The sequence below is a fragment of the Marmota monax genome, unplaced genomic scaffold (assembly GCF_021218885.2).
Source record: "Marmota monax isolate L192 unplaced genomic scaffold, Marmota_monax_Labrador192_F-V1.1 WCK01_AAM20220418_F8-fsc00125, whole genome shotgun sequence".
Lineage (NCBI taxonomy): Eukaryota > Metazoa > Chordata > Mammalia > Rodentia > Sciuridae > Marmota > Marmota monax.
In genome coordinates, this window is record NW_026695235.1 from 13,731,545 (window position 1) to 13,958,848 (window position 227,304).

Sequence of the window (227,304 nt, forward strand, 5' to 3'; positions counted from 1 at the left end):
CTGGGCGTGACACAGAGAACCCCCCCCTCTGTTCCCAGAGGACGGTGGGACAGGGCTGGGCGTGAGACAGAGACCCCCCCCCTCTGTTCCCAGAGGATGGTGGGACAGGGCTGGGCATGAGACAGAGACCCCTCTCTGTTCCCAGAGGACAGTGGGACAGGGCTGGGCGTGACACAGAGACCCCACCTCGGACCCCAAGGACACCCACAGGTCTCCTGGACCCCAGGGCTGGCCCCATTTGCCACAGTGGAGGGGCTCCCTTCCCTGTTGCTGTGGCTTGCTCACTTCCTGCCCTGGGTAAATGACCTCCTGGGCTGCGTCGTGCTCAGTGGCACAGGCCAGTGCAGTTCATAGGGCCTGTGGGCTCCTTGGCCATCCCAACTGCATCCAAACCCCGCCTTCAGCCCTGTTTGGGGACTCGCTGGTCCTTCCAAGGGAGGGTCTGAGGCCTCCAAGGCTGCCTGCCCTCTGGCGAGGAAGCGGCACAGCCCTGGCACAGTCCTGGCCTAGAGCCCAGGCACCCTCCCTGTGGGCTCTTTCCACAGACACAGTTGGCACCTCCTGCAGGCGAGCAGAGACCAAGGCGCTCTCCACGCCCTCAAAGAGCCAGAGGTAAGGCAGAAAGGTAAACATGCTTTTAATAAGGCGACAGGTGCCCTTGACTGCGGGCGGCGGAGGGCTGCTGGGCCCCCAGGAAGAGCGGCTGGCCACGGGAGGCCTTTGCCCGCTGCAGCACCAGCAGACCGCTTCCCCTGCGGGAGGGACACGCAGGAGCACGGCGGCCCCCGGGTTTGGAACAAACATCTTTATTGCAGGAGGGGCAGGCGGTGCGGCTCACCAGGCGAAGAGCGGCTTGCTGTCCTCCTTGGAGAGCTCGCACAGGCAGTTCAGCAGCAGGAGCGAGTCGCCCAGGAACTTGGGCGGCACGATGTCGATGACCAGCTTTCGCAGCGCGGCTGGACTGCTGTGCAGCGGGTTGGCGCGCAGGTCCGGCCGCTGCTTCAGGATGCCGTAGGTGTTAATGAGGAACTCGCTGAAGACCGGGTGCACCTCGCGGCTGTAGCCCAGCTTCTCCAGCCGGGCGGTCAGCGTCAGGTAGCGATGCGTCAGCTCCCTCAGCTTCTTCTCATCCACCGAGCCGTCCAGGGACTTGATGGAGGTCTGCAGACACAGGATGGTGGGGGCCACACCCCTGGTCAGGGCCACCTCCTGGCCCAGCAGTGTGGGACGGGGTAGGGCCGCCCGGGAAGCTTAATGTAGGAACCCAGGTCCCCACCCCTCCAGCACCTCCAAAAGACGAGCCACCAGGGCCCTGCTTGGACCAAGCACAGCCTGGTGCCCACAGCATCGGCCAGCCCCAGGATGTGCCAGGGTGCTGAGCACCCGCTGGGTCAACCCCAGGATGCGCCTGTGTGACCCCACCCCCAGGTTAGCCCCAGGAAGCAACCAGGTGCTCCACCCGGGTCAGCCCCAGGACGCCCGGGTGCCCAGCCCCTGAGGCAGTCAGGACATACCTGCTTTATCTTCTCGGGGATGTTGGACACAGTGAAGCCATAGAGCCGCGTCACACCAGGGAACACATAGGCCAGGATGCGCCGGTCCAGCTGGAAGGCAATCTCTCCCACGATGCGGCCATCCTTCTCTGCACCCGCAAAGCTCTGGATCTCTGCATGAGGAGGGGGCGGGTGTGGCCAGGTCATAGCTGTCCCAAGGGATGTCCCTCACCCTGCCTGCAGGGCAAGGGCAAACAGAGACCTAGGGCAGAGGGAGCCTTCCCTCCCACCTGCCCTCCGAAGTCCCTTGGTGGCCAGGCGCTGTGGCCCACTCCTCTGCCAGAGGCATGTGAATCGCCTCAGAAGCTGAGTGAGCCCAGCCTGCTACTGTGAGGGCAGTTCCCGGGGTCTGCATGCCCGGCACAGTGCTGTCCCTGGTGGACCTGGATGCCGCCCTGCATCCAGTAGGCACTTGGGTGATTGCTGGGCGTGTGCCCTGGCCTGAGGACAGTGGGGAGCAAGTGGCCCCACAGCTGAGGGAAGGGTGAGACTCTGGAGTACGGGCCAGTCCACGTCTGCTCGATAACAAGCCGGCTCTTTCCAACCACGGTGCAGGAGACTACTGGGCAGGCAGGAGACCCTGTCCATCATTCCCTGACACCACTTGGAAAACTTCCCCACAAAAAAGCTGCTCTCAAATGCTCCTCTGGCAGCCACCGACGCCCCTGGCGGCACTGGCTATCTGTCCAATGCAGGCCAAGACCCTTCAGGACAGAGGGCTTTTTGAGAATGAGTGGCACCTGAGCTTGACGTCACCGTGAGAGCCCTGCCTGAGAGTGTCTGAGACACTCCCTCCATTTGGAGACCCCCTCTCTGCACCGTCCCTGAGGTGCAAGGAGCGAGCTTGCGCAGAGCCGCTCCCTTGCTGTGCCACTGGGACTCCCCCTGGCGCCACGCGCTGGCACACCCACATGCACAGCCTCCTGAAGCCCCTGAACCCTCCAGACAGTTTGTGGTAGGAACCCTCCACAGAGCTGCCGGCTGGGCGGGGCCTGCTGATCTGGGCAGAGAGCAGGTACAGGTCCTGTGCCCACCTGACACAGCTCAGCACACAGTGCCCCAGGCCTGACCTGCCCTGTCTGGCCTCGGGGTGTTGGGGGCACTCCAAACCAGCCATGGAGATCCAGGACCTCCTCGCCACCACGGGAGTGTGAGGGGCCAAGACCAGGACCATCTCTTGCAGGACCTGGGCCTGCTGCTCACCCCTGGACAGACGTAGGCCCACCAGGGGCCAAGGCCTGTGCCAGGGCCAGATTCACAATGACGGACAGCTGTGTCAGGCAGGTGAGCCTGGATAGCTGGGCCGCGAACTTGGCTGCTGTCAAGGGGCATGGGACCACACAGGAGGAAGCTTCCACAGGGGGAGGTGGGACCCCCACCCTGGGCCCGTAGCAGAGGTGACCAGGCACACAAGAGGCCAGGCCAGTGCTGTCCAGGGACACTGTGTCAACTTCTTTGACCCTTGCAGGACCAGTCCCTCCCAAGGCAAGCATCTACACCATGTGGCCCAAAGTGTGCTCTGTGGAACACTGGGCCTGCCCGGGAGGTGCAGAAAGGTTGTGTGCGGCCAGGGTCAGCATGACCTGCCCTGCTCCCCTGCATAAGCTGCTAGAATGTGACACAGACTTTGCCTCCCCAGCCAGACACAGCAGGGCCCACCCCTGGGCCTCCTCTATGACCGGGGCTCCTCTGGCCGAGGAGGAAGAGGCCTCTGGGTGGGCAGCTGTGACAGGGCAGGAGCCAGGCTGGGGCCGGAAGATACAGGCTGCATCTGCGCCCTCCCTTGGCAGCACTTTCCGGCCTTTATAATGTGATTTGCCCACATGAAGGTCCTTTAGGGCGATCCTGAGACAGCTGCAGGAACTGAGTCCAGGGCACCTGCTACAACATTTTCATCTCCTAAGAACAAATCCTGTGCCTGATAACAACTACTCCCGCAGCCCTGGCGACCAATGCTTGGCTTTGCCTCCCTGTGGGTCCCCCTGTTCTGCACGTTCCACATGACTTGTGGCCTTTCGACCTGGCTTCACACGCTCAGCATGGTATTCCGAGGTCCATCCTCTGTTGTAGTGCATGCCAGTGCTTCACTCCTGTTTATGGCTGAGTAGTATTCCATCATGGAGCTAGACCATACAGTTTATCTGCACCCTGGCCAGCGCGTGGGCGTCTGGGCTCTTCCCACTCTGGCTAATCTGAGCATGGCTGCATGAGCATTCAAGTAAAGGCTCTCAGGTGGATGTCCGCCTTCCACTCCTGTGGGTGCACACCAAGGAACGGGGTCGTGCCATGTGGGAACACTGGGTTCAGCCTTGTGAGGACTGCGAGCTGTTTTCTCAGGGGCTTCCCCCTGGCATTCCCACCAGAGTGTATGTCCCAATTCCATTTCCCCGCCCAGGCCACTGCAGTGAAAGGCAGCTCACACAGGTCTCCCTGTATTGCGCTGATGGCCACAGACCCTGTGCACCTCTTCACCTGCCTGCTGGTCATCTGCACATCTTCTTTGGAGGGTTGTCCACCCACGCCCTTGGCTATTTTGACTAGATTACTTGTAAGAGCCCTTCCAAGAATGTGATTTTTTTTAAATTTTTTTAGTAGTAGATGGACACAATACCTTTATTTTACTTATTTATTTTCAAGTGGTGCTGAGGATGGAACTCAGGGCCTCACACATGCTAGGCGAGTGCTCTACCACTGAGCTACGACCCCAGCCCCCAAGAATGTGATTTGCAGATACTTTCTCCCACTCTCTAGGGTGATGCTTCATTGTTTTGAAACTCTTCTTTGGAGCACAAAAGTGTTTACTCTGGGCGAAGTTGATGGAGTCCATCAGTCTCTCTGGTTGCCAATGCTGTTGGTGTCATGCCTAAGCAGGCCCTGCCAGGCCCACACTACACAGACCTTGCTCTGGGCTTCCTTTGAGGGCCACGGCTCAGGATCCTGGAGCTCTCTTGGGCATCTGATGCGTTCTGAGTTGGGTTTTGTGCGAGGTGGGGTCCCACAGCTTCCTCTGCTGGCACACGTCACCCAGCACCACTTGTTGAAGATGGTTCTTTCTCCATTGGGTTGCCTGGCACCCTTGTGGGACACCAACCACGAATGTCTGAGCTTATTTCGGGGGCTCTAGATCCTTTTCCCCTGGTCTCTGTCTGTCCTTATGATGGGACCACACAACTTGATTGCTGTAGCCTGACAGGGGGTCTTAGAATCAAAAAGGTGAGTCTCCCAATTTTGTTCTCCTTTTTAAAATTGCTTTGCCCATTCTGGGTCCCTTGTATTTCCATGGGTTCAGCTTATCAAAGGTTCAGCTTATCAAGATTTTGTAAAGAAGCCAGCTGGGACTTTGATAAGGATGGCATTAAATCTATAAATCCATGCAAGTTACTATGAAACAATATTAAGCCTTCTAATTCATGACCCAAGACTCACTGTCTACTTAGGTGTTTGATCACTTTTAACACTGCCTGTGGTTTTGGTGGACTTCTTTACGGAAACTGCGGACAGAGACTGCGCAGCGGCACACAGAGCAGGCGGGCGCAAGAGGGAGGTGACTCCCCATCCCAAGGAGCTGCGCTAGGGGGCCTCTGCTCCCCCCACCCCTCTGAAGCTTTAATCGGCAGATGAGACAGCTACATCTGAGACGCTCTAGAACTCCTCTCTATCCAAACTCGGCTCCCACCTGTTCTTCAAAGAAGAAGGTCAATCCAACCAATGCACCTCTAGTCCCACACCAAAGCCACCACGTCAGGAGTGAGAGATCACAGCAGCCCAAGCACATCTGCAGGGAGACGAGAAATGTTAGCAAGAACTTCAGGCCAAAAGCCCTGACAGCCTAGAGAAAATGGACCAGGTTCTTAGAAGACAAACTACAGGCTGGGCATGATGGCCACACTGTGACCCCCAGAAGTCTGGGAGGCTAGGCAGGAGGGTCACAAGTTCAAGGCCAGCCTGAGCAACTTAGCAGGGACCTATCTCAAAATGAAAAGGGCTGGGGACGGGGTTCAGTGGCAGAGCCCCTTGGCTCAATCCTCTGGCTCGAAAAGACAAACCACTGAAGCTTACTCAAGAAGAACTAGACAATTGGAATAGCCATAGATCAGTAAAATGGGACTTCTCAGGGGGAAAATTCTTAGAGAAAATTCAAGGCTCAAGTGGTTTGATTGGTGAATTCTACGAGATATTTAAGGAGTAAGTACTACAAATTTGACACAAACTCTACCAAGACAATTAAAGAGGAGGAACGTTTCCATCTGGGTTGAGGCCAGCCATCTGATACCAACTCAGAAAATGGCATTAACAGAAGACTGCAGCCCAACATTCCTCACGAGCACAGATTCTTAACAGAATCTGGGCAAACTGGATCTCATAATACAAAAAGATGGAACACACTGTGAGCAAATAGGATCTACCTCAAGAATGCATGGTCAGTTCACATCTGAACACAGGACCTGTGTGGCGCGCATGGTGTACGACCAGGAGAAGGGGAGGTTAGACTCCAAGAGTGAGGATATGTCGAAGTATACTCTGCCATCATGGATGACCACAAAGAACAGATAAAAAATCAAGAAGAAGAAAGGAATAATGGTTGGCTTAGCACTCAGCAAGCAGTGTGGTTTACCATATGCTGAGGTGTGGGTGGTAGGCTGGTCTCGGGGCGGTGGGAGGTGCTGTGAGAGTAAGAGTGAGCCTAGTGGTCATCCCTCAGCTCTCTGGGACCTGCCCTCCAGTGCAGATGGGACTGTCTCTGGCCAGCTGCTTCCTGGCTCCTGGGGCCACTTGCTCTGAGAAGGGCTCCTGCCATGGCATGCTGCCTCACCACAGGCTCACACCAGTGGTACCCCTGACCCTGGACTTAAACCTCCAGAACCATGAGCCAAAATAAACTCTCTTTACTTCATAAATACCCTGTGTGCCAGGTGTTTCATTATAGTGATGTGAAACTGACTGATACACCATGATCACCAACCGCAAAGGACAACCAAGTGCTCATCTCAATAGAGGCAGGAAAGCAACTGACAAAGTCCAACATACATTCCTGACAAATAAGCAAACTAGAACTCAGAGGGAACTTCTTCAGTACAATGAAGGGCAGCTACAGACACTCAGCTAGCACCAGGCTCACTGGTGAGAGGCTGAAAGCCCCACATCAGGGAAGGATGTCACCACTGTGTTGGCCACTGTCCAGCCCTGGTCTAGAGGAAGAGATGACAGGCACTGGGCTGGGGGCGTGCCTCAGGGGTCCAGGGCCTGCTGGGCCTGGGCAAAGCCTGGGTTCCGTCCCCAGCACCGAAAGGAAAAGGAAAAAAGAAAAAGGCACATACATTAGGAATTTTTAAAAAGTTTGAAAATCTGTCTTCATTCACAACCCAATCATCTGCGTAGCTTTAAAATGCCACGGAGGAGGCTCCCGGGGAAGATGGCAGAATGGATGTGCCCTCTGCATAGCTCTGCAAGGGGCAGAAACACGCTCAGGAGAAAAAGAGGAGCTCCAGGGGGTGGGAGAGCGCAGACACCAGGGACCCACCCAAAACCACTAGAACAAACTAATGTTGTGCAGGATGTAAAGATTAAGCCAGAAAGATCACAGACACGTCACTCAGAACCACAAGTTTCCCCAGAGAAACAGACCAACAGGGCGTGCCCATGAAGAGGGATCTAGCTCACGGGACTGGCTCTCACATCCGAGGAGACGGTGAGCCCCAGATCAGCAAGCTGGAAACCCAGGAGACCTGAGGTGTGCGTGTGGCTCCTGCCCAAAGGCCAGCAGGCTGGACACCCAGGAAGAGTGACGTGCAGGGTCAGGACAGAGGCAGCCAGGTAGGAGTTCTCCCTGACTCTGGGGAAGGTCTGATCAGGGCTTCAACTCATGGGGTGAGGCCCACCCATGAAATCTCAACCTCCTACAAAGACACTCCCCACAGACACACCCAGAGTAAGGTCTGGCCAAATATCTGGGTTCCCATGGCCCAGTTAAGTTGGCTCATAACTATTGCAGAGTCGATACACAAAAATCCACTGTGCTACTATATTCTAGAAACAGACACCAGAGGTTGATATGAGAAAGCAATTCTACCTATAATGGCATCAAAAATATGAAATACTCAGGGGTAAAATTGATGAATGTGTGCAAGACTTGTGGGGAGGAGGGAAGAAAAGGGAAGGTAGTAGCGAATGAAGCTGATCAAATTGTGTCATGTGCATGTACGAACATGGCACAAAGAACCCCACTACTGTGTTTAATCATAAAGTGACAAATAAAAGAAACAAATAAAAAATTTAAAAAACAATTTTTTAAAAATGTTCAAGACCTGTATGTAGAGAACCACAAAACACTGTGAGAACTGTTACAGACAGTGGAGTGATACACAGAGTCCACAGAAGATCCGTGCTGCAGAGGTGCCGTTTCTCTGAATCTTGAGCTGATTGACTTGTAGACTAGGATCCCAGTCAGAGTCACAGCAGGCTTTTTGGTAGAAATGGACAAGCCGATTCTAAAATATGTCTGGAAACTCACAGGACTCGGGAGAGCCACAACACGTGAGGAAGAGGACAAAGTCGGAGAGCCTGCATGTCCTGCAGGATTCGCAGTCTTTAAAACGACAGGACTCCGATCCAGGAGGACACAGACAGGTGGACGGAGACGCATGGAGGGTGCGGGAACAGCCTCACAGGTGCACAGACACAGATTTTCGGCAAGGAACCAGGCGGTTCAGCCACAGGGCACTGCCCCTGAGCACTGGGGCTGGAGGAGTAGACGTTTATATGTAAACCCACACCCATGCAGAAATGACTCGGACTGATCAGGGGCCCGAGTGTAAAACCTACAGCTGGAAGATGGAGGAAAGAACCTGTTACCCTGGGTTTGGCAAAGACTTTCCAAAATTATAAACTACAAAATGTACAAACTATGGGGCTAGGATTGTGGCTCGGCGGTTCAACGCTTCCTCACACGTGTGAGGCCCTGATCCTCAGCACCACATAAAAACAATGAATAATGTAGTTCTGCCACCTGTACACCAGGACAGAGGCAGCCAGGTAGGAGTTCTCCCTGACTCTGGGGAAGGTCTGATCAGGCCTTCAACTCACTGGGTGAGGGACGGAAGGTCAAGCAGGAACTCGACACCCTCAAAGTGTACAGCACCCTGGGGAGCCCTGGGGAGCACTGGCACCGCAGCCCCTGCTCTGGCCTCTGCTGGCACTCCCCTGGTGACAGGTGGCACCTGCCTCAGCAGGTGAATGAGAAATTATATCCCATCTGATTCAAATGTATGATATGTCAAGATCATTGTACTGTCATGTGTAACTAATTAAAACAAAGAAAAAAATAGAAAAATAAAGCAAATATAGTAGAAATAAAAATAACAACAGTTTTTCTTCCCCCAAACCTCATGGAAATAGAGGAGCCACTGACTGGGAGGCTGTGTCTAAAAACCATACCCAAATGGACCTGTATTTAGAATATTCAGTGAACTCCCACAACCAGAAAGGCAAGCAACTCAGCTTTCCTGACAGGTGGGGAGACAGCCCTGCTCTCTGGCCCGGCCAGCAACCCTCCGGCTCTGCGTGGCTGGAGAAGCTGTGAGCGGGTTGTCGCCTGGGCCACCTGCACGCGCCTCACCGTTGAGGTAGTAGCTCCGCCTGGTCCTGTCCCCGGTGGGCAGGCTGCTCTCCGAGAAGCACACCTTCTTGGGTCGCACCATCTCCCTGGGCTCGAGCAGCGTCTTGTCCACCAGTGGGTCCTGCAGGGGGCTCAGGAGCGGAGACAGCTTCCTGTCGGGGCCCCGGGCGTGCAGCTCTGGCGCACCAATGAAGGCCTTGAAGGTCACCTGGGAGGAGGTTGCACAGCCTGGGGAGGCTTCGTCCTCGCTGGAGAGGGGGGCGTGCGAGCACAGCAGGTCCTCCAGGGAGGACGTCTGCATCTGGGAGGGTGTGTCGGGGACACTGCTGAACCTCCCGAAGTCTGAACCTGGGTGGAAGGAAAGGGACGGAAGGTCAAGCAGGAACTCGACACCCTCAATGTGTAGAGCACCCTGGGGAGCCCTGGGGAGCACTGGCACCGCAGCCCCTGCTCTGGCCCCTGCTGGCACTCCCCTGGTGACAGGTGGCACCTGCCTCAGCAGGCCTCACACTCAGGGCCACATCCTGCAATGACTTCCACACACCTTTCTAATTTGTCACAAATGGTGTCATTCTGTGTGTTAATGTCTGAGAGCAGTCCATGATCAGCCACCTGCACACAGTGACTTCTGACCATGATTGTGAAGTCCCAGCTGTAGGAAGCCTCCCTGGACACACCTCCTCGCCCACAGTGCAGGCCCTCCCTGGTCAGCTCCTGGGCTCAGGTGAGAGGCATTTGACTTTCAAGCCCCATCTCCCAGGGGTCAAATTCAGCTTAACTCTTATTGCTTCTGAGGACCTTTGCTGCCTGCATTCTCCTAGCAATAAAGGAAAAGTGCACTTGACAAACTGTATTTTAAGAGTTATATCAAAAAAGTGTGTCTTAAAATGAGCATATTCAGGTACTGGCTATTTTACTCTCAAAAAATATTTTCCAAGGTAAAAAAAAAAATGTTCAAAGGATGAAAATTCATCAAGATCCTGCTCCATCTTCCCAGAGGAGGCTGGTCAGAGCCCCTCCACAGACCCTCTTCACACTAAGAAAGGGTACCGTGTACATGCACCACCTGGAAATGTCAATACAAGGAGAGTTCCTCTGGGAGATGATTTTTACATGATTTAATAAGACGTAGAAAATAGGGGCTGGGGATGTGGCTCAAGTGGTAGAGTGCTCGCCTAGCATGCGTGAGGTACTGGGTTCGATTCTCAGTACCACATAAAAAAATAAAATAAAGATATTTTTAAAAAGATTAAAAAAAAGAAGTAGAAAACATAAATGGGCCAATAAACAAAGAAGAAATATCTAAATCTTATAAGTAAATAATTATAAATAATTATTCCCTGAAGGAATGCAGGCCCAGGCAGTCTGTGGTAGATTCTTTCAGGTTCCCCGGCAGTGTATAATCCCTATAGAAGCTGAGTTGGAACACTAAAAAAATAAAAAATGAAAGATGTGCAACTAAGGTTGAAAAAAAAATGTGGCACAATTCTGACATCAAGAAAATTTGTCAAAAATATGAATCAGATTCCCACAAAGATAATCCCCAGAAAGGAAAGTGGTCTAGGTTCACGTAGAGAGTACAGAAAACAGACTCGCAAAACATGTCCAAGGACATCCAGGCCAGTGGAAGCTCAGGGTCCTCTAGGGGAGAAGCCGAGGGCACCGTATCACCCAGAAACAGGCTCCCAGGACCACAGGAGCAGCTGCCTCTCAGCGGCTTGCGTTCTTCACAAATAAGGGCTGGGAGGCCTCTTCCCCTGCGCCCAACTGTGCCCACGCCCAAGCAGCTGGGGCCATTGGTCACTGCCCACAGGTGGCCAGGACAGTGCAGCAGCAGCCCCTCTGCCCCCAGGGAAGAAGCCCCATGAAAGTCACAGCCAGCCAGCATTCTGAGCAGTGAGGACCGACACCGAAACAAGGAATCACTTAGAACAGCCATCTGCGCATCCTGGGGCTGTGGAAGGGGAGACCTGAGACGACAGACTGGAACCCAGAGGAGAGCACTCAGTGGAGAGCTGCAGATGGCAGACCATGTGGGTCCTGCAGCCTCCCAGGCCCCAGGTTTCCTGCCGCGCTCCACGGGGCTCTGCTCACCAACAGGAGCCGCCATGCTGCAGAGGGCCTCTGGTGCTGTGCTTAAGGCTGCCACACATACCTCCTGTGAATCTAGTGGCAACAGCGGAGATGCAGTGTGAGAAAGACCAGAGACCAAGAACCAAACGGCTCTGTGTACCAACAGCATGTGAAGCCCTCCTGGGGTACTGAGAAGACACAGGTAGGAACACCATAAAAATGTACCCCAAGATTTACTTCTGCCTTCCAAACCATGATCCTGCTTGTAGAAACAGAAATCCTAAGAAAATAACCCTGCTTTTTTAAGAAACACCTGTCTGCAGTGTTACCTTGGGGAAAAAAAAGAATTTTCATTTCAAAAAGAAGAGAGTTCATTCAGCTACGGCTCATCTGACTCTGCGGCCTGCACAGCCAGTTTAAAACACATTTGCAGCCCAGGAATGATCCTGTCTGAAGCTAAAGGGGTGCTAGAACTCACAGCCACTGAGCTCAGCAACACTTGACCAGCCACGGTGCCGATAGCGTGCAGTGAGGAGCCGGGCATTGCTCAGCTCTGGACAAGTCCCGGGAGGCACAAGTGGAGTGGGGAACCAGAATGACCCAGAGAGAAAGAGGGGGCAGCCTGCGGGGAGGGAGGTCGCAGGAATGTGTCTCGTTGGCTCTTGCGCCGAGGAGAAGATCTACTGGGGAGGCCCTGATCACTTGTCCTCCAAGCAGACACTGGCATCTGTGATGCTGAATGAGGAGACAAGGTCGCTCCTGGGAGCCCTTGGCAGTGATGTTTCAAGACGCACTTAGGGACATCCCTGGCACCAGGTCAGAGAGGGCAGGTGTGGTTGCTCACAGCTCCACCATCTGTGGTCCCAGAGGACTGGAATGGTGCTGCCCATCACAGCGCCCAACATCAAACTGCACTGCAGACACAGAGGAGGACCAGTGGACAGCAGGGTGGGGTGGGTGTTAAGGGGTCGAATCACGAACATGATCTTGCTTAGGTAAACCAAAAGGACAGACAGATTCACCCCTGCATGTCCATCAGGAGTGCCAGAGGAAGATCATCAGCATGGGTTAGCTGCCCATGGGGTGAGACCAGGAAGCAGACACATGTCTAACTTCTATGTTGTGGCACTTTAGAAAAACAGGTTTGGGGGCTGGCATTGTGGCTCAGCGGTAGAGCACTTGCCTAGCATGTGCAAGGCCCTAGGTTCGATCCTTAGCACCACATAAAAATAAGGACATTGTGTTCAACTACAACTAAAAAAATAAATATTATTAAAAAAAAAAGAAAAGAAAAACAGGTTTTGAATATACATCCTGGTTTGAAAGCAGATATCAGGGGACTTCTGGACGTGCAGCCACAGCTGCGCCTTTGTGATGCTGCGTTCCTTCTCATCTGTAAACTTCCTGCGTTCAAGCACTCGATTTGGCTTTCCAAACTCTAGTCCCCAGTCATGGTTGTGCCATTGCTGGACGACCCTGCCATGGGTCTGCAAGGGCTGGGGGCGGGGGTGGCTAGGCCTGAGCGAGCCCCAGACCCCAGGCTCATACCTAGACACCTGCCCAGATGTTGTGGAGGTGAGAGACCAGCTCTGTCCAGGCCCTGCCTTTGCATGTTGAGCTGCCTGACTGAAGCCCACAGCCAGCCTGAGCCGTATGAACCTTGGCACACTCCCTGTGGCCGGGCTCCCACGCTCTGTGGGAAATTTGGTGGCCTCAGACTGTGGCCCCCTGAGCCTGGAGTCCAACAAGATCCAGGCTTGCTGAAGTTGCTGAAGGACAAGGGTGCTGGCCCCAGCCGGGAGATGTGGCAGGAGGCTTGTGGGCCTCTGTCAGCAGTCAGCACTCAGGCCTTCGCAGCCTCCGCAGCCTCCGCAGCCTCCCACAGTCTGGGGTCCGAGTGTCCACAAACTTGACACTGGCACTCCAGTGTGCCACAGTGGCCCAGGAAACATCCTGGCCTCTCAGCCCCTCCCCAGTGGTGCTATCTCCATCCTACACCCCTACCCCCTGCCCGAAGCCCCTGCCCACCCAAGCTCCCTATTGAAGGTCCCCTGGGACTGAAGGAGCCAGAACCTGCTCTGCACCAGGGCCAGAGGCCTTGCCCACAGCTGGACCATGCAGGACACCATTTCCAGTGCTGAGCATGAGCAGAGGAGGGTGGCAGATACCCAGGTAGACTCCAGGAAGTGACCACAGCAAATGTAGGCCCAGGGAGGCCCTAGTGAGTACACACTGGCCTCCAGGGCATCCCACGGAAGCTGGCCATAGACTGGCCAGATGGTTGCACTCGCAGACAGCAGGGTCCACAGGGCCGGCCTGCCTGGTTGGGCCACAATGCTCAGGCAGCCTGGGGGTTCTTCCCACTGTCCACCATCCCAACCCAAGGCCAAGGCCACATGCCCCAGCTGCACCCAAAAGGGAACTTCTCTCTCAAAACATTGGAAACAGAACCAGAGAGCAATCAGCAGAAAGCAATAAAAAACCTCATTTGATTTTTCTGTAAAATGCCATAGGAGGCTGGAGCCAAACTGTGTGGCAAGACCACAGAGCCACAGCCTCCCACGCACTCACCCCACGAGGCCCCACAGGCTCTGAGGGGCAGACGCCGTCCCTGGGCACCAGGTCCCGAGAACCCTGTGGGCTGACGGTGTGAGGCGGGCGTGACACAGCAGAGGTGTGAAGCTTGTGAGGGGAGGCCCTGCACCTGTGAGAAGCTCTCTGGGGCCAGTCCCTCGGGGACTGGGGGGAGCAAGTGGGGGACGTGGCGGGGAGTACTGCCAGGCAGAGTTGCCCTCGTGGCTCAGAGCCACAGGCGCCACCTGCCCGCTCCAACCACAGTGCTGCTCTGACATGGCCATCGAAGGCAGCCCTGGACCCACTCGGGTGGCCAGCCACTGACCGTGCTCCAGGCGTGGACCCTGGGAGGGTGGGGAGGTGCCCACCCAAATTGGAGGCCCCCGGCCCCGGCCCCCACGGCCTGGGGGCTGCGCCTCACCTGCACACCCGGGGGAGCAGGCCTCAGGGTAGGCGGGGCCCCGGGGGAAGAGGGGCTCGCGGCCCCCGAGGCTGCAGCTCTCCTGGCAGCTCTGGCTGAGCAGCCGCTTCAGCATCTGGTTCTCCTTCATCAGCCGCACCTGCTTCTTCAGGTCCGCGTTCTCGCTCATGAGCCTGTTCATCAGCTCGCTGCCCTCAGCCATGGCGCGCCCTCCGTGCTCACGTGTAGGCCTGCGGCCCCATGGAGATGGAAGTCCAGAGCTCCCAGACCTACAGAAGCCAGCCAAGACCCTGGAGTTCCAGGGCAGCCGCCTTCCGCAGCCTTGTGATGTCGCTCCCTTAAAGAGACAGTGCCACCACCATCGGGGCCCCAGACGGGGTGGTGCCTGGCAGGCAGACGTCCACTGGGGCTGGCCCTTGGGATCCACACTTGAGGAAGGGCAGGCAGCGGGGGCCAACAGGGGACAACAACGTGATTCACTGAAGTGTCACTAACTGAAGACTCCGAGGCAGGGGACAAGGCCCTCTGGACCAACCAGGGGAGAGCTGGGGTACACTGACTGGGTCCCCCAGGAGAGGCTCTGACCTCAGTCAGTGACCACCTGGAAACCTGCCCTGCACTGCCTCTCCAGTGGCCAGGGAAGGCACTGGACAGGGCTGTTTCTGCCTTGGAAGGCACCAAGGGCATCTTGCCTTGTTGGGTGAATTCCACACCCACACCTTCCCTCTCCACAGCTGGAGCCTCCGCACCCAGCCCACGAGCAGCAGGTTGGTAGCTGGGTCACAGGCCTGACCAGCCGCCAGCATGCTGGCCAGGACCCACTACCCTTTCCAGATGCCACTGGACTCAGCTTATTACTGTTTGTGCTTAAAAGGGAATTGATAGGGTCTTTTTCTCCTCCCGTCCTGGCCTGGTTTATAACATCGCCTTATAGAATGAGGACACTCTATTTGGGATATGTTAGATGACTCCTTTCTTAAATGTTTGACAGAATTTACCAGAGAAGGCATCTAGGCCTAGATTTCTCCTGGAAGTTTTAGGGTTCTAATTCCATTTCTTTGATATGAGGTTACTTAGCTGCCTTTTCTTCTTGGGTCCATTTTGATGACTTTCTCAAAGAACTTGCCCTTGCTGTCCATCTGAGTAACCCTCAAGGACAGGCAGATAAGCCAGGTAGGGAGACAGAGAGGACCGTGGGGAAGCAGCTCTGGGGCCTCTTCACGAAGACCCACAGCCGTGCAAAGGGAGCTGTGAACTCAGAAGGCAAGCAGGGTGCACAGATGGCCAGGGCACAGCCAAAAGGTCAAGGCCCAGCCTCTGTGCGCAAGGTGGCCTTTCCACCATTCCTGGCAGCAGGCCATTTCCTGTCCTGCACAATCAGACTTGGAATGGGCTTGAGAATCTGCTCAGGTGCCAGCTTCTGGCTCCATGGACCTGTCACCAGACCTGCTGCCTCCTGCATGGGACCTCTGCTCTTCCTTTGCTCCCGCTGGCCTAGGCTTCCTGGTTGGGAGTGTGGGTCCTGGCTTAATCTTTCTTACTGTTCGTTTTGGCTACGTCACACAGTTTTGGTGTCATGTTTTTATTTTCATTCAGCTTAAGTATTTTCTGTTTTCCCTTGTGCTCACTTTATTTTATTTATTTTTGGTACTGGGGATTGAACCCAGGGGTGCTTAGCCACTGAGCCACATCCCCAGCCCATTTTTTTTTATAGAGACAGGGTCTCACTGAGTTGCACAGGGCCTTGCTGAGTTGCCCTGGGTGGACTTGAACTTGTGATCCTCCTGCCTCAGCCTCCCGAGCTGTTGGGATTATAGGAATGCACCACCATCCCAGCTCTTCATTTCAATGAGCTCCAGCCAATCCATTATTTTCTTCGTGGATGATGCGTTTGGAGTGGTACCTAGAATGTCATTGACAAACCCAGGGTCACCTAGGTTCTGTCATCTTCTAGGAGTTTTATAGTCTTCACATTTAGGTCTGAGATACACTTGATTTTTGTGAAGGGTTCATGGTTTACGTCTAGATTCACTTTCTGCTGAAGACTCCTTTCTCCATTGGATGGGCCCACCCCTGGGCTCCCTGTCCTTCCACTGCTGCCACAGTTGTGAGTCTCCAAATGGGAGTGCAGTCCTCCAATGTGGCTCACACCTCGCCTTTCGCCATAGATCATTCAAGTGTGTTATTTGATGTCCAAATATTTGAGATTTTCTGAATCTTCTGCCATTGAGTCCTTGCTTAATTCCATTATGCTCAGCACACTCTGTATAGTTCCAGCCCTTTTTAGTTCTGTGAGACTCAAGACCTGACTGATGTCCTGCCTAGGTGAATGGTCCAGGAGCACTGGAGTGTGTCTCCAAAGGCAGGCCCAGTAGGCCACAGCACTGGTAAGCACACACTGGTGATGATGTTCCGGTCTGTCCTCTGAACCTGAGTCCATCAGTTGCTGAGACAGGTGCTGAGGTCTCCCAGGACCCCTGTCAGTCTAGTTCCCTGTCTGGTCTGAGCACTTGCTTCGTGTATGTTGAAGAGGTCAGGAGCAGGTACGTCTAGGGGTGTTATGCTCTTCCTATATTGACCCTCTCTACTTCTGGTATTATTTCTTGTCCTAACCTCTCCTGTGGTGTTAACATAGTGCTTCTGTTTATAACTACTGTCTTCTTCATTTGTTCTTTTTAGATATACATGACAGTAGGACAACGTATTTTGACATAGTATACATACGGAGTATTCGTCTAATTTAGATCCCATTCTTGTGGTAGTAAGGAAAGACACTAGAGTGATCACTGTTTTTATGTTATCTAGTTTTCTAAACATTCACTCTTTTTTGAGACAGGCCCTCACTATATTGCTGAGGCTGGCCTCAATCTTTTAATCCTCCTGCCTCAGCTTCCCAAGCAGCTGGGATTTCAGGTGTGCACCCACAGCACCGGCTTAAACTTTTACTTTTAACCTGTCTCTAAAAATTTATTTTGGACAACTGTCGTGTTCCACGACTAAACACTCAAGTTCATTCCAGGTGAACTGGGCTGAATGAAATAATCACAGAGACAGAGAAATACCTTTTTCTCTGGTCCTGTGACAGCTCCTCTGACCTTAGGAGTCCATGGAAAGAGAGAGAGGAGCACATGCTGAACCCTTTTATTGGGGAGAAACCATTCAAATGAGGCAAGGGGTACGATTACAAAGGAACAGGTAAGCGTCGCTTAACTCCTCTGGGTGCCGCCTACTCCCAGGGCCACACCTTGTTATCCAAGGGAGGGAAAAGCCTGAGTCACTAATCGTGGCACTACACACCAGACTACAGTGATCCTTCAGATCCCGGTGGTGCTTCAGAATTGAAAGGTGCGTGGACTTGGAGTGGCTTCCCACGGACTACTCAGAGACAGGCCGTGCTCTCCATCCAAGGGCCAATGTCTGTTCTTCAGTAGGAGCACGTAGATCTTACGACTAATAAAACACTTAAAAGGGGGCTGGGGATGTAGCTCAGTCGGTAGGGGGCTGGCCTCACATGCACAAGGCCCGGGGTTCAATCCCCAGCACCACACACACAAAAACAAAGCTCTTGAAAGGATCAGTCTGTCTCCAGCTCATTAGGAGCTGAGTTCCCCTCTGGCCTTTGTTCTTTTCCTGCCTCCTTTTGAATTATTTTGTTCCTTCCTGAGCGAACTTTGAAGGGGTCTGTGACAGGGTTCACCTTGGTCACCTCTGACTTGCTGCAGCCTACTTCTCAGTAATAAACTATTTGTAACCTACCTCTTCTCATTCGAGTGGGGACCCAGCCCTGTGTGCTCCCTCCCTCCCTGGGCAGCCCGTCTGTTCCTGTTTTCATAGCTCCTTGTTAAAAACCCCACTATTTTTACTTTTAAATGTCAGTGGTGTTTTATTTTAAAGAGATTCTGTTTTAAGCAAAGAGGGAAAGCCCTCTGTCCTTGCCACCTCCATCTGGGTGCTCTTCCTTCCTGGGCTAAGAGCTGCTTCCACCTGGTACTACCTCCCTTCCACCTCAACACCTTGACATTTCCATGGGTCACCTGGTGGGAAATCTTTTCGGTGTGGGTCAGCTGGGAGAATGATTCACTCGTCTTCTGGTCAATTTGGCCAGTGTCCCCAGCACTCTACGCTGGCCCACACTGTTATCCTCGTCGTGCTCTTGAACGTGATCTGCTGCTCTGTGGCTTTCAGGACTCATATTTGGTGATGTGCCGGGGCACTGGCTGTCTGGATCCGTGGGCTTACAGGTTTCCCCGAGCAGAAGACCTGCCAGCCAGAATTACTTCAAGTGGTTCTGTGCTTCCGTCCCCAGCTACATGTCGGGCCTCTCACCAAGATCCAACAGGTCCCTGAGATCACGTGTGCTGTTCCAGTCTTCTGCCCATCTGGGAGCTTCAGCGTGCTTCTTTCCCCGGGAGACCTGAAGGCAGGCCTGTCCCAGGGAGCGGAGACCTTGGGATCACTCCTGTAGAGGCCTGTGCCTGGGGCTGCCTGAAGCCATGCTGCTCTCCTGAGTCCCAGGAGACCCCTGGACTCAAGACACCCTCTGGACCTTGCTGCCCCGAGTGCAGAGTTCCATCACACAGAAAACCAGGATGACTGTGCCATGGAACCAGTCGATTCTGGTCACGCACATCACCCCATCCTCCTGTATGAGGAATGGAAAGCTTCAAGTTAGTACTGCCGTCTCAGGGAAGATGGCAGGCACCCAGTGCCCGTGCTAAGTTCACCCAGCTCTGCAGAGCCACACCCTGGCTTCCACTGGGCGACCTTCCAGGTCTGCTCTCAGGGCTCTGGCTTGACCACCATGCCCTCGTGGAGAGATGCTGTGAGGAGCAGCCCAGGGAGACCTGGGGTCCCCTCTACCCCCTCTGGATGCCCCCAACTAGTGGGCTGCACACCTCCTGGGCCACAGGGGTGTCCCTGCCAGTGCTCCCTGGAGGCCAAGCACATCTACAGTCTGGCAGAGAGTCAGTGCTGACCTCATTCATGACCCATCAGAATGTCTCCTTTTTCTAACCTTCATTCCATTCTGAAACAAACTGAATCGTAAGTGACTTACGTTGCAGATGAGGAAATGAAAATGAATCAATTTCACTGATCAATCACACATGGCTATGTTGTCCTATTTGCTGAAATCAGAGAAGAATGGAGCAACAGCAGCAAACAGCTTTTGGGAAAATAGGCCAAAATATGCATCTACACAGCCACATCCCATGAGGGAAAAGACCTTCTTAGAGACGAGCTTCATCCTGTTAAGCCTTTCCCACTAGAGACTCCCTCCAAGAAGCCATCTGATTCCCACATTAGCAGACACCCAGCAAACCCAGGGCAGCTCCAGGCCTGCAGCACATTCAGAATCTGCTCCTGACAACCAAACCCAAGACCCCTCAGGGACTCACTCAGTTCAGAGCCTGCTTTCACTCATGCCAAGGTAAGCATGCCCCTTCAGTAAGGGGGACATTGGTCCCTAAGCAGCTCTCTGGCACTGAACTGAGGCCACGAGTCCCACTCTCCCCACACAGGGACAAGGAGGCAGTCTCAGAAAACCCCAGAGCACAAGTTCCCCAGACCAAGCAAAACAAGCACGATGTTCTTCTCCCCATGGTTTAAGTGTCTCTTTATTACGGAAGCTGGTCATGTAGGTGACTTTCCGCATAAAAGTCAGTTTGCAGCTTCCTTCTGGAAAACCTGTGTCTTCTACAGTGATCTGGTCTTGGCTGGAAGTTTCTGGGCAGACCAGCTGCCGCTAGGCCAGGTCTAGCAGAGAGGGGCTGGTCAGCACGGGCAGCAGCGCAGGCTGTCACCGAGGCAGGAGAGCATGGAACCATGCTGTGCAGGCTCAACAGGGCTGGGCAGGAGGCAGAGCTGTGCACCTGCACTTGAGGAGGCAGCCCTGGCGGGTCCTGGGCAGGGGCAGGTGATCAGAGAGGCATGGGACACACTTCTCCAGCCTCTGAGGGAGGACAGTGGGCCAGTCCAGGAGGGGCAGGGGTGAAAGCAGCAGCCCGAGGAGGGACTGTGGGGCCCACTCATCACATGGCTGGGGGGGAAAGCTGCCACTGGACACCCTGAGCGCCTGAGTGCTCTTCCACGTGGCAGAAGGCAGAGCCAGGGCCCAGTCTTCTTCCCTGAGCCCAGGCTGGGGTGGGAGGAATTCAGAGCTCACTCAGGCACTACTCTGGCAAAATGGCCCTCCATCCCCACTCATAGCAAGCACCTGACATGGAAGTTGGCAGTGGCCAAGGGATACCCTGAACGTTCTTCTGGGTGGGTGGCAGCTAGGGATGCTCGACTGTCCCTAGCACACAGAAATGCCCCTCCGAGGAACCACCAAAACTGCACCCACCCTCCCTGGCCTGCAAAGCCTGGAGGTCAGGACGCGAGCAGCCATGGATGGATGCAGTGCAGACAGGCGAGCTCACGAGCCAGGGGCAGGCCAGTGCCACGCTGGGCTCCCCACCACGCAGCCTCAGGGTGTGCACTGAATCCTGGTACATCACGGTGAACAAGAGCCCAGCCCACTCCCCGCCGGCAGGTCTCTTATACCATCGTTGAGGGGCTGTGTCCCTCCCTTACCCAGCATGCACAGGAATGTGGGAGCAGCTAGCCCAGGTCCCATCCCCAATCAGCAGCAGGTGGGGAGTGCACGGGGCCCAGCAGCTGCTCTCCTGAGAATGCAGTCTCTCCAGCCTTCCTCCCTCAGGCAAGAAGTGCGCCAGGGACAGCATGAGGTGCTGCGGCTTGTCTGACGTCACAGTCAGACTCGCTCCCTTCCTCCCCGAGCCCTCTCAGAACCAGACCTACATTGACAATCACTCTGGCAATTGTAGTCTGAAGCCACGGACCCAGTCCCTGTCCCTGCCTCAGGACTGATCCCAACACATGTGCCGAGGTGGAGCAGAGGGCTACAGCACAAGGCAGGGAACGGGCACCTGCCACCTGGCCAAGACAGCTCAGTCTTGTGGGCACAGGTGTGAAGATGACGCTCGCCACCTGCAGCAGCCAGCACAGGTTGGCATACTCTCAAGGGCAGATGCACTCAAGGGCGGCCAGTGAGGGCGCTCTCGGGGTACAGGTTGGCGAAGCGGCCCAGGACCCAGATGGGGAAGATATTCCTGTAGCTGGTGTAGCTGATGGCACAGGACTTGTTGAAGACCCCAGAGATGTTCTCCTAGAAGGACAGAGAAAAGGGCACCAGGGCCCAAGGGCCTGGTCATGGACCGCAGCCCTGGATGCCACAGGGTTGGTGCACACCTAAGCAAGCAGGGGCAAGGGAAACTGAGGCTGGCAGTCCTCCTGCCCAGCCTCCGCCCAGCTGGGGGCTGTCACCTTTAGCAAACCCTCCCTGGGCCTCCAGCCCTCACGGCCACACCAGCTTCTGCAGGACTCCTGCAGGGAAGGGGCTCATGACTCCCACCCTCTGGGGACAGGTAGAGCCTGCACCTGTGCCTCCTGAGAGTGAGGGGCCACGTGAGCTCCCACGCAACAGGGCAGTCAAGGGTTGTGCTGCGAGGGCATCTCCCACCCAGCCCCCTGCCAGAACTTGATTGACTGACAGCAAGACCTGCTCAGAACTGGCAACCTGCCCCAGAACTCCATCTCACAGGCCTCTGGTTGGCAGAGTATCTGCACCCCAAGCCCCAAAACACCCAGTGAGGGACACAGGGGAGGATGTGAGAACCCACGAGCAAGCCAATGGCCGGCACTGGGTTTCACGCACCTGGGGCCAGTCACCATTGGGAAGCTGCTTGTCCAGCAGACACTGGACCCCTCTCTCCTGGGCTGTGATGTCAGGGTGCCTGGGGAGAGGAGATACTTGCTCAGTGGTGTGCACAAACACAGATGGGCGTGAGTGTGTACTCACCGTAGTGCACCAAGCTCACAGAAAACCCACGACACTATAATGGTAGAACAGCTCAGCCTCCATGGTAGAGGGGAGCAGGGCAGGTGGGACACGCCGCCTGCACACCTGTGCCTAGAACCCAGCTGAACGTGGAGCTTCCCAGGCGGGAAGGCTGAGCCACACGCCCACTCAGCATGCTGGAAGCCAGGCAAGTAGGTGCACTGAAGTGCTCGATGCCAAGGATAGACACCAGAGGGGACTGTGGGCATGGGGGTGCTGAAGTCAGCCTTGGGGGAGACCAGGAACAGACCCCTGACAGTCCTGCCCCGGGTGCCCCTGACTGTTGTACCTGCTCACACCAACTGAGAGGATTCCGGCTCCACACCAAAGAGAGCAGCCGACTGGAGCACGGCATGCACGCCAGCATGTGTGTCCACTCATGCACAAGTCTGCACGTGCACCTGTGTGCATCTGTACATGTGTGGCTCAGCATCAGCTGTGACCACAGGAGGACTGGCTGCAGGGACGGAGGCAACCACTGCTGCTGCCACACGGGAAGCAGCCCCCGGCACAGCCTACGTCACCCCAGTCTCAGGTCTCTGCTTCCCTTGCTCTGCCAACCACTGCCGGCCACCAACGCTGTCACCAGGAGACCTCTCTCAGGACCCCACTCAGCTGGATGGGCTGCCACCTAACCAGGAAACATGGCTCCTGGAGGAGCTTCTGTCCCCCGAGTGACAGCTGAGCAGCAGCATAGTCCTGTGGCCCCCTCGACTCTCTCCACATCTGCACTTGACCCAGGCTACCTGCTGACCATTGAGGGTCCCTCCATCCCGTCACTCTTACCTGACAGCCATCAGCCCCATCAGGGCCCAGCATGTGTTGTGGATCTGGGACTGGGCACTCTGCACGTAACGCTGCTGCTCACAGGACTCAAAGTCCTCCCCCCAGCCTCCATCCACCATCTGCCGGGACAGCAGGAAGTCACAGGCCCGGGAGACCTCCTCACAGGCAGCCCTGCAGAGACCAGGAGACTTGAGACACCCTCACTGAAAGTCAGGGCCCCCAGATCCCACCCTGGCCAGCAGCCTCAGGGCCACGGAGAGGGCCTACAGCTGTGAAGTAGGGACACACACCTGCCTCCTGAGCTGCTCAGCACAGAAAAATGCTCTGCAGCTTCAGGCAGCCTCACGGCCGCAGGCTGAGTTCCTGACACAAATCGGGAATAGCTGGGTTGTATCCGGTCAAGCACAGGGCATAGCACACTCCACCCCTGCAGCTCACTGGATCCAGAAGGGCTGGGTGGGGCAGTCAGAGGCAGGGCTTGGACCCAAGGCTTCACCCCTCTCTCAGCAGGGCCCAGGGAATGTCCTGGACCCTAGCCCTCCTACTGGTTGGGGAGCAGGTATGTACAGGGAAGGTGTGGGATCATCTCTGGAAAACTCTGAGGTGGCCCCTAGCCAAAGGCTCCCAAGCCAGGGAAACATCTTTGTTCAACCTGGGATTCACATTTTCTGGGATGCTGTTCTTATCTCACTGTTTAAACATACTAAGAGATCCCAAAATCAAACATCAAAGGGGAAAACACCACACAGAGGGCCAATGGCCCCAGAGCTGCACTCACCCATCACGGTAGGTATGCCCCATGCAGGCGAAAGCTTCCAGGCCAAACCAGGTGCCATAGGTGAAACAAACCCCCCAGGAACTGGAGAGAGAGGGGAGAGGGCCTCAGGCTCAGGTTCTCACCCTGGAGGAGGGGGTGTCCTTGAACAGAAAGGGCGGGGCTGGGCCAGGAAAAGTATCCGTATGTCCCTAAATGAGCTGCACCACCTGCAGGGCCCTGGCATGAGGTTGCAGCCCACTGTGTCCAGCATCCAGGTACAGGAGCTTGTGAAGATTTATAGTCCCATACCTGGGACACAGGGACAGTGTGGGCATAAGAGGCGGTGCCCACCTGGCTCAGCTGCTGCCCCCCTAGGTGGACTGGGGAGACCCCAGTGACATGGCCAGGGAGGAGAAGCCATCACACTCAGACCACAGAGCACTTCCACACACAGCCAACTGCCCTGCAACAGGCAACATGGGGACGCACACAAGAGAAGCCTGGCCACAAGCAGGAAGCCAGTGGGCAAGCCCAGCCCCACCCTCCACCACGCCCAAGAGGCCAGGTGCTGACTCACCCCTCCCAGGAGCCGTCAGCCCTCTGCTTCTGCTGACAGAACGCCAGGCCCCGCTCCAGTGTCTCCCTGGAATATAGGCGGAGCCCAATAAGCACTCCAGCAAAACCACAGTGCCCACCCCAAGCCACGCTCTCTGAGAGGGAGCATGCTTTCCTTTAGAAAACAGTCAAAACGACCTTCTGACAGTAGGAAAAGCAGCAGCCACAGGACACAGGAAGGGGGAAGCAGATGGTCAGAGCTTCAGAAAGAGAGGCAAGAGGAAGGCCTGGGGGATGAGGCCTGTGCTGGGTGCAGCCAATAACAGGATCGGCCTCGGTCCACGCTGTCAGCCACAGGCCTGGGCCTGTCCCACAGGGTGAATGGGAGATCGGCCACAGACAACGTCATCGCCACACCACAAGCCTCAGCAAAGCATAAGAAAAAAGAAAAGAAAATTTGGTTATAGAGGAAATGATGGACTTAGAAGCTGAGAAGGTCAACTCTACACCTGGTGTCCTGCTGAAGAACAATAGGCCCTCCAAAAGGCTGCCCCTCTTCTAGGACTCACACCAGGCGATCCTGCAGAGCCTGCCTCGTTTTTAAAGGGCAGCTGCAGCAGATCGGACAACGTTCCTGTGATGACCTGTCCCTGAGAAGGACCAGCAGGCTCTCTCTATAGGCTCTCTCCCTTGCTAGCTTTCACAAGCCACCAGAGGCCCCCGCATCAGGGGACAGATGGCAGCTTCCAGCCTTGGACAACCCACAAGGGGTGGGATCCTGCCCACGAGCACATGCTGAGAGGCGGATCCCGCACTGGTGCTTGTACAAGGCCCAGCTCTGGTTGGCCCCAGGCTGACATCTCTGAAACCAGGGACTTCCTAGGCTGCACCTGGCTAGACCCACAGAGAAGGAACCATACAGTGTGCTGTCCATGTACTGTCCATGCCACAGCAAAGCCTGTGGCCACCCTGCTGCTTGGTACCAGGGAGTGAATGTGCACAGAGTCCATAAGCAGTTTCAGAAGTGGAGAGTGAGGTGATTCCAGGGGAAAACAATAGGGACGCAACACCAAGACTGTCTCAAGAAAGAGTGCCTGGAGTCCCAGAACTACCAAAACAGGAGTCAAAAGTGCAAACTTTTCCCAGAAAGAAAACTCCTAGCAGCTTTTTTAGTAAACTCTACTCAGTCATTAAGAATGTCCATCCTACTGTCATGTGGACTCTCCCCAGAACAGAAGGGGAGATGGGCCTCTAACTATTCAGAGGGGACCAGCTCGGTCAGGCCTGCCAAGGTCTGCACTGCAGCCCTCTGCAGCACCAATGAGTAAGGGGCAGAGAGGACCCTCTAGTCGAGGCTGAAGCTCAACACCTGCTCGAATCGGAGAGAAGCACACTTCACAGGTCCACAGGAAAAGCAATTCCTCAACTGAACAAGGCCAATGCCAAAAGCTTCCACCAGTACCACTCCTGCAGAGACACAGCAGCTCTCCCCTGGGAGCAGGAAACCTGGCAAAGCTTCCACCATTTCCACTTCTGAGCACCCAGAGGCCTCAGCCAGGGCAGCCGGTCGAGGAAGGCAGCAGTGCTGGGGACCGACAGGGAGGAAACGTCTCTAAGCTCTTCACACTACATTCATTCATATGGCTTTTGTGGACTATAGATCCAGTTTTAAAACCAAAAAATAAAGGAGGGATGAAGTCACTTGCCAGTGACATGATCATCCACAGGGAAAGCTCAGGAAGTCATCAGGGTAGGGATTTGCCCCGATGGTTTCACCAGCGAACTCCACCACTCAGGGAAGAAACTCCACCAAGTCTCCAGAGGACCATCGCTAACACGGTCCCTGGGGCCAGCACCCAGGGATCTACCTCAGGTGCAGCAAGGCTGGCTCCCCCTCTGAAGACCAGTCAAGGCAACCCATTACACAAACAGACAAGAGGAAAGGCCACGATGGGCGGATGCAGCTCACGGCAGGGCACTTGCTTGGGTTCCACCCCTAGCACCACAAAAAAAAAAAAAAAAACACTAGAAAGAAAAACAAATCACGATCAACCAATGCAGAAAAAGCATTTGACAAAATCCAACATGCACTCATGATGAAACTCTAAGCAAACGAGGAAGAGATGAACCTCCTCAGCTGAATCAAGAACATCTACAGAAGCCCACAGCAAGCGTGGCACTAAATGGTGAGACGCCAGAAACTCCTGGCTGAGCCTGGGACAGGTCAGGAGCCCACACAACCCCAGGGGACACTGTGCCGTGTGTCCTAGCCACTGCGACAGACAAGGGAGACACAAAACAGTCTGTGCACAGGAGACGAGGCTGTCAGTGCAGAAAATCCCCAAGAGTCCATGGCAACAAGTGCAGGCTGCAGGACGCCACCCGGCCTCCTGCTGGCAGTGGGCAGTTAGAGTCCACATTCCCAGCACAGAGCCACACGCGTGACACCAGAACACAAAACGATCCAGTATAAGCCTGGCAAAAACACGCACAGGATCCACATGACAGCACCACAAAGTCTGAGGGAAGAAGTCAAAGATATTCCTGCCGTGGCCAAAATTCCAGCAGGTTATTTTGGATCCCAAAATTTATCTGGAAAGGCAAAAACTCAGAACAGCCAACACTGCTGAAGGGAGATCAAGTGAGAGGACTGAATCTGCCCCATAGACTCACCATGGAACTACAATAACCAGGAGTCTTACAGGTCCTGAGACCTTGCTAAATGAAGGCCACAAGCATTTCCAGCTTCGTCAGGGTTGAGAGGAATAAATATTTTAGAGCAGAGTCTGGTGTAGGGGGTTTGTGTGGATGTTAGACATGGTGAGGGAAAACAGAATTTAGGCCCTGCCTCTGTTTTCTTTTTTTTTGAAAGTAAAAAGGTTCATTTTGGCTCAGGGAGTTGAAGGTTTTTTTTTTTTTTTTTTTAACTTATTTTTTTTATTGGTTGTTCAAAACATTACAAAGCTCTTGACATATCATATTTCATACATTTGATTCAAGTGGGTTATGAACTCCCATTTTTACCCCATATACAGATCCTGCCTCTGTTTTCAAGTAGGCACATACACTCAGGCACAGAGAGATTAAATATTTGTCTATAAGATTCAAGTAGAAACAAAGCCCCAGTTCTATTCAGGAAAACCTAGGTAACTGGGGCTTGGCAAATGCTTTTTATTTCCCCATAATTTTGTTTTGTTTTTGGTATTGGGATTGAACCCAGGAGAACGCTACCTCTGAGCTACATCCCAAGCCCTTTGTTATTTTGAGATAAATTCTCACTAATTTGCTTAAAGTCTCAATAAGTTTAACTAAGGCTGGCCTTGAACTTGGAATCCTCCTACCTCAGCTTCCAAGGAGCTAGGATTACAGGTATGTGCCACCACACCCTGTTTGGCAATTACTTTTTAAATACGACACCAGCAGGGCAGGCACATGCCCACCCCACCCCCATAATCCCAGCGACTCACAAGGCTGAGGCAGGAGGATCGCAAATTCAAGGTCAGCCTTAGCAACTCAGCAAGGCCCTCAGCAACTCAGTGAGACCCTGACTTTAATAAAATATAAAAAAGGGCTAAGGGGCGGCTCAGCGGTTAAGCATAAGCACTCCTGCATTCAATCCCCAGTACTAAAAAAAAAAGAAAAAGAAAAAAAGTAAAAACACCACCAAAAAGTAGGATCCATGAGTGAAAACACTGATAAGCTGGATGTCACCAAAACACAAAACTTCAGCTCTGCAAAAGATCAACAGCTGGGCATGATGGTGCACGCCTGTAATCCCAGCAACTCCAGAGCTGAGGCAGGAGGATGGCAAGTTCAAGGCTGGCCTCAATTTATTGAAGCCCTAAGCAACTTAGAAAGACCCTGTTCAAAATAAAAAAATAAAAACAGCTAGGGATGTAGCTCAATGGTTAAGTGCCCGGGTTCAATCCCTGGTACAAAAAAAAAAAAAAAAAAAAATATTCTCAATAAAACGAAGACAAGCTAGAGTGGAAGGAAATATTTGCAGAAAGCACATCTGATAGGGGCTGGGGATGTGGCTCAAGCGGTAGCGCACTCGCCTGGCATGCGTGCAGCCCAGGTTAGATCCTCAGCACCACATACAAACAAAGATGTTGTGTCCGCCGAAAACTAAAAAATAAATATTAAAATTCTCTCTCTCTCTCTCTCTCTTAAAAAAAAAAAAAGAAAGCACATCTGATAAAAAAAACTGGCACCTAGGGCTGGGGTGATGGCTCAGTGGTAGAGCGCTTGCCTCGCACACGTGAGGTACTAGGTTCGATCCTCAGCACCACATAAAAATGAAATAAAGATATTCTGTCCACCTACAACTAAAAAATAAATATTAAAAAAAAAAAAAAAACTGGCACCCAATACATGCAAAACCTTGAACTCAACAATCAGGAAACAGACAATTCAACTATAAAACAGGCCAAAGACTTAACAGATACCTCATCAAAAAACAGATATACAAGTGGACATGGTGGGGCATGCCTGTAATCCCAGCAGCTCAGGAGGCTGAGGTAGGAGGATCGCAAGCTCAAAGCCAGCCTGGGTAACTTAGTGAGGCCTGTCTCAAAATAAAAATAAAAAGGACAGGGGATGTGGCTCAGTGGTAAAGCACTTGCCTAGCATGTGTAAGATCCTCAGTTAAACTCCAGTATCAGAAAAAACAAAACAGATAACCACCTTTTCCCTTCAGTGCCGCTGCTGAAGTGGCCCAGACTAAGAGGGAGCTCAGGCCTCAGGGCCCTGCCATGTGCACAGGAGGATCTTGCAGTCAGTCCACTTCCCAAAGAACTGAAATGGACGTAGCGGTTGGCCTGTGCCCTTCTGAGGGGATGAGGAAGTTGCTCGAGAACTCAACAAGGGCCAGCAAACTGGCAGAGCTGTCAGGCTGGCAGGAAGAAAGGCGCCATCACACTGGGAAGGAGCAACAGAAGAGGCTGATGGCACAGATGGTCCTCACCAGGCTGAAACCGGACAAAGGCAAGGGCAAATGCACCGAGAAGCTGCAGGAACACAGTCACCTCAGTCACCTCACGTACAGCTCCACAGAAAACTGCCCAGACGAGAGGAAAACACACCTGACCCTGCACCATGGGGACTGAGGGAAAACCCACACCACTCCACCACCGGACCCCCTGACAACGCCAAGGCTGGCGAGGGTGTGCAGCAGGACTCTCTCTCATAGCTGGTGGAAATGCAGGAGGACTCCACAGACGGCCTGTGGTTTTTCACAAGACAACACAGTCCAGCCTTGTGACCACACTCCTGGCATTAACCACTCATGGCAGCTTTACTTGTAATTGCCAAACTAGGAACAAACAGCACGCTTGTAGATGACAGGATAGAAAAACAATGCATACCAACAAGGGAGCCCGGTCCAGCACTGAAAAGCAGCGCACAGGTGGAGGGCATGCTCAGCAAGCGTGAGGCCCTGGACATGGCTCCCAGCATGGCAGAAAAGAAAATGGGGAAAGAAATGAAACACGCTACCACACTGTGAAAGACAGGCAGGCCCCAACTGCACACTGTGAGTGACAGGCCGGGCTGGACAGTGCATGCTGCTGGCAAAACTGGAGCTGCCAGAGGCAGGGCAGGGTGCCCAGGAGAACACAGGGGCTTTCCGAGCAGCTCTAGACGTGATGTGGACATGTGTCACTCACTGTACTTTGTCAAAACCCAGAGGGTGCTGGCATGAAGGGGGAGCCCAATGTCAACCACCATCAGCTGCAACAACATGCCACTTCAGTGCTCAACGTGGACACTAGAAACCTGCGGGGAGGCTGGCAGTGGGGGAACTCCTTCTTCCCTCAATTCTTCTATAAATCTAAATACACTAAACACAGTGTATCAATTTTTTAAGTCTAACAAACCATCTAGTCACATGATCACATCAAAATCAAAGGCCACGAGATAATAAGCAATCAAAAGGAGAGAGACGCTGTTAGAGCAACGTCCGTCAACGTGGAGGGACAGTGATGGCACCAAGGCCACACACGTTAGGGAGGAGGAAAAGCACCGCAGGCCCACACTGAGGGGAGCCCTGGAGAGGCAGCCTGCACAGGATCCAAGGCGCCCTCCAGGGAAGGCTGGGGGCTGTGACGCAGCAGCGAGTGCCTCTCAGCTGTGATGCAATGTAACTTCCACAGCCTGGCCGAGTCCAACCACAGCAGCACATGCTGAATTCACCCTGCAACACGCCTTCCCTTCAAGCCCAAGACCAAAGACCTGCCCAGACGGAGAGGGCAGGCCAGACAGCCCAGTCAGAGCTGGGAGAAGACGGTGCTGTAAGGACATGGCACACAGCGGCCCCACAAGGGCTGAGGTTAATGGCATTCAGCTGACTCCCACGAAGGCACTTGCCTGCTGGCTGGTGCAAGCACAGCACACCATAGCCCTCTCAGCCACACTCAGGAAACAAGAGGAGCAAACAAAAGATGTGAACAATTAAGGGACCAGAGGAGAAGCAGGTCTACCTCCTGCTGCTTTGTAACTTTCCTGTAACTGTGAAATCAAGGGAGAAGTTTGACAAAGTGTAGTAGTAATGGAAAATTCCACATAGTGTTAGAATAACTGCCAACCTCAAACTGTATCTCAGATGTTCTTGAAATAAATAAAAAATTACAATAAACAAATTAGACATATATGTTTGACCATTTAAAAAACAGAGAGTATGGCAAGGCATGGTGGCACACACCTGCAATCCCAGTGACTCGGGAGGCTGAACAGGATTCACAAGTTCAAACCAGCCTCAGCAACTTAGCAGGACTCTTGTCTCAAAATAAAAATTAAAAAGGGTGGGGATGTGGCTCAGTGGTAGGTCACTCTAGATCCCATCGCTAGTACCAAAAAAACAAAAACAAAAAATCAAAGGCTAACGTTCATATCCCTGAAACGACAAAAAGAACAAAGAAACTGGAGAAAAATATCTATAACATAAGACACAGAAGTCTTTACTAAACTTAAAATACGTCATCAAGAAGAAAATCCATCCTAGCAAAACTTCAGGCCAGGATTTGAGTGGACGTGGCACAGAGGACAGATGTGTTCTGTGCACATGAGGACAGAGGGCTCCAACCAGTGCTCCCTGCATGCACTACCCGCCTCATAGCCACATGGGGCCCAGGCAGTGGGAGAGCTGGGGGGTAAGGATGTCACAGACAATGCCTAATGGGAGAATCTAGTGACGGGGAAAAAGGATAGCTGGAAGGCAGAGGTCGAGACCAGGAGCACAGAGGCTACTGAGTAGGTCACCCGTGGGACAGCTGTGCCCACTGCCATGCATGCTGAGGACACATCTGGTCACCAGGCCCATGGGAAGTACTACAGAGCCACACCCTCCCAGGACCAGAGGAGTGGCTGGCTCTTTTCCCAGCAACTGGGGATCGCTTCCTTTCTTCTTTACACTTTTTGTTTGTTCCAAGTCTTCTTTAAAGAACATGCTTCAGTTTAATCACAGTAATTCTTAAAAGATGATGAGTTAATAAGAAGGGTCCATCCAGAGAGCACAGCTAAGACAACCAGAGCTCAGAAGTAAGGGCCACATCACACAGCGGAGCATTATGTGGCCAAGGGCCGTACCGGCCTGGGTGACCAGAACAGGGCCACGCGCTCCACACAGCTGCACCTGCCTGTCAGGACAGAAGCTGCCTTGGTGCTCAGGGCCTGCACCAATATCCTCAGATCATACTCCTGAATGACTCAGGGGCCAGAGAAGAACTCAGAATAGAAACGGAAACACTTAACCAAGTGATAGCTCAAAACTTATTCCCAGCACCAGCTGCGTGTTCAAACAGAAGAAACCTGAAAGTCACTTATCTAAGTATCCAAGTTAGAAAAACAAAGTAGAAAGACAATAATCAAGAGCAGAAACAGATGAGAGATAAACAGACACCCTGGGCAGAACTGAAGACTAACGATGGCTTCTTCCAAAGGCTCAGCAAGTGTCAGGAAGGACATGAACTGCTCAAGTGGGACGGTGGGACAACTGGGCCACGGCCCACACCAGCTGAGATGGAAATTCCCCACACTGATGCGAAGAGCACAAAGTCCTCCATCAGAGAAGGCAGATCTACAATTAAAAATCTCTGAGACAAGAGGGCTGGGGATGTGGCTCAAGTGGTAGAGCACTTGCCTAGCAGGCATGAGGCACTGGGTTCGATTCTCAGCACCTCATAAAAATAAAATAAAGATTAAAAAAAAAAAATCTCTGAGACAACTCTGGGCCCACATGGATTCTCAGTGCATTGTTATAAACATGTAAGGGAGAAATAGCATAAACATGGCTTTATTACTTATCCTTCCAAAGAGTATTTAAAAAAGCATTCTCACTGGCTTTATGAGTCCAACATTATCTTAACAGAAGTTGATAAGAACATTAAAAGAAACAAAAATTATAGTTTCTCCCATAACCACAGATGTAAATATGCTAAACAAAACATTCTTTAAATTAAATTCTGCAATATAAAAGAACAATACACCTTGGCAAAGTTGACCTATATCAGATTTAACATTCAAAAACAAATAACTGGCCAGGCACGGTGGCACACGCTTGTAATCCCAGCAGCTGTGCAAGCTGAGGCAAGAGGATCAAGAGTTCAAAGCCAGCCTCAGCAACTTAGCAAGGTGCTAAGCAACTGAGTGAGACCCTGTCTCTAAATAAAATACAAAATAGGGCTGGGATGTGGCTCAGTGGGCGAGTGCCCCTGAGTTCAATCGCCAGTAAGAAAAAAAGAAAAAAGAAAGAAAGACAGAACAATGAAAATAAGCAAAGAACCTGCAGAATCTGCGTGCCCTGTAATGACCTAGAACACAGCAACGCCACACCTATGCCACACCCACAAGAATGGGTACCCATGTGCCTCTAAAAGCAAGTACAGAATATTCACAGAAGGATGTTGCATAAAAGCAGACATTGAAGCTGGGCACAGTGGTGCCTGCCTCTAGTCCAGCTACGGAGGCCAAGGCAACCTGGGCAACACAGTGAGGCCTCAGCTCAAGAAACAGGACCAGGGGCAAGTGTTCAGAGTGCACGGGGGCCGGGGGCGGTGGGGGGAATGGGATGGTGCGCCTGCAGGATGCCACAGGCAGCAGCTTGAAGCAAACAACGGGAAGCTGGAGGGGGAGGGAAGGAGGAGAATCACAGCCCTTCTGAATTACAGCTGAGGGGACCTCAGCCCCACACACGCACTGCTGAATGCAGGGACCACAGAAATCCCCATGCTCAGACAGTCCGTTCTCCACAGCAGCCCGGCGTAGGTAGCTAGGCCTATGTCAGAGAATGCCGTCTCCAGCCTAGGCCCTCCTCACCTGATTTCCACTGCTCTGTAGTCTGGACAGTGCTTGTGGAAAAGCCTCAGTGCCTGCATCACTGCCGAGGTGCACTCCACGTACGTGTAGTCGATCATGACATCCCCTGGCAGGGGTAGGGGGGACGAGGCCTGTGACTTGCCGCACTGCCCAGGACCCACAGTCCAGTCCAAGTGACCATCAGCAAGGGCAGCACAGCCTGCAGACCCTATGCCTAGGCAGGACCCTCTTGTGGCTCAGGCTGCATGGTTCAGGGCCCAAGCAAGGCTTGCTCAGCTATGAGGTATGCAAGGTAGGGCAAAGAGGGGTGCTGCCTAGGACAAGGGACACACAGAAAACAGTTGCATCCCTCCCCCAAAGTTTGATAGGTCGAGGAGTGAGATGACAGAGGCCACCAAGGAGGTGTCTAGCAGGTGCCCCAAGGTCACTCAAGAGCACAGCAGCATGCAGACCTGGTCCAGCAGCCCACGGCATACACCACAGGCTGCCACACAGTGCCACAAGTGCCGTGAGCACCATGAAGCCTCTGAAGATGCATAGCAGTTCCACACAAGCAAATCTGCACAATCGAGAGCCAGCCAGGCTGAGCCCGGGAGTCCAGGGAGAATCACACCAGTGGCCCCAAGACAGAGCCACAGCCCTTTCATCCAAAACCCAAGCACCCTGCCACCCCAACCAGGGAGAGGTCCTCAGGCTCTGCCAGCACCTGGGGCCCAGATCTGTGCACTGTACTTCTGGTCAAACACTCACCAAAGACCTCAGATGGGTTCAGCAGCTCCAGCAAGTGCCCCCCACGCTTGGTCTCATAGGTGGCGAATCCTCCGTCAGGATTCCTCATGTTCAACAGCTGAAACCAAGAGCATGCTCAGAGTCCACAGGCCAAGATGGAGCTTTCTAGAAGCACCCCAGGGCTGAAAACCAGGAATGAGAAAGGGGACAGGGAGATGGTGTGCATGCTGGGCAAGCCCTTGGGTGCCCGGTACAGTCGCTACAGGCACACATAGCCGCCCAGAGACAGGTGCTCATCAACTCAGGAGTCACATCAGTGTTGGAATGGTGCAGAGCTCCAAGAGGTACAGAAGAACCAGGCTGCTCAGAGGACGGCACAAAACCAGCAGAAGCTCTCATCTTTCTTCCTTGCACCAGAAAGGACCACCATCCCTCCCAAAGGAGGCTCACATGGATGCACAGTAGGTCCTGACACTCAGACAAGGGTCAGGAGCCACATGGCTTCCCTTGGACCCGTGGCCAGGCAGGCACCAGCTCCTGCAGCACAGGGCTCTGTGCACACAGCCAACCAGGCCTCATGGGCCAGCCAGGGTTCCAAGGTCACCTGAGCATCCGCTTCCACAGCTGGCATCAGCTGAGCCCTGGGGGTGGAGAGAGACCAGAGTGTCCTGGCGGGATGCGGCAGAGCCTCACCACAGCCACAGCATCGCAGAGCCTCTGTCGGGGGATGTGCTGGGTGATGGAGGGACACTTCTCCTGCAGGAGCAGCACAGACTTCAAGGCCTCGGCTGTGCAGTCAGCGACAATCCAGCCGCAGTCCAGAGTGCTGAAGCAGAAGCCGCCCTGCAGAGTGGGAACATGAGCTCCCCTGCCTTGGCCTCTCTCAGAGTCACCAGTCAGGTCACTGTCCATCTGGACAGACCTACAGCTCTAGCACAGGGAGCCCCAAGGCTGAAGCCCCATGCTGGGCACTCTCAGATCTCCACACAGGATTTCAATGCCATGAAAAGGCAGCGGCTGTCCAGACACTATAAGAAGGCAAGCCTCAGGTCCACAGCCCGCACCCACGAGTTGGGAGCCTAGCACCAGCTCTGCATCCCTCCTTCCCTCTGTCTCCCCTCAACACTCTGGCTCACATTCAGCCCTTTACTCAACATCTGTGTGTACTATGCCACCAACTGCCCCGAGGCATGTGTGCACGGACTGCCCCACAGCCTTGGTGACTCAAGCACTGGCCCCCACACCAGGCATCTGCAGAACAGGAAGGCCGAGGACCCAGAGAGCTCTCCTCAAAGGGAAGGACCAGCTGAGCTGGGGTGTGGGTGGGCTATCCAAACATACCTTGTTCATTTGGCGGTAGTACTTCTTGTAGTCAGGAGGGTTGTCGGGGACCTGGGCAGAATGGACAGCACATGTAGAAAGTGGACAGGCACATGGCCACAGGGCCACACTACTGTCTGGGCACCAGAGTTCCAGCCAGCCTCTGCCACCACCAGTGCAGCAAGGCACATGAGGCAAAGCTGTGTAGCCCACAGCCATGGCTGCCACTGCTGGGCAAGAGGCTCAACCAAAAAGCTGGACATCCACTCTGAAGTCCCAGCCACACAGACTCTCTACTCCTGAGGCAACAGCTCAGCTTGGTGGGAACACAAACGGGTCTGTGTGTGCACGCTACATTCTGTTGAGTGCACTTGTGGGCAGCAGCCAGCAGCAGGCCCTGCTGTAGGAAAGGTGCAGTGCAAACATCTCCACCAGCCCTCGACAGACACAGCTCGTGGCCACATGAAGGCCCTGAAGCAGCACCCTAGTGAGATCTGAGGAGAAGAGGCAGGGCACTCCAGGTAGGCGCTCCAGGTAGGGGTTGCCACTGGAACCAAGGCTGGAAGAAGCTACTGTGGGCGCTACCCTAGGGCAGGGTATGGGGGCTAGCACAGGAGAGCAGGACATGATGGGGCCTGCAGAATGGGGTGGCAGGCAAGAGTGAGAGACACTGAAAACATCCAAGTGGAGACTTAGGGTAGCATGACTGATCTAGCAGGACAGATGGTAGCATGGTCTCGGGAGGAATGCCACTGGTTAGAGTCCTCCACTGGCATGGGATGCCTCAAATGTGCTGGGGGCATGAACAGGATGAAGGGCTCAGGGAGGCAGCTCCTGATGACGCATGGCTAGCCCGCCTCTGCACACGGCCACACCAGCATGAAGGCAGAAGCTATCAGTTGGTGGTGATGGGCCACTGCAGGCTATGGCAAGGGCTGCCCTAAGGTGACTAGGGTGGACAGAGGAGACCTAGGGGCTAGAAAGGGCAGGGTGGGGGTGACTGAGAAACCAGCCTGGGGAGGCCGGGCAGAGGGACGAAGAGCCATGGGCCTCACCTGTGACAGCCGCAGGAACTCATGTGCCTTCTGCAGGCAGGACATAAACTCTGGCCTGTGGTGAGCACCTGCCTGGGAGACAGCAGGACAGCATGGCTGAGCCAGTTCCCAGCTAACCTGGTGACAGCCCGCCCCACGGACAGTCACCTTGACAGTCTCCAGAGAGTGCTAGGCCTTCCCGCTGCACTAACCTCTAAAAGACCAGTGAGTCGTGACAAAGGAAGAATTGGTCAGAAGGGAGGATCCCACAGATGCCAGGGCCAACATCTGTGCGGGACTCCACCAACGGCCTTCACTTCCCCTCGGTGCCTTCAGCACACAGGCACCCTCTTTCTTCCCCAGCACATGCCTGAAAACTTGTACAAGCTTGTACTTGTACTTATTCTAGAGGCCCCAAACCAACTGGCTCAGGGGTCACCTGCCTATGGCTCCCTATGGCAGGGCCAGCACCTCTGGAGCATGTCACACTCTGGAGCCAGGCTAAGGGGACTCTCAAGGACAATGTGGGTGGTCAGCTGTGCTATGCCCTTTAGGTGGACACATGGCCTGTGCACACAGGAAATTAGGTGAAGGGTGCAAAGGAGATAGTCACATACCTCAAGCAGAGCCTGGATGGCAAATGCGGTGTCCCAGATCTGTGAGCCATTGGTACCCTAAACACAAAGGAAGAGTGGTGGCAGAAGCCACCAGCAGCACCCACTCCACCTTCCACATCCCAGGATCTGAGGGGGTCAGAGGCTCCTGCCCTGCTGACACCCACACCAGCTTCTGAGACCTGGGCACCCTCATAGCCAATGAGAGCACAGAGAGCACAAGGTCCTGCAGGTAGGAATGGGTAATGAAGACCCACCTGCTTCCACAGGCCCCAGCCAGGTCAGCCACTCACTGCACTTCTAAAACCCACAATCCCTCAAGGGCTCCTCCATTCCCATAAAAGCAGGGTACCCCCATCATGGAACAATCAGAAACACTCCCCATTTCCTACTACACCTGGAGTAGGGGAACCCAACAGAGACACCAACTTAAGCTGGAAGGCCCACTTCAAATCCCACCTTGAGAACTGGTTTCCAGACAATACCCCAGCCTCAGTACAGGAGGCAGGTGGCCAAATCCCAGTGAGTTTGTTCAGGGATCTCTAAAATGTCTGACAGAAGCCTAGGCTTCCACCCCACGGGGCAGTCATAGGCCCCCCGCTCTCCCTGGACTCATCAGGGGCCAAGGACCAAAATCAGCCCCCTCTGCCCAGAAAGGAACACATCTGTTATCCATCTATTAACCAGAGTCCCAGGAAGGATCTGGAAAGACACTGTCCACATGCCACGTGCTATGTCCAAAGAATACCTTCTCCTTTCCCTGGGTGGGTAGCCACACGTGTCCCCCCCCCCCCCCCGACACTCTTGGGTTCCTGCAGAGAGGAAGTCCTGTGGTACTCCCACGTCTGGCCACACCCCACCGACCCACAGGCTTCTCCCCTACCCAGGACTGCAGAGAAAGACTCCCCAGAATGATGCAGGAGCTGAGGACACAGAGCTCCCAGAGACTGCCAGGGGAACAACCACAGGGAGAGTCGCACACCAACCAGAGCCACCCTCTCGTCACAGTAATGGACGAGAACGTCTGCAGGGTCTGACCCACGTTGTTGGAGGGGCTAAGCCACCCTGAGCAACAGGGCCAAGAGCAAACACTGATGCTATAGACGTATGTGCAAGAATGTGTGGTGACCAGAGACCAAAGTGCCCCGGAAGCTCCCAAGGCCCTGCACAGACACAGGACTGCAGGGCAGCTTCTCCTCCCACTGCCAGACTGATCCTGGGGAGGACTACTTCTGAGTCTTAGTGAGCCCAAAAGGATGAAAAATAAAGGGCAAGACTGTTGCAGAGAAACCAGCAGCCGCGACCCCCAGCCCTTACCTGCATTTTCATGCCATCCAGACCCAGCCTGTGAAGACGAGAAGCCCGTGTGAGACAAGCAGGGAGCGGGAGGGCACCAGTTAGTGACGGCCACACTGGGAGGGAGCCTGGGCCCAGAGCACCCATGCCCGTCCCTGAGACCTGCCAGTGGCCTTAGCGCTGCCCAGCTGGGCTCATGGGCACAGGGCACACACGGCAGGAAAGAAGTCAACAGTTTCCCCAGCAGGGGGCATGGGAGGCCCTGAGACCAGGTCACCCCTTTGGTCCTCACACAGCACAGCATGAGGGAGGATGGCCTCAGGAGCACAGGGCTTCCTACCAAGGTCCCCTGACTGTCCCACCTCAGAGGACAGTCCAGGTAGACAGGCCCATAGGTCCACAAGCTTCTTCACACCAATCCAAACTTGCTCCCATCCCTCCACAGCTTCCTGGCTCGGCCTTCCAGACCAGCCCAAACTGCTGCTAGGTGGCAGATCTTCCCCAAGACAACCTCACCAGAGCTCCTGGGTCCAGGCACCCAGCGTCCCTCACTGGACACTGAGGGGTGACCCTACATCACCCTGTGTGTCTGTAGTCAGCACCCAACATTGCCACCTCCCAGCTGCACTCACCAGAGATAATCTGGGATCCTAGAGACATGCTCCTGGAAAGCAGAGGAGGCCGGCCCTTCCACAGACCAGCGCACAAGCATGTTGATGGTCTTTGAGATCTATGGGAGATATAGCCATCAGGGCCTGCCCAAACACACTCCAGGGCCCAGCAGGAGCTGGGTCAGCTGAGGTCACCATCAGGGGCTTATCTAGACCCTATGGGGCTGGCCCACCTCAGAAGAGTGGCGGCCATCACAGCCCACCTCACTACCCCTACTGTCTGCTAGCTGTGAGCCTGCCTTCATCTGGCTCCCCACCAGTCCCATCTTCTCTGGTCAGTATGCCCTGACCATGGGGCATATATAGCTGCCTTATGCTCCTAAAGGCCCCTAAGTATGCATATAACCAGTATCCACCAGCCCCCAGCCCCCAGCCCCAGGAAGCAGAGCAGGCTGTGAAGGCAAGGCATGTGGTACAGTCAGTGGAGAGAGCAGAGGAAAAAGCAAGGGCCCTGCTACTGCCATCCTAGGGCGCCTCAAACCCTGCAACCACAGGGCGGGTGTGGATCATCTGGGGTGGGGACCAGGAAGGAGACAGGAGAGGAAAAGCTGGCTCAAAAGCACAGGTAGCCTCAAGGAGCAGGCGTCTACATGCAGGTAGGAAGGCAGACTGTGCCTAGGTGTGCAGCTTCACCAAGCCCAGGGCACAGGGGTGAGGGCAGGAGTCCTCCACACATTTGAGACCAGGTCTTGTCCCAAGTAGAGGTGTGCTGCGTTCGAGGGAGAACCCCTACTCCCAGTTCCACAGAGACAGGGAGGGGCAGGGTACTGACCGGGCCAATGCTGATGCACTTGGTGAAGCGGTCGTCTGCAGCGATGTGCTCGTATAGCAGTTGGACTGCCCGCCGCCGCAGGCTGGGGCTGTGGTAGCGCTCATACAGGTTGAGGAGGGCTGTGGGCAGCAGAGAGCAAGGCCGGCCTAGCCCACAGCTCTGCACAGCATACCCGCTGCCTCCCGCAGGAAAGCATAACCTCTCCTGTCCACGGGGAGCTACTTCACATCTCCTGCTGCCCTGCTCCACTGCGGTGACATTTAGGGGCACCCCACCCCATAGTGCAGGGCAGGGCTGCAAGAAGGTGCTCAGTGGAAGAGGATGATGAATGGCCCCTTGGAAGGCACCCACCATATGTGACGCGCAGCAGCCAGCTGTGTGGTGTGTACTGCTCTTCATGGGCCACTTTGTTCCTCTGTGCTGGCCAGTTGATGCTGGCATAGTCCTCCACATAGAGCTCCTGGGGACAGGGTCATCTGAGCCACTGGAGGTGAGAGGGTATAGGACTGCCTCCCAGAAACAGAGGCCACCTAACTCCAATCAGGGTGGCCTCCAACCGCCAACCTTCAGGGCCCTGGGTTCACCTGCACCTTGAGGTGGGCATACCCAACAAAAGACAGGGTGTGAAGGCCAGGCCACTGTCAGCCTCAGCCTCGCCCGAGCCACTGAGGAGCCATCCTGCCTCTGAGAGCTACTTCCCCACCCTCTCCTCCTTCTAAAGGGCAAAGTCCAATATACATTCTGCAGTCCAACCCCATCTCAGGGCTACTTCCAAGGACAAAACTGCAAGTATGGGTGAGGGTTCATGTGCTTAAATCCCAGGGGGACCCCAGCCCTGGAGGCTGGCAAGGTCCCTCAGGATCAGAGGACTCACCTGGCGGAGGCTCTGGACCAGTGGGTCCTCTGAGGCACTTAGCCGGATGGCGTAGCAGTAGCTCATGGGGAGGTAGACCTGCCGACAGTGGCACCAGAGTGTGGACGGGTGCGCGGGCATCCAGTCAGGAAACAGCCTAGGGGACAGCATGTGTCAGTGGCAGACCCCAGCACACAAGCCCAACCCCCTGCCAGCCTCAAGGCCAGGGCCCTTCTGAGCATGCGCAGCAAGTAGATGGCTGTAAGGTCATGCTGGTGCACGCTGGCATTCATAGCTATGCCCCCAGGGTGCAGCAGGCCTGTGTGTCCACCCTCCACGGAGCTCATGTCCCCTGCCTCTAAGTCCCACAGTATCACAAGACAAGGGAAATGAAGTGGGGGTCTACGGAACCCTGGGATATGTGCAACTTTTCTAAAAATAGAAAACTACCTGCAAATTAAAGTTACTTTAAAAAGTATCTTTTCAAAACTTTAGGCCTGTGGGCTTTCCCAGCTTGGGTCTTTGTCTCTCTCTGACGGCACAGCCATTCCAGTTGCTCAGGCAGCAGGCACCTGGCTGTCCCACACTCTCCTCTGGACCCCTATCCTTATGCATTGGAGAGTCACAGGAAGCTGCACAAGCTGAGTGCCCCTGCCAGCTCCCCACCTAGAGCACCAGGCCTCTGCCACCTCTACCCTTCCTGGGCCTGTCCACTCACTCCAGAGCACATCTCATAAACTGGATAGCACTTCCAGTTTTTCTGCAATGGGAGTGGCTCAGGGTCTCTGATCCATCCCACCCCACCCTTCACCCTCTAACCCACTCCCAAACCAACTCCAGCAAAGATCTGCAGCAATGTTGTGACTACAGATCCTGGAACTGACCAATAGAGCCCCCTAGTGCGGGAACACAGGCTAGCCACCCGCTTCTGCCCCAGGGCCTTCCTCTGCCTGTTCCTCGCACAGGAGAGTGTCCAACCTGGTACAGGTGACCATAGTAGATCACTGAATGCCAGCCTGACCCAGAACACCTCAGGTGTCCCCAGCAGAAGCAGTTCTGTCCAACCCCGTCACTCAGTGTCTACCCTCCCTCCCACTTGTCACCACTCAACCTGGGGTGGTGTTAAGCCCTCAGGCCTTGCTTTAGGACCCTGAGGCTTACTCTTGAGCCACCCCCTTCCCCTCCTGCCTCCTCCCACCAAAGTCATCTTCCATAGGACCCTCGACCTGTTCCCATAGCTCTCCCAGGAAGACAGCAGGGGCTCTTCCTGGGCTCTGTGCAGTTCTGGGGGCCTCATCTCCTAATATGTATGACACCAGGAGCAATTTACATGCCAAGAATGTTTTCCTGGGAGAGGGTGATATCTTTCAAGATCTCACAAAACATTAACTCCGCTGGGCAAATGGTAGGTGGTTCTGTTAAAACAAACTTAAGGGCTGGGTATGCAGCTCAATGGCAGAGTGCTTGCCTAGCACACACAAAGTCCTAGGGATTGAACCCAGGACCTTGTACGTCTAGTACTTTCTGAACCGCCAAGTGGGAATACATGGCTGGGGCAGCTTAGGCTTGGTCCAGAGAGGGTAAAAAGGGAGCCCGACTTCTCACACCCTCACCACCTGCTCCAGGTGCACATAGACATGGGCTGCCATGTGCATCTGGGCCCATCCCTCACCCAACAGTTTCTGAACTTTCTAAGCATTCACTATAAACCAGACAAGGGGAAAGAGAGGAACAGTGATTGCCTGACCACGGAGCCTGGATGAAGGACACCTCTTTCCTCTACTCTTGTATCGTGCTCAAGATTTCCCATAATCACCAGATATGACCTCTTGTCTACACCATAAAACCCATGCTTCCTACTGAGTCATGTGATTCTGTAGTCAGCCCAGCAGCACCCCCACACCTGCCATACATGTGGCCTATAGCCTGAGTTGGTACCCTCTTCCTGTCCAGCAGGGAACCCCTTCCATCCATCTGTGGGGCTCAGCATAGGAAAGGCCTCTGCTAGGAACATGATCCCCCACCCCCACCCCATCACTCCACCAGAGAAGGAAGTGTCACTAGCAGAAAGCAGGCCTACCACATCTCAGGGAACAGGGTGTTGAGGCCTTCCCAGCTGTAGACGTTCAGGACCGCCAGCCAGAACTTCCCCCAGGAAGGGATAGCCACAGCACCACCTGGGAAGAAAACAGGCCCACATACCTGTCCTGTCAGCAGAGCCCACCCTACTTGTGAAGACTGGCTCACAACACTTACATGTCCCCCTTCTTATGTGAATTGAGGGAAGCCTGCCACAGATCCTGCAACTCCCATAGGAGAAGCAGGGTTCAGAGCCACCCAGGACATCATAGCTGATGGGTGGAATCAATGGCTTTCCCAGGAGCAGGCATGTCTAACAACAGGAGAGCTATTTGCAGCCCTTACCCTTAGGAAGGAGCATATGAAGGCAGCTACCTAGGAAGAAGGGGGATGTGTCATTGCTCAGGCAAGAGATGGGCCCAGATACCCATGATGGCCCACATCTATACGCGCCTGGAGAAGATGGTGAGGGTGTGAGAAGCTGGACTCCCTTTTCTCCCTCTCTGGAGCAAACCTAAGCTGCCCCAGCCATGTATGACTATATATTCCATGTATACTTAACACACAGTCCGGCACAGGTGAAAACGGGCCAGACCCCAGAGCAGATGCAACACTTATGGCCCCACATCACAGCACACAGAAACATTGACTTGGACAAGTTTTATGAGGAGGCCACCCCAAACCCAGGTGTGCAAAATTCAAAAAAGACTCAAGAAGCTACCAGGCAAAGGATGGCCCAAATTCATTCCTCCACCAGGAAGGGAAGTGCACCTTGGGGCCCCAGACAGTAACCCTGTGACTTGTAGTCAATGCCACCAAAGGCTGACAAATATCTGAAGGGAGAATTCAGGGTCTCATGAGAATGAGTACAGGACACTTTAATTGGCCTGGGAGAGCAAGAAGAAATGAAAAAAAGACACTGAGATGCTAGGTAAAGAATAAGTAAGGCAACAGGGTGGGGAGGAGCTGGAATGAAAGGATGTGGAGTGTGAGAGCCCTGAGGAGGGAAGGGGCTGAGGTACTGACCAGAGGCCCTTACACGTGGAGCAGAAAGCATGACAGAGAGGACGGGGTGCAGGAAGTCTGTGAGGGGCAGGGCCACACCAGGATCTGCATTGCAACAATGTAAGCTACACTTTGTTCTCAGAGCAGCTGGAGCCATGGAGCCTGCCCAAGGCTGCAATGGCCTTCAAAACCAAAAGGAAAGGGCAGAGGCAGCCAATGCCCCCAGGAGAATCAGAGTCCAGAGCTGCCTATGGCTGGGCTGCCTCCAGAAGTATGTCCTGCAAGTACCATATCAACATGTCGCTTTTAACCCCTTGCCAATTCATGACACAAACAGAATTATTAAGTCTTTTTAATTTGAAGAGCTGACCATTTCCACATGTTTTTGCTTTGACACATTCTTGTCCACATACTCCATCCAATGTTTCAGCTAGAGCTACGTCTTTGATTCTCACCTGCAAGAACCTGTCAACCCAATGCCACATAAACCCATTATGCGCACATGCTGTGCAGCCTGTACCTTTCTGGTGAAGAAGGTTCCGGGCTCGCACCAGGTCAGGATCATCAGGCCCAATGCCCAGGATTCTGAGAGCCACATAGTTGAGTGCAGTCCCAAACACTGTGGACTTGTCTTCAATGTGCCTATAGGATCAAAGGTAGAAAATGACCTCTAGTCATCACTTCCAAGAAAAATAGTAATGCTGGTAGTGAAGTTTGCCTAGAAAAGGAAGAATGTGAAAATACTTTCCTCTGACATGACATCACAACTCAGTTATCCCCAGGAGCTTGCTCAACTCCCATGATGATGGATCTGTACCCAAGCAGGACCCATCTGCCCTTCTGCTCACTTCCCATCCAAGTGGATGTGTCTGTCCAAGTCCACTGTGGCAGGGGAACCACACCCAGGAGGACTAAGCGGTCTTCCCAGAATGTGGACCAACCAGGAAAGCAAACTGGGATGAGGCCTGCTGTGCCCACCTGCATCTGCCACCACCCCAGAATCAAAGGCAACTTTCTTCTATGATGAAACACAGATGGCTTTCATAGGGCACGTAGGTCTCAGAAGTCCCCACCAGCCATTAACCCCAGCCATAGCACAGATGTGAAATGAAGCCCAGCACCAGCCTACTCCTCTCCACCCAGGTCCACAGCTGCAGTCCCCTCACCTTTCAACAGCAGCCTGGAAACCCAAGCAACACCTACCCAAGGTTACATGCATGCACACACACATACATGTGTGCAGCCAGGTATACTCACAGGCCCCAGCCACCATCGGGGAGCTGTACTGATCGCAGGTACCGTATCATCTCCTCTCTGTATCCAGCTGGCAAAGGGATGTGTGCTATGTGGCACGTGATCAGGAGGCCTGCATGGCAGGAAGGATGTTCCTCACTGGGAGCAGGTGCTCAGCGCTGCTAAAACTGGACCCCTTTTCCTCCTGAGGACCCACCCTGACAGGAAGCTGCCCCCATGGATCTCCTTCCCATGGAAACAAGCCCAGGAAGGTCATTCTTCTTGGGGCCTCTTTGGGACTTTGGGACAGGATTCAAGGGAGCAGCAGCAGAGGTGGTGCTCCCACCCAGGACCTGCAGAAGCTGCCAGGCTACCCGAGTCACAGAAACACCAAACAAAGTCTTAAAGAGGCCACCCACAGTGCCCTGAAGGCCTGACAGGGGCCATGGTTCAAGATCAGTGGTGGACAAGGGGAGGCCAGTCTTGCTTTAACACCTGTGTTCTTCTGTTTTGAAAACTTTTTATAGTGGGGGAAACAACACTATCAACAAGGCCCTTTGTTCCCAGCTCCAGTATGCTGCTCCTAGGACACTCTCTACCCCCATGTCCTAGCACAAGAACAGTCTCAGAGCAGAGTTTCTAATCACACCTGTATTTGTGCAAGAATTCAGGCCACTAAAACAGAAAGATTGCATGTCACTAGGGAAGAGGGTCCTAGTTGTAGATCTCCTACATTACAACACTGAGTGCTTCTTCAGAGAAACACTTCCAGGATACAAAATAGTCTTGTATAACCAGACCAGACAGTGCCCAGGGGTCATACCCCTTGCCAGCCCAGACCTGAGTTCCCACTGCCACAACTCCCTCACATGCCCTTTCAGTGTGAGTTCACAGCAAACATCACAGCACTCACATGGACACCAACTCCCCACACACGACTCTGCCCACCTACAACACCTTGGCATAGTTTGGGCCCTCCATAGAGTTCCCCTCTCCCCCAGCACTGGGACTCAAAAGCCTCCTCCCCAGTTCCCCTGGCCCATATCAGAGTGCCTCCACTTCCGTCCCAGCACCAGAAGCAGGGTGACTGGGACTCTGGGAAACCCTCCCAATCCCTTCACGTGCACTCATCTGTTTCACCAAGAACATAGACATGAAAAAAAAAATAGAACCCCAGGATGATCCAGGGTAGTCTTGCCTTCTGGCTGGGGCAGCAAGTTCCTACCTGGAAGGAGGAAGAGAGGGCCACCGTAATCACCTGCCCAGTGCCCATCCTCAGCCTGCAGTCCCACATAAAATGTTACTCCATTCAGAGCCCCTTCACGAGCTGTGTGAGCTTTGGGCAAGTCCTTAAAATAACTGCTCTGCAAAGGGACATAAGAAATGAGAGTTGAAGGGGACTGCTGTCCAGAGGAGCCCTTCTAACCCACAGCCCAAGTCAAAAAAAATGAGTGTAGATTACTTTAAAAGTTCCAGCTATTTTAATCAAGTATGAAGACAGTTTAATACCTGAGTACAGTGTGGTTCCACATTCTCACAATTTTACTATTCAGTCTCCTGCAAACTTCTTCACAACTTCTCTGTGTTTTTTTTTTTTTTCTTTCCTATTGATACCAGGGATTGAACCCAGGGGCACTTAACCACTGAGCTATATCTCTAGTCCTTTTTATTTTAAATTTTGAAACAGGATCTCTCCAAGTTGCTGAGAGCCTCACTACAGTGCTGAGGCTGGCTTTGAACTTGTGATCCTCCCACCTCAGCCTTCTGAGACACTGGGATTATAGGCATGTGCCACTACCCTAGGCTCTAAATAAACACAGTACCTGGAGTGTGAACAGGGCACTGACACCCACTTGGGCCTGGAACTCCTGCCTTTCTCAGAAAGGGCCCAAAGGACTGCAGGCACAGCAGCTCCCCAGAAAGAGGTCTGGTGTTTGCTAGAGAAGCCAGCCCCTGTGTACCCTACCACTGAGATTAGCTGAACTTCTGTATATGGATGAACATAACCAGAACATGAGATCAAAGAACTTCTTTTTGTGAATAAATAGAAAAGTCACAACCACCTTTTGCAATTCTTCTTTTTATATCCAAAATCATTTCAAAATAAAGTGTTCAAAATTCTGGCAATTCCTTGCAGGGGTGGGGAATGAAGGGGTTGAAGCAAAGAGGACGCTTCTGAAACAGACTGAAATTAAGGACCCCTCTAAAACAGCGATTTCCTCGTGCTGAGAATAAAGTGCTGACAGGGCTGCAACCCCCCGGCCTGACGGCCCGGCGCTGTGACTTGGGAGCGGGTGCCACCGGGGAGCGGCCACTCACAGTGTCCAGCCCCAGGGAGTGGGCCTCCAGGCCGGTCTGCTGGCGGCCAGCGTCGTCGTCCTGGCCGCAGTACGTCCACGTCTGCCGCCCCAGCTCATTGCGGAGCCGCCAGCGGCTGAGGTCGGTGGCGGGCTCGGTTTTGTAGGGTCCCCCTCGGCGCCGCAGACACCTGGAGGACCAGCGCAGTGAGCGCCCGCCCCGCCGCCCCGCCCGGCCCAGGGGCGCCCACCCGGCTCCGGCCCGCGAACCCGCCGCCAGGGCCGGGGGACTCACGTGCCCTCCGTCATGACAGCTCCGCGCTCCGCGGAATCACCGCGAGCCGCCACCTAGATCTGAGGGCACATCCCCGCCCCGCGCACTGCGCAGACGCGCGCCTCGGCTGACTGCACTGCCCAGTGGCCCGATGCCGCGCAGCCAATCAGAGCGCCACCAACCGGGCTCCGCGCGCCGGCTGCCGCGCTGGTGGGGCGCACGACAAAACACGCGGCCGGGGCGGAGCCTCCAGGGAGTGGCGAGGCGCTAGGGGCGGGACTTGCGGGAGGGTCCTGCGAGGCGGGCAGCCCGGAGAGGCGGGGCTGGGACCTGAAGGGCGTGGCTAAGGGGTCCAGTGGGCGGGGACAGCTCTTCCGGTACCTTCGGTCGCGGCGTCGGCCCGGGGCGTGAAAGGGGGGCGCCCCCGGGGCGACCAGGAGGCTTGTGAGGAGGGTCCACGGGGTCTGGGAGACGGGAGTTTGGGGACGACCTCAGATTCCGAGAGCCTCGGGGGTGGTGGCGGGCAGAGTAATCACAGTGTAATCACTGTGTCCTGAGGTGAGTGCGGGGACGCGGGGCCGGAACCCTGGGTCAAGGGGCATGGAGCTCGGAGGTGGGGGGGCGGGAGATGAGGGAGGCCGGGAGATGAGGGGGGCCGGGAGATGAGGGGGGCGGGAGATGAGGGGGGGCGGGAGATGAGGGGGGGAGATGAGGGGGGGGAGATGAGGGAGGCCGGGAGATGAGGGGGGCCGGGAGATGAGGGGGGCCGGGAGATGAGGGCGGGAGATGAGGGCGGGCGGGAGATGAGGGCGGGAGATGAGGGAGGGCGGGAGATGAGGGGGGGAGATGAGGGGGGGCGGGAGATGAGGGAGGCCGGGAGATGAGGGGGGGAGATGAGGGGGGCGGGAGATGAGGGAGGGCGGGAGATGAGGGAGGGCGGGAGATGAGGGAGGGGGGGAGATGAGGGGGGCGGGAGATGAGGGGGGGCGGGAGCCCGGGGTCGAGAGGGCGGGTGATGAGGAGGGGGCGGGAATCCGGGGGTCGCGGGGGCCGGAAACCGGAAATGGGGGACGGGAGCCAGGGGTCGGGTGGACGGGCTTCGGGGGACCTCTGGGGTGGGCCGGAAGTTGGGCACCCCGGCCTCCAGGTGGACCAGCTGCCCCGCCCAGCTGCCCCGCCCGCCCCCATCCCGGGAGGGGGCCCGAGGTGCAGAGAGCAGGAACCTGGTCTCCCACCTGGAGCCCTGCACCAGGTGAGCGCAGGTCTCCATTAGAGAAGAGTCGTGTTGTTTTAGTGGACTGAACCTAGGAGGAAAAAACATTATTCTTTTTAATATATATGTAAAAAAAAAAAAGAAAAATGTAAAACAGTCTTTGAGAATTCACAGGGCTACTTTGCTAGGGAGCTGTAAGAAGTCAGTGTTGGTGCCCACACCTTACAGGCTCACGGCTTTGGCCTGGACCACTGGGTGTGTAACACAGGGAAGGTTTGGTTGGAAGTCTCAACGTAAATTGGGGACATGTCATGATATGTTTATTAGACATTAAAGAGGAAATGTCCAGTAGGCTGCATTCAAGTAGAGAGGAATTTGGTAGTCATCTGTTTTCATCATTTGAAATCGCAAGATTAGACTAACCAGGAAATCAGAGCTTCAGTAATCCCTGCGGCACCAACCTTGTCATGTCCAGGGGGTGAGAGTCAGGGAAGCCCAGGGAAGACCAGATCTGTGCTGAGGATTTGGAGGAATGTTAAACGAGGACTGGGAATTCATGATTGGATGTGGCAAAACAATTTACTGGTGATTGACAAACTATCTCAGGAGACATGGGGAGAAATGACTAATGGCAGAATTTTTCTAAATTCTGATTAATTATGGAGTCTGAAAAGAGGCATTGACTTCCATTTCTTGCCCAAACACACATTTACAAGACAAAGACAAAACCCACAAAGAATGAAGATACCAGTTAGCAAGAGAGGCTGGGAGTGGATGGAAGAATGATAACTGACCTAGCAAACCAACAAAGTTAAAATCTATATATGTGGCTTAAATGAATAAAAAGACCACTCTTGCCAATAAATCCCAGGAGAAGGTACAAAAAACTGGAAACCTGCCAGTTGAGTCCTCTTCAAAGTTAAAACTGTTTGGGTAGTTTAATAGCAATAAAAACTGGAATGATAATAATTTTTTTTTTAAAAAAAGTCCAGCACAATAAATTGGGTAGGGAACAAGAGGAAGCAAAAAGATCACATATGTTTGGAAATTTGAGAACACCTGCCATAGAAGTGATTTTGAAATTTTCAATAAACAGCCAGTTGCAGTGGGACATACCTGTAATACCAGCAGCTTAGGAGGCAGAGGCAGGAAGATCACAAAGCCAGCCTCAGCACCTTAGCAAGACCCTCTCTCTAAATAAAAAAGAGAGGCTGGGGATGTGGTTCAGTGGTTAAGCACACCTAGGTTCAATCCTGATAACCAAAAATAATAATAAAAAGCAAACAAAAGGGAATGATTTCCAGTCTATAATGCTATTCCCATTCAAATGATGAGTCAAAAATTTAAGGATAGAAATAAAGACATTTTAGATATGTGAGCTCAAGCTATTAAAACTAAGCTCCATCAAAATGAGAAAGCAGACCAAGGAAGAGGAAGATATGACTTAGAATCCAGGAAATGTCCAAGCTGTGGCAGGAAGACAGGAGGCCTTGGAGGGTGGTCTTCCACAGAAAGTGGAGCTAGCATTTTATCTGATGCATATGATTGTGTCACAAGAAGCTTTATTTACTCTTAGGGTAGAGAATTTTGGGTGAATAGGAACAGAGAAAAACAAGCAAATTAAAAAAATAAGGCAATTATTAACTTTAGGAAAAAATCAAAAGTTGTACCTCAAAAAAAAAAAAAAAAAAAAAGTTCAGCAGCCAGTAGTAAATATGAACTCAGAATGGAGATTTCAGCCAACATGTTACACTGTTACATATTACAGGAAAGGAAATATAGGTATGTGTGAATGGTATACATTGCAGGGAAGACAGGATGGAGAGCTAACTCCTCTCCCATTATAGGAAATTAACAATGTCTGAAATCAAGATTAAGAAATGACATTAAATATCTGTTGATAAACATGAAGTGAATCACTGAAGAAATTCTAAGAGTAGTGTTGGAATATAGGGATTGCCTGGCAGATTTGGTGAGGTTAGATGGTACTTGTTTCCTCATTGAAATATGTAGGGTCATTATCTAACGATATTGGAGGTTTGAAGAGAACCAGAAGACATGAAATAGTCTTCCAGGATTATAATTGGGAAATATGAGTATCAATTTAAGATTGGTAGTCATAATGTCACCAAGTCTGTTAATACTTTTCTCAAATTCATTCTCTTGTTCCATAGCAGCTACTAGAACTCAGGCTTACAAACCTGCCTCTCCAACCTGGACAGCTGGAACATTCAGTTCTCAAGATTCCTGACTCATCTTCCCTCTTCCACATGGAACCATCTAAGAGCACAGAAAAATTGTCACTTCCCTGGCTAATATCCTCTAACAACTGATTCCCAAGCACTCAGAATATGGTCTGACCCTGCCTACCTGTTCCTTTCACATGGCCACACAACCAAACTGGTGCCTCTAGGCTTTCTTCATGTCCTCTCAAGTAAACTCTCCCATCTGTCCCAGCTTCCAGTCCAGGAATACCTATCAATGTACATTGTCAAGAGTCCTGTGTTATATACACATACCTCTGTTAGCTCTCATGTGAGTTGGGTGCTCCTGACAGGCAGGGCTCCTATGCCTTACCCATCCCTACATAGCTGATGGCTGGCACATCAGGGTCTGTGACTTTGCGGTGAGAATTATCTTGTTACACATGGAAATCTAAGCTGCAGACAACTTCAACATATGCAGGTGGGTGGGTGACCGTCTGAGATCAGGAAACATAAGAATATTTCATTCTGCAAACTGTGTAGGATCTGAGATTCAATTCAGATGGTTTATTTGCATGATTAATCACATTTTCAACAGTACATCAACCATCTAAGAATAACATAATTTTGAGTAAAAGCAGAAACTCTTCTGGATATAACTGCTCTCCACTTAGGCTGCTCAAATGTCCACCATGTCCAGTAGTGCAGAGAGATGGAGCTCAGAGGCAACTTCTTCTTCCCTTGAACTTCGGATCAGCCTTTCCAGGTGCTTCAACCGTTCTGTCAGAGATGTACCTGTTGCCTCTGACTGCTGCAATTGCTCCTCTGTCCTTGCATTCTGTTGGTATAAAAAAGCAGCTCAGGTTAACGTCATCTGGAGACCACCACCACCACCACCTTGGCTAACATGCTTCTAGCCTCTTCCAGTACATTCATGGAGCCAGTATCATCTGGAAATACACTGTTTCCCTTTGTATTCTACATGAACAATTTCCAGTGCCATTCATTTTTAATAAGATCTCCTCGAGGGTTGTGACAATACATTCGCCATATGAAGGTATTGTAACTTGCTTAACCAAACTCTCGTCCTTGGACAGTTTGTTTCTACTTTTATGCAGCATAGTCAGCACTACAGCAAACTTTTTTTATACAGTAATTTTTATGAATATTTGGCAGGTTTTTTTTTTAAGGGCAGAATTAGTAAATCAAAAGGTATGAATATTTTTTAAAGTATTTCCCAATCTGATAACTAGAAACAGTATGTCATTTTGTTTTTAGCCCTTGTTAAGGGGCTTTCAAAAGCCTTCAGGAATACACTTTTCACCATCTAACAGCACAGATCTGTGGCTAAACTCTTGTTTCTTTAACCACTGAGGAAAGGATGGTGAAACAGAACCACCCTTGGCTTTAAAGCCACTAGGATCTGGCTTTGAAAAGCAACTCTGCCCCTAACCAGCTGAACACACTGGGATGGCTTCTCTGAGCATGCCTTTTTCATTCACTAATTTCCCCAAGGAGAATTAATCCCAGAAGCAAGTCTAAGTGATGCCAAGGTTTAGACAGCATATGATCCCAAAATAGAATCTTCTGTTGTCACCTTTTTCATCAGTGCCCTTACTGCACAAGGGTTATAGGTTTTCTTCAGTTCTTAGGTATGTTTCAGTCCCATTCATTCATTTCACAAGCAGATACTCAATTGGTTGGGTCTCTATAACTAATATCAGTTTTTCAAAAGTCTAAGATAGTAATTTATTGGCTTTCATGATATCACATGATGAATCAAGATACTACTTTGTTTTCCAGCACCACTCTTGTCTCTAATTCTAGTGTGAATGCCAAATGCACTCTCTTCTCACCTGTGAACTGGTTGTTGTAGGTATTTTTGCCACAGGTTCAATAGTCTGAGGAAGAGACATTAGTGTCTGAGGAAGGTAGAGGGGAAGAGAAGTTGTATCTGTCACTGTTCTCAAGTCTTGAGACAACCACTGCTGAAGCTGATCTTCAAACCTGAAACAATATGTGTTCAGAAACACCTAAGCACTAAGAAGCACAAAGTTAACTATCATTTTCCTTCTATGTATACCTCACATTTTTTTTTAAATATTTATTTTTTAGTTTTCGATGGACACAACATCTTTGTTGGTATGTGGTGCTGAGGATTGAACCCGGGCCACATGCATGCCAGGCGAGCGCGCTACCGCTTGAGCCATATCCCCAGCCCTACCTCACACTTTTTAAAACCTATCACTGAGCTACATCCCTGGCCTTTTTATTTTGGGGTCTCTCTGAGTTGCCCAAACTTGCAGTCTTCCTGCTTCAGTCTTCCAAGTTGATGGGATTCGTGGCATGTGTGACCATGTCCAGCTCTCATGTCTTGATAGATTTCAAAATGTACAAATTGCTGCTTATAATTTAAAACTAACTCAAAATAATATCCCAATAGCATCTAACACACTCACACTCCACTGCTGTCTATCTCCATACACTGGTCTTTTTAAGAAGAACAATCTGAAGCTGGGCACGGTGGCAGCATTTGTCCCAGCTACTTAGGAGGCTGAGGCAGGAGGGACCACTTGGGCTCAGAATCTGAGGCCACACTAGGCAACATAGTGAGACTCTGTCTCATATAAAATACATACACATGGTCTGGAGCTGCAGCTCAGTGGTAGAGCACACTTAGATATATAATTATATAGATATATTAGTTACAATTATATAGATTTATAATTATATAGATATATAATTATATATATCTAGGTAAACTCACTTTTAGCGATAATGGTGAACTCCTTCACTCTTTCCAACACATTTATCAAGCACCCACCAAATGCAAAGCACCTTTCTAACTACCAGGGATGCAGCACTGAAACAAAACAGACAAGGCCCCAACCCTAACCTGTCTTTAGTGACAGACAAGGAACAAAGCAAACGTCTGATAAAGAAAAATAAAGCAGAGCCATGGAAACAAGGAGGGCAGCGATAAGCAAGGGAAGCCCAACATAAAAGCAGATGCTTGAGCAGAGACCTGGAATGTGCGTGGCTGGGAGTGGCTGGGGACTGAGGCGAGGAAAAGCAAACCCAGAAGTCAAGAAAGAAGATGGGGCGCACGTCACACAGGGCCTGGGTCACCCTTGTAAGGAATCTGCCTTTACTTCCAGGTGAAAGAGGAAGCCACTGAGAGGTTGTGAGCAAAGGAGTGACATGACCCCCACACCTGAAAGGTGCCCACTGTGCAGTTGCTGCTAGGTTATGGCCTACTGTAATAATCCACAAGGAAAGTGACCTCATTTTAGGCCAGGTGATAGCCATGGAAGTCACACCAAATGGTCTAATTCTGAGTATACTTTCATTAGAGCCAACAGGATTTGAAGATGATCAGGACATAGGGGCGTGATTCTGAGCATCTAGAAGGATTGTACTGCCATCACACAAAAGACCACCGAAGGAGGGGTGGTTGGGGGAAAATTGGATATGGAATATGTTAACTTTGCAATGCCTGACATCCAATAGATGTCTAAAGATGATTTCAGAAATAATAGGAAGCCAGGAACATGCCTTATGCCTGTAAGCCCAACAACTTGGGAGGCTGAGACAGGAGGATCACAAGTTTGAGGCCAGCTTGGGAAACATAGCAGGACGTTCCCCTACACACACCCCGTCTCAAAATCCATGAGTGCATAAAATCACAGAGGAGTGGGTACAGATGATCCAGATGTTAGGTCTGGAGTTGGGCCTGAGAATCAGTTGAGAGGTGAGGATTAGCCAGCACTTAAATCCTGGGGAGGGGACTAGGGGCATCCTAGCAGCAAGGAACAAAAGGTGTGGACAGCTGACAGGGCTGGTGGTTCATGGCCACATTCAACCTCTGCAGGCTGACTGGAAAGAAGAATGCAGAGGTGAGAATCAAAGAATTTCCGAGTTTTAGAGACATTTTATTGTTAAGGGAATATAAACATGAGGTGGTAATTAAGGGAATGGGGACAAGGAGGAGCAATGCCAACATGTATTCATGTTTGCACACTGATTGGTACATTCTAGCAGACAATGACACAGGAGAGGGACACCTACTGGTTGAGTGCCCTTAAGTGTGTGGAAGATGAAATCCAAGGGGAAGGCTGACTTTGGCTACCAGCTGAATGATTCCTCCCCATCTAGGGAACATGGAATGGGCTGGTCAGAGAGAGGCTCCTAGACATGGTTGCTCAAGACAGTGGAGGCAGGAGCATGACCTATATAAAGTCCCTTCTAACTAGTTTTATTTCTTAGTAAAACTATAAATAAGGCCACCAAGTGAAAACTCAAGAGGGAGTGGGGGGCAGTGAGGGACACAAAGGTTCAGCACCAGCTCCTACTCATTCAGAGTGGAATAAGCCAGAGAAGTCTCAGACCACCAAGGGCAGACAGCCACTGTTTAGCACTCGCCATCTTTTGGGTAGATTCAGCCACATGTATTTCCTACAAAAAATCTGAAGCTAACTTTCAATAACAATTAGTGAAATCAATTTCAAATAACATAACCGTTAAAAACATAATCAGTGGGCTGGGATTGTGGCTCAGAGATAGAGCTCTTGCCTAGCATTCATGAGGCACTGGGTTTGATCCTCAGCACCACATAAAAAACAAAGGTATTGTGTCCACCTACAACTAGAAAATAAATTAAAAAACAAAACAAAACATAAATCACCTAGGGCACTGCCGGTCTTCCAAGAGGTTATACTTTACAAATGTTGGACTCACTTTCTTTTTCAAACAAAATCACATCACTAAACCTTCTGGTCTTTTTGCCCTAGCTGTCTATTCAAATGAGCAACTACTCTCTCTCTTCTTGCATGAAGTGAACTGAACAGCACACATGAATCAGAAGGGAACAGGCCTCACCTCTTATTCTCCTCCTTCTCCATTAATAGACTACTGGACAGACACTGCGCCAGGAGTTCCTGGGCAGAAGCTCCTCGCATCAGATCCTCTGCACTGAGACTCCGCTCCTCTGGGTCACACTCTTCATTCCTCTTCCCTTTATGGTGCACGTGAAGTAACGGAGTAGGAAAATTGCTTGCAGAATAATGAAAAGACTTTATCCCCAAACTGTAAGTACATGTTTTGAAATGCTTATGGTCAGGAAAGTGGGAGAAAGGATTCCTACAGCACTGCAGAGCATATGGGCAAGTCACACACATGCACCCACCCTAAGCAGTCACAAGCCTCAGACCTCCTGTGACGGATCAAGCCTGGGTCAGTCCTGTACCTGCCTCTAGAATTCCCTCAATTCAGGGAATGGGGCTCAGAGAGAAGGTAGCCCCCTGACTGCTGAGTGATCTTCACGCACAGCAGGATCAAGAGACATTGTTGCTCCTGGAATCTTCTGCTCTCATGGGGCAGCTGGGCTCTTAGAGCTTCTCCACTTTGGGTCTTGCTTCCCATCCCAGGGTTCTATACAGATTCTCTATTTTGCCCTGCTTTGGCCTATATTGCCCCTGTTCTTACACTTTACATCTAGCTCTTGGATCCGTCTGGAAGAATGTCTGCGAATGGTTGGAGAGGGGTTCTAATGGTTCTTTCTAAAGAGATGGCAATGTCTGCCCTTTCACAACTAATCTGACTTGGCACTGCAGTCCTGTCACATACAGTTCTATTCCTGGACTTTCCATTCTGGTCTGTAATACACCAGCATTACCATCTGGTTTTAAGTGTTGTAGCTTTACCATATATTTTGATATTAGACTAAGCAGACCTTCTTTCTTAGTCTTAGTCAAAATCTTCTCAGCGATTGCTACCTATTTTATTATCCTGAAGAATTTTAGAATTAATTTGTCAATATCAGTGGGAAATATTATTGGCCTTTGATTAGCAATGCCCTGACTTTATGACTGGCACTGGCACCTTTATAACATTGCATATTTTTAATGTCAAAAGCTAGTCTATGTCTCATTTATTCAGGGTTCCTTTGCACATTCAAGCCTCTGAACACTCCCTTGCTGGGGTTAAGGCGTTGCCTGTCAATTCATGATGACATGGGTTTGTGCTGTTGTGAGAATTTTTTATAGGTTGTCAGTCATCTATCTGAACTCTGGACAGTCCTAAGGGATCAGCTGTGGGTTATCACAGACTGACGGGTACACTGTCTGGAAATTATAGTTCTCCTTTGATAATTTTTGCCCATCTATCCCATGTCACTACAGTAGTCAGGATCCAGGACAATAGGCAGCAGCAGTGACAACATGAACAACAAATGCTGCTTGTTTTGCTGTTTTCTGTTTTTTCTTTTTTTCCTTTCCTTTTTGGTAGTTTAATGGATTTTTTTTTTTTTTTTTTTTTTTACTGAAACTTCATAATAACATCAAGAATGAGTGTAAGTTTTAATAAATACATTTCAACAACTAATAAAATGATCTCTTATTTTCATATTGTGGCAAAAGACTACATTAATAGATTTCTACTGTTGATATTGTTTATCTTGTGAGAAAGACCACTTGGGAATTTTTTTAGATGTTACAAGACTGCATATACCACACACTTTACTTGGTATTTTTAAGCCAGGTTTGTGGGACAAGGTACCAATCTTCTCATTTGCACTCTCCCAACTGGATATGACTTCAGGGTCAGGCTCATCTGATAAATTAAGTGACATGCCTCTGAGTTTGTTTTAGAACAGTTCTGTGACAACAGAATGATCTATGCTTTAAGGATCATCAAAACTGACCCACGATGGGCGAGATTCTGTGTGCCAAATGCCAATTTCCACAGTGTACTTTTGGATAAGAACAATATGATTTAGGACAGCAACAGAAACACACTGAACATGGAACTCACCGTCCTTGACTCAGCTGTAGCTCCTTCTGTGTCTGCACTCTGGCTTGTTCCCATGACAAAGGAACATCGTAGTTTTTCAAATGGTTTTTAAAAAAATATACACATATCTGACCATCTTCACTCAATGCCTCTGAGAAAACAATACAAAAATAGATTAAAAACATTATCAAAAGAGCAACAGGTCGCCACTTGGCATTTGCTCAGACTTACTGATTTAAGGACAGCCTTCTGACTAATACTACTTCCATGCTTTGGTCATTTCAACACTCCGAGTGTTCACGAGCCACTCAAGGTCCAGACAGCTCATGTCCAGACTGTGGTAGCACCAATAACAACTCTCAGAGCTACAGATCTCCTCTAATTAGAATCAACTTAGGAGGCCTGTTTCAGGCAGGGGAATCCAGGTCTCCTGGAACCTTCTTAGTTCTTCCCAATGTTTACACGTCACCTGGAAGTCACTGGACTTAGAGGGATGTCCTAAGGAAATGGAGACTGGGGAAAAGAAGCAACGTCAAATAAATACAATCCTTTGCTAAAACGGAACCAGGAAAGTCTCATGAGGACCTATAGCGCCAAGCTCCAACTACCTGAGATGACAGGAAGCCTGGGGGGCATCCAATCCCTCAGCTTGTGGTTGATGCACAAGGCAATAATGTCATCCCAAGGAATCTCCTCGACAGAGGGTCCTGCCCCCTGGTCCATTGAGGGGCTCTTGTTCTTCCACCTGCGGTATGTTCTGCGGAGTAGGTTTTCCACCTGTGATTGGAGGACGGGCTGCGTCTGGCGTGAGCTGGGGATCTGGGAGGTATACTGGACAACCATGGAGCATACAGGAAGCCAGGGTGCTGAAGAGAAAGTGCCTCATGAATTATAGGTTTGACCAAAGTATAGGTGAAAATGTACATGAAAATGTTAATACTATCTCTGTTAGGTAACAGCAACTGTATAGTTGGTAGTCTGCTTTCAAATATACACACAGCAGAACCACAGCTGTTGAGGGAAAGAAGAGCTTGCTCCCAAGGCCCACCCTAGATACTCTTGACAACATGGATCTATGGCTACCCGGGAATCATATTTATAACAAGCAGCCAGGAAAATCTCGGGTAGGTGGTCTTGGTTTCCCCTGGGGAACACCACCTAGCTGAGGACACAGAGGGCTTCCATTGAGTGGTTCACTTCCCTTCAGGTTTCTTGAATGATGAGAATTTGGAAGGGTACCTGAGGCCCAAAGTGAGTATGCATGCTGAGGCCCCACACTCTGCCAGATAAGTAGCCATCAGGCTCATTACCTAACACCAGCATTCATGTGTGAAGAAGCAACCCCTGCCATGCTAGGCTTGAGCCAACTGAGGTGACCTACGGATGCTCCATCACAATGGCCCAAAGGCCTGGCCCAGGAACAGTAGGCACAGGCAGGATTCAAAGGAACATGGACATGAATCAGAACTGATGTCACGGTCCCAGCAGAGCCAACAGCTCAAGGACAACTTCTGTTCCAATAACTGGGACCTATGAGGAAGGGCAGCCGGGGGCTAGTGCTGGGAAAAGATCAAGAGTCCCCACTCCATAAAAATCCCTGGCTCCTTAAACCAATGAACGCAAAGGCAGGTGCAGGTGGATGCACAGTTGAGGTGGACTGCAGACCTCACACTGAACCCAGTACATGCGGGATGGTCACATCAAGAAGAAAACATGAGGCTCTGCTACAGCCAGCCCTCCACTTCTCTCTCAGTATAAACACACACCTGCTGCAGGTGGAAGGTCCATCTGTGGGAGCTGGAACCCAAGCACAGCCTGCTTCAGCCAAGCCAGGTGCTCTGGGGAGTTCCAGTGAAGGTGAGGAAGCAGCTGGCTACCTCCTGCCTCAGCAAACTCAGTGACAGGCCATGACAAGTCACATAGCTGCTCAGAGGACACCACAGAGGCCAGGAACTGCAGCACACTGTTAAAGAGCTCAATGATGGCACTGGGCTCCTGTGAGGCCAGGCCACCCAGACGTCTCTCTCTTCTGTCATGGAAAAACCGACCACTAAATTCATGGCCAATCCCATCCTCAATGTACTGAATAAGAGTCTGGCAACAAAGGTCAAGAACGTGGGGGCAGCGAGAGACCAGCCACTGCACTGCCTGAGAAACCTAAAAAGCAAAGACAGTTGGGAAAGATATGGTTAAATAATTCACAATGGTTTTCAAAAACAGTTTTCTGAAATGATTTGGTACTTTACTCATAACTGATTGAGGTAGATGCCACCATAGTACCAGGCTTTAACCACAGGTAGTAGGAAGGGCCTATAAGGTTCTTCTGTGATTGAGTGGCTGTCTAGGGCCCTGGAGACACACCCAGCAACAGCACAAGAGTGTGTCCCCACCTGGACCATCCAGCTAAGGAGTGGGGCCTGCAGGAACTCCCTGTAACGGCCCAGGGCCCCAGAAAACCATCCCTGCACATCCTCTTTACCACACACAAAAATGGAAGGCATATCTCTTGGCCAAAGAACTAACAGCTTCATTACATGCCAGGATGCCTTCACACCTACAGTTATCTTCCTTTCTGAAGTTATTTTTATTTTTATTCTTAGTACTTCTTTCTCCAGGTACAATTAGTCAGCTGTCATCTCACATGTCTTTACATATTTCATGGACGACCACTCTAGAAAAATAACACTGGTATCTGATGTTGCCATATAAGGCATAAATGGTCATATTTTAAATTCATAAAAACAATACTAAGCTACTTAGAAGACGAAGGCAGCAGGATCACAAGTTTGAGGCCAGCCTCAGCAACTTAGCAAGACCTGGATTCAAAATAAAAAATAAAAAGAACTGTGATAAAGTGTCCATAAGATCTATCCTAACATGGAGAGGGTGGGGGTAAAATTTATATGAACAATTTGATTTGCTGTAGATAGCAGAATATGGGCAAATTTTATCTTTTATTTTGAATCCTGCTTATATCTTTAGAAAATTATGTAGATAAAACAAAATTAAAATATATATTAATATATATATAAAACTTCAGATAGATCAGAAGGGAAACAAAAAAAAATTATCTTGATGGACCTTTAAAGATGATGAAACCTAGATGGGAGCAGTGGCAAATGCGTGTACATCTCAGTAACTCGGGAAGCTGAGGCTGGAAGATCGCAAATTCAAGACCAGACTCAGCAACTTAGGATGTTTAAAAACTTAGTGAGACCCTGTCTCAGAATAAAAAATAAAAGGAATGGGGATACAGCTCAGTGGTAGAGCACCCCTGGATTCCATCTCTAGTACCGCAAAAAAAAAAAAAAAAAAACCCTTACCTTCATGGTGCCTTGTAAATCATTAATAGAATTAGGAATCTCAGTAACAGTGTAATCTGAAATCAGCTTAGCTGAAACCAAGTCCTGTAGCATCAGACCTTTAAGATAAACAGATGACAGTCATATGTCTGCACTTGCTTGCACACCTGACACCTCACAGTGCTGACCCCACCCTACCCAGCAGTGGAGAGATGCAGTGGGTCTCCAGTCTCAGTAGTTCCTAACACCACTGCTTACACCCATGGCTCCACTCATTTATTAAGCAACGCTAGATCATAAAAGAGACTTCCTTCACAAACCATCCTCCACTTCCTTCCTGACATCATCCCTTCCGGAGCTGGGCACAAGGACCACCAGTGGAAGTGCAGGCTGAAAGGGTTTGGCCTGCAGGAGCTGCTTGAGCTGCAACAAGGCCGATAGCCAGTACACATCCTCCTCTGCCACGTCGTCACTCTTCACTTTGGGGGCAAGCAGCAGCATGAGCCCACTGGCTCCCAGGAGGTCCTTCTGGGTCTCCACAGCATCAAGGGCACCGTCACTGAGGGTACCACAGGCCACCTGCAACAGCACCCAGACCATCATGATGGATGCTCCAGGGAACAAGTTAGTGGAATATGGTCTGCCCCAGAGCAACTGCAGCCTAAGATCCCCAAGCACCAAACATTCACTATGCTCTGGACAGGCTAGGCCAGCCTTCCTTTATGAGACCATAAATTAAGTGTGAAAAACATCCAGGTCAATAGATAATTTAACCTCTAGTAAGAGCTATTTGACTATATTTCTATAATCTTTTTTGGTACTGGGGATTGAACTCAGGCACTTAACTTGATCACTGAGTTACATCCCCAGCCCTGTTTTATTTAGAGACAGGGTCTTACTGAGTTGCTTAGCACCTCGCTTTTACTAAGGCTGGCTCTGAACTTGCAATTCTCCTGCCTCAGCCTCCCAAGCCACCACTGTGCACAGCTCACATTTCTATAATCTTAATGAACCTTAAACAGGTATAAAACAGTTAAGTTCATGATGCAAAAAATGGGAAAGGCAAGCCAGCAGCAAACAAGGGATTCTGATGCTTTTCTAGAGAGCAATAACGAGATGGGTCAGAGAAGCAGAGGGAGCTAGCTTCATAAAAGGCTGCTGGGGGCACTGGCCACCCCTAACCCCACCCTGAGATCACCAGAAACTACCCAGGAAGAGTGGGATAAGTCCTTTCTAAAGAAACTAAATAGCCCACAGAACAGGTATTCAGCTCCAGACAGTTGGGGGGTCCCCCTAAAAAAGGTTGGCTTGCTAAACTTCTTGCCAACCTTTATGGTCTCACTCAGGTATAGCTGGACAGTCTCAGCTAAGGTATTAGAGGAGTTTCCAGCACAAAAGAGACCCAGGGGAAACAGATGGTACACAGAACATATGCAAATGTAGATCTAAAAATCCCCGTCTTCCTCAAAGATGTAATCAATGCATCCCCAAATAGAAATGAGATGCTATAAGGAAATCTTCCAGAACACATCATACCAAAAATAAGAAAAAGGATAAGAGGAACATATGATCAATTGATGAGGTCCAGCATCTATCAAATAGGGGCTTCAGAGTGAAATGAAAATAGAGAAGGAAAGTAGGTGACATAGGGACACAAAAACTGTCACAAAAATGAAATGAGTCTCCAGCCCTGGGTGTGCTGGTACATGCCTGTAATCCAGGCAACTTGGGAGGCTAAGGCAGGGGAATCACTAGTTTGAGACTAGCCTTGGCAACTTAGTGACACTCTTGTCTCAAAATAATGATTTTTAAAAAGAAAGGCTCTGGGGCTGGGATTGTGGCTCAGTGGTAGAGTGCTTGCCTACCATGCAATAGGCACTGGGTTCGATCCTCAGCACCACATAAATGTAAAAATAAAGATATTGTGTTCACCTAAAACTAAAAAATAAATACTTAAAAAAAAAAAAAGAAAAGAAATGATCTGGGTATGTAGCTCAGTGACAAAGCACCCCTGGATTCAATCCCTAGTACAAGAGAAGAGGAAAGAGTAAAGGAAAAGAGAGTTCTCTGACATCTCAATAGCAATCATAAATGCTAGGTGACAATAGAGCAAAATTGATAGAAAAATAATTTTCTATAATTTTAAAAACCTTGATAAACTAAGAAACAAATGTAAGGATAAAACAAATATATGTTTTCAGAAAGGAAAGGACCTGGAAAATCCCCCTTCTATGCATCCTTCCTTTGAAGCAGCTGGAAAACATACCATCAAACGACGACTAAACCAAGAGAAACCACTGCTGCTGCTGCTAATGATGAAATAAGCAAGGTCCTGGTATCAGCCAGGAAATGTTTTAAGAACTCTGCACGTACAAACTCATTTCACCTCAAGGGCCTGATGAGCATCATGCCACATATTAGGTGCACTGCGTTACATGGCTTATTTTAACTTCTATGACTAAAACAGATAATATCAGAGAATGAAACAGATGTATCAATCAGAGTATCCCTACAAAAGTGGCACAGAGATGCTAAGGAGCTTTCTCAAGGTCACAAAACTAGCAGGTGGAAGAACAGAGACAGATGCTCACAAGGATGGCTCAAAGATGCATGCTATTTGTATAGAGGTCCCAGTAACAGCCATACCCTGGTAGAAGCTATCAGCCCAGGGTAGAACAAGAGGATGGCACTTTCTCAGAGGGAGGGCTCCAAGGAAAGAAGAGACGTGGATATATCAGGTCAAGTGACAGAACATGTGGAAAACTCTACCGAGATATATATAGTCTACACAATAACAATTAAAAAGATACAGAGAATCTATGTAAGTGAGGAAAGAAGGCATCTATTAAAGAAAAAAAAAGATGTCATAGAAGAACACTTCTGGTTCAGAGACATCAAAATGGGACCCCACTTGCTGAAGTAATAATAAAAGGGATGGTATAGCTATTCTGGGAAGATGATGGGACCCTGATATAAAAGGTCTCTCCTCACCTAGGTTGGTGTGTAACACCAAGTTGGCCCCCACATCCCACCTCCTAGTACCTATACCTTGCAGAGTCCTCTGCCCTGAATATAGGGTGGGCCCAATGACTCCCTTCCAACAGAGAGAATCTAACACAATGGGTATCACGTCTATAACTAGGTCATGAAGAGACTTGGACTTCCATTTTGGCCACCCTGTTTTCCTCACTCACTGCCATGTTGTGAGTTCCCTCATGGAGAAGCCATGGCATGCAGTGGAGAAAGTCTCTGTCCACAGCCTCCAAGGAAATGCAGCTTTTAGACAAGCTTTCTGATGAGACCATAAAACAAGCCAACATCTTGATTTCCATCTTGTGAGAGATCCTGAGTCATAGGACCCAGCTAAACTGTATTTGGATACTTAACCCATAGAAACCATAAGATAATAATATTTGTTATTCTGAGCCAGTCCTGAAGGAGAGAGAGAAAACAGACTGGACTCATTGTGAGCATTCCTCCAGACACTCAGACCAGCTAGTCCTCAGGAGACTCTGGTACTGCGACTAAGACTGTCACATTATAGAACAAGTGAGGTCAAGTGCCATGCCTAGACTCAGAGCTGGCCAGAGTAGTGGCCACTGACACCAAGTCTGTTCAACATTGAAGTCTATACTTTCAAAGGACACATCTGGTTTCATTTTCAAATATGAATGCTGAAACCTAAAACTAATTTATATAGGTTTAAATCTAATGAAGTTCTCATTAAACCAAACTTTCCAGAGAACCAATCAGTTCAGTACATAAAATGCCTACAAAGAACAAAAATGAAACTTTGTAATAGAAAACCTAGGCCAACTTCAGTATTCTCAAAGAGGTCTGTGACACTAAGCTCACTGCTTGCTGTAATTTTAATCTGCAGTGTCCCCCAAGGCCCACGTGTTAAAGGCTTGAACCCCAGCTTGGTGCTATAGGGAGGTAGTGAACCTGTAAGAGGTGATGGCCTAGTGGAAGGTCTTCAGGTCACTGAATGCATTCCTTTGAAGGGGACAGAACCCAGCCCCTTCCTCTCTCCCTATCTTTTGCTTCCCAGCCAATTGTTCCCACAATGATGGGAACTGTCTCACCACAGGCCCAAAGCAGTAGGGCCAACTGATCATGAACTCAAATCTCTAAACTGTAAACCAAAATAAATAAACCTTTTCTTTTAATAAGCTGATTATCTCAGGTATTTGATATAGTAACAGAAAGCTACTTAATGTATTCATATACTAGATTCCAGCCTGGAGGCTCTCACCAAATATGGTTACGGGTTATCATCAAGACATGAGGAAGGCCAAGCATGGTGGTGCATGCCTGCAACCTCAGCTACTCAGGAGGCAGAGGCAGGGAGATGACAAGTTTGAGGCTAGCCTGGATAATTTAGTGAGACCCTGTCTCAAAATAAAAAGAGCTAGGGATGTAGATCAGTGTAGAGTGCCCCTAGTCCATCCCTAGTACCACCAAAAACAAAATAAAAGACACAAGAAAAGACAGAACCAACACTTGCTTCTCAGCCTCACAGTCTTTCAAAAACACTTTAAAGAATAAATAGCGGGCTAGGGTTGTGGCTCAGTGGTAGAGTGCTTGCCTAGCATGCATGATGCACTGGGTTCAATCCCCAGAACCACATAAAAAAAACTAAGAGGCTAGGGTTGTGGCTTAGCAGTAGAGTGCTCGCTTCACACATGTGAGACCCTGGGTTCGATCCTCAGCACAACATAAAAAAAAAAAAAAAAAAATAGATAAAATAAAGGTACTGGGTCCAATTACAACTAAAAAAAATATTTAAAAAACTAAATAAACAAAGGTATTGTGTCCAACTATAAAATATTTTTAAAAAAGAATAAGTAGCACTTATATAACTAAAAATACTTTAAAAAAATACTACTAAAAATATTTAAAAAAAAGAATAAGCAGCACTTATATAATTCTAGTGATGCCTGAGAGTGAGTGAAAATTAAAAAACCATGGAGATAGATTCACAAAGTGAATATTGCTCACCTTTATACACACATTGACAGAAACTGTCTGATCCCCTTTGCTGCTGAGTGCATTAAATATTGTGAGTGTCTGGATATCACCAGCATTATTAGAACACATGTCACCAACTGAACCATCATCTCCCATGAACTTGGCTTTTAGCCAATTTGCTAGAATTCTGTAGATAAAAAAAAAAAAAAAAAAAAAAAACAACACTTAAAGAAGAATCTGATTCTAACTTTGAACTATAAATATTTTCAAGAAAAGAAGACATACCACACAGACCCTAGGGCCACAGACACCAACTCTTATTGTGAGGTTGACATGGACCAAACAGGGTGTCATTTAAAACAGAGCTGGGGAGGCTGGCGTTATATATAGCTCAGCGGTAGAGCGCTTGCCTCATACTTGTGAGATACTGGGTTCAATCCTCAGCACCACATAAAAAATAAATAAAGATATTGGGTCCATCTTTAAAAAATATATATCTTTGGAAAAAATAAAATAAATAAAACAGAGCTGGGTCCTACAGGGTTGTATTTGGGCAAGAAAAGAAGAAACTCATGGAACTATCTCATTCTGATGTGACTGAAGATTCAGTACTAAGGAAAGATTGTGAACAGAAAACATCCCTGGAGTTTGAAATACACATTTTACAGAAACACATTTCTCATGCCTGAAACCTTAAAGATTTCCTAAGTGGTGTACATTTCCTAATGAACTTAGTAAATTAGAAATAGGTGTTTTAAGAAATGAATAAGTATTTTTAAAATGCCACAACTCTTCATTGTTTAGTTGTCCTATGAGACGAACATCATGATTTCCTCCTTCCTTATCCCAATGATAAACTGCTTAAAAATGATATGTTCAGAGGACTCAGAGCCTCCCATATTGTGGTGGGAGTGTGAAATAGGGCAGCTACCATGGGATACATTATGGCAGTCCCTCAAAGACTTAAACAGAGTCATCATTACCATAGTGATTCCTCTCCTAGGTATAACATGTCCACACAATAAATAGGTGGATGTCCAAAGTAGCCTTATTCATAATAGCCAAAGAATGGACAATCCAAATATCAACTAACAAAATATGGTAAATTTATACACGCCTCAACACGGATGAGCCTAGAAAACAGGCTTAGGGAAACATGTCAGTCACAAAAAACTACATATCATATGATTCTATTTATATAAGATGTCCAGATTAGGCAAATCCATAGGAAAAGAAGAAAAAACAGTAGTTGCCAGGAGTTGGGGGTAGGAGAGAATGGAGACTGAAAATGAAAATATGACTTTTACTTAGGTAAAAAAATGTTCCAGAACAAAATGATGTAGATAGTTGTAAATATAACTAAAAACTCACTGAACTCTTAAAACACACCAACACTTAAAATGGGCAAAGTTTATGCTACATGAATTAATTACATTTCAGTAAGCTATTAACAACAACAACAACAACAAAAAAGTAACATGTTCTGTACTAAGTATAAAAGTGGGATTTCTGGAAGCCATTTGGTTATAGGAAATAATGTCATTTTTTAGATCTCTTTTTTGAAATGCCAAAAGTCTTTTTTTTCCTAAGGGGAAAAAAATGGAACTATAGCAGACAAACCATAAACTTTCTTCCAAGAGTCTAAAATGAGTGGGCTCTAGTCAATACACCCAAGCATAGCTTTAATTGACAATCAACTCTTAAATGCTTTGGGACCAAGACTACTACAAAGTGGAATAAAAATTAAGATAATCAATCTAAAGTATCAACTTCGAATCATGAACAAAACATACTGCAAGTTTAAGCATTAAAATATAAGTCTGGATTGGGGCTGTGGCTCAGTGGTAGAGCACTCGCCTGGCACGTGTGAGGCCCTGGGTTCGATCCTCAACACCACATAAAAATAAATAAAATAAAGGTATTTAAAAATATGTAAGCATAATATATTTTTAAAATATATATATATCTGTTCCAGGGTTCAGACCATATGAGGCCCACAGCCCTGCCTGGCCAGTGCTCTCAAGAAATCACACTATCAGTGTTCACAACACTGTCAGACCTGCCAGGACTCCCCGGGGACTGCTCTTCTCCATCAGGTAGCACTAGTACCAACTTCCAGAACACGCGCTCCCGCCTCTCAGGGAAGTGCTCAGCCACAAGGGATGGAAGGTCCAGAGGTGCCCATGCAGCATTGCTGGAAGGGAAAGACCACAGTGGTTAATCCCATGTACCTGCCTCAGAGGAGAAGCACATACAATAGGGCCAACAGACCTCAGCAGCTGCTGGTGGAAGTGCTGAACCTTCATCTGGTGAGCTGTCATGTTTCTGAGCCGCCTCAACCTACAAAGGAAGAGAGAATAACAGCATGCTCATGCCACAGAAGGGACTTTAGAATATTTACTGGTGTTTCTGAATGAAAAGCAATTGGCTAGTGCCTTCTTGTGTCAAGTATTAAGAAGACCGGGAAAATGTTTTCTGATAAAGAACTAGGTTAGTCAGATGACCCTTCATTCCACAGATATCCATTCAGTATCTGCTGTGAGCTGGCTATGGGAGACTTAGCAATAAGACAAAAGTCCTCTTTTAGAACACACACTCATGGGCGAGAACAACCTCTGTACTGGCTGGCACAGCTTGCAGGACATGTCAGTGTCATGGGCAATTGTAGCAGAGCAGGCAGGAGCCATGTTACATGCTGTCATCTCACTCTGATGGACAGAAGGAAATATGAGCAAAGACCTGAAGGAAAGAGAGTAGCCAGCAAGACTGTTTCTGACAGATTGAAGAAGAGGGAATGGCCTCTCCATGCCACCACAGAGCCTGAAGTGTTTGGGGGGGAGCGGTGTCTAGGAGAAGGGGTTCAGTCTATTGTACAGCACAGGATCATGAATAAGAGGTGAGGCAACCTGAATGAGATGACAAGGGACACTATCTCGGTGGGTGGAGGACTCTGGCTATAGCCATAATCCAGAGAGAAGCACTGGCAGAGATAGACCTGGTTAGGCCCTAAGTATGCTCTAAGGGTGGAGCTCAAGGAGGGTAGGTCTGAGAGAAGAATGCAAGCCCATGTCTGTGACCACAGGATGGCCACTTGGGAGCAGGACAGAGGCAAGTTGAGGAAAATTAAGATTTGGAAGTCATGCTGGGAGCTAGACAAGAGTCTAGAATGCAGAGAAGAGGTACTGCCTGGAGCTGCACCAAGGGAGATGTCAGTATGAAGGATGGGGACAGGTCAACAGAGAGAGGGGAAGAATAGAGGGCAAGGGCTGAGTTGAGGGAAGCTGGTGAAGGGTGTCAGAAAAGGAGGCCAAGGCTGAGAAGGGCAGCTGGTGAGGAGGAGGGGGACTTAAGAGAAAACTTAAGAAGCTGTGACTCCAAGGTAGCTATGGGCAGAGAAAGTGCCCCAACCTCACAGCATGCCTTACAATAACCAGACCATCCAAGCCCCTCTCGCCACCTATTTACAGATTCAGAGATGACTACAGAATCTGGTTTAAGATAAGACATGGACCTCAATGCAGTATTGCCTGCTATGGCCCCTCTATCATACCTACCCAGGGCCTGCCCACAGAGAAGCAGGGTGGCCCAGACAGGCAGTCTCAAGAGGTGACACTGACACTGGGCCTGATAACAAAGACCAAACCCCACCAGGCCAAGATTGGACAGTTTAGACCCCAGGAACTAGATATGCTCAGGGCAACTAGGAGTGGGGAGTGCTAAGGCACTGTTGCAGGAAACAGAGGGTGGAGTGTTAATCAGATACAGCAGTGAGCCTCTGGCTCCACCAATAAGAATGATATGTATGTACTTTAAAAGTGGGAAGAAAGAAAAACAGGTGATTTTGAGTCAATCACCAAACTTAATCTTTCAAGTAAAAAGTAGTATGAAATCAGAGCCCTGCTTCCCAGTAGTAAAGGAAGTCACATGTCCCTAGCTATAGAAATGACACATTCAGAATGCAGTCTCCCGCCTGTCCTCACTTCCTGATACCACTTTTCTTAACTAGCAAATGCATAGTTTAGACCAGTTCCTGGCGAAGCATTGCAGGACAGGAGCTAAGGCATGGCTGGGCACTGACCTGGTGCAGGAGATGCCCACTTTCCCTGCATGGCCCAGGTCCAAAAGGCCCTTAGCCAGGTTCTCCTCAGCAATAGGGCACTCTGCACTGGGTGCCAGTGCCTGCAACCGGTTATTCATATCCACACAGCAGGGTGCTGCAGGAAAGGCCCGCATCTGACGCCTTAGTTTCTTCCGGGCTGTAACAGCTTCCCTCCACCTGAAGGACACACAAACATATCATCATTCGAGACTAACACCATGGGACAAATGCAGATGTCATAGTTCAGCACTATGACGTGAAGAAACATGGTTTAGGGTCTTTTCCAGCAATAGTCCTTAAACTGAGAAATGAATGAGAATTAAAATATAGGCATGAGAGCAAAAAATAGCATCAAACTACTAAATATAAGAGTTAACACTGAATGGTCTCTGAAGGTTGATTCAGCAATATGGACAAAATCTAAACCCAGCAAACTCCACTGATAGGAATGTATCTTCCCACAGCATGCACATATATAGATACATGAACTGTTGGTACAAGGTGGTCTCTGCAACACTTTGTCACAGCTACAAAGAGAGGCATGTGGGAGTCTATCAACAGGGAACCAAGGTAGTATATAACTCACTTGTAGTGACATGCTACACAGTAACAGGGCAAGCTCAATGTGCTGCACTGCCAGGCCCCAAAGCACACCAAGCAGAGTAAAGATTTAGAACACAGTCGAGGGCATGATCTGCTGATAGAAGATTGCACTAGCAACTGCTGTGTCTGAGAAATGGACAAAGGTCTATCTAAAGGCACTGATGGCTCATACATGTTGAATTTAGTAAGAGTCCCTGAGTGTGGATCTGTAGAATACAGGACTCACCGCCGTAGATACTTGCAGAAGCACTGAAGTTCCTGTAGCGTCTCTTTGGCAGTCTGGAAAATTTCCTCAGCAAGAAACAAGTCCACCAATTGGGCACAGATATCCTCACAACAACGGGCCACACGAACCTTCTGGTCTGTCTCCACTGCATTCCTAGGAAACAGGGTAGTCAGTGTGGAGACACTGCACCACAGCCCAGACAAGGAGAACTGACTTTAAAAGTGACGAGTCTGTGTCCTTCATGAGGAAATGTAATTATGTCTTCATGTAAAAGTACAGATACCTCAGCAGCTTATGAGGCTGAAACAGGAGGATTTCGAATACAATGCCAGCCTCAGCCATGGCGTGGCGCTTTGTCTCTAAATAAAATACAAATAGGACTGGGGATGTGGCTCAGTGGTCAAGTGCTCCTGAGTTCAATCCCTAGTACCTCCCCCGGCCCAAGAAAAAGAAAAAGTACAGACACCTAGAAATAGAAACAAAAGTGGTATAAGATGATACAGTATATGTCCAAAAGGACCCCTGTAACAGTCAAGAAATGAACCTTTAAGTTCAAAGCCAGCTTCAGCAACAATGAGGTGCTAAGCAACTCAGTGAGACCCTGTCTCTGAGTAAAATATAAAATAGGGCTGGGGATGTGGCTCAGTGGTTGAGTGTCCGAGTTCAATCCCCTGTACCCCCACCAAAAGAAAAGAACCTTTAAGTTGGGCATGGTAGTCCACATCTATGTACTATTATAGTGGCTCAGGAGACCCGAGGCAAGAGGATTGCAAATTTAAGGCTAGCTTGAGCAACTGTCTCAAAAATTTTAAAAAAAGGTAGGGGGCTAGGGATATAGCTTAGTGTTGAAGAAATCCTGAGTTCACTCAAGTACACTATTAAAGAAAAAGAAAAAGAAGTAAACCTTTAGCCCAGCTGGACATGATGGCACACACCTATAATCCCAGCACTTGAAAGGCCGAGGCAGGAGAATCTTTTGAGCCTGGGAGCTCAAGAACAGCCTGGGCAACATATTGAGACCCCTTCTCCATAAAAAGAGAAGAAAAACAAAGGAAATATTTATCCTAATAAAATAGTTGAAAATTTTAACTTTTAAATAGCCATAAGACAACTGAAAAATCTCAACACAGAGAATTACAATTAGAAGTGTCCCAAATATATGATAAATCACTGGTGACTACTAAGGATGGTCGCCTGTGGCCATGCAGTGGTGGCCTAGGATAAAACAGTATATTATATTTTTATAACAAAATTCTATCAAACAAGAGCACAGAGGATTGTATCAAACATATAGTCACAAAATCAAAGTAGCTTCAACAGCCAATAGCTCATCCTTGGAGACAACCTGGGGCTGAGTTGACACCAAGCCTCCTCAAACTGCAGGACACTGTCTCTGCATCACAGCAAGCTAGGGCTTTTACCTCTGTCCTAACACTGTTCTGGGGTTCACAGTACACATATCACCATCATTTGTGGGGTGTCTTCCTTTATAGAAACCAGAAAAAGGCCCCAAACTATGACAGATGGAAGGAAACACTAATTAAAGATGCACAGCCTGCTGCCAGGTGTGGTGGCACATGCCTATAATGGCAGCACCTTAGGAAGCTGAGGCAGTAGGATCACAAATTTAAGGTCAGCCTCAGCAACTGAAGAGACCCTTCTCAGGCTGGGCTGTGGCTCAGTGTAGAGCACTTGCCTTCATGTGACGCACTGGGTTCGATCCTCAGTACCACATAAAAAAATAAATAAAGTTATTAAAAAAAGACCCTGCTGGGGCCGGGGCTGTGGCTCAGTGGTAGAGTGCTTGCCTAACATGTGTGAGGCCCTGGGTTCAATCCTCAGCACTGCATATAAATAAATAAAATAAAGGTATTGTGTCCAACTACAACTTAAAAAAAAAAAAAAATGACTCTATCTCGGGCTGGGGATATAGTTCAGTTGGTAGAGTGTCTGCCTTGTATACATAAGGCCTTGGGTTCAATCCCCAGCACCACAAAAAAAAAAAAAGAGAGAGAGAGAACCTGTCTCAACCATGTCCTACTTTCCTCTTCATCTCAAAAAAGGGATGTAGTTCATTACTAGAACACTCCTGGGTTCAACCCCCAGTATCAAAATAAATAAATGAAATGAAATGAAAATACAGACTGCCTGCTGGGTGAGTTCCCCATCTGCACTAGAAGTGTTAAAGCAATGTGGTCCATGGCCTTCAGGCTATATCATGGAAGCTTAAGCATAAAGACAGATACTCTTTCACAGCTGGAATGCCTTTTTTTTTTTTTTAACCGGAAACTTGGCCACAAAATTACTAACGTTCTTAAGTGAATAGCCCAAGGATGCCTTCTAACATATAAAACAAGGGAGAGTCTCCTACTTGAAAAACACTGATCGTAAACAACCTGGTGTGGAGAAGACTACACCAGTGAATCTGCCAAGACACATGACCCCACGCCCGGTGCAGGGTCCACAAGAGGAATCTGAAAGTGAGGCCCTCCCTGCTCTGCTCCCTGAAGTACAGAATTGGCAAGTCACCACTTCACTATCCAACAGATAGGCTCCTTTTCAACTGTAGGTGCAAACCTGCTATCCTGAACTGCGCCAGCCTCACAGAGTGCCTTCTAACCCTCCTCCCGCCCTCCATACCCCACACTGTAGTCCACCTGAGCCTCACTCACTTCAACTCCTGGGAGCAAGTTTCCCACACACACTCTGTCACCATGAGTTCTGTCAGCTCTGCAGTCAAGGTCTGGCTCAAATGAGTTAATACCAGCTCCCTTTCTTGTTGTAGCCTATGGATAAAAGGAAAAAAGCACAGAGTAATACTTAAGAACGAAAGTAAGTGCTAGGCACAGTGGCACAGACCTACAGTCCCAGCTAGTTGGAAGCCTGAGGCACGAGGATCCCAAGTCCAAGGCAAGCCTGGGAACCTGAGTGAAACCTGTTTCAAAATTAAGAAAACAAACTAGGAATGTAGCTCAGAGGTACAGCACCCCTAGGTTCAGTTGCCAGTACCACAAAAAATTAAAAAGTAAAAATTATTTTACTCCTTAATCATGCAGATGGAAGTGAGTGGTCCTGCCTGAGTCAGCAGCCACCTCCAGTGCAGCTTCTTTCCCTTTTTGTCCTGCTGAGGGGAAGGGCACTGTTCACAGGCTGGTACAGTCAGGGGATCCCCACCTAATCCCTGGGACAAAGTATATATGAGGGTGCTGAGTGGACCTGAAGAGGTCTAATGGCAGCACACTGGACAACAGTATCAGAATCAGGGGCCAGGGCAGTTCACCTCTGTGTCTACTCTTCAACCATGTCCTACTGCAGGGCAAGGCATACTCACCTTTCCTCTTCAGCCCGCCTCTTTTCTTCCTCCCTTCGCTCCCTTTCCTCAGTCACTTCTTCAACTGCAACATGCCTCAAAAGGCCTGTGGTTGTAGCCATTAACAGATCCTCCATGGCAGCATTAGAAACACTAAAAAGAGCAAAGTGGATAGAATTCAAACTCATGAAAAAGAAAGTCATTATAGACTATTATCAAATAGGATTGTTCCTGGAATGCAAGGATGGTTTAACCTATGAATACTAATCAATGTAATATGACCACATTAACAGAACAGAGTTAAAACACATGCACACACAATCACCTCAATTAATGCAGAAAGAATATCTAGTAAAATTCACACTAGGAACAGAAGCAAAACCCTTAAGCCATTTATGAAACACCCATAACTCACATCATACACAGTGGTGAACGCCTGAAAGCGCTTCCTCTGAGATATGGAGACAATGATGCCCACGTTTTCCACTTCAACACATTATTGAAGTTATAGCCAGAGCAATTAGACAAGAAAAAATAAGCAGCATCCAAATTGGAAAAGTAATAAAACTATATCCATTCACACATGACATGATCTTACATATAAAAAGCCCTAGGAACCCTAATAAAGAAGCTCAATAAGGTTGAAGGATAAAAATCAATATACAGTGGACAGGGAACATAGTTCAGTAGAGTGCTTGCCTAGCCTGCACAAGGTCCTGGGTTTGATACCAGCACTGAAAAAAAAGCAAAAATCAGTAGTATTTCTACATATAAACAATGAATAATTTGAAATGGAATTTTTTAAATATTCCATTTATAAGAAGCCTAGAAAATAAAAATAATGATCAGGAATAAATTTCACCAAGGAGGCAAAAGTATTGTACACTGAAAACTATTAAAACACTGCTGAAAGAAATTAAGGCTAACCTAAATGTTAAGATGACAATACCACTCAGAATAATCTATAGGTTCAGTGCAATCCTTATCAAAATCCCAATAGCATTTTTTGCAGAAATAGAAAAATGCTTTCTAAAATTAGAATGGTATATCAAGGAATCCCAAATAGCAAAACGGCCTTGAGAAAACAAGAACAACAACAACGTTAAAAGATTTATACTTTTTTTTTTAATATTTATTTTTAGTTGAAGTTGGACACAATACCTTTATTTTTATGTGGTGCTGAGGATCGAACCCAGGGCCTCACATGTGCTAGGTAAGTGCTCTACCACTGAGCCACAACCCCAGCCCGGATGTATACTTTTTAATATCAAAACTTATTGCAGAACTACTTTAACCAAAACAAGGTAGTACTGGTGTAAGGACAGACATAAAGACCAATGAAGCAGAACATAGAGCCCAGAAAGAAACCCTCACATCATGTTTAAATGACTTTCAACAAGGCTGCCAATACCAGTTAATAGGGAAAGAAGTCTTTTTAACAAATGGTGCTAGGAAAACTAGATATCCACTGTCAAAGCATGAGATTGGACCCTTATGTTACACCATACACAAAAATGAAATAAAATAGATAAAAACCTAAACTTATGAAATAATATTATAAAACTCTGCTGAGTATGGTAGCACATGCCTATGATAGCACATGCCTATAATCCCAGCAACTTGGGAGGCTGAGACAGGAGGAGGATTATAAGTTTAAGATCAACCTCAGCAATTTAGCAAGATCCTATCTAAAATTGAAAAACAGAAAAACGGGGCTGGGGTTGTGGCTCAGCAGTAGAGCACTTGTCTAGCAAGTGCGAGACCCTCGGTTCGATCCTCAGCACCACATAAAAATAAATAAAATAAAGATATTGCGTCCAACTACAAATAAAAAATATATATATTAAAAAAATAGAAAAGGGATAGGGATGTAGCATATTGGTAAAACACCCCCTGGGTTTAATCCCCAGTACCACAAATATATAAGCCCATGGAAATAGTTTTTTAGTTTCATTAAATGGGGCATGCTTCACCCATAATCATAGCTACTCAGGATGCTGAGGCAGAAAGATCAAAAGTTCACAGTCAACCTGGGCTACTTAGAAGACCCTATCTCCAAAAAGTTTTTTAAAAGGGCTGGAGATGTAGCTCGGTGATAGAATACCCCTGAGTTCCATCTTAAAGTAACAACAAAACAAATTAGGAAGTATATATTTTAACTCCAGGATAAAAAAAACTTAACCAGCCAGGCATGACATCATGTATCCACAGTCATAGTTACTTGGGAGGCTGAGGTAAGAGGATCCTTAAGCCTAGGAGTTCAAGATTCTACCTCAGAAAAAAACCATTAAGAAACATACAGTGTCAATCCTTTTGTGTAATTCTTCTTCTTCTTCTTTTTTTTTTTTAGTGGTCCTGGGGATTGAACCCACGGCCTTGTGCATGAGAAGCAAGCACTCTACCAACTGAGCTATATCCCCAGCTCCCCAGCCCTTTTTATTTTGGTTAAGACAGGACCTAAGTTTCCCCGGACAGCCTTGAATTTGCACTCCTTCTACCTCAGCCTCCCAAATCAGTAGGATTACAGGTGTGTTCCACACCCGGCCCAAGTAGCTATATTTCATACAGACAAAACAATATCTTTCCTTATTGTTATGCCACTGGGATTGTTAAAAGATGTTGAGTTCACTTTAAAATTAAGAGCTTAGAAAAACTTTATTACATTTATTGAAACTAAATTGAGAAAAATAAATGTTTCTAATTTTTAACAAGGAATGAACTAATTTTGACTGGACATTTGAGATATGTTTAAAGAAAAATAGGTTTATAACTTATAAACTTTAATATAAACTGTTGCTCAAAAACATGTGGAGGAGTTATGGCTCAGTGGTAGAACACTCACCTAACATGTTTGAGGCCCTGGGTTAGATCCTCAGCACCACATAAAGATAAATAAGTACAGGTATCGTGTCCATCTACAACTAAGAAATATTTTTTTAAAAAAGCACATGTAGCTGGGTGCAGTTGCGCAAGCCTATAATCCCAGCAACTTGGGAGGCTGAGGCAAGAGGATTTTGAGTTTAAAACCAGCCTCAGCAACTTAGCCAGGTGCTAAGCAACTCAGTGAGACCCTGTCTCTAAATAAAATACAAAAAAGTAGGGTTGGGAATGTGGCTCAGTGGTTGAGTGCACCAAATTCAATCCCCAGTACCCCAAAAGAGCATGAGTAATGAAATAGCAGGGCAGGAACATAAAAAATAGCACCCGTCTATAGAGTAGAAGATGCAGAAGTCCCTGAAACTATCACCACGAGCATCGAGCCTGCCCACCCAGATCTTGTGGAAGAATGAAAACACTTTTTGAGAAGGAGTGGCAGACAGCTGCTGAAGGGGAGGGCGGTGCGCTGGGTGTCACTCACCCCAGAGCTACAGCTGCATAAGCTGCGCCAGCCGAGCTCACTTCCTCACAGTCCCTCTGAAGAGTCTCCTGGATAAGCTCATCCACCACCTGCACAAGGTCCTATGGAGACACCAGCACAGGGGTCAAATACAGCGTCCCACCCAGGACAGAAATCTGGAGTGAAACCTTGTCACTAGACACTGTCTGAAGGTACCCACTGACAAAGCACTTGACCCCTATCGTGGAATCAGCCACACTGCTTCAGGAGAGGTCTCTGAGGAATGGCTAGGTGCCTTCCAGAGGGAAAAGCCAGGGAAGCCTGCTGGATAACCACCCTTCAGACGGCCCCACTGTGCCCTGTTCATCTTCACTTGTCCACATTGAACATCATCAACTTCTGTGGTGGTTCTTTGTGCTCCCCTCAGGACTCCCTGACTCCCCGCATGTGGTTATTGCCCAGTGCCTGCCTCTGAGTGGCCAGGATGACACATTCGAGTCCCACACCTGTGCAGTAAACAGGCTCTACTCAGTTCCTTGGAAACCCCTTGTGCCCGGGCACATAATACTACCATGATCCCACAGGTGCTGGCCAACCTATCCACTGGCCATCTCGAATGAAGAGGTGCTAATTTCAATCAGACCACACAGGCTGACGCTCTGGTAGTAAGCACTGAAGTACTGCTCTGACTACTGAGAAGAAAAGAGGGCTCTGACGTTAGCCTGGGGGTGTTAGGCTCAGTTCTGCCACATGAGGTCATGAACATGGGCAGATACTACCCTCCACTCTACTTGGCTCCTCTCCTTTGAGACCAGGCAACACAGCACCCCAACACAGGGCAGTGGGGGCCAAAGACATTTGTGCACAATGGACTTCTCAGAGCCCTGACCTAGAAGATTCCCTACCGCATCAGAGTACACAGGTGCAGGCTTTGGAGGCAGCACCTCAGGCTGCATGGAGAGCTGGCATAGACTGGGTGCCACAGATGGGGGTGGTGGAGGGACATGAGGCAGAGATACAGGTGAGGGTACGGGGACTGGAAGAGGCTGCGGAAGGAGACCCTGTGATGGCACATCCTGCTCTGCCTCACATTCTTCTCCTCTCCCATCACCTGGAAGAAAGGACACAGGAAAACATGTTACTGCAGATGCACACAAACAGCACCAGATGCAGTCATCTCCATGCAGGGACAGTCACACGGACCTAAAGGACTGCCCTCCCTGAAAACACCCATGGGACCCCTGAGGGTATATTGCTTCATGTGCAAAACAGCACTGTGGTGTCAGGGTGCCCAGAGAAGGACTTCAGAACTGTATGGAGAGGTACACCTGGGTACCAAGCCGAGGGCCCTCCAGGCCCCAGACTAAGACAGATGCTCCTGGGCATGGAGAGGCTTTGAGGAAAATGCAGGGCAGCTTCACTCACCCGATGTATCCAAGCTAGGTCTCTGAGCGTTGACGGGTAGCTCTGTGGCCAGGCTCTCCCCGACGTACTTGTTCTGGGAGTTGAAGCTGCACACGGGTGTGTGACGAGGAACTGGGGGCAATGGCCCTCCATTTACAACTTCACCAACCGACACTGTCAGCTTCCTGGTAATAAACACTGACTTCCTGGCCTTGGATAATCCCTCTGGTTCCAGGAATGCAGACCTGTTCAGCTCCACACAGCTACCCAGACCACAAAGAGCCCACAGAAAGGTGTCACTCAGGGAAGATGGCAGCTTCATCTTCCCAAATCTAGCTGTAATGCCACAAACCCAAACCTTGTCCTGTGTCCCCTAGGCCACATGCAGATGAGAGGAAGGCACAGACCACAGTAACCCCTACTGTCAGCCTCCATAACCACGTGGCCTAGCATGTAAACAACCACACGTGGGACAATATATGGTCCTGTCTCAAGAAAAGAAGCTGCTCATCTCCTGAAGGACAGCTCTGGAGAAAAGAGCTATAGGAGGAAGGGGCTGGAGAAACCCCACTGAGTATAATGATGCCAATTGCTGGGAGAGGGTTTGGAAATTTCATCATGGTCTCAAAATACTGACTGGAAGGTAGAGGAAAACACATCAGCCTGGCCTATTGCTACCTCTATCTCAACCATCTCAACTATCAGAAGTGGGCAGTGGTCACTCACAGGTCAGCAAAGGCTATCTTAAAGGAACAGAATAGGAAGATTCTTAAATTTAATCTTTGGATTCTTTGGTAACTCATGAAAAGCATTGATTTTTAGAGTCACAAAGAACTCGGTCTGAAACCAGTCTGCCCACAAACAGCATGTGACTTTGGGAGTACTTCCCAGCTCCATATCAGGAAAGCAGCAAGTGGAACATGCCTTCTCTAGGACTTGGCAAGCAACTGACACTTTTACAGCCCTTTATTGGAATGTAAAAAGAAAAAGGGAATGGGAGCAAAGCCCACAGTTCCAGTTTCAGCCCTTACCCATCAGAAACAGTGAGGCCATGATAGTTGAGGAAGTCTGTGGCCTCTTCGCAGTCTCTGAAAAGCAGCATGCGCACCACACCATCCAGGGGAAAGACAGTAGATCGCTGTGTGCTCACAGTATATGCAATGTTGAGAGCCCGGAGAGCATCCTTGCGGATCTGAAAGGGAAGGCAGTCTCAAATAAAGAAGCCAGTTAGACAAAGGCAACAGTCAACCCCACTTGACCAGCCTCACCCCCAAATTTTGGATTAATAATGCTGAGAATTTCAAAATTAGAGATTTTGTGCAAGTAATATGGGATCTCTGCTTTTTCGTTTCTGTCTGCATGAATGTTCACAAGGCTGAACCTGGCTGCCATGCTCAAGATTCCTCTTATCTGAGCCACAGTGAGCATCTGCACTGCACACTTCTCCTGGCAGTGATCAGCAGTGCCAATCCCAAGTCAAGGGACCATCACAAATCCCTCACAGGCTGCAGCAGTTTCCAGGAGAGGGAGCTATAACCCGCTTGGAAGAGCTCCACAGCAGAGAGATGCTTCAGCACCCCAAGTAACAATCTCTTCCTTCTTGTGCGACAAGCAGTCATTTTACTCACCTGATAGAAATAACAGTGTAAAAGACACGCATTCAGATAGGAAGCTGACTGGACCAGTTTGAAAAATCTCACAAAATTATTACTGTTCAGTGCAGCAAAAGCCTGGACAGCGAAGTCCACCTCGGGGGAGTTTCTGACATCTGGGTGAAATTGCTGCACTTCTCTGTTAGGGAGACAAAATGTTCAGAGTATTGTTTTTAATTAAACAACATTTCTAGAAAGATAGATCTGATAAATAACTAGATTTCAACAATACTGAGAAAGAGTGTCCTGTGGTGAAGTGTGCCTCTGAATTCACTTTTCTGATTTCAGAGTTACCACTCTGGACCTAGATCAATAAGGGTTTTCTTTAAAAGGATAAAATACACTGATTCAAGCAATAATTTAGTAATCATCAAAAAGTTATCTTAAAGTAATGCCGACTGGCCAGGTGCATTGGCACCTGCCTATAATCCCAGCAGCTCGGGAGACTGAGGCAGGAAAATCATGAGTTCAAAGCCAGCCTCAGCAATGGAGAGGTGCTAAGCAACTCAGTGAGAATCTGTCTACAAAGTACAAAATAGGCCTGGGGATGTGGTTCAGTGGGCAAGAGTGCCCCTGAGTTCAATCCCTGGTACCAAAAAAATAATGCTGACTGAATGCCAGCAGTATAACGACAAAGTTTGTTATTTTAAAAAAAAAATCAATTTGACTGAACTATTTAAGATAGAAACAAATGATTGTCATATATGAAAAGACAGCACAGCCATTTTCCATAGCCAGCTTATCTGCCAGGCTTAATTTTAAAACATAACCAATCACACATCTAGATGTTCTACAACAAAGTTCTTGGAGAAAATACTAAGCTAAAAAAAAAAAAAAAAAAATCACCATAAATAAGCTAAAAAAATTTTTCACCATAAATAAAAGAACCTTGGAACTAAAGGACAATAGCCAGCACTGAATTCAGTTTACCAACTCACAAACTTGGCCCAGAGACTCAGGCATATTTATCAGATAAAGGTCTACTTACATATCAAACCAGGGTTTAAAATTCCTTCTTTTTGGAGGGTGGCGTGGGGTACTGGGGATAGAACTCAGGGGCACTCACCATTGAGCCACATCATTAGCCCTATTTTTGTACTTCATAGAGACAGGGTTTCACTGAGTTGCTTAGCACCTCCCTGTTGCTCAGGCTGGCTTTAAACTTGCAATCCTCCTGTTTCAGCCTCCCCAGCTAGAGCTGCTGAGATTACAGGTATGTGCCAACATACTTGGCTTAAAATTCTTCCATTTTTAACATTGATACTTACCATTTTGTTTCACAGTGTTTTCCTTTCTCTTTCTTAGACCTTTGACAAAACTACCTAGAAAAAGCAAATTGCTAACAACTCTGATAGAATGTGGGCTTCCCTGTCCTGACTCACTACCTGTATGATCAGGAAGCTTTGGCCCTCATTTTCTCTCATTGAGGAGAAACATGCTCTGGAGTGAACATGAGGGTGTGAGTGAGATGTGCGGGTACAGTGCACACCCGTTGCTCTGCTCGCAGCTCAGCTGCTGACAGCTCAGACGAGGGCGTCCTGCTATCACCTAGTGTTCCCTAGCAGAGAGAGCTCAGCACTGTCAGCTATTGCAATCTTAAAGGCTCTTTTCCAAGCTAAATCTTGCCTTTTCACATATCATAGGCCATCTTGTGAATCAGGAAACTCACCTCAGGATGTCCCCCTTGTTGAGATTGAGCAGAACGTTGTACCCCTGGAACTCGGCTTCACTAGCACAGAAGATGCCTTTGTTCCTCAGATCTTGGTACATCTCTTTTAGACTCTGTAGGCACTTGGTCATGTTCTCATTGTTGATCTTGGCATCAAAGGAGGACATGGGCTCCTCACACATGAAGTGAGCACAGTGGATGTGAAATCGGGTGCACTTCTCTATCAGGGACACCGTCAGGGGATCACAGAGATGCTGCTGTGTAATGTCCTGGCCACAGGGGTGGGGAAGGATTACACACACACATGCATTATACTTGCACATGCTCCACACACACTGCCCTGGCAAAGAATCAACTATGAGAAAATCCATGCTTATCACCACTGAATTGCTTACTTTTCAACTTGAAACCAAGCCCATCAAGCACATTTTAAGAGGATTTTATAACAGTTTAAATAAAAGTATATTTTTGTTTTAGATTAAGATATTTGAGTAATTCAGGCACTATGGCAGATGCCTGTAATCCAGTGACTTGGGAGGCTGAGGTAGGAGAATCACAAGTTCAAAGCCAGCCTCAGAAACTTAGTGAGGCCCTATGCAACTTAGTGAGACCCTGTCTCAAGATACAAAATAAAAAGAGCTGGAGTAGGCTGGGGATATAGCTCAGTTAGTAGAGTGTTTGCCTTACATGCACAGGACCCTGGGTTCAACCCCAGAACCACACACACACAAAAGGGGGAGGGGGCTGGAGATGTAGCTCAGTGGTTAAGTGTCCTGGGTTCAATCCCTAGTAGTAAAATGAAAAGTGCTCCCAGTACGCCTTTGGAATATACATGCATTTCCTAGTCTCCTGACCAGAGGCAGCTGATACCTTCCGTATGCCCCGTGTGCGGTTCCACACGAAGTCGTACCAGTCCCGCAGGCTGCCTTCCTTCTGGTCCATGATCTGAGTCACCAAGTAGTCCATGGTCCTGCTGAGCACTGCAGATGGTCGTAGCTCATGTGGCAGAGGCTCCTCCTGATCAGCTGAAGACCGGCTATATTCCTTCACGGCCGCAGCATGGTCCACCTAGGAACACAGAACAGGGACAGGTTATTTGTGTGGCAGGTGCTGGGGTCACCTACTGGCACAGTTTTTCCTTTAATCAAGGGGGAAATCATGCATGCACTCACACGAGATCCATGCCTAAGAATACACTTTTAAAATGAACCCCTGGATTCAACCCCTTATCCAAAAAATAAAGATGAACTGAGGTTCAAAATGGTTGACAAAGCCACACAACTCGAGAGTTTCAGGGCCAAGATTTTTTTGTGTGTGTGGGACTAGAGAATGAATCCAGATGTACCTGTAAGCTATATCCCCCACCCTCTTAAAAATTATTTTTTAATTAAAATTTTAAAAACCTGAAGAGCAAAAGAATCTAGACTGGTGCAGATTTCTGAGGAATATGTGCTAACACAGTTCAGGAAGGGTGAGACTCTCTGATGCAGTAATTTAATGCATAGGATGTAGCTGAAGAAAATAATCAAAATATCATAGAAGCATTGCACACAAGATGCCAAACAATATTATAATTTGAACTGAAAAATTAAAAACAGTCTATCTACTGACTGCAAAAAATGGACAGTTTTGACAGAGCTACATAAAGACACATATGCTTCATTTAGAAAACACTTATGAATGTGTAACTAATTAGAATAAAATGTTTTAAAAAAGAAATGCTTATGAAGAAATCCTCATAAGACACGGAAGTGTTCATGAAAAGATACAAATTGAATCTAGATCATCCATCATCTCCATGTGCAGAACATAAATACAGAAAAGGGAAGGAATAAGACTGTAAAAAGGCATGGTGGCTCAGGAGACTGAGGCAGGAGGATCACAAGTTCAAAGCCAGCCACAGCAAAGGCAGGGTGCTAAGCAACCCAGTGAGACCCTGTCTCTAAATACAAAAAAGGGCTGGAGATGCAGCTCAGTGGTTGAATGCTCCAGAGTTCAATCCCCGGTGACTCCCCCCTCCCCCCGAAAAAAAACTGTAAAAAGAGGAAAAAATAAAATTTTAATCTAGATTTTAAAAACCCACATCAAGGTAGATCTCCTTTCCAAGACGAACCACTCTCTCCCTTGAGAGTGTCTCCCCTCCTTTCTTTAATAAATTTTCTTACCTTTCTTTAAAAAAAAAAAATCCTACATCTGTACTTTATTGCATTAAATATGATGTGGTTTAGTTGCATTACACAAAAACTACTTAGCCAACATGTCAGTATGAAATAGCTTAATATAACTATTAATAGCACAAATGCCCATCACCATCCAAAAAAAGCAAACATTCAAATCAAGTATCCACATGTACGGAAACCACAAAGAACAAGCCTTCCCCACCCCTGCCCAACACACCCCCACCTCCAACCCCTGATAAGAGGGGAGACCAGAGTCCCACCTGGTCAGTGCCTGGGACCACTTCGAAAACGCTAAGCTGACTCCGGGTCTCCCGCATGTACCGCTCCTTCTCAGGACACATGTCAGGGCATGTCCCAACAAAAGTCCTGGCTTTGTCCAGATCAGTCCTCTTCACCCGAGCTAAGTGATGTCAAGTAAGAGGTAAGGACATACCACAGGTTGGTTACTGGGAACCCACAGAAGTGTATTTTCATAGTAACAAAAGACAAAAATTGAAAAAAGAAAGAAACACAAATTACAAAGGAAAGAAATATTTTTAAAACCCATCAGACGAAGGGACTTTATGGCCTACCCTTTCAGACAGTAGACATCAAGGATCAAAAAGACCACCAGGGCCAGGCCTCTCCAACACTCAACAGAACTTCACTGCAGACTACAGATGGGCATCCTCTCACTCAAAGCTAGATGTACCACCAGTGTTCTAGAATTCTTTTTTTTTTTCTATTTTTGTTGTTGTTGTTGTTGTAGATGGACACCTTTATTTTTTTAATTTATTTTATTTTTTAAATAACTGTATTTTATTTATTTATTTTTATGTGGTGCCGAGGATCAAACCCAGTGCCTCACATGTGCTAGGCAAAGCACTCTACCACTAAGTCACAATCCCAGTCCAGTGTTCTGTTAATTCTTATGGTGACTTCAGTGATAAACAATCATGGTGTAGGATGTTTACTAAAGTGATAAATTTGTTAAATGCAACTATTCAAAATATACAAGTATTCTAGAATTCTCTCTCGTTATTTGTAATGGAAGTTAATGGGGTCTTGACCTGAGTAAGTACACGATTATTATCCACAGAATTCAAGGTTACATATTTATCTTTTCTGTTTATTTATCAGTACTGGGGATTGAACCCAGGGGTGCTTTATTACTGAGCTACACCCCATCCCATTTTTTATTTTATTTTATTTTTTGAGACAGTGTCTCACTAAGTTACTTAGGGCCTAAATTGCTGAGGCTGGTCTTGAACTTGCCATCCTCCTGCCTCAGCTCCTGAGTCGCTGGGGTTACAGGTGTGCAACATCGAGTCCAGCCTAAATGTATTTTTTAAATAAAATGGAATGCAATAACTTCACAACTCAAAATGTAATCTTATTTTTATTTTGAAAATAATTCAATACCTAGTAATAATTTTATTTAACATATAAAAATCACCATGTCAATGACATAATTTTTGGCAGTAGCTTTTATTACTGTGTTAAGGAAGCACTGTGATTATTCCAATTATTCAAAGCTTTTAAAAAACAAAACTCCAGGGATGGGGATGTGGCTCAGTGGTTAAATGCCCCTGGGTTCAATCCTCCAGTCCCAAAAAAAGAAATAAAATTAAAGAAAAAAAAAAAAAAAAAAGGAAACTCCTAAAACTGAAATTTAAGAAGAAAAATTGCAAAGAGTATGTATATTTACATGTTTGGTCACTGTATCTCTTTCACATTAATCAATACTTTGAAGGCGACACATTTACACAGCTCAACATTCCACGGGTGGGACTACGTCCAAAACCAAGCACTCTTCACCTCAACCCTTGGGACACCACCTTCTCATCATTATTTCATGCATATGTCTGCAAACACATTCATCTACATAGGTACACACACAGCACTCAACCCCAGGAAGACTGGTAAACAATAACAGGCAGAGGTGGCACATCAGAGACCCAGAGACTCAATGGCAGTTGAGCCCATGGAAAGGGACACTTCCCTACTGGGAAGCCACCTCACCATAACCTTTCCATGGACTCTGGAACCTGTGCCACAATACACATACCTTGCCGCATGATCCGGTCTCTTTGGTCAAGCAGGCGGTACTTCTCCTCAGATGTCTCAGCAACAGTACCTATCAGAGTACTAAGGGATGACACGGACGGCCCAAGGCCCTCAGAGCCCTCAGACCCAGAGTCAAATGGGTCTCCCTCAACCTGGTGAGCCTTCAGAAGACTTGGCTTCTTCACTGGAGAGCTATAGAAAAAAAATACATTAAGGTCCTTGTAACATTTCCATATCTGAACCTGTCAAGATTTTTGGGTCCTTTAAAACTGAGAAAGCATTAAAATGAGATAAGCCTTGATAAAACTGGTGATGAGAAAAGTCTTCTTTTCTTAATGAAAAAGAAGCAAGGCCAGGCACAGTGGCACATGCCTGTAATCCCAGCAAGTCAGGAGACAGAGGCAGGAGGATACAAAGTTCAAGACCAGCCTCAGCAACTTCACAAGACCCTGTCTCAAAATAAAAAATTAAAAAAAATTAAAAATAAAAATAAATAAATAAAAAATAAAAAGGGCTGGCAATGTAGCTCTGCGATAGCGTCCCCTGGGTTCAATCCCCAGTACCACATAAAAAGAAGGAGCAAGTAAGGCAGGCATGGTGGCACACACCAGTAGTCCTACCTACTTGGAAGGCAGGCAGGAGAATCACTTGAGCCCAGGAGTTTGAGACAAGTCTGAGCAATGTAGCAAGAGCTCATCTCAATGGGGGAAAAAAGTTGGTTACAGGCACAAAAGTAATATAATTATTTACTAGTTTTTAAATAATTTCTGAAATATTTCATGTTTTTAAAAGATGAAATGAACTAATTTAAACAGTTAAGATAAATATTTCTGGACTTCTATCTCAAAGCAATTAAATTCATTCTGGAAAAAAACACACCTTTAATGCCATAAGGAAATACTCTGCCTACATGCTGTAATACCCAACTTTATTTCTGTTGAAGGACACACTAAGCAGAACGGGTCTCAGCTTCCCCATTTTCTAGCTGTTTTTCAACATTTTCTAAACTTGAATGCCAAAGACAGTGTAAGACTGGTTGAGTGAGAAAAGAAAAATCAAAATCAAGCCAGCAATTAAACTGCAATCATGAAATGGAAAGTGAATCTGCAGGGCTGGGGATGTGGCTCAAGCGGTAGCACACTCGCCTGGCATGAGTGCAGCCCGGGTTCAATCCCAGCACCACATACAAAAAAAAGATGCTGTGTCCACCGATAACTAAAAAATAAATATCAAAAAAAAAGAAAGTGAATCTGCAAAGCGGGTGGACACACCTATAATCCCAGCTAGAGGATCACAAGTTCAAGGACAGCCTAGACAATATAGTGAGACCCTTTCTCAAAAAAAAAAAAAAAAGAATAGAAAAAAGGTTGGAGACTTAGCTCAGTGGTAGAGCACTTGCTTAGCATGAGTGAGGCCCCAAGTTCAATTCCTAGTACCACAAAATGAATAAATAAATACATAAATAAAATGAGGAAAACAATGCACTAGCCAAAAGAAAAGAAAGGTTAAGGCAGAGACTTGTCAAAGCAGGCCCAGTTGTAAATAGGACAGGAGCCAGCCAGCTCTCTCAGAACACAAACTCAGAGGAGGGGCCCCTGGGAAAGAGTTCCCCATACAGACAGGGCAGCATGTGATGAAAAAGCAACCACGCTCACACCAATTCACAGCTGCCCAGGGAGTGAGCATCCACTTTACTGCAATAAATGAAACCTATAAGAAGTTGTACAGAGGCTGAACAAATCCTTATTAAGAATGCAATTATTGGGGCTGGGGTTGTGGCTCAGTGGTAGGGAGCTCACCTAGCATGTCCATGGCACTGGATTTGATCCTCAGCACCACATAAAAATAAATAAATAAATAAAATAAAGGTATTGTGTCCAACTACAACTAAAACCAAAATATTAAAAAAAAAAAAAAAAAGAATTCAATTATTACAGTCAGATGTCTTAATGGGCAAAATTACTGAGATGCATTAGCATTTCAGGGGGGACTACAGGTAACCTTATGGGACATGACAAGCATAGAGATGGTGACCAGCTCAGGGCACTGTACTCCATGAGCCTCATGGGGTAGGCACCCTTTTGTGCAGACAGAAGCTCTGCCACCCTAAGTGAGTAGCCCCCCGAGTAGGAAATAACCCACAGGGTCTCTATAGCTGGGGCTAAGAGGACCAGACCAGGCTAGATTACAGCAGCTTTGTGATGAGATTCTCCCAGAGAAAATGCCTAGATGGAAAATAAGGCCCGCCCCAAAAGAGGGTCTTCTCAGCTCCTTGTCTATGAGAACAGGATGAGACAGAATCAGCCCTGCAGATGACAAGTTCCAGATGTAGAAAACTCATTCTCCAGTCTCAGCTGGGACCCAACCCTGCAAAGATGTGCTATCCCAGAGCCTCCTCACTGCTCATGCTGGTTGGTAGGGGTGGCGGGGCGGGGGACGGTCTTCAGAAGGACCCCTGTTTTCCAGTCCCAGAAGCTGCTGGCAATTAGCTCTTTTTTAAAAATATATTTTTTAGTTGTTGATGGGCCTTTATTTTGTTCTTTTATTTACATGCAGTGCTGAGAACTGAGCGCAGTACCTCACACATGCCAGGCGAGCACTCACACTGAGCTACAACCCCAGCCTGGCAACTAGCTCATTTTTTCCCATCCCCCTGGTCCCTCAGCCACTACTCAGATGTCATTAGATGACACTAAGCCCATCTGTCCTTCAATGTGATCAGCAGAAAAGACCAACCCACCTTTTATTCAGGCCTCCAGCTGCAGGCCTCACCATGGGCTTGCCAAGAGGGGAGTGCTGAAAGGGTGCATCCTCTGTTCCCTGGCTGGCTTCACTGTCACCAGGTTTCTTCTCCTTCAGGGAAAAGTGTTTCTTATTGGGACCTGAGGACACAGAAGTCAGAACAGAGTTTATGCCATCACAGGTCTCCTGACACTGGACTTAGATTCTTTTTTGAGAAAGCAATATTTTTATAATTGTCACAAGAGGTTAGGAAATATCCCAAAAAAACAACTATGAGACATGAGGATCCACTCAGAGCCAGCCTCCCCACCAGTGGTGGGGAAAGGACTGACATTCACAGGTCAAACAACTTGCACAGAGCATCTGACCATGAAAAGAATAACTGAAAACTCACTTATTTTCTTCTTGTGCCAAAAGATAGCCACATCCTTATGTAAACTTTTCCCCTTCTTCCTTGCCAGGGCTGCAGATGCCTGAAAAATCGTCCAGTAATAGAATTATGAGGACAGCAGGAGACCAGAGAACATTAGGCTTAAGACTTCAGTACAGAATGATGAGATCACTCAGAGATGAAAAGGAGCCAACAGTGCCTCCTCCTACCACATGTTCTGCCTGCATTTCTGTCTCCAGCTGTGGCTGCCATAGCCCTCATGTCCCTTACCTATCACACAGGCATGTATGTGAACTTCTCCTATTTGAAATAACACATGAACTTGGCCTCAGCATTTGGTATGATGAATCTCACCAGCTGGTTTCATACACAGAAACAAAAAGATTGCCAAGTCACACTCAAGCACAAAAGGAATATCAACTACAAGATGATGAACTCAGCGAGGCGCTGAGTTCGATCCTCAGCACCACATAACAATAAATAAAATAAAGATACTGTGTCCAACTACAACTAAAAAAATATTTGAAATGTGATACCATTTATCACAAAATACACACACACCTGTAATCCCAGTGATTTGGGAGGCTGAGGCAGGATCGAGAGTTCAAAGCCAGTCAGCAATTTAGCAAGGCCCTAAGCAACTTTGCAAGACCCTGTCTCTAAATAAAATATAAAAAGGGCTAGGGATGTAGCTCAGCAGTAAAGTGCTCCTGGGTTCAATCCCTGATACCAAAAAAAAAAAAAAAACCAAAACACACACACAAAACTAACTACACATTGTATACGTATACAATGTCTAGAAAAATATGCACCACATTAGGTAAGAGGTCAGTCTTGAGTAACAGCAGACATGGGAGGCATGCGGGGGTGCATGGGGAATCAGCTTCATCCATATCAATAAAATTATTAAAATGGCAATGTATTTTTATTTCCATTATGTAATAAAAACATCATGTAATAAAAACCTTAATGTTTATTACACAGGCAAAACATAATTTGTTTTAAAATATTTTTTAGGTTTAGATGGACACAATTCTTACCAGTACCTCCTCACACATGCCAGGCAAGCACTTTACCATTGAGCCACAACCCCAGCCCAGAACTTTTTAAAATAAGGATTACCAAGTGATCCAGCAAGTCTACTCCCAAGGTGTACACCCCAAAAAAATGGAATCAAGGACTCAAACCTATACTTACATAACAATACTCAGAGCAGTATTATCCACAATAGCCAAAAGGTGGAAGCAAGCCAAAACGTTCATCAACAGAGTATTTTATTAACAAAGGTGGTCCATCCTATTCACCCATAAAAGGAGTCAAATTCTGATACATGCTACAATGAATGCTAACTGACATAAATCACACAAAAAGACAAATACTGTATGACTCCACATACATGAAATATCTAGTAGGTGAATTCTTAGTGATAGAAATTAGCCTAGAGGTTACCAGGTTACCAGGAACAGTATGGGGACTTACTGCTTAATGGTTACAGTTTCTGTTTACAATAATGAAAAAATTCTGGAAATAGTTGTCTGGTTGCACATCACTGTGAACATAATTAATAATACTGAATTATTTTAATAATAAAATAAATAGCAAAACCCCTAAAACTGAATATTTTCGCATGAAAATTACACAGGGGCTAGGGCTGTAGCTCAGTGGCAGAGCACTGGCCTAGCACATGTGAAGCACTGGATTCAATCCTCAGCACCACATAAAAAAATAAGTAAATAAAATAAAGGCATGCTGACTATCTACAACTACAAAAAAATTTTTTTTTTTTTAAATTACACTCTTAGGAATTTAAACAAAGGACAAAAACTAAGGAAGCAAATAAACAGGATAAAATGCCATGCACCATAGAATCCCACTTTATATATATACAAACAAGTAAATAAAATTAAAAGTTATGAAAACATGCTTTTAAATTCTTATAAAGTCAGGCATGGGGCATACACTTTTAATCCCAGCAACCTGGGAGGCTAAAGCAGGAGGATCACAAGTTTGAGGCCAGTTTCAGCAAATTCTCAAGATTCTCAGCAACTTAGCAAGACCCTGTCTCAAAATGAACATTAAAGGGGCTGGGATTGTGGCTCAGCGGTAGAGCACTGGCCTAGCACGAGCGAGGCGCTGAGTTCGATCCTCAGCACCACATAACAATAAATAAAATAAAGATATTGTGTCCAACTACAACTAAAAAAAATATTTTAAAAAAGAAAATTTTAAAAAAGGGCTAAGGGGCTGGGGATGTGGCTCAAGCGGTAGCGCGTTCGCCTGGCATGCATGCGGCCCGGGTTCGATCCTCAGCACCACATACAAACAAAGATGTTGTGTCTGCCGAAAACTAAAAAATAAATATTAAAATTCTCTCTCTCTCTCTCTTAAAAAAAAAAAAAATTAAAATTAAAAAAAAAATTAAAAAAGGGCTAAGGATGTAGCTGAGTGGTTAAGCATCTCTGGGTTTGGTCCCCAGTACTCCCCCGACCAAAACAAAAGAGAGGAGGGAGAAATAGACACTGGTTATTGATTTGGGGAAATACTAAAGATTAGAAGGGCCCAATGTTGCATACCTGTAGTCCCAACTATTTGGGAAACTGAGGTAAAAGTATCTCTCTCTTGAACTCAGGAGTTCAAGGCCGGTGTGGCCACAGCAAAACCCTACCTCTTAAAATAAACAAATATAGAGCTAGGCACATACACTTGTAATCCAGGCAGCTCAGGAGGCTGTGGTAGGAGAATCACAAGTTTAAAGCCAGCCTCAGCAACTTAGTGAGACCCTAAACAATTTAGCAAAACCCTGTCTCAAAAAATAAAAAGGATTGGGGAATGGCTCAGTGGTTAAGCATCCCTGGGTTCAATCCCAGGTACCAAAACAATTAACTAATTAAAAATAAATATATAGGGGCTGGGGTTATAGCTCAATGGTGCCTACCATGTGTGACGCACTGAATCTGGTCCTCCGCACCACATAAAAGTAAATAAACAAAATAAAGGTGTTGTGTCCATCTACAACTAAAAAAATTGTTAAAATACATATATAAACATATATATAAAGTAAATAAAATTAAAAGCTATGAAAACATGCTTTCTTCTTTATAAATTCTTATAAAGTCAGGCATGGGGCATACACTTTTAATCCCAGCAACCTGGGAGGCTAAAGCAGGAGGATCACAAGTTTGAGGCCAGTCTCAGCAACTTCTCAAGATCCTCAGCAACTTAGCAAGACCCTGTCTCAAAATGAAAATAAAAAAAGGGCTAAGGATGTAGCTCAGTGGTAAAGTGCCCCCGGGTTTGATCCCCAGTACTCCCTCCCCACCAAAAAAAAAAACAAAACTTAAGAACATTATTTTTTCCATAAGAATATTTAGAAAAAATAATAAACATATAAAGCTGCATAACATGAGCAATGCATCTGCGCATGTAACCTACAACCCATGGATTACAAAAATGTTGAGAGTTGGTGCAAACCCACCAGTTGTTTCTGGAGGACAGGATTACAAGAGATTTCACATTTTCTTTGTATTATTAGAATATTTATGGTGTTCATGTACTATGATCAATTAAAGAAAAACAAAACCAGAAAACTCAAGTTTGAAAAAGTGCTGTGTGGTTACAGAGCCACTCCCAAGCCTTTCAGAGGGCTAGACTGTTGAAACACTCAGAGCTTTCCTAGAGCACTGGCACCTCAAGCCTTTCAAGATTCCAGGTTATGAAATAAACAATCCAAGGCTCTCCAGGACAAGAGAGAGATAAAATTTGAGTGCTTTCTCTATGTTCTAGAAAGCAAAAAACTGAAGAATGTGTCACTTTTAAGCAGTTCAAAAGCAACAAAAGTCAAATCTGCAGTAGTGAATGGCAAGTCAGAAGTACTCACATGATCAAAAAAATGCACTACTGCAAGCTTCTTGCTGCGCCTGGTAAAGATGCGCTGTACTTTAGCAATTTTGCTAAAGTGGTTCTCCAGAATAGTTCTGTCATTGAGATAGTCAGGGATGTTCTTGCACTGGATTGCTGTGACTTCAGTGGGAGACAAGCCCCCAAGACTGTCTGTGCTCTCGCTTCTTTTACTCTGACGCATAGTTCCCCTTAGAGAATCTAGGGGTTAGGACAATGGAAACATAAACCATCAAATGCAACATCTTCAAACAAGAAAAAGTTCATGGATGTAAGGCCTGCTCCAAGGATCCCTTAAGTTCTACTTACAGAGAACTAACAGAAAAAACAAGCTAATACCCAGGAAACTCACGGAGAGCCTGCCAGCAAGATTTACTCTGCATTATACATTTTAAGAACTCACCTTCTTTTTTATCTCTACCTTCAGTTTCTTCCTCTTTATTCACACCTGGAAGCCGGGAGGGTGCCAGGACAGACTGACTCCCTCCTGGGATAGCCATGTGGTCACTTTCCCCGGACTCCACAAAGCCAACTTCCTTTCTAGATTCTTTGTTGCCCAGACGACATACTTCTTTATTGCTTTTGAAGACATCCTGTATTGTCCGACCAAACAAAGTGCCTCCTCGAGGTCGATTCAGGCGCACAGGCCGTTTATCTGGAGGATGGTCACCCCTTGACAAAGGGTCTGAGTCTTCTGCCTCGTGGCCATGCCTCCTAGGGGAACGATCCTGGTCCTCTTTCCTTTTCAGTCCTTTCATGAGGCTGGGAAGTGGCTCCACCTGGGAAACAGCTTCTTCACACCCTGGTCGGATACCCGTTTTGTTTACAGGGAATGGTTCCCCCAAAGACCCAGAAGATGATATGGGGAAGCTACTGAAGCTACTATTAGAACTTCCAAAAATTGATTTAGGTTCTCTCTTCTCCTCCTCTACATTTTGGTTTGACAAAGCAGGGGTAAAAGCAGATGATGAATTACTACTACTAACTGGTTTTGAAAAGGTAAAATTTGAATTGGTAGCTGAACTACTTGTCACCTGAGGAAAGGAAAAAGAAGCCAAGCCTCCAGGTCCACTACTAATTGGGTGGGAAAATGTGAAAAACCCAGAAGTAATTTGGCTCTGGGTTCTCTCTGGTTCGGACTCAGTCCCCAGTATTGGTCTGAACACTGCATTTTCCAGAGGTTTAAAGCTGAATTCGGTTTTCCCAAAACCACAGCTTGCTATTTCTCCAGATTCTGATCCAAAAGTAGAAGTACTTGGGAAAACCCCAAGGCTAGTGGGTGATTTGAAACTAAATCCTGCATTTCCAGACACAGATGAACTTGAAGGCCCAGAGACAGCTACAAAGGGAGTGTGTTCAAGTCCAGAAAAGAGTCCAGAACTTGAGGTTTGGGTGAGTCCAAACGTTTGCACTGAAGAGGAAGGTGCCACAAAGCCAGGTACCTGTGAGAATCCTGTGTTCTTCCCAGATAGTGTATTGCTTTGCCCAAAAAGAGAAGGCTGACCAAACCGAAATGGGGGTTTGGCCTGAAATGTTCCCACTGAACTACTAGAAGATGCTGCAAAAGTACTAGGCTGCTGCCCACCAAAAGGGTTGGTTGGGTTCATCTTTGATTCAATTATTAGAAGACAATAAATACTAAGTGTACAAAATTATTCCGCTTCCTCAAACAGTCTGTTGCACCAAGATAAGCTGAAAGACATAAATTCAGATCATCACAGCACCTCCTGCAAGAAGACTGGGTCTTGAGTCACCCGTCACACTCTAAGGATAATTAATGAAAAGGCAGGCAATGCAGAGGACTAAACAATCTTATTTTCTACTGAGAGCCCATAGATTCTTTTTGTTGGTGAGCAGGGGCACAGGGTGGTACAAATAAAGTACTATGTTACCTAAGTTTAAATCCTGATCCTTTAAGATTAAAATAAAAATCTATCTTACTGAGCTGATAAATTGGTGAAAAGTCATTTGGCAAAAAGAATGAAGGTCGTTACTTACACCTTTCTACTTTAAAGGGGAACTCGCCAGAGTCTTCCAACCTCCGAGGCCAGAGAGTCACAAAGTAACACTGTGAAAACGTTACTGTTTCAGCGTTTCCTCCCATTCAATTTTCCTCAGAGTAACTGGAGCACGGAAAACTTTTCCCAGGCCTAGAAGTACGTTTCCTTCTGCGCTGGCAGCCGCCCGGGCGCCGAGCGGCCTGCGACGGAGGCGCCGGCGGGGACCCCAGCAGGCCGCCCTGCAGGCTCGGCTGGCCGCGCGCCGTAGAGACGCCGGGCGCCCAAGGGAGCTGGCAGGGCCGGCGCTCACAGCCCGCCGCTGGACGCCCAGGCCAGCGCCGCCGCCCCGCTCTGCGCCCCGCTCGGCTCTCGGTCCTCCTCCGCTCGCCGCTCTGGGTCCCGGCGTACCCCAGCGCACGCACCGGCCTCGGCCGTGAGAGCGGCGCTCAGCTGGGGGCAGAGGGCAGAAAACGAAAACGGACCAACTTCCGGTCCGCTTAGCGCGGGTCCGTCCAGGCCGCCGCATTCAGGTTCCGCTCTGCGGGCTTCCGGCGGGTTTCCGGCGAGCGGCCCGCCCACTGCGCGAGCCCGCTGGTCCCTGCTCCTGTGCGCAGCCCCGGGCTGCCGCTCCCGGCTCCGGTCAGGACGCCGGACCCCACTTCCGGCGCGGAGCAGTGCGTTGCCGGGCGTCGGTCCGCCGCGCCGGGCGCCCCGGGAGCACCGGCGCTCACCGCCCCTTCCCCGCCCGCCGGGTCCACGCCCGCTTCTCCCCGCGCCGCCCTGTCCCTCGGTTTCGTACTTCCCAGGGCGAATGTAAATTCCCTCCAGATTGTTAAGCCGTTCCGCCAGGGAGGATGGTCTGAGGTGCGAGCTGTCGGTTCCCGGACTGAGGGTCGTCTTTGAACCCGCGACCACAGGTTCCACCGGAACGGCTTTAGCGGTCAGGCTTTTCCTGCCATGACCTTGGTGATCAGAAATCTGCAGCGAGTGATCCCCTTTAGGAGGGTGCCGCTTCGCAGGAAGATGGAGGTTGTGAGGAATATTTTGGGAGTACAGAAATTTGACCTGGGAATCATCTGTGTTGACAACAAGAACATTCAGCACATTAATAGGATCTACAGAAAGAAAGACGTCCCAACCGATGTGCTTTCTTTTCCATTTCATGAGGTAAGAAAATATGTTCCTCCTCTTGTCTAACCTTACAGAATCCATTGCCTGTGTTAGTTGCATCACAGACAAGGTTTTTTAAAAATATCTTCATTTTTATTTATTTATTCGTTTTTTTTGTTGTTGTTGTTGTTGTTTTTTTAATGTGGTGCTGGGATGGAACCCAGGGCCTCATGTAGGCAAGACAAGCACTCTACCACTGAGCTACAGCCCCAGCCCCAGACAAGGTTCTTAATTTTTTTTTTTTTTTTTTTTTTTTGGTACTGGGGATTGAACTCAGGGGCACTCGACCCCTGAGCCACATCCCAGCTGAGGCTGGTCCTGTCTCAGCCTCCCGGGCAGCTGGGATTACAGGCCTGCACCACTGCACCCAGCAAGGTTATTAATTTTAATTTTGAAAAATTTCAAAAATACACAAAAGTGAAGACAACAGTCTTACTGGCCCCCATTGAGCCCAGGTGACTAGACTCCACCATCTCACCTGTAGTGCAATCAGCAAATTAAAGAAGTAAAGTGCTTCTGCAGTTTTTTTAGTGTAACTAAATATGTTTGGATCCAAAAAATGGAAAATTACACTGAACCACTCACAGTGATACACACCTGTGATCCTCCAACACAGGAGGCTAAGGCAGGAGGTTCACAAATTCCAGGCCAACCTCCACAACACAAGGAGACCCTGTCTCAAAAGAAAACAATTAGAAAAGGTTGGGGATATAATTCAGTGATAGAGTGACCCTGGTTTCAGTCCCTAGTGCCATACATAAAGAGTGAAAATAAAAGAAACTAGGACTTATATTTTCAACAGATACAATGTAGTAGCTACAGGTAACTATATTATGTGAATACAAGGCTTCAATCATTGTTACTAACAGTATAAATTGGAGTAACGCTTTTGAAAAACAATTTGTCAACATATAGTGCTTCCAGAGCCTTTGAAACATACATATAGGGGACTGGGGTTGTGGCTAAGAGGTAGAGCATTTGCCTAGCATGTGTGAAGCACTCGGTTCAATCCTCAGCACCACATAAAAATAAATAAACAAATATATATATATATATATATATATATATATGTGTGTGTGTGTGTATATATATGTATATATATATATATGTGGTGTCCACCTACAACTAAAAAATGTTTTTAAAAAAACATACCGGGGCTGGGGCTGCAGCTCAGGGTAGCACACTTGCCTGGCGTGTGTGAGGGGCTGGGTTTGGTTCGATTCTCAGCACCACATATAAATACATAAATAAAATAAAGGTCTATCAACAACTAAAAAAAATATTTTAAAAAATACCTATATACTCTAATCCACTAATGTCACACCTGAGGAAACGAATTCAAAGAAGGAAGAAAATACAGTATTAACTGTATAATATTAAATACTGTTTTCCTTAGTAGGGAAAAAAAATGGAAGCATCCTAAATATCCAGGCATAGATGACTGGGTTAGTGGGAACAGTCCTCAGCTGGTCTTCAGTCTTTCTGTGGGAGAATGTGAAAGACTGTTTAGGAAAAAATGGGAAGTAGAAAGAATAGAAATATAAAATTGTGTCAGTGGGCTGCTGATTTAGCTCTCAAAATTCTGTGTCTGTGTGACTCCCTGTTAGAAGAAATGAAAGAAATGGGAAGTAACTCAGTTGTCAAGGTGGAAGCACTTAAGGTCACTTGTTTAGTGGCTGTGCGGTCTTCCCCCTTGGGCCCTTGCTGGTGCTGGGCCTCAGGCATACAACTTGAGCTTCATGTGGTAGTGGAGTCCAGTATCCTACACCTCAGACTCTGAGCTGGGCTCTCCTGGTCAGATTTCTGTCCCCAAGGCAGTAACCTTACCTCTGTTCCCTCATTTTTTAGAATCTGAAAGCAGGTGAACTTCCCCAACCTGGTTGTCTGGATGACTGTAATTTGGGAGACATTTTCCTAGGAGTGGAGTATATCTTTCAGCAGTGCAAAGAAAACGAGGATTACTACGACACGCTGACTGTAAGTGGGGATGCTGACCTCATGGAGCATGGGGAGGGGTTGAGGAGACTCGTGTTCCCACTATTGTCTGTGGGCACAAATGGTTGCTGTGGGAGAGCCTACACATGGAGAGAGACGAGCAGCCAGGAGCCTTCTCAGCTTTCATCTCCAGAGACAACAGGCTGCCTTTTACTAACCCAGCCTGCAGCATCAGCTTTCTATTAAGATTCCCAAAACAGGGAGGTTGCAAGCCCCAGGACCCTCCAGATTTGTCTCCCCTCAGTTTGACACAAAACAAAGAAGAGGATTCTGAAAAGTGAGTGTGCCTGGAGTCATATTTAATGTGCTTACAGATTGAGCTGAGATGCTTCCCTTTGGCAGAACAGATACAACCTGAGCTATTTTGGGGGCATACTAGGGCCTCTGAGTGACTGAAAGCAGAACTTCCCAGGAAGCCCACTGTGAAGGGTGTAGCCTGGACCCTGAATACTCTGTCTGGATGCAGTGTGCCAGGGAGGAGGTTGCACACTGTCTTCCTGAAAGTGACATCAAGTGGCCCAATGCAGGCTTCGGTACTTTGTGGCCAGCAGCTATGCCCCTCCAAGGCAGTGGCCCTGGACCTCTCCTTCCAGTCTCCCACCCCACACCTCCAGAGCCTTCCCTGAGGGGTACCCTATTTCCCCCCAGTGAGTGCCAGTCTACTACTCCTAGGACCCCAGTTCTCATAGGCATAGGCTAGGCCAGCTCTGCTAGGGACTGAGTCCCAACAGCACCCTCCTTCAGCCCTCCCCTCCTACCTCCATGTCACCAGCCTCAAGACATCTCACTCTGACTAAACCCTCTCCCTCCATCCCCACCCCAGAGGGAGTCATGATCTTCACACCAGCTAGCCTCTGGCCTCCCCAGATCCCTAAGCCCATCCTGTGGGACCTCAGACAAGTTGCAGCCAGGTTCACATGCTGCCACCTGCTCAGAAGAGGGTTCCTAACCTGCCACAATCTTCCCTCTTCCCCTTCCCTGCTCCGGGCTTTGTCTCATGTCAGAAGCCTATCTCCTCACTCTGCCCCAGATGCCCTCTCCAGACCTACCCACATCTGACCCCCAACCCCTGCCCTGCTATCACACCAAAACTCTGCACACAGAAATCAGTAAAATTTGGGTCTTCTCCAGGCCCCTGACCTATGTTTTACTCTTGTGTGCCCCAGTCAGAGGGCTTCTCATCCGGGTTTGAGCCAGGGATGCAAGCTGTGCCCTCAGTTCAGGGTGGTCAGCCAGGCCACGCCCACCCACTCGTCTTTCTCATAACTCTCCTTCTGTCCCGTAACTCTTTATTCACTTATTCACTTACTTCCCCTTCTGTCAGTACTAGAGATTAAACCCATGGGTACTCTATTTTTTCTGAGCCAAACCACCAGCCCTTTTTATTTTTTCTCTTGAGACAGGGTTTCACTAAGTTACCCAGACTGGCCTTGAACTTGGGATTCTCCTGCTTCAGCCTCCCTAATTACTGGGATTATAAGCATGGGCCATCATGCCCAGTTTACTTATTTTTTAAAACTGAGGTCTGGCTCACTATGTTGCCCAGGCTGGTATCAAACTCATGGTTTCAAATGACATTCTGTCTCAGCCTCCCAAGCTGCAGATGATACCACAGAGCCAGGCTGCTAAACTCTAATCCTGTCCCATCATCAATGCTGCTGCTCCCAAAAGTGAATAGTTGAGTCCTGATTGCCCCTCCCCAGCCCTGTGCCTAGCTCCCAGTAGCACTCATATTTCTAGTATGAATTTGGTGGGTTGTTCCCATTCAAAATAGGAGAGAGCTGGGCATGGTGGCACATACTTGTAATCTCAGCTACTCTAGAGGCTAAGGCAGGAGGATGGCCAGTTGGAGGCAAGCAACCTAGCAAGACCTGTCTCAAAATAAATAATAAGAATGTAATTCCAACAGGTCACAGCCACCCATGGACTCTGTCACCTTCTAGGCTTCACACACAGCTCGGAGGAGGAGTGGCAGGAGGTAGGAGATGGCCGAGGCCCAGGCCTTGCTACTCCCATGCACCCATGTACCCAATGGTCTCAGGCAGCCCACTCTGCTTTTTTTTTTTTTTTTTTGGTTCTGGGGATTGAACTCAGGGGCACTTGACCACTGAGTCACATCCTCAGCCCTATTTTGTATTTTTTTACTGAGTTGCCTAGGGCCTGTCATTGCTGAGGCTGGCTTTTCAGGAGCCTCCTGTTTGAGCCTCCCGACAGAGCCACTGGGATTACAGGCACATGCCACCACACCCAGCTCTTGACTGCGCTTTATTAAAAAAATAAAAAAATCGGGCAGATGCTTCTAGCAGTATTAGAATTAAAAAAAAAAAAAAGTTTTGAAAATTAAATGCACCTCAGCACCAGTAACTGCTGCGCCTGGAAAGCTTATCATTTAGAGATCATTTAGTAGGGATTGAGGCCCTTCTGTAAAGTGAATTGACAGCTTTTTTCCTCTGAGGGCATGGTTTGGGCTCCGCATTTATGAAGCTCCGTGGTGCTCGGAGCACCAGTTGACTCAGGTTAAGTTTGTAAGCAAAGAGTCTCCTTTCAAAGACTTGAGGCAAGCACTCTACCAACTGAGCTATATCCCCAGACCATCAAAGACTTGAAAAACATTTTCCAGTTAAGATAAAAGCTGGGCTGAGGTTGTGGTTTAGTGGTAGAGAGGTTGCCTAGCACCTGTGAGGCCCTGGGTCTGATCCTCAGCACCACATAAAATAAATAATTAAAAGGCATTGTGTCCATCTACAACTAAAAAATATATGAAAAAAAAAAATAAGATAAAAAGTCCCCCTGGGCAGGGGTATAGCTCAGTGGTTGAGCCCTTGCCTAGCATCTGCTGGCTAGGTCCACCCTGGCTCCTCCCCCAGCCTCCCACACATTCCCTGCTGCCACCCCATGGCCACCACCAGACCTTGCCCTGGCCCTCTACTGCCTCTTACCACCCCTCCTGCGCCCACTTCTTCCCTCCCTTGTCCCACCCCTTTCACATTCCCTGCTCTAGGGCTGCTCTTTAGCTTTGCTGGCAAGTTCTGCAGTAAGGAGCACAGAACTCGGTGCTGCCCTTGGGCCTGTGAGGGAGCTGTGAGGCCTGGCCTGCTAGGTCTTTGCCCACCAAGGGCTGCAGGGAGGGGCTTCCCCAGAAGGTGACCCCTGGGCAGAGTCAGGGAGGTGGTGTGAGGGTCCTGGAGGCTGGCCAGCTAGCCAGGGTTTCTGTCTTCCAGATGTACCGCCAGGAGGAGCAAGTGCTGGAGGAGTTGAGGCGTCGAACAGGAGCAAGGCTCCAGCCCCTGAGCAGGGGCCTCTTCTGATGCAGCGGAGGCTCCAGGTTCCAGGACTTGTTGGAGGGGTGTACCTAGAACCAAGGAGCTCCAGACTGCCGCTGTACTGGTCGTGCTGTGCTGGGGGCCACAGAGGCGCCAGCCCATGCTGAGGCTAAATTCTAGGAGTGGAACTTGGTTTCTTGAACTACCAGAGAAGTATCTGTCCCTTTGTTTAGGACACAGCAGATTGTTTTCTTACTAAGCAGAATAGTTGTAAGCCTTTACAGTGGAGGGAGGGAATGGTAAACCCCATATGCTTCTTTAGGGTCTGCCAGTCTTCCACCCTGAAGAACTGAAGAGCTTTGGTGGAAAAGCTTTGTCTACCCCTGCAGCCTGCCTGGGAGTGGACACCACCGCCCAGAGCACCCATGCTTCCTCCTTCCTAGGGACAGCTCCTGCAGATGCACATGCTGGAGAGTGCTGGAGTCTCACCCTCAGGTTCTCTGTGCCTGAGCCTTGCTACCCCTGAGAAGAGTGACTAGGACAAGGGTGGCCTGCCAGCAATAGGTGCACCATACTTGACCTGAATGGATGCCACCGACACAGAGGCTCCTCCCTCTCATCTCCCCCAAGACCTCAGCTGCCGAGGACCACATGGCATGCAAGGGTGGAGGTGAGGAAGCTGGTGGGCTATGGCTCCCCACCACCACACCTGCCCTATGCCTGCTCTGTTCCCTCCAGGAGATGAAGCACCAACGTCCTTCTGCAGGAAATCTCCCTTGGTTGGTATTTCCTGTTTATCCTCTGAAAATTGAAATAAGCCTGGAGTTGCAGAGCTTGCAAAGGCAGGGTTTTTGAACCTGGCCCCTCCCAGGTTCCTACTCTGCCAAATGGCTCAATAGGCTAGGTAGGACTATGGATCTCATGGCGGTAACATGTAGCCTCTTGAAGGCTTTGAACCATGAAACCTGGTGATACTATGATCCTAATCCTTGTGTCTCCCATTAAATGATCCAGAAGCACGGAGTGCCTTTCTGTGAGAAAGTTCAGTGGTCCATTTTCAGAATATAGTATTTAGCCTTAATGGGGATGTAAGATCCAATTGTGGCCATTTCAACTAAAGCCCTTCACTTTTCCCACTCAATTTTAAAGCTACCTAATCATGAAGATTGTAACCCCGAGCTGCTCCTATCAGAGCCAAGGCAGTGCTGCATTAGAGATAAAAGCAGGCCGACTGCCCACCCAGGGGTGCTTGCTGTCAGATTCTCTTTGGTAGCACACCTTTCTGCAGAAGTAAACTTTGCCTTGCCAAGTGACTTCTGAGCATGCATTTGATTCCTGTGGCATCCAGTGTTTCTAACGTTTTTCCCCTCAACTCTACCTTTCTTAGCCTGGATTGTCCCCTGGCTCTCTGGATGTGGAATTGGCCTGCGCTGGTTCTGCAGTCACTGCTGACTGTGCCTGACCTACTTATAGTTAAGATTGCTCTCAGTTTAATGTATAATGACACAAATCAATAGAAGCAGCCACACAACTTGGGTCCACAGTCCTTTTGAAGAAATTGGGGGACCCTGAGAGGGTTGGGGCCCTGATGGGTGTGGTAGAAGCTATTATGTATCTATTTTAGTGCTGGAGATCAAACCCAAGGCCTTAAGTATCCACACATGCCAGGCAAGTGCTCTACCACTGAGCCACATCTTAGCCCTTTATACATCCCTAAAACCCACCCTGTGTCTAACAGAGAGCACAATCAAGGGTCCTCCTAATGTAGATGCAGAAGTGTCCACTGTGGTGTGTCAACAGCTGTGGCCCAACCTGGCCACCCAGGAAGGACAGTCCTCTTGTCTACTCCAGGAAGCACTTGGTCTCCTTGGCCCTTCATCTGCCTTGTGTCCCAAGTTGAGCCCAGCTAGTGTCGGGGCGTCTGGGATTCGGATGACAGCTGCATGAAGTCTGTGCTGAGCTGGTGCCTAGAGGCTCCTGCAGTTTGTGTGGTGGTCTTTCATGCCCTTTGGGTCCTCTTCAGTGCCTCTCAGGAATGTCATCTGTCTTACCGGCCACAGGTGTGCACAGTGAGCCCCTCCCTCACAGACCACAGGCCGGCCCAGCCGTAAGCAGCCCTGCGCCACCTGCCACACTGCAGGTCCTCAGGCCGCCCCTGCAGCTCCAGCCCACCTCGGGATCTTCTGGGCTCTCCAGCCTTTCCCTGCTGAGGTGCAGAGTTCCTGTCCCTAGTGTGCTCCCGCAGGCGGGTCAGCAGCAGAGCTCACAGAGCCAGGAAGCTCATTCGGCCCTGTTAACTCAGTAAGGCCAGTCCATCCAGAGACCACCAATGTGGCCAGATTTCTTCCTTTTATCAAGTTAACAACTATGTTGAGAGAGAAAAACAAAGGACATTAGAAAAAGCGTGGGGCTGGGGTTGTGGCTCAGTGGTAGAGCGCTTGCCTAGCATGTGTGAGGCCTTGGGTTCGATTCTTAGCACCATATGTAAATAAGTAAATGAAACAAAAGGTCCATCGACAACTAATAAAATATCTTAAGAAAAAAGAAAAGGTCAGCATGATGCCAGGCATGGTGGCCATGTGTGCAATCCCAGTGATTTGAGAGGCTGAGGCAGGAGGATGGCAACTGCAAGGCCAGCCTGAACCACCTGGGGAGACCCTGTCTCAAAGTAAAAAGGGTTGGAGATGGGGCTCAGTTTTGGAGCATTTGCCTTGCCTGGGGTCAGCCCTGGGTGGGGGAGAAAGGAAAGGAAAAGTTGGCCTGAAAACAGATCAGGTCGGGCCTTTCTGTCCGTGCTTTTAACAAGAGTAGTCTTTGGGGTCACATTCAAAAGAGCGCCGAGGTGCCTCTGAGAGAAAGGGCTGCACCCACAGAAGCTGGCTGGGGGGAATGTGTCAACATGTGTGTTCCCGTGGGCGTCAGATCTTTCATCTGCCAGGAAGCTGTGCCTGGTAGAATAGATGACAGTCCTGAGAAGCAGTGAGAGCCAGGGCAGCCAGGAGAGAAGCCCGGGTGTGGCTGTCAGCCCTGCTCATCTTGCTCCAACCAGGGGCCCTGAGGGTGCAGATGTCGGCACTCTGCTGGTGAAGAGCTTAGTGAGTAGGAAATTACCCTAAAAGAAAGTGAATGAACACTGATGCAGAATACTTAAAATCAAGACTTTAAAAAACAACATCGAAACATGAATGGAACAAAATTCCACCAAAAAGAGTAATAAACAGCTTTCTGTAAAGCGAGCGGGTATCATGCACACATAAGAACCAGTGACAGGACCCAGAGGAACAGACTAGAGGAGCTATCCCCCTACCTCGCCCCCACCTGCTCTGCAGAAGGAGCTTCAGGCACTTGCTTTTGATTTGCAGAGATGGGCAAGCCGTTGAGCAGATCCGTGGTGCCTGCAGCCTATGCACGTGTATAGGGCTTAACTTGAAGGGAACGGGAGGAGACTGCTTCACATGAATGACAAACAGGCCTTCCCACACCATGTTAGTGTGAGAGGTGGTGCTGGGGCTCAAGCGCAGTCCTCAAGCATGCTGGGCAGGCCCTCTACCACTGAGCTGCGTCCCCCACTCCAATTTGACTTTCTTATGTCTCCCCCATAGAAATGTTTAAATTTTTATGTAGCTAAAGCTATTAATCTTTATCTATTGAGAACCCTGAACTGTGTTTTTCTTGAATTCTTTCCGGACGAAATTTGTGTTTCACCTGGGTGAGGCATTCACCTGGTTTTTCCAGTGGCCCTGGAGGGTGAAGACCTTGCTGCTTACCAAGCTGGAGCAAGGGGCTCACATTCCTGGAGCCTGTGAGGGTAGCTCACCGTCCATTGCCACCCTAGAGGAAAGACAAGGGTGACCTTGGGTGGTCACTGCCCTGCCTAGCTCACAGGAACTTGCTGTGGGTTGGGGGAGTCACATGTGAGAAATGTGCCAGAACCCACCCAGCGGGAGTAATCCCAGTCCTGCTAGGCTGGACAAAGACCCCAGCCACAGTTACCTCCCCAAAGGGGGTCCATATGGCCTGGCGACTTAGGACTGAGGCCTACTATTTTCTGGCATATGGCAGGGTGTTTCCAGCTTCCTTTCAAACCACTGCCACAGTCTGCAGGCCTGAGCATGGGTGTCCATTAGGTGCTAAGGAGTGCAGAGAGGCAACCCAAACCCTATGGGTCCTTCTACTCTTACCCTCCAGACTTACGTGGGGCCAGCCACATGGCGCATGGTAGGCAGGAAGCTGTTGGCCGCTGGGAGGGCTGTGGCCGTGACCACTGGAGGACACGTGGAATAACCAACAGGGGTGCCAGGCATGGGGCTAGCCTGCAGCGGGACTGGGGCCGCATAGTGGTGGTGATGGTGCACTGGGGCTGGCCTCTGCCTCTGGGCTCTCAGGATGACCTGGCGTGCCCACTGCAGGTCCTGGCACAGGGGACATGGCCCGTATCAGGGTCACACCCAGCCGCCCTGGACACCTTCTTCCTGCACCTGCTCCCAGCTGGTGCATTGAGTGCAAGGGCAGGAAGGGGAGCGGGCTCTGAGCAGAGCTAGGGGTGCTTTCTGGGCCCAGTTGCAGGACCCATTCCTCCCTGGGGTGGGAATAGGGAGGCTGTGGAACTTCACAACCAACCCACAGACCCAGACCCAGAGGTCCTTCCAGAACTACAGGCACACACTCTCCTGGGGTCTACTCAGGTGGCCCCTGGGCACCTGTCCCACTAAGCCTACCTGCTGCGGGGTGTGTGGTCCCCCAGGCCCTACTGCAGGTGGGAGGGCTTTGAGTAGCATGTTTTGCATGATGATCTGGTGCATCTGCGCATTCTGCATCAACATCATCTCCACCATGTCTGAAACAACAGACCAGAGTCGGGTGCTCTGCCACTCAGAGATGGGGCATGCTGATAGGCTCTGCCTCAGAAACAATAGCTGTAGGGCCTCATACTTGTTACAACAGCCTCCTGAGCACCAGAGAGCATTCCAGCATGTGTGCCTGTGCCCCAGGCAGGTCCCTGGGTGCGTTCTGATCTGGGTCTTCTGGTCAGAGGACGTGCATGGATAAGGTTTTGTGGACGGCACCTAGCTTGCCTCATGAGGGGCTGTGTATTTTGTCTCAGTGCCACCAGTGGTTGTGTGGTCACCCCAACTGTGTGTGTGTGTGTATATCTCCCTGTCCTACTCCCCAAGACCTCTGAAGGTGATCCTTCTTGGAAAAATGGTGTTAGTGGATTTACTTGAAGATTTTGAATCAAGGAGATCATCCTGGATTACTCAGGTGGTCCCTAAATCCAGTGAAAGTGTCTTTATAATGAGAGGGGAGCTGGATGTGTTGATGTACACCTGAAATCCTGAGGCAGGAGGAAAGCAGGAAAGCAAGTTCAAGGCCAGCCTTAGAAATTTAGGGAGAGCCTGTCTCCAAAAAAAAAAGGGGAACAGAGCTCAGTGGTAAAGAACCCCTGGGTTCATTACTAAAAAAAAATGGAACAGTACCAAACAAATACAAAATAAATATAAATATAAGGGGCTGGGGCATGTAGCCCCCAGGGTGCAATCACCAGTACACCAAAATAACAATAACAGAAGAGGATGGTTAGAGCAGACAGAGGAGGAGACCCAGACATAGGGTGGAGGCCACCTGGGAACACAGACACTGGAGGGACCCCCAGAGCAACGCCTACAGCCACCAGGAGTGGCAAGGGGCAGGAAGGCCCCTCCCTGAACCCCGCGGAGGGAGCACAGCCTACCTGCACCTGGGTTTTTGAGGTCTAGCCTCCAGACAGTGAGGGGAAGATTGTTCTCTGTTACATTACCAACTCGTGGTAGTTTGTTACCACAGCACAGGAAACTGACGTGCTCACCAGCAGGGGACCAGGCAGCAAGTTCACGTTTGACAATGTGCTGGGCAAACACTGTTTCTTCCCACAGCAAGGGTCCATGCCTTGTGCTAGAGCTTCTCGTCAGCTTTGCTGAAAGGACACACCTCCTAGGGTCTCCCAGCCAAACATCTCCAAGCTTAGAGTGGCTGGGGTGGGGCTTGGACAGGAGGAGTACTCAGGAGCTGGGGCTGTCCAGGCCACGGGCCAGAAAGGCCTGGAAGCAAGGTGGAAAAGCGCCAGACCCCTGTGGCAACACAGCTATGGGAGGGACCCCTGATCTCTACAAGACACAGCTAAGAAGAGGAGAGTAACAGCCCCATGGAGCAAAGGCTCCAAGAAGTCCTCTGAGGCCCGGGGAGGGTCCAGCCCCCACCCAACAGCAGCAGAAGCAAGTGCCCAAGGAGAGTGGCTTCCCTGGTACCCCCTAGGGTTCCCTCAATGGAATCCAGTATATAAAGATCAGACAACTATACCAAGGGCCTGAAGAGGGTCCAGTGAGAGGCCCAGGCTGGTGTCACCTGCCTCTAACAAAGGGGACACACAAAAGTGTCCGTACATAGCCCAGGGTCCAGTTGTTGTCCTTGGCAAAATAATAAGGTGGGTCCCTAAATCACAGCACACATAAAAAGCTATTCCAGATAGGCCATAAATCTAACGTCAGCAACAGGCCAAGTGACACAAGAAAACCAAAACATTTTTCATGACCTCCATTGGGTGGAGACAAGAAAGACACTGACTACAAAGGACGAGACTGGAGAGTGCAGCTCCATTACAGCAAGCGTACCTGGTGGAAGATGGCACGGAGAGGGTGGGCCTGCAACCACAGGGTCTCCTGACACTTCCCTCTTGTTACTAGACCTGCACCACCCAGAAATGGGCATGTCCAGTGTGAATGTCCACCACCAATGGTGTGAAACAGCGCACATCCACTGGAAAGGACAGTGTCACTGGCTTCACAACACAGAGAAAAGAAAATGATGTAAAAGTGTGGGTGACAGGCCCACATCCTCATCCCCAAAGCTTGCAAATGTGTTTTATTACACAGCAAAACAAACAAACAAACAAAAAACAACAATAACAAGCTTTGCAGATGGGCTTGTTAAGAATCTGAGACAACTTGGAAGCAACCCAAATGTTCATCCATGAGGATGAATGGGTAAAGAAAACGTGGTCGTCACACAGTGAAATCCAGCCTGTCACTGGCTACAACATGGATGAGACTTGAGGACATTATCCTTAGCCAAAGAAGCTAGTTTCGAAGGGACGAGCACTGTGTGGCTCCACTGAGAGGATCCCTCTAGAGCAGTGTAACTCACAGACACAGTAGGCAGGGCTGGGCTCAAGGCAGGGACACTGCAGTGCAGGAGTGGAGTTGCACGCTACTGATCCGCATTAATCTTACATGTTTTTACCATAGTTTTAAAAACAATTTTTAGCCAAGTGCAATAGCACACACCTGTACTCCCAGTAGCTCAGGAGGCTAAAGCAGGAAGATCGAAAGTTCAAAGGCAGTTTCAGCAACTTAGCAAGACCCCGTCTCAAAACAAAAAATAATGGGGCTGGGGATATAGCTCAGTTGGTAGAGTGCTTGCCTCATATGCACAAGGCCATGGGTTCAATCCCCAGCACCACACACACACACACACACACACAAAAAGTCAAAATAAAAAAGGGCTGGGGGTGTGGCTCAGTGGTTAAGTACCCCTGGGTTCAATTCTTGGTAGAGAAAAAAAGAAGTGATGGAATAAAGCCACTGGAAGGAAAGCGAGCAACCAGGGCAGTGAACTTGTCTCCTGGCAGTGGGAGACACAACACCCGTGATGGTGCAGAAGGGTCCAACAGCACAGGGGAGCCAGACGGGTGCTTTCTGGGTGAAGCCAATCACACTAGCATCTGTTTTTGTGAGTTTATTTTTTTTAAATATAACTTAAATAGTACAAGTACTTTCAAGATTTTGTTTATTTAGTATTTTTTTGTAGTGCTGCAGATCGAACCCAGTGCCTCATGCATGCTAGACAAGTGCTCTACCACTGAGCCACAACCCCAGCCTGAGATTTTGCATTTTTATATTCAAATATTTCATTGAGTTGGAATTGGTTTTGGCATAAGGAGTGGGGTAAAGTAACTAACTTTACATTCTCTAAATAGCTACTTATTAAATTTTTTTTATCACTGACTGTGAATGGCACACTTTATCTTGTGGCACAGAAGTATTCGCACCTCCAAGCACATACACACACTGTTTTCTTGGTTTTTGAAACCTGACATACTATCATTAAAGTTCATCTGGAGAAAAAAAAGTCATCATGGGAAACAGGGCTGCTCTGTGGACACCCAGCTGTGCCCTACCACACCCGGCATTGTCACGTGGGTCTCAGCATGAAGGGCACCCTGGAGGTGGGCTATGGGGCAACTTAGGATCAAGCCTGGCAATGCTGCAGTGTAGGACAGAGCTAGAGTAACTGGCCAGGTTGGTATCCATGCCAGGATAGGCAGGGCGCCAGGACAGGAGGTGAACACCTATTGGACGAGCAGCCACTCAACACCCAGGTCTGCCCAAGAATCCCAACACCTCAGTCATGAGGGGGTCAATGCAAAGGAAAGCCACAGTGAACTACCACTGTGCCCCATTAAAATAGCTAAAGTTGAAAAGACTGACCACACCAGCTGTTGGGGTGTGTGCCTATAGTTTCAGGTACTCAAGAAGCTGAGGCAAAAGGATCACCTGAGTTTAAGAGTTCAAGGTCAGCCTGGGCCCACAGCAAAACCCCATCTCAAAAAAAAAAAAAAAAAAAAAGATCACACCAAGGGTTGGGGAGGCTGAGGAGGAACTACAACTTTCAAACATTGCTAATGGGAATGTGGAGTTGTTCAGGCACTATGGAAACAGTTTGGCAGTTTCTTAAGAAGTTAAACATAACCCTATTGCATGAGTCAGATGTCTCACACCTAGGTATTTACCCTAGAGAAATGAAGACCCACAATTACAGAGAGGCCGGCCCGTGAATGCCCACAATAGCTGGAACCAGGAAACAACCCACGTGCCCATCGCCATGTGAACACGTAACTAACTGGCCTGTCAGGACCAGGGAACACTGCCTGTCAGTTTCAAGGAGGGGCTGGTGGTGAGCTCCGCAGCAGAGCATGTGCCTGAGACCCTGGTTCCATCTCTGCACCAATAAAAAGAAAAAAAAACAATTTAAATTTTAAAAAAGGTGCAACTTATTCTTTGTCACCCCAATAAGGTTGTTTTGAATATCAAGTATTTAGGTTACTTTACAAGAAGCAGCTTGAGGGCTGGGGATGTGGCTCAAGCGGTAGCGCGCTTGCCTGGCATGCGTGCGGCCCGGGTTCGATCCTCAGCACCACATACAAACAAAGATGTTGTGTCCGCCAAATACTAAAAAATAAATATTAAAAAATTCTCTCTCTCTCTCTCTACCTCTATCTCTCTCACTCTCTCTTTAAAAAAAAAAAAAAAAAAAAAAAAAAAAAAAGAAGCAGCTTGACCAGGCCTTATATGCAGCTAACAAGGGAGAGTTGGGGTTGGCACTCTGTTCCAATTCCTAGTCCACTGCCCTGTCTTATGCTTTTAGTTTTCTTCCTCGGAGCTCAGAGATATCCTTTACAGAAGGATCTCTTTGTTTTTTTCCTTCTTTTTTTTTTATAGTGCTGGGGATTGAACCCAGGGCTTTGTATATGCTAAGCACATATTCTATAATGGATTTCTTAAAGTTAAAATTATTTTCATGTTCAGTAGCCAGAAGCTGACTCTAAATGACTGTCCTGGTTGCACAAATGTTTTCTCTTTCAGTAGACAATTCCATAAACCCATAGCAATATTAACACACATCACTCACCTTCTTTAATGCTTCCTGACCTTTGAGTGGGAAAGGCCTGAGGAGCAGGGATCTGTGTGATGAGTGGCTGCTGAGGGAGCTGCTGAATGATGGTGGCAGGAGGCTGGGGAACCTAAGAAGGTGATTCGCCACCTGAATTCCTCCTTGGAGGCAGTGTCCTACAGTATCCACCCATTCCTTCACCCGTCCCCTCATCTCCATCTACTCATCCATCCTTCCACTCCTCCACCCATCCATTCATCCATTCTTCCACCCACGAATCCATCTATCTACCCATCCACTCTTCCATCCACCCATTTATCCATCCATTGTATTTGAGTGAATGAGTCTGGGTATACTTAGGATGTAAGTTTTTGATATTTTCTTCTTTTGTGGTACTGGAAATAGAACCCAGGGGTACTTTACCACTGAGCTACACCTCCAGCGCCCCTTTTTTTCATATATATAATGGCCTCACTAAGTTGCTGAGGCCCTCTCTAAGTTACCCAGGCTGGTGTTAAATTTGCAATCCCCTGCCTCAGCCTTGCACATTGCTGGGATTAATAGGTGCTTGTCCACCACACCTGGCAGAATGTATGCTTTGGATGATTCCCACATTACTTGTCATGAGCAGGGTGAGCTAATGCCTGGTTTCATTAATTCTGCTTTAATAGATGCATCTGACACTTGGCATGGTCAGTCTTTTCAACTTCAGCTATTTTAATGGGGCACAGAGGTAGTTCACTGTGGTTTTACTTTGCATTCACCTCATGACTGAGGTGTTGGGATTCTTGGGCAGACCTGGGTGTTGAGTGGCTGCTCGTCCAATAGGTGTTCACCTCCTGTCCTGGCGCCCTGCCTATCGTGGCATGGATACCAACTTGGCCAGTTACTCTAGCTCTATCATATACTGTAGACATGTGTGGAACTTGTGCAGATAACCTCTGGTTTCTCTTCTGAGTGAAAATAAATGTACGGCATTTTTTAGTGAACACCAGAAACACCTGTTTCAACCTTTTCCAGAAAACCCAGCATGACCTCGTCCCTCTTCCTCCACTTTCAGGAAGTGTGGTTCAGCCCAAGGACTGGCAAGCTTTTCCCACAGTGGGCCAGGCAGTACCTTGTTGGGCTCGTGGACCACATGGGTTCAGTTGCTAGTGCTCACTCTGCCATGGGACCTTGAGAGCAACCACAGACAGAGCTGACCAGAGCCGGCCCCTACAACTCACGAACACTGAAATGTGCATTTCTTATCATTTTGATGTGTTACAAAGCATTACTCTTTTATTTTTTCATAAACATTAAGAAAATAAATAAAACTGGAGCTAGGAGTGTAGTTCAGTGGTGGGAAACTTGCCTAGCATGTGAAAAAGGCCTTGGTTTGATCCCCAGTCTGGGAAAAACAAAACAAAACAAAACAAAAACCGAAAAAAACAAGGCACACGGTGGCACACAGTTGTGATCCCAGCTACTTGTAAGGCCGAGGCGGGGGATCACCAATTCAAGGCCAGCCTGGGAAACTTAGCCAGACCTTGTCTAAAAGTAAAATAAAACAACAACAAAAAAGGGCTAGGGATGTAGCTCAGTGGCAGGGTGTCCCTGGTGCCACATTTACAAGGTGAACCTGCTGTGCAGCCACCGTCGGCTAGCCCTGGCTCTGTGGATGAGGCAACCCTGGGGTGGCTGCTCCTGTCCCAGCTGCCAGATGTCCCCCACCCCTGCTTCCCCCACCAGAGTTGCCTTTTCCCCTCACCCCCTTACCGGGTGCTGGATGATCCTCAGAGGCTCAGGGGCCTGCAGGGGTGGAGACGCGGCCTGGTAGATGCCCACGGGAGGCACTTCTGGGTACAGGGCTGACCTGTGGGCTCCTCCGGGTGGCCCCCTCCAGCAGCGGGGCTGGGGGTGCTCATCTAGAAGCTGCTGTTCCTGAAAGACCAGCAGAGCCTACTGTGCCCAGAATGGGCCACAGGAGGAGCTTTGGACCAATGTGGACACGGGGTGCATGGGACTGTCACCACCACGGCCTTCCCTGTCCCCCACCTTCCCTGGGCACGTGGAGCCTGCAGCTGCTTAGGCCCTCAGCTCAGGTTGGAGGCCCCAGAACTGGAGCTGGCAGAAAAGTGAAGCCAAAGGCTGGTGTGGGTGTGGCACATCCCCGTGGAGTCTGCTTCCTCTGAAGTCTGTCACATTTGCAGTAAGCTTCCGTCTGTCCTTTCCCAGCCGGCAGGGCTGGGTGCTCTTCAGGCAGCGCCAGTGTCTGCCTCACAGGCTGGCAGCCCCACCTCCTGCCCAGGGCGTGCAGGGTCACACTGCCGCAGGCACACCCCTGGCATGGCCAGTGCTTGCTGCCAGCCAGTGTAGCATGGATGGGGCCCCTGGGCATCTCACATTCCCCTTCCTGTGGGGGTTGGGCCCTGACTCAAGACTGTCTCCTTCCATGTGTGCAGCCCAGCCGTCGAGAACAACAGGGGCCTGCAGCTCACACCTTCTCAGGGAAGTCACCTCAGGGCTCATAGTTCAGTTTCCCACCTACAGTTTAAAACCACCGGGAAACCAGCCTGAGTCCGGAAGGGCCTCTCCGACATGCTGGGTCTGTGTGTGGAAGCCAGCTCCTCTGCCGTGGACCATGGGGAAGGTGCACAGGCTTACCCAGAGTCTCTGTAGAAGGTCCTTCCTCCTCCTCAGAGCACGGGGCAGGGCCTCATCTGGCCTGGCCTCCTTTCCTGGAGGGAGACACACCCTTGCTTATTGAGGAAAGCTTCATGGCTGGTGGCCCAGGCTGTCAGGCACATCACTGCAGACCCTGTCAGAATGCCATAACCTCCCCACATCCTGGGTCCCCGGCCCCTGGCCTCCATGAGCATTCATCCTATGGAGGGAGGGACCATGACCAGTGGTGGGGAGGGGTGGGGAACTCAGTCTTCAAGCTAGGGTCTGGAAAGGAGCAGGCGTGACGCAGGGCAGGCCCCTCTGGGTCCCTGCAGGCCTGTGGGCTGAGGAAGGCAGGCCTTCTACGGGGCTGGGTAAAAACCTCAAAAGCCTATTTTCCACCACCTGTGCCACCAAACCCAAGCTGTCTGGAGAGGACTGGGCTGTTCACCCAAGTATGGAGGAGAAGCCTGCTCCCCAGAAATGGCTATGGAGGAGTCCAGTCACCCCAGTGTCTTGCTGGTGCCAGGCTGCTGAGGATACCCCCACACACTCTGGCATACTAGCAGAGGCTCTGTTGTGCAGGACCTGGTCACATGGCAGGGTCTGCAACGTTCCATCTGGCCTTGGCCTCAGGTTCGGCCAGCCGCCCTCTGGGTCCCGGAGCCCACAGCATGGCTGTTTATTCCATGTTCCAAAGAACAAGACCCACTCCTCCTCAGCCCCTCCCTCAGGTGTCCTTCAACCTGGATTCTGTCCAGTGAGGACACCCCCATCTTGGACAATTTCAGGAGTCTGGGATCAGAGCAATGAGGGTCTGGCCTGTGGGACACCTCAGAGCTGAGCCATCTGGGCAGGCTTCCCAACCCATCGACAGGATGGGAACATGCACGTACCGCCTGGGACCTGCAGGCCAAAGGTGGAGGATGCTGTGTTATAGGGGAAAGCAGAGTCCTTTCAACTCTGGTGTGAAGTGAGAGTACTAAAGAAAAGGGTGGCTTCTGGGTGCTGCCCCTATTGCCCTCCCCCGTCTGCTCCTGTGCTAGTCTGGGTAGCTGGGAGCAGCCCAGGGCTCTTACCTGGCACCAAGAAAGAGCCTTCTGAGTCCCCTTCCATGTTCTCTCGCTCTTGCTCCAGCTTCTGTGAGGAACAGAGGCTGGTGGTGATGTTGGCCCCAGGTTGGTTAGCGGGCTTGCCTGGGAGCCACCCGTGAGTTCTGGGGGTGCCCATCACCCAGACGGAGGTGTTGGGGGCCGGAAGAGGGTGAAGTGGGTGGACAGGGGCCATGCTGGTCATGCATTCAAGTCAATGCAACTACTCCTCATTAAAACCAGGGGGATGCTGGGTGTCGTGGTGCACACCTATAATCCCAGAGGCTCCAGAGGCTGAGACAGGAGGATCAAGAGTTCAAAGCCAGCCTCAGCAAAAGCGAGGCAATAAACAACTCTGAGAGACCCTGTCTCTAAATAAAATACAAAATAGGGCTGGGGATGTGGCTCAGTGGTCGAGTGCCCCTGAGTTCAATACCCGGTAACCACCCCCCAGAAAATCAGCAATCCCAGGGGAACCCTCTGATGGGTTCTTCAGGCACACTTCTGAGGAGTGGGCCTTGTAGAGACTGTCCTGGTGAGACCCCTGTGGCCTGGCCAGTGACTACCCTGATTGCCACCTCCAGGACCCTGCACTGAGGATGCAGAATTGGTGAGAGGGAGGCACAGGTGAGGAGCAAAGCAGGCAGAAGGCACGGAGGGGCCACCCTGGGCACAAAGGTCCCTGTGGGCCAGTGCTCAGTGACCTGGAGAGGGATTAGAAGGGAAGAAGATGGGGCTCGACAGGCTCAGTGCTGAGGTCTTATGTCTGGGGGCACCAGCCAGCCATGGTCTCAAAACGGGCCCTTCCCTGGGGGCGCTCTGTTGGTAGGTGCTGGTCTCCTTACTGGAGAACTACATGGTTCTGCCTCTGTGCTAAGAAGTCAAGAAATAGATTCATGAGGCTCAAAACCCATGGGAAGGGTTTGCTTTGAAAGCAGGAATGTGCCCAGATAGAAGGCAGAGGCAGAGACTCTGGGAGCAGCGTCTTGTCTTCTGTTGTTTAGCCCAATGCTGGACTGCCTCCTCTGGGGTCAGTGCAGCAGTGGCCTGGCTCAGTCCTACCTGCTCCAAGAGACTCAGTGTCAGGCGGGTGATCTGGTCTGCCACTGATGAGTCCAGCATCATGGGGACGAGTGAGGTGACTGTGGAGGGCAGGAGGCCGCGGCCCACACTCTGTAGCTGGTCCTCAGATATCTGCAGCAGGGCCACCTGGCATGGTGGCAGGGCTTCCCTGAAGTGGGCTTGTCCACCTCCTGGAGGCTGGCTTCAGGATGAGAGGAGAACATGCAGAACGACCCCACGCCCCTGGACTGCTGTGTCCGGAGCCAGCCCTGGGGTGGTGTGGCAGTTGCCAGGCTTGCAGGACAGAGAGGCCCTTGTTGCCAGGTTTCCTTCCCGGGTTTTGTATTCCCAAACAGAGTCACCTGTGAACACAGATGGGCAGGGGTGGCAGGCAGGGCTTACTGGGAAGACAAAGGGGCAGCCCTGGGACCAGAGAGACGGAATTCTAAACCCCCTTCTAGCATCCCCTCCCCCAGACAGCCTGGAGGAGCAGAGGAGGGAGGTCACCCCTTCCTTTCTATGGCCCCCTGGGGCATACAGTGCACCCCTCCACAGACCCTCAGAGTAAGAAGTCAGCCCAGCTGGACTCCTGCAGGACAGTGGCTGGGGGCCCACCTGAGGACTTCAGGAATCTCTGGGCTGTAGAAGGGGCAGGACAGGAGGGGCTTGTGCTGGGAAGCACCCCCCACACACAAGCAAGTGGTCATCACGTGGCACAGCCGGGGGCCATCCCTGTGGGTGGGGAAAGCTCTGTAGTGACCTAGCCCAGGAAGGGGCCAAGCATGGGTGGAGGGTGGTTTGCATGTGGCAGGTAAGGAGGCCATGAACCAGGAGCTCCAACCTCCAGACTGACAGATGAGCTGGCTTGAAGTGAGAGTAAAACACAGGTGTGAAATCAGGCAATGGGAGCAGCTGGGTCAGCCCCGTGGACTTGAGGAGTGCCCTGGGCAGGGCCAGTATCCCTGCAACATTACCCACCTCAGAAACTGCATCAGATCCCTGACATTGCCTCAGAGCCTCTTAATTTGCATTCATGGGTTTATAGGTAGCATGACCTGTTCTGATTGGCATCCCTTTGAGAACCTCTGCTGGACATGGGAGGACTTAGGGCAGAGGTGGCCATCTCATCAAATCAAGCCCCCAAAGCAGCTCCTGTGATGGTATCTGCTGGTGCAGCTGTAACCTGCTGGCCCTGGAGCTACAGGCTTGACACCTGTGTCTACCCCGATACATCTTTGCTGTAGAGGGGTAGGACCTCACCCTCCTGGGGGTACCACCTGCCTTGCACCCCATAGGGTGATGTCTTGGGGTTCTCTCTGACACCCCTGGTACCAGCAGACCTGGGCCCACGGTTGAGATGCCAGTGCATGTCCACAGCATTCCTGATGCTGGGAGCGTTAGGAGACATTCAAATGGATGGTCTGAGTGTACACAAGACTAGGTAATACAGTCAAGTAGCTCAGAGTAGCTAGGAGTTAATCCCTGTGACATCCACAGCATCTTCCTGTAGGTATGGGTTGTTATGCAGGTTTCGAAAGTTTACTTGTTTATTTACTTTATACAGTTGGTCTTGCTATCTCGTTGTAAGGCAGGCCTAAGATGGCTACATCTAGGATCCCTTGCAGAGACTCCCTGTTAGCTACATTTTAGCATGTAGTCAAGGCCATGAATACCCTGATTCAGACACTCAAAGTCATAAATATCTGCTTGTTAGCATGTGCCCATTTCTATACCTGTTGATACTGGGCCTTCTTTGTTTAGCCTGAACATAAAAAAGGCCTAAGGAAAGGCCCAAAGGGTTGCTGCCTTCTAATAAAGCATGTCTGCTATCCCAACTGCCCTCACATCTTCCTTCACCTGCCAGGATGCTGAATGTTTCCCAGGTCTGAGCCACTGCAGAACGCTGGTCCAGGCTCAAGCAATCTTCCTTCCTCAGCCTCCAGAATGCTGGTACTACAGGTGTGTCCCCAGTGCTTTAGATACTGAAACACATGGACAGATTCAGGACAAATATGGGTTCCTGTATGTTCTTACAAAGTCTGATCCTGCAGTCTTTCTAGCCCCCTTCCTAACAAACCCACTTCACCCAGTGTTTGTGCAAACAGTCCAATTCCACATCTGGGAACCTGGAGACTCCGCTTGCTACTGGAGAGCTGTGATCTGACTGGGGGAATGCTTCTCGTTGCTGGGTTTCCAGGGATTCCCGAAGGTTTGTTTACACTGTGGTCCCTTGGAGCTGCAGGACCTGCTGAGACTGAAGGCCAAGCTTGTCAGCAAGGTGGCGTCTCCCAGTGCATAAAGGGTAGGAGACAGTTTCATTGTTAGTTTGTCATCTGAGAGGGAGCAAACAGCACCTGGCCCTCCTCACCAAACGTATCCAAGTGAGGTCATGGGAATAGAGGAACTGAATAAAGAAACACACTGTCCTGTCACCAAGGACAGATGGTGCTGTGTTGAATGCAATTAGACAATGGGGTTTATATGAAGGAATATTTCAGAAGGGTGGGGCCTGCACCAGGTCTTATGGTTGCAGTCATTTGGAGAGCTGGTCCATCCCAACAGACTCACCTGGCCCAGGCACAGGTGTCTCACGTGGAGGATATCAACAGGCAAAGTGTGCAGTGCATCCCTGACCCCATTCCATCCTTTCAGAGGGCATGTCTTTCTGGACAGGCTCTGAGGGGACTTGCCTCCTTTTAATACTAAATGGCATAAGCATCACTGAGTCTGGTGCCCATAGCTGTAGGTGGGTCCAGCCTGGCCATCTCCAGTGGCAACTGACATGTGCACAGAGAACAGCTGGGAGAAAGCAGTACAGCTTCCCCTGAGCTGACCACACCAGAGCATCTCCCTGCTTGTCAGAACTGTGGCTGTGGGGAAAAGCCTGACGTCACCACCTGTGGACACATGGGTCCCAGTGAGGCCTGAAGCTAAGAGCAATGATTTCATAAAATTTCAGACTCCCACACAGATGATGAATTTATTTATTTATTTATTTATTTATTTATTTATTTTTTTTTTTAAAGGAGAGAGGGAGAGAGAGAGAGAGAGAGAGAGAGAGAGAGAGAGAATTTTTAATATTTATTTTTTAGTTCTCGGCGGACACAACATCTTTGTTTGTATGTGGTGCTGAGGATCGAACCCGGGCCGCACGCATGCCAGGCGAGCGCGCTACCGCTTGAGCCACATCCCCAGCCCCAGATGATGAATTTATAACCAAGCCACATTACTTCAAAAAAATCAATAGTTCATTTTTTAGAGCAATTTTAGATTCACAGAAAGATTGAGGTGAAAGTATATCACAGTCTTTTATTTTTTTGGGTACCCAGGATTGAACTCAGGGATGCTCGACCGTGTCGTTTTTAAAAAAAAAAACCACTTTGGGGCTGGGGTTATAGCTCAGTGGTGGAGTACTTGCCCCTCACATACCAGGCACTGTTTGATCCTCAGCACCACACAAAAATGAATAAGTAAATAAAGATATTACATCCATCTAAAACTAAAAATATTTTAAGAAAAACCATTTACAATGTGTGTGGAAATATTACTAAGTAAGATCCACCCAAGATCTGAAGCAACCAGGACTGTGAACAAAAGCTCTGAAGAATTCCAAACAGGCTGCACATGGTAGCAGGCATGAGTTTATTAGAAGCAAAGGCGAAAGGGGACATTTTCAAGGTAGAGTGGGTCCTCTCAGAGAGGAGAGGGACTGATGCTCTCTCCTGTCCCCGTTTTTTTTGGGGGGAGTTTCTAAGTTCCACCCAGGTTAACCTCTTCAATTTGACTGACAGTAGGATGACACCAGACTCCCACATCCCTACTGTACATGGTCTAACCAGGGAGAAGAGATTTTACTACTATAACATACTAAAATCGAAGGCATCTCTGGTTCACCTGGGCCCTCACTGGCCAGTTCTAATTGGAACCATTTGTTATAGATTTATGTTTGGGAAGTTTGTTTTTAATTATCCTGTTCCCCTGGATTCTGGAATCTGTGGTTAATATAAAGGCCACATAAGTCCCCCAAGAACTTGTGTTCTTCTCAGCATGGAGGAGCCTTTCGGGATGGTTTCTCTTGCGGATAACAGGCTGTTCGTTGAGCAATGTAGCATATCCTATCGATTAAGCCAGGTAGGGCCACAGTGGTCTCAGGCAAATTGTTTTTTAAAGGAAAGCAGGTGGGGGTCAGCAAGAGAGGCCCAGTCTACAGAATTATCCCCTTAGCCTTCTGTTCCCACCGCACATGTCTGCCTGCCACCTATCAGTAAGATTTCAATCTTTGTGTTCCTCTCAGGAGAGGCTGTTGGACCCCTAAACTCCACCTTCCCTCTGGCCACTTAGCACTGGGCGCTATTACTCTATCACTTAACAGCACCTTCACGGCAGGTCGGCGGCTCACATATTCTAGTATGTGGAGCCATCCAGGAGCTGCTGGCTGGTCACACGTGCCTGGGGAGAAAAGGGGCACGGTTCGGAGGCCCTCAGTGGCTTCCTGTCCCTGCAACTCTTTTTGAGTAGGGTCGCTGTCCTGGTTTTAGGCCTCACTGAACTGGTAATTCTGGCTGCTTCTGGCCTTGGGCTCTTGGCCTTTGGTTCAGCGCGCAAGAAGACATCTTGGCAGGTGCAGAAAAGGTCACATGAGAGTCTGGGGTATAGGATGGAATCCAAGGGCCCGGCAGGTGGCCTGCAACTTGTGGGGTGCGCAGACTCAGAACTTGCCTAGAAGAGCAAGAGGGTCGGGGCCCTGTTCCCCGGGTCGAAGACTAGTGCGGTCGAGGGAGCCCGGAGGCTAGCGCAGTGGCTGCAGCCATCCTCCTGCCCCCGTCCCCAGGCACTGACTCTGCAAGCCGGGAGGTTCCGCGGACAGACACCCGCGACCCGCACCGACTGGCGGACGGAGAAGATGCAAAGTGGGGCGACCCACGACCGCGCGGAAGCCTGGGCAGCAACGGGCGGAACTCTCGGGGCCGACGCGGCCGCGCGGGAACAGAGGCGCGAACCCTCGCTGACAGCGGACCAACCACTGCGAATACCAGGAGCCCCGCGCTCCGCTCATTGGTCCTGCCGGAGGAGGCGAGCGCACTAGCGCGCTAATCGAATGCCGGAGGGGCGGATCTCTACGAAGCCGCTCTGCCAGAGCACGCATGCGCGATATGGCACGCGGCCCGTGATTGGCGGCGCTGATCAGCGGGGCGGGGCCACGGCACTGACAGTTGTCGGGGGGAGAGGGCGAGTCGAGCCAGGGGGAGGGAGTGTAAATAGAGCGAGGGCGGCGTGGCGGCGGCCCCGCCACCTCTGGGCGACCCGCGAGGAGCCCGAGAGAGATGGACGAAGATGAGCAAGAGCAGCGGCGCAAGAAGGTGGAAGCCGGGAGAGCGAAGGTAAACGGCGGCGCCCTCATCTTCCCCGAGCTGCCACGAGAATTGCCCAGGTGGCTCTGGTGCCAGCCACCGCCACTTGCCAGGTGCAGACGCGGTCGGGTGGTGGCCATGCTGATGCCCTTCCCTTCTCGTCGACTTTGTTCCAACCCCGTTCTGGCCGCCGCCATCTTGAATCGGCCGCCCTGGCCCAGACCCGCCCACTCTGCGGCCGCAGCCTATCAGCGGCCAGGACGCGCAATGCCTCGTGGGCGGGTCACGCCGGGGTGGCGCGGGTCACGCCGGGGTGGCGCGGGTCACGCCGGGGTGGCGCGGGTCACGCCGGGGTGGCGCGGGTCACGCCGGGGTGGCGCGGGTCACGCCGGGGTGGCGCGGGTCACGCCGGGGTGGCGCGGGTCACGCCGGGGTGGCGCGGGTCACGCCGGGGTGGCGCGGGTCACGCCGGGGTGGCGCGGGTCACGCCGGGGTGGCGCGGGTCACGCCGGGGTGGCGCGGGTCACGCCGGGGCGGCGCGGCGCCTGCACCTTGGCTCGGTGCGCACGCCGGCCACGCCCCTGCGTCCCCCGAGTGGCGAGGTCCCTGGTACTGGTGTGTCTAGCGCTCTGAGGCGCTGCACCCCGTTAGCTGCCCTAAGGCTTCTCTGCGCGCCCGTCGTTTTAAACAGCATTCACAGTGTCCCTGTCCTGTAAACGTGCTGTCCTTGAGTCTACGAAAGTCCCCGGTGGTCCCCGGTGCTGAGGGGCCTCAGGTTCTCAGAGTCGAGTGCTTGTCACCTCCTCCTGCCCCAGTTCTTCTGTCAAACGGAAAAGTGCTCCGTTTGGACCTGTATGGGGCCTCTGGGGGAGTAGGACAGGCGAAGGATGACTCAGGCCCCGCAGGCAGACGCGGCAGCCTCCCCGGCTGTGGGACCCGGAGGTTTCCCGCGCTGCATGGCAGCCCGGGGCTGGGTGGAGCACCACGACCTTGCTGTGCCATCTCCGCCCCCGTTTTCCATGGAGTCCCTGTGCTACAGAAACATCCAGAATACACTGGCAGGCAGGTGTGGCCAAGACAGGACAGCAGTCTCCGTTGGCTGGGTGACAGGCAGGGGACACAGCGGCCTCATTCAGCCACCTGTGACAGGCTTCTGGCTGGTCAGAGCAGGGGCTGGTGACTTTTCCCTCCCTCTACACGTGCGTGCACGTACCCAGGTCCCGCGCTGAGCGAGTCCAGAGCGCAGCACTGGAACTGACTAGGGCCCAGCTTGTGTGGTTGGTAAACTGCAGTGGAAGTGCTTGAGGGAGAGGGAGCCTCGGAAGGACCAGGCCAGAGGTTCAGTGCTGCCTATGCGAGCTCTGTCCCAGATAGTGGAGGGCGATGAAATAGATGAGAATACAAGGATATGAAGGCAGCTTTCTTTCCCCCTTTAAATGATCTTATGCCAACAAAATTGTGTACTTTGGTTATCATTTATATAAATGTTAAGCGTGTTTGCTTGTACAGCCCAGATGTCATTTGAGGGAGCAGAGGACCCCTCTTGGACCCATTCCTTTTGAATGAGGTGTGTGTGCGAGCTGGTGCATGAATATGGTTGAAACTCTCAGGTCTAAACCTGAACAGGGCTGGGCTGTCTACTGTTGGGAGCACTCTGTGGCGGTCCCTGGTGCTTTGGAGAGCTGTGTCAGGAAAATTAGAACATCAGGTTCTGTAAAGGGAGACGTTAGATTGACCTCACTTAATTAATTTTTTGCTATTTCTGTATCATGTCTTAGAATCTATGGCTAGGAAATTTTGGCTGGGTGGTATATTTCATTGATTGAGAGAGAATGGGGGCAAGAATGGAATGGTTTAGCTTTTAAATAATTTTGAGCCTTAAATATATCTTGATTAAGCTCTCAGCATTTTAAATTGATGTATTTAAAATTTTTTTTTCTCAAAACTGCCAAGGGTTAGAAAAGCTATTGTGCCTGTCAATCATATCTTTTTTTTTTTTTTGTCTGTAACTAGGCCTAACTAACAGTCCTCATCTGTAGGCTGTATGTCACTCAGAACTCAATGGTGGCCTCATAGTTGTTAATGAAGGGTTAGGATAGTGGTCCGGTGGCCAGGCGTGGCCGAGTGGGCCCACTCTGTCGGAGCTGCATGCTCCCTGCCGGTCTGCTGACCTTGTGGGTCTGTTACTTCTTTCTCACTTACCTCTGCCTTTACTACTTCTCCACCTTTCTGCGCAGCTTGCTCACTTCCGACAGAGGAAAACAAAAAGTGACTGTACGCATTCGAAGAAAAAGACGTCGAAGAGGAAGGGCTCGGCTGTCGATGCGCCTGTCCCGGAGGAGGGTCCGGTAGCTGCCCAGGACGGCAGGCCCCTGGGAGCAAGGGATCTCAGCAGAAGCACGCCATGCAGCCGCACCACAAATGGGGCCAGAGGGGCACTCGCAACTCAGGTAAACTGTCCAGTGTTGTGTTTTCACATTCTGCCTGCCTTCTAGTTACTGCTAATCTAAAAGTGGTCCAGTTTCGCCTTTCAAAAGTGAAGAGAGATGGTTTTAGTTTATTAAAGGTGAGTAACTGTCAGTGGTCTGATTCTTCTAAATGTTTGATCTTTAATCTACATGGTATTGAGAAGTTTTGGATCCTTTGCTTAAAGGAGAGTGTCATCTTGGTGCTTTGGTAGTGGAAGTTGTGCAAATGTGAGTCCTGATGCCTCTGGGATGTGTGTGCAGCTTGGTTGTCCAGGTTTAGGTGTTTGTTAGGATGAGCTGGTAAACTCCTTTTCTAGAATTTGGCCCCCAAGTCATGATGCGTCTGGCTTGCCTCATTCTTACCAGCATGTAAAATATGTGATGTCTGTCTGCAAGTCTAGGGTTCTGCTCCAAGACCTTGTCTTGGTGCTCCCAGGAGCCCTGGTGCAGCTGGGCTGTCTGAGCCTTGGGACCCCAGTCCCGAGATCTCCTAACTGCTCTGCAATCCTGTTCTCTGTGGCCTGTATTGGTCGTTATTCCTGTTCCTCACCAGCATCTTCCTCTCCTTGTTCCTCTCAGGGCAAGCCACAGGCCAGCTTCACCCTGCAGCTCCATGTGTGTTTATTGCCGAGTCTCTTGGAGAAGAATAGCTCATAGTGTATGATTAACACGTCACAAATTTTTAAAATTTCCAAGTCAGAAATTTTATGTTTACATTAGTTTGTTTTCCTGTTTTTATTCTGTTTTTGTTCCTCTCCTATCTAGGTTGATTTTATTTAAATTAAACATTTTATAATTTTTAGCTTTCATTTTTGAAGGAATGTTAGATTGAACAAAATTTTCATGAGAACTAGCACAGAGTTCCTAGGTGCCCGTATCAGCTTTGTGAAATGCTGATGTCGTATGTGGTCTCAGAACAGTTGCCAGAGTCGGGTCCAGCTGACTTGGAAGCAGTGCTGTGACCTCACAGTGGGCTTATCCAGGGTCTGCCCGTGTCCCACTAATGCCCTTTAGTTTTAGGTTTCCTGTTGTGTTCCAGCGTTCTGCCTTCCTGGCTTCCTTTTCTGGGAACACCTGGGCATGTGAAAGAAAAACATGTATGCACGCACACACACATACACATCTGTCTGTACTGATTAAAACTGTGAGTTCCTCCAGTACCTTCAGTCCTGAGCCAATGTCACAGCATTTGTGATAGTGAGAAACCTGGCTGTCTTTATCTATTATATATTTACTTAACTGATCAATTCTGAAATACAAATTAGTTTCAAAGTTGTTAATCTACACTTCTCTGAAGAACAGATTTACTCTGGGCTGGGTGACCATGCCCGTGATCCCAGTAACTGGGCAGCTGAGGCAGGAGATCTCAAGTTCGAGGCTAGCCTGGGCAACTTGGCTAGGCTGTCTCAAAAAATAAAAATGGCTGGGGGTACAGGTCAGTGGTAAAGCGCCCTGGGTTCAATTCCCAGTACTGCATAAAGTAAAATAGAAAAAAAAATAGCAAGTTTACTACTTGAAGTAAAATATTTGTGTACAGTTCTTTTTGTCTTTAGTGTAAGTATATATACAAAACATTGTGTTCCAGAGTTCTTAGATTCGATTTTTCAAATTCTTACCTCTTTTTAAAATATACATTTTTAATTTTTTAGTTGTACATGGACACAATACCTTTATTTATTTATTGATATGTGGTGCTGAGGATCGAACCCAGTGCCTCACGCATGCTAGGTGAGCGCTCTACCACTGAGCTGCAACCACAGCCCAAATTCCTTACCTCTTTATTGTGGTCATTTTATTTATTTATATTATTTTGTTTTACTGTTTTTATTATGTTTTTGCTCCTCTCCTATCTAGGTTGATTTTATATTTGTTGAGTAAGTCAAATACTACTGTGGTTCTAAAACCCAGAGTCAGCCAGGTGTGGTGGTCAGTCTGAAATCCCAGAAGCTAGGGAGGCTGAGGAATTTAATGAGACCTTTCTCAAAAAATAAAAAGGACTGGGGATGTAGCTCAGTGGCAGAGCTCTCATGGGTTCCATCCCCAGTGTAAGACAACAAAAACAACTAAAGCCGAGAGCCACACTCAGTACTGCTCCTCCTCATCCTGCCACCCCTTGTGTCCCCCCCTTTCCTACCCGGAGACGAGCAGTTTCTTGAGTTCTCGTTTGCTCTTTCTGTATCTCCAGGGCAGAGAGGACACTCATGCACAAGTTCTCACACCCCGTTTCTTACATGCAGTGTATGTTGTAGTATTCTTTTTTTTGGGGGGGGTACTAGGGATTGAACCCACGGGTGCCTAACCACTGAGTCACATGTCCAGCCCTTTATTTATTTTTAATTTTTTATTTAGAGACAGGGTCTCGCTGAGTTCCCTAGGTCTCGCCTCCTAAGTTGCTGGGATTGCTGGTGGGCTCTGCTGGGCCTGGCTACAGATACTATTTTGCTCTTGGCTTTCTTCCTGTAGCATCCTACCTTGAAATCATTGTATTTCTGTTTCAGAGGTCATCTTCCTTCATCTGTCAGAGCAGCTATTCCTGTGAGTGGGTGTTTTAGGTTGTTTCTGTAATTTGCTTTACAAGCAGTGTTGAGGTAAATGACCTTGCATATATACTTTTACGTCATTGGAAGTATATTTTTGGGGTCAATACCTGCAAGTTGTTAAAAGGTAAGTGCACATTGTTTTCTTTGATGTGGCTGTTGGGATTTCTGTCAACAAGGTGTGAAGTTAGGTTGCCCCACAGTCCTGCTGACACAGTGGCTTCACACATTCTTAACCTTTTAGCAGATAGAGAGATGAACATTTGTTTCTCTTGGATCTGTGCTTAGGACTGGTGTGGCAGGATTCTATGGTAGTGTGTGTTTAAAAGTATCTGCCAGAAACTGTCTTCTCAAGGGGATGCCCCACTTTGCACCTCGCGTGTTGGAGGGCTCCTGTGCCTTCTGTTGATGTCAGCACTGGCTGTAGGAAGGCAGACGATGTTTTGACTAGTTTAACTTGCATTTCCCTAGTGGTCAACAATGTTGATCATCTTTAACTATGCAATACTTGTATCTTCTTCAATGAAAGATCTGTTCAAGTGTTTTTCCTTTAAAAGAGATGGAATAAAAGATAGATTAAAATGGTTTAAAAATTGCCATCATTGAGTTTTGAGACTTGTTTATATGTTCTGGATGGAAGTTCTTTTTTTGCTTTATCTATTTATGCATTTTGATACACTACAACTTCTCATTCCTCTGGCTATACATGGTTCAGAGTCACTCTAGTGTTCTCATACATGTATATAGGGTAATAATATCTGTGTCTTTCTACTGTTCTTCCCATCCCCACAGGCCTCCCCCTCCCCTCACTCCCCTCTACACAAACCAAAGTTCCGTCATTCTTCACTATGCCCCCGCCCCACTATGGATCAGCATTCATTTATCAGAGAAAACATTTGGCTTTTGGTTTTTTGGAATTGGCTTATTTCACTTAGCATGGTATTCTCTAGTTCCATCCATTTACCTGAAAATACCATAACTTCATTCTTCTTTAATGCTGAGTGATATTCCATTTTGTATATGTACCACATTTTCTTTGTTCATCTGTGGAAGAGCATCTAGGTTGGTTTCATAGTTTAGCTATTATGAATTGAGCTGCTATAAACACTGATGTGGCTGCGTCACTGTAGTATGATGTTTTTAAGTCCTTTGGGTATAAACTGAGGAGTGGGATAGCTGGGTCAAATGGTGGTTCCATTCCAAGTTTTCTGAGTTATCGCCATACTGCTTTCCATAAGTGATTGCACTAATTTGCGGTCTCACCAGCAACATATGAGTGTATGTTTTCCCCACATCCTTGCTAACACTTATCATTTCTTGTATTTTTGATAATTGCCATTCTGACTGGAGTGAGATAAAATCTTAGAGTAGCCGCGCCCCCCCCCCCCCCCCCCCCCCCCCGTGGTGCCCCCTGGCACCATGGGGATTGAATGAACCCAGGGCCTTGTGCATGTGAGGCAAACTCTACCAACTGAGCTATATCCCCAGCCCCTTAGAGTAGTTTTGATTTGCATTTCTTTAATTGCTAGAGAAGTTGAACTTTTTTTTGTATGTTTGCTGACCATTTGTATTTCTTCTTCTGTGAAGTGTCTGTTCAGTTCCTTAACCCATTTATCAATTGTGTTATTTGGTTTTTTGGTTTCTTTTTATATTCTGGAGATTTGTGCTCTCTCTGAGGTGTGTGTGGGAAAGACTTTTCCCCATCCTGTAGGCTCTCTCATCACATTATTGTTTTTCCTTTGCTGAGAAGAAGCTTTTTATTTGAATCCATCCCATTTATTGATTGTTGATTCTACTACTTGGCGCTTTAGGAGTCTTGTTAAGGAAGTTAGGTCCTAAGCCAACATGATGAAGATTTGCGCCTACTTTTTCTTAGGCGCAGGGTCTTTGTTCTTGTGTCTAAGTCTTTGATTCACTTTGAGTTGATTTTTGTGCAGGGTGAGAGAGGTCACCCTCTTAACTTCATTTAGCTATGTATGGATTTTCAGTTTTCCCAGCACCATTTGTAATAGGCTATCTTTTCTCCACTGTGTGTTTTTGGCTGCTTTGTCTTGTATGAGGTAACTGTATTTATGTAGGTTTGTATCTGGGTCTTCTATTTTATACCGCTGGTCTGTATGTCTGTTTTGTTTTTGCTGTTTTTGTTACTGTTGCTCTGTAGTAAAGTTTAAGGTCTGGTATTGGGATGCCTCCTGCTTCAGTCTTCTTGCTGAAGATTGCTTTGACTATTCTGGGTCTCTTATTTTTCCAAATGAATTTCGTGACTGCTTTTGCTAGTTCTATGAAGAATGTCATTGGGATTTTAATAGGAATTGCATTAAATGTATATAACAGGTTTGGTAGTATGGCCATTTTGACTATAATAATTCTGCCTATCCAAAAGCATGGGAGATTGTCCCATCTCCTAAGATCTTGTTTAATTTCTTTCTTTAGTGTTCTGTAGTTTTTATTGTAGAGTTCTTTTACCTCTTTTGTTAGATTGATTCCCAAGGTTTTTTTTTTCTTTTTTTTTCCAGCTATTGTGAATGGGATGTTTTCCTCATTTCTCTTGCAGTGGATTCATTGCTTATGTATATAAATGCATTTGACTTATGGGTATTGATTTTATATCCTTCTACTTTGCTGAATTCATTTAGTAGTTCTAGAAGTTTTTTGGTGGAATTTTTTGGATCTTCGAAATGTAGAATCATGTCATTGGCAAATAATGAGTTTGAGTTTTATTTTCCTATGTGTATCCTATTTCTTTCATCTGATTGCTCTGGCTAGAGTTTCAAGGACTATGTTGAGTAGAAGTGGTTAACTTTCTAAAAACTTTCCTCCAGTTTTTAGAGGGAATGCTTTTAATTTTTCTCCATTTAGAACGATGTTGGCCTTGGGATCAGCACAGATGGCTTTCACAGTGTTGAGGTATGTTCCTACTATCCCTATTTTTTCTAGTGTTTTGAACATGAAGGGGCGCTGTATGTTGCCAATGCTTTGTCGGCATCTATTGAGATGATCATTTGATCTTGTCTTTAAGTCTGTTGATGTGAGGTATTACATTTATTGATTTCTGTATGTTGAATCAGCCTTTGGATACAGGTTCTTTATCATATGCATCTTTGCATGTATTTTCTCCCTTTTCATGGTTTGTCTTTTTTCTTCTAATACTACCTTTTGAAGAGCAAAATATTTTAATGAGCTTGGATTTATCAGTTTGTTCTTCTATGGGTTGTACTTTTTTAAAAAATTAAGATAAATTTTAATTAAAAATTATTTTTTTTCTTTTCTCTCTCTTTAATTTTTTTTGGTGGGTTGTGTGTCAGAGCTAAGAACTTTGCCTACCAGTGTTTTTCAACATTTATTTTACTTCTGCCCTCTTCAAAAGACCTTTTAGACTTTTCTCTTATTTTTCTACTCATGAAATTTTAATACCATAGATGTATTGTTAATCTTTTTAGTTCTTTGTATTTATATGTTAAGAATGATAAATACAAATCTTAATTTTTAAGTAAACGTGAAAAAGCTTTTAATGAGAACCTAGACAAGAGACCTTGCACAAACATGAATCCAAAATGGGTCATAGACTTAAATAAAAAATGTAAAACTAAAACTTCCAGGAGAAAACCTACTTGACCTTGTGTTTGGAGATAAGTTTTTAGGTACATCACCAAAAGCGTCTGTGAAAGAATGAAATGCTAAGCAGCACTGAATGAAATTCAGAAAATTCTCTGTAAAATATGGTGTTCACAGAATGAGAAGACGACCACAGATGGGAGAAAATTGGAGAACACATGTCCAATCCGAACTGTTTCGAATATATTAAAGAACTCAGCTGGCTGGGCACGGGGGCACATGCCTATAATCTCAGTGACTTGGGAAGCTGAGGCAGGAGGATCACAAGTTCAAAGTCAGCAACTTAGTGAGGCTGTAAGCAACTCAGTGAGACCCCGTCTTTAAATAAAAATATAAAAAGGGCTGGAAATGTGGCTCAATGGTTAAGCACCCCTGGGTTCAATCCCTGGTACCAAAAAAAAAAAAAACAAAAAAACAAAACTCAGCTGGACTTGGTGGTGTATACCTGTAATTCCAGCACCTATGGAGGCTGAGGCAAGAGGATGGCAAGTTCAAGGCCAGCCTTAGCAACTTATCAAGGCACCAAAAACTTAGTGAGACCTTGTCTTGGGAAAAACCGAACAAAAATGGACTGGGAATGTGGTTCAGTGGTTAAGTGCCCCTTGTATCAACAAAAAAAAAGAACTCTTAAACTCATCAACGAGAAAAGTACCCAATTAAAAATGTGTGAAATAGGGGCTGGGGCTGTGGCTCAGATGTAGAGCGCTCACCTAGCACATGCAAGGCCCAGGGTTTGATCCTCGGCACCACATAAAAATAAATAAACAAAATAAAGGTATTGTGTCCAACTACAACTGAAAAATAAATATAAAATAAGTACAAAAAAATGTATGAAATATATGAACAGAGACCTTACCAGTGGTGATGCTTGGCACCAACTAAGTGCATCAAAAGATGCTTCAACCAATTTTCATTAGGAAGAAAATGAGCAGTGAGCACTGCACCCCTGTGCATGTGTCTGTGCCCTGGCTCCAGGTGTGGCATTGGGTGGGAGCAGCAAGGACGCTAGCAAGCAGACTAAGCAGAGGTTGCCTGGGGGCTTGCCAAACTGTGTTACCGCTGTTGACTGGTGACAGTCCTTGCTTCCCCAATGTTGAAGAATCACACCAAAGAAGCACGCCGAGGCAAGGTCAGAGTAGAAATTAGAAGTTTATTAAAGGACAGCAGAAAAGACTTCTCTTGGAGGAAGAAGGGGACCCAAGAGGTGGAATCCATGGAAGTGCGGTTGTCTCCCCTTTTTATAGTTTTGGGGACGGAATGTAGGTTGGAAGGGTTGGGACACAGGTGATCTGGGCAGGAAGGACTTCATTAACACTTCTTTGCGATGGGCTACCTTCTAATCTGGACTTCATTAACACTTCTTTGCGATGGGCTACCTTCTAATCTGCTGGGGCTGTTCCCAGGGTTCCATTAACATTTCTTTGGGGTGGATTTTGGCCTAGGGCCTTTTCGGGACTTCATTAACATTCCATGAGTTGTCCTGCCTTTCCCGTTTCCCCGGAATCATTGTCAGCATGGCCTCCATTTTAGATTTCACTCGATATGATATTAGACCCGATTTACCTAACTACACTGACTACCTAACTTTAAATCTGGCTTCAACTGGAGCAGCCAAGATGTCCTTTGGGAGGCTAATGGTAGATAGAAAAACTACATCCAGAGCATATTGTCACTCAGCATTAGAAAGAAATGAGCTATCAAACCATGAAGTGTTGGGGGGACCTTAAGTGCCCGTTACTAAGTGAAAGAAATCAGTCTGAACAACACTGGTGTGGTTCTACACTGTTCGAATCCAGGCAGAGGACGCTGTGGAAGAGGCCAGCTGTGAGAAGGGGAACAGATTAGGGTTGGCCAGAGTTGGTGTTGGGGTGCAGGAAGGGTGCAGGTGAGTAGCTGAGGCCCAGGGCAGTCAGGACTCTCCATGGGAGGCTGGAATGGTGGATGTGTGGGAGCGCGTGCTGTTGAGGCACGCTGGACTTTACAGCACAGAGTGAGCCTTGGTGAGTGCAAATTAAGGAAAATCACATGAGGTGTTGGGGGATCCCAGGATGGAAGGCAGGCTGTGACTACGGGCTGACACAACGCAGAGGGTGGAGCTGAGCTCTGACTCTGGGAGGAGCCTGTGTGAGAGCACCTGCTCTGCTTGGTGAGAGTGCCTCTGGGGGGGTGCAGGCCCCAGTCCTGACACTGCCACATGTGCCTTGGCCCATAGGAGAGAAGGGAGTGGAGGTGGTGCAGGGAGCCAGGCACCTTGCTGCCTCAAAGCTCCTGCAGCTCTACACTGGTGGCACTTGTTGAAGCAAAGCTGTGTGTGAGGTGAGGGGCCACAGAGATGGCATAGGAGCAGGTCACCTGGAGGGAGGGGCGCGGGAAGATGAGGAGTCTGGAAGCAGTGTGTTGTCTGCTCAGCTGCACAGAGCACAGATGGGGGACTCAAGGGAAATTTCTTTCTTTTTTTCTTTTTTAATTTTTTTTAGTTGCCAATGGACCTTTATTTTATTTATTGATATGTGGTGCTGAGGATCGAACCCGATGCCTCACACATGCTAGGCAAGCGCTCTGCCACTGAGCTACCACCCCAGCCCTGGGAAATTTCATTTTTCCACCAGCCTTTTGGAGGTTGTAAGTCCAAGGTCAAGGGTCAGGGTGCCAACTGGGTTGGTCTCTGGTGAGGTTTGCAGGCAGCTGTCTTGTCCCTGTGCCCTCACATGGCAGAGAGAGCGCTGGTGTCTCTGCTTAGGAGGACACATCCTGTTGGATTAGGAGCCTTCATGACTCCATCTGACCTTCTGGCCTTATCTCCAGATATTCTCATTGGAGGTTTGGGCTTCAGTCTGTGGGATTTGGGAAAAATTGAGTCCGTAGCAGACATATAAAAGAGAAGGTGTGCTCTGAAACCTGTATTTGGAGAAAGGCTGTTGAATTTTAATTTGAGAGGTGGCTGGGATGGAGTTAATGGGCTGGGCTGCTGAGATCTGAGGGTGTGAAATAATTGCCTTTGTCTTTTTAAAGGTTGGCAGGTAGGCATGGGTTCCTGTGAGTCAGAGACAGCTTGGGACAGAGGAGGCTCGGGGCTGGGCGCCCAGGCTGGCAGGGGGGCTTCAGAGCAGGCAGAAGACCTGCATGGAGGTAGAGGAACTGTGTCCATGCTCTGCTTGCTCCCCTCTGGGCCAGCAGGTCTGTTATGAATTTGCCACACCTGGTCCAGTTCACAGGCTGCTGTGCTTCAAAGTGGAACGCAGGCTGGGACTTGCTATCTGAGCTTCTCCCAGGCACTGGTAGGATGGGGGTACCACTGATGTGGGTGTGATCAGAAAAAGAAAGATCTGGAGCCCGTGGAGCTAGACCAGACCCTGCAGGGACACTTGCTAGGCTTCCCTGGGCCAGGAGGGCTGGAGGGAGTGCAGGTATTTTGTCTCCTAGGCAGATAGCCCAGGGCCGCCTTCCACCTTCCTGGGTGACAGTGATGCCTAGCAGAGGGCCCCGTCCTCTACCTGTGGCTGTCATTGCAATCCTAGTGATAAGAATGATCGCTGTGAGCTTTATGTTTTCCCAGCACAGGGAAGTTTGGTTAGTTCCAAATTGTCCCAGCTGTTGAGGGCCGAGGGAGCTGTGGCATAGGTCTTTTTGGGTCAGGTATCAGTTGCCCCTGTGTCGGGATGCTGCTGGACTGCAGAGCATCTGTGCTGATGGTGTGCTTCAGAAGGCAGCATCTTCAGAAGGACTCTCAAGGGTCCTTTCCTCATCTTGTACTAAGATTCACCTTGGTTTTGTTCTGTGCATGTGCTTTTGCTTGGTAGGATGCCTGGTGTGCATGATGAGGTATTTTGACAGTGAGCAGGACTGGAAGAGTGAACTTTATTTAGAATAGTGGTGACAAGATGTTCGTCCTTTTCACTTGTATCAGACATGGTTGTGTGTTTTCTCTGTATCTCCTTTAATATTGGGTGGCATGCTTCTGAGATTGGGACTTTTGTCTCTGCGTGCAGGAGGGCTGAAGCCTAGCCCAGAGCCCCGCAGCTGCACCTGCCACCTGGCAAGGACTCTGCTGTTCTACTGGCTCTGGGGGAATTTGGTTTGTGACTATCCCTTGCTCTGCTTATGTGATTGTGTGTCATCTTTGAAAGACGGTCGTGATTTCCTTAGTAGGTGCTGGAGTTGGTAATACCTGATAATTCAGCTGGGAAGAAGGACCAGGGTATAGCCCAGTGGTGCTGGGGCCACCTGCGGATGCCGGCCACGCAGCAGCAGCTGTGGAATGTGTGTCCTGATCTTGCGGCTGCACACCTGCACCTTTTCGGCTATTATTTCTTCACATATTTTTTCTGTTCCCTCTTGTCCCTCCCCTTCTGGTGACCTTGGGTGCCCTGTATTGGCGTCTGCACCAGGCCCTGCAGTGTCGACATCTGCCAGCATTGGAATGCTCCCACATTCTGAAGGTGGAAACATGCCCTTGCTGAGCACAGTCTCAGACTAAAACGCCCTGTGCAAGCTCGGCTGAGCACAGCTGCTGGCCACAGGAAGGGCCAAGCTGTTGCCTCACGCTCGCCACCTCTTCTCCACCCCCAATTTCCCTGCATCTGTCTTTATTTTAGGTTTCTGTTGCCTTGCCTTTAAACTCATTGATATTTTCTCTGCAGTGCCAGATCTGTTAATACAGTCGTGTTTGTTTTTTCAGTGTGTTTGTGTTCCTTCATTTGGCATCATGCTGGGTGTGTCCAGGTCTTCAGCTGGGTGCAGGCCGTGCTCCTCTGTTAGCCCCCACATAGTTAGTGTCTTTGGTGGTTTGGAGACGTCTCCTTGTTCTTTGTACTTGTCATTTGTTAGATACATCTGCTGTGATTGGTTTCTCCACCCTCACTGGCCTCTTTTTTTTTGGGGGGGGGTTGTTTTTAGTTCTGTTCTTTGATAAGCAGAAATTCTTAATTTTTATGATTTGAGTTTATCAGTTTTTCTTTTGATCAATGCTTTTTGTGTCCTGCCAAAAAGTCACTCCTAGCCCTGAGGGGGTCACAGAAACACTCTGTTATCTTCTCTTTTTTTTGGTGGTGGTGAGGGCTACCAGGTATTGAACTCAGGAGCACTCGACCACCGAGCCACATCCCCAGCCCTATTTTTTTTTTTTTTAATTTTTTAGTTGTTGAGGGACCTTTATTTTATCTGGTTATTTATTTGTGATGCTAGGAATTGACCCCAGTGCCTCACACTTATGAGGCAAGTGCTCTATGCTGAGCTCAACTCCAGCCCCCAGCACTATTTTGTATTTTATTTAGAGACAGGTTCTTACTCAGTTGCTTAGTGCCTCGCCATTGCTGAGGCTGGCTTTGAACTCACGGTCCTCCTGTGGCTTCTGAAACATTCTGTTATCTTCTTAGAGCTTTATGGTGTGTGTGTGTGTGTGTGTGTGTGTGTGTGTATGTATGGAAATCCTATGTGATACTTACAGCTAGTTTAGTTTTGCTAGTTTTTGAATGTTTTTCCCCCCCAGGGCTTAGGACCAAACTCAGGGTCTGGTGTGTGTTAGGCAAGTGCTCTGCCACAGAGCTAAATCCTCAACGCCACTAGTTTTTGAATTTTTATAAATTCTAGCATGTAATGTTTGGGTCTGTGCCTGTATATCCAGTGTCTTGATAATGAGATTCACCTATGGTGATATCTGCATTGTATCTATTATGGTTTCAATGTGAGGTGTCCCCCAAAAGGTCACATGTGAGACGATGAAAGAGGGTTCAGAGGGGAAATGATTAGGTTGTGAGTGCCTTAACGCAGTCAGTGTATTAGTTAGTTACCTGATGGGATTGAGTGGTAATGGAGGGAGGTGGGCCTTGGGGGTGTGGCTTTGGGGTGTATATTTTGTATATGGCTAGTGGAACCTTTCCCTCTCTGCTTTCTGATCTTCATGGGAGCTGCTTCCACGGCCACTCTCTTCCACCATGATGTCCTGCCTTGCCTTGAGCCTCGAAGAATGGAATCTGTTGTCTATGGACCAAGACCTCTGAAACCATGGGCCCCCAAATACACTTTTCCTCCTCTACACTTGTTCTGGTTGAATCCTTTCGTCACAATGGCAGAAAGGCTAAAATACTTCCTGTTGAGCCCTTTCCTGCGGGTCCCACCATGTTGAGCAGTTTCCAGGCAGTCCTGCGCATGGTGCACCGCAGTGTCCTTGTCTGAGGGCTTGTCTGTGGGCATTCTCACACAGTCCTCCTGGTCTCTGTGTGTGCATGTCTGTGGGGTTTAATTAGCCCTGAGGGGCTGTCACCATTTGTCTCTGTTGTTTGCACATGTGGCCCTGGGTTCTGAAGTAGTAGTGGCATGGGAGTGTATCAGTGGCTCTGCATTGTCTGCAATTGGTGTGGACGATCTTTTTTCCTCCCCTATTTTTACACTTTTGTCGGATGTGGGACTGACTTCTCTGGTAAATTCTTGCCAGGCTTAGCTTTTTTTTTTTTTATTGTTGGTTGTTCAAAACATTACATAGTTCTTGATATATCATCTTTCACACTTTGCTTCAAGTGGGTTATGAACTCCCATTTTTAGCCCATATACAGATTGAAGAATCACATCAATTACACATCCATTGATTTACATATTGCTATACTAGTGTCTGTTGTATTCTGCTACCTTTCCTATCCTCTACTATCCCCCCTCCCCTCCCCTCCCCACCCCTCTTCTCTCTCTACCCCCTCTACTGACCTTCATTTCTCCCCCTTGTATTATTTTTCCCTTTCCCCTCATTTCCTCTTGTATGTTCTTTTGTATCACACTTGCCTCATCAGTGAGATAGGTGGCACTCTGCTCTCTGCAGGGAGACTTTCAGGTGCAGAGACCTATTCTCCCAATGAGCCTCTCTTGGACTGTGTCCTTGTAGTGGGCTCCGAGGTCCTGTGTGGTGTGCACAGTCCCTTTCAGCAGTGTCCAGGCCCTTTCTGTGGGTCCTACCAGTGGTTCAGATATTTGAGGATCACACCTTCAGGTTTGGAATGGGTGCTCCCCTGACCTTCCCAGGAGGCTCACTTTGAAGCAGGATTCTTATGTGTCCGACCCAGGCTCTGCTGTGAGCAGTGAGGCTGTTCCCAGGCAGTCGATCACCTCGTGGGCAGGTGAGCCCAGCATGCAGATGCTCTCCAGTGACGTGGAGGCTGCCCCTGGCATTGTGTAGGCACTGGTTCCTTAGAGGTGTGGTGTGTGGAGGTGGTCATGGACATGGGGTTAAGAGTAGCTGTGCCCTCTGCTGGGCTTGGTGTGGCCCCAGAGGAACCAGATAAAGAGGAGAGGCCGGTGTGGTGGGCACTGACGCCCAGTGTGCTGGGGTCACCCATGGGAAGTTGCTCTTGAGTGTGGCAAAGTCAGGAGAGGCCGAGTGGCTGCAGGACACTGGACAACTGTGGGAGTGGAGAGACGCCAGGGCTGGTCATGATGTGGCGGGAATGGAGTGTGGTTTTTGCCTTGCCGTTCGTTCATTGAGGTAGAGAACGCTGGAGGAGCCCCCAGTGTTGGAGGGAATCTTGTCATACTCCCTGTTATGGTTGTAAGATGTTCCCTAAAGGCTCCTTTGTTTATGGGGGAGGTAAAAGGTTAAACTAAGGGTACCGTGACGTAACCAGTGGATTGGTTCATAATTGGAATGCATCACTGGGTTGCAGCTGTAGGCACGTTGTCGGGTGTGACTGAGGGAGCTGGTCCCGGGCTCTGCCTGCTCTCTCTGCTTCCTGGTGCCGTGAGATATGAGCAGCTTTTCTCTGCGGTGTCTCTCTGCCGTGATGCTCTCTGCCTCACCTCAGGCCCAGAGCAGTGGAGACATCCAGCCGTGGACCGGACGTCTGTGAGCAGAATAAGCTTTTCTTCCTCTGGGTTGTTCACTGTCAGGCAGAACCGACTAACACACTGTGCTGAACTCCTAGTGTTGCCCACCCATGCTGTCAGCCCCTGCACTTTGGTTCTTCTGGGGGTCTTTTAAGCCTCCATGACCACATCAAATTGTCCACCCCAACAAGTCCCCTGGCTTGGGCAGGAAGATGGAGTTCATTTAGCCATTCTGAGTTTGAAGTGCCCAGGTGACACTTCTCACAGAGAGGCTGACCTGAAGATCACTGGAGGGGAGGGGGTTTCCTGGTGGAGGGGTGCTGTGCAGGCAGACAGACTGCGGGGGAGCGGCGTTGCTCCCTGTTGAGGGGCGGCCACAGCATCTCTCTTCCCTGGGGCTGTTGCTGCTGAAGCAGGGGGCAGAGCTGGAGTGTTAAGACAGAAGTCTTTGATGGCTCTGACAGACATTGTCCAGTACCTTTTAAGAAGAAAGCAAACTCACGTACTCTGTCATGGACTATGTGGGTACATCTGTTTTCCACGCCCTCTGTGACTTTGAGAATCAGTCGTATCTTGTCAGTATTTGTGACTCGGTGACCATAAGCGACCTTTGATGTTGGCGTCTTGCATTGGTTCCCCACGTCCTGTACCTTTCCTCTTCTGTGGTGTCGCTCTTGTCTTCCTGCAGATGGCCAGGTTGGCACTGTCCAGCAAGGCGCGTGCCCTTCCCTGATGGCTGTCTTTCAGTGAGATATGATTCCCGTGATGTGATCCACTGCTTTTTTTTTTTTTCTTTTTTGGTTCTAGGGACTGAACCCAGGGCCTTGTGCATGTGAGTGCAAGCACTCTAGCAGCTGAGCTATGTCCCCAGTCCCTAATCTACTGTTTTAAAGCACATGCTTCAGAGTCTTTTAGCACAGGCCCAGAGGTGCACCCCTTCTCCTCTGTTAAGCTCTGGACATTTTTATCATCGTGTGCTTGTTGACAGTTGTACCTGCCCACGCCGCCCCAGGCGGCTCTCTGTGGATCTGGGCTCCTGATAGGTTATGTAAATGGTCTTCTGTGACATGTAGCCCTTGTTGCAGCACCTGTTAATGCTTTCCTTCCTGGGTGAGTGCAGTCAGCTCTCCACACCCATAGAGTCTACTGAGTACAGACTGAAGGAACTTTGGGGAAAGTCGGTATCTGGTCTGAATGCAGACAGACCTCTTGCTCTTACCATTATTCCCTAAAGGGTAGGCTGTAGCCACTGTTTATGCAGTTTCATTGTTAGGTGTCACAGGTCACCTAACATGACTGAAAGTCTCCTGGAGGATGTGTGCAGTTCACATGCAAGTCCTACGCTTTTTTTTAATTTATATTTTTCTTTAGATGTAGATGGACACAATGACTTTATTTTATTTATTGATTGTTATGTGGTGCTGAGGATCAAACCCAGGGCCCCACATGTGCTAGGTGAGCACTCTACTGCCGAGCCCCAGCCCCAGCCCTCGCCCTCCTACGCCCTCTTGTAGGAAGGACTGCAGTGTCCATGAGAAGCCCCGGTCTCCTGGTTTGCTGGTCTGGGGCATCTGTGTGAGTCTGGTTGGGCCTTTTCCGCCTTCCAGGTGTCTGGAACATCCTTGGCACTGCTTTCGTGAGGCACTAGTGTATTTTATTTTATTATTTCTTAGTGGCTGCTGGTTCTGTGAATTTTCTGGCCATGGTCTTTGCTTTCTTTCCCTAGGAAGAAGAACAAGATTGTGAACTGGCAAGCAGATCCGAGGATGAGGCTGCCCAGCAGCAGCAGCCTCAGGTGACCTGCACGGCCTAGCCAGGGCTCTCGGCCATCACACACTGGGCATATGCTCAGCCATCCACACAAGGGCACTTGGGGTCTCGAGCTGGGAGGGGACTGCAGGTGGGGGAGACGCATCCCAGAGTGCATGGGCAGATGCCACAGCTTGCTGTGTTTCCATGTTTTCTGTGGGGGGGGCAGTTCCTTGGGGCAGGTGGAAGGGCAGCTAGGGGCCTGGGGAGGGCAGTCTGGCCTGTGCCAGGTCATATATGCGGAGCCCTGACTGCTTCTGCTGTGAATCGCTCTTACTTGTGAGGGAAGCCATGGGAGTGGCTGCTGGTGGGAGGCACACTGTGGGGACAGCTGCAGCCACAAGCGTGGAGAGCAGGTGGTTGTCCTCCTTGTGCTGCATGCTCCGTTTCCCTTGTCCTGGGTCCATCACGTGTTTCTTGGTGTCACCTTGCTGCCTGGTTCCAAGCCTAGACTCATGGGATGTGCCTCTGTCCCCAGACGGCACCCAGCCTGGAGCTGGAGGCGCTGCGCCTGAGCCTGAGCAACATGCACACGGTGCAGCTGGAGCTAACGCAGGCCAACCTGCAGAAGGAGAAGGAGTGCGCACTGGCTGAGCTGCGGGAGATGCTCAACGGGCGGCGTGCGCAGGAGCTGGCCCTGCTGCAGAGCAGGCTGCAGTGCGAGCTGGAGCTGGTCCGGGAGCAGCATGCGCGCGAGAAGGAGGCCATGGCACTCCGCTGTGGGCAGGAGACGGGTACGGCATGCTGGCGTGGGCAAGAGGGGGGTTCTGCACGTGGGGCCATTCCAGTATGCCTCCCGGCTGCTCTGGACTGCATGGTGTCCTCGTTAAGAAACGGCCTGCTTATTTTCTGGGTCGCTTCCCCTGTCCAGAGTGCAGGCTCCTGTCCCCATTCCCTGAAAGGCAGGGCCCCGGAGTGCGCACCCCCCACCCCCACCCCCAAGCCTGGCTCCTGACAGTTCCCACTGCTGTGGCTGAGCGGCGCCTGGGTCAGACGTCTCTTCACCTGGCCTTGGCAGCCCTGGTTCTGCTGCTCTCTCCCTCAGGGCAGTCTCCAGGGGGTGAGTGTTAATTTCGATGGTGGGATCTGCTGCCTCCAGGCTTTGTCAGCCCCACCCAGATGCCCCTGGTCTCAGACCCTGTCCTCCTATGCTGAGCTGACCATGATTCTCCTGGTTGGCGGTGCCACCCACTGGCTAACCTGGGTACTTCTTAAATTTGCTAATTCTTGGTCAAATTGAGCTCTTTTTTTGGCCTAATAAATGCTTTCATGTTTTATTTTTGATAATTTTTATGGTACTTTTTTTAAGAGGACCCTGCTTTCATGCATCTTTTTTTTTTAAACTTCATTTTTTTTAAACTTTAAAAAAATTTTGTTGTTGATAGACCTTTATTTTATTCATTTGTTTATATGTGGTGCTGAAAATAGAACCCAGTGCCTTACACATGCTAGGCAAGCACTCTGCCACCGAGCCGCAACACCAGCCCCCTTAACTTTTTTTTTTTTAATTATCTTCATTTTTATTTATTTATTCATTTTTATGCGGTGCTGGGGATTGAACCCAGGGCCTCACATGTGCGAGGCAGGCGCTCTACCACTGAGCTACAGCCCCAGCCCCCATGCACATCTTTTTTAAAGAGCTTTTTTGAGACATAATTGACACAGTGCACAATCCACTCGCTGGTGGCTTGGGGTGCATTTGCCAAGCTGTGCAGATGTTCCCACAGCTGCGGTTCACGTGTTCTCACTCCAGAAGGGAGCCGCAGGCCAGTGCTTGCGCTCCTGCTTGCCTGCTTGCCTTCCACTGGTGCAGGAACAGCATGTTCAGCTGTGGCTGTGTGGAGAGCCCCTGCCCCAGCCCGCCTCTCCCTCACTCTGAGGGGCAAGTTTTCTTAAGCTCTTGTGATGCTCTTTTGTTTCTTCATGTACTTTCAAGCAAACAAAGGTATATTTAAAATTTTCTCCTTATTTATTTATTTTGGTACCAGGGATTGAACTCAGGGGCACTCAACCACTGAGTCACATCCCAGCCCTATTCTGTATTTTATTTAGAGACAGGGTCTCACTGAGTTGCTTAGCACCTTGCCATTGCTGAGGCTGGCTTTGAACTCGCGATCTCCTGCCTCAGACTCCCATATTTTTCTCCCTTTTTTGGGAAACATAGCTTGTCTCTCAACCCTCTCTGGGCTGCTCTCTTTTCACCATTCCGGTCTGTATGGGCCCTGTCTATTCTCTGTCCAGGCCTGGGTTTCGGTGGCCCTCCTGGACACAGGGTGTTGTGAGTGTCCACTGTGTGGCCCATGGTGCTGGAGCCTTGTCTCCTGGGTGATGGATCTGGAGGTGAGACTCAGGGGTCTGAATGGCTTGTTGTCTGTCTCACAGCGGAGCTGAAAGAGAAGCTGCGGTCAGAAATGGAGAGAAGTGTGCAGATGGTTGAGGTGGGTGAGACTGCACAGCATGGGTCTGTGACCTTTGATGCTGAGGGACCCAGGGGAACTGGGCAGAGCGAGTAGTTGCCCTGTGTGAGGACAGCTGTGCTGTCGAGGGATGTGTGCTGTTTCACACTGATGTCTGTTGTTTCACACTGATGTCTGTGGTGCAAAGGTGCTTGTCACCCCTCCACCCTTGTCCTGGGCCACTATCCCTGTCCTCTTGGACTTGTGTCTGGCGGAGGAAGGGGAACATGGCCCGAGGTGTGGTATATCTGAATGTCAGGAGGCTGTGGAGTTGTGGGGGCAAGCCCCAGCCCCAGTGAGTTGAGGGGTTCCTCCTGAGTCCTGGCTTGCTCAGGCATTGGCCAGGGCTGTCCATTCAGGGTTGGGGTTCATGCCCTAGACTTCCACTCCTCTGACCTGGCAGTGGGGAGTTGTTTCTTAGGACGCTTGGACCAGAACCCAGCCCTTGGAAAGTTTGGCAAGTCACCATCAGATCCTGCATCTTGTAGGGACATAGCTTCACGAGCTTTCAAGAATGGCCACGCAATGCACTTTGAATTCAGGACCCATTTTGCTGGGGGCCAGGTGGCCCTGTTCTCTGGTCTCCAGCTGTCTGCCTTGTGCATGCTCCTGCTGTGTCCTTGCAGCAGCTGGTGGGTCACTGGCTGGCCATCAAGACCCATTTCCTGCAGTGACAGTTCAGTATGGGGTCAAGGGCTGCTCACTCTAGGGTTTTTTTTTTGGGTGGGGGGAGGGGTACCGGGGATTGAACTCAGGGGCCACCAACCACTGAGCCACATCCCTAGACCTATTTTGTGTTTTATTTAGAGACAGGGTCTCACTGAGTTGCTTAGCACCTCACAGTTGCCGAGGCTGCCTGTGAACTTGCAATCCTCCTGCCTCAGCGTCCTGAGCCGCTGGGATTACAGGCGTGCGCCACTGTGCCTGGCTCCACTCTAGTTTTTTGACAGTGTGATTGAACTTTCTTTACCACATATAATCAATTATTTACCATAATCTTCTTTTTCTTTTAAATTAGACCCTAAAACAAGACTGGGAATCTGAAAGAGAGTTATGCTTAGAAAATCTACGCAAAGAATTATCCGCAAAGCACCAGTCAGAAATGGAGGATTTGCAAAACCAGTTTCAGAAAGAATTGGCAGGACAGAGAGCTGAGTTGGAAAAGGTTTTTCAAGCTAAAAATCAGGCTGAAGGTGAGCATAGAAGTACTGTGAGCAGGTCTGGAGGGGCTGAGTTTCTGTGTGATATTAGACTCAGGATCTTGCAGCTCACCACATGGACCAAACACACTCTGCCACCTTTGGTTTCCAATGCCAGGTACTCCTGATGGCAGGTTGGGAGGCCTCCTTGCTGGCCACTGACCTCTGTCTCAAAGACATGTTTTGTGTGTTTATTTACTAAATTGATAGCAAAACAGTAGTATCTGGTAGTTGTGTGTTCTGCAGTGGTCCTTGTGGGCCGGGTAATGCTGCCTGTAGACCACCAAGTCTGTCTCTTCCTCCTTCCCGGGGAGAGCAGAGTGGCTGCTGAGACAGGGTGTGGACTGGGCCTGCAGGCTGTGGCGCAGCTTTGCCTTCCTGGCCACACCCCTGGCGTGGCACACTGTGCAGGAGAGCATGGGCCCAGGATGGAGCTCAGTGGCGTGCAGCGAGCCGAGCGGTTATCATCTCAGTGGTAACCTGCTGCCAGTGCCGCTGAGGAGGGAGAGTGGCATCTCCTTGAAAATGAGGTGGAATTCGTGCTGCCTTCTAGTCTCCCTGAAGGACCTGGAGGCTCAACACCAGGCAGCCATCAAGCAGTTATGCGAGGACCTGCAGGTGGAGCGCTGCCAGTGCCTGGAAGACCTGGAGTCGAGGTTCAGAGAGAGGGAGAGAGAAAAGCAGCTGGAGGTAGGCACGAGCTCACTCATTCGTAATTATTTCGTGTTCGGGAATTTAATTTTTTTTTTTAGTTGTCTGTAGACCTTTATTTATTTATGTGCGGCGCCGGCACCCGGTGCCTCACACATGCCAGGTGAGTGCGCTACCATGGAGCCACAGCCCCAGCCTTTAGAGAAGTTTTAAAAGGTTTTGTAACTGGGCCATTGTTCTGTTATTTGCTGAAACTTGAGTACTGACTTTGAGAAGACTTGCTGGGTGGAGGAGCAAGGGCAGAGTCTGAGGTTCATGTCGTCATTAACATTCTTGCCTTGTCCTTGGAAAGCGCACATTCTCTAGAAGTATACCTGAAATGTTAATAAAGGTCCCAAATGGTAATTCAGACATGTTGGCGTACATCTGTAATTCTCATGGCTTGGGAGGTTGAGGCAGGAGGATTGAAAGTTCAAGACCAGCCTTGGCAATTTAGCAAGACCTTCGGCAACTTATGAAGGCCCTGTTTCAAAATGAAAAATAAAAAGGGCTGGGATGTGGCTCAGTAGTAAAGCACCCCTGGGTTCAATTATAAGTATAAAAAAATAATAATAAAATAAATAAAAAGATACCAAACTCCAGGAGTAAGGCCATGTTCCCCAACTGTGATTCTATAAGCCAGAATTTCCTCCAATAGCTCCCCAAAGCATTCCTGCTTACTTGCTCCAGACCTGCTTCTGGTGCAGTCCTGCATGTCTTGTTTAAGGTACGGCCAGGGTACTCCAGCCTGAGTGCTTTCCTACCAAACCCAAGAGGTGAGGGTCAGTCCAAGACATTGAAAAGAGAGTAGAACAGAAGTTGGAATTGGTGGTGTGCAGAGGTGTGCAATCTGAGCAGGGGCAGCACGGGGCCCCGTGGTCTTCAGGAGCCTGCCTGGGCCCATCTCTGGACCTGAAGACCTGGTGTCTATATCCTTTGTTTCTGGGGTCCTGGTCTTGTCTTGGCTGCTAGGCTATCTCACAGTGATGGGGAGAAAGCCCATGAGCACCCCCTGGTCCTAATGCCATGAAGAGGATGGATCAACCTCAGGGCCAGTGCCTCTCTCACTACAGGCCATAGCTCAGGGGCCACATTCCTCTGTGGTTGCCCAGCTCCCTGTGGGGCTGCAGCCCACGAGACAGATGGTGAGGCTCATCCTTCCACCAGGCCGTCCTGGACTGGAGCCTGCCTTCCCTTTTGCCGTTCTTGCTCAGGGAGAAGACCCATCTGCTGGGAACAGGCCCAGGCCTGGGGTAACTGTAGAGGAAAGACGGCACTGCAGGGAGAGGGGCGGGAAGTCCGGAAGTCAGGCAGCCTGGCAGCAGTGTGCATGCTTGTCCTCCTTGGCGAGTGGACAGGCCCTTGTGTTGCTCGGAAGGCCTCTTGGGTCTCTGCTGGGACAGCCTGCCTGCTCTGTCTTGTAGCCGGACCACACAGAATGGTGCTGACATCCCACCAGGGTGCACTCGCTTTGGGCCTGGCAGTGTCACAGTGTGTCAGGATGCTCTTCGCCATCCCTGAGACCAGAGGGTCAGTCCATGGCAGGGCCTAGCCCTTCATGCTGTGCTTTATGGGCACTTGATAAGGTGAGGAGCAGCGTTTAGTGTCCGAGTGTGAGGTGACCTGCTTCTGTAATGTGAACTTGAGGAACACACACTCCTCATTTGAAGTGATGGTCCTGTGGGTAATGCTGCTTCCCCGGCCCTGCCTCACAACAGCGGCATCGCAAGCCCTTCCTGCAGGTCCCACCAGTGTCACGGGTGAGCCCCGTCCTGTGCCCAGAGGCTGCAGACAGCTTCACAGATGATGACTGTGTCTGGCCGTTATGGCTCTAGGCCAGCAGGCAGGTGACCACACTGTCCCCAGGGCATGGACATGCTGAAGTTATGCTGTGAACACTCACACCCAGAATTGAATGCTATCTTTCTTATTGCAAGTTGGGGTCTTGTTGTGCTGCCCCGGCTGGCCCTGGGCTCCTGGGCTTACGTGACCCTTCTCTCTGACTCTCCTGAGGAGCTGGGATTGCAGATGGCACCATCATGCCTGGCTGTTACTTTTAAGTGACTCTGACTCTGGCCTGGGCCTCGTTTGGATGAGGCTGCTCTGGCTGCTCCGTTCTGGCTGCTAGGTTTGGGGTGTAGGTCTCCATTCCACATGTGTCTGGCTCCTGCCCACCAGGTGCATGTAGCACAGACCACACATGGTGCACCTTGGTCTCCCGCGTTCCTCACAGGGATGCTTTCCTTTTCCAGCTGGAGAATCTTCAAGCGTCCTATGAAGCCCTGAAGGCCCAGTCACAAGAAGAAGTCAGGCGCCTGTGGTCCCAGCTTGAGTCTGTGAGAACCAACAGAGAGGAGCTGAATGGTGAGCAGGTTTTTTTTTTTTTTTAAATATTTACTTTTTAGTTGTAGTTGGACACAATATCTATGTTTTATTTATTTATTTTTATGTGGTGCTGGGGATCGAACCCAGGGCCTCACATGTGCTAAGCGAGTGCTCTACCGCTGAGCCGCAACCCCAGCCCTGGTGAGCAGTTTTGTGTAGGAAATTCAGACCCTCCAAAGTCAAAGCTGTGTGTGCTTTTCATTTTTTGCAGCGCTGGGAAAGGAAACCAGGGCCTTATGCTAGGTAAGCGCTCAACCACTGAGCCACACGGTGAGCCCTGAAGGCATGTTTTTCATTCTGAGAGTTTCATTTTTCATGAACTAGAATTTAGTAGTTGTAGCTAGCACAAAAAGTAATTTTTAAAATGTGCCCGTCCTATACAGTGTTCAGGGTTTGTGGAAGTCAGGCACAGGGATCGGCTTTGGTTGGGAATGAAGTGCACGAGCCTCTTGCTGGGTCGGACTGTCCCAGGTGGAGACCGAGAGTTGGGAGAGCCATGATTTTGTCCTTAGGCAAGTCAGCTGGCAGCAGCTGTGTGATTGTATGGCCCTAACGGTGCAGACTGGCATCATTATGGGCTGTCTCTCCAGTGTGAGGCGAAGTGCCTGTGGTGCTCAGCCTTCTCCTGGACGCTGCTGTAAACAGTGCCTTGCTGCTTACCTCACCGTGGTCCTGTGTGCCGCCTCTAGTGGCTCAAGCTCCAGAATTGAAGGGTTCAGGGCCCACCGGCGGTGGCGAGTTTGTCTGGGACAGCTTGGTCCTAGTCTTCCCTGATAGCCAAGTCCCTCCATTCACATCAGGTTGGTTTCTGCTCAGCTGTCTGAACGTCGCTGCCCCAGAGCAGGCAGAGCCACTTGTGCCCATAGGCAGGGACAGTCAGGCCCAGCTCAGGCCACCAGCATCCCAGGCCACAAGAGATATCTTCTTCTTGGAGTTCATCTGCCAACTGCCCCTAGGGCAGGTGGATCATGAGGAAGGACCAGGGCTGTGCTGTTGAGCAGCCGCCCTTTGCCATGCACTGGGAAGGGAGGCCTGGGCTTCGTCTCCCAGCCCCAAGTTCTGTCTGTGGCCACATGTGGTGGGCAGTGTGTCAGTTGTCCTTCCTTGGGTCTGTTTGTCACTGGAGGCTGGAGGAGAGAGAAGCTGATGGGACCAGAGGCCCCGCGGCTTCTGCACATGCTCTGCTCCTTCTTGCTCAGCTGCAGATCTTCCTTCATACCGAGGCCCCCAGGAGGGAGCCCTGGGTGGTGACTGAGTCCGCACTGGGGCAGCCTGCAGTGCCCAGGACTGTAGTTCTCGTGTGGGCATATGTTGAGAGCCACAGCCGAGTTGGTATGGCCCTGGCATATTACCAGAAGGAGTGGTTGAGAGGTGACGCCAGCGAGCCATGAAGATGATGATAATGAAGTTAAGCTGTGCATAATTGCTGTGACTGGATGATGCTGGTTGGAACAGGCTGTCTATTCAGTTGTAAATGGACCCCTGCTGTCCTGCAATAGGGCGGCTCCTGCTGCCTCGGGTCCCGCCCCGTTGAGTTCCGGTTGAGCTCTCCCGGGGGATTCATGGAGAGTTCCATTGGTTGGTGAGGGTCCGGTGGAGGGAGTTGCGGTTGGTGGGTGGTGTTCCCGGGAGTTCGGGCAATAAAGGAATTCCTGTTTGAACCTACAAGTGCCTCGTGGCGGCTCAGTTATTTTGTGCCCAGCCAGACTGCGGCAGTCATAGTGTGCCCTGATCAGTCAGGAGTTCTGCGAGGTCTGAAGGGCACGTCTGGCTCTCTGGCCAGGGGCGCCCACAGGTGAAACCCAGCTCTCTTTGGCTACACACCTCCCCAAACCCACTTCTAGGCTTCTTGGGGTTGTGCAGGATCCAGGTTCTCGTGGACGTAGGACTGACACTCGTTCCTTTCCTTGGTAGCTGTTGGTGGGCCCATGCTCCCTGCCACAGTGGGTCTCTTTGGCTCCTGGACCAGCAGCTGGAGAAAGGGCTGCCTTTCAGGGGCTCTCGAGGGGCTGAGCAGCCCTGCGAGGGCCCCCTTCCACTCCCAGGTCCGGGCTGGGCCCCTCTCAGAGTCTGCTCTGCTGCCCCTGACTGTGTGCCTCTTCCTGTGGAAGGGCCCCTGGAGCCACTGCTGACGCGAGCCTCCTGCCTGGAGGAGCTGGAGCACCTGCGGCAAGGCTTTGCTCAGCAGCAGCAGCGAGACCGCAGCCAGCATGAGTCTGAGCTGCAGCAGCTACGGGTCTACTTTGAGAAGAAGTTGAGGGATGCTGAGAAGACTTACCAGGAGGACCTGACCCTGTTCCAGCAGCAGCTGCAGGAGGCCAAGGAGGAGCCCCCTTTGGGGTCTGGTGAAGTCAGGTACAGAGGAAGCAGGCGTTATTGGGAATGGTTCTGCCGTGGGACCTTGGGCTGGTTCCCATCCCTTGTTTGCCATCTATGCCAGTAGAGACTGGTGGACTTGTTTTAGAAGTGGGCTCTGTGGTCTGGACTGGAAGTGAGATGCCCCCCGTGGGTCCCTGGCTGCTGGCTCCTGCTGTGGTCCCAGGATGCTGACTGAGCCAAAGGCAGACCTGGTCATCCCATCCTTAACCAAGGCCTCTGCTTTTGCACCTGGCCCAGGGAGAGTGGGTGGGTGCAGCTGAATGGTCACGTGTGAAGCTTTTAAACATATTTTTTTTCTTAGTTCATCCTGTACATTTTTAGAAGAGATGTCTTACGGAAAAAGAAAAGAACACTCTGATCAACTTGACCTTCGTCTTGAGCGGCAGAAGGTGATGGGCTTTGTTTTGATTGCTGAGCAAGGGTTGTGGTCACTAATCTGTAATTTAGAAGTAACTGTGCTGGGTGTGGTGGTGCACACCTGTAATCCCATGGCTCCGGAGGCTGAGGCAAGAGGATCATGAGTTGGAGACCAGCCTCAGCAAAAGCAAGGTGCTAAGCAACTCAGTGAGACCCTGTCTCTAGGTAAAATACAAAATAGGGGTGGGGATGTGGCTCAGTGGTCAAGTACCTCTGAATTGCTGTCTGCCATGGTGCAGTGATCCAACCAGGGAGGGCTGCTCTCCTGAGGAGCACCTCTGTTGGCCACGGGTCCAGGCTGAGGGTCCCCCCTTCGCACTCTGGCAGCTCCATCCTGGCTGAGAGGCTGCCCCTGGCCCCCTCCCCTCAGTCACTGGCTGACGTGCATTGATAGTCCAGGGGCTGTGCAGTTGTGTTTGGCTTTGAGTTTTGTCCAGAACATCTTTCTGTCAACCTGTACGTTTCCTCTTCCTCCAGTTACCTCCATGCCGTAGTTTCCTGTCATTCTTTTGCTATTTCTTGCTTGTGACACTTTTTAACACTTGTGGCTAGTCTAGTAGAAGGGCCAGGAAGGGACCAGTTGAGAGACACCTCGACATGTTGATGGCTGTTGATGGCTGCACCAGGTTTTCCTGGGTGTGCAGTCTCCTGCAGCCCTGGGACCCACTGTGCTAGGCAGTGCAGCCCTCAGCACTAGTGCTCTGCCTCTGAGTCCTGGGTTGTTGGGTCAACAGTGGCTTGGGGCTGCCATGACAGAGCACACCACCTGCCGCAGGAACAATAGAGACTCATTCTGTTACAGCCACAGGTCTCATGGCCTGGCCCTTTGAGGCCCTTCTCCCTGGCTTATAGGTGGTGTCTTCTCCCTGAGTCCTCACATGGTGGTCCCTCTCGTGGTCTGTGTCCTGGTCTCCTCTCATGAGCACGCCTGTCTGTTGGATTAGGGAATGCCCTAGTGACCTCACTTAATCTTGACATTTGCCTGTGAAGGTCCTGGGATCAGGACCTCAGCGAACGAATCTGGTAGGGGACCCGCGCAGTCGTCTCCAGCCCTCAGGCTGTCACCCACATGGCTGTGAACGACGGCCTTTCCCGAGTGTCCCCCTCTTCCCATCAGTGTGCAGGTGGGCAAGCAGGGCAGGCCACACCAGCTGCAGGGAAGCTCCACGCAGCCCCCCTGGTTTTCTGGTGCCCTAGCATAGCTGCACCTCAGCTCAGCACGCTCTGTCTCCCGGGCGCTATTCTCTGCGGCTCCTGGGGGCCCTTCCCTCCAACTTGTCCTACACCCCTGGCTGCCTGGGAACCATGCTTTTGCCTGCGCCTCCTGCCTCAGGTTGCTGTTGTGTTCCCTTCATGGGTGTGTGAGGGTGGCTGTGCCACACTCTGCTCGGTCACATTTAAGCTGGTGTCACTATCACAGTCTGACTGTGACCTCTTTCTTGGCCGCCCATGGCTCTCAGGCTGGCACCTATGATCTGTAGCCTTTGTCTCCATCTGTCTGCACCTGCTTTGCACACTGGGGACCTGGGAGTGGGGGGCGGCTTTTGAAGCTCAGGATCTTGCTCTGCCTGCTGTGTGTGCGAGGGCTGCTGAATACCTAAGTCCCCGGTTCTGTCGCTGCCATAGCCCCTGCAAGGCTCATGCTCCTCCAGAACGGGTCCTGTGTGCTCAGGCTGCTCTGGGTGGGAGGTTCTGTCTGTCGTCGACCCTGGTCATTCAGGAACGTTTCCTATCTCCATCATGGTTTTCAGTCTCTGGCTTTGCTGTCTGTGTTTCTCTGTCCTCTTGTTCCAGCATTGTGGATAGGAGGCTTCTGCTCACCTCTTGAAGACCACCCTGGGTGTCCAGGGCGTTCTGTGTTCTGTGCCATCTGTTACGTTTCTGCCCAGGTCTCTGTGCTGTCAGAGGTGGGTGTTCTGTGCAGGTTGGTGACCTATAGCCGGCTCCCTTCCTGCTCTGTGTGTGACTTGAAACTTCCTCCTTGTGGAGGACACAGAACATGTCCTTGTCCAGTGTCTGAGGAAGTCTGGCATGGGGCTCTGGAGAGCTCTGCAGACACCATGGAGGTGGGTCAGGTGTCCCATGTGGCTCGTGGTGTGGGCGACACAACAAAGGGAAACAGAGCCTTCACCAGAGTAGGGTTCTTTGAGGAGGAGTGGGGATCGGCAGCAGGGAGGTGCCCGAGTCCCGAGAGGTGGATGCCCAAGAAGTTGTCGAGGGAGTGGTGGGAGAAGGTGAGCCGAGCCTCTGGAGGGAGGTGCCAGGGAAGGGACACAGTGGCATTTGGCCTGCAGCTGGCTCTCAGACCTTGGTCAGGCTCCCGCGTTGGCTCTCTGGGCCCCTGGGTGGGTGCTGAGTGCCAGGCGTGGTGTGCTGAGGTCTCACTGCTGTTGCAGCAGGGCATAGTAGTCAGGACCTAGGAGAGTCCCCGGTGCGAGATCTGAGGTTCAGGAGAGCTGGGAGCCTGTGCAGGCCCCTCCCTCCTGGGCACTCCTTGGGCACTCCTTGGGCACTATGGAAGGAGAACCACAACCGTGCTCTTCGTGACCTCAATTCTTTTGGGTGGAGGGGACGTTTTAGGAGTGCCCTGCCTGAGTCCACTCCTGGCTCTTGGGTGACAGTGGATCATGTCAGGTCCTAGGCCTCTACTGCACTTATTTTCCCCGGAGCGTCTAAGCAAGGGCTCTCGGGGAGAGGAGGTGTTTGCAGTGACATTAACTCTTGGTCTCCTGGCCTGGTTGTTGGGTCCTGATTAGAACTTGTTTTACAGAATCCTGGTCACCCGTGGGCTTTGGTCTCCTGCTTTTCCAGGGACTCAGGGTCGTGTGACAGCTGTGAGTGTTATGGCCATGCTGTGTCTGCCAGGCTACCTCTGGTCAACATTGTTTGTGCAGGGTCTTGTTCCAGATGTTCTGACAGGCATTTGCCCTCCCTTGTCTCGTCTGACCTCGTGGAGCCGATGGCAGGACTGCTGTGGACTGGTCCACTGCACTAAGCCTTCTTCAAGCCCCAACCCCCTGGTGTCCGCCTGCTGCCTGATGCTCAGGGGAGGGAGTCTTCTGATTCCACAGCACACACCTGGTGGCGCATGTTGTCCTCAGGCTGCAGCTTCTCCAGGCTGTGCTGGACAGTGATGGAGGGGGAGGGGCAGCTGGACACACCTGTGTCTTGGTGAGGTGCACGGGGTTGCCTGTGTGGTCACTCATTCTGGCAGGGCATTCACCATTTCTTTGAACACAGAAGCCAGTGCCTTCAGTGGTACCAACAGCAAGTGAGGTGCCCAGGCTCAGCATGTCTGTCCTGCGTGGTTTACAGATGGGGCCAGCGTGGGATTCCTCCCTGCACGTCCAGCATGAGGACCAGTTGGACAGATGCCTCCTGGGACCTGAGGTGTTGGAGCTAGAGCCACTCCAAGCTGTGCCTTCAGACCAGCACAGCCAAGGTGCGCCTGTCTCCTTGTCCTTGCCCTGCTGCAAGCTGGACCTGCACGGGTGTCCTGTCCATGTACACCATTCAGGATGGATTTCATGGCCACGTCTGCTGAAGCTGGACCATGAGCCTTGCACCTGGAAGTGCACCCCAAGCCAGTCCTGAGGCGCAGGTTAAATCTGGCAGGCTGGCCTGGGTGGGAGCCTGTGCTCCTGGCCCAGCCCGTTCTAGGTGGCTCTCTCTCCAGGCAGGAGCAGGTCTGCCTGTGGCAGTACCCTGGGGTCACAGGTTGCTGGGTCGTAGGAGGGGAACTTTCCTGGGATCCTGCTGTGCTCCTGTCAGACTGGTAGACCAAGCCCGCAGTGTGTCCAGGCAGAGCAAGGGGTGGGTTGTGGGGTTATTGGGAGGTGGCAGGACAGGGAACCCTGCTCATCTCAGAGGCGTGGTGATGGACCTGGACAGTGGCCACTGACAGGGATCCCAGGAAGGTGGGCAGCCGAGGGCAGCTAGTGAGAGACATGATAGTGGTGCCACTCTAGCCCCACCCTGCCCTGGGCACTGCAGTCTTCCTAGTAGAGGGGAAGAGGCCAGGGCCGAGGGGCCCCGTGAAGGAGTGGGAGGGTCAGGTTCCACGCTGGGTGCTGTGGCAAGAGCCCATCTTTTTTTTTTTTTTTTTAGTTTGTTTTAATTAGTTATACATGATAGTACAATGACTTTGATATATCATATATTTGAATCAGATGGGATATAATTTCTCACTTTTCTGAGTGTACAGGTTGCAGAATCAAGAGCCCATCTTTTGGCTAAGAGCATACTTGGGGCTGGAGGGGGAAAGTCTTGAGGAGCAAAGCCCCAAACACAGCCTCAGACACACCCTCCGCCCTCCTCTTGTCCTTCCTGCATCGGGGTGCCTCCGCAGCTGCCAGGGTGTCTTCTCACAGGCTTTGGTGGTGTTCCGTGTTTGCCCTGTGACATGTCTTGTTCTCACTCTGACTGTACCTGTGTTTCCCTCTTCTGTAGAGGGTGACCTGGGTCTGGCAGTGAGGAGGCAGTGTGCCCAGCACTCACAGTCCCAGCCCTCTGGCCTCATGCCCTCAATCCCTGTCCTGTGTTGAGCCGTGGCAGGTTTTACACCCCTCCTGATCTGCAGGAGTATCTTGGGCAGGCAGGGTATGCCTGCAATAGGGTACAGCTGTGCCCCCAGGGTGGGCATGGAGAAAACCACGCCCCATCCTGAGTTAGCACCAGGACCTTTGCCTGGTCTGTGCACAGCCGGTGTCAGTGAAGTGCACTTTTGCTGGCACTGCCTGTGGGTGGGCCATGGTGCGTGACTGCTTACTTCCCTCCTTGTTCCACAGAGACCGAACAGGTACATCACCAGTGTGTGCAGGATGTGACCTTGAAGGAGGACATGCAGGTTGCCGCCAGAGTTCTGGCTTTGGAAGCTGAGCACAAGGTCAGACTGTCTCTTCTACAGACTGAACTCAAGGAACAAATCGAACTCTTAAAAATAGAAAACAGAAACTTACAGGAGAAGTTGCAGCACGAGACCCGTCTGAAAGAGGATCTGGAGAGTGTGAGTAGTGGCCAACACAGGCGCATGGCCCATATGGGCACAGGAGGTCCTGGGGCTCAGAGTGTGGTGTCTGTGCATTGACCACAAAACCTTGAGATTGGCCCTTGCAGTGAAGTGCCAGCAGTGGTTTCTAAGATGGGGCTCATTATGGTAAGAGAGCACCCCAGCCTGTGTCGGCACAGGTCTTGACTCCTTCAGAGACTGGTCGGTGTCCTCGGGCTACTGGAAGAGGGACCTGCCACTTCTGTCATCTAGCTCGTGTCTTAAGTCTCTAGGCTCTTCCTGGTGATGGTTGCAACGGTGCAGAGCCTGCATTCCCAGCCCCTTCCTAGCCACAGTTGAGTGTGGACAGCAACTGAGGGGCATTGTTACCCAACCAGTGTAGGCCCAGGCCTTGCAGCCGTGCTTAAATGCAGATGAAAGTGCATGTGCAGAAACTCCTCTGTCTTTGCATGTGTGTATTGGCTAAACTCTTCTCAGTTCATGCTCGTGACCGGATGTGACCACTTGTCTGCTGTGCCCTCTGCTTCACCCCTTTGTTCGCCCCTACAAGCATCTCTGTGGGTTTTCATCTTCATCAGAAGAGCTTGGAGGAAGCTGTTTCTGTTGTGAGTTTTCCTGGGCTGCTGTTGACATCGAGGCCCTGTAAGGATGTGGACCAGGGTAGGGCTAAGGGCGACCTGTGGGGAGCCCCGTGGGCGTAGAAGCTGTTGCCCCGGGACAGGCCTTCCTGAGCGCTTTTCCCAGGCCACTGCTGTCTGTGATCACCAGTCACCAGAAAAGGGAGGTGGGACTATCTGTCTCTCTTCCTCGTCTGTTAGCTCTCACTCTAAGTACCTGGAAGCTGTGTTGCGTGTGCTTGTGCTGTGGAGTCTTCCTGGGCAGCAGCCCTTTGGTCGCCGCGGCACTTGTCTTGGAGCCGTGTCTGCAGATGCAGACTTGCTGACCTTGTGCGTTTTGAGTCCATCATTTTGCCTTCTCTCCCAAGGCCCCTGGGCCTCCTGCAGACCTGTGCCGGCAGTGAGGTCTGTGAGGCTGGAGCGGTGGTTGGCGTGGTGGGCTAGCCCCTTCGTTGCCTTCTACGTGTGTTCTTCTTGTTTTTCATTCCTCTCCTCCTTTTTTCTCACTTTTGGAATTATTTGAGTTTTTGCTGGATAGATCTTAACGTATCTGTTGGCTTTTGCGTTACAGTTCTCTGCCCTGTTTTCCACGTTTGCTCAAGAGATGAGTTCACAGTAGAATCCATAGGATACCATTTCACAGAAGCTGTAAGATTTCGTCATTGTGTAGATGTATCTTTCACCTCCTCTTTGTAGTACATTTTAACAGTTCTGCATCCCCCTATGTTGTAAAATCCACCATACTACATGTAGGATTTACTTTGAAAAGTCATATATTTGAGAGAAATACATCTCCATCTTGGACTTTTATACCATTTCTGGAGTCCTTCATTTCCTCCCAAGGATCTGAGTTTATCTTCAGTTGTAGAGTTTCCTTTAGCATTTCTTGCTATGCTTGCTGCAAAAGATTTCTTTTATTTAAAAAAGTCTTTATTTCACATTCATTCCTTAAGTTGTAGATGGACACAATGCCTTTACTTTATTTACTTCTAATGTGGTGCTGAGGATTGAACCCAGTGCCTCACACGTGCCAGGCAAGTGCTTTACTACTAGCCACAACCCTAGCCCTCACCTTCATTCTTGAAGAATATTTTTTGCTACATAAAAATGTCTGGGATGACAGATTTTTTTTGGTCCGATGTTGTTAGACTCTTTTCTGCTGGTTTCATTGTCTGTGTCCTCTTGGGCTGGTCTCCATTGGTTGTGTTTTCTTTGCACCCTGGGTCATATGTTCCTGTGTGTTTGTGTATCAGCTAATTTGAGCTGTATCCTGGACGTTGTGCATGTTGTGTGAAGACTCTGGGTTCCGCTAGGATCTGTTGAAGTCTTGTTTGCTTCAGCAGGCAAGCGTGGCCAAATTGGACTCACTGTGTCCGTCTCCTCTGTGTTGGACCAAGCATGGTGTGCTCAGTTCTTTTGGCTTTAGCTGGCCTGTTTTGGAGTCAGCCTGTGCCCATGTCCATCAGGGCTCAGCCTGAGATTTGGGCAGCGGCTGGCTCTTCCTAAGAGCTTCCCCTCACTCTCCTGTTTTGGCACACACAGGTAAGGCGATGGGAGTTCCTGGGTAGGGTATCTTGGCTCCTGCTGCCAGCCTGAAGCCTTGGAAGGAAGACAGCCTGGTGCCCTTCCTTCTGCGTGTGGGCCCACTGCTTCCTCAGCTCTCTACAGGCCTTGTGTGGTCACCAGCACTTGCTCAGTTTACAGTTGCTGTCCCTGGGAGGTTGATCTGACCGGAGCTGCTCAGCCATGGCCAGGACCAGGCCTAGACTTTATTTTTTATCATTTTTAAGTGAGAAGTTGAGGTCAGCCTTTTATACCTTATTTTGGTTTGGGTTTGTTTCTTGTTGATGACATTTAGTGCTTTATTGACCTGCTTTCTTCCTTTTCAAATCTGGAATGTGTGCCTGTGCTCAGCTTTCTCGTTTATCTGCCTGCGTACAAAATCACTTCAGGGTTACCCGTTTAACTCGGTGAAGATCAGGAATGTGGACCTCATGACTGTCTGCTCGTCTCTCTGGGACCTCCCATCTTCCTGCTGTGGGAGTCTCTCTTGGGTCATGGTGGAGGAGCCTCCAGCCCTGGCTCTGCTACAGCCATGTGTCCCTGGGTTGGCTTTTATTGAAGCCAGGGGACAGTGTTGAGTGAGCCCGTCTTGGGCCCCTGCCACTGGCATTGCTGTGCTCAGCATATCACCTGTGCTGGAAAAGTTCCCTCTTCAGAGATGGGTTTCAGTCATTGCTTCTGAAAAGTCTTTCCCTTTAATTTTTTTCCTCTTAAATAAGATTATGCTTCTCTAGGTAAAACGTAGTTTGTTAGAAGACCACCAGGAAGAACTAAATAAAGCTGAGCAGAAGGTTCAGCTACTGAAACAAGAGTTCAGACACAAAGAAGTGGAGTGGGAGCTTTTACGCGAGGACCTGAGGAGAGAAGCTGAGGAGAACTTAGCCTCAATGTGCCGTGAGCTAAAAGAAAAGGCCGAGTCTGAGAAGCAGTCTGCTGTGAGCAGGTTTGAGCGTCGGGAAGCTGGGATGAGGCACCTGCAGGACCAGCAGGCCGCACAGATCCTGGCCCTGGAGAAGTCCCTGGCGGAGCAGCAGGGCCGCCTGCGGCAGCTGGAACAGGCCCTTGCTGGGGACCAGGCTCTGCCCTGCCATGGGTGCAGCCAGGACCCCCCTGTAGCTTCGGACGGGCAGCGTGGCACACTCCTCGAGGGGAAGGAAGAGTGTGCCCTTCAACTGATGCAGGCTCGGAACAGGTGGGTGACTCGGGCTGTCGGGTGGTATGCAGCTGTCTCCAAGGTGCCAGGCAGGCTGAGGGAGGCCCTGGGAGGATGGAAGCCCAGTGGGTGCTCAGCCAGGTGGGAGGATGGGAGCCGGAGGGGGTGTGATGCCCAAGTCTCACTCTAAAGCAGCAGGGCACCTTTGGGCCCCATAACAGATGTGTGGTGACGGGTTGGGGTCCTCCCATGGAGGCTGCACTCCTTGTGTGACATTAGTGCACATATACCTTTCGTGCCTCTGTGTGTTTTGACATTTCAGCAGCAGCCAGGTGTGGTGGTGCATGCCTGTAATGGAAGGCGTGGCAGGAGGATGTCAAGTACGAGGGCAAGACCCTGTCTTAAAACAATATGTCAAGGGCTGGGGTGCAGCTTAGTGGTGGAGTGCCCCTGGGTGCCACACCCAATCCTGGAAAAAAGACACAAAACAGCACTAAACCTGCCCCACCCACAAGGCAGGCAGGTTACCCACATGACTGACTGGGTTTTACGCGTACAGTTTTTTTTTTTTTTTTTTTAATATTTATTTTTTTAGTTGGACACGATATCTTTATTTATTTATTTTTATGTGGTGCTGAGGATTGAGCCCAGGGCCTTGCATGTGCTAGGCGAGCATTTACTGCCGAGCCCCGGCCCTAGCCCTAGGTTGTTTACTTTTTTTTTTTATTTTTTAGTTATACATGAACACAATATATTTATTTTGTATATTTATTTTTATGTGGTGCTGAGGATCGAACCCAGTGCCTCACATGCAAGAAGCAAGCTCTCTGCCACTGAGCCACAACCCCAGTCCTTACGTGTACGGTTTTAAATACTTTTTCTAAAACCTTCACTTGCCTAAAGTTTTAGAGAGGTTCAGAGCCCGCCTAGGTCCTTTCCTTTTGTGCACCTCAGTCCTTGCTCTGGTGGCCCCAGTGTCCTTGGTAAGGGGCCGTTGGGCCTGGTGCTGGCTCTGCCCAGCATGTCCCTCCTTCCTTGTCAGCTCTCTCGTGCCACAGGTGTGCGAGAGTTACGCTTTAGGCCCCCAACTTGAGTTCAGCCCAGACCCGCCACATTGGGCTAACGTCCAGCCCCACAGGACCTCTGTGTCTATGTTATGGAGGGCAGTCTGTGGAAGCCCCTGGACATTCATAGCGCCCAGGGGGGCAGTGCCTGTCTTCCACTGAACATGGTGGAATGCACCGTGAGTGGAGCCGTGCCCACAGCGCAGCTCGGTGCTTGTGGTTCCAGGTTCCTCCTGGCTCCTGATGAGATTCTGCTCCTCCTTAGAAGCTGGTTTCACTGCCCATCTGGCTTCTTACTGCTCTTTCTCAGGCGCTTGTGCTACTTTGCGACCCTGTGAACTTGCTTCCCTTTCGAGGGTCAGGTGGCCCAGGCTGGGAGTTAGGGGCCTTGAAGAGCGACTGGGGTGTCTACCCTGCTTGGTCCTCAGAGACGTGTGTACAGTCTCCCTGTGGGTGCTGTGTCCTTCCTGCTGCCTGAGCCCTGGCGACTCCCCTGGCTCTCCCCTGAGGACAGTTAGAGGTCAGGGCCGAGGTTCTGAACAACCGAGGTCAAGGGGAAAACGTGGCTCAGGGCTTGCAGGGGCCAGTGCAGCATGGTCATGGGCCCTGCCGCCCCCGCTCACCTGGGATGATGTTGCCTCAGGTTTTTGGAGGAGCGTAAAGAGATCATGGAGAAGTTTGCTGCGGACCAAGATGCTGTCCTGCGGGACGCTCAGGAGAAGCACGCCCACGAGCTGCAGCTTCTGCAGCAGGGACACCAGCAGCAGCTTCTGGCCTTGAGGACAGAACTTGAGAGCAGGCACCAGGTGGAGCTGGCCGAGCTGGCGGCCACCCTGCAGAGGGAGCAGCAGGTGCTCCTCGAGGCTCGCGTGGCCGAGCTGCAGACGAAACACGCTGCGGAAGTCAGTGCTCTGGAAAGGAGGCATTCGTCAAGCCTGGATGCTCTGGAATCCTGCTGCACGTCTGGGGTTCAGGCCATTCAGGACCAGCACAGGCAGGCTCTGCAGCTTCTGCGAGCAGAGCTTGAGGAACAGCTGCAGACACAGGGCTCTTCTCACCAAGCAGTGTTGGCTCAGGAGTCGGAGACACTTAAGCTAAAACACGAGAAGGAGCTCCAGTCCGCCAAGGACAGCCTGAGAGCGGAAATGCGCGCCGAACACACAGAGCAGCTGAAAGCCCTGGCCATGCAGCTCCAGGGTGCGCACCAGGTGAGGCCTGGCCCTCGGCCCCGCACTCGTGTTAAAGGCTCTCGCCCCATTTCAAGAGCCATGCTGGTCCTTTAGTCAGGCAGTTGGGTTCTGGTACAAAGGAGTTTGTAGGGAAGTCCCTTTGCCCTAGACGTGCAGCCCTGGCCCTGCGGTCAAGGGCGAGGACCTGTAACCTTCCTACTGCAGAGCTTTGCACTTCCTCTGCTCTCCTCAGCCTGGGGACTTCGCCTCCCTGAATGGGCACGGCTGCTGTTTGTGCTACGAGTGGCTCCTGGGATGCCAGGCCTTGGGCAGATGGCATGCCAGGGCAGTCTCCCTACTTGGGAGGGTGGGTGCACTTGGTCTCAGCATCCACACTGGTCCAGGAGGATGGAGCTGGGCCTTCTCTGGGTTGAATTCAGAGAGCAGTCTGATGCCACGGGATGTGCCTCGGCAGGTGCCTGCCCTTGTGAGCACTCTTCCACTCTGTCAAAGGCAGGTAGATGCTGGGCGGGTTCAGTGGTTCCTGGGCATGGATTTAAACCTGTAGGTCTTGGTCCGTTGACTTATGGATGTAGTGTTCTAGCAGACTATTCAGAAAGCAGAACCGTACCACTTGATTGGTGGCAGAGTTTGGTGGTAGAAAGCATGTGGAAAGTTAATTGCTCTGTGCACCTGGCAAGGCTGTGGGGGGTGTGCAGGGCCCTGGGTGGGTGTGCTGGGGCACACCACCTGCGGATGGAGGAGGAGACCTTCTGGAGGAGGAGAGGGTAGTGGCGTGGGGCAAGCTGGGTGCTGAGGCTGTGCTCCTGGAGCACCACACCAGACGGCCCTGCAGCAGCTGGGGGACACACATGCAGCCCTGGCTGAGGTGCAGCCTCAGTGAGCAGAGCAGGCTGGGCTAGGGGAGCAGACTGAGCAGGTGAGTGCCGCATGCAGCTCCCAGGGCCTCTGAGTCTCCACCAGAGCTCCACAGCCCCTGCTCGTGGGTGCTAGGGTGTCTGCTCCAGGGTCAGCTCTATTGGGAGCAGAGCCCACTGAGACGCACTGGAGCTGATGCCTCTGTGGGGTGGGCTGCTAGCCGTATCCTTGCAGTCTCTGCAGGGCAGAGCCCTGGTGTGGGCCTGGAGGGCAGCAGGTGGCTCCTGGGTGTTGATATTCTGGCAGCTGGACACAAAAGGGGTTGATGGGACTGCTGACCTAGGCAAGTGTTGACCCAAGCCCGGGGAGACATGGCCCTGGGGTGAATGGCCAGGGTGTTGGTGTCTGCTGGACTGGCTGACGGTGGTAGTGGTGCATGGAACCTGGGGGTGATGGGGAGGTCACGGTCTCTGTGTTGGTGCCATTTCTGTGAGGATGTCGAGGGTGAGGTGAGTGAGCTGCACAGAGTTGTGACTTTTGCCCACACAGCAGGATGGGGTTTTTGAAGTGTGCACCCAGCGTGGCGCCTTCAGGCTACATGTCCACATGAGTGTTTTGTCAGGTGCTGTGGTGGAAGTCTGACCATGCAGTTGGAGCCTCTCTTGGACTTCGGAGGCAGCTATGGAAGGCCTGGCTGGGTCCCTGGGACCTGGGTGGCCCTGAGCCTCAGCTCCCTCTCACTTCAGATTTGCACTGTGCTCTTGAAGAGAAACCTGTGAGCAGGGACCAGATGTAGTGGGAATATAGCAGCTTGTCAGGAAGGAGAGCCCTCAGGAGGAGGGGAGAAGAAAGCCCTGTGGGAGGCGGCTCTTTGCTTCACCAGTTTTGTGAGGGAGGCCTGGAGGAGATTATTTGAGGGTCCTGCCCAAAAACACCATCTCTTGGCTCCAGACAGACAGCCTCCATTAGAGGTGCTGAACCTCTGCTGTGCCTGCTTTCACCCACAAGTCACTGTGACACCCAGGACCGGCAGGGGAAGCACAGTTACATTGACATCGAGGAGCTTCACCAACAATCAGGGCAACACCTGTCACCCTAGCCTGGCTGACAGGTCCCAGTTGCAACTTGTTTCACAGAATTGTGTGGTTGGTGTGCTTTGATGTGAACCACACAGCGTTCCTGGGGACTTGGGGTCTTATGACAGTGTGGGTGTTGTGGTCGTGGGATGCCTTAGGCCTCAGTCTGGTCAGCATAGGACACTCCAGCAGTTATGCCTTTTTGAACTAGTGTACTCTCGCTGCTTGGTCTTGCTGAGTCCTCTGTCCCTCTCCCATTGCATGGGGAAGAGTTGTTAGAGTGGAGGCCAGGAAGGGGTCCTGAAGTGGCTGTCCTGTCAGACCCTGCAGTGCCACTGAGGCAGGGCTTTTGGTCAACTGGTTTGTTTTGAAGTATTTTCTTTTTCCTTTTTTTTTGAGAAAAAGGAAAAAAAAAAAGTCTTACTGTATTGCTAGCAGAGGAGAAACACAGACAGGGGGCTTCTGTCCCGGAGGCTGTGATTCTTCCCATCAGGGGGAATAGGGGGCTTTTGAGAGGTGAATCTGTTGCAGGAAGCAGACCTATCAAGGATCCAGTCTTTGGGCCCAGAGGAGATCAAACTCCAGATCAGGAAACATGTTTGCAAAAGCAGAGAATAATGAGGGAGAGACATACTCTTCTCACAGGCCTCAATAAATCTCTAGCCTGTATCTGAAGCCTCCACAGAGGTACTTACACTTCAAAGGGAGTTGTCAAGACTCACGGGGTGGGAAACTAACCCTTTCCCCAGGCACCAGTTTTTCTCAATGATGTTCTTATGACTTTATTTTACAACTAGATCTGGTTCTGCCATCACAGATCAAAGGCTACATTCCACTTGTTGTTCTTTCAGGGTTGTAATTCACTTGTTAATTTGGGATAGAGTTATCTGAGATTTTCTGATACCCTCCCTAAAGTCTAGATAACTTTGTTCGTATGGGGGGGGCGCATACTCAGGGATAGATAACTTTGCCTGGGATGGGAGAAAAGGTGATTCCATTTCCCTGGAGATTAGGGAGGAGAGGGCGAGAGGAAGAGAAAGAAACAGGTCCATTTAAAAAATAAGCTGCAGTGGCAGAGCAGTAAGGGCTCATTCAAAGCCCAAAGTGGACACTTGCATTTCCCCACTGTCAGTTTCTACATTCCTTTTCTATGGGGAAAATGGGCCATGCCATCTCCAAGCTGCTTCCTGCTGAGAGAGGGCGAAGTTAGGGGAAGTGACCAAAAGTCCTTGTTCTCTTTCAGGTGGGGTGTGGACAGTTAAGAGTATGCAGCATCAGAGCAGTCCAGAAATCCATGTTGGCAGTTGGTGGGTGACTGGACAAGGGCAGGGATCATGCAGATGGCCAAGGGTGTCACCGCGACTTTACCGAGTTTGTTTTCCTTTTTCTCAAAATGGACCATGATGCAGCAACCTGAACCATTCGTGGAGAGAAGGTGGATTTCTCAGAGCTTCGGCAGGTGCTAGGAGATTCCTCAGTCCCTCTCTTTATGCACAGGAACAGCTCCTCTGCTTTGACCCAGGCAGACTCGCCCGTCTCCTAACTCTCCTGCAGTTGGCTGTCAGTCTCCTTGCCTCCTCAGCCTGGATCTGGGGTTGCTTGAAGAGCCAAATCTGCCCAAGAAAGCTGGAGCGGAGGCTGTTCTTGGGTCCCATCTGGGATGGCAAATTTGCTACCAAAAGTTTGGTCCTTTTCCCTGATATGCCAATCCAATAATGACATGGTTTTGAGAAAAAGGGAAAAGGTTTTTTTGCTTTGCTAGCAAAGGAGAAGCACAGGGACTTCTGAGGCTTTGATTCTCTGAAGTATTTTCTGCTGCTGGTGTCAGACTGCTTGCTACCTGACACCTCTGCATCTCTGCAGGAAAGTGCCCACCTGTAGGTCTCCCCTGTGTGGACGCTGGGCACCCCAGCCTCAGGTCCCCACATGCCTGCTGAGCTGCTGATGGTACCCAGTCCGCGCACATTCTACCCTACAGGCTGCAGAAGTCCCTGAAGTCAACCGAGGACCTGGCTCGCCTGCCTGTGGGTCCTCATTCCTGGGTCCTCCTGCGTCTGAAAGGCTCCTGTATTCTGGCCTTCCTGGGGTGGGAGGAGAAGAGTCCGAGCAGTGCCTCCTAAATGATTGTTTACTTCAGGTGAAGCATGTGCCAGAGACAAGGACTTTGCCGAAACAGCATTCCACAGGGCTTTGGAAAAATAAGACTCTCTCATGTCTCATTTCTAACCATAAAATAAGGCCCTCGACTTTGCACAGGTTTGCTGGATTAATAGTTGATAGTTGCTGTTCTTACTTGGGGGTGACATCTGGACTGATTTCTAAAATTAGTGTTTAAGCTGTTTGTTCACATGGATGTTCCCTAAATGGGCACTAGAGATCACAAAGATAAACGGAAGTGTGACAGTGAGATTTATTTTCTGTGTTTAAAAGTCCTGGAGTCTGGTCTGTGTATTCCCCTTGAGATGCAGCCCTGAGGAATGGTCTCAGAGGGGCCAGGTGGTCACCAGGAAGACAAAGACACCTGACCCAGGGAGGTGCTGGGGATTTGAGACCCAGGTGGCACTGGTACACCTGAGGAGGCTGGGTGCGTGTCCTGGAGGCTGGCGGTTGCCCGTACCTTGGTTTATGAGTTGGGATTGTTAGGCGCTGCCCCTCTCTCCTGAGGGGCCACCTTGAGCTGCAGACTGTGGAGGGTGTGCGCAGCACGTCCTTCTGCAGGAGTCAGGTCCTGTTGTCTGCGGAGCCCTCTAGTCATGGACATGCAGCTTCTTCCCGGCTTACCTGTGAAGCATCCAGGTATTGCCAACTGTCCTAGCTTGTGACCTAATGCTGGGTTCACAAAAACTGACTACTCCAATAACTCAAGAAAACTACAAAGAAAGCACGCAACCACACAGAAATACCTTTTTCAATAATTCAGAGACGACTCTGTGAACTCTGTGACTGTGAACTCTGTGACTCTGTGGAAAGAGAGGGAGCGAGCCACTGGAATTCTTTATTCTTATATAGGGAACCCACAAGAGGAGGTTTCATGGAACATTCTATACCAAAAAGGGTAAAGGGGTAGGGTTACAAGGGAACAGGTGAGTGTAGCTCAACCCCTCTGGGTGCCGCCTACTCCTAGGGCCACACCTTGTTGTCCAGGGTGGGGGGTGGGGGGGGTGAAAAGCCCGAGTCACGAGTGACGTGCCAGACTACATTGATCTTTCAGACCGCCAGGTGCATCAGGACTTACGGGTGTGTGCATTTGGAGTGGCTCCCCACGCCCAGGAGTTGTAGGCCTTTCCACACTGTGTGTGGCCTTTGTTCCCGGCTCAGCACCTCTGCTCCCTGCCGAGGTGCGCAGTGCTCAGGACCATCACCGAGCGCTCTCCCCATCTTGGGGCCATTTTCTTATCCCGGGGGATGTGCGTGACGGACGCCTCTTATGTGATCGAAGGTGTCTGGATCTCACAGGCAGAAGCAGCTGGGCTATGGGGAAGTGAGTATGCTGAAATCAGATAATTTGATGACCCCTTGTCCTGCCACCCAGCAGGTGCACACCAGTTCTGGTGCCTCAGTGCCCAGTGGGGACTTTGGCCTGGTCTGTCTGAGACGCCAACAGGGCCTTTGTGGCCTGAGTCCTGATGAGCCCCTGCCTCTTCCTGCTGTACTCATGGGATTGGGGTCCACATGGCCTTGTGCGTGCTGCCTCTTGAAGTTCTTGCCTATGGCAGTGATTGGGGGCTCTCTGTTCTCTACCCTGTGGGTGAGTCTGCAGGTGAGGTCAGACCTGCCAGGTGCGTGGGATACTTCCTCTGGTGTCCCTCCAGTTCTGACCTCAGCCATTATAGGAACCATGCAGGGTGTCCCCTGGCATGCCAAGGCCATTGTCCCAAAATAGCAGGGACATGCTGTTCTTGCCATGTGGCCATGCTCTGCCCAGGCCACAAATAATCTTGCACCTGTCTGAGGAGCAGAGTTGTTTATCAGCAGTCTCGCCTGGCCTGTGTGTGTGAGGCGGTCGATGACTTCAAGTGACTGCCACTCAGAGTGTGTTCGAGAACAGCGTTCTTTAAAAACGTAAGCTCTTTTTTTTTTTTTTTGCTGGAAATTGTGTCCTGTGGAAAAGCCTCTGATGGTGACAGCAAGAGGTCTGAGTGCAGAAGGGAGTTGTGAGTGCCAGTGGCCACTGTGGGCAGCTGCTGCTCTTGGGCAACAGCCAGGTCTGCTCATAAGTCAGTCTTGCAAGTGTGGAGAGAAGCCGTGGCCAGCCGTGGTGTGGACCCAAGGTCTTCCTGCACTCTTGGCCAGCTCCCCACCCTAGCTCCCCTCCAGGTGCATCCGCCTGGCTCTTGAATGACTCAGGTATATGTATCTTCTGTGATTATGTGGAGTTTCAGAAAAACCTGAGAATGACTTTTTAAAAACACACCTTCTCATTATTGGCTGACCCTTTAGGACAGGTGAGTTGAAGTAATGATCCAGGCTGGAGATGGAAATGCAGTCTGTGGAGGGTCTGCTAGGGCGGGGCCTCTCCTGAAGGGCACTGCCACACTGGGCTGCATGTCTGTCCTGCTATGGGGCTGGCCCAGGCAGGGGTCTTGCTGGGCGGAATAGCCTGATGTCTGAGGGAGGCCAGTTTGCCTGCCACTGTGGGAGCTCTGTGCCTTGCCACCGGTCTATCTGTGTGTCTAACTGCTCAAGCCTCCCGGGGACAGGGCAGGCAGTAAGTGCCCCAATCTGACCTCCAGTAGAAGGCCTGGGTTCAGCATTGCCTTCTGTGCTGCAGGCCCTGAGGCTGGCCTTTCCTGCCAGGCTCCTCTAGAGTCACCTCTGCGCCCTGCCCACGGTCAGTGACACTGAAGCCCAGACTGTCTGTGGGATGGAGTTTGAGGCTCTTGGGGCCTTGTGGGGGCTGGTACTCGTGGACCATACTTCAGCCTCCCAAGGCAACCTTGCTCAGGTCTGCTTTTACACTTTCGGCATGGACACAAGATTTTCCCGTGAAAAAAGTGTTTTATGCCTCAGAAGCACTTTCAGAGAAGCACCGAGTTCAGCCCCAGCTGGTGGAGGACGCTGAGGACACGCTTAAAGCCTGGCCCTGCTCAGCTCCTGACGGCAAACTCCACGTGCACCCCAGGGTGGCCTTTTCCTGCCAGGGTCCTCCAAAAGGAATGGGGATGTTTTGGGTGGGTTCTTATCAGGGTGGGCCTGGCACGCCTGTGGGCCTCAGGTGGGTTGCGCCTGAGTCCACCCACCGCTGGGGGACACACATGCACAGCTGTCAGCCTTGCCTCTCAGGCAGCTGCAGCTCCCTCCTGGTTGGCGAGAACAGGCTGGCTGGGAAGGCTTGCACCTGCCACAGCCAAAACTGCTTGCAGAGATGTGATCAGAACCATCTGAAGAAGGAATGATTATGAAGTGATGCCTGTTAGTCAGAAGTGACGTCTAGAACTTGCCATGGGAGCCTGCATTCTGATGATTGCAACTAGGTAGGGAGTCTGGGCTCCCTTGGCACCTGCAGTCCCCGGCAGGACCCCTAGGCTCTTCACAGCCTGCCCTGGGCTTCCCCGCCCTGGAGACCCAGACCCAGGGGTTTCTGGTGTTGATGACCTAGGTGCTGATGGGAACCGGGCCACGCACCACCTTGAGAAAGAGAGCAGGATACTTGGGGCCTCCCTCTCCAGCCCTCCAGTCCTCCAGGGCCCACAGCTGCTGGACTGTCCCGATACTGCCCTCAACCGCTGCAGACAGAGGAAAAGATCTCATTCTCAGTTTTCACATACGATGCTAAAACAGTTTCACTCTCTCAGACAGGGAGCTTTTCTAGGTCACCGTCGACAGGCGCTTGCAGTTCAACGTTGCTGCTTAGCTCAGTTCTCTGCTGAGAAGGGGCTGTCAGCACTGAGTCTTGCTTACTGCTTTGGCAGGGCAGCAGCCATGGGGGCTTCTCTTTGGGAGGAGCCTGCCCTGGCACCAGGAGGACACTAATTATCTGGTACTGTCAGTTTTCATTGCAGGCATGTTGTGTATTTGAGATAAAATTTACAAACCATAAAATTCATTCTCGCTCTTCAACCACAGTTCAGTGGCTTTTAGTGCATCCACACTTGAGCACTGTCTTGGTTCTAGAACACTTCACTCCCTAAGCAGACCCTTCCCCTGCTGCCACTGTTCCACCCACCTCCTCACCTGGGGCCTCACCGCGCGCACTTTAGTGCCCGCTGTTATCTGCTTCTGGGGTCTTTCATCCTGCCTTCTTTTCATTCTGATTTTCTTGAGGTTTTTAAAGCATTTGAGTGCTTGCCCCGGGCATTCCAGGAACACCTTCCCAGAGCAGTCTTGGTTCACATGCTCCGGCTCTCTCCTCCCTCCTTTGGGCCAGCACTGTTGAACAGGGTTTGTCTTCACACATATCAGGCTGATGGCTGCTTCTGTCTAGGCTCTTCACAGCCTGCCCTGGGCTTCCCCGCGCTGGAGACCTAGACCCAGGGGTTTCTGGTGTTGATGACCTAGGTGCTGATGGGAACTGCCACACTGGGCAAGAGGGTCTGAACAAGGCAAGAGTGAACCCTGAACAAGACTGCATGTGTTTTGCTTTGTGTGCTCAACCCCCGTCGTCACCTTCACTTCTGCCCAGTGTCTTCTTGTAGGTTCCATTTCAATTACTTGAAGGACTCTCTGTAGCATTTCTGGTAGGGCAGTCTGCCAGTGGGGATTCGCTGCTGCTGCTGCTGCTGCTGCTGTTTGGCAGAGGCATAGTTTCTTTTTCATTTGTGGAAGGTGGTTTCTTGGATATAAAATCTCTGCACACATTGAATGCAGCATTGGTTTCTGATGGGGGTTCCACTCTAATCTGTGGGACCCAAGGAGGGGCATGTCGGCCTCCTGCTGCACTCAGGCCCCTCTGGGAGTTCCTGTGGCAGTCACCTGGCTTGACCTGTGTTGTACTCAGGGCATTGCTCGGGGAGATCCCCCTTACCATCATATCTGCAGTCCCCCTCCCTCTTCACAAGTTCATGACAGCTGTCTGCCCCCCCCCCTCCTCTGTGCTCTCTGGGGACTCTGACATTCCTCCTGGGCTGTGTGAAGGTGCCCTCGGGCCTGTGAGCTGTGGGCCATGCCCTTCAGTCCTCAGTGTTTCTGTTCCCTGGCGGATGGCGTCAGCTGACCTGACTTCAGGTGGGCTGACCTGCCTGCTCAGATCTTCTGAGGACTCCCTAGTGAACCCTCCTGTTCAGTGATCACACTTTCCGTCTCCAGCCCAGGGTCTCTGGACTTCAGTGGGCTGACCTCTGCCTGCTCAGATCTCCTGAGGACTCCCTAGTGGATCCTCCTGTTCAGTGATCACACTTTCCGTCTCCAGCCCAGGGTGTCTCTGGAGTTCAGTGGGCTGACCTGCCTGCTCACATCTCCTGAGGACTCCCTAGTGGATCCTCCTGTTCAGTGATCATGCTTTCCGTCTCCAGCCCAGGGTGTCTCTGGACTTCAGTGGGCTGACCTCTGCCTGCTCAGATCTCCTGAGGACTCCCTAGTGGATCCTCCTGTTCAGTGATCACGCTTTCCGTCTCCAGCCCAGGGTGTCTCTGGACTTCAGTGGGCTGACCTCTGCCTGCTCAGATCTCCTGAGGACTCCCTAGTGGATCCTTCTGTTCAGTGATCACACTTTCCGTCTCCAGCCCAGGGTGTCTCTGGAGTTCAGTGGGCTGACCTGCCTGCTCACATCTCCTGAGGACTCCCTAGTGGATCCTCCTGTTCAGTGATCATGCTTTCCGTCTCCAGCCCAGGGTGTCTCTGGACTTCAGTGGGCTGACCTCTGCCTGCTCAGATCTCCTGAGGACTCCCTAGTGGATCCTCCTGTTCAGTGATCATGCTTTCCGTCTCCAGCCCAGGATATCTCTGGACTTCAGTGGGCTGACCTCTGCCTGCTCAGATCTCCTGAGGACTCCCTAGTGGATCCTCCTGTTCAGTGATCATGCTTTCCGTCTCCAGCCCAGGATGTCTCTGGACTTCAGTGGGCTGACCTCTGCCTGCTCAGATCTCCTGAGGACTCCCTAGTGGATCCTTCTGTTCAGTGATCACGCTTTCCATCTCCAGCCCAGGATGTCTCTGGGGTTCAGTGGGCTGACCTCTGCCTCCTCAGATCTTCTGAGGACTCCCTAGTGGATCCTTCTGTTCAGTGATCACGCTTTCCGTCTCCAGCCCAGGGTGTCTCTGGACTTCAGTGGGCTGACCTGCCTGCTCACATCTCCTGAGGACTCCCTAGTGGATCCTTCTGTTCAGTGATCACGCTTTCCGTCTGCAGCCCAGGGTGTCTCTGGAGCTCTTTGTATAGCCCTCACCTGTTACTGAGGGGCTTGTGTGCAGGTGGGGTGTGGCCTCATTCACCACCCTACCTCGTGTTCCTTCCTAGGTGGTGGAGCTGCCACTGCAGGGGACTGCCTGCACCTTCCCAGGCCCTGCTTTGGGGGGCTCTGTCCTCAAGGATTTACGTTTGCATTTTTGGTCAGCTTCTTTTTTTAAAAAATATTTATTTAGTTGTTGATAGACCTTTATTTTATTTACTTATTTATATGTGGTGCTGAGAATCGAACCCAGTGCCTCACACATGCCAGGCAAGTGCACTACCATTGAGCCCCAGCTCCAACCCTTGGTCGCTTCTTGATATTGCCACCTGGAGCCGATCTTGACAGTTGCTGCTGAGGGTTCTGGGCCTGTGGAGCATGAGCCCCGCCTGGGTTGGGAGACCAGCCCTGGGCGGGTGTAGTGGCCACTGCCAGGCTCCACAGTGCTTCAGTCTGTCCCATCCCCATGAACCCTGGGGGCACTGGTTCTCAAGTCTCTTCAGAGGTGCAGAGGATGGTTGGGAGAGCTCAGACACCCTGGAGCCTGTTCCTCTGGTGGTGGCTTGGTCTTCATGTTTTAGTGATGCTCTTTGGATTGTTGCAGACCTCTCCGAGGCCCCTCAGTTCTGAGTAAGGTGACTCCACAGTGTTTGGGGCCTTCTAGAAGCACTTCTTATATGGTTTTTCTTTTTTAAAAAAAGAGATTGTTTCAATGCTATGTTAATTCATCTAAGTGAACTTTAAAAACACTTTTCACTTAGGAAAAAAGAGTTGTATACCTTTTAAAGCTGAAGGAACCCTGGTGTCTGACTATCTAGTATTGTCATGACCATGACCCCTTGATGGTGGATGATTTCCTGTTGTGACCATCTCAGATGATCTTGGCCACCAGCACACAGGGGCTGCAGCTGCATCCCAGGACAGGACTCTGTCCTCCTGGTTGTGATTCGAGGACTTCATGTGAGCCTGTGCCTGCCTGGGTGGCAGGTGGCAGGCACTGTCTTGTGGGGAGAGGGGCTCAGGAGATGCTCCCTGAATGTGCTGGAATCTAGTGAGCTGCAGAGAAGTGGGTGCTCCTTTCCCAGGTCAACACACTGACGTTGGTGTTAATGTCCTTCACACAGGCTGCATTGGAGAGTGAGCAGGAGCCTGCGGCGTGTGAACAGGAGAGTGAGCAGGCGCGGTCTCTCTGCCAAAGGAGGAGCAAGCCTCTGCAGCCCCAGGAGGACAGCCAGGTTCAGCAGGTGTGTGGTGGGGGGGGGGTACCGCTCAGTGGCAGGGAGCACTTTCTGCATGAGCAGCTTCACCTCCAGCCCCGCGTGACCCTGCCCCGCACACACCTGGATCATGCTCTCCATGGGAGGACTCAGGTCCCCCACAGCCTAACACCCCCGCTCTTCTTCCCATCTGGGATCTGGCTGCTCGTGGGCTTCACGGTCCTGGACTCGTGCAGGGCTGGTCCTTCGGTGACTGGAGCCTTCGACTCACACAGCCCCTTGGGTCCTCTGAGCGGTGCCACTGTGTGCAGCTTCATTCCTTCTTGGAGTGGGTGGCAGGCCGTTGCCCTGTCTCCTGTGGTCCTGCGTGATGCTGCTGGGAACGCTGACCCAGCCCGTAGGTCTTCTGGGCCAACGTCGGAGGGGTTGCTGTGTCCCGTGCGTGGCGCTGTGTTTAGCCATTGCAGCATGACCGTTCCTCACTCTCTCCTGCCAGCGCGCCCCAGGGTTCTGTCCCTCCAGCCCTTACCCAGTTATCTTGTGCTTTGCTGGTGGCAGCCATTGATGATGGGTGTGACGCAGTGGCTCGCTGTGGTTTTCCCTAGTGGTGTGATGCTGAGCGTCTTTTCCTGTCCTTAGTGTCCTTTTGTCTCTTCTTTGGAGAAAGGCCTGTGAGTTCCTCTGCCTGTTGTGAGTCAGGAGGTTGGTTCTTGCTGCTGTGTTGGAAGGTGTGGCTGTTTCCACGCTGTGTGGCCACAGCCCCTGCTGGTCTCTCACTCCACCTCTTCCCTGGCTTTGCTGCAGTGCAGGGCGCTGGGCTTGACCTCACAAGGAACTGGAGGTGAGTGTGCTAGTGCGTGCGTGCCAGGTACTGTCCTGGGGATGCCAGTGTTCTCGCTTCTGAATCCTCAGGGCTCTGGGGCCTGGGGAAGCACCTTCCCGACTTCCAGATCCTGCGGTTGCTGAGAAGCAGCTCGTCTGACTGCAAACACTGGCGGAAGGTTTCTGTGGGATCGTGGCAGTGGTCAGTCAGCAGCAACAGTCCAAGGGACCTCTTCCCAGCTCAGAGGCTCCTCTTGTGTGGAAGCCAGTGGCCTTGTTCAGGGCCACTGGTGGGGGCAAGGGGTAGCAGTACCAGTGAGGCTGTGGGGGGTAATTTCATCCGAGCCCCCGGACTCTGAGGGACGGAGGCCTTCCAGAGTACGTCTGAGACCTCTTCCTAAAGGAGCTGCCTTGTTTCTTCCTCCTTCCCCACCCCTCTCCCTCTCCCTCCCACCCTCCCTCAAACTCTCCCCCTCTCCAGGGATTCAACCAAGGGTGCCTACCACATCCTCAGCCCCTTTAAAAACTTTTTACTTTGAGACAGGGTCTTGCTCAGTTGCTTAGGGCCTTGCTAAGTTGTTGAAGCTGGCTTTGAACTTGATCCTCCTACCGTAGCCTCCTGAGTTGCTGGGATTATAGGTGTGCACCACCACACCCAGCTGGGAGCAGGCATTTCTGCTATGACCCATGTATACATCCCTGAAAAGCTACTTATTCTGTTAAAAAAAAAAATACAGCTCATGGGTAAGTGGGGTTAGAAGTTTTATTAGTCAAGATCCATGCAGTTTTATGACCCAGTTACCGACAAAAATAATTGTAACAACAACAACAAAAAGAATTAGCTGGGCTGGGGTTGTGGCCCAGTGGTAGAGCGCTTGCCTACCACGTACAAGGCACTGGGTTTGATCCTAAGTACCACATAAAAATAAAGTAAATGAAACAAAGGTATTGTGTCCAATTACAACTAAGAAACATTTTTTTTTTTCTAAGTAGTAGCCCAGTTAACCAGCTACCTAGGAGGCTGAGGCAGGCAGGAAGATCACAAGTTTGAGGCCAAGATCCTGTCTCAAAATTAAAACACACACACACAACTATAAGGGGCTGGGATGTAGTTCAGTGGAGGAACACCCTGGGTCCAAAACCCAGGTACCAGAAATACACAGACAGCCAAAGTTAAATTCTAAATTTAGAAAGAAATTGTAAAGTTGACGCCATGGTCAGCCCTTAACCAGTGGGCACTGCGGGTGGGGGGGTATGGGCGGTGCCAGCACCTGGAGATGGTCAGGAGCCCTGCGGTGAGTGGCACAGGCAAGGGCACGTGGCCGTGGTTCCCTGTCGGCACAGGCTGTGGTGTGCCAGGAAGCCTGTCTGCAGTTGCTCCTCAGGCAGACCGGACACTGAACATATTGTTTGTATTGCAAAATGATCCTGCAAGCATTTAAAACACATAGTGAATGTCCTGGTGTCCTGGCGCTTGGGCTCTGCAGCCCACCGTGGCCCTCTCTGAGCTCAGGCCCTTTCCCTCTAGCAGAACTGCTGTGCTGACATCCTGCCACTCCTGTCTAATTCTGCCTGCTGTGGTCTTCATACAAGGGTGTCTGTGATCGCCTCTTCCGGGCGCAGACCATGGTGTGTGTGAAGCTGCACCGCTGTCCTTCCCCAGTGGCCCCTGGTACCCATGCGATGCCTGTGCCCCTTCTCTCCCAGTAGCCTCTCGTTCCTGTGTGACATGTGCCCACTTCCCCTTCCCTCCCTGGTGGCCCCTTGCCCCACGCGGTGCCCTGTGTGCTTTGGCGGTCCTGCTTTCTAGCTGGGCTTTCCCTGCATGCCCCCTGGAGCTCCTCTAGGGGTGCACTGTAGGTCTGGTGTTGGTGCTCTTCCCTTGGTCAGGTCATGCAGCTCTGTTGTGAGGTGGCTCCCAGCTTGTCTCCCCTAGCTGCCCGTACCTGCCCCTCACCTGTGGGGCCTGCTTGCCACTCCCAGCTCACGGCTGTGTGGTGGTGTGTTGGGGGTCTGAATGTGTGCCCCCTGGTGTGCTAATAGGATTGTGCACCTGTCAACGTGTTTATGCCTGTTGTGTTTCATCTCTGTGAAATACTGGCTTGTGTCTTTTGTCTTTTTTTTTTTGGTCTGTTTTTTGCAGACTTATGGCAGTTCTTCATATAGTCTGGATTTTTTTCTGATGTGTTTTTTTCTTCTTGGACGTTTTGTGAGTGTGATTTGATTGATGGATTCGGTTCCATTCCTTTCCCTCTATCCTTGCTTGGGCGCCTTCCCCTGCTTGCCACAGTCATTCTCCAAGCTCAACTCACAATCAGTCATGGCCAGCTCCTCCCTGCGTGGAGGGCGTGAGGAGGGCTGGCGCTGCCCTGTTAGGTGAGTCCCTGGGGTTTTGAGCCCTTCACTCCCGTGTCCAGTCAGGGCTTGGAGATGCACTGGAAGTGGGCTTTCACGCTGCCAAGAGGGGTTTCAGAACAGCCTGTCGTTGCTGGCTCAGCCCTGGGTTCCTTTTGCAGACTTGGCTCTAGGTGCTGGGTTTACATGCAGGTTCTGGAGCTGGCACTGCGGTTGCTCACACAGGCCTTTCCCTGGGTGAGGAGTTCATGTCCTCTGGGGCAGTGTCTGTGCAGGTGTCTTTCTGGGTTAAAGAAGGCTCCTTCTGTTCTTGGTTTGTGATGGATTTTTTTTTTTTTTAAAACCGTGAGTAGGTATTAAATTTATTTGCTTGTGCATTTGGCACTGCATTTCTTCATTCAGTCTGGGCATGTGTGAGCTGCAATAATTGGTCCTAACATTGTGTAGAAACCAACCTGAGTCTTTGTGATGAGCTGAGCTGGAGCATGATTTTCATGGACCCCACTGGATTCTATTTTCTAGTATTCTTTTTTTTTTTTTAAAACAAAAAACCCCTTTATTTATTTATTTTTTTAGGTGTTGATAGACCTTTATTTAGTTATTTATATGTGGTGCTGAGAATCAAACTAGTGCCTCATATATGCCAGACAAGTGCACTGTCGCTGAGCCAGAATCCCAGTCCCTTCTAGTATTCTTTTTTTATGCTTTTGCACCTGTAGCTTTTATTCTGCTTGACCTATAGTTCCCTTTTCTTTTATGGTACAGATTCATAAAATGAGTGACAAGTATTCTCCACCCCTCTCTTTTTTCTGGAAGGATTTGGGCAAAATTAGAATGGCTTGAAATAAGTATTTTCTTAAAATCCTTCTGAAAGTTAATTTCTCGGGAAGACTTTAAAGTACTCATTTCCTGACTGCATTTTAGTAGGGTTATTTTTATTTTCTGTCTTTTAACGTGGCTGTGTTGAGATGCTCACCTGCACTGCTTTTTTTGGTCAATGAACTCGAAGACTGTTACCCCCACCTGCGGGCAGGATGGGATCAGCAAGTGGACATTAGCTCTTTGTGTGGCTACTGGTAGGACTGACCTTGCCTAGGAGCTCCCTGGCCTATAGCTAGCTGTCCACCGTCTACCATCCACTGTTACACACCAGTGGCTGGGCCTATAGCCCTGTCTTGAGCCACCTGGGACACAGTTCCCTGTGCTGATAGCATTTTGATACATTGCTCGTCTTCTGTCTTTGGTCATTGTTTGACACCTTGAAACCTGAAATTCCCTGTTTGATTTTCCCAGACGCCTATGTCTTTGTCTTGGTCTCTTCGGTGGTTTTCTAGAAGTTTTATTTTTTGTTTCTTCTCCACGGCACTCTGTAACCTTGTAATGAGGAACGCTGGCCTGTTTTCAGTGTCTGATGTTATTGTGGGCCTCCTCTGACCTCCCTGCCCAGGCTCGGTGACCCCACGGCTGCTCACCCTCAGGGTGGAAATGTGCTGCCGGTTTTGAGCTGTCATGGTGCATGACTTCTCTCCTGGTGGCCACTTGCTTTTGGCTCCTCCCCTCTGTTCCTGAGCTGGAACCTGCTGGCCCGACACTGTCCTGTACCTGCCCTGTGGGTGGATGGCCACCTGGGCTGTCCACAGCGAAAGCATGTGCATGGCTTCTGGCCTGGCATCTCTGCCCCGTGCAAGGCAGTGCTCTGTGGCACTTTCCTCTCCTGTGTGGCCGGTGCCGGTGTGCACCTCAGTGGGTTAGTCCCGGGAAGTCCCTGTCACTGGCAGTTGGCACAAGGCAGAGACCCGTGGATTGAGGGCTCCAGCTGGTGTGTTTATCTTCATCTTTTCTAAGTGACACAGAAAAGTGGCTGAGTTCTCTGGCCAGTGCTTGGGGCAGCCCCAGGGAGTCCGAGAAAGCTGGTGCCAACCCACCTCCTCCTGGCCCCTTCTGCTGAGCTGCTGAGGTTTTGAGGTTTGTTGTCTGCTTTTTAACAGGTATAAGAAGAATTTTTGCCTGCTTGGCAACTAATTTTTTATTGTGAATGACCAGATGCAGGGATTTTGAGTTGTATTTGTGAGGTGAATTTGACAAATCTGTCCCTTCCTTCCCCTGGTGGCAGTGCAGATTGGGGTTATTTATATATTCTTTTTTTGTAATTGGTGGATAATGGAAGGAAGGAATCCGTGTCACTAATTTTCCTCTCTAATCACCCTCATTCACCTTTAGCGTTTTTTTTCACATGCAGCCTAGGAAGTGAGGATGGGACTTTCTTGTAGACGCTGTTCTGACTAAATCGTCTCACTGAGGTTTGGCAACTTCTCTCTGCAGCTGAAAGGCCAAGTCCTGTCCTTAACCCAGGAGGTGGAGGAGTGCCGGGCTGAGCTTGAGAGGTTACGGCAGAGGCGTGAGAGGGAGAACCAAGAGGGTGCCACCCTTGTCTCCATGCTCAGGGCGGATGTGGACCTGTCTCAGAGCGAAAGGTCAGCATGTCCCCTCACCCCACCTCCTGTTCAGTTGCCTGGCCATTGTGGCTGCCTCCCTAGACCCACTGTGCTTCTGTGGGGCTGCTGTGCAGGTGGAGGTCTGGTGGGCGTAAACCCTGGCCACACCCTTCTTCACACACTAAGAGTACTTGGGAGCATGCAGATGCCTGCATACCTGCCACCTTGCTTTGTCATATCTTCATGTTTTATATTACAAAAAACCATGAAGCCTGGCACAGTGGTGCACGTCTGTAATCCCAGTGGCTCGGGAAGCTGAGGCAGGAGGATCACAAGTTCAAAGCCAGTCTCAGCAACTTAGCAAGGCCCTAAGCAACTTAGTAAGACCCTGTCTCTAAATAAAAAACAAATGGGCCTGGAGATGTGGCTGAGTGGGTAAGCACCCCTGGGTTCAATCTCTGGTACCAAAAAACAAAAGAAAAACCCACGAAGACTCATGATCTCACTTCCTCCCACCCAGAATCAGTTCCCTGCCCTGACAGCAGGCAAGTCTTCCACATGTCCTCTCCGAGTACATAGGCTGTGTGCCAGCTGTCCTCTGTGTGCCAAGGCACATGCCCACTGGACGCTGGCTGGCCTGTAGGCTGGCTAGTAGCCTCCTCAAGCTGGATGCAACTCTGCTTGACTGTGCTCTGCCCTCAGGGGAGCGCTCCGTGATGCCCTGAGGAGGCTGCTGGGTGTGTTTGGAGAGACACTGAAGGCCGCTGTTGCCCTGAAGAGCCGGATTGATGAGCGCCTGGGGCTCTTCCTGGACCAGGCAGAGGCAGGCCAAGCCCCATCAGCAGGTGCCAGCACTGGGTGGCTCACCTAGGGGTCTGGGGCCTTGGGGGAGGAGCTGCTGTGCCAGGATGCTCTTTTTCCTTGCCAGTGCCCCCTCTTAGGGAGGCGAGGTGGGACAGGCCAGGGCAGAGCTGCCTGCTTCCTGTGGCGGTCGCTGTTTCACTTAGGAGCTGGGTCCACGTTCTCTGTGTGCACGCGCTGGGGCTGTGGCTGGCTGGTTTGCTCACTGGGTGGTGTGTATAGGTGTTTGAGTTTGCTCATCTTGTAGCTCCGCCCCTGGAGGAGATGTGGTCAGATGCAGCCCTGCTAGAGTTGGACAGAGCTTTGCCTGAGGGTGCAGAGATGTCTTCGGTGGCTGAGATCAGCAGTCATGTGTGTGAGAGCTTTTTCATGAGCCCTGAAAGTACGCTGGAATGTGAGCAGCCAATCAGAAGAGTCTACCAGAGCCTTGGCATGGCCGTGGACGGCCTCTTGGAGATGGCGCTGGACTCCTCCAGACAGGTGAGGCCTGAGACACACCTGAGGCTGGCAGGTAAGAGAGTGGCTGAATAGGGCATGCGGTGATATAGCTCGGGGACATCACGTGCTCTTCCAGCACTGTTGACCCGGGATTTCTAATGGCCCGACGCTGCTACCTGTGAAGGTGGGTCCGATGTCCGGGACGCTTTCCTTGTCCCCTTTCCACTGGGCGTTGGGTCAGACACTCCCCGAGCCTGGGTTTGCGGGCCTGGCCTTCGTGTGGGTTACCTTTGCTGATCCCAGCAGCGTGCAGTCGTGTGCTTGTGTCTGGAGGAGGCAGGCCTGCTGTGAGGACATGTGGAACCTCAGGTGGTTAGTTGAGATCAGAAACCTGCTGTTTTGACTTGATGTGCTGTTGTTGTGATCCCACACTGAATGTGCACTGAGATACCAGGAGGAAGAGGCTTTGTCCCCCCCCCTGAAACTTGAAGAGGCTTCATGCAGGTTAGGTTCTCTGGGCAAGTTGGGCATGTCCATGTGTGGCATGGCTGCGGGGGCCTTTTCTTCACCTTGTCCTCCCAGGCACCTTCTGTCCTCCAGGAGCTGGGCACATGTGGCTAGTCTCTGACAAGTAGATCCTTCTGCTGTCCCACGAGTGACCGGGTAAAAAGAGAGCCCGCTTGCTCCAGGGTGAGCCGTGGTCTTCATTAGGAGCCCGCCCAGCAGAGAATATGCTTCTTCAGGGTGGGAACGTGGGGGGTTGCTGAGAGAGAGTTGGGGGCCCCTTTCTCGAGGTCCTCAGTGGAACTTCACGGTAGCCATGTGTCGCCCGTGCAGGAATGGGGGACAGGAGGCTGGGAGCAGGGTTAGGGCCAGATGGGGCCTCCTGCTGGGCACCATGTGCTTGTGGGTGAGTGGGGCTTGGCTGTAGGAAGTGGGTGGAAGTGACTACAGCAGAGCGGGTGCTGGAGGTAAAGATGTCGCGACCCCTGGGCCATTTTCAAGGAAGAACCAAAAGATCTGCTTAGAGGCCAGTGGATATCCGTAGGCCCAGAAGCAGCTAGAGCTGTGTTAACTGATAGGGAGACTGAGGGCTGTCTGTAGGTGGCAGCTGGCCTTAGGCATCCTGAGTTCAGAGATCCACTGGGCCCCTCAGCCTACAGATGGCCCAGAAGCCCTAGACTGGACACACGTGCTGGGGAGACATCAGCCATGTGGGATACCACCCTGGTGACATGGCCCTGGGTGACAGGAGGCGCAGGGATGCACCTGGTGCCTTGTCCTGCCCTGGCCCTGCTGCTGTTGGTGGCCGGAGGCCTGGGATGGAAGCAGATTCCTGCTGGTGTGGACATGAGCTTTGGTGGTTTCTGATATGCAGCTCTGAACCTCAAATATGTTTCAGCAGCTGGAGGAAGCTCGTCAGATTCATTCTCGCTTTGAGAAGGAATTCAACCATAAGAATGAGGAGACGGCGCAGGTCCTGCAGAAGCACCAGGAGCTACTGGAGTGCCTGAGGGAGCAGCGGGCGGCCAGGGCCGAGCTGGCACTGGAGTTGCACAGGGCTGAGGGTGAGTGTGGCTGCTGGGCCCCTGGCCTGGGTGTGGCCCTGTCGCAGAGGTAGGGACAGCTTTGCTGTTGAAGTCGCTAGGGAGATGGTATTTTTTTTTTTTAGAACTGGGGACTGAACTCAGAGCCTATATCCCCAACCTCTGAGCCCTATACCTCTGAGCCATATCCCCAACCCTCAGCCTTTCCAGTAGCCGGGTGTACAGGTGTGTGTCACTGCGTTTGGCTAGGAGTAGCATTTTAAAGAGCAACGTATATAACTCAAGTAAATCCGCTTTGGAGCACCAGTGGGTGTTTCTTGAGGAGACAGGGGCGTGTGGGCCCAACGCAATGGTTTGGGCACCCCTGATGCTGGCAGGGCTCTTTGAAGACTGAGGGCCTTGGAGCTGTGGCTCGGCACTTGGTGCTGAGCTCTCCTACTCTGCGCTGCACCTAGGTGTGGCACGCCTTCGCTCCTGGCAGTGCCGTGCTCTGCCGCGGCCCTCCTCTCCCAGCTGCCCCTCTGCTGGGTGGGGTGCTGGCGGGCATGCTTCTCAGGTCTAGCTGTACGTGGAGGCCTCTCCTCCTTCCGGGGTGGGCCTCTGCCTGCTTCCCAGCTCACATGCCGTGTCCTGGGTGGGCGCCTTGGTGCATGTGCCCTGCCCCGAGCACACTTGCCTCAGTTGGTCTCCCCTCAGGCCTCCTGGAAGGGTTCAAAGTGGAGAAAGCAGATCTGCAGGAGGCTCTGGGCCGCAAGGAGGAGTCGGAGCAGCAGCTGGTCCTGGAGCTGGGGAGCCTGGGGCGGCAGCTGGAGCAGGCCGCCCAGGAGAAGGCAGCCCTGCAGGAGGAGCGCTCCATCTTGCGGAGCCAGAGGGAAGCTTGGGCTGCTGAGGCGGAAACAAGAGAAGCAGGTAGGGATATGGGTTGGGAAGCTGAGCCCAGATTCCAGGAAGTGTGGCCCTTCTGGAGATGAGACCTGGAGCGTGGGGCTCTTCTGAGGAGTCCAGGAGTCCAGCGTAGCAGGCACTGGCAGTGGAGGGGTGGCAGGGTGGTGGGAGCACCCTCTCAGGCTGAAGGTCCCCAGGCAGTGAGCTCCCGGCTGGTGCTGTGCCCCTGGGAGGTGAGGATGTCCCTGGGCAGCAGGTTGAAGCTCCTGAAATGTGAGCTACTCACAGTCACACCAACCCTGACTTGGGAAGTGTTGTTTTGACAGGAGTGACTTTCAGACATTTTAGCCTTAAAGAATTAAAATAGTCAGAACATGAGAAGCTCGAGAGGTGTGTTTGTGGAACATTGCAGCTTCTTCAGAGCCAGCTCCTTGCTGACGCCAAGGCTTTCCCAGGATATGAGGGGCTCGCCCTGTGGGCCCCCTTGACCTGTTCTCTCACTGTCCCACGTGGGACACAAGGGTCTGTCTGTCTCACAAATGTCCACATCTGTCCATGGGGCCACCTTGGCGGGGCCCCTCTGCTGTTCTATTGCCTGTTGGAGTGACCGTGCTGGGGGGGTGTCCTTGAAACCTGTACCTGGTGTGAGACCCTTGTTTGTTACATGCACTATCCAACCCATTTTCTATGAATTTTCATGTAATTTTTTTTTTCTTTTTTAAAGAACCACTAGCTTATTGGGTGCATTGGCGCATACCTATAATCCCAGAGATTTGGGAGGCCAAGGCAGGAGGGTTGCAAGTTTGAGGCCAGCACAGACCAACTTTTGGCTTTGTCATTCCATTTTGTTCTCTGTCCTGTTTCCCTGGGCTTGCCCTTAGCTTTGCTGTTTCTCCTCCTTGAGTTCCGGAGGACCTGGGGATTCTCCTTGCCTCTCCCATGGTGTCTGCCCACATCTGTTATCCTTTGGCTTTTGAGTTCCCTCCAGGCCCTCAGCCCAGTGTGTTGTGTGGGAGTCCCTCTGTCCATGCAGTGTGAGGCTCACGGTCCTCACTGGTCACGGCGCAACATCTCCTGCTTATTGGCTCTTGTTCTACCTCTGATACTTTGCCCATTTCCACTTCTTACTATGAACTTCTGGAGTTAAACTGACTTCCCCCCTTTGAATATGTCACTTCAGCTCTATTTCAGCTTTGTTCTTTTGTCTTAAATGCCTCTCTCACTGATCTGTGCTCCTCACTCAGCCCCGACCCCCAGGGCTGCAGGAGGGCAGTGTGGTGTCCTGGATGATCTGCTGGCCTGCCTCTTTCTCCTGCCCTTCAGGCAGGTTTTCTGCCCCACCTCTGTGATGCTCTGCATCTCCCTTTGCAGGCACTGCGGTCACTGCAGCGCCCGAGAACCCAGGTTTGTAAAAACAAGCATGATCGCTGTGTGCTGTACCTATGTTTGCATCAAATTTTGTGAATTATTTACTACAGAGGAAGAGTATCTCAGCGCTTTTGTGGCAGACTATTAAATCAAATGACACGTGGTCTTCAGCACTTATTCACCACAGCTGTCAGTTGTTCTCTTGAAAGTTCCTGCCAAGGGCTGGGGATGTGGCTCAACTGGTAGCGCGCTCGTCTGACATGCGTGCGGCCCGGGTTCGATCCTCAGCACCACATACCAACAAAGATGTTGTGTCTGCCGATAACTAAAAAAATAAATAAATATTAAAAAAAAAAAAAAAAGAAAGTTCCTGCCAAGTGCAGGCACTCCTCGTAGCTGCTGCAGCCACTAAGCTACGCTGTGCTGATGTGTGTGCTGGGCTCTGGGGCAGGTACGGTTTTGGTGAGTGGGTCCTGCTCCCAGCCTCCTGGGAGGTCCCCAGCAGAGGGGCTGGGCCTGTGTCCCTTCCTCCAGCACTGGCCCTGAAGGTGCTCGTGTTGGGGCTGGTCGGGCCCAGGCCTTGTGGACGACATGGTCACAATAGCATGTCTAAGGTTCATGTACTGTAATTGCTTACTTACCAGCATGAGACTTTGAGAATGTTACCTTGGTGGTGATGATAGTGTGCTGTTAAAGACTGACAGCTTTCAAAACTGGTGGAATGTCAATAAGAGTGCTTGTTATGCTTGCTCTTTCAGTTTTGGGGAGGAAGTCGGGATCCACCACCAGCAAGTCCCCTTTTGTTTTTCTTCAGGTATTGGAGATTGAGCTGCCCCCGACCCCCACCTCAGGGGCTGGGTGCTCTCTGCCACTGAGCTACATCCCCAGTCCTTTTTATGAAATTTTTAGCTGTATCTCACTAAGTTGCTGAGGCTGGCCTGGAATTTTCCATCCTCCTGCCTTAGCCTTCTGAGTGATTGGGATTATAGGTATGCCCACTGTGCCTTGAAGCAAGGCCCCTTTTCAAGGTGTTTGTTTTTGTTTTATTTTTTAAGAGTTCAGCCATTTATTTGTTTGTTTGTTTATTTATTTTTAATGTACTGCAGAGGATTAAACCCAGTGCCTCACCCATGCTAGGCAAGTGCTCTACCACTGAGCCACAGTCCCAGGCCCTCAAGATATTTATCAGTCTGTGGTTTCAATCTGTGGGTGAAGGCTTTGTACCCAGTGTTCTAGTCTGTTTTACGTTGCTTTCACTGAGCACTCGGGGCTGTGTGATTTGTAAATAATAGAAACTGGTCTCTCACAGATCTGAAGGCTGGGGAATCCGAGGAAAAGGTGTTGGCAGGCCTGGGAAGCCTTTGCCTTCTCCTGTGACAGTGCCTTGCAGGTCAAGGCAGAAAGTGGAAGGCTAAGAGAAGGTCCCCTGAAAGCCCTTCTGTGGAGGCCCTGAGTCCGCCTGTGGGGTTGGAACCCTTGAGGCCCGCCCCTCTTAGAGGCCTCCCCCAAACTGTCGTGTTGGCAGTTACATTTCACCCTGAGTTTTGAAGAGGGCAGACGTTCAAGCCGTGGCTTTTGTTTTATCAGTTGCTTGATGGCTTTCCTCGAAGACGGAGTCACAGCCCTGGCACTGCTGTGGGCAGGTCTCTGGCACCTGTGGTGGCCCATCCAGGTGGTTTCCAGCGGTGCTGCCTCAGGGCAGGCACCAAGTTGCACCTGTGGGCCAGGCTCCAACTCGTGCTCTGTTTCCCACCTTGGAGAATTGGAAGTGCAGACAGGATTCCCAGGAAGTTGGCCCCTACCTCCCTGAGGTCCCAGGGTGTGTTCTCAGGCTTTTGAAGCTTTTTATTTTAACCAGTTTTCATTGAAGACATGTAAGTTTTACTTACAGAGGTGGTTTATCTCGATTTAGAGGGTGTCTTGCCAAGTCATGGGTATGTTAGGGTGAGAGCTCAGAGGGCGAGGGGCTGTGCTGTCCTTGGGGTGACGTTCATTCTCACCGTGGCTGCTGCCTTGGCAGCGTCACATCCCTATGGGAGAGAACGATTTCAGGAAGGGGAGGAGGCCCACCCAACTCCACGGGCTCATGTTGTGGCCCTACCCCTGGCCACTGCTCCTTCCTGGGCAGCCGTGAGCAGCCATGTCCAGGCCTGCCACATGTTGTCACCAGCAGGAGGCGCCTGCTGCCTGGGCCTTGCTCTGCACAGTCTGTGCCGTCAGGGGGCTCCTCCGTGTCTCTTTTTTGGCTTCTTTAGCACTGAAGAAGGAAGTGGAATCTCTAACCAGGGAGCAGGTGGAGGCCAGGGAGCAGGCAGAGAAGGACCGCGCAGCCTTGCTCTCCCAGGTGCGGCTGTTAGAGTTGGAGCTGGAGGAGCAGCTCTCGCAGCACCGTGGCTGTGCCCGGCAGGCCGAGGAGGAGGCTGTGGCCCTGAAGCAGCAACTGGCTGCCCTGGACAAGCAGCTGCGCAACCAGCGGCAGTTCATGGACGTAAGCAGCCTGGGCAGTAAGCCATATTCCCTTACTAGGTCCTCACAGCAGTGGCTTCTGCCACAGGACCCTGCAAGCTGGCATCCAGTGCCCCCTGTGCAGGCAGATGGCTGTGTGGCCGACTCTGTGGGCTCTTGGGTCCTGACAGTGTTTCGTGATGATGATTCTGAGAGGTGTCTGTATACCTGGCCTTCCCCTGCAGGGAGCCCAGGGCCATCTCTCCTGACTGGCTTCCATCTGCCCCTTACAGTGGTGTCAAGTGTTTCAAAGGCCACCTTCACATTTCAGCTAGAGGGGTGCCCCTCTTCACCTTACTCCTTTTACAAAAGGACCAGGATGAGAGGGGCTGTGCCCAGGAGCAGCCCATATTACTGGGTGGGTGGACGTGTGCGGCGGGGCAGCCATCCTCGCCCAACTGCCACAGGTCTCCTGGGGTGGTCCTTGCAGGAGCAGGCTGCTGAGCGTGAGCATGAGCGTGAAGAGTTCCAGCAGGAAATCCAGAGGCTGGAGGGGCAGCTCCGCCAGGTGGCCAGGCTGCGGCCCCTGGGCCCCTGTGACAGTCAGGTGGGTAAGCGGCCGTTGGCCCTGCCTTCTGGGGAGCCCATCTCGAGAGTGTTTCTAAGCTTTGTCTCTCTTTACATTTTTGCCCTCCGTGGACTCAGGGACGTCAGTGTGCACAGCTGGATGAGGAGGTAGGATGGCAGCGCCGCCTGTGCCCCTTCTACACAGCTGATGCCCCCTGCTGGCTGCGGCTCCCTCACCTGTGTGGCCAGCAGGGGCCACATGCACCACCCTGTGTCTTGGTGCTTTCTTGGCTTTTGCTCAGGTCTGTGACTATCTGCAGCCTCTTGTCTGAGCTGGCTCTAGGTGATTTCCTTATTCTTTTTTAAAATTAAACTTATTTTGAGGAGATGGTGGGTTCTGTGTGGTGGTAAGAAGTAAGGCTCAGAGAGAACCCTGTTCCATGGTTGCATCCTGCAGAACCCGACAGGGCTGCGGTGGAACAGAGCCATGTGCCCTGCAGTACCCTGTGCCCCTGGCAGCGCGGACCCGCCCTGTCTCTGGAGCATTCTGTAGTGGAGTCTTGGATGCTGCCACTGGGGACTGGCTTTCCCCCCTGGTTCTCTGGAGAGCCACCCAGGTGGTTGCATCCTCAAGGGGTCTTTTTGTTGCCGAATAGTAATCTATTCCTTTCTGTCAAAGAAAGTTTTAATCTACTAACTTGTCTTGTCTTACATTATTGCTTTTATGGATCTTCTTGTTAGGAGAGAGTGCCCTTCCTGAAACTTCAACCTGGGTCTCATTCTTGAGTGGGTTTCATTGTGCAGCTGAGGTCTGGAGAGACTTCTGTCACTTGCGTTGTGTGCTTTCTTTGTTGGGAAGAGAGGTTGCTGTTCAACAGTCTGTTTCATTTCTCGTGCTTTTTTGTGTTTTAGATTGAACTATTGCAAGAAAAGTTGAGAGAAAAATCGGATGGATTTAATGAGTTGGTTATAAAGAAAGAGTTGGCAGATAGGCAAGTGTTAATCCAGGAAGAAGAAATTAAACATCTGGAGGAGACAAACGCCAACACCAAAAGACAGGTGGCCCAGCTCCAGGAAGAACTGGAAAAACAGAAAAAGATGGTGAAAAAACTACAAGTAAAGCAACTGCATCCTAGGACTGCAATGGATGGCCGGGGTGCACAAGGGGCAGCACCTCACTCCCACTCTGCCCAATGCTCCACCTGCCAGGAGCCAGTGCACCATGAGTCCTCAGTGGCCTGCTTAGTGGTTCGCGTCTTGCTCACTTCCTGCCGACTTAGTTGCTCGCTTAGTTGCTTAGTCACTCACTTAGTTGCTGATTTAGTTGCTCGCTTAGTTGCTCATATCTTGCTGACTTAGTTGATCACTTCTTACTGGTCTAGTTGCTGACTTCTTGCTCATTTAGTTGCTTAGTTGCTCACCTCTTGCTTGCTTAGTTGCTCACTTAATTGCTTAGTCATTGCTGACTTAGTTGCTCACCTCTTGCTTGCTTAGTTGCTCACTTAATTGCTTAGTCATTGCTGACTTAGTTGCTCACCTCTTGCCCACTTTATTGCGGCCTGAGCTTCTAACTGCCCAGGAAGTGGCACTGTTTCCTTTGACCATTTGGTTGGTGGAAATTGAACTTCTGACTTTTAGTTCATATCACTGGAAGTTAAAACGTCCCTTAAAAAATGAGGCCCGAAGAACAGCCTAACTTGAGAGTCAGACTGAATTTTGTTCAAGGGTGACTCAGTTTTCATCAGCCTTGCCTGGTTCTTGTGAGTGCTGGTGGGAGGGACTGAACCCCCAAGGACAGGGTGCCCTGGTTTCACCACCCTGGGAAGGACACCTCAGCACCTGTGCTTCCTGGTGGTCCTGCTTAGCCTTGCCCCACAGGAGATCCTTCCCTGATCCAGCACTTCCTGCATGTGCCTTTGTTCATTCACTCAGCAGACATTCACTGAGCTCCTTAGTGCTGCGAGTGAAGAAAGTGGCTTTCCCCCCCAGGTCCGACCACCTGTACAAGTTGGTGTGCTAGCTTCTTGCCCCCCTGTGTGTGATGTTTCCCCCACTTAAAATGTGTTGAGGGTGCTGTGAGCCATATCCTTCCTCTTGCCAGTTTTTTTCTAGTGTTTTGGAATTGGAGATAGCCTAGTGACTGTTTTTGTGCCTTGTCAAGTGATCACCAAGGTCTCTCCCAGTGGGATCATGGTGCTCCTGTGGCTCTCTCCAGTGTTGGGGGGGTCTCAGCAGGAGCTCAGATGGGTTCTGTTTAGTGTCTGTGGTCTGGAGCCCCTGGGCACAGGTGAGTGCAGGGCCCCCATTGCTTTAGGATACCTCAGGATGGTCTATGTTATGGAGGCAGCAGAGTGAGGTCCTTGATTCTGTAAGTGTCTGCCTAAAATAAATTTTCACCTCTTTCTTAAATAGGAAGAAGAGGCAGTAAAGGAACAGCAGAGGAGTGACGTGATACTGGTGCCGCTGCCGCAGTCTAGGACCCCCGAGGGCAGGTGTCCCATGCCTCCAAGGGGCAGCCCCCGGGAAGGCGCGGAGGTCCTGTCAGAGGCGCTGCAGAGGGCCCTGCTTCAGCACGAGAGCCAGGCAAGTGTGGTGCAGGCAGCAGCAGTGCCCATATTTGGCATTGTCAAAAGATATGTGCCCAATGTGTGCTATCTCCTTTGTAATTCTGTCACTTTTAGGTGATACTTTTTATATTTCTAAAATTTTCAGAGCTATTTTGATTAATTATTAAGTCAGCTAGAAAATTAGATGATTTTTAATACTTTTTGGTTTTAATGCAAGGTTTTGGACTTAAAAGAACAACTAGAAAAGATGAAAGATGACCTAGTAAGTAAAAATGAAGAAATACTACATCTGAAGTTAAAACTAGATGTGCAAAGCGACCCTGCGGCCACCAGCACCCAGGGGCTTGACGAGGAGAGTGCCGGTATAAAGGTAGGCCACAGGGACCTGCTGGAGGCCTAAGCTGGTGCTGCCCGAGCATGACACCGCCCCACTCCAGCCTTCCCTCCAACAGAGACGGGCGCCTGAGCGGGCAGACCGCTCTGGCTCCACGTGGCCCGGCACGCGTGGCCACAGCTGTCTCTGAGCCAGAGCAGAGGGCCAGCAGCCCTCCAGCCCTGTGTCCTGTTTCTGGCACTGGCAGTCAGGCCTCCAGAGGGTCTTGTTGGGGTAGAGTTGCAGCAGAGCTTCGTCCCTGTGGTGGCTGGGGAGGAAACCCACCCTCAGGCCTTAGCACAGACCCTTCCCACTTCTTCATGGGAAGAGCTTGTTTGTGCATTGGCCCAGTGGAGAGGGACGCAGCCTCCATAATGGGATTGGTGTGGGAGGGAACCTTTAGCAATCTCAGGGGTGACTTTGACGTATCTTGTTTGGGGTTGTCCCGTGGTACCAGCAGCACTGTTTCACCACGAGCTGCTAGTGTGGGAGAAATGCGGGCCTGCCTGGCCCTCTCAGTCGCTGCCTGCGAGTTGAAGGTGTTTGCTGAGCCGTCCTCCCAGGGAGCCTCTCCCCTGGCAGAGCAGGGAAAAGGCCTCCCCTGTTCTTTGAGACCCTTTGAAGTGTGTGGCCTGGGAAGCGCAGGGATGGAATCCGGAAAGCCAAACACCCGCCATTTCAACAGACAGAACAGTTTCTAGTGGGGTTTCCGACTGTCAAGTTTAGACTAGCGGCCTGCTTGGTTAGGAGGGTCTGTGGTGCCTGTGAGGTCAGGGTTCACGAGCAGGTCTCTCTGTGGGCTTTGTTACGGAGGTGATGCGCCCAGCAAGGCGGTTCCTGTGCTGGGCTTGCAGCCCTGGCTCCTGCATTTGTGATACTTTGTTTTGCTAACTTTGGAGAATGGTATAATGATGGCTAGGGCATTAAGGTAAAGAGTTTTGTGGGCAGTTTTTCATTAAAACTGTATTTGTTGGCAGAATTTAAAAATATCCTCTTGCATTACCTTGAGGAATGTCTTTAAAGCATTAATTAATTAATTAATTCTTTTTTGTATTGGGGATTGCACCCAGGGGCACACTACCACCGAGTTACCTCCCCAGCCCTTTCAATTTTTTATTTTAAGAAAGAGTTTTGTTGAATTGCTAGGGCTCACCCCAAACTCGTGATCCCCCTGCAGTGACCACAAGTGACCACTGTCACTTCAAATATTTCCCCTATGATAACCCTTTGTGGTCACCACACACTGTTCCCAGCCCTTGACAATGTTGCCACCACTTACTTGTCCTTGATCCAAGATGTGGCTGCAGTTTTTTTTTTTTTTTTTGTTGTTGTTGTTTTGTTTTGTTTTTTTTGTGGTGCTGGGGATCGAACCCAGGGCCTTGTGCATGCAAGGCCAGCACTCTGCCAACTGAGCCATATACCCAGCCTCTTATACTGCAGTTTTGATTTTTCCAAAATTTGGAGTCTGCTCCCTTGGCATGATATGTTTGAGTCTTAAGCCTGTTGCTCTATGCACCATTGGAACCTCCCGAGTGTCCTGGGGAACCGGGATTCCCCTGCTGCTGAGCCCCGCCCCGCCCTGGGGATCAGGGAGCCCCTGCTGCTGAGCAGCGCTCTGGGGATGTACTGCCATGGTTTTCACTTGCTCTTGTTGGGTTGTTTTTTGTTTTTCAACTTGGATTGTTTTTTGGTTTTATCAAACACGATCAAGCTGCTGTGAAGATTCATATGGAGGTTTTTATGAGAAAATAAGTTTTTATTTCTTTTGGTTAAACGTCTATAGTTTTGTAGCCAATCCATCTGTTAGGAAAATGTTTTACCTGAAGAGAACTTGGGAGCTGCTTCCTCCCTCCCATAGCTGTCCTCCCAACTGCCGTGTCCTCTTTTGCTCATGGTGGTCAGTCTTGTCCATCCTAAGAAATGTGACAGTTGTATCCTTGTTTAATTGGAATTCCCGTAAGGAGTTGGTCCTGAGTATCTTTTTATGGGTATATTTGCCACTCATATCACGGGGAATTATTTGTTCTAATTTTTGGTTAAGTTTTTAAAAGTTTATTCCTGTTGGGCTTTGGGAATTCTGAGCACAATTTTTTTTGATACGTTCTTTGCCAATATTTTTTCCATTCTTGTATCTTCCTTCTCTTAACATGTACTTCATAAGCAAAACTTGGTTCTGATGAAGCCCACTGTATTGAATATTTCATGCTTTTGGAGTTGTATCTGAGGGTTTTTGCCTAACCCCGGGGCATGAAGTGTTCTGTTTTCTTTTGGGAGTTCCGCAGTGTTTCTTTGTGTCCAGGTTTTGATATGCTTCTTTACTTTTGGGCAACGTCTGCCTCATTGTGCTGCTGTGTGCTGAGAGTCTGCTCGCGGAGCTGTTCTCGCCCCTGCTCAAACCCCAGCTGCCGGTGCTTGCTTGAGCCTACTTCTGAGCTCTTTCTCATTGACGATGCCACTGTGCCTGTGGCGGGAGTTTTACGGCCAGTGCTGCTGTTTGGATCTGGAACTCCCCCCACCCTGGATGGTGGTGTTGGGAGGTGGTGGAGCCCCTGGAGGTGGGTCCTCGTGGGAGGAAGTGAGGTCCCTGGGTTGTGCCCCTGAGGGCATGTTGGGACCGACCTGCTTGCTCTGGCTTTCTGGTCAAGGGGAACAGGCCTCCTCCTCCATTGGCTCCCACCACGACGAACTGTACTGTCATGGGGCCTCACAACCATGGATGGAGGCCTGTGAGCCACCAGCCAGAAGCACTCTATACTCTGGGTGGTGCAGGTGTCATGACAGTGATGGGAGGTGACGCGTGACGTCTGGAGTCAACAGTGCTCATTCTCCAGTGTGTTCAGTTTTCTGTGCTGGTTCCTGTCTTTCCACGTGAGTTTTCAGCGGAGATGCCCTCCACTGGTGGCCATTGCAGCTGTGGGGTGGCCACTTCTTTTCTGCTCTTCAGATTTGGCCACATGTTCCTGGTTCACCGCTGGGTATCTTAAGTGATTTGGATTGACATCCTTGACATTGTGCAGGTGATGGGGACTCTGGCTTCTGGAGTGTTGAGGCTTGGCTAGCCTCTGAGCTGCGCTCTCTTATTTATAGGGACAGTGACCACCCTTGCCCCAGTGATGGCATTGGCTTGTCATATGGAACTGACGTGGAACTTGGGGGTCTCACTCCCTGCTTCTCTGTCTCCTGGGGATGCTCCTCCCTCTGTAGCCTGACTGCCTTGTGTCCTCCTCCTGGGCCTGGTCTGCCTATGTCACTTGAGGGCAAAGTCTCAGAGCCAAAAACCTGCCATCCAGTGGCCTCTGCCATCGCTGAGCCCCCTACACCGCCCCCCGCCCCCCGCCCCAATCTCCTGTCAGGTCTCACGAGATGGATCTTAGCAGCACCTTTCCCCACTCTGCCCTCCCAATCCATGTTCCAGCCCTCCCTGGCCCTTGGTGACCCCTACCAGTGCCAACTCTCCCGAGGACCCCCAGGGAGTAGCCACAGCATGCACAGGGCTGTCCAACATGTGTTCTTGCAGTGGCGTCCACCTTCAGCTCAGCCTGAAGCTGTCTTTGGCTGTCTTTTGGCACCGTAGCCTTTCCCCACGTCTTGCACCGTAGCCTTTCCCCACGTCTTGCCTTGCGTCTGGGGGACCAAGGGCAGACTTTGGTGCTTCACTTCAGAATCACCTGAGTGTGGTATCTGTGTTGGGCTTACGAGTCCCGTGTTGCACGCCACTGTACCCCAGTGTAGTTGGAGCAATTGGTGAGATTGCACAGTCAAAACTGTCCTCAAGACCCCCGTCTGTGCAACAGATGGTGAATGGTGTGCAAAGCAGCTAAGGGGCAGGAGGCGTGGCCATTATTTAAGTGTGTTTTGCTAAGCATGCAGCGTTGCTTTTGTATCTGGTGAGTGAGTGCCAGGAACAGCTAAGAGCATCCTGAATGGGACCAGAAGAGCACTGGGGTCTTATTTCTGTGTGGGGGCTGCGTTTGTGTTTTGGTTGAAGCCACTGGGAGGGAGCTCCAGTGAAGCTGAGCAAAGCTGTGAGCCCTCAGCTGTTTTGGAAAGCAGTACATCAGACAGACCATGACAAATTGTTTGAAAATTGTTATAGAACACTAATTGGGTAGAAGCTTTCTGTTTCAGTCACTACCATTGATTTAAGAAAATGGAATTTGGAGCCATATTGACATAGATTTTAATCCTGATTTTCCAGTCACTGTTTTTATAAGTTTGGAGAGAAAATAAGGTCCAAGTTGCAATGTTCCCACCTTTATCGCCATATCACCTTTATCACAGTTATGATATTCTGTACCATAGAACTGTTGAGATAGGTTAGAAAGCTCTTCCAGCACTTGGCCAAGCCAGCACTGGCAGCAGCTGGAGCGTGGGCCCTTACCCTGCGCCGTGTCATGAGGACAGCAGCCCTGGACTCTTCCAGCGTGCTTACCCTCTGGGTGGCAGGGCTGTGTGGCTTCCAGCCCTTGGGTGATGGCAGACCCTCTGGCCAGTTTTCTTCACTCTTACTCTATTGCTGGGGTAACACCTAGAACCTAAAGGCCCTTTCAGGAAAATGAAACAAAGTATCTAAATGTTAGCACTTAAAGGTGGCAAAAGCGTTGTTTTATAGTGTCTTGGAAAGGGGCTAGGCCAGGCAGAGCCCCGGAGTCAGAAGGTGGGGAAGCTGTACACCCTCCGCCTGTGGCTTTGCTCCTGTCACTGTGCCATGCCTTGAGTTGTCTGACCTCTCTTACCTGCTGAGTGGGTTCAGGCTGATGTGTGTGTTGAAAGAGGAGGTCCAGGGCGGTTCCTTTGGTAATGGCCTCTGAAACGTGCTTTCTCTTCAGGTTGAGTACAGCAGAAGTTCTGAGGTTGAAGAGCTGAAAGCCATTATTGAAAATTTGCAAGAGAACCAGGAACGGTTACAAAAGGATAAAGCAGAAGAAATTGAACAGCTGCATGAGGTCATTGAGAAGCTGCAGAGTGAGCTGTCCCTTATGGGGCCCGTGGTCCATGAGCTCAGTGACAGTCAGGTGGGCAGCCTGCGCAATGAGCTTCTCTGTTCCCAGGCCCAAGGCCCTGGAGGGCAGGTGCTGCAGGCTGAGCTCGAGGCCGCACGTGCTGCCAAGGAGGCCCTGGGCCAGCTGTTGGCCGACCAGGCACGTGGACACAGCGAGGCCCTGGAGGCCCTACAGCAGCGCCTGCAAGCAGCAGAGGAGGCTGCTGCCCGGCAACTGGCTGAACTAGGACACAGTGTAGCCCTGAGGGAGGCTGAGGTCCAGGGCATGGCTTCCCGGATCCAGGAGCTCGAGGCCCTCCTGAAGGCAAGGGAAGCAACACTTGTGCAGAGAGATTCAGAAATCGGTGCTCTGAACAGGAGCAGAGCAGCACACTCCGCGGAGCTGGAGGCCGTCCTGCTGGCCTTGGCCCGCTTCCGCTGCGCCCTTGAACAGCAGCCTCGGGCTGCCCCGGAGGAGCCTCCTGAGCTCCAGCGGTTACGAGTGCAGTGTGTCCGCCTCAGCCGCCAGCTGCAGGCGCTGAGCCACCGGTTTCTGAGGTGCCAGGCGGAGCTGGGCCAGCAGCAGGCCTGTGTGGACGCACAGGCTGTGTGTGATGACTGGCTGGAGCAGGGGAGCGGAGGCCCCCACGGCCAAGGCCCACAGGTAGGCCTTGATCCCTGCTGGCCACGGATGCCCAGCTTCTGCACCTGAGGAGCTGGGGTCGCATGCGGCAGGGGCAGCTGGGCTGGGCTGGAGCGTTGGATTGAGTTTATTCTTCTACTTTCCATCTCGCAACTTGGATGACTTCTCTTGTGCTGGACAGTGGGGCTACATTTGCCGTTGGTGGCTCCTGGCAGGGTAGAGGAGGGAGCGTGGAGCACTGGCTTGGCTGGGCCCATGTGGGACCTACACAGGAGTCAGGCTGGGCCTCACTCTTTGGTACAGTGTCAGACTTGTTATTATTGGAACCCCTGAAGTGCTCCAGGGGTCACATGTGGGGATCACTGGCATTGATTCCCTCTCATCTAATCAAATGGCTATACAAGCATTTCCTGCATACAATGTTTTAAGCTCATTTCATTTTGGAACACAAAGCCCTATGTGACTTTTTCTTCTTAAAATATTCCTGTTTGCTTTTGAGTAGAGGACATCAGGGTTTAGCTGCACACTGCCCCTCACATGCCCGGGCAGAGCAGTTTCTGATCCAGATGCCTCCAGCCACCCTGTGCTGTGAGCCGCCTTGATGGGAGGGATGCCCCCTGCCTTGGGTCCTCAACCTGGCACTCTGACCTTGTGGGCATGGAGCAGAGGCAAGGTGCATTCCTCATGAGGTCCCTTCTGCCTAACAAGGCTCCAGCCTGGGCAGTCTTCAGCACAGCTTACAGTATCCAGACTTCTGCTTCACTCAGCTCTGACTGCATGTGCCTCCTGCTATTTCCTGTCAAGGACGATCTGCAGCCTGCCAAAGTCTTGGTGACGCTGAAGGACACTGGTTTCCACAAACCGGAAAGTGCAATGTCGGTGCTCACAGTCTGCCAGAGACAGCTGGAGGCGGAGCTACTCTTGGTGACAGAGGGCCTGTGCTTGAGCCCGGAGGATGTTGGCAGGGTGCCAGCAGGGATGCAGGTATGCAGGTGGCCGTGAGGGTGGGGCTGGGGTGCAGGTGCCTGGGCAACCCGTGTGAGATGTGAAGGTGTGTGCGTGTCACATGGTGCATGGCCTGTTTCTCCAGGGAGGGAAGGAGATGGAGAGGCTCAACCATGGTGGGGTAATAGGTATGTGGTGTGTCTGGGGTCAGGGAGGGATGCACACGGGGCACACATCCATTTCAGAAAGGACAAAGGTGTGCGAAAGCATATTATGGATTGGGACATGGGTATGTGGGCTTGGGGACTGCAGGTGCACAGCTGTGCATCCTGGGAGGCTGGGCACAGTGTGTGGAGCTCATGGTAATGAAGGCTCGTGGCCACATACAGCAGCAGGTTCTGGATGCATCTGCCCAGCCGTGACGGTGTGCCTTGTCCATCGTGAGATCTCCGCCAGCTGCATTGAAGACCGGCTTTGGACATGTTTGCCCTGGTCTGAGCAGCTAGGGGTTTTGTGAGGACCACGTTGCCCGGGCTTCACCCTGCTGCAGACCGTTGTGCCCCAAGTGTCGGTCCGACATTGAAATGCTTTAGGGTTTAGGTCTTGACTGCTGTTTTTCCTTCCAGGAGAGTTGGCTTACATTTTCCCTGGGAGTTTGTTCCTCAGCAGCCTTAGGCCACGGCAGGGCTCTGACTGAGCGAGGAGGCACATAGCCATGCTCCTCAGCCACATAGGCTCCACACTTTTTTCATGGTGTCTGTCAGTGCCTTCCTCCTGGGGGGATGTGCCCTGTGACCCTGCTGGGCCAGCCAGTCCCCATCTCGTCCTCACTGCCGGTCACCTGACTACTCAGCCCCACTTGCCTCAGGGGCGGTTCTGCTCGGGTCTTCCCAGATGGGCTGGTGTGCGTGGGTACCAAAGTCCCCTTGCCCTAGCTTATGTGAATGGTGGTGCAGCCGACCTGGCCCCTCCTGCCTGGGCCACATGCACCATGCTCACTGATTCCACAGTGGGCCTGGGCTGTGCCTCAGAGAGGACGAGTGAGCCTGTCATAGCCCTCAGGAGGGACACCTGCAGGTTTTCAGAGCAGTCGGCCCTGCAGCCTGTGTGTTTGCTTGTCCTTAGAAGGTGTGTGTTGACCAGGAGACCACCTGCAGACAGCTGCTGCTCGCAGGGCTGCTACCTGGGTCTCCGGCTCTTTCTGTTCACATATGCAGAGGCTGTGCCAGCCAGTGACCATGGAGATGGTTGTGGCAGTTGTTCTCCAGGCCCAAGACCTTGAAGCCTCGATTCTTTTTTTTTTTTTTTTTTCTTTTCACTAAGTCAAGCTTGAAATCTTAAGCGACTGGCAGGCAGAGGGCTTTCTTGGGTTCTCCCTGTGCACGTGCCAGGAAGTCCCTGAATGGGCTGCAGGCACCAGATGGTGCTGTGAGGCGCCCTGAGTTTACTGTGTGCATATTCGTCTTACCTGCAGGGTAAGAACAAGCGACTGGAAGATTGTCAGCTGCAGAAATTCGACCTCATAGCTCAGGTGAAACAACTTCAGAAAAAACTAAACCGGCTAGTACACTCCATGGCCTTCCAGGACATGGACGTGGGGGGCTCTGAGCCCCAGCAGCCCTCGGCAGCGGCCAGCCCGTCAGAAAACAGCTCCAGTGAGAGTTCCTGCGATGGAGAAGCGGCAGACGCCTCGCCTCCTGTCGCTGCATTTGCTCTCCCCACGACCCCGTGGGGTCTAATTGGCAGTACTAAAGGTCGGCATTCCTTGGTCAGGATGGAAATGCCATGTTTTCCCACTCGAGAACCATCAGAGGCACAGGACGAGCCCCTTTCCTCACAGACCAGTGATCCCAGCGAGTCCTGCCATGCCAAGGAGGCTGAGCCTGAGAAGGACCCACTCAGGGTGCTGGACCTGTCCTCCTGGAGCTCTCCTGAGGTCCTCCGGAAGGATGCGACCCTGGACCCCCAGCCCAGCTTCCCCCTGACACCCTGCTCAGGCGCTCTGAGCCTGCCCAGTGTCATGGCCTCCCCCCAGCCCGGGGCAGACTCGCTGCTGCAGGCCGACATGTCGGAGCTGCATTGTTACCCGGGCGGGTCAGCAGCAGGACCAGCCCTGCAGTGGGCAGGAGCCCTTCCAGCTGAGCAGCACCACCACCACATGGAGAGCACCGCTGCGGTAGGTGCTCCCTGCTCTGCCCCACTCAGGGTTCCCATGGGGACGGATCACAGAAGCGCCATTGTTGGCTCACCTGCCTGTGCAGGGGCCTTGCGGCTGTGGTGGCAGGACGCCTAGGTCACTCAGGCCTTTCCAACAAGAGCTGCCTCAGCAACCCGCCTGGTGTGTCAGCTGATGCCAGCGCCCTGCACCAGAGTCACAAACCCATCTGCTGGCCTGGTTGACATGAGGATTCTTGTCCAGAATGGTTTTAGATTTATTTTCAGTAACATTTCACGTCTCACAGGTTGTACATGTGCTAGTTCATTTTTTTAAACATTTTTTTTCTAGTGGTAGATAGACACAGTACCTTTATTTAATACTTTTTATGTGGTGCTGGGGATCGAACCCAGGGCCTCACACATGCTAAGCAAGCGCTCTATCACTGAACCACAACCGCAGCCCTGTGCAAGTTAATTTTAAGAACAATGTATCATTTTTTAATCAGATGATGTTTTTCCTGACAGCAACTTTGGGATTTTGTATCTTAAGTTAAAATAAAAATAATTTGGGGGATGTGTGTTTTCTGAAGTATCCATATACTATCATTTCACACAAAAAATTAAAAATCTGAAGTATTTGCTAGTGACTACTTGACATATTTGTAGAGACCACTGAAGTGCCGTAGGCACATTTGAGTCAATAGTGGAGCCTGGGGCCCAGAGGGCTCAGATTCTGAATGCTGGCACGTGCTGTTCGAGTGGGAACATGGCAATTCTGGCCCTAGAAGCTTCCATCCAAGCCAGGCGTGGGGCCCACACCTGTGATTCCTGCTGCTTGGGAGGCTGACAGGAGGATGGTGCCAGCCTGGGCGACTTAGCGAGACCCTGCCTCTCAACAGAACTTCACCAGGGCTGGGGATGCAGCTCAGAGGAGGCACTGGCCTCGGTGGGTGCGAGGGGATTAGAGGCCCAGAGGAGGTCGGCTGGTGAGTGGAGCCGTGCAGCTGCTGCTCTGTAGCTTCTCAGAGTCTGTCTGTCTGTCTGTCTGCAGGAGAAGGACGTCGAGGACTTTATCGCAACTGCTTCTAATTCTCAAGACACACGAAGATCGTCTCCTCTGGGGTTGGCAGGGGACTGTGATGGAAGTGAACACAGTGAGTCTTGGCTTGCTTTGCTCTCCCTCTTAGGGGGAGTAGGGCTCAGGCCTACCCCAGGATGCCCATCCTCACACCCCTGGCCACTGGCGAGCTGCACACCTGCTGCTGGCTGCACTGCACTCCGCACCGGCCGTGCGTTTCCTAGATAGCCCCACGCCTCACTCAGCATTAGAGCTGGCCCCTTGGCCTTGCTGATGTCCTCGTGGCAGCCCCCGCAGGTGGGCAGACATGGGGAGGTCAGCTAGGGCAGAGCAGCCAGCACCACTGGCTCTGCCTCCTGAAGTTGGGGAAGGGCAGTGGTGCTGCTCTGAGCTGCTCCGAGCTGCTCCTTGGCACACCTGTGTCTGGGTGTTCCCAGGGTGTCTGGGCTGCTGTGTCCTCCTGGGTCTTCACCGCAGGAACCTTGGCTGTGGGGCAGTCTCCAGGTTTTCCTTGTGCTTCCCAGGGCGGGGTCCTGAGGGAGGGCTGCAGACTTCAATCCCCAGCTTGGGCCCTCGCACACTGGCCTCACCACTGTGGCTGCCAAACGTCTTCATCTGACTTGACGGTTTCTCCTGTAAGGGTGTCTCTCTTCAAGTTAGCAATCAAGGTTTTGTTTTTTTGTTTTTTGATTCATCATTGCCTCTTCCATTGGTTTTTGAGAATGAGATCATGGTGAAATATAGTTCATTGGGGATTTAGCACTTGCTGAATGCTAATGAAGTACCTTTTTGCTGTTGCTGTCCTGTCTGCCCTGACTTTGGGTCCCTGTTCTCTGGGGACGCTCGACATTCTACTCTGGGAACAAACGTTTGCTTGTTTCTAGTCACCTTTGCCACTTCACATGACATTCATAGCAGTGGTGCTGTCTTGCCCAGCTCTGTGAGTGCCTGTGCCTGTGTCCCTGCAGAGTGTCCCTAGCATACATTTCCTCTATTCCTGTTCTGCTGCACACCCGCTGCTGGGCCACCCACGTGCCTGAGCCGTGTGTCCCCTGAGCCCCCCAGCACCTCTAATTCCTGGGCAGCCCCTTCCTTCCTTAATGGTGTTGTGCTGGAATGAAGCGGCTTCCCAGAGCTCTGGAGCGTGTGCTGGGAGGCTTCCGGAGACTCCCTGTCCCTGTCTCTGTCTCATTGGAGTTTGCCTTGGTACAGACTCCTGGGTTGGGAGTCATGTGTGCTTGGACTTGGAATGCTACCCACCCTGTCCTGCAGCTCCACACACCCTCAGTGACACCAGGGACCTACAGGGCTGCCTAGTTGGGGCGGCATGCAGCTGCTAGCCTCAAGAGCTCCCTCTTATTCCTTCTAATCATTTATCCTGTGGCCTTCTCTCTTCTTTCTGTAGTTTTTGCTAATGAAGCATTAGACCCCCTGCTCTGATTTTCTGATCTCTTTAATTTAGTTTTTCTCCTTGTCCTCGTCTCCACATTTTTGTGGAGCTTCTTAACCTTGGTGCTAGTGTGTCTCTGTTCTCCCACTTTGGATTCCTGAGAGGCTGGTCTGGGTGCTCCGTCCTGTACCCTTGTGTCTTGGCCTTGTAGCAGCAGGCCTCGTCTTGCTTCCCTGGAGATGGTAGCTGCTTTTCCTGCGTTGCCTTCTGTTGGCTGCACATCCAGTTTCTTCCCAGCATGCTCTCTTCTGGGTCTGAGGACCTGGACTGGCCCATCCTCCAGTGAGGCCTTGTCTCTGGACGTCTCACTTTCTGCTGGGGTCTGGAACTGGGTGCTCTGAAGGTGCCACCCCCTCACTGCCCTGCCTGCCGGGGGCCTGAGGATCAGATGGGGCTGCACACCTGGGAAGGTTCCAAGCCCCCTCCTGTCAGAGGACCGGTGCCCTGTCTCAGCTATGTTTGGGCACTCTCATCAGGCATGCGTGCCTTTTCTGGACCACATGGCTGCTGCCTGCCCAGCTGCTGCCCGCTCGCCTCAGGGCCGACACCGTCTGTTCCCTGCCACTCTGGCTCCCTTCCTTGAGCCCGTAGAGCACAGGCTCATGTGTGCAGCCGCTAGCGTGCTGGCTTGGGGAGGTTGTCAGCTAAGTGAGGGCTGCATGCCCTATATGCTTAGGAGCGCGGTGTCCCCAAGGCTCTCCTCCAGGCGTGGACGTTGGCATGGGCATGCAGGGTGGCCTTCCCTGACCTGGTGAGGTTTCTACTGCCTTGCCTGGTGCTCCTCAGCTCTCCTCCACTCATGGAGCTGTGCTGCAGCTGGAGGTGGGCTCTGTGGCCTGGTCTCACCATGTGGTGCCGTAGGTGGCAGCCTGGGCTTTGGAATGATGCTGAGCCCAGAATTGGGAAGACCCGAGGTCCCCACTGCTGGTTCTGCGACTCCTGCTCTCGTCTCCAGAGGGTCACAACAACCACCCGGAGTGATGCAGGAGAAGGAGGTCCACCCTCTGCACATGAAGGTAGGGACCAGCACTTCGTGGGGGTCAAGTGCATGTGTGTTAGTCCTAAGAGACAGGGAGAGTCCTCTTCCTGCATTTATTTATCATCATTTGTGGCTGATTGGGCGGAAATGATAGTGTGTGTTTGGTTTGGTTTTGGAGGCGGATCTCTGGTGGAATTCAGGTATAATTCCCAAATTTTAAGGAGTAAATTAGGTTGTTAATGAAAATTCTTCATACTTAAGTTTAGTAATTAACAAAAAAAAGCAAAAACTTCAGGGAAGTCTTGAGGGAGCCATCAAGAGGCTGCAGTGAGGCCAAGGGCTGTGGTTATTTGAGTCAGAACTTAAAGTCCCAAATGTGATTTTTGTAGATTTCTTAAATTGCTCCAAGTGCACTGTCTCCCTGTGTTGTTTTAGATGTCTTCTGGAGTGTAGAGTACCAGGGCCATGCTATGTGTAGGTGAGGGCCACGGGGCAGCCCCAGGGGCGACGCTCCTGCCTTGGTGCCAAGGTGCATCGTGGGAGCATGCCTGCCACCTTGTGTGGTCTCCGTGTGTGGTTCCTGTGTCCGTTGTGTGTCCCCCGTAGTCCCTGTGCTCCCTGGGGGGTAGCCCCTTTGGGTGGTCACTTGTGGTTGCTATTAGAGTAGCTCTACCCTGAGAGGCTGTGGAAGGCTGGGCTTGCAATGGTAGATCCGCAGAGAGCCCTTGAATACAGCCCTTGAATACAGCGGATAAGCAGCCTGAGGTGAGGCGACACCAGGAAGAGCTGTGGCTTAGGGAAGCCAGTGAGGACCTCTGGACAGGGTGGCAGGCCACATGCAGGTGGGACACACTTGGAGATTGCTCCTTGACAGAACCCCAGGGCCTGAGAGCAGAGGCTTGGCTCCCGGAAGCCGTGGTGATAGAGCCCTGGGCTGAGCCACCAGCGTCCAGGTGCTGTTGGTGCGCCACTACCTGGGTCTGGGCCTTGTCCATGTGGAGAAGGTTTTCTCACAGAAAACCCAGGGCTGCAGAGACACAGCACTCCCTGGCTGGGAAGCTGTACATAGAGGGCCGTGGGTTGTGAGTTTTCTGTCCAAGGGGTGCTTTTAAAACATGTTTCTCTTTGTTACAAAATCCAGAAATGGCGTACTTACAAAGTAGGAAGGGGCCCGCTGTCTGTAGCCAGGGAAACTGTCACTGGGCCCTGTGTGGATGGAGGTGGTGGGTGGGCTCTGCCTCCCAGTGGCACCCACCTGGCCCACCCTTCCTCCGGGCAGGGCTCAGTGTGCACCTACTTAGCATCGGAGACAGTGTGTTTCTTCTCCCTGCTAGGGACCAAACCCAGGCCTCATGTGTCCAGAAACGTTGTTTTAAAGTTGTCTTTCACGTAAGCACGGTGGGTTTCCAGCACATGTCAGTCATCCTGTCTTGGTCGTGTCCTTAGCATCGCAGCCGGCTCTACTGTGGGTGGCCAGGTCGCGCTCACCGCTCAGCGTCTTAGTGTTGCGTTTCCCCACTTGGCACTCCTGTAGTTTGCCCAGACGCAGTGGTGTGGGGAAGCCACGGATGCTCCACTGAGCCCTGTGCCGGCTGAGGGTCCTGGTGGCAGCCTGGCTACGCACACGGGCCCTGGAGCAGCTTCCTCAAAGTGTCTCAGAGCTGGGGAGGTGCTGGGCCCCAGCTTGGAGGAAAGATGGTGTTCCTGGGAGGAAGGAGAGAGGGAGCAGATGTCCTCCAGTAGCTGGGAAGGGAAGTCTGAAGCCCGTGGTGGGGACAGCTGGTGGCTATCTGTGTGCTCCCTCAGCGGGCACCACCACTGTGCAGGCAGCGTCCTCCTGCCCTGCAGTGCACTCCTGGATGGTGGCTGTTCCCCTTCCTCATGTGTTTCCCCTGCAGGCTTTGCTGCAGATGGTGTGTGACGAGAGCCACCAGATACTGGCATTATCGGAGAGCCGAGGCCTCCCCAGCACTCTGAGCAAGGGTGCGCCCTGGGCCTCCCTGGATTACTTCTCGAGTGAGGGGCAGGGCCTGCTGGAGGGGGCCCCAGAGAAAGGAGAGAAGGTATGGAATCACTGGCTCAGTGAGTGAGAAATACAGGGGTCTGTTTTTTCTTTTCTTTTTTTGGGGGTGGGGGGGGTGTGCTGGGGATAGAACCCAGGGCCTTGGGCATGCTGGGCAAGTGCTCTGCCACTAGCCTCACTCTATCCCGAGAAAGATCCGATTTTACTTGCATCTCACATCTGTTTTTCAAAGGACCTTGAGGACTTAGAGTGACAGCCAGGTCTGAGGGGAGCTGTGCACAGACACGGGGGTTTTGTCGCACGGCTAGGACAGATGAAAGCCCCCATACGGCACCCCTGCACCGCTGTGCACACCCCTAGCTGATGAGCTCTGGAAGTGAGAGGATCAGTGGAAGGCAGGCAGGGCTCTGGGGAGGCAGGACCAAGGAAGCCCAGCGGGTCACATGGCTCTGAGATCTCTAGGCATATCTGGGCCTGCCCATGGGACAGGCAGACTGACCCATTGGTCCTTACCACCCTCACCCTGCACGGCTATACCTCAGGCTGTCGCCTGGACCTGGCCCCTCCCAGTGCCCAGGGACTGCCTCAGCACACAGAATGGATGCCAAGACCCTTCTGAGTTTCATACCAGGCCCCACACTTCCCTCCCCATGCTCCATCCTCATCGTGATGTCTCTTGCTCTCAGTCCCCGACACCTGCTTTTCCCACTGGATGAAAGGGCCACAAGGGAGGGAAGAGCACGTCCTGGTGCTGGGAGCTGCTGGTGCCCATGGATGTGCCGCCTGCCCGGCCCCACTGACGGCCCTTGGGTAGGCCTGGGTACCCTCCCACAGGTGCCTGGGCCTGCTTGTACTTGGCTCATGCTACCCTGTCCTTGAGCAGCAGTGTGCCCACTCCTGGCCATGGCCCCTGGAGGCTGCCAGGTGCCAGCAGGGTAGCCATAACAGTCTTGGCTTTCTCTAGACCAGGCCCTGAGGGTGCAGCAGCCCAAGAGAAGAGAAATGTGTGAGCATTTCTTACTTCACTGTTTCTGCTTATGACAGTGATTCGCATCTGGCACTGAGTGACCCTGGGCCCTCTGGTCTCCTTTCCTTGTCAGAGTGGTTTCTCTCGCTCTCCTCCTGCCCAGCTGCCATAATAGAATCACAGGCTGCGGCTTAAACAACAGACGCTCATTTCTGACACTCTGGAGACTGGAGGCTGGGATCAGGGAGCCAGCACAGCTGGGCTCTGGTGAGCTCTGACTCCTGGTTTGCAGATGGCTCCTCTTTGCTGGGTCCTCAATGGTAGAGAGAGAGAGAGCACTTGTTATCTCATCCTCTTCTTAGAAACAAAGCCACAGTCCTGTTGGAGCAGGGCCCCACCCCTGGCCCCACTCAACTTTAATGAGGCCATGCCTCCAAGTGCGGTCACAGCGGGGCTGGGGGTCCAGCATATGTGTGGGAGAGCACTCGTAGCACCCACTGGTGAGAGCATGGAGGCTTTTTCTGCTGGGCTGAGGACAGAAGCTGGGGTCTCAGGCAGTGATTGGCCATCACTCTGCCACTCCCAGCCCAGCATGGGACTTTGCTTCGCCTTGACAGGAGTCTTCTGATACGCATCTCGACTGGAGGGGCCGCTTTCTGCAGGCCGTTCAAGAGGCATTGGAGAGGGAGCGGGAGAAACTGAAGGCGGAACTGCAGTCAAGGCCCAGCGGCCCAGACCCAGTGGACTACAGCTTCCTGTTTGAGCGGCTGGAGAAGGTTGTGCGAGAGCAGGTGAGCAGCAGCCCTGCACCTGCACCCTTTCAGTCCAGGACCCTGGCTCTGTTAGAGGCCAGCACCCCTGCTTCTTCCTGAACCTCACTCTCCTGGCACACCAGCCTCCGGGCTGCCCAGCACTCTGCACGTGGGGCCAGAGGATGAGGATACTGCAGGGCACCAGAGCCTGCTGCACCGCTGTGCCTGACAGGCAAGGGGTGCTGAGGGTCAGGGGCCAATGCTCCACCTGGGCCTAGAGCCGTGGGGGTGCTGGGGCCCATGCACCCACCACACTCCTGGGGTCCGTAGCCTGTCCCAACAGTGCTGGAAGCTCAGGCTTGCAAGGGTGGGCTGCAGAGGGACAAGTATGCACAAATTCTGCCTCCTTCCCCAGCGCCTGCCAGTCCTGTGCCTCACACCATGTCTCTTCTCTCACAGGGAGACCTGCAGGAGAAGGCTCAGAAGCACCAGCGCCTGCAGGACAGGAGTAGCCTGCTGTCTGAGGTCCAGGCCTTGCGTGCCCAGCTGCGTCTGACGCACCTGCAGAACCAGGAGAAGCTGCAGCAGCTGTGTGCAGCGCTGACCAGTGCAGAGGCCCGCGGAAGCCAGCGGGAGCACCAGCTGCGCAGGCAGGGTGGGTGTCACTGCTCTTGCTGCCTTGTGCCTCCGACCTCACGGCCCCCACTGGGTGTGCTCCTGTGGGGTATGGGACAGTGGCAGCTAGGCCCTCAGCCAGAGTGCTGGGGTCTCATGGGGCACCCAGGCTGCAGAACCCTGCTTCTGTGAGCGTGTGGGAGGCCTTGGGAGTGTTATGTGTTTCCACTTTCAGTTTTAGTTCTTTGGCCGTGTTTTGTAGTTGCTTACATCAGCTGTGAGTAAGTGATGCTTTTGGTTCTTTCCCCACTGGCTTTCTGGCCTTTGTGCAAGTCAGACCTGGGTGAATGCCCGTTCTTGTACTGGTCACTCCTTAGTGTGAGGAGCATTCTGCAGATGGCCTTGTGCTGGGTTCTGCCCAGTTGTGCATTCTAGGCTGTACTTGCTCTCGTCCTGTGTCTGCAAGGGCCCTGGTCTGTGGTCTTTCTCTCTCATGTACCCTTTTCTGGCTTTGTTGCATAGAAAGCACTGACCTCGTGGATGGGTGGGGCATGTCTCCTCCTCCTCTTATCCAGAGGAGTCTGTGCAGAGCTGGGTGATCTCTTCCATTGGTTCCAGGAGATTCTCCTGCAGAGCCGCGCAGGTTTGTCCCTGCGGGAGTATGTGGCAGGACTGGCTGGCCCTGGGGATGGCCTTGAGGGCACGTCATTACTTCTGGAGAGCCGGCCTAGGAGGGATGGACTCAGGACGAAGGAGTGCGTCCCCGCCACCTATTCAGCAGTTCTCTGACTCAGCCCTGCTCGCACACGCTTGGAACTCTTTTTGAGTAACGCTGTCTTGTGTTTTGATCTCTCTCAGTTGAGCTGTTGGCCTACAAGGTTGAGCAGGAAAAGTGCATAGCAAGTGACTTGCAGAGAACCCTGAGCAAAGAGCAGGAGACGGCAAGTGATGTCCGCAGACTCCTAGCACTGGAGCAGAGCGCAGCGCAGGACTTGAAGTCGGAGAACGCAAGGCTGCTGGAGTCCCTTGAGGAGGTGCAGCGGGAGTCCCTCCAGCTGAGGTATGCCCCAGCAGCCCCCTGTTGACTGTCAGCTGGGTCACAGGTCACCTCAGCCCCATCTGCTGCGGGGCTTGCAGAGAACCCTTGGGCTTGGGTCTGGGAATGAGGGATGGAGTCACACAGATGAGCGGGAGTGGCAGGCTGCCTTCCTGTCAGCATTCCTGATGTGCACACAGTGCCCCCGGCGGTCGCCTCACAGGTCTCTGCTGGACGGGAAGGAGAGTGACCTGAAGGCTGCGCTGGAGGAACTGGAGTGTGAGCGTGGGAAGGAGCGTGTCCTCCAGGCCCAGCAGGAGGAGCAGCAGCTGCAGCACCTGCAGAGGGAGGGCCAGAGTGCCAAGGCCCTGGAGGTAACTGGGCAACAGGGGCGCCCAGGCCTCCAGCCAGTGAGGTCAGGAGCAGGATGCAGAAACGGCCCCCACCGTCACGCCTGCCGCCCGCCTGGCTCTCCTTCCCAGCAGTGTGCCCAGTTGGTGGGAGCTTGAGGCAGTGGGAGAGGGCTGCGTCTTTAGGCAAAGTTCTACTCTGCGCTGACAGAACCACTGCACCGGGGAGGGGCAGCCCAGGTGGCCTATGAAGGCACATGGCTCTGCTCAGTGGTCCCTGCTGTCCCTGAGTGTTCATCTCTGGAAGGTGGGCCAGTCTTCTCCCTGACTGTCCACGCAGCCTGCCTGGTCTCTGCATGGCCCAGATCATTGGTGGGAATGCAGCGTCTTTGTCCTGTGTAGGCCTAACCAGTGACCTCTTGCTCAGAGCCGGTTCTCTGTCAGCTCTGTGGGTCAGGGCGCCTGCCTTTCAGAATCCCGGTTCACAGTATGCAGCACATGTGTGTCTTTGGGCCCTGGGTTTTGTGGTTTTCTGAGGACAGAAGGAGGGGTCTCCTGAGTGTGGGCGGGTGTGTCTGTTGACGTGAGGCCACTTCCACGCCTGTCGTAGACGACAGAAGCAAGACTTCCTGTGTGTGCAAACTTGGGAAGGCCCAACCCCTGGGTCACAACTCATGAACAGATGCTAGGCAGGAAAAAGTACTTAGCTGCTTTTCCTCACAATTATTTACTTTTCCCCATCTTGTTTTTTCACCAATGCAGGAGTTAAAAATATCTTTGGAGAAGCAACATGCTCAAAATAATCAGCTGTGTATTGCATTGAAACATGAGCGGATGGCCAAGGACAACCTGCAGCAGGAGCTGCAGATTGAGCACTCGCGCTGTGAAGCCTTGCTGGCCCAGGAGCGCAGCCAGCTATCCCAGCTCCAGGAGAGCCTAGAGGCAGAGAGGAGCCGCTCCCGGGAGCTGTCGGAGGCCCTGCAGCATGAGCGGGTCCTGACGGAGCAGCTGAGCCGCAGCACGCAGGAGAAACCTATGCAGCACACCCTGCTGCGGAAGCTGAAGGAGGAGAAGGCCCGCGTGCAGGAGCTCCAGGCCGTGCTTGCCAGGGTGCAGCAGCAGGCCCTGCACACCCAGCAGCAGCTGGAGGCCCAGGCCCAGGAGCACCGTGTGCAGCTCCAGAAGCAGCAGGAGGTAAGTGCCACCTTGAGGTTGGCGGTGGACACGCTGCAGACGCAGAGCCAGGAGCTGAGATGCTGCCTGGAGAGCAGCAGGGAGAAGGCAGCTTGGCCACAGGCAGAATTAGAGCAGTCACACACACGAGGGAGAGCGCACCAAGCCCGCAAGGAAGCCAGGAGGAGGATGCCGAGGCCCAGCCAGGCAGACGCCGAGGAGTGGAAGAAGTGGCAGAGAGACAAGGAGAAGCTGGTGAGAGCCGTCTGCGGCCGTTCGGGAGTTCTTAGAAAACCTGAGCAGTGAAGGGTAGGACAGTCCTCAAGGGGCTCCTCCTGGGCCTTTGTCCTCTGTCGAGTTCGAGTTCGAGTGTCCCCTTGCCAGCACCTCATCCTGCAACTTCCTCCAGCCTGGCAGAGAACTTTGAAATTGGGAAGCGCGATTCCTTCAGCGTATCTCCTTTTCAAGATGGTTTTGGCCATTTGGGCTCCTTGCAATTCCATGTGACTGAAGTTTGAGCTTCATTTCTGCACAAAGGCCATTGGGTTACAATAGGGATTGCATTCAGTCTGTGGATCGCTTGTGTCGTGCTGACATTTTGACAGGAAACGGCCTTCTGGCTGGGTATGGTTGGGCCACACCTGTGATTCCAGAGGCTTGGGAGGCTGAGACAGGAGGATCCGAAGTTCAGGGCGAGCCTTGGCAACTTAGGCAGACCCTGTCTCGAGGTAAAATAAGGGCTGAGGATGTGTCCTGGAGGTAGAACCATTTCCTCGTTTGTGGTAAGCCCTAGGTTCAATCTGCAGGGCTGCAAAAAAAGGGGAGAAAAAGCCGAGCCTTCTGGAGCTCCGGTGTGGACCGTCCTCTGGTCAGGCAGCCTGGCAGCAGTCTTTGGTAGCTCTCCCCAGTGTGTGGAAGCTCTTGTCTGTGTTTTTTCAGGGTCAGTTGAGATCTGTGGCTCTGGTCCTTTCCCCTGATGGTGTGTACGTGCCAAGTGGTTGGTCTCCATCTGAGATGTCCTCTCGTCCCTGGCACGAGCCCCTGTGGTCACGGCAGACCCTTCTTGCTGCAGGCTTCTGAGCTTGTTTTGCTGGTGTTCTGATGGGAATTTCTGAGCTGTGTTATAAGGGTCACTGGATGCAGTTTCCTTGTGATGTCTTTGATTTTAGAGTTGAAATCCCAGTGTCCTCAGGGGACAGGTTCAGAAGTGTTCTCTTGTGGGTCTTGAAGGCTTTTAATATTTAGATATGTTTTATGTCGACTCAGGGCTTTTCAAACAGTATCTTCACTGCTTGCTTTTGTATTTTATGAAATCATGAAAGAGGGTGTGTGTGCTTAACACACAGGCAAAACCAATGGCCTGGACCTTCCAAGGGTCTGCCAGCCGTGAAGTAGGAAAGGGACATCTGCTTCCTAAAGTAAAACTCTGGGTTTCTAGACATTTCAAGGATAAACCAGATCCTAACGTGACATGATGAGAGCTGTAGGAGTTCCTATCAGAAGTGTGCTTGGTGTGCCCAGCAGCTTCATGAGATAGAACTCGGGTACCAGTGGGTTCTTCCACTTCAGTCGCACGGTTTGGGAGGTGAGGGTTGATCCCGGCAGTGTTTGGGAGCTTCTCTCCACCCGGGCCAAGGCTGTGTTGGCTCAGCTCCCAAACACACAGCCCCGGGATGCCTGGCCTGCCGGTTGCTGTGGCCCTGCCTCTGCAGGGTGCTCCTGTGCATGGAGTCCCACGAGATGTGATCTACTGCCATCAAGGCTCCTGTGGACGCATTTCCCACATGTCAGGGGCACTTAATATTTTTTTTTTCCTGTTTAAAAAATTTCCTAAATGATTGTGTTTTATCACCAAACACATGGAAAGAATCAAGAATGTTGTGGAGGTGTAGACATCGGGTAGTGCCGCCAGCAGGGTCCTGGGCCACTATGTGTGCACTGATGTCCCTAGCGTGCCGGCTGGCACCTGGGAAGTGACTGTCTGACCATTGTGGTGCTGCAGGGTCTCTGCCCCTCTCTGCCAGAGGTCCCAAGCCACACCCATTCCATTTGGATGTTTCATGAAGTAAGCAGCGCCCCGATTCTGCGTAAAAGCCAAGGAGGCCTCTCCTTGGGCTCCGACTGCCCAGACGTGTGTGCAGTGGGGACAGGCCCTTGGAGTTTTCTGGCAGCTTCAGTGAACCTGAAGTTCAGAGCCTTGTTCTGGGTGTACTAAACTGAGTCTCCTGTGTGGTCATAAATTTTACTTTCCTCACGTGGAAAATGGGTAAAAGCACCTCTTGTATCACCCCTGTGGCTGGAGCACTGAGTGGACATCAGAAGGGGAGCCCTGCACCAGCCCAGCCCTGCAAGCTGTGTGCCTCAGGCCTGGGCCGGGCTCTTCTCCAGCAGTCTCAGTCTCGGCTCTTCCTGTCCATGTTTTTGATTCTTGTGAGGAGACCTGTCTGTGTCATGAGTGTCCCTCTGCCCTTTCTGAGGCGCCTGGTCCTGCCCTGTGGGGTCAGGGTACCCCGCAAGGTGCTCCAGTGTGTGTGGAGGTGTTCCTCCTGCAGCTCTGGGACCTGGGGGTGCTGGGCAGATTAACTCACCAAGAGGGCAGGTGCTTGCTCGGTGAGGTGAGGCTTTGGGACAGAGGGCCACCATGGACCTGGCCCAGGGCTACGGTGTGTGCAGGCGCAGGCCTGTCCACGTCTGTGTGAGGTGTGTTGTGCGTGAAGCTCGTCCTGCCTGAGTCTGCGCCACAGGCTCCTCTCCAGCAGGCCTCGAGGGCTCGCCTGCTCTGGTGTCAGCCCTGTGGCCTTCAGGAGTGAAGATGGGCTCCAGGGCGTGGCTGGGCCTGTGCAGGTGGAGGGCGCTCAGGGCGGGTGGGCCAGACCCCAGTGAGGCCCGCCACAGGCCCAGCCCCTCGTCTTGGAGACTCACCTCAGGCCTTCTCTGTTTCTGGCCCTGGCCGGCAGCGGGAGCTGCAACTGCAGCGCCAGAGGGACGCGCACAAGATGGAGCAGCTGCAGCAGGTGGTGCGAGGGCTGCGCGTGGAGGAGGAGGAGGAGGCGCCCCAGGGCGATGGCCCCCGCCCAGGCTCCCTGGAGTCGGACCTCCTGCAGGGGCAGCGGCAGGAGCTGGAGAGGATTCGCCAGCAGCTGCTCTGTGCTGCTGGACTCTTGGCCAGCTTCGTCAGCCGCACGGTGGACAGGTGACTCCCTGCACAGCGCCCGCACCTGCCACTCGCCCTAGGTGCTGGGAGCAATCAGGCTCTGAGCTCGTGGTGGTGGTGGGCTCACCCTTGTTCCCTTCCCAAGTCAGTGGGCAGGGCTTCCCCGAAAGACCCGATGAAACCCTGTCTTCTGCCTTCTCATGTCAGAGGAAAACCCTGTGACGCGCCGGGCATCTGACCAGGCTTCCGAGTTCCACACAGATGTGTTTTCTCCACGCTACCTGGAGAGCCCTGGGCACCCCTGCCCTGCTCGGGCAGGGTGGTGGTGCTGTGCTGCATCGCCCCAGGCCTCCAGGGCCACCACTCACACAACTGAGGCCAGACTCAGTGCCAGGAAGCTGTGCGGAGAAAGTTCTGTGTGGACTGGGGTGGGGGGGTGGGGGGCGCGGGCGCTCCCGTACACGATCAGCTAGTCGAGTTCTCCTGACTAGTAGGGTTCAGTGTACAGAGCAGCATAATTTCTAAGTAGTTTCATTTAGGACAGGATTTTTTAAAATACATTTTTAGCTGTAGGCGCACATGTTACCTTTATTTTATTGGTTTTTTAAAAAATATTTATTTTTTAGTTGTAGTTGGACAAAATACCTTCGTTTTATTCATTTTTTATGTGGTGCTGAGGATGGAACCCAGGGCCTTGCATGTGCTAGACAAGCACGCTACCGCTGAGCCACAGCTCCTGCCCTGTATTATTAATTTATTTTTATGTGGTGCTGAGGACTGAACCCAGTGCCCTACACGTGCCAGGCAAGCGCTAGACCGCCGAGCCGTACTCCTAGCCTCTCTCGGTCAGAATTTTTAACAATTGGCCCAGAATTTCAGCAGAAAGCAGAGGCGTGTGGGCACCTGGGCCTTGTACTCAGTGATGTGGGGCTGGAGATTTCTGTGCCTCTCAGACATGTCCACCTGCCGGGCCTGCCACCCTGCCTGGGACTGTGCCCCTCTACCACCCGGGAAGAGGGTTTCTCAGCCCCTAAGTCATGGAGAGGTGGCTGGAGGGGGTGACAGCTGATTATCATGCCCAAGGGCGGCCCAAGTATCGCAGTTACTGGGTGTGGGTGTGGGCTGAGGGTGATGGCTGCTGCACTTTCCTTGCCTCTCTTCATGGGGAGTCCTTGCGTAGCTAGGAGGAGAGCACATGAGATACATGTGGCCCTTGTGAATGCCCTTTTACCTTTACAGGACGATTCACGACTGGACTGTATCCAACGAGAAGGCAGTGTCATCTTTAGTGCAGACTTTACAGGGGCTGAAGTCTGAACTGAGCATGCCCACCTCCTCCCAGGTACCCTGCGCCCTCAGCCCTGACCTAAGGGCCAAGGTTCTCCAGAGGGATGTTGTGGCAGCACTCTGGGGTCTTTTGTGGGTTGTTGGTGGTTCCTCTCTCCCTTGCTGTTGGGGCTTTGCCATCTGGGTCCTGCCCCATGTGACCTCGTGCAGTGCCCTCTGCTTTGGCCATATTGTAGAGTCTTCGGGGCTCAGCCATGCAGTCCAATGAAGGCTGCGTGGTCTGAACCCCTCTGTGCAGGTGTGCTCTCTGCGGGGCCTGAGCTGGCCCTGGAGTGGCTGGTCTGCCAGGGCATGGGCTTCTCCACTTCCTGGATGCTCAGCCCACTCACTGTTTCTAAGGCCACAGCAAAAAATGAAACCCAATTCCTCCTGGAAAGTTCTGTGCCCTATGTGCAGTCTTTGGAAACATTCCTGGCTGCTGACATGGTCTCTGACAAATGTGTGATGTTTATGAAATCAGAAGTGTCTTGTGGCCAGGTGCTGTGTCTGTCATCCCAGCCATGTGGTAGGCTGGCCTCCATTAGCAGACCCTGTCTCAAAGTAGATGAAAGGGGCTGGTGTGGCCCAGTGGCACAGGGCCCTGGGCTCACCCCCCAGAGTGTTGTGCAACGCTGCCTGCTGTCAGGAGGCTGCCACTATCCCCCCCCCCCCCCAACGTCCTGGGGCAGCCACTGGTGAGCTCTGCTACGTGCCCTCTGATTTGGGAGGTAATGGGCCTATCTTACAGGACTTGCACATTGACCCCAAGGATGAGCACAATACTGCTTGTCACCTCTTTGAGTGCCACCTCTGTTTGTGGTACTCCTAGAACAACTAGGAGAGGTGACTGTAACAGGCCCGTGTTACTCATGCTGTCCAGTGTTGTGAAAAGTTTGCTTCCTTGAGGAGGAAAAGATGGGAGTAGAAGAGTTGGTGTTTCCTGCCTGGTAAAGGGTTAGCGGCACCCAGCTGCACAGCTTCCTGTCAGACTCCCAGCTTTGGCCAGCGGCAGCAGAACAATGTGCATGCTCTCTTTATTTCCTCCTTTTAAGAAGAAAACGGCAGCAGAGCTCCAAGTCCAGCTGGTGGACCTGCTGCTACAGGACAACAACGCGCTCACCAGCGCCCTCAGCACAGCGGCCCGGGAGGAGGCGGAGCTGCGCAGGGTAGTGTCCCGGCTGGAGAGGACCTTGAAGCACCACGCGCAGAAGGGCTGTGTCCTGGGCGTAGGTGTCCGCCCCAGACCTGTGTCTCGGTCCTTCCTGTCCTGGGTGGTGGTCTGAGACTGCGTTGGGCTGTGCTGCCTAGGCTGGTCTCTACCTCCTGCCCTGGCCTCCTGAGCACCCAGTGTTATCTGTAAGAAGCCACCACACGGTGCTTGAGGGGGGCAGGGGTGTACCGGGGTGTACCGTCCATGGTCAGTGCAGCCTCAGTTGCATCCTGGGCTCAGGGAGACCCATGCACAGCTCCCGCCCATCCATGCTGGGCCTCCCCTACAAAAGTCCTGGGAGAAGCCAGGTGTTGGCACACGACCTTCTCCCCTGGGGTGAGGCCCTGGCCACGATCTCCTGCCTCAGTTTGCTGTTAGTCATCCTTCTCAAGGTGTTCTTACTGAAAGACAGCTCCAGCTTCTCGGGGAGCTTGAGACTTGGCAACTTAGTGAGACCTTGCCTCAAACGTAAAAATAAAAAAAAAGGGTGGGAATGTAGCTCCGGGGTGGAGCACCAAGCATTCAATCCCCAGTACTGCAGAAATAAAAAGAAGAGCTTTGTAGAGGGTCCTGGCTGTGGTTCGTTACAGAGGTCGGGCAGGTCTGCCTGGAAGCACGACAGGACAGTTCCACGGTGCTCAGACCCTGGTCGGCCCACACTGGAGGCAAGCGAGGAAGCAAATATCTCCAGCGTCAAAGTAAGATTAAGCCCATTTGGGTGTTGGGGTATAGAGGAAGGCCAAGCCCATGTGGGTACTGGGGCACAGAGTGAGTCCGTGCCCCGGTGGGTACTGGGGTACAGAGTAAGACCAAGCCTACCTGGGTGTTGGGGCACAGAGTAAGACCAAGCCCGCCTGGGTGCTGGGGCACAGAGTAAGACCAAGCCCACCTGGGTGCTGGGGCATAGAATGAGACCATATCCCTGTGGGAATCGGGGTACAGGGTGTTGTGGCACTTTTAGATCACGTGTTGGTCAGTGGTCAGCTGCAGACAAATGCAGGGACACAGCATGCAAGTCTCGTCTGCTGTGTGTGTGGCTGTCGGCACGTCCACAAAATGCACACCCTTATAGGGAGGAGGCACCAGCCGTGGGCTGGCTCTGAGGAAAAGCTGCTTATCAGTGTGGGCACAGAGCTCTGTGTGCAGCCTCCTGGTTCCCTGTAGTGGTCCGCCACCCAGGTTGTCCGCAGACCCATGGTGAAACCCCCTCCCCCTGGCCCAGTTTGCCCCTTACTTAGGTGGGAGTTCCAGGGTCCTTCATGGGGACTCAGCTGATGGTGCTGTGAGGGGTGGTGTGTCCAGGTTTTGTCTGGTAGACAGGTTGATGGAGCACCACAGGGTGTCCAGGACTGACTTCATGATAGGTTGCTGAGGAGCCACAGAGTACTGCATGAGGGGCAGCAGGTATCTGTGCTGCTTGTGAAGGAGCCTGCTGTGTTTTTCCTTCAGATGGAGAAGTTGTACCTGCATTATTTGAGAGCAGAGAGCTTCAGAAAAGCTCTGATTTATCAGAAGAAATATCTGTTACTGTTGATCGGCGGGTTCCAGGATTCAGAGCAGGAGACACTCTCCATGATTGCTCACTTGGGGGTGTTCCCTTCCAAAGCAGATAAGAAGGGAGCCTCATCTCGTCCTTTCACGAGGTTCCGCACCGCTGTCAGGGTGGTCATCGCGGTTCTCAGGTAAGCCCGCCCTACACGTGCTCTCGGAGCGTGGAGGCTACTACTTGGAATGTGGCAGTGTTTTCTCATGAGAGGAGTGGCCTGGAGGCCTCAGACAACAGATGCCGTCTTCACAGTGTGGTGTTGTGTGTGTGTGGCTGTGCCTCTGCAGCAGGGAGGCCCAAAGGGGGTACTTCCCACCCTCCCACTGCTTCACACAGGGTTGTCGGCCAGCAGGCACACAGAGCGACATCAGGAACTGCCTTCTCCTTGTGGACTTCATTCTTTCTTCAGTCAGACTTCACAGACCAGCGGTTAGGTGCATAGAGGTCTGTCCCTCACCAAGCTGGCAGCCACTTCAGGCACCTGACCACTGGCGCTGGCAGCCCAGGCTCTGCCCCACTACGTAGTTACCCCTGTCTTCCTGGGAAAGCATTCTTCAGGCTCCTCTACCATTGGCTTGGGGCTTATTTTTGGAGCAGGAATGTGGGTCTCTAGTGCTTTTGGGAATTTCAGTCATTCCAGAGCTAACAATGGTAAAAACTCATTTTATGTTTTAATTTTAAAATTGCTGAGTTGCTAAGCATCCTGATGACCATGGAAGTGCCCTCCCAGGGCCAGGCTGGGGCCCATCTGGGGTGCTGCAGAGAGTGGGCTTGATGGCCAGCAGGGCAGGGGCAAGCGAAGGAGAGCACTCAGGGGATTGTGCTCTGGGCCTTCTCAAGGCCACAGACCTGATCTGTGGGGAGAAGGCCCTGCTCCAGGAGGTGTCTTGGAGAGTGCTGGGTGGAGGAGAAGGCCCTGCTCCAGGAGGCGTCTTGGAGAGTGCTGGGTGGAGGAGAAGCCCCTGCTCCAGGAGGCGTCTTGGAGAGTGCTGGGTGGGGAGAAGGCCCTGCTCCAGGGGGCGTCTTGGAGAGTGCTGGGTGGAGGAGAAGGCCCTGCTCCGGGAGGCGTCTTGGAGGGTGCTGGGTGGGGAGAAGGCCCTGCTCCAGGGGGTGTCTTGGAGAGTGCTGGGTGGAGGAGAAGGCCCTGCTCCAGGAGGTGTCTTGGAGAGTGCTGGGTGGGGAGAAGGCCCTGCTCCAGGGGGTGTCTTGGAGAGTGCTGGGTGGAGGAGAAGGCCCTGCTCCGGGAGGTGTCTTGGAGAGTGCTGGGTGAGGAGACGCCCTGCTCCAGGAGGTGTCTTGGAGAGTGCTGGGTGAGGAGACGCCCTGCTCCAGGAGGTGTCTTGGAGAGTGCTGGGTGGGGAGAAGGCCCTGCTCCAGGAGGTGTCTTGGAGAGTGCTGGGTGGGGAGAAGCCCCTGCTCCAGGAGGTGTCTTGGAGAGTGCTGGGTGGGAGAAGCCCCTGCTCCAGGAGGTGTCTTGGAGAGTGCTGGGTGGAGGAGAAGGCCCTGCTCCAGGAGGCGTCTTGGAGAGTGCTGGGTGGAGGAGAAGCCCCTGCTCCAGGAGGCGTCTTGGAGAGTGCTGGGTGGGGAGAAGGCCCTGCTCCAGGAGGTGTCTTGGAGAGTGCTGGGTGGGGAGAAGGCCCTGCTCCAGGAGGTGTCTTGGAGAGTGCTGGGTGGGAGAAGCCCCTGCTCCAGGAGGTGTCTTGGAGAGTGCTGGGTGGAGGAGAAGCCCCTGCTCCAGGAGGCGTCTTGGAGAGTGCTGGGTGGGGAGAAGCCCCTGCTCCAGGAGGTGTCTTGGAGAGTGCTGGGTGGAGGAGAAGGCCCTGCTCCAGGAGGTGTCTTGGAGAGTGCTGGGTGGAGGAGAAGGCCCTGCTCCAGGAGGTGTCTTGGAGAGTGCTGGGTGGGGAGAAGGTGAGTAGACTCTGAGGCTGCCTGCAGGGCCATGGGCCTGGGACCTCAGTTCCCTGGTCGCTGCCTCTGAAGGACCTGGGAGGGTCTTGTCTGGAGAGCCGGCCTGAGGACTGCACCCACCTCTTGCACATTGTGCCCCTGCCTCCTTGCCTCTCTGGCATTGTCTGGTGCTGTTGGTGGTAAGATGAAGCCTGCAAGGTTCCTTTTTCCTGGTCCCTGGTGCCACAGACTGTTTTGACCTAGACCCCGAGGGCAGAGCTGAGCTGTGGTCGGGTCTGTGGACCCAGTGTGTGGGAAGGCACTTATACTGTGTGCTGCATAGCCAGAGTGGCAGCCAGCCTGGTTGGTCATGGAGTCTGCATCGCTTAGGGGCTGCGAGGTCTAGGAGCGTTTCCAGTGCTCCTTTCATTTCCATTTTGCAGTTTTAAATGTGTTTTGTCCCCTTTCTTTGTAGGTTACGCTTCCTGGTTAAGAAATGGCAAGAGGTAGATCGGAAAGGAGTCCCACCACAAGGCAGAGCCCCCCGCCCAGGTGTGCTCGCCTGTCCTCTGTGCCGTAGTGTTTGTGTCAGTGTTGAGCCACTTTTCAGGATTACATAAGGCACTCTGAGGACTAGTGAGCCCAGCTAGCACAGCTATCAGAGGCAGGAGGAGAGCCGCAGTGCCAGGTCTGCATGCTGGCACCTGGAGTGGCTCTGCAGCACACGGAAGCGCCAACACGCAGAGTCTTCAGTAACTGGCATTGGATGGAGTCGACCGGGGTCCTGCATCCTGTTGGTCTTTTTCGAGGCTCTGCTCATCACCTGGGGCTCAGGCAGATTTCCTCTCTGCTGTTCTCTGGGCTGCCTGCCCCCTGCAGAGTGCACTGCGGGGTTTCTGACAGCAGGCCATCACCAGGAAGCAGGGCACTTCTGGGCCCTTATCCCAGCGTCTAGAGGACTGGACCATCTGGTGACTTGATGGTTCAGGCCATCAGGAAAACTTGTCTTCACTCTGGGCCATGCCTGGCCTTCAGAGTTTGTCCTCCTTCCTCCTGACCCCACTCCTCAGAGATGGTAGAGGCAGGACAACCCCACCTTACCCACAACCCTCTGAGGCTTTCCAACCATGGGCTGCCTATGCCAGTGCTAGGGGTTAGGGCCAGCCCTGGGAATGAAATACAGGTGATCAAAACCCAGGTCCTAAAACTTTTAAAAATATGGTATAATCTGAGTACCTTTAAAACGTTGAAACTGCTCTGAAGGCTCTTAAAAGCTTATCAGTCTTTGGTAGATGGGCCTCCCTACTCAAACACATTTCTTTCTTCTCCTCTTCTGATGTTGAATAACTGTGGGGAAGGGCCCCGAGTGCCACAGCAGCAGCTGTCTCCACCAGAAACCAGACTGACCCCACCAACCCAGGACGAGCCTTCTGGCCTCGCCAGGGACACTGCCCAAGGCTCTGGACCTGCAGCAGCAGCCTTTCCAAGCTGGAAGGAGAGGTCAGTTGTGGTGCTTCAGCTTGCTAACCTCTGTTGACATCTCCCTGCAGCCTATGGCTCCTTGGCACTGCCCCCCGCCCCCAGACAAGGCAAGGTGTGCATTGAGCTACGAGATCCACATACTGGTTCTACCAGGAGGTCTAGGCCTCACCAGATGCAGAGGGAAAATGGCCCTGGTAGGAGGACAGCCAAGTGAGGCTGGACAGCCTGTGCTTTGCCCAAGGGAAGGGCAGGTGGGCTACCTCAGGCTATGGGGTGAAGGATGCATATTTGATGGCCTAGTGAATGAAGTAACATGACAGTTTCTACTCACTCTAACTGTGAAACAGTCTAGAATTGGTTCTTAAAGCACTATGTATGTAGCATTTGCTGTTAAAGTCTTAGTGTTCTCTCTGCGATAAAGAAAAGATGTGAAGCTGCCCGGGGTGCCTGTTTCCCAGGAGCCTGGACAGCAGCTCCTGATGCCATCTTCTTTGCACACATCATGGTACCATCTGTTGGGTTCAATCTTTCCTTTTTTCTCTTTTCTCCTCATTTGGTGGTTTGAAGATCTGCTCCATCCCCAAATTCAAGATTAGAAAGAGCTCTGGCTGCCTCTCAAGATTCAGAACATTCTTTGACAGAATATATTCACCATTTAGAAATGATCCAGCAAAGACTAGTGGGGGTGCAACCAGGTAACGACAGTCCTCGGCATACTTGTTAAAATGACGTAACTCCCCCTGGGAGTGTGAGACAATGTAGGCAGGGGTGCTGGTGTTCTGCCCAGTCCTTGCCAGCTCTAGTCTTATGCTCATTGGGTGCAAAGTGGATGGGAGAGACATTCAGTGCCAGTCAGTCTGGCTCAGGCCTGGACTTTTTGTCCTTTCTCTTACATTGAGATTACATTGAGTTCTGTTTCTCTCTTTTTTAATATGTATTTTTAATATACACACTTATGTATTTATTTTAGTTGTGGTGGATACAATACCTTTATTCACTTTTATGTAGTGCTGATGATCAGACCCCTTGCTCTATCCCTGGGCCACAGCTGCAGCTCCTACCCAGTGTTTCTTGAGCATCATAATTAAGCCACGTTTCATTTTTACCAAAATTGAGATGAAATCAGTAATAGCATCTGGAAATTATGAGATTACTTTTAAAAGATGTGTGAAATCACTACCTTATTTTTACTTGTTTTTAGATTCTACTTCAAAGAAATCCTGCCGCCAGAAGACAAAACAGTGAATAAAGTCCTGTGGCTCTTAACCTGTGGCCTTTCTATTTGAGGAAAGGTGTTTTTTCCTAAGGAAAGCGCATGTGACCTGGGCACTCCTCATGAGCCCCTGATGCCAGCCCCAAGTGCCACCAAGTCCCTCCTCGAGGCGTTGCAGCAAAGCCACATGGAGCAGTTCTGGCAGATCTCTGTGTGTTCCTGCTCCCAGCCTCCTGGCCTCTGCGTGGCAGCTACATGGCTGCCCCAGGCCCGTCGGCAGAGCCCCGTGCCTCTTTGGGAGGGGAGTGAGGACAGCTTCCAGTTGTTTATTTTCTTAAGTGTACAGATGGGAACTTGTTTAAAGTTTTGAGTTTTAAACGCACACAGGTGGGAAGGAACAAAGTGTAAGCCCTGTTCTGTTGTGAGCAGCCTGGTGCTGGTGTCTGGTTCACCCAGTGTGTGCTTTTCATTGGCAAAAAATGAAAAAATAAAACCTAGATTTATGTCAGACTCTGGAAAGTCAAACGCGTGAGCGAGCTCAGGTCACTCTTCACTGTGCATCATCCTACTGTTCCTCATTCCTTTCGTTTAATTAGTGGGTATATGGTCACTGTTTGAAAATATTCATAATGAAAGATGAAGAAAATGCATCATGGTCCAGTAAAGTCCAGCCCAGGAATGCCTCCTAATTCCATTTTGCTCTGCCATTCACTGACATCAGTAGGGTGTCCCACAGTTCAATTCTGGCATCACCCCATCAAGAGTCCAGGGTGGAAAACAAAACCACTCTAGGTTTTCAAGGGGGTTGGATGCAAGGATTGGGCTGCTCTGATGACGGATGAGGTGGACCTGGACCACAAGGTGAAGCAGCTGGAGATGCACAACAGGTGAAGTGGTCACTGGGGCTCAGGACCAGGCCCCTCCCACAGAAGACAGTCCCCAAGGAGAGAGGAGATGCCGGGGCCAGGTGCTTTGCAGAATCCAACACCCCATGCAAAACCAAGATGGACACACAGGCAGATGGTCAGCAGAGTTCACCCCGGGCTACTTGTTCTCGCCTTTTATCCATGTCCTGTTACCAGAGTGTGAATTGATACACCTCCCTGACACCAGATAGCATCTTTCTCTCCAAGGCCCATGAAGCTTCCATTGCAGCAGTCTAGGCTACAATGCAGATGTCCTCCAGGCCCTGTGACTTGATGCCTGCAAACTGGTTTGTAAAGTAAATGCACCACGATCCCTCATGTAAAGTGAGAGGGGAGCTGGGCATGGTGCACACCTGTCCTCCCAGTGACTCCTCAGAGGGAGGAAGATTGCAAGTTCAAGGCCAGGCTAGGGAACTTAGTGTCTCAAAAAACAAAAAGGGCTGGGATGTAGCCCAATGATAAAGCACCCCTGGGTTCAATCCCCAGCATCCAAAACAGAGGAAATGAAAGAGGGTGTGTTTGATGCATACTTCAAAGTAAGGCACAACTAGTCATGGCTCTCGTTGGTATCTGTCACCTTCTTCCTTTGTATAGTCTTTGTTTTTCTGTCCCCTACTAGCATTGTGGCTGGTTGGGTGGCCTGTGCCTTCCCCCTGTAAGACAACACTGGTGACCTCTACTTCAGAGGACTTCTTTTTCTTCCCCTATATTGAACTTGAAGCACAAGTACCGTGAGGTGCTGGTGAGGCCCAGGTCGCAGACTTTGCTCACTGCCGCCTCCTGGGTTCTGGGACCAGGAACCCCCTGGCTCAGGAGCCCCATTCCCGTGTGTCTGTGCTGACAGCAGCCTTGGCTGCTGGTTCAACAGGACCCTGGTCACATCTGGTGGGAGCAGTCCTCCCAGAATAGGGTCATGGGCTGGAAAGCAAGAATTGGGTCCAAGTTCCTTTCCGATCTTCAGCCATTGGGCTTCCAGCTGTTGGAACTTATCAGGGCACATCCCAGCCGGGACTGTCTTCATCCTGTCTTCCCACCATTGGACAAGCTGCTGCTGGTGATGGGAGTTTGTGGCAAGATGGTACAGTCCTTGCTCAGAAACCCAGGGCCACACCATGAGAAGAGGTTTCTGATTAGAAGCAAAGGACAACTCTGCAGACAAGTTTTGGGAGGACAAGCAAGTCCATGTCTGAAACAGCAGTGGGCCAATGTGGGGACAACACACTGGAGCAGCGTGGCACCCGTGCTGCCCGGCCTATGTGATCCTTGCCTGCTAATTCCATTTTGCTCTGCCCTTCACTGACACCAGTAGGGTGTCCCACAGTTCAATTCTGGCACCACCCTGCAGGCTTCACAAGTTAGGGACTCGGTCTCCCAAGACTGCCTCCACAAGTGGGGTCCCCAGGCTACTCAGGATTCTACCCAGCCAACTACAAATTTGTGGTTCCCTACCTGTTTGGTAGTTTGCTGGGATGATCTAGGAAAGCACTGAATATGGGACTTTATTACTCAGGCTGCAACAGGAACATCCTGGTGGAAGGTACACAGCACTGGAGCAGGCTTCTGCACCCTCTGCAGCGTGACACCCCCACACAGGCTGTGCTCACCACCAGCCTGGGAGCTTGCTGGTCAAGGGTTTTTACCACGGCTTCACTACACATCCATGACTGAGATCACTGGCTCCATGATTGAACTCCTGGCTCATAAAAAAGACAGCATCATGCTCCAGGGGTCAGGGGCAGAGACTACACACACATGCACGTGTAGGTACCTAACAACACATGTAGGCAGCACTTCATGGAAAATGGCACACTGCTGCCTGTGTCTGGCATGACAGCATGGTGATGTAATGGGCCCCACCCAGCAGCAGCTGCTCTGGCAGAAGGGCAGAGTGGCCTGCTGAAGGTTGTCTTTCAACATCTGCTTGGTAATCCTGTCTTACAAGTTGGAGGTGACGTCTCACGGGTGTGCCTTAAACCCAGTAGCTCATGTATCACGCTACATATGCAAGCTGGATCACCTAGTTTCTTTTTATCTTTTTTGTAGCCCTGGGGACTTAGCCCAAGGGTTCTCTACCACTGAGCTATACCCTCAGCCCTTTATTTTGAGGTTTTGAGGCAGGGTCTCACTAACTTGCCCAGGCTGGCCTCAGACTTGAGATCCTCCTGTCTCAGCCTCACCAATTGGGATCACAGTCATGTACCACTGTTTCTTTTTCTCTATATTTTTTATTTTTAATTTTTATGGTACCAGGGATTGAACTCGGGGACATTCAACCACTGAGACATATGCCCAGCCCTATTTTGTATTTTATTTAGAGACCGGGTATCACTGAGTTGCTTAGTGCCTTATTGTTGCTGAGGCTGGCTTTGAACTCAAGATCCTCTGGGCTCAGCCTCCTGAGCTGCTGGGATTACAGGTGTTTGCCACCACGCCCAGCCCTACTAAACATAGTTGAGTAAAGGACTACTGAGAGATGCCATTGAGGACCACCACATACTTCCCCATTCCAACATAAACAGCTCTATCTCCTCTGCTGCCAAGATATGTTTTTTGTTTTTGCCTGCTGGTCCCTAGATGCAAGAACTCCAAAATTCCCAGAACTCATACACAGTCTATGGGCTCTTGGTGTGTTCTTGGTGAGTGTCCTATTTGGCCTGAGACAAATTAGAAAGGGCCAGACCCTCCCCAAAGGGTGTTTTCTGTATTCTTTCTTGGACAAGGGTTGTTTTTTGCAGCTGGCCAGCAGTTCTGGCCTGTGGAGTGGGGCTGCCTGGTGCTGCTCACCACAGCCACTGCTGGAATCAGATGGGGATGGAGCCAGAGGCTATGGGAGACTGGCGTCTCCCTGCTGGAGCCCAGTGCTGTCTCTGGGGCCACCACTGCTGTCATCGTGGCTGCTGCTGCTGGATTCAGTGGACAATGACCCCAGGCTTGCCCTGGGATTTTCCCAGTCTCCTGGGTGGTGGTAGTGAGCCTCTCTTCCAGTGCTGGCCAAAAGCTGAGCAGCACAGTGGTCCACAGCTGAGCGTGCGCCTGTATGAACTCCATTTCCTACATCCTTGGGATGCTCCTCAGAGAGCCGTCGGGAGTGCTGCAGCACAGGCTCCAGCAACCCTGCTTGGGGGGGTCTCTTGCTCGGCCTTCTCATGATTTCTATCTGAACTGAGCAAAAGAACCCTTGGGCTCTGTCTCTCTTCTTTCTCTCTTCGCTCTCCCCCTCTCTCCTTTCTCCCACCCTCCTTCCCTGTGGTCACTTTTGCTTTGCTGGCTACCAACTGAGCTATACCCCCAGCCCATGTTTATTTTTTTAGTGTGGTACTAAGGGTTGGACGCAGGGGCTCACACATGCTAGGCAGGCGCTCTACCACAGCTACAAAGCCAGCCCTCTCCTTCCTTCTTCAAACGATGATGGTATGACACGATATGTGACAGGGTTGGACGTTTCTCTCCTGGATGGCTATTAAACCTGCAGTAGGATACTTTGTTTGTCCCACAGCGGAGGATCTCTAAAGGATCTTCAAGATAGAAGGAGTGAGCCCTAGAGACTCTTCCCGTGATATCAAACCTCTCTTCTACTCTTTTCGTCTGGAAAATGGAAACCCAAAGTTTAAATAAATAAATAATAAACAATAAAAGCAAATTTTGGGAAAAAAAAGAAACTGGGCTGACTGGCAATGTGACCTTTGACCCTGAAGAATCTAAATGTGGAGGACAGGAACCACAAAGTTCCCCAGTGTTACTGGGAATGATGGTACGGGGGCTGCTCTTGTTCCTGCCCCTTGGTTTTCAGACACCTGTTCTCTCTCTTTGTGGAAATGGTTTGAATTTAATGTACCCTAGCAAATAGCATTCAGTCTTCAGAGTACCCCCAACTGGACAGTTCAGCTGTGCCTCTATCCAGGCACTCCATCAGGTGGTGGGTCCCACAGCCACTCCACTTCCATGGTATACAACAAATCCCTGTTTGGAATGTTAGGTGGGAAGCTGTGTCAATGGAACAAACACTTGTGGGTGATATTTGTGGGCAGAAAAGTCAAATCCAGATCCGGAATGAGTCTCTTGTGAAAATGAACCACTGGCTCATCATGGAAAATGTTACAGTGGAAGACTTCCAGCATCAACTAGATTGGTTCATTCCTGATTTAAGGAGCCATAATTTTGAGCCTAGTATTGGTCTCTTTTGCTGACAAGTTAGACATTGAGTGGCAGCTAGGGGTTAGGTCAGCTTTGGTCAGAGAACCAATGCACTTAGGCTCATGAATAACCTCCACGTCCACACAACTTTGGCAGCTTTGTCCGTGTGCCATCATGTCATGAATAGCTTAGCTGTTATGAGAGATGCTGTCCAATGTCAGCTGTCTGCGTCATTCTGTCCACTTGGTTGGGTAGTTGTTCTTTCATGGAGACTGTGTTGTGGGCATTAGCATTCATACAAAGACCATCAAGCTTAGTACCTACTGCAATGTCTAGCTACATGACTTTGCAGACATTTTGGGGCCCATCTTCAAACTGCTTTTCCTTGACCAGCTACCCAGGCCATCCATTGCTGCCCATCTCACCTTGGAGCCCTGTCTGAAATGCTGCCTAGTGGGAGCATGTGTATGTTCCTTCCACCATTTCTCATGGCTACCCCTGAGTGTGGCTGTAACTACTGTTTTCATTTTGAACTGAGTTAACCTATCATCTGTGAACCAAGTTAACAGAGTTCAAGATTTTTCTTTCTATCAACTGGTAGTTAGAGTTCCCCGCAATGGTCATTCATACATGTGAAATGACAGTCTCAGATACAACAGTAGTGGACATTCTGCAGCTTGCTTGATGACCTCTGTACATTCTCATGCTCAATCCCAAATGTATTGCTTCCATTTGATGGGGACTGCTGCTGGGTCCAGCTAACTTTATGTGTTGCCTATCGTAATTAGAAGTTTGGGTTGCACAGACACTTGGTATCTTGTAATCAGGTGCTCCATCTCCATCAGAAAGCCAGCGTGTGTACGTGTATAGAATCCCCTGCAAAGGCAGACAGTTCTCTGCTCCAGGTGGCAGGACAGAACCTTAAGGTCCTTTATTCTGAATCTCCCATTGGGTCATGAAGGAAATTACACATGCCTCACTCTTCACCACCGACACGGATGCCATACCTGCTAGACTGTGTGGCCCAGCCAGGAGAGCTGCTTGCATCACTTCCTGGACCTAATGCAGAGGCTTTCCTTTCTGGACTGTTTTCAAAACTGGTGGTCTTCCACATTCTCCTATGAGTGGGCCAGGGCAATATTCTGAGGCGTGGAACACACTGCCGTTAGAACCCGAGGCAAGAACCAGCTCAAGAATCATCAGATGTCAAAATAAAATAAAATAAATAGAGAATCAAAAAAAAAAAAAAAAGAAAAGAAAAATCTGAATTGATAGTAATATAAATAATTTTTCAATTAAAAAAAAAGAATCATCAAATGTCTAGCTTTCTCAACAGCAGGAGGTCCAGATACAGTAATTCCTCTATTTTGGAAGGGATACTCTATAATACCCCTATATCCTAAAAAAAAAAAAAAAAAAAAAAAAAGGATGTAGCCAGTCTCTGAATTTTCTCAGCCTTTATCTCCAACTTTGGAGCAGCTAGGTATTACCAAGTTCTCCAGCATCTTCTGTCCTGCTCATCTGGCTGATCAACCTAATGTCACTGATGTAAAGGAAATGTCTTTAGGATGCTGAGGTGGTCACTGATATCTTATATGTTAGGAAACTATTTGATTTTACATTCTAGCTTCCTTCATCATAATTCCATCCTACAAAAACTTCTCAACATGCTAGTGCTTAAAGCTTGTGATGGGTGATATGGTGTCTCCCAGAAAGAATGCCTAGGTCTTAACACTGGGTACCAGTGAATGTGACCTTATTTGGAAGTGGATCCCGAACATGACAGAATTGAGCTCATTAGGTACACCCACATCAAGTACAGATGGTTTCTTTATAAAAAAGGGAAATTCGGGTACACAGATCACCATGTGGACGTGAAGGTAGAGACTGAGGCAATGCATGCATCTGGAAGCCAAGAACGTCAGACTGCAGGCAGCCACCAGGTGCGGAGGGAGGCAGGGAACAGACTGCTGGCCTTCAGATGGAGCCACTGCTGCATCTCAGAAGTCTAGTCTCCAGAACTTAGACAATAAACTGTTAAGTTACCCCGTGTATAGTACTGCAGCTGTCCCCTCTGCATCTCACATTTCTGCCTGAATTATCTTGAGAAACAACCATGATTTAACCTCTGCGTCCGGTCGGCGGGGAGGCGGAGCCCGGCCAGGTTGACAGCGCTGAGCCTCACGGGCTGGCTCCTTTGGCTCCTAGCAGGTTGGGATAGGGGGACCTTTGATGGCCTCCACCCAGAAGTCTGCAACCTCGTGCCAAAGGTCTTCTCCCAGCCAGGCAGGGTTCCAAGCTAACATCAGGCAGTTGCCTCGTGGGCTGTTTACTGTCAGAGAAAAACAGCACGGCGCTGCAGCGGGCAGGTTTCTTCGCCTGCAGGCGGACTTGGCTGGCGATTGCTCCTTCTCAGCGGTGCTGTTGAGGCGTGGGCGCAAGAGCGCAAGGGCGACCGAGCCCTGCACGTCTCCCGGAGCCACGATCACCGCAGACTCGGGTCACCTGGCCCGGCCTTTGCGGCGCAGGACAGCGTTTCCGGCGCGAGCTCACCTGGCCCACGACTCACCACAGAACGGGTCGGGGGAGAGCGCGGAGTCTGCGCAGTGTCCGCGCCGGAGCTCGCGGACGCAGCACCCAGATGCAGGCAGGCGGAACCGCGCGAGTCCGGGAGCACCACCGGAGCCCGCTGCAGCCGGCGCCCGGGAGCCTGAGCCCCGCTCCGCCACGCCCACGCAC

General features: G+C 51.0%; 6 protein-coding genes and 2 long non-coding RNA genes across 23 annotated transcripts; 4 read left to right on the top strand and 4 right to left on the bottom strand.

Annotated features, from left to right (window-relative positions):
- The first annotated feature begins 512 nt into the window (after nt 1–512).
- LOC124089012 (uncharacterized) lies at nt 513–8,882 on the top strand. Its single transcript, XR_006850574.2, has 3 exons — nt 513–612; nt 816–7,367; nt 8,067–8,882. It is a non-coding gene; the product is annotated as an uncharacterized LOC124089012 (long non-coding RNA).
- On the bottom strand, nt 621–19,701 carry Spatc1l (spermatogenesis and centriole associated 1 like). The gene is made up of 4 exons (XM_046438869.2): nt 14,237–19,701; nt 9,169–9,516; nt 1,515–1,666; nt 621–1,161 (listed from the first exon to the last, which is right to left on the bottom strand). Exons 1-4 carry the CDS (start codon nt 14,436–14,438, stop codon nt 835–837), a joined length of 1,029 nt encoding a protein of 342 aa, XP_046294825.1. The 5' UTR covers nt 14,439–19,701; the 3' UTR covers nt 621–834.
- Nucleotides 19,702–19,833: 132 nt separating this feature from the next.
- Nucleotides 19,834–47,881, bottom strand: Lss (lanosterol synthase). The gene is made up of 22 exons (XM_046438870.2): nt 47,745–47,881; nt 47,472–47,640; nt 46,378–46,516; nt 45,177–45,285; nt 44,440–44,561; nt 42,916–43,012; nt 40,857–40,992; nt 40,334–40,442; nt 39,983–40,101; nt 39,172–39,269; nt 38,561–38,588; nt 37,247–37,303; nt 36,651–36,722; nt 35,617–35,667; nt 34,969–35,118; nt 34,297–34,393; nt 33,547–33,652; nt 24,257–24,322; nt 23,701–23,781; nt 22,923–23,093; nt 21,954–22,032; nt 19,834–21,404 (listed from the first exon to the last, which is right to left on the bottom strand). Exons 1-22 carry the CDS (start codon nt 47,756–47,758, stop codon nt 21,273–21,275), a joined length of 2,202 nt encoding a protein of 733 aa, XP_046294826.1. The 5' UTR covers nt 47,759–47,881; the 3' UTR covers nt 19,834–21,272.
- Nucleotides 47,882–48,087: 206 nt separating this feature from the next.
- Nucleotides 48,088–52,220, top strand: LOC124089194 (uncharacterized). Its single transcript, XR_006850658.2, has 2 exons — nt 48,088–48,281; nt 51,111–52,220. It is a non-coding gene; the product is annotated as an uncharacterized LOC124089194 (long non-coding RNA).
- Nucleotides 51,681–96,350, bottom strand: Mcm3ap (minichromosome maintenance complex component 3 associated protein). 3 transcript variants are annotated; one of them, XM_046439177.2, is made up of 29 exons: nt 95,757–96,046; nt 94,162–95,450; nt 93,739–93,959; nt 89,865–89,943; nt 89,469–89,610; nt 86,730–86,920; nt 84,943–85,082; nt 83,373–83,570; nt 82,503–82,771; nt 80,810–80,972; nt 80,213–80,373; nt 79,203–79,444; nt 78,683–78,888; nt 77,799–77,899; nt 74,462–74,593; nt 73,803–73,916; nt 71,131–71,283; nt 70,281–70,478; nt 68,474–68,542; nt 68,262–68,396; nt 66,233–66,389; nt 61,552–61,810; nt 61,253–61,350; nt 59,696–60,086; nt 58,538–58,795; nt 57,951–58,080; nt 56,019–56,225; nt 52,997–53,147; nt 51,681–51,978 (listed from the first exon to the last, which is right to left on the bottom strand). In XM_046439177.2, the coding sequence occupies exons 2-29, from the start codon at nt 95,363–95,365 to the stop codon at nt 51,820–51,822; spliced, it is 5,928 nt and encodes a 1,975-aa protein (XP_046295133.1). In that variant the 5' UTR covers nt 95,366–95,450; nt 95,757–96,046; the 3' UTR covers nt 51,681–51,819. The 3 variants fall into 3 exon arrangements, with proteins under 3 accessions (XP_046295133.1, XP_058433300.1, XP_046295134.1); XM_058577317.1 differs by having other exon boundaries at nt 78,722–78,888; nt 95,757–96,038; XM_046439178.2 differs by lacking the exon at nt 51,681–51,978 and adding an exon at nt 55,209–55,291 and having other exon boundaries at nt 53,012–53,147; nt 95,757–96,350.
- Nucleotides 96,351–96,357: 7 nt separating this feature from the next.
- Nucleotides 96,358–103,499, top strand: Ybey (ybeY metalloendoribonuclease). 2 transcript variants are annotated; one of them, XM_046439179.2, is made up of 4 exons: nt 96,360–96,925; nt 98,777–98,905; nt 100,833–100,901; nt 102,145–103,499. In XM_046439179.2, exons 1-4 carry the CDS (start codon nt 96,716–96,718, stop codon nt 102,229–102,231), a joined length of 495 nt encoding a protein of 164 aa, XP_046295135.1. In that variant the 5' UTR covers nt 96,360–96,715; the 3' UTR covers nt 102,232–103,499. The 2 variants fall into 2 exon arrangements, with proteins under 2 accessions (XP_046295137.1, XP_046295135.1); XM_046439181.2 differs by lacking the exon at nt 100,833–100,901 and having other exon boundaries at nt 96,358–96,925.
- Nucleotides 103,500–103,870: 371 nt separating this feature from the next.
- On the bottom strand, nt 103,871–117,033 carry CUNH21orf58 (chromosome unknown C21orf58 homolog). Of its 2 annotated transcripts, none has more exons than XM_058577319.1 (8): nt 116,691–117,033; nt 115,617–115,677; nt 114,538–114,611; nt 113,650–113,814; nt 111,910–112,021; nt 106,905–107,023; nt 106,381–106,598; nt 103,871–104,551 (listed from the first exon to the last, which is right to left on the bottom strand). In XM_058577319.1, the coding sequence occupies exons 1-8, from the start codon at nt 116,751–116,753 to the stop codon at nt 104,545–104,547; spliced, it is 819 nt and encodes a 272-aa protein (XP_058433302.1). In that variant the 5' UTR covers nt 116,754–117,033; the 3' UTR covers nt 103,871–104,544. The 2 variants fall into 2 exon arrangements, with proteins under 2 accessions (XP_058433302.1, XP_058433301.1); XM_058577318.1 differs by having other exon boundaries at nt 103,871–106,017; nt 116,691–117,031.
- Nucleotides 117,034–121,900: 4,867 nt separating this feature from the next.
- Nucleotides 121,901–220,013, top strand: Pcnt (pericentrin). Of its 12 annotated transcripts, none has more exons than XM_058577308.1 (47): nt 121,901–122,071; nt 124,279–124,491; nt 140,194–140,262; nt 140,755–141,010; nt 142,659–142,714; nt 143,751–143,925; nt 144,485–144,621; nt 146,874–146,985; nt 149,118–149,361; nt 149,687–149,774; nt 153,118–153,244; nt 154,590–154,807; nt 157,725–158,182; nt 159,851–160,415; nt 171,783–171,902; nt 177,375–177,526; nt 178,190–178,332; nt 178,596–178,828; nt 180,189–180,354; nt 181,015–181,242; nt 182,590–182,622; nt 184,842–185,074; nt 185,522–185,638; nt 185,737–185,766; nt 186,511–186,846; nt 188,011–188,181; nt 188,383–188,535; nt 193,368–194,183; nt 194,967–195,146; nt 196,582–197,283; nt 198,316–198,418; nt 200,654–200,808; nt 202,670–202,834; nt 204,379–204,552; nt 204,973–205,168; nt 205,987–206,188; nt 206,388–206,538; nt 207,277–207,942; nt 210,645–210,880; nt 212,081–212,183; nt 213,223–213,393; nt 213,968–214,075; nt 214,827–215,059; nt 217,286–217,362; nt 218,169–218,310; nt 218,860–218,987; nt 219,494–220,013. In XM_058577308.1, exons 1-47 carry the CDS (start codon nt 122,015–122,017, stop codon nt 219,535–219,537), a joined length of 9,642 nt encoding a protein of 3,213 aa, XP_058433291.1. In that variant the 5' UTR covers nt 121,901–122,014; the 3' UTR covers nt 219,538–220,013. The 12 variants fall into 12 exon arrangements, with proteins under 12 accessions (XP_058433291.1, XP_058433289.1, XP_058433296.1 ...); XM_058577306.1 differs by having other exon boundaries at nt 121,902–122,071; nt 213,220–213,393; XM_058577313.1 differs by having other exon boundaries at nt 121,902–122,071; nt 207,277–207,708; nt 213,220–213,393.
- Nucleotides 220,014–227,304: the final 7,291 nt, after the last annotated feature.

Coding starts and splice junctions, on each gene's coding strand:
- Spatc1l (XM_046438869.2), bottom strand. CDS start 14,438: ATGGCTGAGGGCAGCGAGCTGATGAACAGGCTCATGAGCGAGAACGCG. Junction 9,517..14,236: donor CTGCTCCCCCGGGTGTGCAG/GTGAGGCGCAGC, acceptor CCTTCCACCCAG/GTTCAGACTTCGGGAGGTTC. Junction 1,162..1,514: donor TCCCCGAGAAGATAAAGCAG/GTATGTCCTGAC, acceptor CTGTGTCTGCAG/ACCTCCATCAAGTCCCTGGA.
- Lss (XM_046438870.2), bottom strand. Junction 44,562..45,176: donor CCCGATGGTGGCTGGGGCCT/GTGAGTATACCT, acceptor TTGATCCTATAG/GCACATTGAAGACAAGTCCA. Junction 39,270..39,982: donor AGTGCATCAGCATTGGCCCG/GTCAGTACCCTG, acceptor TATCTCCCATAG/ATCTCAAAGACCATCAACAT.
- Mcm3ap (XM_046439177.2), bottom strand. CDS start 95,365: ATGAACCCAACCAACCCTTTTGGTGGGCAGCAGCCTAGTACTTTTGCA. Junction 74,594..77,798: donor TATGCAGCTGTAGCTCTGGG/GTGAGTGACACC, acceptor TGCTCTTTTTAG/TGTTTCTAATGCTGCCATGG. Junction 51,979..52,996: donor CTACAACAACCAGTTCACAG/GTGAGAAGAGAG, acceptor TTATACCAACAG/AATGCAAGGACAGAGGAGCA.
- Ybey (XM_046439179.2), top strand. CDS start 96,716: ATGACCTTGGTGATCAGAAATCTGCAGCGAGTGATCCCCTTTAGGAGG. Junction 96,926..98,776: donor TTTCTTTTCCATTTCATGAG/GTAAGAAAATAT, acceptor CTCATTTTTTAG/AATCTGAAAGCAGGTGAACT. Junction 98,906..100,832: donor ATTACTACGACACGCTGACT/GTAAGTGGGGAT, acceptor TAATTCCAACAG/GTCACAGCCACCCATGGACT.
- CUNH21orf58 (XM_058577318.1), bottom strand. CDS start 116,753: ATGATGCTGGACTCATCAGTGGCAGACCAGATCACCCGCCTGACACTG. Junction 115,678..116,690: donor CACTGAGTCTCTTGGAGCAG/GTAGGACTGAGC, acceptor TGTTCCTCACAG/AAGCTGGAGCAAGAGCGAGA. Junction 107,024..111,909: donor GTCAGGAAGCATTAAAGAAG/GTGAGTGATGTG, acceptor CTGTTGTTTCAG/ACATGGTGGAGATGATGTTG.
- Pcnt (XM_058577306.1), top strand. CDS start 122,015: ATGGACGAAGATGAGCAAGAGCAGCGGCGCAAGAAGGTGGAAGCCGGG. Junction 141,011..142,658: donor CCGCTGTGGGCAGGAGACGG/GTACGGCATGCT, acceptor TCTGTCTCACAG/CGGAGCTGAAAGAGAAGCTG. Junction 210,881..212,080: donor GTCAGCCGCACGGTGGACAG/GTGACTCCCTGC, acceptor TTACCTTTACAG/GACGATTCACGACTGGACTG.